General features: G+C 42.5%; 3 protein-coding genes, 3 long non-coding RNA genes and 5 pseudogenes across 48 annotated transcripts; 6 read left to right on the top strand and 5 right to left on the bottom strand.

Annotated features, from left to right (window-relative positions):
• The first annotated feature begins 12,153 nt into the window (after positions 1-12,153).
• Positions 12,154-40,430, top strand: Apmap (adipocyte plasma membrane associated protein). 7 transcript variants are annotated; one of them, XM_063284289.1, is made up of 9 exons: positions 12,154-12,334; positions 21,026-21,142; positions 26,876-26,991; positions 33,273-33,365; positions 34,502-34,558; positions 35,840-36,014; positions 37,081-37,215; positions 37,614-37,806; positions 39,354-40,430. In XM_063284289.1, the coding sequence occupies exons 1-9, from the start codon at positions 12,243-12,245 to the stop codon at positions 39,561-39,563; spliced, it is 1,188 nt and encodes a 395-aa protein (XP_063140359.1). In that variant the 5' UTR covers positions 12,154-12,242; the 3' UTR covers positions 39,564-40,430. The 7 variants fall into 7 exon arrangements, with proteins under 7 accessions (XP_063140359.1, NP_001385894.1, XP_063140358.1 ...); NM_001398965.1 differs by lacking the exon at positions 34,502-34,558 and adding an exon at positions 34,605-34,721 and having other exon boundaries at positions 12,155-12,334; XM_063284288.1 differs by lacking the exon at positions 34,502-34,558 and adding an exon at positions 34,605-34,721 and having other exon boundaries at positions 12,155-12,711.
• Positions 40,431-43,893: 3,463 nt separating this feature from the next.
• On the bottom strand, positions 43,894-52,660 carry Cst7 (cystatin F). 3 transcript variants are annotated; one of them, XM_006235213.5, is made up of 5 exons: positions 52,391-52,660; positions 51,691-51,786; positions 47,155-47,327; positions 45,145-45,261; positions 44,032-44,532 (listed from the first exon to the last, which is right to left on the bottom strand). In XM_006235213.5, the coding sequence occupies exons 1-5, from the start codon at positions 52,467-52,469 to the stop codon at positions 44,455-44,457; spliced, it is 543 nt and encodes a 180-aa protein (XP_006235275.1). In that variant the 5' UTR covers positions 52,470-52,660; the 3' UTR covers positions 44,032-44,454. The 3 variants fall into 3 exon arrangements, with proteins under 3 accessions (NP_001099993.1, XP_006235275.1, XP_038960526.1); XM_039104598.2 differs by having other exon boundaries at positions 51,691-51,783; positions 52,391-52,620; NM_001106523.1 differs by lacking the exon at positions 51,691-51,786 and having other exon boundaries at positions 43,894-44,532; positions 52,391-52,601.
• A 12,353-nt stretch (positions 52,661-65,013) lies between these two features.
• Galk1l1 (galactokinase 1 like 1) lies at positions 65,014-104,270 on the top strand. Of its 31 annotated transcripts, none has more exons than XM_063285054.1 (13): positions 66,999-68,697; positions 70,066-70,178; positions 71,139-71,234; positions 81,413-84,507; positions 85,109-85,240; positions 85,536-89,165; positions 89,376-89,577; positions 90,055-90,204; positions 90,424-90,575; positions 90,827-91,043; positions 92,128-92,324; positions 99,513-99,590; positions 103,949-104,270. In XM_063285054.1, exons 5-6 carry the CDS (start codon positions 85,228-85,230, stop codon positions 87,281-87,283), a joined length of 1,761 nt encoding a protein of 586 aa, XP_063141124.1. In that variant the 5' UTR covers positions 66,999-68,697; positions 70,066-70,178; positions 71,139-71,234; positions 81,413-84,507; positions 85,109-85,227; the 3' UTR covers positions 87,284-89,165; positions 89,376-89,577; positions 90,055-90,204; positions 90,424-90,575; positions 90,827-91,043; positions 92,128-92,324; positions 99,513-99,590; positions 103,949-104,270. The 31 variants fall into 31 exon arrangements, with proteins under 31 accessions (XP_063141128.1, XP_063141124.1, XP_056841387.1 ...); XM_056985407.2 differs by having other exon boundaries at positions 90,814-91,043; XM_063285052.1 differs by having other exon boundaries at positions 89,317-89,577.
• On the bottom strand, positions 69,358-72,851 carry Rpsa-ps6 (ribosomal protein SA, pseudogene 6; annotated as a pseudogene).
• On the bottom strand, positions 87,519-89,012 carry Galk1-ps4 (galactokinase 1, pseudogene 4; annotated as a pseudogene).
• A 6,185-nt stretch (positions 104,271-110,455) lies between the features above and the next one.
• LOC134486180 (uncharacterized) lies at positions 110,456-134,749 on the bottom strand. 2 transcript variants are annotated; one of them, XR_010064985.1, is made up of 3 exons: positions 134,225-134,749; positions 115,340-120,968; positions 110,456-111,990 (listed from the first exon to the last, which is right to left on the bottom strand). It is a non-coding gene; the product is annotated as an uncharacterized LOC134486180 (long non-coding RNA). The 2 variants fall into 2 exon arrangements; XR_010064984.1 differs by lacking the exon at positions 134,225-134,749 and having other exon boundaries at positions 115,352-122,948.
• Positions 124,754-165,383, top strand: LOC102555661 (uncharacterized). 4 transcript variants are annotated; one of them, XR_591776.4, is made up of 9 exons: positions 124,754-124,967; positions 134,338-134,398; positions 135,358-135,483; positions 137,830-138,026; positions 141,386-141,482; positions 144,336-144,491; positions 144,609-144,715; positions 145,420-145,587; positions 146,360-165,383. It is a non-coding gene; the product is annotated as an uncharacterized LOC102555661 (long non-coding RNA). The 4 variants fall into 4 exon arrangements; XR_352717.5 differs by lacking the exons at positions 124,754-124,967; positions 134,338-134,398 and adding an exon at positions 134,766-134,866; XR_001837319.3 differs by lacking the exons at positions 124,754-124,967; positions 134,338-134,398 and adding an exon at positions 134,830-134,995.
• A 38,301-nt stretch (positions 165,384-203,684) lies between these two features.
• Positions 203,685-204,171, bottom strand: S100a11-ps3 (S100 calcium binding protein A11, pseudogene 3; annotated as a pseudogene).
• Positions 204,172-208,378: 4,207 nt separating this feature from the next.
• On the top strand, positions 208,379-214,965 carry LOC120101744 (uncharacterized). The gene is made up of 3 exons (XR_005502620.2): positions 208,379-208,829; positions 214,034-214,265; positions 214,429-214,965. It is a non-coding gene; the product is annotated as an uncharacterized LOC120101744 (long non-coding RNA).
• Smokl-ps2 (sperm motility kinase like, pseudogene 2) lies at positions 211,007-214,017 on the top strand (annotated as a pseudogene).
• A 19,913-nt stretch (positions 214,966-234,878) lies between the features above and the next one.
• On the top strand, positions 234,879-235,389 carry LOC134486175 (calcineurin subunit B type 1-like; annotated as a pseudogene).
• The last annotated feature ends 18,509 nt before the right edge of the window (positions 235,390-253,898 follow it).

The following is a 253,898-nucleotide window of genomic DNA, read 5'->3' as shown; positions in this document are numbered from 1 at the left end:
CCTGGATTGTCACACTTACATGAAAGGCAATCACAAGAAATGCGGGGGAATGTCCACCCCTGGTATACCCAGGAACTGATGAGAAAGAGGTCCATCAGTTTCTCCAATTCCTTAAGATCTGATTGGCCACAACACACAAAGGTTAGCTTGAGGTGTGGAGTCTGCTGAGAGCTAATGTTCTGTACTGTGTTACCATCCTAACCATACCCAGGAGGGAACAATGTCAGAATCTCGGATTTACCAAACTCCGTGCTCAAGGGAGACCTCGTGGCAGGGTTCACACCCCTGTCACCCTTCACAAATGCTCTTCTTCCTAGAGGACCTAGGTAGAATGCCTGAAATAGTCTGAATCCATGAACCCCAGGTTTAATCGCACAAATAAATGGTCCTGCTTGAGGGAGCTTTTTGTAAGATTTTTGAGACGGGGTTTCTTTGTGTAGCTTTGACTACAGGAAATAATTCCTCCTGGAACTAGTTCTGTAGCCCAGGCTGGCCTTGAACTCACAGAGATCTGCCTGCTGCTGCCTCCCATGTGCTGGGATCAAAGGTGTTTCTGCCGCCACCACCAGAAAACAGCTTGATTTTTAAAATAATCTTACTGTGAGCTTTGAGGTGTTCTCTGAATGGGTTATTTTGGATAGAAAAGTAGCCTAGATCTAGTCCAAGAGGAACATCTTTCAGGTTTAGATCAATTGAGTGTTTTCTATGTCAAGATTGAGGGGTTGTCTTCCTTTTCTGGACCAAGGAGATGCTGTCTTGATGTAGTATAGGAGGACACCCTAGAGATCTAGGCCAAGAGGATGCCTCTGTTAAAGTGCCATTTTTTAAAACGAACTTTGCCAGTCAAGGACTGAAGGAACTGAAGGGGTTTGCAACCCTATAAGGAGAACAACAATATCAACCAGCCAGACCCCCGCACCCCAGAGCTCCCAGGGACTAAACCACAGAGTACCCATGGGGGGACCCATGGCTCCAATTGAATAAGTAGCAGAGGACTGCCTTATCTGGCATCAATGGGAGGGGAGCCCCTCAGTCCTGTGGAGGTTTGATAACCCAGCTTGAAGGGAATGCTAGGGCCCTGAGGTGGGAGGGAGTGGGTAGGTGGGTGGGGGAGCATCCTCATAGAGGCAGGGGGAAGTGGGAGGGAATGGGGGGTTGTGGAGGAGAAGCTGGGAAGGGGGAATAATACTTGAAATGTAAATAAATAAAACAACCAATTAAAAGAAAGAACTTTGTCAGTGAGCTTCTGCCTCCTCTATTCTGATTTATATAATTTCCCTTGCCATCTTGTTCAAGATTTTTGTTGGATGACAGGATTAAATCAATTATATATGATATTCCTGAGTTTGTTGATGCTTCTTTGTTTTTTTTTTCTCACCTTTTTTTGGTGGAGTCATGCCCAGAACCATGCTCTGTTGGTTATCTCCATGGTAACCAAGGGGGCCCTGTTGCAGGCCCCCAGAATGCAAGCAGCCATCCAAGTGTACATGCAGCTTACCTGATAGCGTTCACAATGTCTTTGTTCTGTAGTCCTTATCTACTTAGAGGGAGGCAGCTTCGTCTGAGAACTCTGATAGTCCAGGGGCCGTCTCCCCCAAAACAGTTTTTCACTATGACGTGAAGAGGAAACATTGTCTAAGTTTGGGCTGCTATAACAGAATGTTGCAGGCTGGGTGGTTCAAATGACAATCATTTCTGACAGTCCTGGAGACTGGGAAAGTAAGACACTGGCAGAGTCCACTTTTGGTTAGAACCTACTTCCTGGCTTTCATGCATCAGTTTCTCGCTGTGTCCAGGAGAGGGAGGCAGTAGGTAGGCATTTCCACATCTTTTTATAAAGGCCCTATACCTCATCAACTTCAAAAGGCCCCTCCTCTTTTTATTCAGAATAAAATGCAGCTTTTTATGTTATAGGAAAGACTAAAAACCATTAGGGAGGAGTCAAATAGCCCCTCAAAATGACAAGGGAAAGAAAAGTAACATAAATGTCTTGGTAATAAAACTTTGAACCAAAGAACAATCATTGGATTTTTTTCCCCATCACGATTTTGATTTCAAAGCCATAATAAATGAAACAAGCCACTTGTCAAAAAGAACAATGATTTTGCGCAAGGAAAAACACACACACCCAGCCAAATACAACAGCACTCAGGTTCACATGGTGTGGGGCGCTCAGGTAGTGCCCAGCTCGAGGGGGACTTCCGGGATGAAGAGAGGTATCGCAGATCCCACCCTAACACCTTAATCTCTCACTGAGGACATTGGAAGAGGGCTCCTTCCCTCTCCTGTGCAGCCGATGGCAGCGGTATATGGACGAGTCTGCTCACTGCTCCAGATGAGGGGTGGGCAAAGCAGCCCTGTGGTGAGATGCACTTCGTGACCATCTGAGCACACACACTAGGTGGGTCTTGGATGGGAAACCCTTTTCCAGCCTAGCTGTCCAGAGAAGGAACTGAGAGAACTTCCCAAGCCTACTGCTCAAATATGCTGTTCCTTAGTTATCCACGTATGCCTGTCTAGTGGGGACATCGTGCTGAAGACCCCGGGACGGAGAGGTTTTAGGCCGCTCCTCTTTTTTTTTTTTTTTTTTTGGTTCTTTTTTTTTTTCGGAGCTGGGGACCGAACCCAGGGCCTTGAGCTTCCTAGGCAAGCGCTCTACCACTGAGCTAAATCCCCAACCCCGGCCGCTCCTCTTAATACCATCGCTTTGGGTATAAAATTTCAACATAGGGATGCGGTGAGGTCACAGACACTTGTTTTATAGCAAAAGTTGTTTATGCTCGATACCATAGTTTAATTGGTAGGGGGCCCACAATGTCACTCAGCAATAGAGGTTTGGAATACCTGGGGCCCTGGGTTACATCCCCAGCACCAAGAAAGGAAGGTGAGAAAAAAAAAATAAGGAAACATCAACAGACTCAGGAATATCATATATAATTGATTTAATCCTGTAATCCCACAAAATTTTTACCCCTGGTTATTCTCTGTGTTATTACTTTTCTCTTTGTCCTTAAATACACGTTTTTTTGGCAATAAAGTATATTTTGTGTGAAATTAGTATAGTCATGTTTTGTTTTGTTAGCAAAGAGAATGGCTTCCATCACCTTAATGTCACCTTTTTATATTCTTACATTTTTCATATGTCTTTTTTATATGTAGTCACTTAGTTTTATTTATTTGCTGTGTTAGTTTTTGGTAGTACTGGAGGTTAAGCTCATGGCCTATGTGTTAGGCATTTGTTCTACCTTGGAGCTATACCCCCAGCCAGTCCTTTCACTTTAAAACCACTTGGATAATCTTTGTTACTTAAATAATGTATTTAGTCCGTTCATATTTAATATAACTATTTGAATTAAAATCTTCTACCTACAGTCTTCTATTTCTCTCACCTAATTAATATTTCAGTTTTGACTTTATAGTGACTATTTTTATTATATTGTTCATTTTCTTTTCCCTATTTCCTTGAAATTACAAATGCTTGCTAATTATAAACTGTTATTCTTTTTTTAAATTTATTTATTTCATGTATGAATACACTGTAGCTATCTTCAGACACACCAGAAGAAGGCATCAGATCCCGCTACAGATGGTTGTGAGCCACCATGTGGTTGCTGGGAATAGAACTCAGGACCTTGGGAAGAGCAGTCAGTGCTCTTAACCGCTGAACTGTCTCTCCAGCCCCCTAAACTGCTATTCTAAGTCACAAGCTACACTCTTAATTTGTCTAAGTCCAATTTTAATTTCTACCTTTAATTTCTTTTTAAAAGTTATTCCCAACTGATGTAAAGACCGAGGAACCCAACCCTATACACGACACATCTTAATTATTTCTACATTTCAATCCAATAAGCATTATTGTTTTATATATCAGTTATTGTTCTCCATAGACAATTATCTCAGTCAGGGTTTCTATTCCTGCAGAAAACATCATGACCAAGAAGCAAGTTGGGGAGAAAAGGGTTTATTCATCATCAAAGGAAGTCAGGACAGGGACTCACACAAGGCAGGAACGTGGAGGCAGGGGTGGACACAGAGACCATGGAGAAATGCTGCTTACTGGCTTGCTTCCCTTGGCTTGCTCAGCTTGCTCTCTTATAGAACCCAGGACCACCAGCCCAGGGATGGCATCACCCACGATGGACTGTCTCCCCATCACTAATTGAAAAAATGCCTTACAGCTGGATCTTATGGAGGCATTTCCTCAAGGGAGGCTCCCTTCTTTGGGATAACTTCAGTTTGTGTCCAGTTGAAACACAAAACCAGCCAGTACAACAATATAATTTGGATTTTTACTTGTATTTATCATGTAATTGTATTTTTTCCTTCATACATATCCAAGCTTTCTATCCTTCCTTTCTGAATCCTTTATACTTTCCTTTAGCACTTATCAGTTGGCAAAAAATTTATTCAGTATTTGTCTACCCAGGACATTTCACATTTGAAAAGCATTCTCCCTGACTGAATAACTTGGACCAGAAGAAGTTACTTTCTTTTAGTTTTTAAAAAAGTCCATAATTCCCCCTTAGTTCCTGCTTTCTCTTGTTTCCTTTAAGGGGTCCATTGCTAATCATCAGATTCTTATTTAAAGGTAACCCGTTTTTCTGTGACTGCTATTATATTTTTATTTGTTTTTGCTTTTTTTCAGTTTTATTAAAATTTATTAATTGACATATGGTCCAGCCTACATGAATTTAAAAATGAATTATTTTATGTGTATGTGTGTTTTGCTTGCATGTGTCTTTGTGTACGATGTGTAAGTCTGGTGTCAAAGGAGGCAGGGGATCCCCTGGAGCGGGAGTTACAGATGGCTGTGAACCATTATGTAGGTGCTGGGACTTGAACCCAGGGCCTCTAGAAGAACAGTGCTCTTAATCAGTGACCCATCTCTCCAGCCCCTTTGAGTTGTTTTTATTTGTTGTGCTTGGGCTTTGGGCTTCCTAGACCTCCACATATGAAAATATGTGTGTCAATTTTAGACATACCTTAAACATCATCTCTTCGAATACTGTCATTCTCTATTCTTTCCCGGTTTTTGAGGACCCCTTATTCCCTATAGTTAGGAAGTTTCACGTTCTATTTTTCTCTATCTCTGTACCAAAACCAGATTCTGCAATAAAGGGGTGAATGCAGGTAAGTAACTTAAGAATCCTATAGTCCAGAATGACCTAGGAGGAGAACAGGGGAAGGGTCAGTGTAGGTGAAGGCTTGTGGATAGGGAGGGGAAAACCAAACCAAGGCTCCATCTTGCAAGACCCTTGATCTTATCAAATGAATCTCCAAACTAACTCTCTCAGAACTAGCTGCTGGAACCCCCCAGGGCAAATGTGGCTCCAGACAGCATGCCTGTCCCAGATCTTGGTCCAATCGTGACCGCACGCCAGCTTTTCTGATATCTTTAAACAAGTGTTTAAAATATTGTGTTCATCACGTGACTCTGGATCGCCTATTCCCTAACATCCAAGGAGAAGGTGTTTCAAAACATTGCCTTCTTTATTCCCCGATGAGCTCAGGTAGGCCTGGAATTGACTGAAGTAGCCAAGGCTGGCCTCAGATTTGTAGGGTTTCTCTACCCTCAAAGTTAGGCTCATTATTGATCAGTCAACACCTGTACAAGAGGTTATTTACCAGTTTAACATATAAGAAAATAAGTTTCCAGACCACGACTTTTCTCTCCATTTCTTCCCCTGAACTACTGGTTCTCAACCTGTGGGGTCATGACCCCTCTGGGGTGTCAAAGGACCCTTGCATGGGGGTCACAGATATCCTAGTTGTGCGACCCCAAAACCTTCTTGTCTTCATCAGCTCACAGGGGGACTCCTACTATCCTTACCTGTCATGTTCTCTGGAAGGGCAAGAAGGGAGGAAACATGGAAAAAGCCCCAGTTTCTCTCTCTAGGGTAGGGAAAAAGGCCACTGCTTTGCTTAGGTGTTGGACTTCCCTTTCTCCCTTTACTAAGGATGTGGGGAGATTCAGGGAACCCCAGGTTTGTTCTTTAATACGTCTGCTGCAGGCATGCTGTCACCCTGCACACTGGCCATGTGCAGATCTCTTAAATCGGTGCTCAGATTTGTTACACAGTCTGTGCTCTTTCTCTACCACGTAAATTCTAGCCAAAGCACCAAGGAGTGATTCTGGAATATGGACCACAGATGTCAACTGTTGGTCCAGGAGGTGACAGGTCAGAAAGCAGGAGTCCTTCCTTAAATAAGCTCAGAAGTAGGAAAGGGAAGGGACCGGGGTGTTAGTTGTCCTCCTAGATTATGGATCTCTGAGGCAGTGAGGGCTGTAGGAGTCTGGAACCCTGTTGAGAGAACCAGCACCACCAACTTCTCCTGCTGTTAAGTGGAATTTTCTCGGCAAACGTCACCAGATGAGTAACCTCAGGATGGATCTTTCTCCATTCCTATAAGTCTGTGTCAAGTTTTGAGGGTGAGCAAACACACCTTGGACCATTTTCTTTCTTAAAGATGGACATTACATAATCTAAACTGTGAACTTCTTTATCACCGGGAGTCAAAGATTCCCGTCTCACAGATGTCAATCAACTGGTGCAACAAAAGAATTAAAGGCAGGACAATATCATCATCATCATCATCATCATCATCATCATCATCATCATCATCAAAAATAAAAAAGAAAGAAAAAAAGGTGGTAACTTGTTTTTAAAAAGTGGTTTCTAGCGGGGTTGGGGATTTAGCTCAGTGGTAGAGTGCTTGCCTAGCAAGCGCAAGGCCCTGAATTCGGTCCCCAGCTCCAAAAAAAAAAAAAAAAGAAAAGAAAAAAAAGAAAGAAAAAGTGGTTTCTAAGCCAGGCATAACAGTGCACACTTTTAATTCTAGCACTCAGGAAGCAGAGACAGGCAGATCTCTGTGAGTTTAAGATCACTTGTGGTCTACATAGTGAGTCCCAGAATAGTTAAAGCTACACAGAGAGATTCTATTTTAAGCCAAGCTGAGCTGAGCCGAGCCGAGCTGAGCCGAACCGAACCGAACCGAACCAAAAACCAAACCAAACCAAACCAAACCAAACCAAACCAAACCAAACCAAACCAAACCAAACCAAACCAGAACATGGTTTCCAGAGCCCTGGGACGTAGTGTAAGGGTACAGCTTGATTTCCTAGCACTTTGGAAAACGAACCGTAAAACACAAAGCCAGAATGGTTTCTGGGTGTAACTAACACAAGTAATGAGGGAGAGGTGCCAGTAAAACAAATGTCATTGCTAAGAGAATGATTGGGCTGGTAAGGTTCACTTCCTGGCCAGGTAGCAAACATTAATATCCATCCCACTGGTAGACATCGCCTACTGAATGTGCTAAGGCCCTGGCTGGTGAGGCTGGAGCGGCTGAAAGAATAGATGGGACAATTACAGTAAGTATCCTTGGCAACCCATTTTCAGCTTGTCCCTTTCCTGCAGAGCACTCATTACTTCTCGAGCCAGTCTTGCCCTGCCTACACTGGTAGCACCTTGTCTGCTCTGTGGGTTTTTTTTTTTTATTGCATGTCCCGTGGGCTACAGAATCATACTGAATGTTGCAAAACAAGATGTTTTGTTCAGGAATATGGGTTTGGGAAAGGACTTGTGGGACAAATGAAATGGAGGGCCGTGGTGAATAAAAAAAAAAAAAACAAAGAAAAATGAAAGGACATAACTGCTCCTGGGTATGGTGGTGGAGGAAGTTTATTATAGATACGTAGGAGAGCATAGCTGGAGGCAGGTACATCTGGGAGAGTCCAGAGTAGTCGTGATCTTGAACCATGTGGGAGAAGGGGAGGGGAAGGGAGAGAGGAACCAGGTGCACAGCCAAGAAACCAAAAATGCAAAAAGTGTGGGTGACCAAAATGTCTGAATTATATACGGAAGAGCCTTTGGAGGAAGGGCAGCCCAGCCCCTGGGCTGGAGAGTTCAGTGTGGAGAGCAGGGTATATCAGCTATACACTGTAACAAGTAGGGACTAAGGGATGCTGGGAGGCTAGGTTAACTTTGATATGTTGAATAGAAACCTCTGGTAGTTGCTGCATGTTTGAAATTTAACACATGAAACACCAGGTTTGAAGCTATGCAAAGGGTGTAGGTGCGTCAGATGGGATGCTTTGGGGGGTAGCATAAATTTTTTTGCCTGGCTTAGACATCAGGGGCCATTTTCTTCAGCTGGCAAGTAGCTGCTCCTGCTGCAGGCAGTGGGTTGGTAGTCCACTCCTTTTGAAAAGGATGCCCACGTTTATTTTACATCAAGATCCATTGCCTGTGGCCACCTTACTATTACTGACTGGAATGGCAACAGTTGAGATTTCATGCTTCAGAGGGAAAGAAGAGCCAAACTTCAGTCGTTGCCAGGGAAGGTTGGGCAGGAGGAGAAATGGCCAGTCCCTATTAGGCTTGTTGGTGAGTGGTGAAGAGAAACTTTGCTGCAGTGGCTTCTCCTCCTCCCGCTCTTCCAGCTACTCCTCCTCTTTCTCTCCCTCCTCCTCCTTTGTTTTCCTCTTCTTCTTCCTTCTTCTTCTTCTTCTTCTTCTTCTTCTTCTTCTTCTTCTTCTTCTTCTTCTTCTTCTTCTTCTTCTTCTTCTTCTTCCTCTTCTTCTTCCTCTTCCTCCTCTTTATTTTTCTTATTGTTTTCTTCATATCCTTTTCCAGTTCCATGGGACCTATCCGTTCTATGCCCAGGCTCTGTAGCATCTCCCTTTGTAGCTAATAAACTCTTCCTGACTGTCCTTTTCTATTTATGTTTAAGATGGACTTTGCTATGTTGTCAAAGCTGGACTTCAGTGACTCTCCTGCCTCAGCATCCTGAGAAGTTGGGAATACATTAGGATACCATCATGCCTAGTCCTCTCTCATCCTAAGCTGGCTCTTGTAGCTGTTTCTGTCAACTGAACATAGGTTCTTCAACAATCTTGAGCCCCATACTCTCTTCTGTCCTACCTGTACTGAAACCAGAGCTTCCTACTATGCCGTGGCAATTTATCTGGGAGCTCTTTCAGTACTGCTGTTTCCACTTAAAATTGCCTATTTGGACATTTAGTGGAAATCTTTCGTCTGAAAATATGTATGTGCACATATGTGTGCTTGGTGCCCACAGAGGCTTGACAAGGGCTTTGGATTGCCTGGAACTGGAGTTAGAAACAGCTGTAAACTGCCACGTGGGTGTTAGGAACTGAACCTGGGTCCTCTACAGCAGCACCAAATGTGCTTAACTGTTGAGTCATCTCTCTAGGCCATTCTTGCCACTTTCTAATCATTTGTTGTCCCTTTCAGACCGTTCTTTCATCAGCAGGACCCTGAAGCCTACCCGTGCTCATCGTCCCCTTGGTCACCAATCTCAGGACCCCTCCAATCCTCCTGCTTTGTCTCTTGCCCATCTCTATCCTCCCAGCTCACCATCTGGACTCTTACTTATCCCGAGCTGGTGCACAAGCTCCTCTGGTTTACTCCCATGTGTCCGTGCAGCTTTCCCTGAAGGTCTCAGGATACCTGGCTTATCCGTTTGTACTATTCCTTTATAATATTTACAGCGCTCGTCATGCTTTCTGTCTTTCCTTCCCATTTACAACCATGAATATTGGCGCATCTGAGGACCTTTGTTTTGTAACAACCGTAGGGACCTGATGGGCTTTTGGGAAGTATCTGAGTATCTGTATAAAGTCGGAATCAGCAATGGGATTAGAGGGCAAGGCCCAAGACCGGAATTCAATTTTGTTTCTGCTTTGCCTAGTTTAGCACACTGGGAGATGACTGCGTAATATCATGTGCTTCTTTTCCACACTGGGATGGCCCCGTTTTGTTGGGATAAATGCCATCTGTGTAGATGAGAGTTTCAGTGAAAGTGAGCTGCATGTTAAGTTCCAGGGTGGGCATTGGTTTCACTCAGTGGTTCCCAATCAAGGGTTCTTTTGTCCCTTAGAGAACATTTGGTGACGTTTAAAGACATTAAAAATTATTATTTGTTTCTAGTATCTTGTCATTATAACAAATACTGAGACAATCAATTTATAAAAAGCATCACTTTGGCTCGGGATTTTAGAGGTTTCAACCCATGATCGGCTGGCTCCCACTGCTTTGGGTCTGTGGTGGTACATTATGGTGGGGGTATGTGGTGGAGCAATTGCTGCCCCAATGTGGAGAAATAAAAAAAAAAAAGCGAAAGAGAAAAGGGATAAACTCCTGTACTCTCATCAAAGGCATGCCTCCAGTGTCCCAGTAGGGCCAACCTCTTACAAATGTCATTATTTTCTAGCGTCACCCATGCTGAGGACCAAACTTTTCACAACACAGGTTTTTGGTGTTCCAGATTAACTCTAGCACTAAATTGGATGGGGTGCTACTGGCATTTAAAGGGTAAAGGCCAGGGGTGGTGTTCAATATCCTATACACATGACAACCACCACTTCACCTCTACAACAAAGGATTATCTAGCCCCAAATGTTATCAGTGCTGAAGTTGAGAAACCTGACCTAACCAGGCATGGTGGTCACATTTCTCTTTGTGCAAATAGTTGGTAGAATGAGACAGTGACACTGATTGGCTGCGGGGCTGGAGGGGTGATGTGGGACAATAGAGCACTAAGACCAGATACAACAAGCAAAATGGACTTTACCTAGACTTGCAAACAGAAAACTCCTAAGTCGTATTGCATAACACCAATGATCGAAGCTCAGGCTGTTCTAACCCCAGCTCGTTCAGACTCATGTGCTTCAAGATAAGGCCATGAGTGTATCTCCCAGTAATCCTCTGTGGACCCATTTGTTTCAGAGATATGGACACTGGCTCTCCCAGACACTCTCCTAGTTTACAGACTCTAACCAATCCCTTCCAAGACCATTTCTAACTTTAGCCCTCTTAAATTTCCTGAGCAGTCTTCCATAACTACCCTCTTTTGAGGGGCTCACGGGTCCTCTGGTGAATTCCTTTTATGTAGCAAGTTCAGTGTATTCAACTCTCTTATTATTTTGAGTGTGTATGTTCTGGGTTGCTTTGGCCCACGCATTTCACACTGGGCATAGGATACATATAACGGATGTAGCAGGCTACTGGTGACAGTTTAAGAATGTTCAAAGAGCCTCCAGCAGAGGGAGAAACTCTGGAAATTCAATAAGAGATTTTCAGCAATGAGACTTGAAATGGATTCTGGATGATAAAAATGGTTTAGGTGGAGGTAAAAGAAAAATGTATCACAAGGAAACAGAATAATATCACAAAGTCAGAGACATGCAATCAGAAAAGGCAAGCTATCCAGGCATGCGGGTAGGTGCCAGACCCACACAGCAGTTGTTACAATTACCCACGATATTATCTTTATAATGTCCGTCTTCAATGATGGAGTCAAGTACAATGTTGCCAAAGCTTGAATTATATATAACGTGAGATCCCTACAGAACTGAGTGGGTGTTAAGAAATCTCCACTTCCCTCAGACTGGAGGAAAATAGAACATTGAGGTAGCATTCTATCGCCATCTAGTGCCGAAGAAATAATGGCATGTTTGTTTCTGTAAATCCTCGAGTGTAGTACAAAAAACCTCCGAGGCCTTACTCCCAGCACCTGTATCCTAGAGATCATTCCCAATGCCCTACGTAACAGTACTTGGTTATTGCTGCCTGAAGTTTAATTACAATTTACATGCATTGAAGTCATGGCTCCCATTAATTCCAGAGAGGAGGGCTTTACCTGCGGTCTGCTCACCTCACCTCCTGGCATATGTTTGACTCACTGTAATACTACACTACCTGGTGTTTGCTTCATGATTCCTTAAGTTTTGCTATTTGCGGTCTTTTCTACTTGGGCCTGTCTTTAGGTAACTCCCTTTAGAAATTTATCAAATGTCTATTGTATAACCACTTGAAGATCTAGCAGTCAACATCTGATCTTAACCAAAAAGACACATTTTGAACTTTAGCGGAATCATTTCGGAAAAGGTAACAGTTCCGGTGGGGATTACTGCATTGAACTCATTGTTAAGAACCAGTGGCACGGCCCAGCACTCGGACGCGAGGAAGACCCACGCTGCAGCCCAGCAATCCAGACTTGGCGGACTGAGGGAGGGACCCCTTATTTTCCGCTCACGGCTGGAGGCTGGGGCCGGGGGTGGAGCCGCACTGCTGTGCCAATCTCCAAAAAGGGGTGGGACCCGCATTGCAGCTCCGGCGCTAAGTTGTACGTCATTTCCTCGCGCCAAGGGACGGTTCTGAAACCCTCGCGCTTCTCTGTGCTGGTGGAGTCAGTGGAAACAGTGGAGGGGCGGCAGAATGAGCGAGGCAGACGGGCTGAGGCAGCGCCGGCCACTGCGGCCGCAGGTCATCACGGACGATGGCCAGGTCCCGGAGGTCAAGGAGGGCAGGTAGACCGGGACTGGGCTGGAATCATCCCTTCTCATTAACCCCACTTTGACCGTGGAGCCGGGTTCGTACTGACAGAGCACATTTGTGGGGCGAGGCCTTGCGTGCACCGGGCTGTCCGCCCTCGCGCTGCTGTGGACCTTTTCTGTCCTTGCCATCCAGCCGCTGGAGCCAATATCTTTTGCCTTTCTTTAGTTCCGCGCATTTTCCCGACTTGGACGTATCCTTGTTGGATCCTCTCCTGGGACAGCCACTTGATTACTGCCCATTAGCCTTTCGCGTTCCCGGTTTTTCACTTTCCTTGGAGAGAAGTCAGAAAGATGCTGGGTCTTCTTTCTGCGAAGATCCTCCTCCTGCATCTACTACCTTTGCGCAGTCGGTACGCCTCAGCGCGGAGTAGAGAACCGAAGTGACATTGTTGGCAGTTTTTCTGAGAATTCGGTCTTGCAGGTTTTTGTACTAGGGACAGTAGTTACTGACAGTAAATTTTTTAAGTGTTTCTGGCCCCAGTCTTTCTGAATTCCAGAATGCTCTGTTAGCTCAAATCTGAGGCATGCTCCTTAAACCCTACTAGAAGACATTAAAAATCCACTTTTCAACTTGGTGACGTGAATTTTATACTTTGAATTTTTAGATCAGCTTCAAATTCAATGGCAGAATTAACTTATATGAGATAAGTATCAGAAAATATTTATTTGGTCACCAGCAGTGTGATGAGGGGGCGTGGTACATACTAGATGAGAGACAATTTTTCGATTCTGATGATAGGTTTGACTAATGATAATAAGATAAACATACAAACACGTTTTGACTTTGGAAAGAGGATTTGTGGAAGAACAGGAAGGTATTAATGTGGGTCTTGATTAGGGAGACCAGCCATCCTAGGTTCCCTTGAGGTCTCATTTTCTAGGACTCACCTTGCTAAATGTGGATAAATTGTGACATGCTGCTCACCCTGCTTGTGGATATTGCTAATTAATTGCTAATGGCCGGTGAGTCTTTAGAGTGAATAAGCAAGGAGTGGCCAAACCTGACTGCAGAAACTAGGAGAACTAGGAAAGGAATGGATGGAGCTGTTGAGGGCCCTATCCAGGCACTTGGAGATGGGAAATGTTTTGAACCCTGGGCATCCCGGGACTCTTGATAGATTGACCTAATATTTAAAACAGCTGCTGTGGTACTTCTGATACACAGGCAAAGGGACATATTTATCTCTCTCTTTTTTAAATGTTCTCTGTGTTTACTTCTGTAATGGCTGCAAATTAGACCCCAAGCTGTCTCTTTGCACCCGATCTTTTCCAGTGTCTTCTATTTGTGCTTACAGTGTTTTCACTTTGCCCTTTGTAAACACGTTTGCTGTTTTTAAACATGTTTCGTATTTTATCTTTAGTGATCAGTAGTGGTTGCTTTTAAAGTGAGTTATTGTCACCTACCTTTCTATACTTAAACTTATAACACTTGTCTTCAGCAGTCCTCCTGTATTTTTTTTTCTTGTAGTTATTTCTAATAGTTTGTCCAATTATCTTCTTGACTATTGGAAGAATGCAGGGTTAAATGTGAATCAGGAAAGTTTTGTGAAGAGATCTGAAAGTTGGGAGCTCAGTACACTTAAGGCCCTGGGCTTGAGCTTCAGTGCAGAAAATTAAAAGGAAGCCTGGAATCTGAAAAAAGTATAAATAAACAGAATGTTAGAATAAACTTTAGACTTGCTAAAACCTGCAAACCTAACACAAAACCTTAAACAGACTTAAAACATGAGATTTCTCTCTCCTTCTTTCCTTCCTTCCTTTCTAAATATTGATTGCACAGTAGAGTGTGAATTTTGTAAATGACAATAGGGGGTTGCAATGTCAAAAATCTTAGACACACCTCAGAATGGAGGGGTGGAAACCTTGATTATCAGAATAAAAGAAGGAAAACAGATTTTAATAGTGGAAGGGGCACTTTGCAATTCTTCAGAAAGTTTCCTGACTTGCAGGAAAGGCAGCATTCAGTTGGTCAAGGTTATTGAGGTCTCAGTGAGTATGATGATTGAATGATGTTACAGACTTTGAGGATGAGTGAAGGACAGAACTGGCTTCTGGACAATGATTGAGAAGCATCTTTCAGAATTATGCTGTGAGAGTGAGTTTTGGGGTTAATGTCCGAATGTCTGAGTGATTTGATTGTTGAAGCCTTTGTAGTCAGTTTGGAGCATAGGTGGGTGGGGCATTTTAACACGCCACTACCTGTTAGAGTTACTGTTTGACACCGGTTTCCCAACTGCTTCAGGAACTTCATTGAAATAGTAATCCTTGCACTGTGAGACTCTCTTTTGACGCCTTTCTGTCTAGGAAGTTTGCTTTAGTTTTTATTGTATGTGTTTAGGAGTGAAGGATACACTGAGATTTAACAACAATGTCTTCAATATGTCCTGCAGGTCTAAGTCCAATTTTCCAATTTAAGATGGAGGATAAGAGAGTTAGGATCACAGTGTTTGCATCTATCTCAGCACTGCCCATGCGTGTCTTCAAATGGGTCTTTTAACTTGTTTTTCTGTACTTGCACAATTAAGAAAAAGAGAAAAGTGTTTCTAGGAGAAAGGAATGTGAAGAAATGAGCAAATTTGAGGTTTAGTTACTTTAAAAGATGAGACTTGTTGCTCTTTGGCCTTCATGCTTCCTTGCTTGCTTGTTACTGCATGCATTTGGAGCCAATAGATTTTTTTTCCCCCAGCAGAGTTCATAGTTCATTCTTGGATTCTCAGTGTCTTTTTATCTGATTCAAGGCTCTGTGGCTCTTGAAGGCCCTGTGGTCTGGTGTTCACATACAGGGAGAGTTGGAGATCCTTCAAATATGGCTGTTGATATGGCAGAGGATTTTGTAAGTTGTGGCTTTCGTTGACACAGTTGTCAGAACAGGTTGCATCACTGTGACTTGCCCTTTCCCATAGAGACTGCAGGCAATTCAGGGTGGCCACGTCCCCAAGGGGGTAAGCGTTGCTCTGGGCTCTGCTTAAGAAATTTGGACAAACAAGTTGGTTGCTCAGGGTTCACCTGGGAAGTAAGTTGCCAGCTTTGCTGATTGTATGAGTGTATGCTAGGACTGTGTGGTGTTCTGCAAGTGAAAATAGAGATAAAGGTATAAGCTAAATTATGCAGGTGTACAGTCTGAGGAAAGCCAACACAGAGAAAATACAGAGGGTTAGAAGTGGACTGTCAAGCCTCAGGATCCATAGTGAGGTCAAAAGAGTTAACCACAGCTAAGAGCAAATAAGTGTGTGCAGAATAAGACTTCAAGAGCAGTTTGCCTCATTTATGTGACACGCTCTCTCCATCTCAAGTGCTTTGTAGCAACACCCAGTGAGTGCCTACTTTATTTTCATCGTCATGGAAGATTTTCTGGAAAGTTGTGCTTAGTTTTCATGAAACTTGACCAGCTGGGCAGTGGGGGCACATGCTTTTAATCCCAGCACTCAAGAGGCAGAGAGAGGCAGAGAGAGGCAGAGGCAGGTCTATCTCTGAGGTGGAGGCTAGTCTGGTCTATAAAAGTGAGTTTCAGGACAGCCAGGGCTAGACAGAGAAACCCTGTTTTGAAAAAATCCAAATCAAACCAAAAACACCACCATCCCCAAGACAGACAGACAAACAAACAAACAAACAACTTGACCAGCAAAATTAAAATTACTAGTAGAAGCTGGATAGTGAAGTCTTGGAGAAGTTGGATAAGATTAATGGTGTCCAACTGTGCACCAGGAACAAATGATGGGTAAAATGCCCACTCTGGACTTGTAGATCAGAGTCTCAGGTGTTGTTTAAAGCTGTGAAGATGCTTGTTAATGTGGCTTATGTCTTTAAATCTCAGCATTTGGGAGGCCGAGGCAGGTGGATCTCTGCATTGAAGACCAGTCTGGTCTACCTATTGTGTTCCTGGAAAGCCAGAGCTACATAATAAAGAAACCCTGACTAAAAAACTCAAACCAAAACCCAACCCAACCCAACCCAACCCAACCCAACCCAACTCACAGCACAGCACAGCACAGCACAGCACAGCACAGCACAGCACAGCACACCACAGCACAGCACACCACACCACAGCACACCACAGCACAGCACACCACAGCACACCACAGCACACCACAGCACAGCACACCACACCACAGCACACCACACCACAGCACACCACAGCACAGCACAGCACACCACAGCACACACAGCACAGCACACCACAGCACAGCACACCACAGCACACCACAGCACAGCACACCACAGCACACCACAGCACAGCACACCACACCACAGCACACACAGCACACACAGCACACACACCACAGCACACCACAGCACAGCACAGCACACCACAGCACAGCACAGCACACACACCACAGCACAGCACAGCACACCACAGCACAGCACACCACACCACAGCACACACAGCACACACAGCACACACACCACAGCACACCACAGCACAGCACAGCACACCACAGCACAGCACAGCACACACACCACAGCACACCACAGCACAGCACACCACAGCACACACAGCACACCACAGCACAGCACACACAGCACAGCACAGCACAGCACAGCACAGCACACCACACCACAGCACAGCACACCACACCACAGCACACACAGCACACACACCACAGCACACCACAGCACAGCACACACAGCACACACAGCACAGCACAGCACAGCACAGCACACCACAGCACAGCACAGCACAGCACAGCACAGCACAGCACACCACACCACACCACACCACACCACACCCCACACTCAAGCAAGCAAGCCAACAGGCATCCAAACAAAAGCTGTGAAGGTTGTCTTGATCGAGGAACTTAAGTTGGGAGCACCCAACAGGGCGGCTTCTAAATTCTTTAGCTTTGATCCTGCTAACTGTAAGAGATTAATAGTACTGGGTCTCAGGAAATCCTGTCAAGGGTCCCGGGATATCAGTGGCAGTGTTGGCCTAACATGTAAGAGGCCCTGGGTTCCATCACTAAGACCACAGAAGGAAAAAAGGTGCTTGCTCAGGTCCTGACAAGGTGGGAGGTGTGGGATAGTCACTACAAGTCTTCTTTGCAATTCTGGCTACTTTTCCAGCTGTGGCATTGAATCCTGGCTGGGCTTATTTTGGACACAATTGGACCTTTTACCATGAGGTAAAGGAGTAGTGACTCAAGTAAAGTATCGTACTCTGAGTCAGATTACCAAGGTAAGAGTTTGAAAATATGGGTTGGGGATTTAGCTCAGTGGGTTTGGTCCCCAGCTCCGAAAAAAAGAAAAAAAAAAAAAAACGAGTTTGAAAATATAAGGTACAGGGGCTGGTAGGCTTGACGGGACGGGGCATGCTTAGCATGTGCCAGGCTTTCGAGTTCCATTCCCAACACCCTCTTTCTATGTGAGGAGCAGTGAGATAAAGGGAAGTTTGTGTGAGTCTGAGGCAGATTAGGAGAATTTGTTTTGTTAGGCAGTGGAACAAGAAAACTGTACTTTGGTCAGATTTTCGTGCTTGCTTTGGTTAAATGACAGCCTGCAACCACAGGTCTGGGATTACATAACGTGTTCCTCCATTGGTTCAGATGAGGTGGATGATTGCACCAGTGACCTTTCAGGGACAGGGACATCCTGGTTGGATTGTATATGTTCTCTGGGTGCTTTGAATATGTCTCTTGTTGGGATTCTTGCTTTTGCTTTTTTTTTCTTTTTTCTTTTTTTCCAGGGCTGGGGACTGAACCCAGGGCCTTGCGCTTGCTAGGCAAGCGCTCTACCGCTGAGCTAAATCCCCAACCCCTTTGCTTTTGCTTTTAAACAACCATCTTTCTGTCATTGGTACCATAACCAGCTCTGCTTTATTGAATGGATGCCTCTCAACTTATTTCTATTGTGGTAAAAAGCTTTAGGTTACTTAAAAAAAAAATCACTTTTGTACAGTCCCAGGCTTTGATGTAGCAGTTTGCATAGAAGATTCATTGACTTTGAATTTCTTTTTTCTTTAGTGGAAACAAATCACAGAATTTACTTAAAATCTCCAATTTAGTGCTTTTTGTTTTATAAAATGATAGAGTTTTGTAACAATTTACCATTGTCTAAACTTATATATATATGTATTTTTTGGGGGGAGATTGAGATGTAATTTTCGTAACACACAGTTACCATTTTAATCTGTGAAGGTCAGTAGATTTATAGTGTTTGTAGTGTTTCTACTTTCGTTATCCCATTCAGACACTTTTTACCCATTAAGTAATCACAAAGTTACAAGAAACAGTTTCTATTCACACAGAGATGTCCATAAGTAGATGAGTAGATGAGCATATTTGGGTGTACACATATGCACACACATACATACACACACGTGCACACATACGCACATACATGCACATACACGCATGCTGCGCACACATACATACACACATACACACATACATACAAACACATACATATGCACACATACACACATGTGCGCACGCGCGCGCACACACACACACACACACACACACACACACACACGCACGTGCACACACATGCGGGGTGGGGTTAGTCTTGTACCAATATTATATCACAAATACATGAATGATCCTGAAAGATCTTATGCCAAGTAAATGAAGTCCTCCCTCTTTCACAGAAGCTCCTTGATGCCTGGTGTTATTTTCAAAGAGTAAACCAGCAGTAGTTCACCAGAGTTCTGGCAGCTTTCCTCAGAGCTGAAAGGCCCTGAGTGAGCAGACACAGGCAGTCTGACCAGACATAAAGATCATGCGCCCTGCTGTGAGAGCTGGTTTTACACACAGGTAGCTTCCACAGTGCAGCATATCTAACTCTGGGTTGGTGATGGGGTTGGCTCTATGACCGACACCTATGAAGGACTTCAGAGAAATAGCATCAGTCCCAGCCACATCAGTAGAGGCTTCAAGAATGTGGCCTGTCCAGTCCTCCAAACCCTGGAGGGGGCTGACAGTAGTGGAAAGGACCACCATGGGTCTGCAGGCAGACACGGAACCAAGAGATCTAGGCAGAATTGCTGAACACGTGGTAGCTGCTACGAAGCATTAGAATAAGGATTCTGGGTAAAAGTCACCCAATTGCAAGTTGAGGAAGGATGTTAATTACTAAAAATCGTATGTTGTGTGGTTCCATTAACATAAAATTTGAAGATAGATAGTAGCACCAGGACATTTTGTAGTGTGTATGACAAGGGCTCTGGGTCCAGACATTTTCTACTCTCTACTACTGCTAATGGGGACAGCAGGCCTAGACTCCTTTTTGCTCTTCTAGTGTTCTTCCAGTTTTGGCAGTGGACATCGCCTTTCAAAACTAAAACTCTTCCCCAGACCCTTCCCTTAGATCTGTTCTGTTAAATAGGACTCCTCCCTCATCTTTTTAGGTGCATATTTAAATTTTTTAGAAAATTTTCATAAGTTCATGATTTTAGCTTTTCAAAATTTGCTCAGGTTAATCTTTTTTTAAAATTATTTACATATGTGTGTATTTGTATGCGTTTGTGTGTGAGTGTAGGTGTGTAGACATCCATGACATACATGTACATGTAGGTTTTTGACCATTTAAGTTCTAAGGAATTAACTCAGGTTATCAGCCTTGGCAGTAAGAGCCTTTATCCACTGTATTCCAGCCCCCTTAAGTTAATCTTAAAGCCAAGTGTTTAGTAAAAATTCCAGGGTCGTTTATGTAAAGAGATAATGATTCTATGAGAGTCATCACACATCATAAGAATGTGTGAGGTTTTCTAGTCACTGCTGTCATTTGTCTGAAAGCTACTCGGATTCCAGAGGTAGCACTTAGACTGGTAAAGTCCTTTGAAATTTTGTTTGTTTTTTGTTTGTTTCTTTTTTTAAAGATTTATTTATTCAATGTATATGAGTGCACTATAGCTGTCTTCAGACACCAGAAGAGAGCGTCAGTTCCCATTACAAATGGTTGTGAGCCACCATGTGGTTGCTGGGAATTGAACCCAGGACCTCTGGAAGAGCAGTCAGTGCTCTTAACTCCTGAGCTATCTCTCCAGCCCGGCCTTTTGGAATTTTAACTACTGAATCCATGTGAGTTCCCCAGGACTACCTACAAATTCCACCAAAGAAAGAAATATTTCCTCCAATTCCTGAAATGGGGAGGTGCACAATGTTTTGGAAATTAGGGTCTCAGAGTTGGTGGGGGTTCTGTTTCCTTCATGAAAATCTCAGTCCATCCCCACCTATTTGCTCACCTTCTCTGTACAATTTATGAATATACCTATCACATTTTTGCAAGTCTTTTCTTCAATCTTTTCTGAGGCAGAATCTTGTCACATAATCCTGACTGATCTTAAACTTACAATCCTCTTCCTTCAGACTTGTAAGTGCTGGCTTCAGGTTTGTGAGCTGTGCCTGGCTCTCCCATTACATTTTGTATTTATCAGTTCTGTGAGTTTTTCCTTTGAAATTCTACTAGAAGAAAGAGTATCTGGACTATGACTGACCAGAGTATTTTATACAGCTGCACGATTTTACACAAAGAAATAGTCATGTCTGCCAAGATTGCCAAACTGCTAAAGTTTAACTCTGAACCACAAAGCTGCTGACCTTGCAGTGGGGAAACTGGGTGAGCAGAGAAACTAGGTGAGCGGTTGTGCTTCAGAGCAGGCTTCCAGAGCAGCCAGGCTTGTCACTGTGTGTGGCTGGGCTGATTGTCACTCTGTTTTATTTCTGGCAGTTCCTTTAGTGGCAGAGTTTTCAGAATGACCTTCTTGATGCTGGCTGTGTCCCTTGCCATTCCCCTGCTTGGAGCCATGATGCTGTTGGAGTCCCCCATAGATCCTCAGAGTTTCAGGTAAGTGCCCCGTACTCTTGAGAAGGGTTCTCCCAACAAGTGGGGTGTGCGATAGATCAGTGTGGGTTGGGAATTGGTTATGAATAGGAGAGCTCTATTTCTTTAGCCCTTGAGTTTCATAACTTAGCTATAATTCAGTATGTGTGAAATTGTCCCTGACATTGTGATAGAAACCATTATGAAAATCAGAATAAGAGAAGCTTAAGAATTTGAAATAACTGACCTTAGTTCATTTGAAGTAGCAGAAGCACCTTGTGGTGATTTAAGTCACTTTATGTAGTTTTTGTAAGTAACTAGTTTTTAAGATTTGTGGTTAGTAATTATGTAATTCTGCTAAGTATAATTCACCAGTGGAGGTCTGTGAGGAATCAGTCTATTGTAATTTGAAAAGAAACCCCCTTAACATGCAGTCATGTTTGTGATTGGCAGGGCAGAGTCAGGCTCTTATTGGTGTTTGCTGATATTGAACTTGGGCTGGTTATAGAAGAGCTGTGTGGTTTGACCTGGAGAAAAGGGAAGGTAGGTTGAGATTTTCATGTAGGAGCTCTCTCAACTCCCTGAGCTTCTGTTTTCCTAACCATTTTGCAGCACCTACCTCTAGAAATCAAAGGAAATCCCAGTTCTTCCATTTGGTTGAATAAGTTTGACAAATTCACATTTCCTAATGCACATAGATTCTGAAGTGGCAAAACTTCAAATCGTCATACCAAAAACCACTGAAGAGCCTTGGTTCCCCTTGGAGATACTAGTGGGAGTGAAACCATCTGAAGTTTATTTTAGATGAGTTAGTTCCTTCATGTAAAGCTTTAAGGACTTTATACAAGAACTTTGTCTAACTATGAAGTGAAGGTAATCTATACAACTGAATAACATATTGGTGTTTTGTATATAAAAATTAGGATTTTATATTGGATTCAGTTCACTAAGAACACGTTCTGCAGCTAAGGTCCAGCAGACTTCAGAGATGACGTGGACATTCGGGCAAGAGTCACTTGTTTGTTAGATTTAGAATTATCAAATGATCTGCGTGTGTGTGTGTGTGTGTGTGTGTGTGTGTGTGTGTGTGTGTGTGTGTGGTGTGTCAGGGTATGGATAGAGTGCTTACCTAGCCAAGTGCATAGATCCTTGATTTGATCCCAGCACTATAAAAGTCAAAACCAAAATCATGACCGACTACAAATAAAGTGCGTACTGCTGTGGAAATGAGATTAGCTTGCCTTGTATGATCCAGAAGAAATGCTAGCCTTGTCAGTTTAAAGGTTGGTCATTATTTGTATGCTAGTGGGTACTCTTTCTTTCACACTTCCTGTTTGAGGACAGTCTGGTAGTTTGCTCATAGGCCCTTCTTAACATGTAGAAAGATGTTTTAGTCTACTCCCAGCTGAACTGATCTAGGCATCCTTGAATAATCACTGTGGAGATCAGAAGCCTGCTTGGCCCTACCTTGTCAAGGGGAGTAGCAAACAGCAGGTGAAGATGTAACTTTGGAGTTGACTGAAGTCCTTTCATCTTGGGTTTGTGTGAGGAAAGAATAGTGATGAACTTAGCTGAAAAGGGGTGTGTGGCCACTGTGGCAAATGGAAAAACAACTCAGTGAGGATTTGACATTGTACAGGGGAGCCTGATGAACAAGAGGGTTAAGGTGCAGCTGAGAGTCTCCATGAACTCAGATTTGGGACCGGTACATTTAGAAAGTAGAAGAATGGGCCCCTAAACACAGCGAAAGGAGTAGATTGGCTGAGAACTCAAGATTCACAGTGACGTGAGATGAAGAAAACGGTTAATAAACAGTCAGAAGGCTCTGCCTGGAGCACAAGTATGTGACAAATGGTGCCAGGTCACACACATGGGAGGAGAGCAGAGCTGCCGTCTTCTCCCAGCCTCTGTTATCATTATTAACCAGGCGTGTGGTGGCTAGCAAGTGTGACTGTGTTTGTGTTTGGAAGTGTCCTCCAGGTTACTAGCGTGAGCTCAGAGCACACTTAGAGTAGTCACACTGAGTAGTCAGAAGGCCTTGTAGTAGGTGGCAAGACAAGAGGCAGGAGCTGCAGCCCCTTAGACTGGAGGATTGTGCAGCTTACATTACTGTGTAGCATAGAGGAAGACAAAGGCCTGTTCTTCAAAGCCACCTTCCTTTTCCATTGTGAAAGAGGAGTATGTTGAACTGCATATTTGACATCTTAATGACAAGAGTCTTTGAGGGTACATTTGACAAGATGGTGAGACGTGAGCAGAATGACAGGGCTGTCAGTGTAGTCATATGTGGTTGGTGGAGGAGCAAAAAAGCCAGCATTACCTTAGTGATATCAGCTGCAGAGAAGTGAGGCATTTGGGACATCTGTGAGTTAGAGAAAGCTTTCCATAAGCCTGTCTTAGAGTGAGCTTTCTGTGGTTTTAGGCCTCTCAGGTTATTTTCCCCACTTGTAGGAGGTCAGAGAGTGTGTGAGACATGTCTTTTCTTCTTCCCCTGTAAGTGGAGGTCCTACTTGGGTTTAATTCTATATGCTTCTTAAAATGCTGATTCTCTCAGTTTTCCCCAAACCCATCTTCCCTTCCCTCCTTCCCTCCTTCCCTCCTTCCCTCCTTCCCTCCTTCCCTCCTTCCCTCCTTCCCTCCTTCCCTCCTTCCCTCCTTCCCTCCTTCCCTCCTTCCCTCCTTCCCTCCTTCCCTCCTTCCCTCCTTCCCTCCTTCCCTCCCTCCCTCCCTCCCTCCCTCCCTCCCTCCCTCCCTCCCTCCCTCCCTCCGTTTCTTGCTTCTTTCTTCCCTTTGACAAGGTCCTACTTGGTACCCCAGCCTGGCCTGGAAGCTGACTCTTCTGCCTCAGCTTCCTGAGTGCTGGGATTTCACTGTGGGCTACGTGCTAGTTTCTCCTAGCTTTTGGTATCCCACTTACTCCTAAAGGCTGCTCTTTGTTTTATTTTTGACCTTCTGAGTTTTGAGTTTCATCCTGGTAGTAAAATGCTTCTGAAACACTGTTAGTCTCAGGTGCTGGTGGAATTCATCCTCCTGTTGGTCTTTAAAATGGTAACAACAAAACCTTTTCTCCAAAACATTGCTATCTTTTTTATCTTAAATTTGACTTTAATTGCTAAGTATATATTTAAAATGGCTAGAAGCACCCATATTCTTCTGAGGAAAACAGTCTTTTCATTTCTAAGTAGAAACTCAGTTGGTTTTCTAGGCCCTATGAGAGGTAAACTGGATTGGAAGCTGCTGAGCAGAGATCTGTTAAGGTGGCGTGGTACAGGCTAATGCCCTGATGTGGACTTTTGTGTGAGGCAAACTCGGCACACTTAGATTTGACAGAGCTAGCAAAGGGAGTTAGTAAGTTTGATTGCAGAAGAAAGAACAAAACATGATCCTGGCTGAAAAACTACTACGACAACAAAATGATAAGTAACTGGGCATAAACAGTACAGCTATGGAGTTAGCAAGGATAACCGAGTGTCACTGGCTTTAACTGTAATGAGTACTGTGGCCCGACTATCAAGGTAAGGCCCTAAGACACTGTCTGATTTGGGCTTCTCGGTGGCTGTCCTCTGCTGCCAACTACTACCATGAGGACCTTGCTTGCCTGCTCTTTCTATTTGCATCCAAGTCTGACTGTCCCTGTCCTCCACCTCTTGAGACACAGTCTCCCTTTGTAGCCCAGGCTGGCCTCAAGCTTCTGACAATGCCCAGCCTTAGCCTCCGGAGTGCTGTGATGATGGCACGAGCCACTTATCCCTGGCTCTACATTTTCCTGATGTCTTCCTACTGAGATTTTTCTCAGGTTGCCTGTGGGCAGAACTTCCTGAGTGGAAGGATTTAAACCAAGGTGGGGAGGGTTGAGTGTCTCTGGCATTGGCTTTATGCTCAAACGTGGTTTGCTTTGCACACTCAGCTTGGTGGTTGGGCTTGCCAGAGTCAGAACTAAATTCCTTGGCCAAAGCAGGTAGGCTACTTACTACCCCACCTAAAGTTTCTTGGTTAAGCTAAAAGGGTTTGACTTTATGGCTGGAGGAATGCCACACTTGGGAGCCAGGGCAGAGGGTAAGAGAGAGAATTTAATCTGAGTGTAGTGTAGAAGAGGTACCAGGGAGTAAAGTACATTGTCATGAACTGACAGGTAGGCAGAATAGAGAGTTTTTTATCCCCCCACCCCCACCCCTAATCCCCTTCTTCCCACTCATGATCAGGCTAGGAAACTGCTTTGCTGAATGGCAAGGTTGTGAGGAGGTTGGGAAATATCTTCCTCCTCCCTATCGGTGTGCATTAGGAACTGCCTGCTGGCCATGTTCTTGGGATATAGCAGAGGGAAATAGGAAGGGACTCCTTATCTACACAACATCCCTTCTCAGGGGACCTGTGATGGTTTGTATATGCTTGGCCCAGGGAGTGGCACTATTAGAAAATGTGACCCTGTTGGAGTAGGTGTGTCACTGTGGGGGTGGGCTTATGACCCTCACCCTAGCTGCCTGGAAGTCAGTCTTCCCCTAGCCGCCTTCAGATGAAGATGTAGAACGCTCAGCTTCTCTTGCACCATGCCTGCCTGGATGCTGCCATATCCCTTTCTTGATGATAATGGACTGAACCTATGAGCCTGTAAGCCAGGCACAATTAAACGTTGTCTTTATAAGAGTTGTATTGGCCATGGTGTCTGCTTGCAGCAGTAAAACCCTAAGACAGGGCCAACAGTAAACACACCAGAGAAACAAATCTAGAAGTACATGAGACAATGAAGTGCAAAGGGAAGATTAGAGCAAGGACAGGGCCAGGCCCAGGGAGGCAGCAAACTTTAACTTGGGTGCTCAGCATTGGCTTGAACAAGTAGGAAAGAGGAGCTTGTGAGAGAGTTAATGTTAAAGACCAAAAATACCTAGTACCCAAGACCCTACAAGGGGTGGGAGTTGGGATGGGGAGCAGAAGAAACAACAAAACGGGAGAGGTAACAGGACTGGACTGGGTAGTGTAGGGCCAGACTGGGCAGCATAAGAAGTGACTGCAAGGACTTTGGTTCTGAGTGAGATGGAGCGTTTGCATCAGTGGATAGATACTGTAGAGCGAAGTGGGGCGCTTGATTGAGAATAGACTGTAGGGGTGAAGAAACAGAGGAGAGAAGGTACTGGTGAGGGCAGAGGGCAGCAGAGGACCTGGGAGGAAGGTCCAATCATGTCTTCTTAAAAGTGGCCTCAGCGGTAGCTGGCAGCTATGGCACCTTTGCCTGTGGGTGGGAATGAGTTGGGAGGAAAGTTGCTTGACTTACTTTGGGAGGGGAGGATGGTCTAGGGCTCAGCGGAGTATACCTGTGTGAGGTCCTGAGCACTGGATGCTATTCCAGACTGGCTTCCTTTCTTACCAATACGTGTGAAACAAGAAGCTGGTTGCTGTGGAAGGTCAACAGGGCTCCCTCCATGCCAGGCACACAGTACTACTTAGAGAACTAGTTATAGGGCTGTCTGCATCAGAGATTGTGAGGATGTTTCATTGTCTTGAGGCCCTAATGGTGATGAGACCCTCAGGGTGTCTGGGGTGTGGGGACTTGCAGTGTTTTTGTTAATTATTTCCTACTATAATTTTTTCTGATAGTCTTGAAGTTTTCCCCTTAACCTTTAGATTTCTGGCATTCAAGGATGTTTTGGGAATGTATTCTGTGTGTCAGAACAGGGAGTTAGACATGCCACGGGTCCTCAGGAAACATTTTTTTCATAAATATTTTTATATACAAAATACTGCAATTGTGTTATTTTACAGCTTCAAAGAACCCCCTTTCATGTTTGGTGTTCTGCAACCAAATACGAAGTTGCGACAAGCAGAAAGGCTATTTGAAAACCAACTTAACGGACCAGAATCCATAGTAAATATTGGGGGTAAGTAAATCAGGGGACCTGATTTCCAGGTTGCTAATGTTTCTCAGGGTGGTGGGTTCTGTGAGAGTAGCTGCAGTGGGACACAGCTCCCAGGTAGGGGAGCTCTGGCCTTGAATCTCACCTGTGAATGTCTCAAGGGAGCAACTCTCTCTCTATACTTCTTTGTCTGATATACATTCCATTTTTGTTTTTTGTTGTTGTTTTGTTTGTTTGTTTTTCTTTCAAGACATGTTTTTCTGAGTAGCCTTGGCTATACTGGAACTCGTTCTACAGAGTAGGTATTAAACTCAGAGGTCTGGGCTTGCTCCTGCATTCTGTGTGCTAGGATTAAAGCTGTACACCACCACTGCCCAGCTGCACTGGGTGATTTTCAGTTTTACAGAACACTTTGTTGTGCTCAGTATTGTAAGGAGGCGAAAGGCAAACGCAAACACTGCCATTGTGTTCATCTATGCAGTTAGGTAGGTGTGATTTGATAGCACCCTAGTTCTCTGCTCACTTTGTCTTTGTTCTGCACAGGTTTTATTTTGAAGTGAACAATAGAGGTTCTCAGAACCCATCCATCTCAGGATGGGTTTTCTGAAAACAGGAATTGGGCCTAATGTAAATCTGCCTCTCTCTCTCTCTCTCTCTCTCTCTCTCTCTCTTTTGTTTTGTTTTGTTTTGTTTCATTGGGATGAGATGTAAGCTATGTATTGAAAGGACACAGTTAATGAGATGAGCAAACCTGGACTGGGGTGAGGATTTCTGAGTAGCAGCTTTGAAATGCTGCAGCCCTGATTTTATTACGTTACCTGGGCAGTGACTGTGGGCATTTTGTGCTGTGCACTTAGTTTTGTTTCTCAGCTGGCCAGGGTCACTGCTGCACAAGTGTTCGACAAACTCTTGTCCTGCACCTGTTTCTTCCCTTGAGACCCAGCAGCTCCTCATTGCTACAGTTGTTGCTTTGTTATATGGCTTGTGAAGTAAAGATTTTTTCCCAGTAAGAGTAAATACTTCTTGGTAGAACTTCTGTTTCTCTTAAAAGATCTTGGCATTGGTTGGTACATTTCTTCCATCAGTTGTGGTGAGGAGCCACCACTGTCATTTCCACTGGAACTTGTAAGTGTTGGTTGATGGCCTTTGCTGCCTTGGTGAGTGCACCCACTCTGCCTTCTCCCTTTCTCCATACTGAGCAGCTGTGTACTGGGTGACACCTCTGCTGTGGACCCAAGACAGCCGCTCTGCTTCTGTTCCTGTGGATGTGAAGCGTAAGTCGGCACCCAGATACCTGCTCTTGCTGCAGCAGCCTTGTTTGCACGGTGTCCTGGGGGAGCCTGGCAGGTGCTGCCTGCCTCAGGACAAGGGCTAGGAAAGCAACCATCAATTAGCGCTCTTTGTCTGTTTTCAAGTGAACCATTTTTAAACATGTTTTCCAGCTCTGAAGTTATTCCCACTGACATCAACACTTTGAGCAGCAAGAGTGCAGGGATTGTTTATAGACAGTGAGTTGTGAATTCTTTACAAGTAAGGCTCCAAAATGAATCACGACAATGCTTTTACCCTCAAAATTATAAAACCTACTTTATTAACTGTCAGAAATGTTCAAAATGGTTTGTTTTGCATATTATTTTTGATAATTTTAAACATACACATATTTTTGTCATTTTCTTCCTCTCAGCCTCTTTCACTCATTTTCACTCCCTTTCAACACTTTGTTCTTCCTACCAAGTCATCTATTTTCACAGTTTTTGTCTTTTTATTTATCTTTTAAATGGCCCACTGAGCATAAGTAGGGTTCCTTTCAAGAGTGTACATGGGGGTTATCTACTGGACCAGGCAGCGTAACTGGCTGGATCACGGAAGAAAACTACTCTCCTTCCTCAGCAACTACTAATTGCAGTATATCCTCAGGGAATTACTCCTCCTCCTTAGTCCATGATGAAATGTTGACAGGTTCCTTCCTGTGCAGGTCACCATAGCTTCTGAGTTCATGAATGTAACAGCCATGCCACATGCATGAGACAGTGTTTCACAGCATTCTTTCTCATCCTGTGGCTTTTACATTCTTTTGGTTCCCCTCTTCTGGGATGTTTCCTGAGCCTTGGAGGGACAGTGATGTGGATGTCTTTTGAGGGTTGAGCATTTGGCAGTCACTTATCCTCAGTGACAATTTGCCCAGTTGGAGTTGGCATTAGCCATCACCCATTGCAAAGAAAAGCTCTGACCAAGGCTGAGGGCAACACTGATCTATGTATAAACATATATTTAGAAGGCAGTATGACACCATTTCTATTTAGCAAAACAATAGTTGGTTCCTCTCTAGGACTTCTAGCTTCTCAGCCGTGGGCTTTTGATCAGAGCAAACTATTTTTAATAATGGAGCAAAAAGTAGAGATGTTACCAGAATGGGCACTGGGTTCAACATGCAGGTTTTGCCTTTTCACTGCTGTCATCTACCAGAGCTGTGCTGCTATTCCCACTGTCAGTTGGTTTTAATTAGGGGTCACTCTTGGCATTGTAGACCCTAGATTTGAACAAATTTGTAACGCCATCACTGAAGGTATTTTTACTGTCCTAAAGTTTCCCTGGTTCTCCTTCCCTCTTTAACTTTTGGCTCCTAGTGACTTACATTTCTGCATTGTTTGCCCTTTTCAGAACCTTGTAGCATTAGAATCATACATTCTTTTGAGGTACCTTTTGCATCTGGGTTTGTGGATAGTGGTCTGTGGTCTGTTTCTCTTAGTGTCTATTAGGGATAATACAGAAGTTGTGACCCATAGAATAGAATTAAGTTAAGTATTATTTCAGCTTCTGTCTTCTGAAGCAAATTTTAAGAGATCTTTTTTAAGGTAGAGCTCACCAGTGAGCCAGTCACTGGAGACTGATGCTTTTTATCGCACTGTTGTTAATTATTTATTCAGTTTCTTTAGCATGCGTAGGCCTGTTCTTATTGTCTCTTTCTCTTTGTATAGCTTTGGCCAATTTCATCCTTCAAGGAAGCTCCATAGTCAGCCCCCATAATTTTGTTACTTTACATCCCCCTCCACCCTACAGACAGGATTTCTCTTTGTAGCTCTGGTAGTCAGGAGCTTACTCTGTAAACTAGGCTGGTAGTCCAGGAGCTTACTCTGTAAACTAGGCTGGTGGTCCAGGAGCTTACTCTGTAAACTAGGCTGGTAGTCCAGGAGCTTACTCTGTAAACTAGGCTGGTAGTCAGGAGCTTACTCTGTAAACTAGGCTGGTAGTCCAGGAGCTTACTCTGTAAACTAGGCTGGTGGTCCAGGAGCTTACTCTGTAAACTAGGCTGGTGGTCCAGAGCTTATTCTGTAAACTAGGCTGGTGGTCCAGGAGCTTACTCTGTAAACTAGGCTGGTGGTCCAGGAGCTTACTCTGTAAACTAGGCTGGTGGTCCAGGAGCTTACTCTGTAAACTAGGCTGGTAGTCCAGGAGCTTACTCTGTAAACTAGGCTGGTGGTCCAGAGCTTACTCTGTAAACTAGGCTGGTGGTCCAGAGCTTACTCTGTAAACTAGGCTGGTAGTCCAGGAGCTTACTCTGTAAACTAGGCTGGTAGTCCAGGAGCTTACTCTGTAAACTAGGCTGGTGGTCCAGAGCTTACTCTGTAAACTAGGCTGGTGGTCCAGAGCTTACTCTGTAAACTAGGCTGGTAGTCCAGGAGCTTACTCTGTAAACTAGGCTGGTGGTCCAGAGCTTACTCTGTAAACTAGGCTGGTGGTCCAGAGCTTACTCTGTAAACTAGGCTGGTGGTCCAGGAGCTTACTCTGTAAACTAGGCTGGTGGTCAGGAGCTTACTCTGTAAACTAGGCTGGTGGTCCAGGAGCTTACTCTGTAAACTAGGCTGGTGGTCAGGAGCTTACTCTGTAAACTAGGCTGGTGGTCAGGAGCTTACTCTGTAAACTAGGCTGGTGGTCCAGGAGCTTACTCTGTAAACTAGGCTGGTGGTCAGGAGCTTACTCTGTAAACTAGGCTGGTGGTCAGGAGCTTACTCTGTAAACTAGGCTGGTGGTCCGGAGCTTACTCTGTAAACTAGGCTGGTGGTCCAGAGCTTACTCTGTAAACTAGGCTGGTAGTCCAGGAGCTTACTCTGTAAACTAGGCTGGTGGTCCAGGAGCTTACTCTGTAAACTAGGCTGGTGGTCAGGAGCTTACTCTGTAAACTAGGCTGGTGGTCCAGGAGCTTACTCTGTAAACTAGGCTGATGGTCCAGGAGCTTACTCTGTAAACTAGGCTGGTGGTCAGGAGCTTACTCTGTAAACTAGGCTGGTGGTCCAGGAGCTTACTCTGTAAACTAGGCTGGTGGTCAGGAGCTTACTCTGTAAACTAGGCTGGTGGTCCAGGAGCTTACTCTGTAAACTAGGCTGGTGGTCAGGAGCTTACTCTGTAAACTAGGCTGGTGGTCAGGAGCTTACTCTGTAAACTAGGCTGGTGGTCCAGAGCTTACTCTGTAAACTAGGCTGGTGGTCCAGAGCTTACTCTGTAAACTAGGCTGGTGGTCAGGAGCTTACTCTGTAAACTAGGCTGGTGGTCAGGAGCTTACTCTGTAAACTAGGCTGGTGGTCCAGAGCTTACTCTGTAAACTAGGCTGGTGGTCAGGAGCTTACTCTGTAAACTAGGCTGGTGGTCCAGGAGCTTACTCTGTAAACTAGGCTGGTGGTCAGGAGCTTACTCTGTAAACTAGGCTGGTGGTCAGGAGCTTACTCTGTAAACTAGGCTGGTGGTCCAGGAGCTTACTCTGTAAACTAGGCTGGTGGTCAGGAGCTTACTCTGTAAACTAGGCTGGTGGTCAGGAGCTTACTCTGTAAACTAGGCTGGTGGTCCAGAGCTTACTCTGTAAACTAGGCTGGTGGTCCAGAGCTTACTCTGTAAACTAGGCTGGTAGTCCAGGAGCTTACTCTGTAAACTAGGCTGGTGGTCCAGGAGCTTACTCTGTAAACTAGGCTGGTGGTCAGGAGCTTACTCTGTAAACTAGGCTGGTGGTCCAGGAGCTTACTCTGTAAACTAGGCTGGTGGTCCAGGAGCTTACTCTGTAAACTAGGCTGGTGGTCAGGAGCTTACTCTGTAAACTAGGCTGGTGGTCCAGGAGCTTACTCTGTAAACTAGGCTGGTGGTCCAGGAGCTTACTCTGTAAACTAGGCTGGTGGTCAGGAGCTTACTCTGTAAACTAGGCTGGTGGTCAGGAGCTTACTCTGTAAACTAGGCTGGTGGTCCAGGAGCTTGCTCTGTAAACTAGGCTGGTGGTCCAGGAGCTTACTCTGTAAACTAGGCTGGTGGTCAGGAGCTTACTCTGTAAACTAGGCTGGTGGTCCAGGAGCTTACTCTGTAAACTAGGCTGGTGGTCAGGAGCTTACTCTGTAAACTAGGCTGGTGGTCCAGAGCTTACTCTGTAAACTAGGCTGGTGGTCCAGAGCTTACTCTGTAAAGTAGGCTGGTGGTACAGGAGCTTACTCTGTAAACTAGGCTGGTGGTCCAGAGCTTACTCTGTAAACTAGGCTGATGGTCCAGGAGCTTACTCTGTAAACTAGGCTGGTGGTCCAGAGCTTACTCTGTAAACTAGGCTGGTGGTCCAGGAGCTTACTCTGTAAACTAGGCTGGTGGTACAGGAGCTTACTCTGTAAACTAGGCTGGTGGTCCAGAGCTTACTCTATAAACTAGGCTGGTGGTCCAGAGCTTACTCTGTAAACTAGGCTGGTGGTCCAGAGCTTACTCTGTAAACTAGGCTGGTAGTCAGGAGCTTACTCTGTAAACTAGGCTGGTGGTCAGGAGCTTACTCTGTAAACTAGGCTGGTGGTCCAGAGCTTACTCTGTAAACTAGGCTGGTGGTCAGGAGCTTACTCTGTAAACTAGGCTGGTGGTCAGGAGCTTACTCTGTAAACTAGGCTGGTGGTCCAGAGCTTACTCTGTAAACTAGGCTGGTGGTCCAGAGCTTACTCTGTAAACTAGGCTGGTGGTCCAGAGCTTACTCTGTAAACTAGGCTGGTGGTCCAGAGCTTACTCTGTAAACTAGGCTGGTGGTCAGGAGCTTACTCTGTAAACTAGGCTGGTGGTCCAGGAGCTTACTCTGTAAACTAGGCTGGTGGTCCAGAGCTTACTCTGTAAACTAGGCTGGCCTCATACTCACAGGTTTGTCCACCTCTAACTTCTTAGTGTTGGGACTAAAGGTGTGCACCGCTCCCACCTCCTACTCTTTACCCGCTGGCTTCTTTAAATTTTAAGGGTTTAACCTTTTCCTCTACATCATTTTCCACCGTAATGATCTTTTCCCTTTTTGTTTTCATAAACAGATGTGCTGTTTACTGGCACAGCCGATGGCCGAGTTGTAAAACTGGAGAATGGAGAAATAGAGACCATCGCCCGGTTTGGTTCGGGCCCTTGCAGTAAGTTGCTGAAACTTCTTTGGAAAGCTGTCGTTTTCACTTTTGGAGATCTGCTGACGATTTGGCAGATAGGACATGCACTGGTGTTGCCTCCATTTTTTATTGCCATGTCATCTGACCTTGGAGTGTCCACTTGGGCAGTGGTCATGTACTTCCTGCTGCCACATCCTCTCATCATCCCACCCAGTTTCTGGTTGCCTTCCAGGAACTTCATCCAACTGTTAATGGCTGTGGATGTGGGTGCTGCTTTATATAAAGGCGGGGCCTTGGTGACTGTCCTGGGCTTACATGTGATTCTTTAGTAGCTCCTTGGGGATTTCAGTCATGTCACTCAAGTCTCATTCACACCTTGGAAGCATGAGCAGAAGAATTCACTGTTTAAAAACTGGTCCATAGGATTCTTACTTTTTTTAAATTAACTAACTCATTGTACATTTCTTTTTTTTTTTTTTTTTTAAAGATTTTATTTTATTGTATATGAGTACACTGTAGCTGCCCTCAGACACACCAGAAGAGGGCATCAGATCCCATTACAGATGGTTGTGAGCCACCATGTGGTTGCTGGGATTTGAACTCAGGACCTCAGGAAGAGCAGTCGGTGCTCTTAACCACTGAGCCATCTCTCCAGCCCCTCATTGTACATTTCTATTTATTTTATTTTATTTTTTTTGTGGTACTCTGGGTGGAATCTAGGACCTGATGACCAGGGAGTTGTTTTATCACTAGGGTACACAGCCTAATTATCATTTTTGATAACTGGGACATTTTATAAAAAAAGATGTTTTCGTTTCAAAATAAAAACAACATAAACATATAAAAACCAAAATAAAAAAATCATCTTGCATCTTTTGTGATGTCTGTGCTGACGTTTATGGAGAACCTTTTCAGGCATCTTTGTAACCCACGCTCACACTAAAGAGTTTCCACTCCACTCCACCTGCACTCAGCACCTACACTGAGCACTGGACAGTGGGCACCCCTGTGGTGCAGTAGCGCGTGCAGTAAGCCCTGTAGTGAGCACACTGTGAGTGTGTACTGGTTAGCACCTACGTCAAGCACTGATGTTGAGCCCCTTGCAGTGACTCTAGGCTGAGGCAGGGCAGGTTCTAACGCTGTGGTCTTTTTGCTCTGTCCAGCGTGGTGTCTGTTTAGGGAGGTATGGAAGAGATACTTGGACACTGAAGAGGGCACAGGTAGAATCTTGGAGCAGCCGCCGATTCCTATCGTTTATCTTCCTAGAAACCCGAGATGATGAACCTACCTGTGGGAGACCCCTGGGCATCCGGGTAGGACCCAACGGGACTCTTTTTGTGGTTGATGCATACAAGGGACTGTTCGAAGTGAATCCTCAGAAACGTATGTTACAACTTGTTTCTTTGATATTTTCAGATCTTTCAAAGAGTGTGCACATAACGCTGATTTAATAAGTTTAATAAGATTGTTAAATATAGTCTTCAGGCAACTGCAGTGTTTTCTTACTAAATAACACCACAAGTATTGCCCACAGTATAGATACTGTGTTGGCCACCAGAGAGTTGCCTCTCGGAACCTGCTTTGGTTCTCGGGCATCTGTGTTTTAGCCACTGCCTCTCAGAAGCGTTATTTTGTAAACATGACTTCTCATCCTCTTGTCTGAGAATCTTTTCCCCCTTAGGCAGTTCTCCTCTTTTCTCTTGTGACTGGTCATGATACCACCAGAACTGGTATTACAACATGTGCTGTGTGCTCTCTCCATGCAGGATCTGTATGTGGGGCTAGACCATGGGCATTGCAGATTGGCCCCTGCTTTCTGTTGGTTATGTCTAGGGAGGGTACTCAGCCTCTCTGTTCCTGCTTTCCCATTTAGCATAGAAGGATCTTTTCTGTGGATTCTTGCACAGGGTCAAACAACAGTGTGTATAGGAAGCTTGGCGCTATGTACATCCTTTCTGTTGTTTGAATTTTGAATTTTGAGCTGGGAGGTCTCATTGTATTACCCAAGCTGGCCTCCAGTTACTGTGTTCAAGCCCTTCTCTAACCTTACCTCTCACACCCAGAACTGCAGTGTGTTCCTCATTCCTGGCTAGTTTGAAAACTCACTATTGTTGCTGCTTAAAGTAAAAGTGGATAAATGGGATACTTGATTGTTTATTCACCTGGGCTAACACATAGCACTAGGTACTTTTACATATTGTTCTTAATAGGTTTTGCTTTGTTTTAATTTTGTTGATCTCAATTAAAGAATGTATTCTTCATCCTTAGGATGGATGCTGCCTTCAGTAAAATTTAGTTAAGAATACAAACCCCAAACCAAACCCCCCACAAGATTATCACCTAAAGCTGGTAACTGAGGGATAAAAGAGCTCACTGGGGGATAGAAAAGCTCTTGTTAGTTTTTTTCTCTTGACATCAGTTGTGTTGATTAACATTGTGAAATTATCAAGAAACACATTCTTAAGGCGACAGTAAATCTTTAATTTTTTTTGTAACCTCAGGTTCAGTGAAACTGCTGCTATCCTCTGAGACTCCCATTGAGGGCAAGAAAATGTCCTTTGTGAATGATCTCACTATTACTCGGGATGGGAGAAAGATTTATTTCACGGATTCTAGCAGCAAGTGGCAGAGACGAGACTACCTGCTTCTGGTGATGGAGGGCACTGATGATGGGCGGCAAGTATTCCTTTCAGACTTTCTTTCAATTAGGGGATTGGCCATAGGTGGTGGCAGCAGGCCTTGTTTCTGTTGGAAGCCATAGAAGGGTCTCAGCACATAGTAGGGTCTTATTCATAGTGTCTAGGAATAAGACCTTAGTGTCTCCGGAAGGTCTCACTTCTTCACCGGAAATAAAATGAAGTCTAATCACGAGGGTGGTCCTAGACAGAGTGGGTGAGGTCCACTGTAGGATGATGTCATTATGCAGGTGAAGGCAGGTACAGGATAGAACAAGGCCTGTCATTGGACGAGAAGGAAGGATGGGCGGGAGAAAAGGTTTAGAGAGGAGGAGGAGACTGGAGTGAAAGAGGGAGAAGCAGGTGAGAGAACATGGAGGCAGATGTTAAGTCCTCTCTGCACATTTACAGGTTGTTGTGAATGTTCTTAAGGGATGGATGTACACAGGGCTTTGTATGTCTAGGTGGGCAATTATATCTTATCAATTGGATCAGAGGTTACTGTGTTGTGTGTTCTTTCATGTGGTGATTTAATTGAATTCAAGAGAATGTGTGGTGGCTGGAGACACTGGACCGCCATGGAATTGGGATGTGTCTGTCTGGCATGGTGGGAACCTGTCTTGAGAACTAGATGGGTAGAGAGATTGTTGCCAGGCTCAGAGGGTAGCCATCAGCAGTGTGATGTGGGATGGAGCAGAGCGGGTGAGAGGCTTTGCTGCCTGAGATGAAGTTATCTACCAGATGTCTTGGGGCACTGCAGTGCCAGACCTAGTGCGGGATAAAAGACAGCATTTATTTTAATTCTACTGCAACAGTCCACCAGTGGGCCTAGGTTTCAGGCCATGCCTCTAAACGCTGGTGTGCTGGCTCTCACTGCGCTGACCTAATTTTCTGGTCAGCAAGGGGATCCGCTGTAGACTGGGAGGGTCCGTACTAGCCAGCCTGGGACCACAGCCACGTAGATGGCTGGCTTGGCTTCTGTCACTCTAGTCACTGTTCCTTTCCCCAAGCCCACAAGAGACCATGGGCTCTTCTCTCTTGTGACTGTTATGTTGGGCCTTCCACAGCTTGTTGGAGTATGATACCGTGACAAAAGAAGTGAAGGTTTTGTTGGACCAGTTGCAGTTCCCTAATGGAGTTCAGCTGTCTCCTGAGGAAGACTTTGTCCTGGTGGCAGAGACAGCTATGGCCAGGATACGAAGGTATGTGTATGGTGTGATGGAGCTTGCCATGGCCTGAGGTTGGATAGACATGAGGTGAATAGATATCTGAGATGCTTCACACCCTGTCTGTAATGAGAAAGTTGAAGTTAGACTGGGTTTGCTTATGTCTCAGCCTTTGCGAAGGTCACAGTACATTGTGCCTTGATTTCATGCCACCAGCAGTCTCTTTCCCTGTAAGGTAGGCTTCGGTTCTTCCTGCCTGTTTAGTCCTTAAGACATCTGTCGTCAGTTTTGTTTGCACTTAGGACAGATAGATGTATTTTATTTTCCAGACATATATGTGAACTAAGACCAGTTTTGTGCTTGGCTAAACACTTTTCCTTAATTTTTTTTTCTTTTTTTTAATTTCTCAATGCTTACTTGGGCATGTTTTTCAGAGTCTATGTGTCTGGCCTGATGAAAGGAGGGGCAGACATGTTTGTGGAGAACATGCCTGGATTTCCTGACAATATCCGGCCCAGCAGCTCTGGCGGGTACTGGGTTGCTGCTGCAACCATTCGTGCTAACCCTGGGTTTTCCATGTTGGATTTCTTATCTGACAAGCCTTTTATCAAGAGAATGATTTTTAAGGTAATTATGAAAATTGATTCCCAAAAGCAAGATGGAAATGAGTCTCACGGTCAGTTTCTTTGGCCTGACTAGTTCTCAAACTTCCAGGGTATAGACAGAATATCTGGTACCTGTCATACCTACTTTTAAGCATTTTATGTGTTCATACAAAGGTGTGTGCCTGGTGAAGACTTGATTTCAAACGTAGGGTCAGCTCTCTGGAGCCATCCAGACAGGCAGGGCTGCCCAGCCTTTGAACCCCAGGGATCTGCCTGTTTCCATGTCCCTAGCTCTGGTCCTGTGCTGCCACTCTGGCTGTTTCCCTGGGTACTTGAGTGGTAAGCACTTTGCTTGCAAAGGGACTTCCCTAGAATTATAAACCGATTTTATTCTTTAGCCTATATTGGAAGTTGAAACATCTGTGCCCTGCCCTTGCCTCCTTCTGTATTCCGTGCTTCTGAGTATTTTGTCATTTACCCTCCTGACTACCCCTTAACCAGGTTCCTCAGAGGCAAAGCTAGGAGATGCAAGCACATGCTTACACTTCTGTTTACTTATTGTATCTATTTAAATTAAAAGTCACAGTATGTGCAAACTGTCTTAAGTGTGACTGAACCCTGTGGACTGCATTTTAGCTTTCTTAGTTCCCTTCGTCTTGTATCTTTCTTGTCTAACACTGAGATGCTTGTATTCCCTTATCCTGCATATATTTCCTTAGTTTTTGAGACAAGATTTTACTAATTGCCTAGATTTGTCTAGAACTCACTTTCTACCTCTCTAGTGCTGGGGTTACAGGTGCACACCGTCTGCCTGCATGTGTTTACTGTTTAATCAGTTCTTCCAAGTACAGCCACACTATAGCCACTGACCCCATCTGAGGAGACTCTGGCCTGGCTCTAATCTTCACACAGCGTTGCTCCTTTCCAGTGGTTTTTTGTTTTTTGTTTTCTTTCTTTTTTTTTTTTTTTTTCAGTGCCAGAAATGCTGTCCCTGCATGAGATTTCTCTCCCTGAACTCTTTATGAGCCCCACAAGACTACCCTGTTGGTAGCTGTGCTCAGAGGTGCCCAGCTCTGTGCAGGGGCATGCCCACAGGGATTGCAGACAGAGCTTCACGGAAGATTGAAAAGTGGGCTTGTTTAGAGGTGATATTGTTAGGATGGACTTACTGACTTAACCTTCTAGTCCCTATCTGAGTGTGCAAGGCTTTAAAACTCCATGATTTGCCTCTTCCACTCCTTGAATATTTATAGAGGACTCGTGGCTCACTTTGGTTAAGCTGTACTGGTTTTGACCCAGTGTTCTGGGCAGGCAAAAATGGTTCTCACCTTGACTTCAGTACAGTAATCTCTTAGAATGTATCTTGCATTTTTCTGTGAATGGCTATGCCATTGCCATCTCTGTAAAGACGGTCTGGTCTGCATGGGAGTGGGAGCCATGATTCTGCTCCTGCCTTAGGAAACCTCCCTGACCCAAGGATGCTGAACTATTCTTAGGTGATGAGAAGTTGTGTGGTCAGTTTGCTTGCAGTCAGAAGGTAAGCTCTCTTCCCTGATACTTCCCTTTCAGCTGTTCAGTCAGGAGACAGTGATGAAGTTTGTACCACGATATAGCCTGGTCCTGGAAGTCAGTGACAGTGGTGCCTTCCGGAGAAGCCTGCATGATCCTGATGGACAGGTGGTCACCTATGTGAGTGAGGCACATGAACACGATGGATACCTGTACCTGGGCTCCTTCAGATCTCCCTTCATCTGCAGACTCAGCCTCCAGTCAATTTAGCCAGCCCAGCAGCTGCCCACACTGTGCATGCCAGGAATCATCACACTCAGTCATATAGGTCTGGAAGGAGCCATGGACATAGCTCTCTTCTGTGTTTCTGCTAGTCCTTGGAAGTGTGCAAGTAGCTGCTGCAACCTGGAGAACATATGGGCCTTACCCATACTTTCTCCCAAGAGGTGTCTCTCACCTGGACTCAATGTCACTTTTAGAGGGAAATAGTGTATCTGCTATGGGGAAGACAAATCATGGAAAGCCATTTCTCTTTAAAAAATATGCTAAGTACAAGGATTCTTTAGTACTTGGAAAGTTTAATACACTTGTCACAGAGCTCAGGGTTTGATGATTAGAGCAGGGGATTAGCTCTATCTGACACCTTCTGTATCTTCATTCTAAAGTGGGGTCATGCTTTTAGGGGTGGTGTGGCGGGTGCCATGGAAGTGGTAATGCATGTGTTGATGCAGGGATTATGCAAGCTGAAACTTGTTCTCAGGGGCCATGTCAGATGTGTGAGAATACCTGGACTCCTGGTTTTCCTCCATAGTAAAGGGGTGTTCTCCCACTCTCTACAAGTCTCTTCATGCCAGAGGGTTTTCAAGACTCCCATTTAGTGGCCAGGAGGATTTCATTGGGTTTCTTTCTGTGACTGCCTTCTCCACTGTAATTGGGTGACCCAGCGAGTTTGGACCTGCCCAGGGGTGTTTTAGAGATGCCCTTTTACGGCCTGATTCCTTTAGACCCACAGATGTGATTAGCGAACTGTTGATGTAATGTTTGTGCTAATGTAATAAGCTCCAAGTTGCTTATTTCTTGGCAAGTATGTTTATATACTGGTCTTAATTTTGATAATAATAAATCATATTAAACCCACTTTTCTGCTGGTTATTCTTTTTGGTAAGGGTATTATTTTAGGGCAAGACAGCCATCTAACTTGCTTAGAAGTGAAGCTAGGGGACCTCTCAGGATACTGAGGGTCCTCAAGTGGCTTCCCTGCTTTGATTCATCCCAGGTCTATCGTTGGCTTTCTCTCCTGTTGGTATTTTCTGCTCCTCGCACTGTTTATTTCCTCCCTGAATTTGAGAATGCTGAAAAGACTGTGTCTCTAGAAGTATTTGAAATGACTTGACAGAAACAGTAGTGAAGAATTAATGATATAAAAATTGAAAAATTGTCAATAGCTGAGAAAACCATTGGCTGGCCCTCCTCTCCTCACGCTCTCATGCTCAGTTGGAGAAGTGGCTGGAGTTTGAGTTGTCCTTCCTAATCCTGTGTCCCCCGCTTGGGACTGGCTTTGTAGAAATAGAGCAACCGTAGATTTATGGTAAGATGGGCTTCAGATCAGGGAATGCAAGTCTCGTTTCATCAGCTAAACAGCTCTCAGTACTGTTTATGGAACTTTATAGGGAAGAGAAATTGAGCAGTCACGTAAGTCCTTTTAATAGCAGTGATATGACTCATCCGTCATGTATGCACGAAAAACTGGGCTATAAGTGAGCTATAAGAACTCTGCCTGACCTGGGCCTCTAAGTTAGCTGGCAGGTCGGTCGGTCTGTCTGTCTGCCTGCCTCTCTCTCTCTCTCTCTCTCTCTCTCTCTCTCTCTCTCTCTCTCTCTCTTTTGAGAAGAACGTTTTGTCTTTAGGACTAAATTCTCACTGGTGAAGTTATTAGGTTTTTTTGTTTTTTTTTTTTAACATTTTTGGCAAAGGACTCTTTTGACTCAGCTGTGCTTTCAGTTCCCAAATGTGATTTCCCGTGTTTCTCTAGTAATTTTGTCATGGTGAGGTGCTAGAGGGTGTTGTCTTCATATGTGGGACAGGCTTTTCTTGTAAACTTAAAGTGAATGTTTTCTAAGATGACTTATTAATATTCTTATAGCATTAATCCAGTCATTAATGACTTGCCTCAATTGTTTAAATCTATTAAGAGTCTGGTTTTGCTTGACAGTGTAATGAGTGTAATGAGTGCCGCTTGACATTTTTATGGTCAGCATACCTGTAGTGAGAATTTTGGTTTCTTTAAAAACTCACTTATGTTTTTGTTTTATTCCAGGTGTGGGATAAGAGGCTGCTTCACAGCAGGTGACAATTATTCATCTCTTGTACTAGGAGGGTTGTGATTATTGTCTAGCTGCAGATAGTTTACGTTTGGAATTCTGGGAACTTGCAGAGGGTATAAATACCAGGAGGCTGCAGCTGGGTGCTGCTGCTGCAGTTAGTCAGTGTTCATGAACAAAGAGATGAGGAGGAATTGGAGATATTCTGACGATGAAGATTGGACTCGATGCCTCTAATCATCAGGAAATAGTCTATAAAGAAGTCTGTATCCCCTTTCCTACCTTTAGCCTTCTTTCTTTCCTACATAGTATTGGAGGGAAGGAAGGGATTAGGGTGAAATAAGTGTTGGAAGGGTAGTAGATATAAGAACCCAATAAAGTAACACACACACACACACACACACACACACACACACACACACACACACACACAAATTGCACCTACACATATCCTTATAGAGTGGTTATGCATAATTCTGAAAGTTTTCCATACTGCCTTACCCATTTTTTTGAGACATGGTCTTGCTACCTTGAGGCTGGTCTTGGACTCCTGGGCTCAGGCCTTTGCCTCAGCTCCTGAGTAGCTAGAACTGTGTGTACCATTCCCAGCTTGCACCTGAGGATGTATGGATGAGCCCTGAGGCTCAAGGGCTAGTGTCTGCTTAGTGCCACAGACAGAACGACTGAGCTGGAGTCCTTGCTGTGATAATTGAGGCATGTTCTGTAAAGCCGAACAGGAGGCAGATGGCCACCTCGAGGCTTTTGAGGCAGTGGCTGCCGCAGTTTGCAGGTCACAGGCTTGGGCACTGCAGAATTCTTTTAAGATTCCTTAGAGGTATATGATGGCCTGAATAGCAGTGGCGTGAGGTGTTCCGTGGGCGGTGAGAGCGATGAGTTATGGAGTGGTAATTGTAGCTCACTTGCCACCTGCAGGGGTCACCAAGCTGAACAGAAGCACGTATTCGAAGCTGCAGTTGTGGGCCTGGCGGTGTGTCTGGTGAGGAGTGTGTGGCAGTGGAATGGCTGGAGGAAGCTATAGGACGTCAGGGTTGAGCTCTGTCAGGGCTTCGGATGGCTAAGGGGAAGCAGGTAGATGAGGCCTTGATGTGTTCTCATTGACAATTAACAAAACCAGAACAGGGGACCCCTCTACTGCTTTATCATGAACATCACACAGCTGTGTCCTGAGGGCTCTGGATATGCCCTGTGACTGCTTGTTTATGTGTGGGGTCGAATGCCTTTCTCAAGAGTTGGCTTTTGAGGTTGGGGATTTAGCTCAGTGGTAGAGCGCTTGCCTAGGAAGCGCAAGGCCCTGGGTTCGGTCCCCAGCTCCGAAACAAAGAACCAAAAAAAAAAGAGTTGGCTTTATTGGTGCCACAAATTGCCAAGTGAAGTCAGTGTCTTGTGTTATTGCTGCTATCATTGTCCCTGAATTAAATTAGCCTGGGGGTCAGGACAAAAATAAAGGGGGATTTAAAGGGCACCAGGGCAGATCACTGTACTGTTCCGTAGTTAGGGCTATAGCGGTTACATTGCCATGCACATTGCATGCAGATTTGCTTTCCTGCTAGTTAACAAGGCTGCATTGCTTCCAGGTGCCCGCATCTTTCTGCTTTGCAGTTCCTTTGAAGAGAGTCTGGAGAAGAAGTTCAGTGAGTGGCCCCTCTGTCCACCCTGGGCTTCCTTGGTATTGAGCCACGGTTTCCTCAGAATGAAGGCTCTGAGACATGGCTGCCAGCCTATTCTGAGTTGACCCTCTGCTCTGCCCCTGTGCATCTTGCAGCTCAAGCTCTGTTGCTGTCTTTCCCAAGTTCTCAGTTCCCTGCAGCCCTTCATCCTTCTAGGGCTCCACACAACCTGTCTATCCCACCCCAGCCCCTTCCTCCAGGCTCCATCTGTGCTGTGTCCCAGTGACTGACTTGGAGGGGTTTGGCCCCATCATTTACCCAACCCTGTATTGATGTTGCTCCCCGTGTGTTGAGGACTCCTAAAGTGTTAGCCTTCATGGCAGCGGAGAGCTTGGGTGCAGGCACGCTTCCTTCAGAAATGCTCCCAGAGTTCCTCATTCCCTGTGGGTGTTGCTACCCTGTTGATGCCAAGGTCTGGGCCAGTTCCTTAGGTCATCAGCACACTTGAGCTTACAGCTTATCACTAGATGAAGCCTCTTGAGGTTTTATGGAAACAAACAAAATTCACCAGGACACCCACTTTCCTGGTTCCTGTAAAGGATGACAGACAGGCCCTGGGTTCGGTCCCCAGCTCCGAAACAAAGAACCAAAAAAAAAAAAAAAGAGTTGGCTTTATTGGTGCCACAAATTGCCAAGTGAAGTCAGTGTCTTGTGTTATTGCTGCTATCATTGTCCCTGAATTAAATTAGCCTGGGGGTCAGGACAAAAATAAAGGGGGATTTAAAGGGCTTTTTAGATAATCAGTCTTTTATTTATGGTAAACCATCCCCACCAGTAATAATCTGATGGTGGTAGATGAGCTGGATACAGAATCTGCTCATGCAGTCAGGTATCAAGAAGCCTCTCACACTACCACCTTGTTCTACCCATGCTCCAGTAATGTCATCAAAGGATTCTCTGTATGCCCACATCCTGAATCTAGGTGTATAGCACTGGAAGAATTAATTTCAGAAGAAAATGTGAATACGGTTAATCTGGCGAGGAGGGCACTCTTCTCCCACCCCAGGCCCCCTAGGACCCACTGGCGTGTCTATCTGCTCACTGGTAAGCAGGCCTTGAGGATCTGAGATGGCCAGGCTGAGGTGGAAAGTGAGGAGCGGGGGACACACGAGTGTCTTTATCATAGCTGTGGTCTTGCTGAAGAGACAGAAGTCAGTGGCAGCGGAGAACAGGCACCTCGAAACTGTGGAGCCAGGGGATCACCCAGACTTCAGAGTAGCAGTGTAATGTCTGAAACAAGCAGAGGAAGGTCTCATCTTAGGACCCAGCTGCTGCTAAGACCCTGCCTGCCTGGGGCAGCTCCCCAGTACCCCTTGTTCATGCCAGACAACTGTGAACTGTGTATGAATGCATATATATTTGCGTGTATTCTCTGCTCAGTCAGTCTGTCCTTACCCAACCTCTAGTTTTTATTTTGAAAATCCTCAAACCTGAACATTGGAATGATTCAAGTATTCTTAGCTGTAATTTTGACATGTTAAAGTTTGCCACATAGCTTTTGCCTTTTCTCTTTAGAGAGATAATATGTAGTAAATACAGCACTTATATTTTATCACATATCCTGTGTCCGTAGGTATTATATATTGATTTCTGTATTGTTTGAAAACTTTTTCTGCTGAAATCTCCCTATCCTACATTCAGAGCATTGCTCTGCAAAGAGACTTGTGGAAGGTGTAGGTCATGTGAGGGCTGGGAAGAGACTGCTTTCAACCCTGTGTCCCTTGAGAGAGTGCCTGCTGCTGCTGTCCTGTGTTCATGATTAGGAGAGAGCATCTCGGGTATGAGGTGTGGACGTGTGCTGCCAGTGGAGGAAGTGCACTCAGTACAGACTCTGCTGCTTACCCGCTTCAAGGCAGGGCTGGTTTGGAAGTCACAGTTGTCCAGTTGGCGGTGCATGGTCTTCCTGCATGTAGTTCGGCCGATTTCCACCTGCAGCATGTATTTCAGGCCTTTTACCACCTGGAGAAACCCAGAGCTGCGTTACTTGGCATAGGATGTAAAGGAGTGTCGTTGCCTCCCCAGCTGCTGAGGCATGTCTTAGAGCAGGTGAGGAGAGCACTGGGGAGCAAGCTCAGGACTTGGCCAGGAGAGCTGCTACAGATGAACAGGCCCACACTTCAGCCATCCCTCTTCCTTTCCTGTTGGCAATGTCTGACGGCCCCTTTTAGGTTTCTGCCTGGAACTTTGCATTCTAGAGAAACCTCAGTGTGGGGTTGCCACAGCCACAGGTAAAGACCCACCCTCTCCCTCTTATCTGTCATCTCATTTCAACCTACCCAGCAACCGCCATTTTAACCCTCAGTGATGTTTAAATGGATGTCAAGCCCGCTGACTTCTGTATTGCTTGTGGGCATACATGGTACCTGCTTGATTCTACACTCTTATGGGAACTGGTTTATTTTGAGTTTCATAATAATAGTTCTTCTCTACTCGGACACAGCCATGACTTAGTTCTGCATAGTCGGAAAGTTTCTCAATTTTTAGTCCTAGTCTTTAGTCCCAAATAGCATGTGAAACAGTTTCAACATCACAGGAGTACAGAGGGACAGTGCTCATCTCCCTTATGGGGACCTTGGGCACTCAGGCTTAGGATCTGATTGAGGAGTGTGCCCAAAGCATCCTTTCTTACAGAACCTTACACTTTTTAAGAGTTTATAACGTTCAGTTTCTAAAGCAGCAGATGATGCTTTACAAAGATCACTACCAATCAGGTCTTGGTTCAGTCTCAAACTGTTCCCAACATAGGAGACAGTTACTCTGATGAGCCTCTCCCTTATAAAAGGAAAGGGGGGAGTTGTAGGGCAGTGGGCTGTGAAAGGTATCCTGGTTCTCGGTTGAAACCTGGTGACCCTGAAGGGACGGTAGGCGTCCCTTCATATTGCTGTCATATTGCTACAGCCCCCATATTCCCCAGTAGAGAGGTTTGTGGCCATCAGTCACATAGGAGCAGCACCCCAAGCCCTCCCACATGTAGATAAGGTATCCCCAAGCTCTGACCAAGCCAATAGGAAGTACCTACTGTCAGACCCCGACCCACCCCAAAACTGTATATCAGGATCCTATTCCAGAAGGAGTGTGAGAATTAAAAAAAAGTCACCCTGGCCCTGTGGCCCAGAACGAACATGAGTGCTGTAAAGCCACCATCCTCAGAGCAGGGCCTTTCTGTAGCCTTTTTCCTCTAGGCTCCAGCACACAGTGTATGTCTTCTGAAGTCAGCTTCATGTTGGCAGAGTGCCGCCAGAGCCTCGGTGTACAGCAAATGAGAGACTGCCAAGACTCTCCCTCCTGCCATGTTAACACATGTTCTTGGGACGCAAGGGTTAGCAAGGCTGTTGTACCCCTAAGGTACTCTGGGCAGGAAAGTTCTGAGTGGATATAATCAATCACCAAGAAGGCAGGCTTTGAATGGTGATACTTGGGCAGGCTGGAGGAAAAGTGGGCTTGTAGGTTTGAGAAGGGAGTAGGCCCGTTTATAGGAGGAAAGTGAATGGATGCCATGGGAAGTAGTGCAGTGGCTTTGTGACTGTGGACAAGGGATAATGACAGGAAATGATCTGGACCTGGACCCTGGCAGGGCAGCCCTCACTGGTACTGTTGTGCCTCCCTGCCAGGCTGTCAGCCTGGGCACACCACTCTAGGACCCTGCCATTTCTCACTGCTCCTGATGGACTCTGGCCAGAGGTTTAGTGGTTTTACTAAAAAGGAAAAGGTCCCAGGGTGTTAGGCTCAGCGCTGGGTCACACTGGTCTTGGCTACAGCCCAACTCCTGCTCTAGTGTTGTAGGTAATAGGTTATGTGGCCCAGCTTCCCAGAGCTGTCCTGAGGTGCCAGCTATTGGTCCTAGTGCCTCACCTGTACCAGGGCTTTGCTGACATGGGACTCCTTGAACAAAAATATGTCATTTGTGCAGTTGTTGAACTTTTCCACACTGTGCCTGGCGGCCTTAAGCACTCCTGGGTTATTGGTCTTTATTGTTTTGGGGAATCCCGGCTCCACACCGGAGTTCAAATCTTTGGAACAAAAATCTGAAAGAAATGAAGCAGACAAAAACATTGAGGTCGGGAATACTGAGTCAAAGGGTCTTGCCTCATCTCCTGGTGGTACCCAGTTCTCTAAGTCCTAACCCCTCCTCTACTATCGCCTGTGTGCCTGTCACTTGTTTACTTCACTCCCTGACTACTGTGCACCCCCATGATGCCTGAAGTTAACAGACGCCAAGGCTGAACAATAGTATAGTTGCTGTCCCCTAGTCCCTGTCTACATGACCTTTTTCAGAACTCAGAGTTATTCTCAACATGGGCTGCCAGGCAGCAAAACTCCAGACAGGAAATGTGTTAGAATTTGCTCAGACTGGTCCTTGAGGCTGGCTGTCATCCCCCTGGTGTCCCTCCTGCAGTCTCACACCTTGTCAGAGCAGCCCGAGTCTAGCCTAAGTCAGGTACACCTTAAACACGGCCCACAACTCCACCACTGCGATGTACTGGCTCCTGAGGTATCGGTATACAGCTCTTCTCTCGTGTTGAGTGAATGTTATCTGGTGAGTTTTGGGTCCAGAGTCTGGTATGCTATGGGTATGAGAGCGTGGTCAGCTGGCTTCCACCCAGACCTGGTTTCCTGTACCAAGGAATCCATATTTGTAAAAAATGAAGGGCATATATCTTACAGCCAGATATACTGTGGAATCCCAGCGTCTCTTCTTGGGATTCCCTGCTCCCAGAGGCATTGGTGTGACTGATCCCGAAGACCCACCTCACTAGAGATCTTGATCCAGTCAGTCCCTTGCTTAGCTTATTCATAGGATCGGTCTTCAGTGTCCCCCAGACCAGACTGGTGAGGTAAGGAGGGCAGGGCTTGGTCAGGTGTATGTGTTTAATCACTCGGCTTCAGGGTCCGGACTTTATCGTTAGGGAAATAGAAGAATCAGCGAACCAGTTGGCGCCCTACAGCAGAAAGTGGCTTGTAGTTCTTAATGTCTTGAATTTGCGTTTCTCTTTATTTTTAACTTCTTTTTCAATGGTCAGAGGCTGAGTCTCATATGAAAATAAAGGGCCGATGAGATGACTTGGGGTAAAGGTGCCTGCTGCTGAGCCTGATCTCAGCTAAATTTGATCCTAGTGAGAGGAGAGAACCAACTCTCAAGTTGTTCTTGAACTTCCACAGTTGTCCACATGTGGCCGCACATATAAATAAGTGTAATAAAAATTAAAATGCAATGAAAATAAAAAGCTCAAGGCTGGGAGGCATAGCAGGGCTTTAAATTGGTAAATGGATGTTTTTTAGACTTTGTTGGGATATGGGTATTCGGTAGCTGTCTAGACTGGACACTAAGGTGCAGGTGCTGGCTGGTGTGGCTGTGGTGTTGTTTCAACTATAGATACCAAGTTATCTTTGGGGACAAGATGCTCCCTCTATCCCAGTGACTGAGTAGATGGTGGTCGAGGCCCAGTGGAAGTAGATTGAGAAATATTTTTTTACCTTGAGCTGGGGGTTAGGAATTAATACTATAGGTAGATGACATCTCAGAACTGGAAGACAGGGAGGTTTGGGTTCCACCAGAAGACTTTTCTGTGAGAGCTTGGGGAAGGTTTTAGGGAAAGAGTCAGTTTTTTTTTAAAAACATGATCTTTAAACAGGCTTTCTGTCCATGTGGCCACTAGAATCGTGATACCCAAGGTGTGGTGGTCAGGCCTGTTGGACACTGTTCGGTAAGGGAACTTGTCACACCAGATGTGAGAGATAGGGGTATCTCAGGTGAAAGGGAGGTCCTTCCTGGATATCAGTGATCTCTCAGAGAACCTCAAATGATAAACAATAGAGAAGGCTGTTCTCATGCTTATTTGAACCTGATTGGGGAGAGCCAGGGCAGCACGGCAAGCATCACCTGTAGTCTATTATCTGCTGCCTGCTACAGGACTTTTGTGTGCCAAGGGGAGAGTGGTATAGTAGAGGAGCCATGATCATTGGGACACAGGACTTTGAGGCGTGCTATCTTCTCTTAAAGGGAGGCCAGCAGTGTGTGACCAAGCAGGGTCTCTCCTCGCAAAGGGCTTCCAAGCTAGAGAGCAAGATCCAGTTAGAGCTTATAGTTGTTTCTAGGCTTTCTAGGCATGGGCCCCTAAAGCCTTTTATCCTAGGTAGCATACTGTTAGTGTTCTTGTCCAGTAGGACTTTGGGACCTGGTCTGGTCTGTAGATCTCTCATAGCTGAGTCCTCTACAGTCTCCTCTGGACTGTTCTAGTTTGCTCTCAAGCCCTTTATGTTCTCACAGAAGCCGAGGAAGTCTGAGGACTGGTGTGGTGGTAGGGCAAATGCCAGGCTCTACCCAGCTGCAGGGGAACCACCCATATCCTGTACCTCTTAGGGCCCCTCACCTATACCATCAAAATCCATTGAGACTATGCCTTTCCCATGAGTTGTATGGGTCATCTTATGCTTTGAGATCTGAGTTGTGAGGGCGGGGTGGGCTTCTTCGAGGCAGCATCGTCTCCTCATGTGCTGGATGCTGATACTTTTTTTCTGGGATTAACTACTCTGTCTTTACCAACTGGGACACCCAGTGTTAGAATCTCAGCTGTTCTTCTCCTTGGCTGTGCTGGCTCGGGCAAGCTACTTAACCTTTTTGAGCCTCTGTGTCCCATCTGTAATTGGAGATGATGATGACCCTGACCTCGCAGGGTAAGAATAAACAAGGCAGTTTGCATGAAGCAATAGTCAGCATCATCTAGGACTATCAGGCACTGCAGCAAGGATCTCTGAGGACAAACATGTTCATGGGAGGTCTTAGCACAGAGGCTAGGCTCATCCAGACCCAGACTCAACCTGCACCAGCTTCTAGAACTTTCTGTGGAACCCATTATAGCCAGGCCTAGTTATGCCTTTAGCCCTTGCGATGGGGAGCAGGTGGTTACATGGCTGTGGGTTTCTTGCCTAAGCAAACAAACGTCCTCTGCAAGTCCTACTGGGAAGGGGCAGGAGATGAGGCAAAGGGTGATCACCAGCAGGGAACCTTTGTGGAAGAAGTGACACATTGAGAAAGAAGGCTTCCCGTTCTCACCAACAGCAAAGAGGCAGAGACAATGGATGTGGCAATTTCCTAAATTCTGAAGATTGGGGCTACTGCTCCTGGCAGTTTAACTCCTAGGCACAGAGAGATGGCATTTGCTCAGATCAGACACATTCAGTATCCCTGTTGCCTTGCCTTGGACTCACAGAGGGTTTCAGAATTCCACAGGAAGTAGGCAAGGAGGGAAGGAGGGAGGGAGGGAGGGAGGGAGGGAGGGAGGGAGAGAGGGGGGGAGGAGAGAGAGAGAGGCAGAGAGATAGACGGACAGAGAGACAGAGAGACAGAGATACAGAGAGAGAGACAGAGACATTAAAGATCCAGGTTCCCAACTGTTTGAGAGGGGCTTGAGAGTACCCCATGTTGCAGCCAAGGCCCTTACTGGAAATATCAGGAAGGGTGGTACCCAGTGGGTAGAGATGGGGTTCATTAGCACAGCAGAGCAAAGGCCTGGCCACTGACTTGTATGCAAGGGTGGACACTGTAGGGAGTACCCCAGGCCTCTAAGCACTTTGTGAGTATCATCACCGAGCCACTTTCTCTAAGACTCTCAGGTCTGGTATCTCAAAGGGCAGGGTGAAGGAAGTTCAATAACATATGGTAGGTATGGGGCTTATAGTAACCCCAGGTTCCAGTGTGAGGGTGGTGTTCATTTGGGTCTGGGCAAAGAGGCCTGCCTGAAGGGTGGCCCAGAGAAGCTGCTGAGGGCAGGAGGAATGGAGAGGACTCCTTTCAGCTCACATGCTAGGGGGAAGGTAACATGATAGAGTCAGGGGACTGGCAGTCCTCCAGTATCCTCCGCAACAGCTGCCTTGTGGTGTTAACTATAACGTGGTGGATGTGGCCACTGTGTTAAATTCAGCCTCAGAGGAGGCAAACACAGCATCTTCAAAACACTGAGTATAAAGTCTGAACCCCCAGGACTGGTGAGACAGCCAGGACCAATGTCTTCCCCAGATCTCTCACATAGAGGGATAAGAGGGCTTTGGAGCATGAACACCCAGCTTCTGCCCCAAGTTTCTCTCTGGACAACTGGGGCAAAGGAACTGAAGGGAGGCTAGGAAGGGCCTCCTGGTAAGCACTATGGCTGCTGGGAACAGGGAATGGGGAGGCAAGGTCTGTAGCCTGACCTGTGCTTTGTGCTTTCTCCTCTCTTAACAGTTAACTACCTGTTTGCCAACCACCCCCTGAGCTGCTATGGCTCCTCCTTATCTCAGAGCAGAAGCTCCCCCCTCTCCATTGTTGTTCTTTCTCCACAGTGCCCAATTCACAGCATATACTTGGGTCTTGGATTGGAGGCTCTGTCCTACTGTGTCTCTTCCACTTACTTCTTGGCACCTGACTTGCCGTGAAGCGGGATTCCATGTCCTTGGCGTCTCTTCGGTATTCCTTTCCACTGCCGCCCAGTGACCAGACCCAGCCTGCTTTAAGGAGGAAGAATGACAAAAGCCTTATGTGTAAGCGCTGTCCTGATCTGCTGGGAGGTGGTCAGCTATCAGCTTTTTTTGTCAGTTAGAGGCAGGGCCCTCAAACTTTATCTATGTGCTGAATCTGCTTGCTGGGGCAGACATCTCCCAGCTCTCTGTAGGGAAACACGCATTCGCGGCTGCTGGTTCGCAAGTTAGCTAACCTGGCCGTATCTCAGCTTCTCAACACAGACGACCTCCACCCCTCACTGGCCACTAACACATTGGCTTGATAATACGTGTCTTACTGGGGTCTCTGCAGTAAAGGCAGTTAGAAAAGTAAAGCTGTCAGATACAGACTAATTGAGTGAGGCCCTTGAACAGAAGAGAACAGAAGTTGCTCTCTCTATCCCTGCGGCCGCTGCTGTGCTTGATCCCTGATGTCTATTCTCCTTGGAAGTAGCTGCTGCCAGGATCCAGAGCCCCTTATGAGGGTCTTACGCAGGGTTCCAAGAGTGTCCTGGGAAAGAATGAAGACTAGCAGGCCAGGGTCCCCATACTTCAAGTACTACAAGATGGTCAGTAAGTACTCTGGGATGGGGCCAGATGACCCTTCTCTTACCTGAGGTGTATGCCCCATGGGCGTCAGATGTTAGGCAGCAGAGGGCAAGCAGCATGGCCAGCCACATGGCTGTGTGCATGAGGGTAGCATGTAGTGGGGCGAGGCTGAGCAGAGGTGCTTGTCAAGCAAAGCTCCAGGACCAGGGCAGGGTGGGATAGCTTTGATGGGGCGTGGTTTCTTGCTGAATCATTTTAACCAGAAGCGCTTCATCTTCAGGACTTGGGGCCACAAGAGCAACCACTTCCTTTAAAGAAGTTTCCAAGCTGTGATCATTTGCAGGGGGAGAAGGGGGGAGAGAAGTGAGACCAATGAGCCAAGCACCCTCCCCCTTGCCCCGGGGAAGGAGGAGGCAGTTTTCTGTCACTCACCACACACAGGAGATGCTGATGTGAAGAAACCAGGGGATTTTCAAAAGCAGTCACTTGACTGTCCTCTCTCCCCTCCTCTACATTTGTAGCCTCTCTCCCCTCCTGCATTCTAGCATTCAGAATAGCCCACTTCAAGAGACAAGAAACTGTGCTGCCCATGTATGAGGGGTTATCTTACCTGCACGAAAGCTACTCGTACTTTCCAAAGTCCCTGGGAAGGAATATTGGCATGTGGCTTCTGCAGACAGGAGCTCAGCACCACGTGGGCTGAGTTACTGATCATGGCCCACTCTGGGCTCAAAGCTATTAAAAAGAGAGGAAATTATGTGAATAGAGGTCTGATTCTGGCCGTGCTTCTTTCTGCCCAGCTCATGGTGTGGAGCGGGTACCTACACCCAGCTACCTGAATCTGAATCTAGGCTTTGCCTCACAACACCTGCTGTCATTAGACTAGGAATAACCCATGCAACTCAATTACCTCTGGGGAGTTGGGAAGCACTGGAGTTTCTTTAGTATAAAGGCTCAGGGTAGCAGCAGAGCAAGCTCTAATTGGCTTCTAATCTCACAGGACTAGGCTAGGAAGGTAGTGTGAAAGGATGCCTGGGTCTTGCTTGTTCCTGAGGAGACACATGGGGCTCCCAGATATAATCAGACATACAGATATAATCAGATCCTGGGTGCTCAGGGGAAGATCTGATCCAGGTGAGTTCTGCTGGGTCCTACTAAATTTCAAATAGGGCAGATAGGGTCTGTGGGGCATGGACAAGCTATGTAATCTGAGGTCCCAGTAGGTTTTTGGGTGCTTTGAGAGTTATTGTTTGAGTAGCATGGTATTTAGTGCTGTGAGTGGCAGGTAGTATTCAGTAAGTGGTGGCTGTTACAACAACCCCCATGGTCCTTCCATATTGGGTCTTGGGATCCTTATTTTTGACTGCTAGGGTGTGGGACAAGATGTCTTCAGTATATATGAGATAGACTAGTACCTGCTTCAAACATCCACTGAGGGCTGGAGAGCTGGCTCGGCAGTTAAGAGCACTGACTGCTCTTCTAGAGGTCCTGAGTTCAACTCCCAGCAACCACATGGTGGCTCACAAGCATCTGTAATGGGATCTGATGCCCTCTTATGGCATGTCTGAGGACAGTGACAGTGTATCCACATACATGAAATAAATCATATACCATATAAGGTCTGAAAGCTTCTGTGGAGACCTAAAAGAGAACCTCATCTTCTATAGTTCCCAAAATTGTTGAAAATAAAATGCAGAATCTCATTTTCCAGTTATCTGTGGAGAAGTAGAAGTCCATCCTTGCAGAAAGCATTTGAAGTGAGAACACTGATTCCAAAAGAATGGGATCCTGCAAGTTGGAATGGAAGGTATGGGAAGATTCCAGTGAGCAGGGATACTGAGCCCCTGAATGCTTTTAATTAATTGATAATTAATTAATTTTTACACTCCAGATTTTATTACCCTCCTGGTCCACACTCCCCCCCACCTCCCAAGAGTTCCACATCCCATACCTCCTCCCCACCCTTCCTGCACCCTCCCCCCCATCTCCACATGGATGTTCCCACCCCACCCATTCCAACGGACCTCTAAACTTCCTGGGGCCTCCCATTTCTTGAAGGTTAGGTGCATCTTCTCTAACAGAACCCAGACCCAAGTCCTCTGCTGTATGTGTGTTGGAGGCCTCATCTCAGCTGATGTATGCTGCCTGATTGGTGATCCAGTATCTGAGAAATCTCAAGAGTCCAGGTTAATTGAGACTGCTGGTCCTCCTATAGGGTTGCCCTCCTCCTTAGCTTCCTCCAGCTCTCCCCTGATTCAACCAGAGGGGTCAGCAGCTTCTGTTTGTTGGTTGGGTGCACATATCTGCATCTGACTCAGCTGCCTGTTGGGTCTTTTGGAAAGCAGTCATAGTAGGTCCCTTTTTGTGAGTGCCCCATAGCTTCAGTAATGGTGTCAGGTCTTGGGGGCTCCCCTTGAGCTGGATCCCACTTTGGGCCTGTTGCTGGACCTTCTTTTCCTCAGGCTCTTCTGCATTTCCATCCCTGCATTTCTTTCAGACAGGAAGAATTATGGGTCAGAGCTTTGGCTGTGAGATAACAACCTCAGCCCTCACTTGATGGCCTATCTTTCTGCTGGAGATGGATTCAATAAGTTCCCTCTCCCCACTGTAGGGCCTTTCATCTCCTGAGAGTCTCTCACTTCCCAGGTCTCTGGTACATTCTAGAGGGTCCTCCCAACCTCCCTCCTCCTGAGGCCACCTGTTTCTATTCTTTCTGCTGACCCTCAGGGCTTAGGTCCTTTTCCCCCTGACCCAATACCAGATCATGATCCCCTCTCCCCCAACCCCTTCTCCTTTCCCTTCCCTGTGCCTCCCTTCCTTCCCCCTTGTGGTTGCTTTCTTCTCCCTCTCAAGTGGAACTGAGGCGTCCTCACTTGGGCCCTTTAGCTTGTTGACCTTTTTGAGTTCCGAGAACTGTATCTTGGGTATTCTGTACTTTTTTTGTGGCTAATATCCACTTGTTAGTGAAACATACCGTGCATGTCCTTTTGCGTCTGAGTTACCTCACTCAGGATGACATTTTCTAGTTCCATCCATTTGCCTGCAAAACTCAGGATGTCCTCGTTCTTAATAGCTGAGTAGTATTCCATTGTGTAAATGAACCACATTTTCTGTATCAATTCTGTAGTGGGACATCTGAGTTGTTTCTAGCTTCTGGCTATCACAAATAAGGCTGCTATGAACATAGTGGAACATGTGCCCCTGTGGCATGGTGGGGCATCTTTGCGGTATATTCCCAAGAGTGGTATTTCTGGGTCTTTAGGTAGGTCTATTTCCAGTTTTCTGAGGAACCTCCAAATTGATTTTCAGAGTGATTGTACAAGTTTGCAATCCCACCAGCAGTGGAGGAGTGTTTCTCTTTCTCCACATGCTTGCCAACATGTGCTGTCATCCGAGGTTTTGATCTTAGCCCTTCTGACTGATGTAAGGTGGAAGGTTGTTTTGATTTACATTTCCCTGATCACTAGAACTTTGAACATTTCTTTAGGTGCTTCTCAGCCATTTGAGATTCCTCTATTGTGAATTCTCCATTTATTTCTATACCCCATTTTTGATTGGGTTATTTGGTTTTTTGGTGGTAAGCTTTTTGAGTTCTTTATATATTTTGATATTAGCCCTCTATTAGATGTGGGGCTAGTGAGTATTTTTTCCCAATTTGTAGGTTGCCGATTTGTCTTATTGACTATGTCCTTTGCATTATAGAAGCTTTCCAGTTTCATGGGGTCCCATTTATTAATTCCTGATCTTAGAGCGTGAGCCATTGGAGTTCTGTTTAGGAAATTTCTGCCTGTGCCAAGGGTTCAAGGCTCTTTCCCATTTTCTCTTCTATTAGATTCAGTGTATCTGGTTTTATGTTGACGTTCTTGATCCACTTGACTTGAGCTTTGTGCATGGTGACAGATACGAGTCTATTTTCATTTTTCTACATACAGACATCCAGTTAGACCAGCACCATTTATTGAAGATGCTTTCTTTTTTCCATTGTATATTTTTGGCTTCTTTGTCAAAGATCAAGTGTGCGTAATTGTGTGGTTTTATTTCTGGGTCTTCAATTCTATTCCATCTATTCCATTGATCAACCTGTATGTCTCTGTACCAATACCATGTAGTTTTTATCACTATTGCTCTGTAGTAGAGCTTGAGGTCAGGGATGGTGATTCCCCCAGTCTAGTTTTATTGTTAAGAATTTTCACTATTCTGGGTTTGTTTTTGCTTTTCCAGATGAATTTGAGAATTACTCTTCCCATGTCTTTGAAGCATTGTGTTGGGATTTTGATGGGGATTGCATTGCTTCTGTAGATTGCCTTTGGTAGGATGGCCATTTTTACTCTGTTAATTCTGCCAATCTATGAGCATGGGAGATCTCTCTATTTTCTTAGCTCTTCAATTTCTTTCTTGAGAGACTTGAAATTCTTATCATAAAGATCTTTCACTTGTTTAGTTTGAGTTATCTTAAGATATTTTATATTATCTGTGGCTATTGTGAATGGAATTGTTTCCCTAATTTCGTTCTCAGCCTGTTTATCATTTGTATAAAGGAAGGCTACTGATTTATTTGAGTTAATTTTATATCCAGCCACTTTGCTGAAGTTGTTTATCAACTGGAGAAGTTCTCTGGTAGAATTTTTGGGGTCACTTATGTATACTATCATATCATCTGCAAATAGTGATACCTTTAATTCTTCTTTGCCAATTTGTATCCCCTTGATCTCTTTTTGTTGTCTTATTGTTCTATCTAGCACTTGGAGTACTATATTGAATAGATATGGGGAGAGTGGGCATCCTTGTCTTGTCCCAGAGTTTAGTGGGATTGCTTCAAGTATCTCTCCATTGATCAACCTGTCTATCTTTGTACCAATATCATGCATTTTTTTTTTGGTTCTTTTTTTTCGGAGCTGGGGACCGAACCCAGGGCCTTGCGCTTCCTAGGTAAGTGCTCTACCACTGAGCTAAATCCCCAGCCCCACAGTTTTTTTTTAATCACTATTGCTCTCTAGTACAGCTTGAGGTCAGGGATGGTGATTCCCCGAGTCTAGTTTTATTGTTAAGAATTTAATTTGATATTGGCTGTTGGTTTGCAGTAAATTGCTTTTATTATGTTTAGTTATGGGCCTTGAATTCCTGATCTCTCCAATACTTTTAGCACGAAGCGGTGTTGTATTTTGTCAAATGCTTTTTCTGCATCTAAGGTTTTTTCTTTGAGTTTGTTTATATGGTGGATTACGTCAATGGAGTTTTGTATATTGAACCAATCTTCAATCTTGCATCCCTGGGATGAAGCCTTGATTGTGATGAATGATGGTTTTGATGTGTTCTTGGATTCAGTTTGTGAGAATTTTATTGAGTTTTTTTGCATTGATATAAGCGAGATTGGTTTGAAGTTCTCTCTCTCTCTCTCTCTCTCTCTCTCTCTCTCTCTCTCTCTCTCTCTCTCTCTCTCTGTCTCGGTAGGGTCCTTGTGTGGTTTAGGTATCAGAGTAATTGTGGCTTCATAGAATGAATTATGTAGTGTTCCTTCTGTTTCTACTTGATGGAATAGTTTGAGGAATATTGGTATCAGGTCTTCTTTGAAGATCTGGTAGAATTCTGAATTAAATCTATCTGGCCCTGGGCTTTTTATGGTTGCAAGGTTTTTAATGACTTCTATTTCCTTATGGGATAAGGGCCTGTTTAGAAAGTTTACCTGCTCTTGATTTAACTTTGATATGTGGTATCTGTTTAGAAAACCATCCATTTCATTTAGATTTTCCAGTTTTGTTGAGTATAGGCTTTTGTAGTAGGATCTGATGATTTTTTTGAATTTTTCTGTGTTTCTGTTGTTATATCTCCCTTTCAATTTGTTTTTTTTTTTAATTTGGATACTACCTCTGGGCCCTTTAGTTAGTTTGGTTAGGGGTTTATCTCAAAGAACCAGCTTTTGGTTTTTCTAATTCTTTGTATTGTTCTCTTTGTTTCTGTTTGGTTGAGTTCAGCCCTGATTTGACTATTTCCTGCCTTCTACTCCTCTTGGGTGAATTTGCTTCTTTTTGTTGTAGAGCTGTCAGGTGTGCTGTTAAGTTTCTAGTGTAAGATCTCTCTAGTTTCTTTAGCAGTGCACTTAGTGCTATGAATTTTCCTCTTAGCACTGCTTTCATTGTGTCCCATAAATTTGGGTATGATATGTCAACATTTTCATTAAATTTCAGGAAGTATTTAATTTTTCTTTATTTCATCCTTGACCAAATTATCATTGAGTTGAGAGTTGTTTTTCCACATGTATGTGGGTTTTATGTTGCTTTTGCTATTATTGAAGCTTTAGGCTATGGTGATCTGATAGGGTGCATGGGATTATTTCAATCTTCTTGTATTGGTTGAGGGTTGTTTTGTGATCAATTATATGGTTGATTTTGGAGAAGGTACCATGAGGTGCTGGAAAGAAGGTGTATTCTTTTGTTTTCGGGTGAAATGTCTGTAGGTATCTGTTAAATCCATTTGGTTCATGACCTTTATTTCACTGTGTCTCTGTTTATTTTCTGTTTCAATGACTTGTCCATTGGTGAGAATGGGGTGTTGAAGTCTTCCACTATTATTGTGTGAGGTTCAATGTGTGTTTCTTTTACTAATGTGGGTGACCTTCCATTTGGGGCATAGATATTCAGAATTGAGACTTTCTCTTGGTGGATTTTCCCTTTGATGAATATGAAGTATCCTTCCTCATCATGCTTGATAACTTTTGGTTGAAAGTCTACTTTAATGAATATTAGGATGGCAACTCCAGCTTGTTTCTTGGGACCATTTGCTTGGTAGACCTTCTCCCATCCTTTTACTCTGAGATAGCATCTGTCTTTGTTAATGAGGTGTGTTTCTTGTATGCAGCAAAATGCTGGATCTTGTTTGTGTATTCAGTTTGTTAGTTTCTGTCTTTTTATAGGTGAGTTGAGTCCATTAATATTGAGAGATATTAAAGACAGATAGTTGGTTCCTGTTATATTTGCTTTTGTAGCTAACTTGTTGTTTTCTCCTTTTGGCTTTGATGTGAGTTGCTTAATATCTTGTCTTTTCTTTGGTGTGGGTAACTATTTTGTATTAGAGTTTTCCTTCTAGGATCCTCTGTAGGACTGGATGGTAGATAGATACTGTTTGAATTTGGTGTCGTCCTGAATATTTTGGTTTCTTCCTCTATGTTGATTGAGAGTTTTGCTGGGTGTAGAAGTCTGGGTTGGCATTTGTGTTCTTTTAGAGTCTGCATATCCTCTGACCAGGCTCTTTTGGCTTTCATAGTCTCTGTTGAGAAGTCTTGTGTAATTCTGATAGGTCTGCCTTTGTGTGATACTTGACTCTTTTCCTTTGAGTCTTTTAATATTCTTTCTTTGTTCTGTGTGTTTAGTGTTTTGACTATTATGTGACAAGAGGATTTTCTTTCCTGGTCACATTTATTTGGTGTTCTGTAGGCTTCTTATACCATTATGACCATATCTTTCTTTAGGTTGGGGAAGTTTTCTTTTATGATTTTGTTGAAGACGTCTTCAGGTCCCTTGAGCTAGGAATCTTCATTCTCCTCTATTCCAATTATTCTTAGATTTGGTCTTTTCATTGTGTCCTGAATTTCCTGGATGTTTGAGTTAGGAGTGTTTTATGTTTTGACTGTTGTGTTAATCTCTTCTACCGTATCTTCTACATCTGAGATTCTCTCTTCTATCTCTTATATTCTCTTGGTGATACTTACATCTGCAATTCCTGACCTCTTTCCTAGGTTTTCTATTTCCTGGTTTGCCTCCATTTGTGTTTTCTTTATTGTTTTACTTCCACTTTTAGGTCTTGGACCACGTTATGCAATTCCTTCACCTGTTTGATTGTGCTTTCCTGTATTTCTTTAAGGGATTTATTTGTTTCCTTTTTAAGGGCTTCTACCTATTTACCTGTGTTTTCCTGTATTTCTTTCAGCGAGTTATTTATATCTTCCTTAGAGGACTCTATTAACTTCATAATATAGGAGTTTAGGTCAGCTTCCTGATTTTCAAATGTGTTGGTATATTCAAGGCTTGCTGTGGTGGGAGCACTGGGTTCTGATGATGCCTACCACCTGTTTTGGCTTCTGTTACTTATGGTTTTGAGTTTGCCTCTCTTTATTTGGTTATCCCTAGTGTTTTCTGGACTGAGTGATTCTGTCTAGAGTCTGCCTCTTTTGATACTGGGTTGCTATAAGACTCCTCATAGGCTTGCAGCTCTGCTACAGACAACACCATGGGAGAAGCAGGGCTCTGGTACTCAGGAAGGCACAGGTTTGGCACAATGACAGACAGACACCACACACTCACGGTAGTTTGAATATGCTGGAGTTTTACTGAAATCTGCTTTGTGGTTATATACAGTGCTTGAACAGGAATTAATTTTTTGGCCCTTTGCCAGGATACACTCAAACAATAACCAAGAAAAAGTTTAACAGTTTACATGAAGTTCAGAACAGAAAGCAAGACAGGAAATAAATTTTCCTGAGAATCAGACTGGTGCCAGATGGTAGTCATATACCTTATTTACCTCAATCTCTAAATATCATCTCTCGGATAACAACAGGACAGCTGGCTAAGGAATCTTTAGTCTTTTACTCTCTCTTAGCCAAAATTCATGTAATTGTCTTTTTAAAGATAGGATAGTTCCTTTTGATAATAGGCAAGTATGGGGATGTGATCTGGTCAAGTGGTCTATAAAATTTAAAGAATAATAAAGTATTCTCTTTCCATCAATACTAACCCATCCATTACCTTCTTCATCATATGTCCCTGTGTAGGGCAATGACTATGCAGCAAATATATAAATCCTGATCGTACCTATTCAAATCAGCTAGGCAGAAAGTCGAGAAGGAAGTGGCCAAGTGTTTCTAGGAGACCAAGTTCCGAGGAACACATATCTCTGACATGTGTCATGATTGTTTCATGTCAGACGGGCTCCACTGGAGCTGGTGCAGCACAGCCCTCACTGTAGCAGACCTCCTGTGGTGGCCTTCCAACAGGAGGGTCTTCAGAGGGGCAGAGAAACTGCTGATTTGTTGCTCTGGGTACAGTAGATCTCTGGGAGGCCTTCAGACTGTTGGGTCTTCAGAGGAGGAGCAGTCACACTGTTGTCCTGTGAGAAGCTGTTCTCTGGACAGGGTTAGGGGTCAATGTGGTTTCTGTTTCCTTGTGTGCAACCACACTCCAGGGAGCCTTTCAGTCTTTTGCGTCAGTTGCCCTGCATGCATCAGAGCCCCTGGGAGGTCTTCAGACTGTGGTGTCAATTGCCCAGTTGCCCTGTGTACAGAGGAACTCCTGGGCTGCCCTCAAGCTGTGGTGTCCTGGGTACAGTGGATCTCCTGGGACGTCACCAGTTGTGGTGTCAGATGCCCTGGGTGCAGCAGATCTCCTGGGAAGCCTCAGGATGTGGGATCAAATGTTTCGAATATAGTGGTTCTTCTGGTATGCTTCAGGATATGATGTCAAATGTCCTGAGTGCAGTGGGTCCTCTGGTATGTCTCAGGATATAGCCTCTCCCTGGGAGCAGACTTGCTAGTAGTCTGTCCCAGCAGAAAAGACTAGGCAGAAGGGGATTGGTATTTGGTGGGTGGGGGTTGGGGAGGTGGTGGGTGTCCAAGTCCACTTACCCCCAGCAGCTTCTGTGGGACATGAGGGGGGCGGTTTCTTACCAAATGCTGACTGCAGCAGATCCTCTGTATGTCTGAGGATATAGCCTCTTCTGGGGAGCAGACTAGCAGTCTGTCCCAGCAGAAAGGACCAGGCGGAAGGGCAAGCCCCTGAATTCTGATGGGGTCTCTTTGTCAGTGAAAGAGGTGGTGTCCTCAGTGGGCTAATCCTGGGTACTGAGCCTGAATTAAGGTCAGCTGTTGTGAAGTCCCTGAGGTACCTAAGAACTATGCCTGTCCTTAGGTCAGCATGGAGACATCCTCCTGGGTACTAAGGATGCATTATGGCCAGGGTGGGTCATCTCCTATTTATTAAATTTATACATGCAGAGGTTTCAGAGTGCAAGTAGCCCTGTAGGTACTGATCTTGTCCTCAGGTCAGATTGTGACACAGGGCCCACAGTGGTAAAAGTGTGAGGCACCCCATGGGACTGGGCTTTAAGTAGATCAGCCTATAATTGCTCCTTCGGATACTGGGCCCTTCCATTGGATGCAGTGTGCATACGGCCACCTAAGTTTTGACCCTAAACTGAAAAGCATGCAGCTGGCCTCACAAGTAGCAGTCTGTACTCTGGTAGGCAGTTCGCAGCTGGGCCCTGGATGCTGGGCTAACATGGAGTTCAGTGTGCTAGTGGCTCCCAGGATTAGGTACTTGAATTCAGCAAGGAGGCAGATCCCATAGATACTGGGCTAGTCTTGAGGGCATACTTGGGTAATCCTGCCCTAGGAACAATGTAGGTTCAACAGCATTGACACTGGTCCGCACTATTTCCAGCATGAGAGCAGCCCTCAAGGTGCTTGTCCTTCCATGAATTAAATATAGAAGCCTTCTGGGTACTGATCCTACATTAGGGAACATCCTGTTATCTGGCCTTCCTGGATACTGACACTTCAGTGACCATTATGATAAAACCCCTTTGGTAAAGGCCTTACCCTTGGGGGGTTGTATTCAAGCAGTTCCTTGGAGTCAGGGCCTGTTCTAGGGTCCTCTTACAAGAAGCCCCCAGGGAACTGGACCTATTCTGTGAGCACTGTTGGGGATGTTCCTGAGTACTGAAAATGTCCTCGGGATATCATTGTAGTCAGCTGCTTTCTTTGGTAATACTCCTGTACTTGGCACAGCATGAGGGATGCCACATGGGTATGGACCTAACCCTATCCAGCAACCTGAGAGTTGTCTCTGTGGTGGGTTAGGAGCCCAGACCCCTGTGCAGTACACTCAGATCTGTGGTAGGCTGGGCACCCAGGTTATTGTCCATTTCACTGTGAACCTTCTGTGAGGTGTCACTGGACTTCGCAGGTCATATTGCTTAGTGTCAGCTACTACATGTTTCCCTTTTAGTTTTGATTTCTCACAGGCTCTGAAGTGGAGAGGAGTGGTGGTGGTGGTGGTGGTGGTGGTGGTGGTGGTGGTGGTGGTGGTGTCTTTGGGTTTGACAGAGGCATTCTGTCTCCATTGAGGGGGACTTTTTTTTTTTCATCTTTATTAACTTGGGTATTTCTTATTTACATTTTGATTGTCATTCCCTTTCCCAGTTTCCGGGCCAACATCCCCCTAATCCCTCCCCATCCTCTTCTCTATGGGTGTTCCCCTCCCCATCCTCCCCCCATTACCACCCTCCCTCCCAACAATCACGATCACTGGGTGTTCAGCCTTGGCAAGACCAAGGGCTTCCCCTTCCACTGGTGCCCTTACTAGGCTATTCATTGCTACCTATGCAGTAGGAGTCCAGGGTCAGTCCATGTATAGTCTTTGGGTAGTGGCTTAGTCCCTAGAAGCTCTGGTTGCTTGGCATTGTTGTTCATATGGGGTCTTGAGCCCCTTCAAGCTCTTCCAGTCCTTTCTCTGATTCATCTAGGGGGACTTTTACTCAGAAGTCGGGGTGCTGGAAGCTCATGGTCATATAAACCTTTCAGTGGTCCTAGATTCTTGTGTGAATTTGAAGAATGAAATTCCTGGGTCACAGAGGGTGAAAAGAGTTGCATTACTGGGTGCTTAGGAGAAAGAAGGCAGAGCTACTGGATGACAAGAGCAGGTTCCAGGAAGTGGTGCCATCAAGGGGTACCATCAAGCACCTGCTTGTCTGGCAGCTTTTTATAGCACCAACAGCAGGAACTGGGGCGAGGCTTGGGAGGTCGCACAGTTAGTGTTGGCTACACAAAGAGGAGAAAAGATGACAGGAAACCAGGACTTCCTTCTGGCATTTCTGGCTTCTGGTCAAGGACAGAATGCAGATAGGATCACAGACCTTCTGGGAACTGCTGCTCTTTAGTGTCCTTGCCTGGCTAGTTTTACTTCAAGTTCTTATCATTTCCCAGACCAGCCTTCTGAAGAGGTAACCCATCTGCTCTTAGCATTGTGGGTGATGGCTGACCTTACGTTTCCTGCTTGGGTGGAGTTGTTGGTTACGGCAGATGGGGTGTCTCACAGTGGGCCTTTCTGAGGGACCTTGACAGTACATGACCAAGGAGCATCAACCAAAGAGAAGCACCTGTTGTTACCTGTGCCAACCTGAGATGCTCCTTGGCTCGGTTTAGGGGTTGCCAACTGTTTGAAAGCCTATGCCCACAATTAGTGGATACATGCAAAGTGGAAGCAGGCAGTCCGAAGAGTAATTGAGTGTCCTCCTCCCTAAAAAGAGATGACTTGCAGGATAATACAATGTTTTCTATTTTCTGCTAGATACCACCCTCCAGTATAAATGGCGACCAGGCTCAAGTGCAGAAAAAAAAATCAGGTATATTTTAAGGTTATGGGTCAAATGAGCCATAGATTTGTGTGATCAACAGAAGATGGCAGGACTTCTGATTTCTCCTTTGTCGTTCCATAATCGGGGAACCCCGCGATGGTTCCCCTTTATGGAGGCCAAGGTCCACTGTCTTTCTCTCACTCTTCACATTACCATTTAAGACTGGATCTTTTACTAAGAGATCACTGATATGGCAATGACTGGTGATTTCTGGGCGTCTTTCAGTCTCTGTCTCCACCCCTCAGTGCTAGTTAAGGCTGTGCAGCACCACATGGCTTTTTGTACAGGCGCTGGGCATCTGAACACAGAGCCTCGAGAGTCCTTGGAAGGCAATTTAGTGCCTGCTGCTGCCCTGTAGTAGTGGAGCTGGTGAAAGAAACATGCAATTTAAGCTTCGGATTTCTAAATATCAAATAAAATAAGCAAGGCATAGCAAACCATGAGATTGCCAGCCTGAATGACTGCCAGAGATAAATGAAGGTGGCAAGAAATGTTTTCCAGGGTCCTTCCATATAAGGTGAGAGGATTAGAAAAGATAGAGTTAATAGGTTGACCATATTAGTGCTTACCCACAACTTGACTGCCAGCTCTGCTATTTACAATGTGTGTGATCCAGACCAGTCAACTGCCTTCCAATGACCACTTCTTCCTCCAGGGCTTTTCAAGATTATGTGAGAAACTTCATGTGAAATCTCACTGCATCATTTGTTATAAATGGTAATCACTCTCCACAGAACCCCCAGAATACAGGTCATCCACTTCTTAGGCAATACCATGTATATCAATGTATTTTGCAAATGTTACTGAAATGGGATACACTACTTTGGCTACAGGAAACTGCAATGTGCACCTTTTTTCTAAAGTGCACATTTTTAAAAGATATATTTTTATTTTATGGTCTATGTGTGTTCCTGACTGTATATGTATTTGTATACCTGTATATGAAGGTGCTCTTAGAGGTCAGAAGAGGATGTCACTTCCCCTGGAATTGTCAGTGTGAATTGTCTAATGTGGGTGCTGGAAACTAAGCCCATGTCCTTTGCAAGAGTGTATGTACCCTTAACCACTGAGCCAACTCTCCAGCCCATACTTATTATTTGTGTATGTGTACATGTGTACACACATTCTTCTCTATGTGTGCTAATGTATACAACGAGACTAGTGGACACATATGGAAATTGGAGAACACTTTGTGAGAGTCTGTTCTTTTCTTCTACCATATGACTTCAGGAGGTCATGAGGCTTGATAACATCATTTTACCAGCTAAGTATTCTCAAAGGTCCAAAATTGTGTTGTTTGCTTCATATTGAGAAGGATTTGTGGAACTAGGTTTTATTTTAACATGCCAGGTATAAGAAATATTATTTTCAACTAAACCATCTGTTGTATAGAGCACATAGAAGACATCATAGATAGACACATGCATGCACATATAATAAAAAGTAAACTAATTCTGGAAGAGTAGTTCACACGGAGGGTGAACAATTAGACTCCAATGCCAGCTTTCATGATGACTGGCAAGTTCCCTTTAGCACTCTCAGTTTCCTCATATATATGAGGGGGATAATGGCACTGAGTATGATACTGTGGTTTATAATTACAAAACTTGTTTGACCTCTTTCTAAAATTTTGACAATCGTAGTCCATGAAATAGATTGCTAACGTTCAGATTAACAGAAGTAAATAAGACTTATCACTTAATCAAGAAAGGAAAGAAAATGGAGAAGCATTTTGGGTGCTTAACACCAGCATGGAAATCTCCTCTTCAATCAGGCTTTAGGCACGCCCCCTTCAAAATAAGCCCATTTGCTTGTTTGCCTTTCTGTCTTCTTTTCTTTTTCCCTGTTAAAGTGACCTTCTCAGTAAGTAGCCAAGGCTGGCCTCAAACTTACAGTCTTTGATCTTCTTTCAGTATCTGAGTTTACAGGCATATACCACCCTGCCTGGCTGAATTGGACTTTTGTCCTGGGCTACAGGATACTTACATTCAATTGCAGGCTGGTGTTTAGACCAGGCTGACCATAGCAGGAGACACTGCTAGGTTTCATCATCTGTGCAAAGGATTCCTTCCCCATCACACAGAAAATTGGCTGTACTAATCCCATTCTAATAAAATAGCTTAATTTATCTAGTATCAGAAATGAATTGCTATTTTAGAGTTTACAGAGAGCTGCCATTTTCTTTGAGCCTCAAAACAATTAAAAGCTGCTTAAATCCGTGTCTCCTTGGTTAAAACCCTAACTAAAATGCCTTTGTTTTTGTTCAGGCTGATATGCTTATATTCAGCATCACATGACTTAAATTTGTGGTTGCAAATGTGCACAAAGAAAGCTGACGCTGCTGGAGAGAAGAGATAAGAAGGCATGGTGCCTGTTCTTTGTAGTCAACTTGACTGTATCTAGAATTAACTAAATCCTAGGGGCTGGGGACACCTGTGAGGAATTTTTTTCTTAATCAAATCATTTGAAGTGGGAAGATCGACTTTTGATCCAGATCTTTTGAGGTAGGAAGATCCACTTTTAATCTGGGTCACACCTTCTGCTGGCAGCCTATTTAAAGGACTCGGTAGAAGGGAGCTTTCTCTCTCTTTGCCTGTTTGCTTTTGTTGGCAAGTTTATTCCTTCATGATATTAGAGCTAGCTTCTGCAGGACACTGGCATATATGGAAGAAGATCCGAGACATCCAGCATTGTAGACTGAACAACTACTAGATTCTTGGATGGTTTGTTAGTAGATAGCCACTGTTGGAATAGCAGCCTGTAAGACATTCTAATAAATCCCACATATATTTGTTTTTAAAATTCTGTACCACCAGAGAACTCAGTAATACAGAAGGTAAGAGGAAGATACTACAGTTTAGATCTCACTATTCAAATAAACTCTCCAAGGTCAAAGTCATCAGAAGCCATCTGAGTTGTCTCTGCCTGGACAGGTGTCACATGTCCATCCCTCATTCCTTGGAAAGAAACCTTCCCATAGGATGAGAGTTCTCAGAGAACCCCACTCACATCCAATTGCAGATTCAAGTCCTGTACCAAAGGAGATTTGATTCCCACTTTCACACTGTCTTCCTACAGAAAATCAAGATCAAGTAAGTCTTTGTCTTTCTGTTCCATGGGACATTTCTGTCCTCCTCCTCTCAGTTGAAATCATTGGTTCAACAAGTTGGACTTCATTTGGGTATATGCCCAGGGGTGGTATAGCTGGGTCCTCAGGTAGTGCAGTGTCCAGTTTTCTGAGGAACCTCAAGATTGATTTCCAGAGTGGCTGTACCAGTTTGCAATCCCACCAACAATGGAGGAGTGTTCCTCTTTCTCCACATCCTTGCCAGCATCTGTTGTCACCTGAGTTTTTGATCTTAGCCATTCTGACTGGTGTGAGGTGGAATCCAAAAGCTTGAATTACCCAAGATACAATCCACAGACCACATGAACCTCAAGAAGCAGGATGACCAAAATGCAGATGCTTCAGTCCTTCTTAAAAGGGGAAAGAGAATTATTCATAGGAGGGGATACGGAGACAAAATTTGGAGTAGAGATGGGAGGAATGGCCATTCAGAGCCTGCCCCACATGGGGATCCAGCCCACATATATACAGCCACCAAAACTAGACAATATTGATGAAGCCAAGAAGTACATGCTGACAGGAGCCTGATTTAGCTGTCTCCTGAGAGGCTCAGCCTGAGCGTGACAAATACAGAGTTGAATGCTAGCAGCAAACCATTGAACTGAGAATGGGGTCCCCATTGGAGGAATTAGAGACAGGATTGAAGGAGCTGAAGGGACTTGCAACCCCATAAGAACAACAATAACAATCAACCAGAGCTCCTAGGGACTAAACCACTACCCAAAGACTACACATGGACAGATCCATGGCTCCAGCTTCTTCGTAGCAGAGGACGGCCTTGTTGGGCACCAATGGGAGGAACAGCCCTTGGTCCTGCCAAGGCTGGATCCTCAGTGTAGGTGAGTGTCAGGGTGGGGAGGTGGGAAGGGGTGTGGTTGGGGAGGGGGAACACCCTCATAGATGAAGGGGAGGAGGATGGGATAGAGGGTTTATAGATGGGAAAAGGGGGAAAGGGAATAACATTTGAAATGAAAATAAAAAATTAAAAAAAAACAGTCATGAAAGCTGTGACCCAACCTAAGTAAAAACAAAACAAAACAAACAAACAAACAAACAAACAAAAAAACAGCAACAACAGTCAGACTTCAGTGGTCTCCACAGCATAATCTGGTCTCCTCTCTGTGGGGAGGCAGCCTTTGCTCAATTCTCCCCAGGAGTAGTGTCATACAGCACACATCTAGTGGCCTTTGCTCTTCATAGATTAGACAGAGCTTGGGATGTTTGATCATAGAGACGTGGTCTTCTGTTTCTCTGTAAGAGCTATTTGGCCTGCTGTGACTTTCATTTGAATGTTGCAATGTGGCCATTTTCAGGACAGCCCTGACATCTAGTGGCTGATGCTGAGGTAGAAGAGGGTTCTTGCTCCACAAAGGGTTTGTCCCCCTGCCATCTTTTAGGAACTTTATTTTCCTTCCAGGCGCCCCCCCCCCCCCCCTTTGCTCAGGTGTCTGCAGAGTAGCTCAGGACCACTCAATAGTAGCTCCAACCCGCTTGGCGATCTACACCATGGGAGCTGCTGACACAGCGGCTGCACACTCCAATCTTCTGTAGGGGAACGGCTGGATAGGCATGGAGGGCACCCGAATACCCTCAGAGCAGTTGGCCACCTCAGGCTAAGCAGCGTGAACTCAGGATCTGGTGTGTGGTCCATTCACCCTGGAATTCCTCCTTGGTCACAGCCTTCTCAGCAGCAGCCTGCTCCTCCTCAATCTCCTCTGGGTCTCTGTAGAAGTAAAGATCAGGTATAACCTCCCTTGGGTGCTCACAGGAGATAGTTTCTCACATGCACAGTACTTTCCTGGGCCAGCATCCACCACATCAAACCCACTGAGTGAGCTCCCTTGTTGTTGCATGGGATGGCAATGTCCACATAGCACAGGGGAGAATCTGTGTTACACAGAGCAATGGTGGGCAGGTTGACCTAAGAGGCCTCTGTGAGGGGCTGGTGGTCAGCCCTGGGATTAGGGCTCCCTGAAGGCTGCTTGGCTCTGGTTAGTGAGGTCCCAGGTGTGAAGCGGCCAGCAATGGGAGTGGCTCCTGTGGCAGCAGCGAACTTCAGCACAGCTCACTGGCCAGTGTTCCTGGAGGAGATGACGCTGACGTCGGCAGGGTTCTCAATGGCAGCAATAGCTGGAGCTGTGAGCAGCAGCTTCTCCCAGGTCCTCTTCAGATTGATGAGGGAGGCGCAGTCACTTTTCCTTTTGTAGATGTACCGCTCCATCTGAAAGTCAAGACTGGTGCCACCTAAGTGGGTTCCTGCAGCAAGGAATTTGAGGACATCCTCCTCCATCTGCAGGATGTCAAGGGCTCTGGATATTGTGTAAGTTTCACTTTAAATTACAACGGGAATCAAGAACAGTGCCACAAAGAGTTAAACAGTTTATTTGAATCCAAATGGAACTGATGTGCCAGGGAATGCGGGTTCAGGTTGCCCCAAGTGACCAAGATTCCTTCATGGGTATATAACTTTCATGGTCATGGGGGAAAAAGTCCAGTCAACGAAGTTATCAGCTATTTTGGGGTAAATGGGTTATAGCAGAGTAGGGAGAATATGCTTACATTCCACTTGCTTTCTTACAGCAAGCAGAGCCTAGGATTTGTGGGAGCCAGTGACTTCCCTATACACTGCAACTTTTTGACCTTATAGTCACAAAGGTACTGGGGCACATACAGAGGAGGATCATCAGTGGCCATTGAAGTGTGTGAAGATGACCAACGATACTTTTTGCTTTCAACTGTAACATTTCACTTTTCAAGAAGTATCATACTTCAGTCAATCACTGCTAAGAATCTTCAAAACAGACATGACATTTCCACAGAAATTAGGTGGAAGATCCATTTTAAAAATTCATTCTTAACTTGGAACCCCCTGCAGCCCAGTGGGCCCTATTCACCCAGTGGTACTGGAGCCACATCTTTCTTCCTACCCTCCAGAAACCCTTCTATACCCAGAGACAACTTGACTCCCAGGAGGTCTGTCACAACCAGGAGGTCTGTCATAATCACAATTGCATAGATAGCCTGACTCAAGGAGGCCCCTCATAACGAGGCACACAGGAGGACTTTAAGAGAAGATTTTTTTTTGTGCTTCAAGCCTCCATGAACAAAAATGGTAGAGTCCCAGAGTATGTCTCCATTGCTAGGGGTGAGCGCCAGGGATGAAAGTTAGTTTCACAGCTAAAATGTCACAGAAAGAATGGTTTTTACCTTTAGAGATTATTTTAAACAAAATGAGTTTTAAAATGTTTACAGGTTTTATTTGCCTTGTACTTTTAAATAGATTATTTCTTCTGCTGCCGAAAGAATACCAGGATGTAGCAGTGGAAATAGAGAACTTCAACAGTAAACTTGGATTGGGAAGTCCTAACCTGTATCTGTAAGTATGCATAACCTGGAGGTAGAGGAATAAAAATGAAAAGTGTGACGTAAGCCCAGGAGTCCATATACTAGAAGAACGAATTTCCACAATGAACCCCATTGTCTTGGGAACCAATGAAGTAGCATGCTGGTTCCACCCTGTTTTCTGAAGACATCTCTGTAATTTTATGTCCCCTTTAATAACAATCAATTCCATATGATTATGGAATCCCATTGTTGTCTGGTTCCTGGGACACCAATCACATGCTGACACCAGGGAAGGTCTGGTAGCCATGCACAACACTTTTGCTGCCTGTACTTCCTTGATAACAGAGGGTCCCATAGCATGTTGATTTCTAATATAGATCCTGTACTCAGGGTCCCATGTCATATTTGTCTGCAGGCTGTAGTTCTAAAAGCCCAGGCACTGGTAGACCAAGTACATTCTACATGCAGTGCTCTACATGAAGGATTGGGGAATGCAACCCATTCATTCAGCCTGTGCCTTCTTTACCTAGCAAACCTCTCACCCATCCCATCCATCCATCCCTCTAGGTGTTTGCTTTTCTAATTTCTTCCTAATATATCCTTGTCTAATGTCCTAGATCTGTCATCTCTGCGATCTCACTCCCTGGCTCTTTCCAAAACTGCCTGGTCACAAGTCTCCTCAGAGCATTTTATGATGCATGGACTCTCCAAAATATGATACCTCTTCACATCTACACTTACAATCTAATTTGATGATTACTGATAGAATCACTTTTCTCACAGATGCCATTTTGAGAGCTTTAGTACCTGGACATTAGATCGAAGTGTGTAATTTCAGGACACCTGACCCTACTGTGTAGGCAGGAAGAAAAACAATTTCTCTCCCTCTTTCTCCCTCTCTCTCCCTCTCCCCCTCTCCCCCGGCCCCCCTGTCCCCCTCTCCCTCCCCTTCCCTTCTTTTCTTTCCTCCCTCCTCTTCCTTTCCCTTCCCTTCCTTTATCATCCATCTGTCTGTCTGTCTATCTATCTATCTATTATTTATATTTACTTTACCTTGTATCACAGCACCCCTCTCTTCCCAAACTCACCTCAGAAGTCAGTGATGACTCTCTGCTCCAATTTTTGGAGATCCTTCATGAAGACCTAGGTGTAATGTTACTTATAACTTAGAAAGTCGTCAATGTATATTGTTTGGTTAATGGTTCAGTTTCTGGGTGCCTTCAAGGTTTGAGGTTAGTTGAATGTGTTGGACTTTGTGTAGAGTTTCTTTCCACCTCCCAGGTCCCCCAATCCTTCCTCCAATTCTTCCAAAGATTCTCTGATCTCTGCCCAATGTTTGGCTGTGGATGTCTTCATTTGTTTAGGTCTGCTAATGGGTGGAGCCTCTCAGAGGACAGCTATGCTATGCTCCTGTCTGCAAGCATAAAATAGTGTTAACTAATAGTGTTATGGTTTGATTATTGCCCTTGGAATGGATCTCAAGTTGGTTCAGTCATTGGTTGATCCTTCCCTCTGTTCCTGCAACCTTTTTGTCCTTGCATTTCTTGAAAGCTTTCAAATTTAGGGTTGAAGATTTTGTGGGTATATTGTCCTTTCCCTCTACTGGGAGTCCTGGCTGGCCACAGCAGGTGGCCACCTGAGGCTCCATGTCCCCCACTGCTAAAAGTCTCAGCTAGAATCCCCTTCATAGACTTCCTTGACTCTTCCCCATCACAGATCTCTGGCACATCCTAGGGATGACCCCCACCCCCATCCCCATAAGCACACTTCTGGTCACTTTCTACTACTCTCTCTTCATGGTTTTTCTATACCAGATGTCTGTGTTTTAGTCCCTATTCCACCCCCCCCCAGTTCCCTCTCTCCATCCATCTCAGATGACTTTTTAATTTTTCTTAGGTGAGATTCAAGCATTCTCCTTTGTACCTCCCTTGTTCTTCAACTTCTTTGATTATGTGGACAGTAGCATGTGCATCCTGTACTTTAGGTCTAATATCTACCATAAGAATACCAAAGCTTGGCCCACAGAGAGCTAGTCTGCCAGGAGCACTCTCCCTCTTAAGCCCACACAACCCATAGGTGGGTCACCACTTTCTCTTCATTGACTGTCCAAGGAGAGACATGCCAGGATCTCACAGGGCACTGTAGCCACAGGATGGCCTAGGATAGGACTGTTTTGGGCTCCATCTAAGTCCAGAGCTGGGGCTGTCCCACAGCTCTCAAACCTAAAACTGGCTCTGAGAGAGATGGTCTCCCAGGAGCCCTCTCACTCCTAAGATCAAAGGTTCACAGTCCCACAGGAGGGACAAGCTCTAGTCAGAAACACCAAGACCAACTAACATCAGATGACAAGATGGGTGAGAGGCAAGTTCAAGAACCTAAGCAACAGAAACAAAGACTACTTGGTATCATTAGAACCTAGTTCTCCCACCACAGCAAATACTGGATATCCTAACACACTACAAAAGCAAGACTTAGATTTAAAATCACATCTCATGATGATTATAGAGGACTTTTAGAAGGATGCAAATAACTCCCTTAAAGAAATACAGGAGATCTCATATATTGCTGATGCCAAGAAGTGCATGCTGACAGGAGCCTGATATAGCTGTCTCCTGAGAGGCTCTGCCAGAGCATGATGAATACAGAGGCAGATGCTCAGAGCCAACCATGAACTGAGAATGGGGTCCCCATTGGAGGAGTTAGGGAAAGGACTGAAAGAGCTAAAGGCATTTGAAACCCCATAAGAACAACAATACCAACCAACCAGAGCTCTCAGGGACTAAATCACCATCCAAAGAGTACACATAGATAGACCCATGGCTCCAGCTGCATATGAAGCAGAGGATGGCCTTGTTGGGCATGAATGGGTGGAAAAGCCCTTGGTTCTGCCAAGACTCGATCCCCCAGTGTAAAAGAATGTGAGGGTGTTGAGGCAGGAAGGTGTGGATAGATGGGGAACACCTTCATAGAAGAAGGTGGAGGGGGAATGGGATGGGGGTTTATGAACGTGCAACCAGGAAAGGAGTTAACATTTGAAATATAAATAAAAATATCCAATAAAAATACTCAATAAAATTCTTGCAAACCAAATCCAAGAACACATCAAAATGATCACTCACCATGATCAAGAAGGCTTCATTCCAGGGATGCAAGAATGGTTAAATATATGGAAATCCATCAACATAATCTACTATATAAACAAACTCAAGGGAAAAAAAAACGTGATCATTTCATTAGATGCTGAGAAAGCATTTGACAAAATTCAACACCCCTTCATGATAAAAGTCTTGGAAAGATCAGGAATTCAAGGTCCATACCTAAACATAGTAAAAAGCAATATACAGCAAACCAGTAGCCAACATCAAACTAAATGGAGAGAAACTTGAAGCAATCCCACTAAAATCAGGGACTAGACAAGGCTGCCCACTCTCTTCCCACTTATTCAATATAGTACTTGAAATCCTAGCCAGAGCAATTAGACAACAGAAAGAGGTTGAAGGGATATAAATAGTCAACATATCACTATTTGCAAATGATACGATAGTATACTTAAGTGACCCCAAAGTTCCACCAGAGAACTTCCTACTGAAGTTGGTGAACAACTTCAGCAAAGTGGCTGTGTATAAAATCAACTCAAACAAATCAGTAGCTTTCCTCTACTCAAAGGATAAACAGGGTGAGAAAGAAATTAGGGAAATGACACCTTCACAATAGCCACAAATAATATAAAATACTTTGGTGTGACTCTAACCAAGCAAGAGAAAGATCTGTATGACAAGAACTTCAAGTCTCTGAAGAAAGAAACTGAAGAAGATCTCAGAAGATAGAAAGACCTCTCATGCTCATGGATTGGCAGGATTAATATAGTAAAAATGGCCATCTTGCTGAAAGCACTCTACAGATTCAATGCAATCCCCATCAAAATTCCAACTCAATTCTTCATAGAGTTAGAAAGAGATTTGTAAGTTCATTTGGAAAAGCAAAAAAAACCCAGGATAGTGAAAACTATTCTCAACAATAAAAGAACTTCTTGGGAAATCTCCATCCCTGTCTTCAGCCTGTATTACACAGCAATCACAATAAAACTCCATGGTATTGGTACAGAGACAGGCAGGTAGATCAGTGGAATAGAATTGAAGACCCAGAAATGAACCCACACACCTATGGTCGCTTGATCTTTGACAAAGGAGCTAAAACCATCCAGTGGAAAAAAGACAGCATTTTCAACAAATGGTGCTCATTCAACTGGAGGTCAGCATGTAGAAGAATGCAAATTGACTCATTCTTATCTCCTTGTACAAATTTCAAGTCCAAGTGGTTCAAAGACCTCCACATAAAACCACATACACTGAAACTAATAGAAGAGAAATGGGGAAGAGACTCATTCTTACCTCCTTGTACAAATTTCAGGTCCAAGTGGTTCAAAGACCTGCACATAAAACCACATACACTGAAACTAACAGAAGAGAAGTGGGAAAGAGCCTCAAGTACATAAGCACAGGGGAAAATTTCCTGAACAGAACACCAATGGTATATGCTCTAAGATCAAGAAGTGACAAATGGGACTTCATAAATTTACAACGTTACTGTAAGGAAAAGGACACTATCAATAGGACAAAATGCCAACCAATAGGTTGGGAAAAGGTCTTTACCAATCCTACATCAGATAGAGGACTAATATCTAATATATACAAATAACTCAAAAGTTAGACTCCAGAGAATCAAATAATCCTATTAAACATGGGGTACAGAGCTAAATAAAGAGTTCTCAAATGAGTAATACTGAAAGGTTGAGAAGCACCTAAAGAAATGTTCAACATCCTTAGTCATCAGGGAAATGCAAGTCAAAACAACCCTGAAATACACCTCACACCAGTCAGAATGGCTAAGATAAAAATCTCAGATGACAGTAGATGCTGGCGAGGATGTGGAGAAAGAGGAACACTCCTCCATTGTTGGTGGGATTGCAAGCTGGTAACCACTATGGAAATCAGTTTGGAGGTTCCTCAGAAAACTGGACATAGTAATGACTGAGGACCGAGTTATACCACTCCTGGGCATATACCCAAAAGATGCTCCAATATATAACAAGGACACATATTACACTATGTTCATAGCAGCCTTATTTGTAATAGTCAGAAGCTGGAAAGAACCCAGATGTTCTTCAACAGAGGAATGGATACAGAAAATGTTGTACATTTACATAATGGAGTACTACTCAGCTATTACAAGCGGTGACTACATGAAATTCTTAGGCAAATGGATGGGGCTAGAAAATATCCTGAGTGTGGTAATCCAGTTACAAAACACACAAATGGTATGCACTCACTGATAAGTGGATATTAGCCCCAAAGCTTGGAATACCTAAGAAAAAAAATCACAGATTATATGAAGCCCAAGAAGAAGGAAGATCAAAATGTGCATGCTTCATTCCTTCTTAGAAGTGAGAACAAACAGTCAAGGGAGAAATACAGGGGCAAAGAGTGGAGCAGAGACGGAAGGAAAGGTCACCCAGATACTGCCCCACCTGGGGATCCCTCCCATATGCAGCCACCAAACCCTGTCACTGTTGCTGATAACAAGAAGTGCTTGCTGACAGGAGCCTAGTATGGCTGTCTCCTGAGAGGCTCTGCCAGAGCCCTACTGATACAGATGAGGATGGTTGCAGCTAATCCTTGGACTGAACAAGGAAACTTTAATGGAGGATTTAGAGAAAAGACTGAAGGAGCTGAAGGGGTTTGCAATCCCATAGGAAGAACAACAATATCACAAAACCCCACCAGAGCTCCCAGGGATTAAACCACCAACCAATGAGTACACATGGAGGGACCCATGAGCCCAGCCACATATGTATCAGAGGATGATATTGTCCAATATCAATAGGAGGACAAGCCCTTGGTCCTGTGAATGCTCATTTCCCCAGTGCAGGGGAATGCCAGGGCATTGCGTTGTGAGTGGGTGGGTGGGAGTGGAAGCATCCTCATAGAATTAGGAAGAGAGGTTATGAGAGAGAGGGGAAAAGGGGATAACATTTGAAATGTAAATACATAAAATATTCAAGAAAAATAAAATAAAAAACCCCCAAAACTTTGAAGAGTTTACCTCAGGAAACACCCACAGGTGTATGATGACATGGTGATTGTTGCCTTTTCTTTGAAATCCACACTTAGTATTTCATCAAGTTTGATGATGTTAAGAATAAATTTGTTACTTGAATTTTCTTTCTCCCTTAAAGCAAAGTCCCTATCACTAAAAAGCAGAGGAACATTCAAAAGGCCAAGATAGTATCGGGAAGGCCTTCAGATTGTGCTCCTGAACATCTGTTGGTCCCAGTGTTTACCCTAATTCACACCCTTGCACTGCCTCTGCAGATACCCCTGAGCATCCCTTTGCATAGAGGAAGAGCTGAGTTCAGTGGACTTCCTCACTAGAAAAGTACCTCAATACCTAGAGCGGTCGTTTTGAGTCTGAGCTCTTCTTGCTGTCAGTGGTCACACACAGTTTGAAGTTAGTGAATATGTGCTTGTCAATCATTCCTCAGAGCTGATGCTCCTCTCTGCACATCATGTTTTTGAGATGAGACCTGAGTCCAATGTAGGTGGCCAGTTTTGTCTGGGAATGTCCTCTTTAGCATACCCTGGGTAGGAGCCAACTGTCCCTCAGGCAGCCCCTTCCTACATCACCTGACAGCCCAAAGGACCCCCTTTTCAGAGACAGTGGGACGTTGGGAGTTTTGCTGGGGTGTCTTTACAACCTTACTGTCTATTGTGGTCACAGTTTCACTGCTAGTTGAACTTCTTCATGTTTAATTCTTTGCCATTACAGGTTTTAATTTGGATGCTTTAAGGCATCTCTGACTTTCTGTATTTAGGGAACTCAGTAAGTATGGGTTGATTGAGATCTGGGTTCCCTTTAGAATTCTGCAGAAATCCTTGTTGTATTTTCATTAGGGCTCAGTCATGGTTGCTAAGCCATGACTTCAGCTGCATATGGCCTTGTTGGGCACCAATGGGAGAATAAGTCCTCAGTCCTGCCAAGGCTGCCCCCCCACGTCCCCCAGTTTAGGGGAATGTCAGGGCAGAGAGGCAGGAAGGGGGGTGGATGGGGAGGGAGAACACCCTCATAGAAGAAGGGCGGATGGGATAGGGGGTTTATGGACAGGAAATCGGGAAAGGGAATAGCATTCGAGATGTAAATAAAAAATATCCAATTAAAAAAAGTAAAAAAAGGGACATTTAAGCTCTAGGGACAGGAGTTCTGACATACAGTTTGGCATACAGTAAAAATCTCCTTTTTGATTATTGAATTCTCTGTATCTCTGAAAGGTAGCTGTGTATTCACTAAAATTTAGAGGTTCTAGATGTCAGTTGAGGCATATGCTATGTGCCTCTACACCTTGTACAAAGAGTATTCAGGGGTTCCCTAACTGCCCTTGACCCTGGACCCTTGAAAGGGGGTGATTTTGGTGGAGAAAGCTCAGGCAATCCCTATGATGGCTATGGACCTGGGGATGGAAATGGTGGATATGGTAGCAAAGCGTTTAAACATAGAACAGAAACAGACTGCAGTTCTTAATTTTTTTTATTTTTATTTTTTTAAATTTATTTAATACTTAATAATAATTCTTTGGTTTCCGGGCAAACATCCCCCTCCCCCCTCCCCTTCCTTATGGGTGTTCCCCTCCCAACCCTCCCCCCATTGCCGCCCTCCCCCCAACAGTCTAGTTCACTGGGGGTTCACAGACTGCAGTTCTTAGCAAGAGAAAGAATGTTGTCGGGAAAGCTGCAGGACGCTTTGAGACAGTGGTCCGAAATGAACTAGAGGAACTGTAAAAATCTCCACAGAAGGTCTGAGGATCCATAGTCAGAAAAGTTAGTGCAGCTTAGATAGGGAACCCTTCTTCAAGACTGTCATAGCTATGGTTTGCAAAAATACAGCTGTTGATTAATGCACTATGATGCCAGTTAGATACACATTCCTTAGGTCTTCATCTGTTGTAGTTTTGTCTTTCTCTCCTCATTACATCAGGTATAACTTGCTCTATGTATTATGGTAATGATACCAGGACTAAACATTAAAGAATTTGTTAATTTAAAAGTTTTAGAAGTTTACAGCATTAAAAAGGTTAATAATCACTGGCTCTTAAGTTTGCCTGAGCACCTGCAAATCTCTACGAAGCCCAAGGAGCAGATAGAGCTCTCTTAGCTAAGATGAACTAACATCTGACACTGGCTTCAGATTAAACTTCACCATAGGGGAAACTGTTCTTTTCTGCTGATTTTTACCAGACAAAAGTCAAAAGTTTCTAGTCTCTTTATGGAGTTTGGTTATGGGTTAAAAATTTTTATATGGTACTCAAAGAGCTTCATTTCAAAATGTAAATTTTTAAGTTTCAAGCCTTAAAGCGATCAATAGTCAGTAACCTTGAAGACCATCAAGTCCTTTAAAATGTTCAGAAATATATTAAAGTCATGCTAAATACTGAGGCAGATAATTTCAAAATTAATCTTTGTTTAGTCTCCTGTTTTGTGTTTGAAAGGTACATATGAAATAGCTCTCTAGGAAGAGACAAAGGTTTTAACTCAGATCTGCTAGGTAGGTACACGAACCCACCAAACCAATCAGAGATCTGCTGAATATGGCATTTAATATGTTTAAATTTACCACAACAGACAGAAACTCCTGAATCTTAACAGTGACTTCCCCCAAGGTCTCCGTGAAGATATGGGAACAATGACAAAGGGCACCACCAGGATTGTGGTCTGATAACCAATGGGCATAAATGTCGCAATGTTTTGCCTGCTGCCAGAGCTTGGTGTAAACTGTGGACAAACAGAGGACAACTGGAAAATTGATTGACGTGTGTTGAGAAAACAAAGTGAGGTCAATCTCTCCTAAGTTACTCCTCTATAGGAAAAAGCTACTTATGTTCTAGGCCTAATGGCCAAAGACTGCCTCTGCCCTTGGTGCCATAGAGACACAGGAGCCTGTGATAACTCTCTTGGTTATAAGATATGGACTAGTCACTGTCATTTTAATTGGTACACAGGTCAATTAAATTATAATTTATCCTTCAGCTCTTTGGTCACATGGACTGCTCAATTACTTAACAGCTTAACAGCTAAAAGGAAAAACAAATTTAAAAAATGCAAAACAAAAACAACGGGGGAAAAAAAAAAGAAACAGGGAACTAGCTCCTTACCGTAGTAATCTACTCCTTACTACCACTGTGATATTAATAAGGGTAAACAGCTTTGCCTTTCCCACATGCTTTTACTAAATGACTGCTCTCAAATAATCAATTAGATATATCACATACTAAATTATTGGTTGGAAAAATATAAAATTTGAACTCACTTAAGGTCTGAGAAAAATGTTTATGGAAAGCGGTTGAGGTTGATAAATGCAAGTAATGAAAAGTAGAGGATGTAAAGCAACTTGGATGGTGATTTAAAAATAAAAAAATGCTCCAGATGAAAGATGTTTAAAGTTGGTAATTGCAAGTTATGATCATTAGCGGTTCTAAAAGGATGTTTTAAGGCATATGAAGTTATAGAGATATAAGAAATGGTTTAAGGAATAAAGTCTAGATAGACTTCTGGATTGACAGGAAAATGCCCTGTGGCTTTTAAGCCTAAATCTTTTAATAGCTCTCAAAGGCACACGTCTACTCCTATTTTATAACAATCACCTGTTAACTACTTTTTTCTAAAATACGGATTTCCATACAATGGTAAAAACTGATGTCCATCCTTTTGTAAACCAAAGTTAACATAAGCTTCAGGAAATCAAGAGACTTAAAAGGTGGATTTGCCTAACACAGATTAAGTGGACTCCAGATAAGCATCCCTGCTTTTTCTTAAAAATGGGATTTTCCCCTTGGTCTTGGGATTCCTTACCTTCCTCAACTACTAGACAATTCAATTTCTGTTGCGAGTCTGCACTCATCTCAGCACATTCTCACCTGGCTGACAGACTCCACCCAGGGATCACCTGTGGGACCGCTGAACTCGGGACTTGCTAAAAGCTGATGTTAACCAGTCCAGCCACTGCAACTGCTCCTCTTTCATCTGCATCAGCTTCTGATAAATCCCCCATTGCCCAGTCTTTGCCTAGCATCTCAGCCTTCCTGGGTCCCTGTGTATGTTCTAATGTCAGCAGGAAACAGATACAGACAAGCAATCTGACATCCATTGTCCCACTTTACAGGCTGAAATGCTAGGTCACAAAGGAACTCCCCTGGGCACACACTGTGAAAACGACCCCTCTTCATGGTCCTGTTCGTCTTGATGGCTCTGAAAATAGATGCAACACAATGCTGGATTCATCATTCTCATCAGAAGTTTGACCCCTGGAATCAGCAATGGGTCTGTCATCAGACAACGCTCCCAGGACTGGTAAAAATCAGACTAGTAAAAGACTCTAGGGATGAGTTTTCTATTTCGTATTTCACCAGAGGGGTCAAGGGCACCACAAGAAAATCCACAGAATAAAAATCCTGAGGTCATAGAGCCTCAGAGAGACTTGACTGCCAATCAATCAGGGAACCTGTACGAGGCTGACCTAGGCACTTGGCACATATGTTATGGTTGTACTGCTTGGTCTTCTTGAGGGACCCCTAACAGTGGGAGCACAGGCTGCATTTGACTCTTTTACCTGCATTTGGGCTCCTTTCCTCTAACTGTGTTGCCTTGCCTAGACTTAATATGAGGGAGGGTGCAACTTGATATGCCATATTTGGTTGATATCCCTGGGGGATGGGGCTGCGGTTTTCTGAAGAGATCAGGAGTGGGCTGTGGGATTGTGCAAAAGGACTTGGAGAAAAAGAGGGAGAGGAAACTATAGTTAGGGTGTAATCTATGACAGAAGAATTAATAAGAATGCAATACTAGGTAGGGAAGGGACTACTCAAGGATTTAAACAAGAGTCTGCAGGGACATTCCACAGTTTAACCAACACTGAAGTCCTTTAGGTTGAATCAGGTTGAGTTCATATTAGTGCAGATCCTAAACCAATAGTGTTAATGGGTAAGGTGGAGAGGCAGGGAGTAAGGGAAGAGGATGGGAGAAAAATGTGGGGTTTAAAGGCAGGCAGATTTTCAAACACTGACTCTACAATGCAAAGAACCAGGACTTGACAGTCAATCTGAATCTAGGTGTGACAAACAGTCTCCATGAGCCTCCGGAGGAATCAGGTATGAAAACAGATGGATTTTAAAGTGTTGGATGCCAGTCTGAGACATGATCCATTTTTATTTCACAGCAATGTTGGCCCCATTGAGTTGTAGAAGTTCTATCACTGTCTTACATAAGGTTTTATTTCTGTGACCAGACACCACGATCAGACCAACTCTTATGAAAGAAAAGATTTAATTGTGGCTGGCTTACAGTTCAGTACTTAGTCCATTGTCACCATGCAGCATTGGACATACAGACAGTCATAGTGCTGGACTGCTAGCTGAGAGATCTATATCTGGATTGTAGGCCGCAAGAAAGAGACAATAAGCCACTACTCCTAGCTTGAGGTTTGGGGATATCAAAGTCCACTCTCAGTAAATACCTCCTCAATGAACACCATGGTTACTTCAACAAGTCACATCTGCTAAGAGTGCCATTGCTTATGGGCCTTTGGGGGTCAACTGAGTCAGACACTCACACTGAAACTTATACACAATCGAAGATGGGGATATGGGGAAGCACTCTGTGGAAACTAATTCTGGACATTACAAAGCAGCAATACCCTTCAGTAAGCATGTTCTAAAAACCTGGATACCCTGCTTCATATGTGTTCCAACTGTATATGGTAAGAGGCAGAGAGCAAAGCTATGGACTACCTCAGGATAGAAGTAAGTGAAGGAGACCACAGTCACTGTTTCTATCTCCCATATAGATCTTTCAATTGCTTGGTTAGAATCAAACGGAGGTATTTTGTGTTATTTGGGACTATTGTGAAGGGTGTCATTTCCCTAATTTCTTTCTCAGCATGGTTATCCTTTGAATATTGGAAGGCTACTGATTTGTTTGAGTTAATTTTATACCCAGCCACATTGCTAAAGTTGTTTGTCAGGCTTAGTAGTTCTCTGGTGGAACTTTTGTGGTCACTTAAGTATACTAATCTGCAAATAGTGATATGTTGACTACTTACATCCCTTCGACCTCTTTCTGTTATCTAATTGCTCTGGCTAGGATTTCAAGTACTATATTGAATAGGTGGGAAGAGAGTGGGCAGCCTTGTCTAGTCCCTGATTTTAGTGGAATTGCTTCACGTTTCTCTCCATTAAGTTTAATGTTAGCTACTGGTTTGGTGTATATGGATTTTACTGTGCTTAGGTATGTGCCTTGAATTCCTGATCTTTCCAGGATTTAATCATGAAGGGATGTTGAATTTTGTCAAATGCTTTTTCAGTGTCCAATGAAATGATCATATGGTTTTTACCTTTGAGTTTGTTTATATAGTGGATTATGTTGATGGTTTTCCATATATTGAAGTATCCCTGCATACCTTAGATGAAGTCTACTTGATCATGATGGATGATCGTTTTGATGTGTTCTCGGTTTTGGGTTGGATGAATTTTATTGAGAATTTTTGCGTCAATATTCATAAGGGAAATTGGTCTGAAGTTCTCTTTCTTTGTTGGGTCTTTTTGTGGTTTAGGTTTAAGTGTAATTGTGGCTTCTTAGAAGAAATTTGGTAGTGCTCTGTCCGTTTCAATGTTGTGGAATAATTTGGACAGTATTGGTTTGTGGTCTTTTATGAAGGTCTGATAGAATTCTGCACTATCTGTTCCTGGGTTCTTTTCGGTTGGGAGACTTTTAATGACTGCTTCTATTTCTTTAGGAGTTATGGGGTTGTTTCAATGGTTTATTTGTCCCTGATTTAACTTGGTGTTTGAGACTAAAACTGCAATGGGGAACCCCAACCTTCCCAGCAAATCCCTCATACCCCGAGTCTAAATAAAGCTCTCTCTTCATTAAGGTGCCTATAGTCTCATCATTGGTCTCAGTGAAATGAACAGCACAAGGTAGAAGCCTTTGATGCTAAGAAGTATGATAAGCCAGTGTGGGTTATGCCTGCTCTGAGTGGTCACTAATGCTGTGATGTCACAGAGAGCCATTGTGAGAAATGACCAACAGCTGATCATATAACTCACTGTCTGGGCTGTTTTGTGTCTTTCTGTGTGGAGCGTTCGTTGGTGTTGGACTGTGGGACTTGGAGACTGGTGATCGGACTGAAATTGGTGTTTGGATTGGATTTGGACTTCGGTGATTGGATTTCGACATTGATCATCAGCTATACTTGTTTATGTGAGTTTATTCATCTGCAGGTTTTATTTACAGTTTCCCCTTCTTGGTTTTGTTTAATTTATTTCATTTTGTTTCCCGGATTAATATCCATTTCTTTTACTTCCTTTGTTCCTTCCTTCTTTCTCTCATTTTCCCATTTTTCTTCTTTCTTTATTGCTTTCTCTCTCCTTCAGTTTCGGTTGGTCTTCTTGTTCTATGGAGACTGTGTTTCGTTGTTTGACTTGGCCAACTAGGAACTTTTTCTGTAGATCATGGTAGCCTCAAATTCAGAGATTTGTCAGTCTTGCCTCCTGAGTGCTGTGATGAATTTTGGGACGAAACCTGAGTAGCACCCTGCTTGGCCAACATCCATATTTATTTTCCTGACATTCTTTTACTTTGTTACTTTGTGTTACTCTATAGCTCATGCTACCTGTTATCCTCCATTCTCCTCATTGTTCACTTTTCCTTTAGCCCTGCCACAAAACACCAAGATACTGCCTATGAGGAAAAATGTGTTATTTGTCTCTGTTGGGATGTGTTATTCCCCATATAACACAGTGACTTCAAAGTGCATCCATTTCCAGAAAAAGAATTGACAAATTGTGATTCTTAATCCTAGGTGTTGTGGTACTTTTGCCCCCATCTCGTGTATATACTGGGGCAGCTTGAATCCCAAGCCTTTCTGGGTAAGGCTATCTTGATCAAATGTGACCTTTAACTCTGTGCTTTCCCTTCATAATGGATGCCTTAGGTAAGTTCGTCAATGTGTTCTCCTTTGAAATGGGGATCCTTGTTCTCCTGTAGAATTTGTTGTCTTCCATTGCCCTTGCTTTCTTTCTGCTCTGAGCTTTCTTCTTTCCATCCACTGTGTTTGTCTTTGGTTTGTTCTGATTTCCCTGTGCTTTCATGGCAGAGCCAAACTTTTCTTTGGGGATATCTCTGACTTTTAATTTTAGAATCTCTAGCATTAAGCTTTCCTAAGTAGCTAATTTTAATTTCCTAGGTAGTTCTAATTTGTTTTTTTCTGCCATCTTTACTCTCTGTAGCTCCTGGTGACTCTGACCAAGAGAAGGGAAGTTTGATAATGTCAAATGTACTCAGGGCCAGTGACCATGAAAGAAACATCCTGGCACAGGATTACTTTATCATGGGCATTCTAGATAAAGGTGCATTTGCACAAGTCAAGGTGGCTCTCCACCTTACTACTCGGACACTGGTAGCCATCAAAATATTGGAAAAGGGCAAAAATAAAAAATCCCAAGTTGTGTCCGAGATTGATCTCATGAGATCGCTATACCACAGGCATATAATACAGCTTCTCCAGGTGATCGAATGCAGTCACAAAACATTTCTTGTGATGGAATTGGCAGGCAAAGGATCCCTGCAGAAATACATCAACAAGTATGGGCATCTGGATGAGGGAGAGGCAAAGAGTATATTTCTTGAGCTATGCTTGGCCATCGACTATATTCATAGCCAGAATATTGCCCACCGTGACATCAAGGCTGAAAATGTCTTATTGGATTGGGAGGGGCATGTGAAACTTGCTGACTTTGGTTTAAGCAAAAGACTGGAATCTGGGGAAAAGAGCAACGGCTTTTGTGGCACAGCACAATATTCTGCTCCTGAAGTGTTCCTTCACACACCATATGATGCCATCGTCAGTGACATGTGGAGCTTAGGGGTCCTCCTCCATTATTTAGTTATCGGATTCCTTCCATTTAGAGAAAAAGGGTTCTACAAGATAAAGTATGAAATCCTATCCTGGAGTGGTTGTATCCCATATTACTTATCGCCGGACCTTCACAACGCTTTGAAGAGATTAATGACAAAAGACCCCACAATGAGACCATCCATTAAAGAAATATTGGCCCACCCATGGCTGTGCCATAATCAAGACTCATTGAGCTGCTCATACGAAATACCTAGACAGCCTGAGCCCAACATTGCTTTCTCAATGTATTTAATGGGCTGTAACATTCAAGAGCTCAGAGATGCTTTGAGGAAACGTATATATAACCAGGTAATGGCCACTTACCTGCTAATAAAAAAAAAGCCTGGCTCTCAGCTCCAGTTGTATCATGATGGAGGGCAGGGTGGTTCTCTGGACCCTGCTCAGCCTGCAAGGAGGTTAACAAGTGCCCCGAACCGTCCTACTTTCTCTTTGCACACTCTCTCTGATGGAGATGGGAGGAAAGGGTGTAAGAGGAGGCATAGTATGCCTCCCTCCATTTCTTCACTTAAGAGTAGCTTCCAGAAAAACACCTTCCCACTGCAGAAGCTTGTGCCTCACTTTGGAAAGGGGGCATTTAGAGAGAAGGAGAACAGCATCAATAACACAACTTCACCATCAAGGAGAGGAAAGGCAACAACAACAAGAACAACATCATCATCAACAACAACAAAGACCTCATTAGGAACCAGTTGGTCACTGTTCACACCCTCACAAACCCCAACCTTTGAAAACACAGCAGATGTGGCTAATGAGAGCTCGAAGTCTACAGACAAAAGTAGCAGCACATTCTCTTGTGGGTCTACGATCAGGAGTCCCTTCCCCAGTAAGAAGATCAAGGAAGAGAATCCAGGCACGGAACACTTACAAGACATCACCTCAGACTCCAGGGAAGCAGACCATCAGGAGCAACTCCAAAGGCAGCACCAGGGTGTGCCCAGAGTCCCTCTGAGAAGGTTGGGCTGGAAGGGCCTGAAGAAGAGGATTTTCAAAGCCTTAAGAAGCTTGTGTTGCTGCCTCCCAGTGACAAATAGCAAAATCATGGCAGTCAACGAAGAGTGACAGTGACAAATAGCAAAATCATGGCAGTCAACGAAGAGTGCTTCAGTGATTCAGGCTAAGACAAGTAGATGGGGAGTGATATGGAAAGATGCACTCTCTTGCTGCTTCTCCCCTTAAAATAGTCTCAGCATGCACATTGAGGAGTTTGGCGACGTTATATCTATCGTGCCAGAGAGAAAATCCCATCCTGTCCTCCGTTATATGAGTAGTCCTCCAAAACTTGAGCTACCTGTACACAGCAAAAGATAGTGGCCCATCCTTTCTAGGCAAGGATGCTGGAGAAGGTTGGTAAAGGGATCCAAGGTGCACTCCGGAGGAACCATCCTGAGGGCCCATGTCAGCACAGGGCCAGCACAGTCAAGCATAAATCCTGTAGATTTACCTTTTTCATTTTCATTCATTCTTTCTTTTTTAACAACAGTAAGAGGCACGCGTTTATCAAATACCCAGTTATAGGAGGAGGATGCCTGAAGCAGAACTGCAGTTCACACAGGCTGCCTCTGCTTTATGCCTGTGTGAACGTCACTGGCAGGGACACCTTTCAAGCTCAGGAACTGGGCTCCATCGGCAGCATGAGAGAGGTAGAAGGTGGCTGTCCCACTGTCCTGCTCCTGTATGTGATGCATGACAAGGAGGGCAGCAGAGGCCTCCAGCAATGTGACAGTGCAGCCACCAAAGCCAACGCCTGTCATGCAACAGCCATAAATCCCAGGCACCGAGACCGCAGCCTCAACCAATTGGTCCAGCTCGGGACAGCTCAACCCATAGACATCCCTGAGTGAATAGTGATTCTCCACCATGATACACCCAAAGGCCGTGTAGTCTCCTCGGCTCAGAGCAGCTGCTGCCTGGGCTGTTCTCCAGATCTTGCCTACCATGTGCCAGGCCTGCCAGCTCTCCTTGCACATCAGCTCCCTTCCTGCCTCAAGCTCCTCCATCCACATGTATGGAAGCCTCTCCTTGCCCAGGGCCTGGACCACTTCTTCACATTTACACCAATGAATCTGGTACTTTCTGGAGCCCAGGGGTTTGGAGGACATTGAAGTTTGTGTTGAGCACAACCAATTTGGGGTCTGACAGTAGTGCCAGACTTGTTTCTGGGACCTGCAGTCAATGAGTAGCACATAGCCTTTCTGCCACAGCAGTTCATTGATGAGTTGGTCCATGAAGCCACAGGATGCCCCTGCAAAACTGTGCTCAGCCCGTTGTCACACCTGAACCCTGGCAGCTATTGCCCCTGAGTCTGGGCAGAGCTGCTGGGGGAAGGTGTACCTGGTCACTTCTAGGGAAGCTGAGCTGGAAAGTCCAACCCCTTGGAGCACTGAGCTGACCGCCACTGCACTGAAGCCAGAGAGGGGGTAAAAGCTGGGTAATATTGAATCATTCCCTTGACATAATTGTCCCACTGTGGGTTTCCTGGCTCCAAGGACCACTCTGCTGAGGGCTGTGGGGATAGCAGTCACTGGGACTCATCTGCATCTTTGGAAACTGTGAGGAGAGAAAGAAGCCCATCTGCACACGGGCTGCCCACTAGCGAGGTCACAAGCTCCACAGCCATGGGCAGCACCAGGACCTGGTTGTATTCCCTGTGCTCCCGATGTAGTTGTCATGGCCAGGTGCCAACACTGTCAGCTCATGTTTGGCTCCTAACTCATCCATGAAGGCCCGCCAAGTCCTTGGCCAGCAGCTCTACAACCCAGGGCAAACTCCAAACAGCCATGATGCTCATCTGCAGCTCAAACACCGTCCCCCGTGGGATGCTGGAGTTCTACTGAGAAGTTTTGTGTCTGCTTCAAGTGACCTTTGAAGCCTTCTGGTCCCTGGAGGACGATAGCGGAGAGTGGAGAGGAGCCTGCTGAGGATGCAGGAAGGAGAGAGCCAGGTAGGAATTTTAGGTGGCTGTGTGTTAGGTAGGGGGGAGCTCTGTCCATATCACAAGCTTAAATTAGAGTAATAGTGTTGTTTTTCCCTGAAGTCTGAAGGATGAATCAGGGAAGAAAGTCTGAGTGGTGTTCCTTCTGCCCATCCCATAGAGGAGCTCCACACCTGGCAGTTGTCCACCATTAGCTGTCCAGCGCTTTGTTCTTCACAGCATTCAGAAACCTTAGAAAAACGAAACATCCATGGAGCGCTGGTGATTACAAAGGTAACTCGGAAGAAACGCCACAGTGAGGACGGCAGCTCAGTCGCCTGTCTCGAGGTGTACTTTTGAGCTGAGGAGACAGTGGTCCTGGATGCAGAGGAAGGAACTCAGAGGACCATGTCCCATGTGTCCAAGAGATATGTGTGACCAGGTTAGTGGCAGCCACAGAACTGAGAAGCAGCAAAAGTGCATCTGGAGTTGCGAAGTGAATTCAGAGGGTCAGAGACTCCTTAGCCTCACAGCTCTGTTTGCAGTCCTCCATAGTATCCTGGATAGTGCTCAGACATTCTGAGAGATATCCAGAAGAACTTACAAAGCTACCAGCTCTAGTCTCTGGTTGTGCAGATTACATTCAAACTTAAGTCATTTGATGGGTATTCTTTATATCTGGTGGGACACACACACACACACACACACACACACACACACACACACACTGACTCACACAGAAAGAGACACATGCACAGTGGATAATAATGAAGATTACTTGAAGTGGACGGAATCCACAACAAAAAAGGTAATTTCATATTTTGAGTAATTCTTTCTTCTGGAAACATTCCTCCATATTAGTTTTGTTTATTCTCCACTCCATTCTGACAAATCAACACCCTATTCTTCTGCTTTCTAGAAGTCATGGGAAGCCAGGATGTGCCTTCTTCCCCATTTTGGCCCAGAGCATGTAGTCCTGTGCAAGGTGAGGCTTAACTATTACCTGTCATTTGAGGAGAGCCAAGGTGAGGCCTGAAGTGCTTGCCACTAGAGTCCAGAGAAGTTGCTGGTAAGAAGGTTTGCATGGGCAGGGAAATGATGGTAAAACAGATGAGATCCCCTGATATGATAGTGTGGGTTTCCTCTCGGTGGCCCATTGTTATTTGCCATGTTCCCACCAAGTAGAAAAACCCAGAACCCCTCAAAGCTGTTAAAGAGGAACTGGATTCCTCTATCCCCTAACTTGACTCTTTTGGAAAATCGTGTATATTCTTCAATTTTACCACAGAGGTTGCTCTTGGAATGCTTATGTCCTTGCTACATCTACCATTCCTGCTGCTGCTGCTGCCGCTGCCGCTGCTGCCACCACCGCTGGTGGTTCTGCTTCATTGATTTGTCCATTGCAGGCTGGGAAGGGCCATGAGCTTCTGGATCCAATCAGTGAGCATTCCAAAGCCTTCTGTTCAGGAAACTGCAGAAAACACCAGGAACATCACTCAGCACAGTACAGGACTTGCAGCCAGCCTTACCTGCAGGGACGTGGGAAAGGGTCCCCCCTCCGAACACAGAAAACCTGGGTGGACGAGAGGCACACAGGAGGTTCTTCTTGGCTCAGGCCATCGGGAAGGGGTGGTCATTTACAGTTTCACAACTGGCCTTTTGTAATTCTTCTCAAAAGTCCTTGTTTTCAGATCTCCTTCACGGAAGAAGCTCCTGCCCACTGATACAGATGTAGGGCAAAGCCGGACCTACAAGTGGGTGGGCTGAGAAGAACAAGAAAGATGTGTTCTGATTCCAGGAGCACCTAATCCTCACCAAGGTTGTGAGAGAACACTATCAGAGGCAGCTTGATGATCTTCCTCAAGGGGAACAGTTCCTTTCTGTTCTTCTAAGAGCCAAGTAACCATGGTAAGGTGCTTCTCACGTCCCCTCCTTCCATCACCTCCATTGCTGTGTGCATGAGCCAAGAAGAGATAGCTAATAGAAGTCCCTTCCCTTGGGGATATTTAAGCAAGAGTGAGTTCAGTTGTGACTTCTGTCTTTCATGTTCTCTGTGTCTCCCATTCTCCTAAAAAGAGCATCTGGTTTTTATTTATGGAACTGCACAGAAATATCACATGAAGAATGATGGAATACTCTGTGGAAATATTTAACAGAGGTTTAAAATTTTATCAATTCACTGTCTTCAAGTGGCCAAGACCAAAAGCACTAACCCACATATTATTTCTCAACCAATAACCAAATATTGAATTCATGATGTATGAGAGATATTCATTTTTGATAATTTCTGCTTTCACAAACAACACACATGGGTTTTTCCATGTCTTAGAGAAACATACAATTTAAGGTTTCTGCCTTGTATTGGCGTAGGTGTAAAAACTGACTGCATGGAATGTAAGGAAGCTTGACTGTTAGTTGTTCTGGTAAAATGGGGTGACTTTTACACTGTCCTTGTAAAATGGGTTAAACACACAGCCAGAACTCAGAGTAAAGTTGTGTTCTCATTCTTTCAGTGATCTCTCGGTGAGTTATTACCTCTGGCTATGAGATCCTTAAAACTTCCAGCGTTGTAGAATGTTACCTAAATTTTATTCCATATAGATTTTCACAGTCTCCTTGAGCGTTCAGCACAGATAGTTTAATTCCATCAGTGATCCTCAGTCCCTGATTAGGAAATTGTCAAAAACTAAAATGTACACAGGAAGGTAGACTGTCTCTGAGGAATGACAACCAAGTTTGACCACTGAGCTCTCAACATGGAAACATGCATTTATGCACCAAACCTATATACTCATGAACACATACAAACCAATACAATCTCTCCTTATCACACTCCTTCCCCTAACTATTCTGTGTTTTTCCCTTAGGAGACATTCTTAGAGTCTAGTGCTCATAGTGAGTCCTGGTGCTTTCATAGACTTTGTTTGGAATTTACAGCACGTAGACTTTCATCTCTCTCGCTCTCTCTATTGAAATTCTTGCTGTCTTTCAGGTCACAGAAAGCCTGTTGCCCCACAACCAAATTCAGTGGTCAGCCCTTGGCACTGACCGGCCTGTCCTAGCGTTAGCACAGTGCATCACTGAGTCTTCTGTGATGCTGTGTTCAGCTGCTCCTGGTGATCACCCTAGACTTTACCTCATGTCCCAGTGGCTACTTCTGAGTCCTGCTTGCTGGGACTCCTGCCTGAGGTGATGATTTTGATGGAATTTCTGTGCAATTCTTTTCTTTTTTTAAAATTTTTTATTAGATATATTTCTTTACTTACATTTTAAGTGTTATTCCCTTTCCTGGTTTCCTGTCCAAAAGTCCCCAAACCCTCCACTCCCCCTCTCCCATATGGGTATTCCACCCACACATCCCTCTTACTTTCCCCAAATATTCCTCTGTACTGGGGGTCCAACTTTGGCAGGACCAATGGCTCCCCTTGCACTGGTGCCCCAACAAGCATATTCTCTGCTACATATGCAATCGGAGCCCTGGGTCAGTTCATGGGAAGGCTTTCGGTAGTGGTTTAGTCCCTGGAAGCCCTTGTTGGTTGGCATTGTTTTTATGGGGTTGCAAGCTCCTTCATCTTCTTCAATCCTTCTTCTAATTTCCCCCAGGTGGTCCTGTTCTCAGTTCAGTGGTTTGCTACTAGCATTGACCTCTGTATTGGACATGCTCTGGATGTGTCTCTCAGGAGAGATCTATATCTGGTTCCTTTTAGCATGCATTTTTTAGCTTCATCAATCTTATTTTGGTGGATGTGTGTGTGTGTGTGTGTGTGTGTGTGTGTGTGTGTGTGTGTGTTTGTCTGCCACATGTGTGGCAGGCTCTGAATGGCCGTTTTTTGAGTCTCTGCTCTAAAATTTGCTTCCATAACCCCTCCTATCGACATTTTCCCCCTCTTAAGAAGGAGTGGGAGCATCCCCATTGTAGTCATCCTTGTTCTTGAGCTTCCTGTGGTGTGTGGATTGCATCTTGGGTAATTCGAGCTTTTTGGCTAATATCCACTTGTAAATGAGTGCATACCAAGTGTGTTTTTCTGTGATTGAGTTACCTCACCCAGGATGAGTTTTCTAGTTGATTCCATTTGCCTCTGAATTTCATGAAGTCATTGTTTTTGATAGCTGAGTAGTACTCCATTGAGTAGATGTACCATATTGTTTGAATCCATTCCTCTGTTGAAGGGCATCTGGATTCTTTCCAGCTTCTGGCTATTATAAATAACTCTGCTATGAACATAGTGAGCATGTGTCTTTGTTGTATGTTGTAGCATCTTTTGGGTATGTGCCCAAGAAAGGTATAGCTGGGTCCTCAGGTTCAGTTTTCTGAGGAACCTCCAGACTGATTTCCAGAATGGTTATACCAGTTTGCACTCCCACCAACAATGGAGGAGTGTTCGTCTTTCTCCACATCTACAGCAGCATCTGTTGTTATCTGAGATTTTTATCTTAGCCATTCAGACTGGTGTGAGGTGGAATCTAAGGGTTGTTTTGATTAGCATTTCCCTGATGACTAAGGATGTTGAACATTTCTTTAGTTGCTTCTCAGCCATTCAATTTTCCTCAGGTGAGAATGTTTTGTTTAGCTCTGCACCCCATTTTTAATAGGCTTATTTGGCTCTCTGGAGTCTAACTTCTTGAGTTCTATGTATATTTTGGATATTAGCTCTCTATCACATGTAGGATTGATAATGATCTTTTCCCAATCTATTGGTTGTCATTTTGTCCTACTGACAGTGTCTTTTGCTTTACAGAAGCTTTGCAGTTTCATGAGGTCCCATTTGTCAATTCTTGATCTTAGAGCATAAGCCCTTGGTGTTTTGTTCTGGAAACTTTCCCCAGTGCCCATGTGTTCGAGACTCTTCCTCACTTTTTCTTCTATTAATTTAAGTGTATCTGGTTTAATGTGGAGGTCCTTGATCCACTTGGACTTAAGCTTTGTCCATGGTGATAAGAATTGGCCAATTTGAATTCTTCTACATGCTGACCTCCCGTTGAACCACCACCATGTATTGAAAATGCTATCTTTCTTCCACTGGATGGTTTTAGCTCCTTTGTCAAAGACTAAGTGACCAAAGCTGTGTGGGTTCATTTCTGGGTCTTCAATTCTGTTCCACTGATCTGTCTGCCTGTCTCTGTACCAATACCATGCAGTTTTTATCACTATTGCTCTCTAATACTGCTTGAAGTCAGGTATGGTGATTCCCCTAGAAGTTCTTTTATTGTTGAGTACAGTTTTAGCTATCCTGAGATTTTTGTTATTTCAAGTGAAATTGGAAGTTGCTTTTTCTATCTGTATAAAGAATTGAGTAGGAATTTTGATGGGGATTGCATTGAATCTGTAGATTGCTTTTGGCAAAATAGCCATCTTTACTAATCCTGCCAATCCATGAGCATGGAAGATCTTTCCATCTTCTGAGATCTTCCTTAATTTCTTTCTTCAGAGAATTGAAGTTCTTGTCATACAGATCTTTCACCTTCTTGGTTAAAGTCACACCAAGATATTTGCTATTATTTGGGATTATTATGAAGGGTGTTATTTCCCTAATTTCTTTCTGAGCCTATTTATCCTTTGAGTAGAGGAAGGCTACTGATTGGTTTGAGCTAATTTTCTACCCTGACACTTTGCTGAAGTTGTTTATCAGGTTACAAAGTTCTCTTGTGGAACTTCCGGGTCACTTTAGTACACCATCTTATCATCTTATCATCATTGATTTCTTTCCTTCCAATTTGCATCACTTTGACCTCCTTTTGCTGTCTGATTGCTCTGGCTAGGACTTCAAGTACTATATTTAATAAGAAGGGAGAGAGTGGCCAGCCTCATCTCGTCCCTGATTTTAGTGGGATTGTTTCAAGTTTAGATTTAGATTGATGTTACCTAATGGTTTGCTGTATATGGCTTTTACTATGTTTAGATATGCGCCTTGAATTCCTGATCTTTCCGGGACTTTTATCATGAAGAGGATTTGATTTTGTCAAATGCTTTCTCAGCATTTAATGAAATGATCATGTGGTTCCTATCTTTGAGTTTGTTTATATAGTGGATTGCACTGTTGGATCTTCGTATATTAAACCATTCCTGCATCCCTGGGATGTAGCTTACTTGATTATAATGGATGATCATTTTGATGTGTTTTTGATTCGATTTGCAAGAATTTTATTGAGTATTTTTGTGTCAATATTCATAAGGGAAATTGGTCTGAAGCTCTCTTTCTTTGTTGGTTCTTTGTGTGGTTTTGGTATAAGAGTAATTTTGGCTTCAAAGAAGGAATTTGGTAGTGCTCCATCTGTTTCAATTTTGTGGAATAAATAGTTTGGACAGTATTGGTATGAGGTCTTTTATGAAGGTCTGAATGAATTCTGCACTGGACCCATCTGGACCTGGGCTCTTTTTGATTGGGAGACTTTTTTTTTTTTCTTTTCTTTTTTTCGGAGCTGGGGACCGAACCCAGGGCCTTGCGCTTGCTAGGCAAGCGCTCTACCACTGAGCTAAATCCCCAACCCCTGATTGGGAGACTTTTAATAATGGCTTCTATTTCCTTAGGAGTTATGGGGTTGTTTCAGTGGTTTATTTGTTCCTGATTTAACTTTGGTACCTGGTATCTGTCTAGAAAATTGTCCATTTCCTCCAGATTTTCCAATTTGGTTGAACATAGGCCTTTGTAGTACTTTGTAGTAGGATCTGATGATTTTTTAAATTATTTCAGGTTCTTTTGTTATGTCTCCCTTTTCATTTAGGATTTTTAAATTTGGATACACTCCCTATGCCCTCTGGTTAGTCTGGTTAAGGGTTTATCTATTTCGTTTTTTTTTTTTTTTCTCAAAGAACCAGCTCTTGGTTTTGTTGATTCTTTGTATAGTCCTTTTTGTTTGTAGTTGCTGATTTCAGCCCTGAGTTTGATTATTTCCTGCCTTTTACTTCTCTTTGGTTTATTTCTTTTTGTTCTAGAGCTTTTAGGTGTGCTGTCCAGCTGCTGACATATGCTCTCTCCTGTTTCTTTTTGCAGGCACTCAGAGCTATGATTTTCCTTTTATTACTGCTTTCATTGTGTTCCTTAAGTTTGGGAATGTTGTATCTTCATTTTTCATTAAATTCTAAGAAGCCTTTAATTTTTTTATTTCTTCCTTGACCACGTTGTCAGTGAGTAGAGCATTGTTCAACTTCCATGTATATGTGGGCTTTCTGTCATTATTGTTATTATTGAAGACCAGTTTAATGTGTAGTGATCTGATAGGACGCATGGGATTATTTCTATCTTCCTGTGTCTGTTGAGGCCAGTTTTGCGACCAATTATATGGTCAGTTTTGGAGAAGGTTCCATGAGGTGCTGAGAAGAAGGTATATCCTTTTGATTTAGGATGGAATGTTCTATAAATATCTGTTACATCCATTTGGTTCATAACTTTTGTTAGTTTCTCTATGTCTCTGTTTAATTTCTGTTTACATGATCTCTCCATCGATGAGAGGGGCCTGATGAAATCTCCTACTATTTTCATGTGAGGTGTAGTGTGTGCTTTGAGGTCAGTAAGGTTTCTTTTATGAATATTGGTGCCCTGGCATTTGGAGCATAGATATTTAGGATTGAGAGTTCATCTTGGTGGATTTTTCCTTTGATGGATATGAAATGTCCTTCCTTATTGTTTTTACTGACTTTTGGTTGAAAGTCGTTTTTATTTGATATTAGAATGGCAATTCCAGCTTGTTTCTTTGGGCCATTTGCTTGGACAGTTTTTTCCAGCCATTTACTCTGAGGTAGTGTCTGTCTTTGTCTCTAAGGTGTGTTTCCTGCATGTAGCCAAATACTGGGTCCTCTTTAAGTATCCAGTCTTTTAGTCTGTCTTTTTATTGAGGAATTGAGTCCATTGATGTTGAGAGATATTAAGGAATAGTGATTGTCGCTTCCTGTTATTTTCATTGTTAGAGGTGGAATTATGTTTTTTTTTCCGTCTTTTGCTTTCATTGCAAGCAAATTATGTTCTTGTTTTCTGTACAGTGTAGTTTCTGTCCTTGTGTTGGAGTTTTCCATGTATTATCCTTTGTAGGGCTGGATTTGTGTAAAGATATTGTATAAATTTGGTTTTGTCATGGAATATCTTGGTTTCTCCATCTATGTAAATTGAGAGTTTTGCTGTATACAGTACCTTGGGCTGGCCTTTGTATTCTCTTAGGATCTGTATGACATCTTTCCAGGATCTTCTGGATTCTCTGGTGAGAAGTCTGGTGTAATTCTTACAGGTCTGCCTTTATATGTCATTTGAGCTTTTTCCCTTACTGCTTTTAATATTTGTTCTTTGTTTTGTGCATTCGGTGTTTAACTATTATGTGACAGGAGGAATTTCTCTTCTGTTCCAATCTATTTGGAGTTCTGTAAGCTTGTTGTATGTTTATGGGCATCTCTTTCTTTAGGTTAGGATAGTTTTCTCCTATTATTTTGGTGAATATATTTACTGACCCTTTAAGTTGGGACTCTTCACTTTCTTCTATACTTATTATCCTTAGGTTTGATCTTTTCATTGTGTCTTAGATTTCCTGTATGTTTTGGGCTAGGAGCTTTTTTGTACATTTTACATTATCTTTGACATTGTGTCAATGTTTTATATGGTATCTTCTGCCCCTGAGATTCTCTCTTCTATCTCTTGTATTCTGTTATTGATGCTTGTTTCTATGGCTCCTTTTCTCTTCCTAAGGTTTTCTCTATCCAGGGTGGTCTCCCTTTGTGCTTCCTTTATTGTTTCTAGTTCTATTTTCAATTTGTTCACCTGTTTGGTTGTGTTTTCCTGTAATTCTTTCAGGAATTTTTGTGTTTCCTCTCTAAGGGCTTCTACTTGTTTACTTGTGTTTTCCTGCATTTCTTTAAGGGAGTTCTTAATGTTTTTCTTAAAGTCCTCCATCATAATCAAAAAATGTGTTTTTAAATCTAAATCTTGCTTTTCTGGTGTGTTTGGATATCCTGTATTTTCTTTGGTGGGAGAACTGGGCTCTGACGATGCCAAGCAGTCTTGGTTTCTGTTGCTTAGGTTCCTGCGCTTGCCTCTAACCATTGGGTTGTCTCTGGTGTTTGCTTTTCTTGCTGTTTCTGAGAGTGACTTGACCCTGTTGTAGGCCTCTGTGTCCGCACTCCTGTAGAACTGTTTCCCTGTTTTATTTCAACCTTTCCTGAGAACAGATGCTGTGATTTCAGGTATGTCGTAGCTCCTGGTAACTGTCTTTGAGCTCTAAGTGTGGGCAAGAATCAAAGGGTCCTGCCCCTGATTGCTCGTGTAGGTCCTTGCACCCAGTGGTCACAGTTGGCACTATGTGATCCCTTCTTGGGTCTGGACTGTGGGCAGACGGTGATCTCCTCTGACTTCTCAGGAGTATCCACACTTCTGAGGGTCCATCTCTCTCCCCCACGGGATTTGAGTCCAGGGAACTGTTTGGTGGGTTCAGTTCAGTCCTGGGCACAGACCAGAACCACGGGTACCAGTAGCCATCCGTTGTTATATCCCTGTGTCCAGAGGTACTGTGCATTTTCCCCTTGGACCAGGGATGTGTGCAGAGGTGTGCAGAGGTAGCAATCTGTCCTGTGGTCTCAGGATGCTCTGCACTCCTTTGTGCTCAGCTCATTTTGATTCTTTTCTTTTTCATGAATGTTTGCATTCTTTCCTTGTGGTGCTAATTTTATTCAAATCATTAAGCCACGATCTTTTTTTTTTTTTAAGAAATCTTTATTTATTTCATGAATATGAGTATAATGTAGTTGTCTTCAGACATCAGAAGAGGGCGATGATGCCCATTACAGATAGTTGTGAGCTACCATGTTGTTCCTGGGAATTGAATTCAGGACCTCTGAAAGAATAGTCAGTGCTCTAACCACTGAGACATCTCTATCTCTCCTGCCCCACCATCTTTAATGTTACAGATATTGATTATAATTTAAATAATTATGTAGAATTTTTATTGTTTTGTTTATGGAATTAGTGAACCCAGAAGTTGCTTGACATATTCTGAACTGGTTGCAAAAGTATCAAAGCAATCGAAAGTTTTTATATATACATTTATTTGGATGGCTTCTCAAAGGCTGAACTGGGATAGACAAGTGCTTCCAAGGCTGATGATTTGAATTCAGTCTCTGGAACTCTTCTATTGGTAGGAAGGAAGGAGTCCTACAATGAAAAGAGTAGAGTCCCAGAATATGTTTTCACTTCTAGGAGAGAAAGATTAGGATTGTCTATGATATTTTTGTCTTGGTTCTGGTGATGGGTCAAGGATGAAAGTTAGCTTTTATATGTAGCAGGAGTCATTCTCACAACTAAAATGTACCAGACAGTATGGTTTTACCTTTAGAGATTATTTTAATCAAAATTAATTGAAAATATTTACATATTTTATTTGCTTTGTTCTTTTATATAGATTATTTATTCTTCTACAAAAAGAATACTCACGATGTTAGCAGTGGAATTAGAAAACTTCAGTAGTAAACATGGATTGGTAAGTCCTAAACTGAGTCTGTAAGTATGTATAACAGGGATGTAGAGAAATTAAAATGAAAATGTTTTTGTAAACCCAGGAGTCCACATAGTAGAAGAATGAATTTCCAACCATGAACCCCAATGTCTTGAGTTCCACAGAAATAACATGCTGGTTGTTATACCCTGTTCTTGAAGACATCTCTGTAATTTTATGTCTGCTTTAATAACAAGCAATTTTATATGATCATGGCATCAGTATTCCTTTATATATGTGCAGGTGTATTTTGGCCATGCCCCCACTCCCATCATTTCTAATGCTGCTTCTAACACCTGGTAAACTTCCAATTCTTCTCAATATGTAGCCCTCCCATTTTCTGATCTTTCTTTGCTTTGTGTGTTTGATGAACTATGTTCATATAGGGTTGCTGTGTGATTGTGAGTGGAGGTTATTCACGAGAACATAAAAATGTCACTCGGGAAGAGCAGCATTCCTCCTCTTGGCAATCATTGGATGTTAAAGACTTTTTAGTATAGAAGTTGACAAATGACCTCTTATTCTCATGTAGGTGGATTGATAAGTGTAATGGCCACGTTCTATCATAAAGTCAGTGCTTCACAGCAATTAGTCCCATCACGTGGCTCCCATATACTTTCTTCTTTCTCTCCATGGGGTCTCCTTAGCCTTGAAGGATAGCTATCCATGTTCTGCTTAAGGGTGGGCACACAATGGTTGCATACACCTAGCACTTTAATCAGGTATGAATCTGTGAATAGGTTTACTGTTTGTCACCTATTTACACAGCAATCACCCATGTAATGGGGAAAGGGAAGGTGGGAGAAATCACTCCATCCATCTCCAGGGTTCTAGTCTGAGAGACATTTCAGAAGCCTTTTGTCATTGTTGGGACCATATAAACCAATATTAGATCCCTCCCAAGTGACTCAGCATGAGCAGTAGCAGGATCACAAGCATCCATCAATAAGAGAGCTCCACTCTAGCCCTAGCCCTATTGGTTGATGGAGAACCATCAAGTTGACTGAGTATGACCATTCACACAAGATCTCCAATCTGCTGCCGAGTGTCTTTGAGTCACAGTGTGATTTACTGTGAAAGTATTTGGGCAACTTTGGGAGCTGATGGAGGCCAGAACTTTTGCATCTTAAAAACATGCATGCACAAATGAAGGATGCTTTTATTTTTAACAGTCTGAGGGTTATACTCCCTTGTCTGATTCCTAGGCCTTACCACTTTCTGTGTGTGTTCTGGCATGCTGGGAGGTCATGTCTTCTATAAACATGTGAGGTCACCACTCTTGGCATTCTGGAGTCTGGAGCATTGACAATCTGGTAGCTGGATATGGAGGAAGAACCTGGGGAGAGGGGAGAGAAAAAGTCAGCAACTTTTGCAATATGAACTAATAAAAATCTTAATAATTTTCATTATTATTAATAATATTATTATTATAAAGGCAAAAAGACACCTAGAGCCTTAGGGCTCATACCTGAGGGTGTCCCCTGGCATTGACATGCAACTGCGTCATTGCTACATTAACATTCACAAATCATTGAATCTCAAAGGCATTCTGATAACTGAGAAATAATGAGGTACAAAAACTTTTACACACTGTGTTATTCTACCCTGGTGTTCTTGAAAAGAAAGCTACAAGGACATCAAATGAATGGTGAGCAGTGAGAGGGGCAAGTAAGGAGGGTGGGCCAATTAAAAAGGAGTGGTTAATTAAGGAGTAACAGTAAGGTGTGTCACAAGAATTACTTTAGACAATGGTACTATTCTTTCTCCTGATCACAGCAGTGTTCACACAATTCTATTTGTTTTGATGTGCAAAACTGAATTTGAAAAATTCCAATTTTACCATGTGTTACTGAAAATAATCTTGAGGTGAGCATCCTCTTAGTGTCACTAGGTCACAAAAATACAAGCCCTGTTCTTGCAAAAAAAAAAACAATAAATTTTAGTAGGGAACTCAGGACTCTGATAGAATAGCCATAAAAGTCAAAGGTCAAGAAAATGAATTCTTTGTACCCCAGTTCTATGGATTCTGTATCTTTCCCTATTTGATGTCAGTTTTGAATATTCTCTTTTGTTATATATAGTATCAGATGATAATAAGGGCCACCATGGCTACTGGGAGAAGGAAATGTCATACAACTAGGATGTAGTAATCAACTACCATCCATGCTGCCTAGTAACAACAAGATCTGTGGAGGACAAATGAGAGATCTTCAGTGTTTGTTCTAGAAGGAACTAGAGTATCAGGAACCTGGTTAGAGGATATGATGAATCTTTTAATGTATACTAGGAGGAATGAAAATGGCCTACAATGTTCTATGAAGGTTAAAATATCAGAAGGCACTTGGTATATACCTCACGACTATAATATTTTGAAACTTCAAACAAGCCAAACTTAGATTTGTACAAAGTGAAAGGGATGAGAGGGTTCAGTTGGGGATACACAGAGAATGAGAAGGAAGGAAAAAATCTTTAAATGTTCACAGAAGACACAATTGGAGAAGGAATTCCATGTTTTAGAAGAAAGGAAACAATATTGTTTTGGGTGTGTAAAGCTTTTGTTGTTCTCTGTTTTGTTTTCTGAGTCAGACTCTCACTACATAGCTTTCTCCATTCTGGTACTTTTACTATGTTGACAAGGCTGGCCTGGAATTCACAGAGATTTGCCTCCCAAAGGAGGGATTGACATCAAGTGCCAATACTTTAATAGATGCCGTTTGGTCTCTGAATTGGCAGTTACAGATTTTATGAGGTAATATTTCTCTGTAACTGTTGTTTGTATGATTTATGCTTTGTTGTTTGCAGTATTTGTTTACATTGTTGACTTGCTAAAGGTAGCTAACACAGAAACTGTGTTCTCTATATATCATGTCTATGAGATCACTGAGAAGAGCATGAGCAGAGCCTTAGGGTCTTTTGATGTTCCACTGTGTTCTAAGGAGCTAAGGGCAGTTCTCCACAGATGAAATATTATGTGGAGAGTGGATTGGATACCTGAGCCACCACATCAGTACCCCAAGCATACAATGTGCATGCTCCTTTAGTGCAGTCACAACGCAGAAATCACCTCATGTGTTTATGATGCCACCAAGAACTTACCATTAGCAGAGAGGCTGCAAACACACTGCCATCAGGTGCTATGCCAATTATCAAGAGGTCCAATATAAGAAATAGAGCAAGATTTGAGTATCCAGCACAAGTTAATTGCCATGGGTCTAAAAGAAGTAGGTTTTAGGCTGACCTTACAATGCTTTGAATGAACCAGTCGCCAGGTTTCCACTGGAATAAGGCTCAATAGAAGAAACCCAATAATTAGCAGGCCACTGGCATACTGCTCCACTGTTGTCTGGCTCCAGGGACACCTATCACATGCTGACATCAGGGAAGGACTGACAAGCTATGCGACTACACTTTTGCTTCCTGAACATACTTGGCAATAGCATGTTGATGTCTAATACAGATCCTGTACTCAGGAACCTATATCATACTGGTCTGCAGGCTGTAGTTCTAAAAGCCCTGGCACTGGCAGAACAAGGACACTCTATGCCATGCTTTACATGAAGGATTGGGGAATGCAACCTGCTCATTCAATCTATGCCTTCTTTATCTAGCAAACCTCTCTCACCCATCCCATCCATCTGTCCCTCTAATTGTCTGCTTTTTAACTCTCTTCCTAATATATCCTTGTCTGATGTCCTAGAAATGTCTTCTCTGGGATCTCACTACCTGGATCTTTCCCAAACTGTCTGGTCACAAGTCTACTCAGAGCATTTGCTGATGCATGGCCTCTCCAAAGTATGATACCTGATCATATCTACACTTATAATCTAATTTGATGATTACTGATAGAGTCACGTCTAGTCACAGTTACCATTTTGAGAGTGTTAGTACCTGGACATTAGATGGAAGTGTGCAGTTTCAGGACACCTGACCCCCCACTGTACAGGCAAGAATAAAATCTTTTCCATCTATCTATCTATCTATCTATCTATCTATCTATCTATCTATCTATCTATCTATCTATCTATCTTCACCTTTACATTTGTATCACAGCACCCCTTTCTTCCCAATCTCATCTCACAAGTCAGTGACAACTCCCTGCTCCATTTTTTGGAGCGCCTTCATGAAGACCAAGGTGTAATCTATTACTTATGACTTGGAAGGGCTACATCCGGTCCATGTATATTGTTTGGTTAATGGTTCAGGCTCTGGGAGCCCTCAAGGTTTGAGGTTAGTTGAGTGTCTTGGACCAAAATATGAGTTAGATTGGATATTTTGTACTCCGCACCAATGAAGAGACCATTAATTCTTTTTCTGTCTCTGTAACGCCTCTATTATTTTGACAGGTATGAGATATGGTCCAGGAATGGAGTCCTGTAAGAAGACTTCTGAGTACTTGTGAGAATACTCAAAGACAAAGACTTTGTGACCAAAGTTTCTTCAAGATACCAAATTGTCCATGGATTTTGTTTTCATGTTCCTTCCTGGTATTTTGGATAGGAATGAGTTTACTTCAGACTGCTCATTATTGCTTGTTGTTGTAACTTAATTGTTTAAATGACTCTTTTTATGCCTTTATGGAAAAATGTAATTTGGCAACTTGTAGCTATTTCTTTTGGTTGTATACACCTTGCACTCAGGAGAATTATATATTGAACTTGAGAATGATTCCAATATCTGAGGCTTTGAAAGAAAATGGCTTTAGTATAAGCCTTTAATACACGTTATGTTGGGTTCCATTCTCCTAGGTCCACTGCCTGTAGAGCAGTGGCAGACAGGTGTGAATAAACTGGGGAAACAAAGCCCAGAGGCAGGAGGAACTTAAGGTTACATTGTATTTTAAATTGAGCTCCTTGAAAACACACAGGTATTATATTTTCAATATTAATGGTACTAGGGCTGCACTATCAATTCATAATTTTATATTGGGTGATGGCAAATGTAAACATTTTTATCTTTGGATCACAGTGCTGTATTTGTCCCTGCCCTTAATCTGCATGTTGGGATGACAGTGACTCTGGAGGAGTTGCAGCACTTGTTATGGGACGCTTACTTTCAGGGTTAATTTTAACAAAAATCAGTTCTATTATTGTCTTAGTTAGGCTTTGACTTCTGTGAAGAGACACCATGTCCATGGTAACTCATATAAGGACAATATTCAATTGGGGCTGTCTTACAGGTTCAGAGGTTCAGTCCAGTATCATCAGGGCAGGAGCATGACAGCATCCAGATAGGGATGGTGCAGGCTGAGCTGAGAGTTCTCTATGTTCATCTGAAGGCTGGTGGCAGAGTACTAGGTTCCTGGCAGCCAGGATGAGGGTCTTAATTCCCAAACCCAGAGTGACAAACCTACTCCAACAAGGCCACGCCTCCCAACAGTGCCAGTCCCAGGGCCAAGCACATAGAAACTATCACAATATAGTTTTGCAATTATAATTACAGTATTTCATCATGTAGCCATCTTTATCTTTGGTTAGACTGGAGATTGTTCTATTAACCAGGATTCCCTCAAGTCACAGAGCTCCATCTTCCTCTGCATTATGGTTCAGTTCTTCATTTATTGATTAAAGTCACTGCTACATAGGGCACCCATATAAAATAGCACTGTGGTCACCATTAGTTTCATGTATGATTGTCCCTGTCAGTTTGTAACTTTTTTGCATCACCTTATTGAGGAAGTGGTGTCCCGTCCCAGGTCTAGTGTTAGAGTAAAACCTGTAGATTCTCAGTGCCCACGTACACAGCAGGTGAGGTGATGGAGTTAGGGGACTTGAGCACCACCCTACAGGGACTTGGCTCCTGCCAGGGCAGAGATGTATTGCCCTCAGTAAGGAAGGTCTGCAAACTTCCAGAGACAGTGTCCTTCTACAACAAGGGGGCAGAGCCAAGGGCTGTGTATTCTAGGAACCAACAGCCATTTTTATTTATCTTATGTTGCTTAGTTCATGGACTCGTGAGCATCTGGATCTGGCCTTCCTTCTAGGTGAGGATGCAGTAGCCTCTTCATTCAAAAAGACCTGAAAACATGGGTTTACAGTAAAAAGTACAAAGTGTTCTGTTGTCCATTCCTTGTAATAGGCCACCAATTTCTATTGGCCTGAGCCAGGGAGCAACACTTGAGTGCCTCTCTTCCACTCAGGGTGTATCGTTCAAAGAGTTAGCTGTATCCCTGGCCTTGTTTATGAGGCTGGTCTCAGGCTTTGGCAATTCTGCGTGTTGTTGTTGATGATTTTCAGTATCTCTAGCATGGACTTTTGGAAAGTTCATATCTGTGCAACAAAAATATCTGTTCATTCATAGTACAATAAAAAGAACAATATAGCAGTAACAGCCACAGCACCAGGAGCAGCATCAGGAGCAAGGACATTGGAATCACAAGGTGAATGATCCTTTGTGGTACCTGTGCAAATATACAAAGTAATTGTACTAGATGGGTGTTTTAGAAGTCAGAAAACTCTGTTTCCAGCTAGATATACTTGAATGGAACTGTATCTTTCCATTTGGTGGAAGTATGACAAATCACTGTGATCTACCATCAGCAAAACAGCCTAGTCATAAGAGGGGACCTCGTTGGTTTCACAACAATAATCCCCAGCCCCTCTGTCCTCTCACGTGACTGACTGCATCCTCAGCAAGATGCTCTCCACTCTGTGGTATCATCTCCAGGGACCACAGCTCCTCCTACAACACTTGACACAGACACATGAAAGGGTTTCTTAATAGAAATGTGCAGGACTCCAGAACTGGCTGTGCGGACTCTGAGCTGGGTTTGAGTCTCTGTCTAAATCCTCCTGAGTGTTCCACTCTTTCCTTCACTCTCTTTTCCTCCATCCTTCACAAGTCTGGGGCTACAAGACTTTCTACATCTCGTTCAAACATTTCAGGACTCCTGTTAGGAGTAAGGACAGGATGGGTTTTCTATCTGGGCTATATCAATGAATTTGCTGATACATTTTCAACACCCTGTATACGAGTACCTTAGCAAATATTTGTTAAGTATACAGTATTCAAAAAAGAATCCAGGGCTGGGGATTTAGCTCAGTGGTAGAGCGCTTACCTAGGAAGCATAAGGCCCTGGGTTCGGTCCCCAGCTCCGAAAAAAAGAACCAAAAAAAAAAAAAAAGAATCCAGTATTCAAAGTATACATGATTAAATAGAAAAGGGTCTCATTACCAACCTAAGTACATGTGTTACTGGTTTCTCTGTGACCTCCCTCATTTGCTGCCAGGATTTTAATTTTGCTCAATAGTTGTTAGGGTTTTCATTGGTTGTTTTGTTTTGTTTTATGCATGGAAAGGTAATAACTCAAGCTGTGTAGGCATTTTAAATTTGTATCAATGGTACCTTTTTCCCTGCTTTCTCATGGCGAGACCAACGTAGATCTTGACACACTGCTAAATGAGATGCTCCTGACCATCTGTTTCCCAGGAGGATGGGCAACTGTCCTCTGAGTGATCTAATCTGGGATCATATCACTGACTTTCTTGCTGGAAAAGAGACACAAGGAGCATGGGCTTGGGTCTAGATTCCGAGTGCTATCCACACATTCCTGAAATATTCATGATTTGTGAATACATGCTTAATGATTATAAGCCATGGAGATGATACTGATCTCAGTCCCTCTCCAAGTTCTGTTTTTGAAGTGAAGCATACCACTGTGCAATTTTCCTGGGAATTTCTGCTTCAGGAAAAGTCCTCTTCAGTAAAGAAAGTGTGGGGGGTACATCTCGTTTTCTTCAGTCTTTTCTCTCCAGACATATCAGGTAGCTGGTCCAAGAGAAGGTGTGTAGAGAGGGTCACTCTTCCTTCTTTTAATGCAGAGGACGTTTGGGAGATTTTCAGGGGATATTAGACAATGCTGTCCTCTAATTACCTTTCCACTGACAGGTGGACTTCTTTTTGATAATCAGGTATGTTGTCATTGCATAGTTGTATGTTTGTAGGTTTAAAGCATCTTTGAACTACTTATTTTGCATCCCAACAAACATATTTCAAACACGATATTGAGATATAGTTCCCTTAGGATTTTGACCGAGAAATCTTTGATGTGTGTCAAGGAAAAAACAGGCAAGTGTGTCCAATACACCCATGAATATAGACACTTCATGCCACTGACCGCTATTAGTATTTGATATTGTATAAATGTATGCTTTGGGGGAAACAATCCAGGACTCATATTTCAGGAAGATGTCTGACATTGGCATTCTAAATTCCGTCTTTCTGACAGGGGTTATGTAAGGGGAACTCCTCTTTAAGAAGGCAAAATGAAGAAGTGTAGAGGTATTGGTTCTGCTCCTTAGAGGCAGAAGAGAGTTGAGAATTTGTGTCTATTTTATTGTATAACCTATGTAGAGTCCTATTCTCTACTGTAGTAAAATTTGATCTGCCAGGCTGACTTCATATTCATGATTAAATATGTTCCCTTTATATGATCATATTTAAAGTGCTTTGAAGCATCTTTTATATCCTAGATCTGGTATCCCATTGAAAATATTTCTGATGTGATTCTCAGAGAGGACTTTCAGTGAGGCTGATGGATTTTTGTTGTGTTGTTGTTGTTTTTGTTTTTGTTTCATCATAGCATATTTCTCAGTTCTTATGGCTTATATGACTATGGGACACTTTGTGGATTCAAATATCCATAGCTGATTAGTTAAAATCTTCTCCAATTTGTAGACATGATAAGGAAAATTAAAACTTTGAACAAAAATTGCTATTCAACTTTTGGGTTCTTTGTCATTTTGTGCAGAAGTTGTACAGTAAAGAAAATACAGGATGAGCGTAAGCTTCAATATGTCAGTGGAAAGATCTTTATATTGTGTGTTACTGGACTTCTTGATTAAAAGTTATTCAGTATAACAAACACCCTGGCACAGCCGTCAGATGTCATCATGAGTGTCTGTTTCCATGAGCGTGGGCTGTTGTTTTCTAAGGCTTCTATACCTGGTCTCTCATTCTGAGGTCCTTTGCTGCAAAATTTAATTGATCCCTCATAGGAGGATAAGCTTTGTCTAGGCTCTGAGAGTTCCTAAGGTTCACCTCTTAGATTTGTAGAGATGGCAGCAAAACAGAGATCATCTTATAAACTACTGAAACAAAAGGGAGAGTGTCCTCCATCTGAACCTCTTGTTTGGCATGGAAATCGGTCAAAGAGCAGATGAGAGAGTGGGAGAAAGAGCAAGGAAAGATGCACTTCAAGTCCAAGCTTTAGTAGGAAAAGAGAGAAAAATCTTTAATCCAACATGCAATAAACTCCCTACCATTGGAACCTTACAAGAATTTGGGGTCATCAGAAAATACTCAGCATGTAAACTGCTGGAAAAAAGAAGGCTGATAAACAAGGAATAAAAGAGCCTGGTGCCACCCAACTCATGGTGCTATAGGATAAGATAGGAATCAAATATCATTGTGAGTGCTGGGGAAGAAGGAAAACTGAGTAATATAACTTTCCACCATTCCTTAAGGCAAAAAGTAACCTGAGACAGTATGAGGGAAACAACTCATTAATGGTTTGGGAGGTCAAATCCATTAGAAGCACATGGCTAACTCCATGTTATGTCCCCATCAGTACCAGGGGATGGAAGACCAAAAGAGAGGGACAGAAGTTACAGTAGGAAATCAGAAGAAAAGAAACTGTTTGGCTCTCATTTCCCAGGATAATTAAATTTATTTTTTGAATCCTAAAAGAAATGCTTTATCTGGTGGACAGATCCAGGCTAGTGCAGACCATTAACAAACTTGCTGCACCTTTAAAAATAGTTAAGGCTTTTGCTGATCTGAATGATTTAGAGGAAGAAGGAAAGTGTCTAGAAATTGAGAGGGCACCTAATCCAAGCTAAGACTATGGAAAAGCAGAGGGTTCCTCTAAGATAAAGATAGCTTGATTCATGTCAAGCGGGCTTTCTATCCCTCAATAACAAGAAAAATACTGCTGAAACGCCAAATTTTGTGTTAAAGGGCTTCTGTATTGCTTTAAATCTAGAAGACTAGTTGGCAGATAGCATCTGTGATAGAAAAATTCAGGTGAAGATGATCAGGTCCGAGGCAAATATTCCCAAGGACTAAGGAGTGTATATTTCCTTCTTGGAAAAGTTCATGATAGGTGTGGAGATCGTGCTCAGCTATCAACTCTGAAATAGTGAAGTTTGTTGAGCTAAAGCTATATGAGACAGCTGCAGTGCTAATCCAAGCACTCCACATACATATTAACCTAGCAGGTAGAACAGGCAAGAACACAGTCATCTGTCCCTTTGCTCCTGAGTAGGTCTAACATATTAAGTCAGACCTTCTGAGTTGGTGATGGATAGAAACATGTAGAAGGCTCTATCAAAGAGCTCCAGGATATAAAAATATAACAGCTCAGGAAATGACTGAGCATTACAGTGAGCTAGTTCAGTTACCAGCTTCTGTCCATCTTTTACACCTACCTTAATCTGTGGAAGAACTGATACTGATATAAGTGGATAGAAATTTTCCATGGTGTGTTAGACCATGTGTATGTTCAACTTTAGTATTTTCTAGGTTGTGAATTTCTGGAATCCCCTGTCCCTTTCTTATAACAGATGAAAGAGACACTCTGAATGTTTCCATAAGGCCACTTTTGTAATCCCTCTGTTAGGGGATGTGGTTCATGACATGTTCTTGTCCTGCCCATCCTCTGGAAAATATTTTATTATAGGGATGACACAAGCTAATATTTAAGTGTTTTGCAGAGTTGGCAAACTATTGAAGAGCCACCCATGTACATGTGTAATTCTGTCTATCTTACAGTCCTAGTGGGGCTGGGCCAACTGAAAGAAAAAAGTAGTGTTGCTTCCAACCCCGACCAGCAGGAAAGGAGCGACACCACAATGTTCTTCTCAAAGCAGTTTATTCAGGAAACTTTTTGTCTGCAAGCAGCAACAATGTCTCCATCCAGCCCCTGAGTCCACTCCCTTATAACCTCCCTCAACCGCCTCAACCGTCCAGTCTGTGTAACCTCCATTCATAGGTCCACGTCACATGGCCTGATCTATAGTCATGGTGCGGCTACGCAGCTCTCACGATGGGGCATGGCTTACTTTCAGGTGCTAGTCGTAAGACTCGGCAGCAGTCCCAGGTGCCATCTTGGGATTGCCGCTACACCCGCTCCCCACATCTCCCCCTTCTTTATATTTTTGGCAGAGAGAATGCCTGTCTTAGGTTGCTCCCTGCAGCAATACCCCTTACCCGTCATCGGGAGACAAACAGCTTAGATTTGATCCCTGTCTTAGGTTGGTGACATGCCCAGGGAGTCTTACCCGTCATTGACTACTTCTCTAGCATACCAAGCCACACTTAAGGAGACTGTCCTGTCTCCACTGCTGCAAAAACCTGAATCATTAAGGCTTGAGTTCTGCGTTGATGAAACCGCATACGGCAAATGCACCAAAAGGCCAGGATGCCTTTTGAATCAGGCACAGGGTGAGTCCAGTGAGTCCTGCCCATTCTTTTAGCTGAGAGGCAGCTGTGGTGATCCAATCAGCCAGTCCTAGAGCTAAAGATACGTCCACACAGGTGGAGTTGAGATGGATGATATATTGTCTAAGCTCCCGAACCAGTACAATAAACACAAAAGGAGGCCACATAAGACAGGTGTAGCCTTAAAGGAAACATTAAGCCCATAAGCAAGTTGAGAAACAGGTTTCAAACCCTACAGATCCATTCCAATGAAAGTTTACATTACCCCAATCCCCTCCCTCTAACATGCTCAGAGGAGAGATATCTGTGTAAATACCATTCACTCCACATAACAACCACACATTGAAAGGATTACTAGCTACTGCCTGAGCAGGATTCTGATAGGTCCAATTATACCCTGAAAATGAGCCATTATGGGCTTTGCTAATATAAGGAGAAAAGGTAAAATACTTCTTTACAGCCCATGTTGCCTTTCTAGCCTGACACCCAGTCCATGGCAGAAGTGACTCACGGGTACCCTTGCAAAAGGGAGCCCATCTAGGTTGGGAAGGCATGGTATCATTGCCTTTAGAAATACTGGCAGGCGACACCCCTAGAATCCATGTGGCATTAGCTTTGGTAGAACTGTTGATAGGCATGTCAAACCATGCAGCTGATTGATTACCATTTCAGCTGAAGCTGCAATGAATCATTGACAGGCGCTATTTCTCCATCCCATGGCAAAAAGGGTAATTGTAACGAAGCATTAGAAGAGAAAAACTGGGGAAACACTTGTGCCAAATGCAGTGGCAGGGGTTTGGGAAATACAGATAAAAGTCCTCAGCGTAGGTCTTCAGCCATCACTGCAGGAAGCATCGGCAACAACAGGAACATCCACAGTATCCTCCTTCTGTTCATCTTGGACCGCTCTGGTCAGCCTCTCTGGGACCCACAGCGGCTGCCGATGATCCTGGGGAAACACACAAACAGACCCTCTTGCCCAGACCAACACTGGGTCAGGGCCCTTCCAACAACCAGTTAAAACATCCTTCCACATCACTATGCCCTTAGGAGAAACATCAGGGTTGACATGACGCTCAGCTGCAACCCGACCCTGCTTATCTTCATTTAAAAAATTCAAGGTAAAGAGAGCAATGACTAATCTTTCCCTAGGGGTGGAGCCACCGGGGGCAATTCCCCCCTTTTGTTTAATTAAACATTCTTTTAGAGTGGGATGGGCTCGTTCAATAATGCCCTGACCCTGAGGGTTATAGGGTAATCCGTGGGTCAATCGAACACCCATCATTTTACAAAAGGACGTCAAAGAGTCAGAAGTATAAGCTGGCCCATTATCAGTTTTCAATTCTTTAGGCTGCCCCCAGGCACTCTGAGCTTCAAAGCAATGTGCAATCATGTGACGTGCCTTCTCTCTTGTATGTAGAGAGGCAAAAACAACTCCAGAAGCTGTATCAATGGAAACATGAAGATATTTTAACTTCTGGAAAGTGGGTAACATCCATTTGCTATAGGTGTAGAGGGCGCAACCCGCGTGGATTGACTCCCACTCCAGTCTGAGGCAATAATGAGGCACATGTTTGGCACATTTTTACAATATCCCTTGCCTCCGCTCGAGAAATATTAAAGCAGGATGACAGGGTCTTTGAATTAACATGAAAATCTGAATGAAAATCTCGAGCCAATGCAATAGGTGAAGCAATGAAAAAGGCCATGCATGCCTTTGAGGCTTTATCTAAATATCATTCCCCTCAGCTAGGGGTCCAGGCAATCCAGTATGAGCATGGATAGGTTGTGCAAAAAAAGGTGAAGACCTACACAAAATTAGTCTTGTAATGCTAGAACCAATTTTCCAATGGTAGATTTTAAATTAACTTTGCCCACCACCTCCAAACATTGTAACATATTAACAACATATTGGCTATCAGAGATCAAATTAAAAGGGCCTGGAAAATGAACCCACACACCTATGGTCACTTGATTTTTGACAAAGGAGCCAAAACCATCCAATGGAAAAAAGATAGCATTTTCAGCAAATGGTGCTGGTTCAACTGGAGGGCAACATGTAGAAGAATGCAGATCGATCCTTGCTTATCACCCTGTACAAAGCTTAAGTCCAAGTGGATCAAGGACCTCCACATCAAACCAGACACACTCAAACTAATAGAAGAAAAACTAGGGAAGCATCTGGAACACATGGGCACTGGAAAAAATTTCCTGAACAAAACACCAAAGGCTTATGCTCTAAGATCAAGAATCGACAAATGGGATCTCATAAAACTGCAAAGCTTCTGTAAGGCAAAGGACACTGTGGTTAGGACAAAACGGCAACCAACAGATTGGGAAAAGATCTTTACCAATCCTACAACAGATAGAGGCCTTATATCCAAAATATACAAAGAGCTCAAGAAGTTAGACCGCAGAAAGACAAATAACCCTATTAAAAAATGGGGTTCAGAGCTAAACAAAGAATTCACAGCTGAGGAATGCCGAATGGCTGAGAAACACCTAAAGAAATGTTCAACATCTTTAGTCATAAGGGAAATGCAAGTCAAAACAACCCTGAGATTTCACCTCACACCAGTGAGAATGGCTAAGATCAAAAACTCAGGTGACAGCAGATGCTGGCGAGGATGTGGAGAAAGAGGAACACTCCTCCATTGTTGGTGGGATTGCAGACTGGTAAAACCATTCTGGAAATCAGTCTGGAGGTTCCTCAGAAAATTGGACATTGAACTGCCTGAGGATCCAGCTATACCTCTCTTGGGCATATACCCAAAAGATGCCCCAACATATAAAAAAGACACGTGCTCCACTATGTTCATCGCAGCCTTATTTATAATAGCCAGAAGCTGGAAAGAACCCAGATGCCCTTCAACAGAGGAATGGATACAGAAAATGTGGTACATCTACATATTACTCAGGTATAAAATACAATGACTTTATGAAATTTGTAGGCAAATGGTTGGAACTGGAAAATATCATCCTGAGTGAGGTAACCCAATCACAGAAAAACACACATGGTATGCACTCATTGATAAGTGGCTATTAGCCCAAATGCTTGAATTGCCCTAGATGCCTAGAACAAATGAAACTCAAGACGGATGATCAAAATGTGAATGCTTCACTCCTTCTTTAAAAGGGGAACAAGAATACCCTTGGCAGGGAATAGGGAGGCAAAGATTAAAACAGAGACTGAAGGAACACCCATTCAGAGCCTGCCCCACATGTGGCCCATACATATACAGCCACCCAATTAGACAAGATGGATGAAGCAAAGAAGTGCAGACTGACAGGAGCTGGATGTAGATCGCTCCTGAGAGACACAGCCAGAATATAGCAAATACAGAGGCGAATGCCAGCAGCAAACCACTGAACTGAGAACAGGACCCCCGTTGAAGGAATCAGAGAAAGAACTGGAAGAGCTTGAAGGGGCTTGAGACCCCATATGCACAACAATGCCAAGCAACCAGAGCTTCCAGGGACTAAGCCACTACCTAAAGATTATACATGGACTGACCCTGGACTCTGACCTCATAGGTAGCAATGAATATCCTAGTAAGAGCACCAGTGGAAGGGGAAGCCCTGGGTCCTGCTAAGACTGAACCCCCAGTGAACTAGACTGTTGGGGGGAGGGCGGCAATGGGGGGAGGGTGGGGAGGGGAACACCCATAAGGAAGGGGAGGGGGGAGGGGGATGTTTGCCCGGAAACCGGGAAAGGGAATAACACTCGAAATGTATATAAGAAATACTCAAGTTAATAAAAAAAAAATAGGGTTGGGGATTTAGCTCAGTGGTAGAGCGCTTGCCTACCAAGCGCAAGGCCCTGGGTTCGGTCCCCAGCTCCGAAAAAAAAAAAAAAATAAAAGGGCCTGGAAATAATTCAAACACCTTAATCACAATTTGTAACTCAATAATTTGGGGTGATGCAGGGGGAAATTGTACAGTAACTGGTGCTGCTCCTGCAACTACATATGCTCCACAACCCGTCTTGGAACCATCTGTAAAGATGAGCAGAGCATCCGTTAAGGGATGTTTAGAAGTAATATGAGGAAAAATCACAGGATGAGCTGTAATCAATTGCAATATTGGATCCTTGGGAAAATGATTATCAATGTTACCTTGAAAACAGCACCTCACAATAGCCCAATCATCTACTGTGGCTGACAACACTTCTGTTTTTGCGCTTGGTGCAACTTGTCCCAAAACTGGGAACCTTATTGTCTCAATCCGAGAACTTAACCCTCATCCCAAAACCTGGAACCTTATTGTCTCAATCGGAGAATTTAACTCGTCCCACTTACCTGGGAACTTACCAGCTAGCCACCCTGAGTGCGATGAGTTCTGAACGAATTTCCCCGTATGGGCCACCACTTGTCACTTCCAACCCCGACCAGCAGGAAAGGAGTGATACCACGATGTTCTTCTCAAAGCAGTTTATTCAGGAACCTTTTTGTCTGCAAGCAGCAACAATGTCTCCATCCAGCCCCCGAGCCCACTCTCTTATAACCTCCCTCAACCGCCTCAACCGTCCAGTCTGTGTAACCTCCATTCATAGGTCCACGTCACATGGCCTGATCTATAGTCATGGTGCGGCTACGCAGCTCTCACGATTGGGGCATGGCTTACTTTCAGGTGCTAGTCGTAAGACTCGGCAGCAGTCCCGGGCGCCATCTTGGGATTGCTGCTACACCTGCTCCCCACAAAGTAGGAAAGTAACTCATTTGTATGAAGGCCCTAGTAGAAGAAGGAGAGGGGGATGTGATGGAGGCTTATGTCCGGGAAAATGAGAAAGGGAATTACATTTTAAATGCAAATAAAAAATCCAATTAAAGAACGAAATAAATAAAAGAAAATGATACTCCTAGAAGACATGTGGTGACTAAATGAAAACCCAGTGCAATTGATTGGCTACCCACCTGAGAGTTGTTGGCCATGAAAAGACTTGAGGACCCACAGAGCATACATTCTGCTGCTACTGATGCTGGTTACATGCCGGAAGAAACAGGAAAACACTGTTTGGTGAAGACAATTCTTTGAGTATAGGACATAGGAAATGAAGCTGGGACTTAACTGGAAACTCCCACCCTGCTGGTAGGCAGACATAGTCCCAGAGGGTGCCATTCAGGTTCCTAGTACAGATATGTCAACAACATTCCTGTTTACCTATGAACACTGCTGATTAAATTAGTGACAAGCCAAACCGGATGTTCCTTTCATTCTGTAGTGGCTAGGTTAAGAAGAATAGGTCCAAAAGTCTTCTGATTGGAATAAAGGCCCACACCATAACACGGGGGATTATATCTGGTAATGCAAGTCTGTACAAAAATCTTTAGATTTGCTGGTCATGGGTCAAAATGGGCAACAGCTTCGATTTTTTATTAGATGGATTTGATGTTCCTATCATACTGCCTTCTAAACAAGTGTGTTTTTAATGCCATAGATTGCCAAAGTTGTCAGCATCAACTCAACCACCAGTGAAACCCTTGAGATCAAGGGACTTTTGCTTTGATACAGTGGCCTAATTCTTAGCCCTAGGTTGATAAGTGTGCCCTCCCTTCTAAAGTTCAGGGACCATTGTGGAAGAGGTGGTGGAAAGAATTTAAGAGCCCCAGGATGGGGGTAGAGTGCTATCCAGCTGTTTCCTGGGTGTTTGAACCCTTACACCCTACAGGGAAGCTCCTATGCCAGAAGGTAACCAAGAAAATGAGCTTCAGAAAGTCCCTGAACTGACCAGATTCAATAGGGCAACCCTCTCAAGAGTAAACAATACTGGTTGCTGAGAGTTTTTCCAATGAAGCAAGCCTTCAAAGAAGATTTTCAGACAAAGCAAGCTTTAAAGACTCTCAGATCAGATCAGCTGCCTTGCAGAAACAGAACGTAGCTGAACTGACCAGAAGAGGTGTAGATTAATGGAGTCACTTGTATATGCTCCAATTAACTGAGCTACCTCACAGAACACTCCCACACTTGTGATTTCTATAGTCTGTACAGTGTGCTGGCACGTCCCAGCGTTTGTGAGATCTCACCTGTGCTTTGGTGTGCTTTGTGATAAGTCTGTCTTTGAATGATTTCTACTTCTGTAAGTAACCTTTCCCCTATAATTCTGTAATTAACCCCAATAAAACTCGTTGTTCACCATGGTGGAATTTGTTTCTATCTATTCTTTGTTCTGTCCTTTGCTCTATATCTGGGGTGATTAGTCACTTGTGTTGTGTCTCAAAAGATAAGTCTCACGCAAACTCCATTCTAGTTCCACTCTGTGTAGGGAAAGGCACAGCACAAAATATAGCACACTTTAAAGGACTAAGCCTGGTGTCCCACATCTGTAATGCCAGTATTTAGGAAGAGGAGGGAGGAAGATCATTAGTATTAGGCTCATTCCCTTCACAAGTTGCTAAACACCATGTGCACTCCTTTCCAACCCCCAACCCCACAGAGACAACTTCCTGTCAGTTGCAGCAAACTCCAGAGCAACATATCATCAAGTCTAGTCTCTTTATTTTCCAGCAGCCCACCCAGGAATACTTACACAGGGTTTCTGGTTTTGACCATGTTTAAACATAATCCCAGCTCCTACCTTACAAGTCACCACCACCCCAAAACCCGTAAGTCCTCTTCCCTGCCTTGCTTTAGCCTAGAAGTGTGACTTCCCTCTTTTTCCCCTGTGAGATCTCTGAACCCACCTGACAACTGCTCCCTAATAAACATGCCCTTATCCACTTTTAATCTGCTCTATCCTGTCTGTATCTGTCCAACTGAGGGACAGAAAAAGGCAATGAATAAGCTTGGGGCAGTCTGAATTTTATACCCAGTTCCATGTCAGTCTTTTCTATGAAGTGGCCCCTGTGTCAATCACAAAAAGAAACAATGAAAGTAAATACCCTAGACACAGGACTTTAGGAAACATAAGGTAAGTTTCTTAGACGACCCCACAAGAAAAGGAAATTGAAGAAATCTCCAACATTTTTTGAATTTATTATAAAGTTGAGACTTTGATTGACTTAATGTAGAGGTGGACTGCCCAACAGGGCTCAGCAGAAGAAAGTTACTACCCAGAATAAAACCTACAGGTCGTTTTGAAACATTTATTTTTATTATTGATGTGTATGTGTTGTTTGCATGTTTCCATGTGAGTGTCCTTGACTATGCTGTGCTTGCAAGGCTAGAAAATGGCAATGTATTCTTTGGAAATGACATTATATATGGCTGTGATTTGTATGTGTGTTTCTGGTATTGACCACAGGTCTTCTGCAAGAAAAGTCAATGCCCTGAGCCATGGCTCCATATATTGTCCATATTAACAGTACTGTATTCCCATGTGGAATATATACAGAGACTAGAGACAGAAAGGGTCTACTTTCTCAAGGGAAAGATCATGCCATCTGATGACAGGAAAACCCCTTTGCTGCTGACCAGTGAGCAGATAGGCCTGTGTCATGGAGCATTTTTTGACTTCATTTTGTTTTCCTTCCCTTTGGCAATAGAACATATTTGTTAACCATTTACTTATGTATATACACTGTACAATAGCATTGTCTGTGTGTGGTGGTCATATGCAGCATGGGTTTTGTGTATGTGTAGGTGAAAGTACAACTTGTGGGAGTCAGTCTGAACAGAGGTCACCTAGATTAGATGCAGGGGCCCTTAACTGTGGAGTCATCAACAGAAAGCCTTGATTTTATTTCTCTCCATGTGCTTGTTCTTTTCTATATGTATCTGTGTCTGTGCTTATATCCTCTTGTAGTTGGGTGTTCATAGTGTGTGGTTGGAAAGTACGTTCAAGGGTGTAAATAGTCCATGACAGATGCTTAAAATCATAGGATGATTTTATGGAATTTGTTTTACCTTCCACCTTTACATGGTTTCAAAAGATCAAATTCCTCTCGCCAGACTGATTGCCAAGCATCTTTATTAACTGAGATTCCTTGCCAGCCTCAGAAGTGAGATACCTTTAACACACTTGGAAATCAGCCATGTAGCACAAACATATAAACAGTAATAGGAAAAGGGTATGTTCCCTACACATAGTACACATTCTACTGTCAGGCCCATTCTTGCACTTACTACCCTAAAACACAATTTGATTTTAGATAATACAATTATTAAAGAATATGTCCCATCATATTCAGACTGCTGTGGACACCATTCTATGACAAATATAAACAAGTGTGAAGGGGTCACATAAGTGTACTGCTGAACTTACTTTAGTCACCTGTTCTCATCTGGTGATCTCAAGAATCAGGTGTATCTAGGAAGTCCAGAGAACACTCACATCTCAGAGCAGATGGTCTCACCAGTTAACTGACTTTCTTTGTAAACAGGAACCTATCCCATATTATATAGTCACCAAATATAATATATGCAACACAAAATAACCTATCTATTAATCTTTATATTATCAGCACAGATTGCACTGGACCGTTATATACTGAAAGTTACCCACCCATCTCAATGTTGTTAACCCAGAAATGTTCCTGTCCAAAGGAATGACAGGGATAAAAAATAGAACACAAATTGAGGGAAGGGCCATCACGTGACCACCATACCTGGGATTTATCCTGTCTGCAGACAAAGGAATGAGAGGGACAAAAACTACAGCACGGAATGGAGGAAGGACCACTATGGGACTACCACACTTGGGCATTTATCCTGTCTGCAGACACTAAACCCCAACACTGTTGCTGTTGAAAAGAGGTGCTTGTTAGCAGAAACCTGGTATGGTGGCTCCTCAGGAGGTTCAGTCAGCAACTGACCAATGCAGATGTGGCTGCTTGGAGTCAACCATCAGACTGAGTTTATGAACTGTGGTGGGGAGCTGGCAGAAGGTCTGGAGGGGCTGGGGGGGATTACAATCTTATAGAAAGAACATCAGCTGGCAGGAAGTTCCAGAGCTTCCAGGAACTAGACCACCAGCCAAGGAGCATACTGGGAGGGATCCATGGCTCCAGATAAATAGGTAGCAGAGGATTGCCTTTTTGGATATCAATGGAAGGGAGGCCCTTGGTCCTGTGGCACTTTGTTTCCCCAGCATGTGGAGATGCTTGAGCAATGGGGTTTGATAGGGTGGTTTGTGGGGTAGTACACTCACAGAGGGAAAGGGGACTGAGGAGAGGGCAGATGTTGGAGGAAGTGTTTGTGGAGGGGTAACTGGGAAGTAGGAAAACATCTGAGATGTAAAGAAACAGAATGATTAATGATAACAACAACAACAACAGTGCTTTGAAAGCTATAGCAGAAATCACTGAGCAAAGGAAGACTGAGCAAAAAGGGCTTTATTGATATTAAAGCTGATTTTGCTGTGACCAGTAGAAAGAAACTGGTCAGGCAGGTGACAGGCAGAAACCTTAAAATAGTAGTTCTATACTTTTTCATCATTCAGAAGTTGGGATTATCCAGAAATTCTGTCCTGGCTGTAAGGCTGAAGTGCAAATAGTGTTTAGGAACTCAGGCTCTGATTTCTGATCCTCTTTCCTACCCTTTACACAGGAATGACCACAGCATTATGGAAGATACACGTGAGGGTGAGACTGAAACTCTAGACCCGACACCTAGAAGAATGTGCCTTTCTTAGAGGCAGTACATAGTTGATTGCACTCTTGTTCCCTCTGACAGGCTTTAGAGCATCTTCATATGAAGAGATCAGAGAAGTACTGCTCTTCTTGGACTTGAACAAATCCTGAGTGGACAGATGTGCTGACCAACATACCTGCCATGGTCTTGTCAGGAAAGCCCTAACAGGCCCTAGAGCAGCACCACTGAGCACAGTGCACCACATCTTGGCAATGGCTCCTGGCAGACAGCCTTGCTTTCCTCCTTTCCTGAGTGTCTCACCTCCAGTCCTAGAACAGTGTTCATCTAAAATCCCTTGTCTTTGGCCTTGAGAGTCATTCTTCATATTTTTAAGATAGTGGCCAGGGGTGAATTTGTAACCTAGATAAAGCACAGTGTTGAGATCAAATTAGTTTGAATACACAATTTAAAAATAGATTATTTTACACATTGTGTTTTGATTGTGGTTCAAAATCCCGCAGCTCATCCATGGTCCTGCCAACCTTCCCATTAATCAAATCCATTCCCTATCTCTCTATCTTCCCCAAACAAGCAGCCATCTAAAAAAGAAATAAGATGATTATAAAAAAGTAAGACAAAATTAAAACATCTCAGTGGGACAAAACAAATGGACAAACATTAGCTAAGAAAAAGCCTAAGAAACACAGACAGATGTGGAGACACACACATTCGTATGCAAAACAACCACCTACCCAAACACAGACCCAAAGAATGTATGTAAGAAAAAGTCCCATAAGTTAAAAAGAAACTAAAGGAAAAACAAAACCCCAACCAGAAAACCTTAACCTAAGAATTGTGAAACAAGCAAGCAAGCAAGCAAACAGGGATTCCTATGTTCCACTGAATTTGTTTTGCATTGTTTGCCTAGTTTTGGGAATTGTGTCTACCCTTAAACATGTTTTGTAAACCCACTGATGCTCAATTGGAGAGAACTAATCTTTTTACTATGTAAACTTTTTTCCCTGTTTTTTCTCTCTTTCTTCCTTTCTCTCTTTCTCTCTTTCTCTCTTTCTTTCTTTCTTTCTTTCTTTCTTTCTTTCTTTCCTTCCTTCCTTCCTTTCTTTCTTTCTTTCTTTCTTTCTCTCTCTCTCTTTCTTTCTTTCTCTCTTTCTTTCTCTCTTTCTTTCTTTCTTTCTCTCTTTCTCTCTCTTTCTTTCTTTCTTTCTTTCTTTCTTTCTTTCTTTCTCTCTTTCTATTAACTTGAGTATTTCTTATTTACATTTCGAGTGTTATTCCCTTTCCCGGTTTCCCGGAACATCCCCCTAACCTCTCCTTCTCCCCTTCTTTATGGGTGTTCCCCTCCCCATCCTCCCCCCATTAACGCCCTCCCCCCAACAATCACTTTCACTGGGGGTTCAGTCTTGGCAGGACCAAGGGCTTCCCCTTCCACTGGTGCTCTTACTAGGCTATTCATTGCTACCTATGAGGTTAGAGTCCAGGGTCAGTCCATGTATAGACTTTGGGTAGTGGCTTAGTCCCTGGAAGCTCTGGTTGCTTGGCATTGTTGTTCATATGGGGTCTCGAGCCCCTTCAAGCTCTCCAGTCCTTTCTCTGATTCCTTCAATGGGGGTCCTGTTCTCAGTTCAGTGGTTTGCTGCTGGCATTCGCCTATGTATTTGCTGTATTCTGGCTGTGTCTCTCAGGAGAGATCTACATCCGGTTCCTAACAGCCTGCACTTCTTTGCTTCATCCATCTTGTCTAATTGGGTGGCTGTATATGTATGGGCCACATGTGGGGCAGGCTCAGAATGGGTGTTCCTTCAGCCTCTGTTTTAATCTTTGCCTCCCTATTCCCTGCCAAGGGTATTCTTGTTCTCCTTTTAAAGAAGGAGTGAAGCATTCACATTTTGATCATCCGTCTTGAGTTTCATGTGTTCTGTGCATCTAGGGTAATTCAAGCATTTGGGCTAATAGCCACTTATCAATGAGTGCATACCATGTGTGTTTTTCTGTGATTGGGTTACCTCACTCAGGATGATATTTTCCATGTCGATGATTTCTACGGAATCTTCTGCTCCTGAGATTCTCTCTTCTATCTCTTGTATTCTGTTGGTGATGCTTGTATCTACGGATTCTTGTTTCTTCCTTTGGTTTTCTATATCCAGGGTTGTTTCCCTGTGTTCTTTCTTCATTGCTTCTATTTCCATTTTTAATTCCTTCAACTGTTTGATTGTGTTTACCTGGAATTCTTTCAGGCATTTTTGTGATTCCTCTCTATAGGCTTCTACTTGTTTATTTATGCTTTCCTGCGTTTCTCTAAGAGAGTTCTTCATGTCTTTCTTGAAGCCCTCCAGCATCATGATCAAATTTGATTTTAAATCTAGATCTTGCTTTTCTGGTGTGTTTGGATTTTCCGTGTTTGCTTTGGTGGGAGAATTGGGCTCCGATGATGCCATGTAGTCTTGGTTTCTGTTGCTTGGGTTCCTGCGCTTGCCTCTCGCCATCAGATTATCTCTGGTGTTACTTTGTTCTGCTCTTTCTGACAGTGGTTAGAGCGTCCTATAAGCCTGTGTGTCAGGAGTGCTGTTGCCCTGTTTTCCTGTTTTCTTTCAGCCAGTTATGGGGACAGAGTGTTCTACTTTCGGGCATGTAGTTTTTCCTCTCTACAGGTCTTCAGCTGTTCCTGTGGGTCTGTGTCCTGAGTTTACCAGGCAGGTCACTTGGAGGAGAAAAGTTGGTCTTACTTGTGGTCCCGAGGCTCAAGTTTGCTCTTGGGGTGTTGCTTATGAGCTCTCCGTGAGGACAGCAACCAGGAAGATCTGCGCCGCCCTTTCCGGGAGCCCCAGTGCACCAGGGTCCCAGATGGCGTTTGGTGTTTTCCTCTGGAGTCAGAAATGTGGGCAGAGTGTAGTCTCTTCTGGCTTCCCAGGCGTGTCTGCCTCTCTGAAGGTTTAGCTCTCCCTTCCACGGGATTTGGGTGCAGATAACTGTTGATCCGGTCCCTTCAGGTTCCGGCAGTGTCTCGGGCGCAGGGCTCCTGCAGCTCCAGTGCCCTTATCTACCAGTTCCCAGAGGCAGTATACAGTTTCCTCTTGGACAAGGGATGTGGGCAGGGGTGGGCAGTATTGGTGGTCTCTCCCGCTCTGCAGTCTCATGAGTGCCCACCTGTCCGGTCGGTGAGCTCTCTCTCCCACGGGGTTTGGGAGCAATGAGCTGCCTACTCTGTAAACTCTTATCAATTGGGTGTTGGATAGAGGCTTGTGTCCACATTTCACAGTACTGGAATCCCATGCGGTCCTTATATGTTCATATATGTGAAGTGTGAAAGTTCATGTGTGTCAAGTTAAGTTGAACAAGCTTTGTTTTTTCTTTAGTTTGTTATTCATTCATTTTATATTCACTTTACATCCTTATCACTCTCACCCATTGAAACCCCCTTCACTCAGGCCCCCTAACCCTTCTATTTTGAGAGGGTAGAGCCCACCTTCCCCTTCCATCTCCCTACTCATACACATCAATTGTCTGCAGGTCTTGGCACATCCACCTCCACAGAGGCCAATCAAGGGCTTCTTGTTAGGGGAATTGGATCCACAAAGAGGCAACAGCTTTAAGGAGAGCCCCCACTCAAGTTGTTGGGGGACTCCCATGCACAACTGCTACTATATAGATTTGGTAGAAACCAGGGGAAAGATCCTGGCATTGTGTTTTCACATCCAGGTAACTTACAAATTCTGATAAAGAGAGAAGGCTCTGTTAGGTCCAAAATACAAAATGAAAGAACTCATTAGTCATGCTATTAATTAGTCATTTAAATAATATGTTCTATTTTTAAGAAAAACATTTAATTAGTGCTAGCATAGAGTTCAGAGGTTTAGTCCATTACACCGTGGTGGGGTGTAAGGTGACACACAGACTGACAAGATGCTGGAGAAGGAGCTGGGTCTACATTTGGATCAGCAGGTAGCAGGAAGAGAGAATGAAACTGGGTCTGACTTGAGTGTCTAAAACCACAAAGTGCAACCCCATGACACATTTCCTTCAACAAGGCCTCATCTCCAATATCATCACTTCCTATGCGTGTGTGGGAGCCATTTTCATTCATATTCCATACCCCAGTGCTGAAATTATAGGGGCTAAGTAAAGCTACTACACTTGGCTTCTATGTGCTTGCTGAGAATTGAACTCAGGACCTTATGCTTGTGCAGCGAGTACTTTACTGACTAAGCTCTCTCCCCAACCCCATGGGGCATCTTATGTAAGTGGAGTAAACCCCAGGGAGGAGGCTCTGAACTCATGATCTAATGGCACACAAGGGTACTATCTGCTGAGACCATCACTCTGGGGCAGAGTCTCAAGATACAGCTTTCAGGAACAAAACATTCAGACCTGGGCATCCCTAACTCACCAGAGAGAGACCTGGTAAGCACTCATACTGCTTCTCCCCTCCCTGCAGTGGCTTGAATTCAGATGTCCCTAAGGCTCAGGTGGTCCCCAGTTGGTAGCACTATAAGAAGCGGGGCCCAGTTGGAGGAAATGAGTCTTGGGAGGTGAACCTTGAGATATTACATCTGTGTGAGGATGGACATGCAGTGGGGGGGGGGTGGAGGTGGGAGAAGGCTGTGAGCAGGATCTAAAGAGGTTGAATAAATGAATTCATACAAAAAGTTATGACAGTCTCCACTTTCTGTCTGATCTCTGAATCCTGATGAGACACAATGTGACCTCACTTCACTGTCATTGTGCTGGCCCCTGCCCACAGAATGTAAGTGAAAATTAGCCCTTCCTTCTAAAGTTGCTTTATATCAGCATTTTGTAATGGTATCTTGAAAGTTAAGTAACTCGCTCCCTGTCGTGGAAGGTCAGCTTCATTCTGCAGGATCTGGGAAGAACGTACACTGGGTATTTGTGGTGTGTGAGAGAGGGAAGGTGAGGAAGATTGGTGGGAAGGGTAGAAAATGGAGGCCATAGGTAGGAGGTGGGCCAGAAGACAAGTAGCTGAGAAGAGTGTGGGGTACAACAGGGTCTGCTTTCTGGGACTGATCAGATTCCACCCTCTGCTCTGTCTCATGGTTTCTCTGTAGAATGTCAAACCTCAGCTGCCTTCATGGAGAACAGACTCCTGTACTGTGCTCACTCCATGGTCCAGAGGCCCTTTGCTAGGCAGCTCAGCCCACACATCTGGTTCAGGAGGTCAGGCATGTCCTCTAAGACAGTGATTCTTTCCTTTGGGAGCCGTATATCTGGTATCCTGCATATCATATATTCACATTACTATTCATATCATTAACAAAATTAAAGTTATCAAGTAGCAACTTATAGAGCAGAAGTGACTCTGAGATGACCAGCATGAGTGACTTTGGGGAGGAAGGGAAGGCAGAGAGCAAGAGTATCCTGGCCCACAGATGCTAGTGTCTTTCTAAGATTAGTGGAGCCACACAGGTCTGAGGAAGAACTGGACTGGGCCTATCTGCATCATTGACACAGAGCTTGTTAACATTCTTTCTAGGCTCCTCCTAGCAGTTACCTGGCGTTACCAGTTAGGTATGGCTTACTATGAAAAGGGCTGTTTGAACCCCTCCTCGCTTTCTTATTCTCTCTCTCTTCTTTCCCTGATTCTACTCTTTTCTATATTTTCATGGTTAAGGAAATTATTTGTTACATTCATGAATACACATATATCAATAACACAAGGAAGAGCCAATTAGAATGATTTAATAAGAATTCTATACAGTTACATAAGAAATCTGTTAGAGAATCACAGCAAAGAAGGAGAATAATAGTGTTAGTAGGAATCTAGGCAAATGAAAAACTAATGTTAAAAAAACAAAATGCCCAGTAAAATTGTATGTACCTGTCAGACAGTGGATACTTCCCAGTTTTAAATAAAACTGGTTTGTTGTTGTTTTTGCTTTGTTTTTTGGGTGGTACAAACTGATAGGCATTTTTTCAAGGTTTAAAGGTACTCTCTTCTCTTTTTCTCTGCTCTCTTTCTCTCTTTCATGGTGACCTACAGCTTGAGGCTGCACACAGTCTGCATTCTCTTACTCTTTTCCTTTGCTCTTTTCTTTTCTAGAACTCCCACATGCACACACACCTCTGTTCATTACCCTTTCATTCTCACACACACAGTTTATACAGAACTCACACATCTCTCACACACACTACACTCACTCTTCTTTCACTCTCACACAAAATCTTCATACACACTTTACATTCTCTCTTCACTCACTCTAAAATGCTCTCTCTCTCTCTCAGACACATACACACACACACACACACACACACACAAAATCACATGTACACATCATTTTCCAGTCGTTCCCCTCCCTCCACTTGTTCCTTACATGTTTGCACATGCTCACACATGCTGTCTCATTCGCTTCCTCATTCGCTTCCTCATTTGCTCTCTCACTTGCTCTCTAGCCTTTCTTTTGCCCCAGCCTTTTATTGACACTCCAAAAGCAGATAGAAAAGGACATTGTATAATCATTGCCAAATCAAATTCAAAAGAATAACCACAAACAATTAAGAACTACAATTGTTCCCTATAGTTTCAATTTTCCCTCATTCCCAGCCTTGTGGCCAGGATAATATTAATTTCAAACTTACCATTATTTAAACTTAAACTTTGACTTATTATACTTCAGAGCTCAGAGCTCCAAGGTCAGCTACTTTTATTTTCCTGTGAAGCTCTAATGATAAATGACATGGGCAAAGCTGCCAGGCTGTGGCCAGAAAGAATCAAGTTAACCCTTAACTCAGTAGCTCCACTAGCTTTCTGTGTTTACATTGCACACAATGACTCTCGTAAGAGTCCTAGTATTTGGACTTACTTTTACTAGTATATACTTTTATGCATTTTATAGTTCCTTGTCTAGGAACGACTCTCAAATATTATGTAAAACTTATTTCCTACCTTCAATACCATTTCCTTTCTTCGGTGCCAATGTTGGTTCCAATTTATTTTCCAGTTTATTAATTGTCTATTTTTATTCACATTTAAAATGTTATTCCCTTTATCAGTTTCCTGGGCATGAGCGCCCTATTCTATTCCCCTCCTCTTCTTATGAAAGGGTATTCCCTCTTCCTAACCACCCACTCTTCCACAACCCCACCCTGATATTCCTCTACACTGGGTGGAGGGTCCAGCCTTGGCAGGACAAAGGGCTTCTTTTTCTATTGGTGCCCAATAAGGTCATCCTATTCTACATATGCAGCTGGTGCCACGGGTCTGTCCCTTTGTGGGTAGTGGTTTAGTCCCTGGAATCTCTGTTTGGTTGGTATCGTTGTTCTTATGTGGTTGCAAGCCCATTCAGCTCCTTGAATCCTTTCTCTAATTCTTCCAACGTGGACCCCGTTATCAGTACAATGGTTTGCTGCTGGCATTTGCCTCTGTGTTTGTCATGCTCTGACTTTGCCTCTCAGGAGACAGATGTATTAGGCTCGTGTCAGCATTTACTTCTTTGATTGATCAATATTATCTAGTATTGGTGACTGTATAAATATAAATATATGTATGGGCCACATATACATATGGGGCAGGCTCTTAATGGCCAGTCCTCAAGTCTTGGATCCAACATTTTTTCTATATTTCCCCATGAATATTTTTATCCCCACTTTTAATGGGGGACTGAAGCATCCACATTTTGGTCTTCCTTCCTTGTGAACTTCTTGGGGTCTGTGGATTGTATATTGGGTAATGCAAACTTTTGGGCTAATGAGTGCATACCCTATGTATTTTTCTGCAATTGAGATGCCTCACTCAGAATGATATATTCTAGTTCAATCTATTTGCCTATGAATTTCATGAAGTCATTGTTTTAATACCTGAGTAGTATTCCATTGTGTAGATGTACCACATTTTCTGTATCCATTTCTCTTTTGAAGAGAATCTGGATTCTTTCCAGCTTCTGGCTATTATAAATAAGGCTACTATGAGCATAGTGGAGCATATGTCTTTGTTGTATGTTGGAGCACCTTTTTGGTATCTACCCAGGAGAGGTATTGCTGGGTCCTCAGGTTGTGCAATGCCAATTTTCTGAGGAATGTCCAGTCTGATTTCCAGAGTGGGTGTACCAGTTCGCAATCCCAACAATGGAGGAGGGTTCCTGTTTCTCCACATCCATGATAGCATTTATTTTCACCTGAGTTTTTGATCTTAGCCATTCTGTCTGGTGTGAGTTGGAATATCAGGGTTCTTTTGATTTGTATTCCCCAATGACTAAGGATGTTGAACGTTTCTTTAGGTACTTCTCAGATATTTGATATTCCTCAGTTGAGAATTCTTAGTTTAACTCAGTGCCCAATTTTTAATACAGTAATTTGGCTTTCTAGAATATAACTTCTTGAGTTCTTTGTATATTTTGGATATTAACCCTGTATTAGCTGTAGGATTGGTAAAGATGTTTTCCCAATTTGTTGGTTGCCATTTTGTCCTAATGACATTGTCCTTGACCTTACAGAAGGTTTACAGTTTTATGAAGTCCCATTCTTCATCTTAGAGCATAAGCCATTGGTGTTTTCTTCAAGAAATTTTCCCCAGTGCCCATGTGGTTGAGGCTCTTCCTCATTTTTTCTTCTATTACTTTGACTGTATCTGGTTTGATGTGGAGGTCCTTGATTCACTTGGACTTAAGCTTTGTACAGGGTGATAAGAATGAATTGTTTTGCATTCTTTTACATGCTGACTTACAGTTGAACCAGCACCATTTGCTGAAAATGCTATCTTTTTTTCACTGCATGGCTTTAGCTCCTTTGTCAAAGATCAAATCACCATAGGTATGTCATTCATTACTGGAACTTCAACCCTATTCCATTGATCAACCTGCCTGTCTTTGTACCAATACCATACAGTTTTTTTATCAATATTGCTTTGTAAAACTGATTGAGATTGGGGATGTTGATCCCCCCAAAAGTTCTTTTATTGTTGAGGATAAAACTATCCTGGGTTTTTTGTTATTCTAAATGAATTTGAAAATTGCTCTTTCTAACTCTATGAAAAATTGAATTGGTATTTTTATGGGGATTGCATGGAATCTGTAGATTGCTTTTGGCAAAAATGGCAATTTTTACTATGTTAATCCTGCCAACTCATGAGCTTTGCATATCTTTCCATCTTTTGAGATCGTCTTCAATTTCTTTCTTCAGAGACTTGAAGTTCTTGTCATATAGATCTTTCAATTGCTTGGTTAGAGTCAAACGGAGGTATTTTCTGATATTTGGGGATATTGTGAAGGGTGTCATTTCCCTAATTTCTTTCCAGCATGGTTATCCTTTGGGTAGTGGAAGGCTACTGATTTGTTTGAGTTAATTTTATACCCCGTCACATTGCTGAAGTTGTTCATCAGGCTTAGTAGTTCTCTGGTGGAACTTTTGGATCATTTAAGTATACTATCCTATCATTTGCAAATATTGATATTTTGACTTCTTCCTTTCCAGTTTGTATCCCTTTGAACTTCTTTTGTTGTCTGATGGCTCTGGCTAGGACTTTGACTACTATATTTAATAAACAGGCAGAGAGTGGGCAACCTTGTCTAGTCCCTGATTTTGGTGGGATGGCTTCAAGTTTCTCTTCATTTAGTTTGATGTTGGCTACTGTTTTGCTGTATGTTCATTTTATGATGCTTAAGTGTGGACCTTGAGTTCCTGATCTTTCCAGTACTTTTATCATGAAGGGGTGTTGAATTTTGTCAAATGCGTTCTCAGCAGCTAATGAGATGATCATGTGTTTTTTCCTTTCAGTTTGTTTACATAGTAGATTACATTGATGGATTTTTGTATATTGAGCCATCCCTGCATCCCTAGGATGAAGCCTACTTGATCATGATGGGTGATCATTTTGATGTGTTCTTGGATTCTGTTTGCAAGAACTTTATTGGGTATTTTTGTGTCGATATTCATAAGGGAAATTGGTCCAAAGTTCTCTTTCTTTGTTATGTCTTGGTGTGGTTTACATATAAGCCTTATTGTGGCTTCATAGAAAATACTGGGTAGTGTTCCTTCTGTTTCTATTTTGTGGAATACTTTGGACAGTATTGGTATGAAGACTTCTATGAAGGTCTGATAGTGTTCTGCACTAAATCCAAGTGGTCCTGGGCTCTTTTTGGTTGGGAGAGTTTTAATAACTGCTTCTTTTTCTTTAGGAGTTATTGGATTGTTTAGATGTTTTTTCTATCCTGATTTAACTTTGGTACCTGGTATGTGTCTAGAATATTGTATGTTTCCTTCAGATTTTCCAGTTTTGTTGAATATAGGCTTTTGTATTAGGATCTTATGATTTTCTGAATTTCTACAGATTCTGTTGTTATCTTTCTCTTTTCATTTCTGGTTTTTAGTTTGGATACACTATCTGTGCCCTCTGGTTATTCTGGCTAAGGTTTTATCTATCTTGTTGATTTTCTCAAAGAACCAGCTCCTGTTTTTTGTTGATCCTTTTATACTTCTTATTGTTTCTACTTGCTTCATTTCAGACATGAGTTTATTTCCCTCCTTCTATTCTGTTTGGGTGCTTTTGTTTCTTTTTGTTCTAGAATTTTTGGTATGCTGTCAAGGTGCTAATGTATGCTCTCTCCAATTTCTTTTTGGATGCACTCAGAGCTATGAGTTTTCCTCTTAGCACTGCTTTCATTGTGTCCCATAACTTTGAGTATATTTTTCCTTCATTTTCATTAAATCCTAAAACGTCTTTAATTTCTGTCTTCATTTCTTCCTTAATCAACTGATCATTGAGTAGAGTGTTGTTCAGTTTTCATGTATATGTGGGCTTTCTGTAATTATTGTTGTTACTGAAGACCAGCCTTAATCTGTGGTGGTCTAATAGGATGTATGTGATTCTGTCAATCTTCTTGTATCTGTTGAAGCCTGTTTTGTGACGAAATAAATGGACAGTTCTAGAAAAGGTACCAGGAGGTGCTGAGAAGAAGGTATATCATTTTGTTTTAGGATAGAAAGCAGCAAAGTTCTTAGCAAAAATATCACAAGATTGTTTTCTAGGCCCTATATTACATTTCTCCTCTGAATCCTCTTGTGCTCATCTCTCACTGGTTCAATAACCCAAACATCACTGTCTTCCACGATCCTACTACTATGACCCATTAAACCTGCTTGAATTGTTAATTCGCTCTTCTAGTTCAAAGCCCCAAAGTGTTCCTTATTCCTCAAAATCAAAGCATGGTCAGTCCTAACATAGCAGTAACTCAGTCTGTGGTACCAACTTCCATCTCGGCTACTCTTTTACTGATGTGAAGAGGAACCATAACCCTGGCAACTCAAAATAGAAAACCTTTAATTGAGACTGGGTTATATTTCAGAGGTGCAGTCCATTATTATTATTATGATGGGAACAGGTTGGCATACAGGCATACATGGTACTGTAGACTTAACTGGGAATTCTAATTATGGATTGGAAGGTTGCAGAAAGAGAGAGGGTCTCTGGGCCTGAGTTGAGCATGTGAAACATTAAGGCCCACCTTTATTTACACATATCCTCTAACATGTCCAGATGTGCTCAACCAAAGCCATATCACTTAACAGTGCCACTCCCTATGAGCCTTTGGGGGCCATTTTAATTCAAACCACCACAGTCCCATTTTACAAAAGAGTAATTTTTCTTCTTCCTCCTTGTCTTCTTCCTCCTGCTCCTCTTTCTCTCTTTCTGGTACCAGCCAAGGATTCTGAGTGTATTCCTGCATTTTTGTGTACTCTGGCCTTCTTCACACATTATCTTTAGTCTTTGAACATACTTCTAAACATGGCTGCTTGGTCATAAAATCACATGAAAAGGCAGAGATAGCCATTGCAGTACATTGAGCTACACAGAGACAGCGCCGGTTGAAGCAAAAGCCAGACGAGCACTGGCTGACTTTGTGCCTCAAGGACAAAAATGAACTAAACATGGAGAAAGGAAATCTTAAGAAGCCGAGAGGCAAAATTTCCTCATATACATTCTTTGTGCAAATGTGGTGGGAGAGCACAAGAAGAAGCACCCAGATGCTTCTTTCAACTTTTTGGTGTTCTCCAAGATGTGCTCAGAGAGGTGGAAGACTATGTCTGCTAAAGAAAAGGGGAAATTTGAAGATAGGGCAAAGGCCGACAAGGCTCATTATAAGAGAGAAATGAAACCCTACATTCCCCACAAAGGGGAGACCAAAAACTAGTTCAGGGACCCTAATGCACCCAGGAGGCCTCCTTCGGCCTTCCTCTTGTTCTGTTCTGAGTACTGCCTGAAAATCAAAGGCAAGCACTGTCACTTATCTACTTGTGATGTTGCAAAGAAACTAGGATAGATGTAGAACAACACCGGTACAATGACAGCAGCCCTATGAGACGGCCGGCAAGCAGAAGGAGTACAAGGAAGATATTGCTGCCTACAGAGCTAATGGAAACCCTGCTGCAGCAAAAAAGGGGTTGTCAAGGCTGAAAAGAGCAAGGAAAGGAAAAGGAAGAAGAGGGAGGAAGAGGGGGAAGAAAAGGAAGACAAAGATGAAGATGATGTTGATGAATAAGTTGGTTGTAGCTTCATTGTTTTTCTTGTCTGCAAAGCACTTAACCCCCCTGTACACAACTCACTTCTTTTAATGAAAAAAATTGAACTGTTAGGCTCTGTAACATTTGTTTTTAAACTGTACAGTGTCTTTTGTTGTATAGTTAACACACTACCAAATGTGTCTGTAGCTATTCCTGTCCTGGATGCAGTTTCAATAGCCACTAGACTTGCCTGGTATAGTCTGGGGGTTGTAAATTGGTATGGAAATTTAAAGCAGGTTTTTGTTGGTGAACAACACAAATTAGTTATATATGAGGACAGCTGTTGATTTTGTTTTTGTTTGTTTGTTTGTTTTGTCCTGGTTTTATTTTATTGTTCATCTACAGTTGTTTCTGATGCAGATTATACAAAGATAATTGTTATTGTGTTAACCGAATAGCACTCTGTATTTGTGAAAAAAAAATGTGGCTGTTTTGTAGACATTCTGAATGCTTCTAAGTAAATACATATTTTTATTAGTAAAAAGGGACAAATATACCCTCCCCAATAATCATGAACGTTTATACCAAACTGCTGTCCTTTGAAGCAAAAGAGAACAGTCCTTTTGTTACTACAAGTAGAGAAAAACGGCAAGTCTTTTTGTACCCTTGTCAATTTCATAAGAATAAGCTCTTCATGGCATTAAATTGTAAATGGATATTAGGACCTGTGTCCTTATCAGAGGAGCATCCCAAAGTGATGCATTGGTGGCCACACTAGTCAGGTGGTTGCATGACAAACTGAAACAAATGAGTAAGCTTTCCCAGGTCCTGTCATGGAGGCATAAGGCATTACTCAAAGCACTGTTCGTGTGTTAACCTCATTGGAAGTATGTTATATTTAGGTGTTATAAGGAAGAACCAGGCAGGACAAGCCAGTTCCCATGGTCATGCCCACATTATGTTCTCTGGACTTCCCTGAGTGTCAGCCCAGGATTCTGCCTCCAAGCCTTTGGAAATATGCTGTGACAGCAGTCTTTATCCAAGTGCTGGTAGGCAAAACATAGTTGAGGATTCCAAATCTGTCACTTTATGATGGTAATCCATAACAATATGTCTGGGTCTTTCAAACCTTTCTGAGGATAAAGATTCCCGGAAGGTAACGCCAGAAGGAAGTGCTGATGGTGTGTACTTCATGAGTTTATGCTGCTTACCTGTATCTCAGCCCTTAGTAAGCAATACTAGATGAGGACTAGACTTTGTTTTCTCTGCTTGGTTGTCCGTATTTCACTTTCTCTCACGCAGAATCGAATTCCCTCTTCCACAGAACCCAAATCATCTACTTGGAATACAGAGCTCTTTCTGATGCGGCATAAGATTCATAGCAAGTAAGTTTAGGTTTCCACAAGTCCGTGGCGGCAATCACTCCTCTTTCACTGCAGTACCTTAAAACTCACAAATTTCTCATACGATAGAGAATTCATTTTAACTCATTTTAGGTCTACAGAAATTCATCTTCCTAATCCTAATCTGCTTGGAAAACAAAGGGTCCCTTTGCCCTTCTGCACCTCCAGCTAGTGTGCATTTTCCTCAGTAGTGATGGCAGACATCTTTCCTACTGCCTCCAGTATGATGACGGCAGTTAGAAATCTGTACCAGGAACTCTTCTGTCTGTGCTGCACCCGGGGCGCAATGTCTCTGGCGAAGTATGTAGGAGGGCATAGCACGAGGGCGCAAAGACCTCTGGGTAGAGCAGTTAGCCCGGGGTAGCACGGGGAAACAAAGGCCTCTGGGTAGAGCTGTTGACTGGGAGTAGCGCGAGGAAAAGAAGGGCGCTGGGTGAAGCAGTTGCTCAGGTACTGCACTACGGTTCAAAGGCCTCTGAGTAAAACAGTTCGTAGGTGTTCCTGTTTCTTGCCATGGAGATCTCTGGGAGCATCTCAGGAGTTGGAGTCTGTGGGCTTTTTGCCGTAAGAAGGGCTTAAGTACGAGAAAGGTTAAAATACTCAACTGAATAACGGTACTCTATAATACAAGTATCATTTTCTGGGTCTTTCAGTTTTGTATGTACCAGAACGTTGGGCCTATGATACATTGGTTTAAAATAATCTATCTTTAATCATTTCCCACATGTACAAATTGTAGTTGGTTAAGGTTCTTTTGTTTCTTCTGCCGCTAACTGCAACAGGGCACTTTCTTGTTAACCAGGTGAAGTGAATGCCGTTTTCTATAATTACATCTTTATGTAGTCATAACTTTGCTCTCCTGATTCTCATAATTATTTTGAAACTCTTTGAAGTAGGTTACCTATGTTTTATAGATGTTGTTTATCTTTTATTTTCCACAGACTCCATAAGTGTGTGTCCAGATCTACCATCACATAGTGAGGAAATCAGTGGCTTGAAATAGAAATTTATTATCTAGCACCAAAGAGCTGAGTGAAAAAAAGGAAAAGAAACATGACTGCTGCTAGGTAAGGCTGAGGAAAATATTTATTGTACAAATGTGGTTAAGCATAGCCAGAGGGAGGGTCTCCTGGGAAAAGCAAGAAGAGACATGAGAAGACTGACCTGGGCTGAGGAGAGGGAAAGGAAGAGCCAGAGAGAAAGACAGGAGGCCCAAAGTTTCAAGGAGCAATTAACCAACATGTTTGCATTATATAGGGAAGTGGAGACACGCCCACTGGGCTGGGGAAATTAGACTTTGGGCTGAGGCTCGCCATCCAGGAGAAACTAAATGACTGAGGGATGTAGAGAGAACCTGACTGCCAGTTTGATCTTTTAGCTAGGCACCTTAGCTATTTGTTTCAGGATTTGTAACCTAAAAGTGGACTGGGTTGTTTATCCAGGATGCTCATAGAAACTGGGTTGCTACCACTTATGTTCAGGTGTTGGTTGGCCGTTTATGGTCTTTTGCCTCTTAGAGTCATTGTTTCCAATCTGTCTGTGCATCCACTTTCTTTACCTCTCCTTTCCCCTCCGCTCTTTCTCCTCTTCCTGTTGCAAATATATCTCCAAGGAACAATTGTTTACTATCTACACTAATATAGACTCAGAATGACTTAGTCTTCAAAGTTCTTTGTTTTGGTTAGACTTAAATGTGTCCACAGACTCATGCTAAAATCCTCAATTAGTCCCTTCCCTATCTAGTATTGCTGCTTTGGAGAGACTGTGAAAATTTTGAAATGTGAAACCTCAAATCAGTGAGTTGGTTGCTGGGAGATGGATGTTGGCTGTGTTTGATCTGTGATTTTGGGGGTTGGGAGTCACTGTTAGCCCTGGTTCATTGTACTCTGAACCTCTGTCCTCTTCTTACACTCCTCTGCAATGGAAAGATGTTCAGCTCCAGCACAAAAGGCCAAACTATGTGGAGTAAACACATTGATAGTGTGAATCAAAATAATTTCTCCCTATTATTTCTAGTTTTTCATCCATGCTTATGTAATTAAGACAAATATAATTCCAAAGAAGGTCATGATCCTAGCTTTGAAGACAGGTCTCCCAAGTATTTTTAGGAGGACACTATTTCATCCACAACAGCATATAACCTTTTTTTTTTCTTTAAGATAAAACATTCCTCTGGACACTGGGTTGATAGCATAGTTGGTACAGTGTTTTCCTCACAAACATGGAAACCTGACATTAATTCATTGAACCTTTGAAAACAATAGAGGTGGTATGATTTATGCTTGTAATCTTTATCACTGCACAAATGGATTCCTGCATCGATCAAGACCTTAGATATTAAATTCTCATAACCTGGTAACCTATGTATCCTTGTGGCATTAAGACATGTAATAAAAGTCCTTTCCCTTGGAAAAATTTAACAAAACGTGAGTTTAGTTTTGACTTCTGTCTTTCATGCTCTTTGTGTCACCCATTCTCTTAAAAAGGGCATCTGTGTTTTATTTATGGAACAGAAGTATCATATGCAAAATGATTAGATACTTTACAGAAATCATTAACAGAGATTTACGTTTTGATTATGTTATTGGCTCTAAGTGACCAAGACCAAAAGCAGTAGCCTACATATTATTGTTTATCAACCAATATCAAAATACTGAATTCAAAATGTATGGGTGCTATTCATTTTAGAAGATTATTTTCAGCTCTGCTATTGGCTGCTTTCACAATGATATACACACTTTGTTCCCAGTTATGGTTTTGGAGCAATGAGTAATTTAAGATCAAAGCCATGTATTGGCATAGGGTGTAAAACCTGATTCCATCCAAGGCAAGGAAGCTTGACTGTTAGACTGTTCTTGTAAAGCAGGTTAAACACACAGCCAACATCCACAGCAGAATTGTCTTCTTACGCTTTTAGTGATCTCTAGGTGAATTATTGCCTTTGGCTCTAAGAGCCTTAAAAGTTCCAATGTTTTAGAATATGACATACATTTTTTCCACATAGATTTCAGCAATATCCTTGAGCTTGCAGGACAAATATTTTAATTCCATCAGTGAGCCCTGGTCCCTGTTGAGGGCACTGTCAAAAACCAAAATGAACACAGCAAGGTAGACTGTCTCTGAGGAATAACCAAGTTTGACCATGGAAATCTACATCAAAACATATATGTGTTGACCAAATCTTACATACTCATGGAATCATACATGTATGCACGAAAACCTACATACTTATGAATACACACAAATCAATCCAATCTCCCTTTTTCTAACCCCCTGCCCTTCTGCCTTTTGTAGGAGGAGTTCCTTGAATCTTGTGCTCATACTGTACTTGTACTATCCTAGGTTTTGATTGGAATTTGTATCAAGTAGACTTTCATCTCTCTCACTTTATTGAAATTATTGCTGTTTTTTAGGTCACAGCAATCCTGCTGCTTCATTACCAAATTCAGTGGGCAACTCTCGGTAATATCATGCCGGTCCTAGCATTGGCACAGTGTATCACTCACCTTCTGTGATGCTGTGTTCAGCTGTTCCTGGTGATCCACTCTTGACTTTACATCATGTCCCAGTGGCTACTTCTGAATCCTGCTTGCTGGGACTCCTGTCTGAGGTGATGATTTTCATCTAATTTCTGTGCAATTCTTTTGATGTTTTTCAGTTTCCTGAATGTCTGCATTCTTTTCCTATTGGTGTTAATTTTATTCAAATCTTTAAGGAAATATCTTTTAATATTACAGATATTGATTCTAATTTAAATAACTAAGGAGAGTTTTAATTACTTTGTTTGTGGAATTAGTGAACCCAAAGGTTGTTTGACATATTCTGAACTAGATGCTAAAGTATCAGAAGAACAGAAATATTTTATGTATAAATTTGATTAGATGGCTGCTCAAAGGTTCAACTTGGATAGACACTTGCTGCAAAGTCTGATGATGTGAGTTCAATCTCTGGGATGCATCGATTGGCAGGAAGTGTGGGACTCCAACAAGTTGTCTTCTGTCCTTCACATGTGGACTGTGGCTGGTATACACCCACATATAAACACATATACACATTTAAGTAAGGAATGAAGAATATGAAACTCTAATTAGAATAAACATTTTTTCTTGCTTACTTAAATGCTGCTGGCTTCTTTCTGAACAACTTTATGATTTATTCACAGAGAATAACAGAAATATCATTTACATTCTAGAAATAAAGTCAAGAAACAAATGAGGCTGGCCAAGCCAAAACATTACAAACTGATTTAAAGGGACTAATTACTCTAGTAATACCATCTACACTGACAAACATGGTATCAAATTCTTTCTGGATCAAATTGAACCGATGGTGCTATGATTTGTTCCCACAGGAGAACACACTGTGTGGTATGCTGCGAAGTGCTTTGACATGAAATAAAGCTAAGGGAAGGAATAGCAAAAGATGAAATATTCTGGAACTAGACCAAGCTCCCAAAATAGCACTGTCACTGACAATAGCAGCATACACAAGTCTCAGAGCATGGTTCACAACTGCAATATAATTTATTTTTATTTCTTATTAGATATATTTCTTTGTTTACATTTTAAATGTTATTCCCTTTCCTGGTTTCCTGTCCATAAGCCCCCTATCACTCCCTCCCACATAAGGGTGTTCCCCCCAATCCACCCACCCTTACCTCCCCGCCCCCAACATTCCTCTGCACTGGGGGTCCAACCTTGGCAGGACCAAGGGCTTCCCCTTCCATTGAAGCCCCATCACGGCTGTTCTCTGTTACATATGCAGTTGGAGCCTTGGGTCAGTCCATGTATAGTATTTTGGTAGTGGTTTAGTCCCTGGAAGCTCTGGTTGGTTGGCATTGTTGTTCTTGTGCAGTTGCAAGCCCCTTTAGCTCTTCCAATCCTTGCTTTAATTCCCCCAAAGGTGGTCTTGTTCCCAGTTCAGTGGTTTGCTGTTAGCATTTACCTCTGTATTTGACATTCTCTGGTTGTGTCTCTCAGTAGAGATCTTTATCTGGTCCCTTTCAGCATGCACTTCTTTGCTTCATCAATCTTATCTAGTTTTGGTGGATATATATCTATATATATCTCTATCTCTATCTATCTCTATCTCTATCTCTATCTCTATCTCTATATCTATATCTATATCTATATCTATATCTATATCTATGGGCCACATGTGGGGCAGGCTCTGAATGGCGTTCCTTCATTCTCTGCTCTAAACTTTTACTCCATTTTCCCTCCTATGGATATCTCTGTTCCCTCTTTTAAGAAGGAGTGGAAACATCCCCATTTTGCTCATCTTTTTCTTGAACTTCCAATTTCTGTCAATTTCATCTTGGGTAATTTGAGCTTTTGGGCTAATATCCACTTATCAATGAGTGCATACCATGAAGTCATTGTTTTGATTGCTGAGTAGTACTCCATAGTGTAGATGTACACATTGTTTGAATCCATTCCTTCGTTGAAGGGCATCTGGGTTCTTTCCAGCCCCTAGCTATAATAAATAAGGCTGCTATGAACATAATCGAGCATGTGTCTTTGTTGTATGTTGGAGCATCTTCTGGGTGTATGTACAGGAGAGGTATAGCTGGGTCCTCAGGTAGTGCTATGTCCAATTTTCTGAGGAGCCTCCAGACTGATTTCCAGAGTGGTTGTACCAATTTCCAGTCCCACCAGCAAATGGAGGAGTGTTCATCTTTCTCCACATCTACAGCAGCATCTGTTGTTACCTGAGTTTTTTTTTTATCTTAGCCATTCTGACTGGTGTGAGGTTGAATCTAAGGGTTGTTTTGATTTGCATTTCACTGATGGCTAAGAATGTGGAACGTTTCTTTAGGTGCTTTTTTGCCATTCGATATTCCTCAGCTTAGAATTTTTTGCTTAGTTCTGTACCCCATTTTTAATAGGATTATTGGCCCTCCTGAGTCTAACATCTTGAGTTCTTTATATATTTTGGATATAAGACCTCTATCAGATATAGTATTGGTAAATATCTTTTCCTGTAGTTTTTGTTGTCATTGAAGACCAGCCTTAGTCCATGATGATCTGATAGGATGCATAGGATTATTTCTATCTTGCTGTATCTGGTAAGGCCTATTTTGTGACTGATTATATATATGACCAATGTTGGAGAAGGTACCATGAGGTGCTGAGAAATAGGTATATCCCTTTGTTTTAGGATGAAATGTTCGATAAATATGTTAGGTCCATTTGGTTCATAACTTCTGTTTCTCTATATCTCTCTTTAATTTCTCTTAGCATGGTCTGTCCATTTATGAGAGTGGAGTGTTGAAACCTCCTCCAATTTTTGTGTGAGGTGCAATGTGTGATTTGAGCTTTCGTAAGGTTACTTTTATGAATGTAGGTGCCCTTGCATTTGGAACATAGATATTTAGGATTGAAAGTTCATCTTGGTGGACTTTTTCCTTTGATGAATATGAAGTGTCCTTTATTTTTTTGATGACTTTTGGTTGAAGTTTGATCTTTTTCGACATTGGAATGGCTACTCCAGCTTGTTTCTTGGGACCATTTGCTTGGAAAGTTGTTTCCCAGCCTGTTACTCTGAGGTAGTGTCTGTCTTTCTCTGAGCTGTGTTTCCTGTATGGAGTAAAATGCCGGGTTTTCTTTATGTATCTAGTCTGTTAGGATATTTGGTGCTCATATCAGTGAATGTTAGGAACTTACTCTGCAGGCAGCTTTCTGTCTCCCAGGATGAGGACATATATGTAAAGTTCAGACATTGAGAGGAGCTGTTCCTTGTGCTCCAAGCATCCATGAATTAAAAGTGTAGAGTCCCAGAGTATGCCTTGCTAGGAGAGAGGGTCAGGGATTGTGCATAATCTTTTGGTCTTTGTTCTGGTCATTGACTAAGAATGAAAGTTAGTTTTTATCAATAGGAGGAACCATTCTTACTCCTAAAGTGTCAGATTATTTAAACAATTCATTTTAAGCTATTTACATAATTTACTTGTTTTGTACTTTCATATAGATTATTTCTTCTGCTGCAAAAAGAATACTCAAGGTGTAGCAGTGGAAATAGAAAACTTCAGTAGTAAACTTGGATTGGGAAGTCCTAACCTGTATCTGTAAGTATGTATAACCTGGATGTACAGTAATTAAAATGAAAAGTTTTATGTAATCCCAGTCGTCCACATGCTAGAAAAATGAATTTCCCACCATGAAAATCATTGTCATGGAATCCAGAAAAGTTGGATGCTGGTTGTTCTGCATGTAATGGGGACTCCATTCTAGCCTTGGCCCTTGGTTAATTGAGAACTATTAAGTTGACTGTCTGAGTATGTCTGTTCACACAAGATCTCCAATCTGTTGCCTGGTGTCTTTGAGTCATAGTGCTATTTACTTGAAACTCACTGGGCAACACTGGGAGGTGACAGAGGCCAGACTTTTTTCTCTTAAAAACATTCATGCCCAAAAGAACAAGGCTTTTTTTTTATTAGTCTAAGGTCTTATACTCCCTAGCCTAAACCCTAGGCTTTACCAGTTCCTTTGTGGTTGTGTGTGCTGGCATGCTGAGCAGTCATGTCCCCTATAATCAATAAAACTTGGGGAAACATGTGGGTTCTTCATTCTTGGCCTCCTGGAGTTTGGAACATTGACAATCTGGGATCTGGATAGGGGTGTAGAACCTGTGGAGAAGGGACAGAAAAGGTGGGCAATTTTGGAATATAAATATGATGATGATGATGATGATGATGATGATGATGATGATAACAAAATGCAAAAAATACACCTAAAGCCTCAGAGTTAATACCCGATTGTGTCCTCGGGCCGCCACATGCACCTGCATACATTGGAACAATACCATGCACATGCACAAATCATTAAATCTCAAAGTCATTATGTAAGTAAAAATATCCAGTGTAAAAACTTTTAGACACTGTCTTATTGTACTTTGATGTCCTTGAAAAGAAGGGCTGTAAGGATATCACATGAATGGTGACCAGTGAGAAGGGTAAAATAGGCATGTGTGGCAATTAAGGAAGGAGGGTCAAGTAAGGAGTGGATGTAAGGAGTGTCACAGTATTTATTTGGGATAATGGTACTGTTCTTCCTCGTGATCACAGTGGTGCTCATTCAAGTCTATATATGGTTTGAATCACAAAACTGTATATGAAAAGTCCAATATTAATGTGTATCAATGAAAATTATCTTGAGGTAGGCACCCTCCTAGACTCCCTGGGTGACCATAATACAATCTGTGTCCCCCCTACACCAAAAGAATAAATTTCAGTAGGGAACTAAAAACTCTGATAGAATAGCCATACAATTCTAAGTTCAATGAGATGAATTCATTGCACCTCAGTTCTATCAATTCTGTATCTTTCCCCACTTGATGTCAGTTTTGAGTATTTTCTTTTGTGATACACAGCATCAAATGATAATAAGGACCACCATAGCTATTGGGAGAAGAAAATATCATATTAATAGGAAGTAGTAACCAACTACCAATCCATACAGTCTAGTAACAATGAGATCTGTGGAGGACAAATGAGGGATCATCTTCCATGTTTGTTTACAGAAGGAACTAGAGCATCAGGAACCTGGTTAGAAGATGGGACCAATCTTTTAATGTACACCAGGGGGAATTAAAATGGCCTACCATGTTCTAGGAAGGTTAAAAGAAGAAGGAGTACCTACCTGTGTTAGACACACAAGGTCACTTGGTATAATCCTCATGGCTGTTATATTTTGAATCTTCAAACAGGCCAAACATCGGGAGAAATTCTCAAAAGAGTATAAGTTGGAAGAAGGAAAAGGGTTAAAAGAGGATCAGTAGGGAACACAGAGAAACACAAGGAGGGAAAATATCTATAAATGTTCACAGAATACACAGTTCTAGAGGGAATTCCATATTTTAAGAAAGGAAACAATACCATTCTGAAGGGTAAAGCTTTTTTTTTTGTTTGGTTTTCTGAGTCAGACTCTCACTGGAACTTTTTTATTTTATTTTATTTTATTTTATTTTTTTATTAACTTGAGTATTTCTTATATACATTTCGAGTGTTATTCCCTTTCCCGGTTTCCGGGCAAACACTGGAACTTTTTCTATGAAGATAAGAATGACTTGGGATTCACAGAGATTTGCCTCCCAAAGGAGGGGTTGACATCAAGTGCCAACACTTTAATAGATGTCTTTTGGCATCTGAAATGGCAGTTACAGATTTTATGAGGAAATATTTCTTTGTAACTGTGTTGTTTGTATGTTTTTTGCTTTGTTGTTTGCAGTGTTTGCTCACTTTGCTGACTTGCTAATGGTAGCTAACACGGAAATGGTGTTCTCTATACATCATGTCTGTGAGACCACTGGGAAGGGCATGGGCAGAGGCTTAAGCTCACTGTGTCCTAAAGAGCTAAGGGTCAGGACCCCACAGATGAACCACTATGTAGATAGTTGCTTGGTTGCCTGAGCCACCACGTCAATACCCCAGCATACAATGTGCATGCTTCTTCAGTGCAGTAATAACACAGAAGTCACTACATACATGTATGATGCCACCAAGAACTTACTGTTAGCTGAGAGGCTGCAAACACACTGCCATCAGGGGCTAGCAGTGTTATCAAGAGGTCCCATTTATGAAATAGAGTAAGATGTGACTATACAGTCCATGCCTATTTGCCATGGGTCCAAAAGCAGTAAGTTTTAAGCCTGCCCTCACAATGCTCCCAATGGCATCATTTCCACCATTACCTGTCGTGGGTGTATGCCTGATGTATGCCTGCTGCAGTGATTCCTCCACTGTGAGGTTGTCCTCAGAGGACCATGCTTCAGTGCTTGTTCTTACCCTTTTTACTCCTTTTTACTCTTACCCTTTTTACTCCAGATGTTTCTTCTCTTTCTTTATGAGACTTTAATTTTATCTGGGCGCTTTATCTTTTGATTATGTGTAATATATTTGTATCATTGTATGGTATGATAGATATGGGCACACGAACACAGATGAATAAGAAGATCAAGAGATCACTCCTGAACCCCAGGTGCACAGACAATTGTTCGCTACCCACGTGGTTACTGGGAATCGAAGTGTACAGTGCTGAGCCATCTATCCAGCCCCCTGACTCAGGATCTCAGGCAGGTGAGAAACAGAGTGCCATTTAATTTTCATTGATTGATGCAGGAAAAGAAGTCTACTAAGACCGACAACCTTGTGCTATGAAACTAACACTTGGGATTTTTTTCTTTCATTTTACAGTGGTGAAATCTAAGGTCCAAAAAAGATACAATTTTCTCAAGGCATTGTGACAATTCCAGTAGCAGAGTGGCCAGACAACATTTTTGACTTCTTGTCTTCTACCTAAGGTATGATTTTCAGAATAATTGCTCAAAGTAGTGTGGCTGGGACAGAGAGGCAGTCAGAGCATCTGCTGGAGTCGTATTGTGTTCTGACATCCTGCCCCTGTCAGGACTGATCCTTTACTTCTACTGCAGTCCATCATGCAGATGTGTGTGGAAAGGCTTTGGGAGCCTGGTGACTTGGTCCTTGCTCCACACAGTGAACACAAAAGGCAGAGAGGGCATGAGTGCTAGGAAGAGACACAGTACTTAGAAAGGCAGTGGAGACGAGTCTGGGACATGGAGCCATGGGAAACCTACCACCTTCCCATGGCTCTGGCCTTCTGTCACTCCTCTAAGTTTGTGGAAGTGATTTGTCTGTCCTTGTCACCTACAGGCTCTCATGATCTTCTCTAAGGAAGAGCTTTGGCAAGAATGTGGACACATTTACTATTCTAGAGCAGAAGAACATGTGATGGGATTGGATGTGGTTTCGGGAGTGTTCTGAACTACATGCATTAGGACCCTGTGTTCTCAGTCTTGAGTCTGCTTTGTGGGTGGATGAAACACTTGCTGATAATTAGCACTTAATAAAAATGGCACGATTCTGTCTCCATGTCCCTTCTCAGTAGGAGCACAGCTCTGTAATGAGAGTCACCTGCAAAGAACTACACAACAACTTGCTGCTGGGGGAGCTGACCTTACCATGCTTATGACTCTTTTATATTTAGTTTTCTTATGGAGACCCCGCAGCAGCATGACAGAGGACTGTGATGCTCCCAGGTGATCTGTCTGGAACAGACATCACTGTGTCTGAGACATAGAGAAAAGAGGATGAGTTACAGATCCCTGCAGAGTACACACACAGGAACTTTTGGCTGTGCTCATATGGACCATAGGTAAGGGAAGGGAAAGTAAAAGCCTGTATGTAACACATTCTGCTGGGGCAAATTGGTAGTCTATGCAGGGAGATGAAGTGGTTTAAGGAACATGGATGTGCAGGCTAGTTATGTGCTGGCTAGTTATGGGTCAACTTCACACATGCTAGAGTCATCAGAGAGAAGGGTGTCACAACTGAGAAAATGTCTCTGTAGTAGCAGGCCATGTAGAGCAAGCCAGTAAGCAACACCCTTTCATGAATTCTGCATCAGCTTCAGCCTGCAGGTTCCTGCCCTGTTTAAATTTCTATCCTGATTTCCTTTGATGGTTTATATAGTGTAAACATTACAAACACACACACACACACATATATATTATTCACATACACATACACATATGTAGTATGTGTATGTATGTGTACCAAGCGAATAGTTGCATTTAGCTTATGTAGAAAATATCGTTTCAAGAAAGGAACCTTACTATTGAAGAGGGACTTTGTTTTGTCTACCCTTTGTGTGACATTCTGGGTAGTACATCTATTGGGATAGTCTTGACTATAACTCCCTGTGCATACCTCAGACAGCTTCTTTGAAATGCAAAATTGTATCAATTAAACAGTCACTGCATTCAAAGTCATCTTTATTGTTAATAAATGAAACAATTTTTTAAAATTTCACCCATTACTCTGTCAGGACAAAAACTTGAGCTAGATAGTATATCTTTTATTCTGCTGGAATTAAGAGTCCATTAATTCCTTTTCTGTGTCTGTAAACTACTTTATCATTTTGACAGGTATCAGATATGGGCCAGGAATGGAGTCCTGTGAGAAGACTTCTGAGTGCTTGTGAGAATATTCCTAAAAATCCAGACAAAAAGCCTTGGGATCAAAGTTTCTTCAAGATACCAAATTGTCCATAGACAGTGTTTTCATGATCCTCTCTGGTGTTTTGGATAGCAATGAGTTTACTTCAGATTGCTCATTTTTGCTTGCTGGTGTAATTTAATTAAGTTTTTAAATGACCCTTTATATGCCTTTATGGAAAAACATAATTTGGCACCTTGTAGCTAGTGCTTGTGTTCTTGTGATTGTACACAACTTGAACTCAGGAGTATTATATGTTTAATTTCAGAGTAATGTGTCTATATATGTGTGTGTAAATATATATGTATATATATACACACACACGTATATATAATATGAGGCTTTGAATGAAGATGGCTTTAGCATAAGACTTTCATATACCTTATCTAGGGCTCCATTCTCCTAGGTCCACTGCCTATAGAGCAGTGGCAGACAGGTGTGAATAAACTGGGGAAACAAAGCCCAGAGGCAGGAGGAACGCCTTGAAAACACACACACACACACACACACACACACACACACACACACACACACACACATTCTCATTACTCATAGTCCTACGACTGCATTATTTTTTTTTTTATTAACTTGAGTATTTCTTATATACATTTCAAGTGTTATTCCCTTTCCCGGTTTCCGGACAAACATCACCCTCCCCCCTCCCCTTCCTTATGGGTGTTCCCCTCCCAACCCTCCCCCCATTGCCGCCCTCCCCCCATAGACTAGTTCACTGGGGGTTCAGTCTTAGCAGGACCCAGGGCTTCCCCTTCCACTGGTGCTCTTACTAGGATATTCATTGCTACCTATGGGGTCAGAGTCCAGGGTCAGTCCATGTATAGTCTTTAGGTAGTGGCTTAGTCCCTGGAAGCTCTGGTTGCTTGACATTGTTGTACTTTTGGGGTCTCGAGCACCTTCAAGCTCTTCCAGTTCTTTCTCTGATTCCTTCAACGGGGGACCTATTCTCAGTTCAGTGGTTTGCTGCTGGCATTCGCATCTGTATTTGCTGTATTCTGGCTCTACGACTGCATTATTAATACATTTATTTAGCTACTACAGTTAGAGAACAAAAAATTTTGCATGGGCAGATTGCAAATGTTAACATTTTTATCTTTAGATCACAATATTACATTTCTCCCTGTCCTTAATCTATCATCTGCCTATTGATATTAGAGTGACTTTCAAAGAATTCCAGCCCTTTTTACAGGTGATGATTATTTTCATGGCTAATTTTAATGGAAAGCAGTTCTATATGTTTTGCAATATAATTACTATAATTACAATTATTCGACATGCAGTCATCTTTAGCTTTGGTTAGATTGGAGCTTGCTCGATAGACCAGTCTTACCTCAATTCACAGAGCTCCATGTTACTCTGCATCATGGTTCAGTTCAGCATTAATTGATGAAAGTCACTGCTCTAGAGCACACCCATATAAATCACACACAGAGTCTCCATCAGTTTCATGTATGTTTGGCCCTTTCATATGGTAGCCGTTTCACATCCTCTTATTGAGGAACTGGTGTCCCTTCCCAGGTTTAGTGCTATAGGAAAAGCAGAGGAGTCTCAATGCCCACAGAGCAGGTGAGGTGATGGATAGAGGAGACTTGAGCAGAACTCCACTCTCACTTGGCTCCTGCCAGGACAGGGAGGCATCACCTTCAGTGAGGAAGGTCAGCAAACTGGCAAAGACACTTATTTACCACAAAGGGTCCGAGCCAAGGGTGGGTATTCCAGGAGTCAGCATCCATTTGTCTTTATCTTGTTTCTCTTAGTTCATGCACTTGTGAGTATCTCAACCTGGCCTTACTTGTGAGCGTACAGGAGCCTCTTCATTCGAGGAGACCTGAAAACATGGGTTTTCAGTAAGAAACAAAGTGTTGTGTTGTCCACCGCTTGTACTTGGCCAACCATTGCCATTGGCCTGAGCCAGGGAGCAACACCTGACTGCCTCTCTTCCACTCAGGGTATCCTGTACAGAGTCAGCCATATCCCTGGCCTTGATTTTGAGGCTGGGCTCAGGCTTTGACAATACTGTGTGTTGTTGTTGATGATTTTCAGTATCTCTAGCATGGACTTTTGGAAAGTTCATATCTGTGTGATGAAAACACCTGGTCATTCACAGTACACTGGACACAACAATATAGCAGTAGCAGCCACAGCACCAGGAGCAGCAGCAGGAGCAAGGACACTTAATTGCAAGGTGAATGAAGGGTTGTGATTCCTGTGGAAAATATACAAAATAATTGTACTAGATGTGTGTTCTAGGAGGGAGAAAATTCTTCGGAGCTCGATCTACTTGAATGTACCTGGGTCTTTCAATGACAAAATGTGACAAATCACCATGACCTACCCGGAGCAAAGCCCCACAGTCAAAAGAGGCGACCATATATGTTTCCCACCAATATTTCTACCCACTCTCTCCTCTCCTGTGACTATTTGCATCCTCAGGAAGGTGCTCTCCAGACTGTGGTATCAGCTCCAGGGACCATAGCGCCTCCTACAAAATTTGACACAGACACATGAAAGGGTTTCTTAATAGAAATATGCCTGACTTCTGCTCTGCCTGTGCTGGATCTGAGTTGGATTTGGTCCTCTGTCTGATTCCTCCTAAGTGATCCACTGTTTCCTTCACCACCATTTTCCTCCATCCTTCAAAACTCTAAGGCTACCATCCTCTACTTACTACATCTAGAACAAATATTTCAGGACTCCTAGTAGGAGTAAGGATGTGATTGATCATTTTGGGTTTTTGGTTTTGTTTTGTTTTTGGGATTTTTTGTGGGGGATTTTTTATTTTCATGTCAAATGTAATCTCATTTCCTGGTGTCATGTCCATAACCCCCCATTCAATCTCCCATCCCCCTGCTTCTATAAGGATATCCCCCCACCCACCACCCCTTCCCTTCTCCCTGCCCTGACATTGCCCTGGAGTCTATCAGTGAATCATCCTGATATATTATCCACACCACCTGTATATGTGTCTTAGTAAATATTTATGTGAAGAATACAGTATTCAAAGCATACATGATTGAGTAGAAAAGGGTGTAATTACCATCCTACCTACATGTGTTAGCTGGTTTCTCCACGACTTCCCTTATTAGCTGCCAGGATTTTACTTCTAATTAAAAGTTGCTGGGGGTTTGTTTTGTTTTGTTTTGCTTTGCTTTGTTTTATGCATGGAAAGGCAATAACACAAGCTGTGTAGTTATTTTAAATTTAGATTGATGGGACACTTTCTTCTTGCTTCCTTATGGGATACCAAAATAGATCTTGGCACACTGCTAACTGAGATGGTCCGGAGGGTCTGTTTTCAGGAGGATGGCAGCTGTCCTCTAAGTGATGTAAGCTGGGATCACATCACGGGCTTTCTTGCTGGAAAAGAAACACAAGGAGCATGGGCTTGGGTCTATATTCTGAGTGTTGTCCATGCAAACCTGTAATAGTCATGATTTGTGAAGACATGCTTAATGATTATAATCCCTGGAGCAGATACTGATCTCAGTCCCTCTCCAAGTTCTCTTCCTGAACTGAAGCATATGGACCTCCTAGTGTACAATGTTTATGGGAAATTTCCTCTTCAGAAAGCAGTGTTGGAGGTACACTACATTTTCTTCAGTCTTTTCTCTCCAGACAGATCAAGTAGATGGTCAAGGCGAAAGTTTGAAGGGAGGGGCAATCTTCCTCCTTTTCAGGCAGAGGAAGGTTGGGAGGTTGTTGGATAACATGCAACCATGCCCTCTATTTTAGTTTCCTTTGCCATGTGGACTTCTTATTTATAATTAAATAACAAGTCATTGCATAGTTGTATTTTTGTTGGTTTAAAGCATCCTTTAATTACTTCTTCATATAAACCATCAAAAACATTTTGAAGGCAACATTGAGATCTGCTTCCATTAAAATTTTGACTGAGGAGCTCTTTGATGAATGTACATCATGCATGGGTCTAAATCACCCATGAGTGGGGATACTTTGTGGCATTCACTACTATTAGTATTCGCTGAACTATATGTATAAGCTTTGGGGGAAATGATCCAGGACACAGGCCTCAGGAAAATGTCTGACCTTGGATTCTTAAATTCTTTCTGGCTGTGCTGTGACTGCTCACTATACCTTACAGGACCACTCCAAGACTCAACTTGTAAATGTTCTAGTTCGAATTCTGCTCCTTAGAAGCAGAGGAGTTTGGAGAGTTCATGAATGTTTCATTATAATGCCTTGACCTTTATTGTGGTCAAATTTGTGCTACCAATAAGGACTCCATTTTCAGGATTAAGTAGGTTTTCATTACATGGCATCGTTACTCTATAGGGCCTGCGATCTTTTGTATTCCATACCACATTATAAATAATTCTAATGCTACCTTTGGGCAAGGTCCCCACGGATTTTTTTTCTGAAAAAAACTTTGATGATTTTACATCCTGCGGCATCCACAGGTGTGTCATTTTGTGATGATTGTTGCTTTCTTTGTGGCTTCACTGTTAGTATGTGATTAAGTGGATTTTCAAGCTCTTAGTAGAGTTTATTGAGAGAATATTTTTTTAACAAACAATAAATTTTGTTCATGGATGAGAAATGTCATTTGAATTTTCTGTCTCTGTAAGTATAAATTCATTGTCACTAAGGGGCAGAGGATCTCTTCAAGGTGCAGGGTATTATGGGAAGCCCTTCACATTGTGCTCCTGACCACTGTGTAGCACAGCCTTCCTCCTTATCCCCACACTTCCACCAGAGCTGCTGTCTCTGAGGATTCTAGGCTTGTGCTCTTACTCTGGACATCTTCACTAGAAAAGTGACTTAATGCTTGGAGGAGCCTGTGTTTGGCCTAGGTTCTTTGTTCTGTTAGTGGTCATCGTTTGAAGTCAGTAAATATGTGCTTGCTGATAATAATTCCTTAGAGCTCGTGATCCATCAAGTCTCTCTGTGAGTCCTGTTTTGTGACAAGTCTTAAGTGCTGGGGTCAGCCTTTGTCTGGCAATGTCCTCTTTAGCATAGGCTGAGTAGGAGGAGTGGAAAGTATAAACACACTGGTTCACCTCTTTAGAAGCAGAGGGAATTTGGGAGATTTCACTTGTCTTTTTTCCCTGCATCTATTGTGTTCAAATATTCATTGACAAATCAATCCCTTACATAGGATTAAATGGTTCCACGTATTTTGTTGTTTTAAAGCATATTGGATACCCTGTATTTTGCACTGCATTTAAAATATTTATAATTCCAGGTCTGGTTCCTTCCAGATATTTTCTGTGGATCTTCTTCATATGTCTTCAGCTTGGTGTAGATACAGGTGTGCCAGAACTTCTTGTATTATGAACCTCTTCTGGCATCCTCTGCAATTTATTGATTATGTAGATATTCAATCTCTTGCAATACGTGATGAGGGGTTTAAGTTTCATGAAGGTATCTACCATTTAGTCATTCAATTCTGTCTCACTGAATGGGACACTAATAGACCTCAAGCTTGTGTGCTTGTAAGCACCTCAGGGACACAATATTCTGTTCTACACAAACTGGTTCTAACACAGGAAGTTCCAAGAGGTTATGACTCATTGGACAATATTCTCACTTTTGAGGGGAGGGCTGTGTGCTCGTGTTCTTCCTGTAGGCATCTTCCCTGAAAAGGACCCAATATCTCTGTGAAGGAGAATGTGCTTTTTTCTAGGTTCTTTGAGCTCTGAGTGATCACATAATGTTTTTTTTTCATGATTGAAATTTGTGAAGAGGAAAACTCTGAAAAGCATGCCTCATGGGAGTGAATCCTTAAAGTTGATGCTGCTCTCAGTTTCTTAGGAACTCTTATCCCTGAGGTGAGGATAGTGTTTAAGCTGTAGGGTAGCATTTGTTTGTGAAGTTGTTCTTCAGGGAAGATAAAGTAGAAGGCACACTCTGCCCTCATGTATTTCCTTTCATGTGTGATGCTTGACAAGTGTGGATGGAGTGAAAGTATGAAGGAGAGAGGGCACTGGTATCCTCCTCAGAAGCAGAGGGAGACTGAGATTTTTTCTGCATGTCATAGTACAATTTTACAGTTTACTTTGGTCACATTGACACATGTAATCAATTTTTTTAATGAGATATTTTCTATAACATGGTTGAACTTTGCTTTAAAATTTTTTCTGACTTCCTTTATGCAGTATCCCATTAAATAATTTCTATTTCTGGGTAGGGGGTCTTTGTTCCTTTTGAATTTCTTCTGAGGAAATTCTTATTGTGTCTTCATCATGGACATTCATTGATGAGTGGATGTACCAAAACTGCCAGAATCACAAGAACTGTATGTGATTTTTATCTTCAGTTATTAGGAAGCCTTAAGCTCTTGGGAGAGGTGATCAGGCATAGAAGTTTGTATTCAGTAAACATGACCTTTTGATTTTGAATTCTCTTTCTGATAGGCTAGATGTCCTTTACTGAATAGTATAGTATCAATACAGCGCCCAACATGTGAAGGGAAGCCCTTCAGACTATGTGTGCCCCAACACCTTGGGAGAATGGTATCCACTGCTACTATGAAGCTTGTGACCTTTTTATTTCCAGAGGAGAGTCTTTTTTCCCAAGCCAATATCACTGACTTTAATGAGCCCTTTCTAATCTACTGAGATGTTTTCATGGTCACTATGTCACTGGGCAATATGGTGGCTATGCAAAGCTATGGAAGCCAAAGTAATTTCTGTAAAGAAAGGATGGGTCTTTTCCTCTAGATATGAACCTGCAGTGATCTATTTCAGCAGAGTTCCCTATGCTGCATATTACACAACCAGGGAGGATTTTGTCCTTGTCTCCATGGCCACAGGAGTTGTGTGATGTGAGGATGATGCAATGCTTTCAGGAGCTCAAGCTGAGAGTTAATCAAGGCACCTGGACATGTGTCACTTTTCAGAATATTGATGGCCACCAAGTAGTCAGTGAAAGGATGGAAACACAAAGTGCCCTGAATCTAGGGTGCCTTTTTGTTAAAATGTACTCTTTAGAGGAACTGGCCTTGAGTTCCCATATCAGCATCAGAGTTTGCTTTTGTGAAATGACACGAAAAGTAGCAACAGCAAATATTGATGTTAGGGAATTGGTATCTACACAGAATAAGTCATTTCTTGGAATGTTCATAGATATAAATCCTAACATTAACAGTTAGACACACTTAAATTACCTGTTAAAATAAAGTTGAAGTGCTTAGGAATAGAAGAACAAATCAAGGACAAACAGTGGTAAGAATGAAGAAGGATCATAGCAGGAAATCAAGAAAGGGAAAGCGAAGGGGAAAACAGGCCAATTATAGCACAACAACTTGTCACTTTAGCCAAGGTGTCCATTAACTAGAATAGACACTGATTTCAATCATTTCTAAGAAATGATGATGTTGCATCAGATGTCACTGAATCTAGGGAAATCCTTGGACAAAGATTTTATAGTTGAGACTCTTCTCAGTTTGAAAAAACTAAGTTTATAGGCACATTGGATCTACTGAAATTGAACCAAGATGATAGAAAATGCTTATGCAGATAAATACAAGGGAGAATACCTCTAATAGCAAAACCAAAACATGTATCCTCAGAAAAGATATCCAAGGCTAAATGCAATCACCATGAATTCTCCCCAAGGCTTAAAGAGCAATGATAACATTTGATTCTCAGTCTACTCCCTTTAGTAGAAGGGAATGATGGCATCCACATACCCTCCAAGAAGCCCTTAATATGCAAATTTCAAAGATGAATAAAGACAAAATAGGAAGCAAAATTATAATAGAAATGTCTTAAAGAATATACGTGGGAAAGCGAATCCTCAATAAATGACTAAGGATGTCAGTCAGTCACCAAAGTCTCTTTTTTTTTGTCACCTTTATTAACTTGGATATTTCTTTTTTTATTTAAAAATTATGTGTCCACCTGTCCTAGTTCATGTGCACCATGAGTGTGCATGTCAACTGAGTCCAAAGAGCCTCAGATCCTCTGATACTAGAGTAACAGGCAGCATTAACTGCCTGATACAGGTTCTGAGACTACTGTAAGAGCAGTAAATTAATTGTGACCATTATGTTTTCTCTTCATCCTCTATACCCTGTAGCTTTAATGCATGCATTTATTATTTCTAACTGCATGCATACTTTGCACATGTGTGCCTGTGTCTCTGTGAATTTTCATGAACAGTGTACATATTTTTTATGTATGTAATCATGTTATCAGCAGAAAGAGCTATACTGACTTTCTTTAATGTGTATGGGTTTTCTTTCTTTTTCTTCCTACTTGCTTTGGCTAAGGCTTCCAGTCCCATACTGAACTGATGTGGCCAGAGTGGAGCCTCATCTTTAAGGGCATGCTGAGGGAGTGGGCTTTTCACTTCCCCCACTAATTATTGCATGGGCTGTAGGCTTTTCACATATGGCCTTTATTATGTTGAAATAAGTTTTTATTTATTTATTTTTTATCTTTATTAACTTGAGTATTTCTTATTTACATTTAGACTGTTATTCCCCTTCCTGGTTTCTGGGCCAACATCCTCCTAACCCCTCCCCCTCCCCTTCTCTATGGGTGTTCCCTCCCCTTCCTCCCCCCATTACCGCCCTCCACCTAAAAATCACGTTTACTGGGGGGGTTCAGTCCCGGCAGGACCAAGGGCTTCCCCTTCCACTGGTGCTCTTACCAGGCTATTCATTGCTACCTATGAGATTGGAGCCCAGGGTCAGTCCATGTATAGTCTTTGGGTAGTGGCTTAGTCCCTGGAAGCTCTGGTTGCTTGGCGTTGTTGTTCATATGGTGGTATAGTGGTGAGCATAGCTGCCTTCCAAAGTCACTTCTAGTCAAGCATGAGCCCCAAGTTCAGGTCCCCAGCAAATGTATACAAAGTCAGGTGTGATGGATATACCACACTGCCTATCAGGCAGACCCTTGAGGTTAAAATTTAGCCACAATGTTTTCTTCATTATCAAATATTTATTAATTACATGATCATGCCTTTGTGTGTTCTCAAGATTGAATCATCTCCAGATTTTGGTACCCAATTAAAACAATATTTTTGGCATTAGAGTTGTCTCAATCTCTCTCTTGAGACTTTTTCTGAACCCCTTATTGGTGTTTCTTCATTATAGCACAGCCATTGGTATGCCATTATTTCTTTGATGTTTGGTCTCTTTGTGGCATCTGACTCAATATCATTATTTAGAACTTTCAGTTTTGACAGAGGTGATCAGGGATAAATGCATTTCTGGACAAAAGTAGCCATTTAATTGTTGAGTGCTCCATCTCTTTCAATGGGAGCAGCTCAGTCATTAAATGGCAGGTTCACACAAAGCCTCAGGATGTCATTGGGAAGCCTTTCATTCTTTCTGCTTCTGAAACCTTCTAGGGTACAATATTCATTCTTAGGCACTCCATGCTCCTGTTGCCATAGAAATCTTGGGAGTCTGATCTCTGGAAGATGGCCTATTGACATCTGCGACTTCTATGCTTGGGATGTCACCCTGAGAATCTTTGTTGCAAAAATACAATTCATATATTTTAGGATAATATTATTGCGTCTGAATCTGAGAGCTTTTAGGGCTCACATCTTGGATTTGTTCATATTTGAATTTTGTGAAGATGTGCTTTTTGATAATTAATCTTTGTAATCCATTATTGTCTTACCCTTTCTTCAAGTTGTGTTCCTGAGGTGAAACATGTGTCCATGATGTGAGTTAGGTTTTATATTGGATGGTACTTTTAGAGAGTGACACAATTTGAGAGGCAGTTCAGAAGTTATTTTTCTACCATGCACCAAAATATGGTCTAATTTCCACTGGTGCTGGGTGAATTTCTCATTCATGATCAAATACGTTGCCATTACATGGTCTTGAGCCATGTTTTGTATTCTGTTTTTGGTATTTCATGAAAAAATTTTTTAATGAGTTGGGCTTTTATTCCCTTGATATTCCTTGTGAGAACTTTGGTGATGTGTCTTCTTCATGGCTGAGCCATGGGGATGCCTAGACCTGAATATCTGTGGGCCTCTTTGTGTCATATAAAGTCAATAATTGATTAAATAGAATTTATCTCTGGAGAGAGGTTATCAAGGAGACAAAATTCAGGAAAATTTCTGCCACTTGATCTTAGGATTCTCTGACATTCTGAATGGGATGTGCCTCAGCACAGAAATCTAGAGGACCTTTCAAATGTTCCACAGGTCAATGGAAAGCCTTTGATGCTATGTGTTACTGAACCAGGGGTAACTCACTGTAAGACACACCCTGGCACAGCCATCACAGGTGGTCCTGAGTCTGATTCCTTGCAGGATGGGGTGATGAGACGTCCATGCTTGTGCACTCACAAGAAAAGCCTTTCTCACTAGAAAAGATACTGTGCATCCTAGGAGGATCACTTTGTGTCTAGGTTCTGAGCACTATCAGTGACGACATCTTGGATTTGTTCCTACTAGACGTTTGTGAAAATGTGCTTGGTGAGAATAAAACCTTGGAACCCATGATGATCTCAGTCACCGTGCAATTTGTGTTCCTGAGTTTTAGAATATGTCCACGCTCCTGCCGGTGATGGTGGGAATGTTTCATATTGGAAACTCCTGTTCAAATAAGACAGGAAGCACAGTGACCCTGGTTACGCTATTTAAAGACAGAGGAGTATTGCGAGGTTGTACCTGTACTCTAGAGCAGCCAAATTTGTCCTGCCAGATGGACTTGTGACTCATGATTAAGTATGTTGAATTGCATGGTGGTAAATGTGTTACTTGCATGCTTTGATATCCGGTATTCAATAAGCCATTGACAGTATTTCCAATAATGGGTAGTGATGTTTCTTGGAGAATTACTCTGACAAAAATCTTGATGTCTCTTGGTCAAGGCTCAGCTAGAGGTGTGCCATGACTTTATTGAATTTGGGCATCACTTTGACATCCACTGTCATTAAATGTTTAAGCATATCTTTGTGCTAGCAGGAGAGGTGATCTGGGATACAAGTTTCAGCATATTATCTGTCTTTAGATTTGCTCAGAAAAGGCAGGTTGGAAGAAGAATTCTGTCCCTCTTAGAGCCTTTTCCTCTCATGTCCAGGCAGCTCAGGTAGACTGGGCAACAAGAAGGGAGAAAGGAAAGGGGAGTGGTTCTCCTCCTTAGAATTAGAAGAAGGTGGTGAGGTTGTGAATGTGACATTGTACTACTCTGTCCTTTATTGTGCTCAAATTTGCTCTATCAAGAGGATTTTATTTACAGAATTAAGTTAAGTTGTCATTACCTGTTTGTGGTTTTGGCATTTCACAATGTGTTTGACATCCTGTATTATCAAGCCTATTGAAATGTTTCTGATGCTACCTTTGGTAGGGTCCATCTGGATTTCTTGTGCAGAAACCTTTGATGAGTCTACATCAGGAGACATCCACAGTTGTACTATGCTTTGATGATTGTTGAGCTAAAATGTTGTGAAGGTCTTGGAAGAAAGGATGAGTTGCTCACACAAAGAACAAATTCTATATTCTTATTTGAACTTTCTGTCTCCCTTAAATAAGAAAACTTATCCCTCAAAAGCAGAGGACCACTCCAAGGCTGCAGATATCAGTGAGAAGCCCTTCAGATTGTGTGATACTGTGTATGTGTGGCACAAAGTATTCTGTCTGATTCACCCCCTTGAACTGGCACCAGAGGTGCTCCTGAGCATCTCTTTCTCTTCAGGATGGGCTGTTGTCTTTTGTGGATTCTATGCTTGTGCCCTTACTCCAATACATCAAGGAAACCATGATTGTGCTTGGGTTCTTAGTGCTATCAGTGGTAATAGCATAGGTGGAAATATTTGATTACCGGCTGGTTGATAAAAATTACTCCAAGCTTGTGCTCCACTCAGTCTCTCTGCAAGTCCTATTTTTGAGATGAGTCATAAATCATTGATGGGGCCAGATCTCTTTTAGGACTACCCTTTTCAGTGTACATGAGGTAATAGGCACCCTCTATCTCATACAGGCTTTTTCTTGTCTCCTAACTGCTCAAGCAGAGGGTCCCTAGATATTATGGCAACTGGAGAAACACTGGTTAACCTCTGTACAGACCAAGAAAGGTTGAGAGGTTTTACAGGTGTCTTTGTTCCCTCCCCACAGTGTGTTAAAATTTTCAATGGCAGATGAAATTCTTATTATTGTTAAATATGTTGCCATGCATTTTTCTTGTTTTGAAGCATATTTGATACCCTGTATCTCATACTAATGCCATGTAAATTATATGTCATTCAGATTTGTAATCTGGTTCCCTCTGGATTTCTAGTAAGGGTTTTTTGTCTTCAGCTTGGTGCATCTACATCTGTGCTAGGCCTTCCATTATTGTGGTGCTCTTTTTGATATTCTCTATCATGAATTAAGTATATCACCAGTGTCTATTTGGTGAAGTGATGATAGGTGAAATGGGAGTACAAGATTTCAGGATGAAATCTTCCATTTATTCTTTGAATTTTCTTTGACTGTGAATGGGGATAAGGAGTTCGTATAGAACAGCACTCCAAGGTTCCAGATCTCAGTGGGAAGTGCTTCCAAATGTTAACTCCACAGCTTTTCTGGGGTGCAATATTCAGTCTAATACAAACCCTGGTTCTAACCCTGGAATGGCTCCAGAGGGTGTGTTTCTTGGAGCATGGTCTGCTAACTTTGGAGTCTTTTATGCTTGTGCTCTTACTCTTGGTTATTTCCCTGGAAAATAAAGTGATCCTTCTACAAAGGGGGATGTGCTTGTGTCTAGGTTCTTAGCTATGAGTGGACACATCTTGGGTTTTGTCCATATCTGATGTTTGTGAAGATGAATACTTTGCAAATGTGCTCATATCAGTGAATCCTTGGAGCTGGTGCTGCTGTTCTCTGTCTCTCAGGATCTCCTGTTCCTCAGGCTAGACTAATGTCCATCCTATGGGAAGCTTCTGCCTTAGACATTCTTTTTAAAGTATGAAAGATTGGAAGGCACAGTGTTTCCTCATGCCATTTTCTCTCATCTCCAGGCAGCTCTGGAAGAGTTGGTGAAAAGAAGATTTGAAAGGAAAGACACTGTTTCCCTGCAGAGGCAACAGGAAGTAGTGAGATTTTTTTGTGTGTAATTGTACAGCTCTGGCCTTTCTTGTAGTTACTTTTACACTGCCAGGTAAACTTCTACTCTTTAATTAATTGTTTGCCGTTAAACAGTCATATCTTTTTTGCTTAAAAGCATCTGTGAATTTTTAGGTTCAGTAAACCACTAAAAAAATTCTACTGCTTGTTTGGGATCAGGGTTCTCTAGGTATTATGTCTGAGGAAATCTTTGTTGTGTCTCTATCATATCCAAGCAATGGGTGGATAATAAGGCCAAGAATTATATGACTTTATAGGATTCTATGTACAGTTAAAGACATCATTATGTCTTTAAGTTCTTCGAAGAGGTGATCTGACATGCAAGTTGGCTTCCATTAATAATCTGGCTTTTGATCTTTGAATTTTCTGCCTCTATGAATGGTTGTTGCCCAGTCTCTAAAAAGTGGAGGATCAAAACAAGTTCTGCATTGTCAGAGGGAAGCCCCCCTTTGCTCTTGAACATCTCAGGAGAAAAGTATTCAGAGGTTCCATTGATACTCTTGACCTTTTCCTCAGAGGTGACTCTTTTCCCCACACTGAAATAACTAAGTTTAATGCCCCCCTTCTAAGCTACTGAGATGTTTTGATGCTTAATAACTCACCTGGAAAAATGGTGGATATGTAAAGGTTAGATAGCCATACAGAGTTGACTAAATATCATATGTAGTGCCTCCCCCTCCTCCTCCAGACACCCACATTTAAGAACAGGTTTCAGAAGGATTAACTTTACTTCATGTTCCACAACCAGGTAGGATTTCCTCCTGGTCTCCATGACATGTAGCAGTTGTTTGATGTGAGAATGATGTAATGATTTCAGGAGCTCAGTATCAGAGCTAATCAGGGAGTCTGTACACTTGCCTCCTCTTAGTATTTGGATGAGTACTAAGGTCTCAGTCCTAAGATGGAAAGACAAATATCCTCTAAACAATTATGCAGTTGTCATAATTTTTTGTGATATGTTTTTTGGAAAGGAACTGGCCTTGGGGTTCACTGACATTTTTACAGTTTGCTTCTGTTGGTAGAAGTGATCAATTATATTACCAAATGAAGATGTAGATAATTTATATCTTTCTAGAATGAATCAATTCTATGAATGATTATATTTATAAATTTATTAAACATCAGTCATATCTAAGAGAACTGTAGTGCTGGGGAAATGTTAGTGAATTGTGATCACCAACCCACTGCCCCCCCCCAAGAAAGCACACAGAGAAGCTCATTGGATACAACAATAAGCAGGATCTCTGTTCTATTTGCCTTACTTCTTGCCCCCCAGCTCACCACTGACTCTCAGGAAGGTTTTCAGTAGAGACAGTAGCCCTGAATTATCTATTGGGGTAAGGCTTTATAATACGCAGCAAGAAGGGGGTGAGTGTGAAATCATCTAATTGGATCTAATTGGAAAACTACCTTGGCCTTTAACGTAATTGATTGGTAATGGGAGTCATATTATAAACTTAATTTCTGCTTCCCTATGCATGTTAATAGGCAGGAGTTGGGCTTGTAAGGTGCAAGTGCAGATTTGGTAGAGGAATAACTTGGAACACAGCTCTAGTTAGAGGTGTAACCAGGAAATGCAGGTCTTTCCTGGTTTAGCCTAGAGATCAGAGCTAGACTCAAGTTTTGTTGGAACTTTACCTAAGTTCAAACTCAGGTAACATTGTCTAAAATAGAGTCTGAATTTATTTGGCCTCTCATCCCTCCCTTTCCCTTACGACTAGAAGGCCCAATCATGGACTTCCTGAGGCTTTATGGAAAAGTTAATAACATGGCTATGTCTTTGCGGTGTCCCTGGAGAATGGGTAGGGATCCACCATTGGGAGACAGGAAGAAGTTCTGAGGCAGATTTCTCCTCCTGCTTACCAGGGTGTTGTTCTACTGGAATGGAACATGCACCCACACTGTAACTCTGTAGCACAGGAACCACTTCAAGGGGGCTCTAGCGACCCCTGGCAGTGTCTGTTGACTAGGGCCCTATTTCCTGGCCAAAGTTGGTAGAGCTTCAGAGCTGGACCTGTTTTATGAAAAGCAGGAAGTTTAGACTAAACGTGTACTAGTGAACACTATCAAATTCATATAGTAATTCACAATAGTCTATAATAGTCTGTTTCTGTAATAAGTTCTGTCAGTAGGTGAACCAAACATAACTTTCCAAGGGGTGAGTGCCATCTGGTATGGGGAATTCTGTACTCTATAAAGGATTAAGGGGAGAAGAGTCACCCAGCCACATGCAGTCTTTGAAGTTAATTTAGTTAATCATTTTTGAGGGTTCTTTTTATCTTCTGAATTTACCCTGAACTCTGGAGCCTATAAGCACAATGAAGATTCCACTCAATCTCCAGAATATCAGCTAATCTCTGACTTAACTGGGATATAACTATAGGTCCATTGTCAAAGCCTATAAGCTTAGAAAACCCATACCTTGTAAGAATTTTAGTATTTTCTTTGGTACCATCTGCACAGTGTCCAGTTTATGTGGGAAAGTCTCAGTCCGTCCTGAAAAGGTATCTATAAATACAGCAGATATTTGCATATTAATTTTCCTGATGTTTTCTCTATGAGTCCATTTCCTGATATATTCCCAGCTTAGTGCTTCAGTATTGAACACAGTGTTGACTTTTAGTAGCATATGTATTGGTCACTCGACAGACTTCATAGTTTTTTTTTCTTTTATTGGACAATTATTTACATTTCAAATGTTGTTCCCTTTCTCAATTTCCCAGTCATAAGCCCCCTATCCCACCCCCTCCTTTTCTTCTACAAGGGTATTCCCTTCCCCATTTACCACACTTCCTCCTCAACATTCCCATACACTGGGTTTCCAATCTTGGCAGGATTAAGGGCTGCTCCTTCCTTGTTGCCCAATAAGGCCATCCTCTGCTATGTATGCAGCTGGAGCCATGGGTAAGTTCATGTATATTCTTTGGATAGTGGTTTAGTCCCTGGAAACTCTTGTTGATTGGCATTGTTCTTATGGTGTTGCAAGCCCCTTCAGCTCTTTCAATTCATTCTCTTATTCCTCCAAAGGAGGTCCCATTCTCAGTTCAGTGGTTTGCCATTAGCATTGGCCTCTATTTGACATGCTCTGTCTCTGTCTCTCAGGAAAGATGTGTATCCACTTCCCGTCAACATTCACTTCTTAGGTTCATCAATGTTATCTAGTTTTGGTGGCTGTGTGTGTATGTATGTATGTATATATATATGCCACATGTGGGGCAGGCTCTGAAGAGCCGTTCTGTCAGTCTCTGCTCCAAACTTTGCCTCCATCTCCCCTCCTATCACTATCCCCCACTTTTAACAAGGAATGAAGCATCTGCACTTTGGTCATCTTTCTTCTTGAGCTTCATGTGGTATGTGTATTGTATCTTGTGTATTTTGAAGTTTTGGGCTAATATCCAGTTATCAGTGAGTGCATACAGTGTGTTTTTCTGTGATTGTGTTACCTCACTCAGCATGATATTTTCTATTCTATTCTATTTGCCTATGAATTTCATAAAGTCATTGTTTTTGATAGCTGAGTAGTACTCCATTGTGTAGATGTACCACATTTTGTGTATCCATTCCTCTGTGTAAGGACATCTGGGTTCATTCCAGGTTCTGGATATTATAAATAAGGCTGATATGAACATAGTGGAGCATATGTCTTTCTTGTATATTGGAGCATCTTTTGGGCATGTATATGCCCAGGAGAGATATAGCAGGGTCATCAGGTAGTGTGCAATATTCAATTTTCTGAGGAAAATTCAGACTGATTTCTAGAGTGGTCATACCAGTTTGCAATCCCACCAACAATGGAGGATTGTTCCTCTTTCTCCAAATCTTGTAATCATCTCTTGTACACTGTTTTTATCTTAGCCATTCTGACTGGTATCAGGTGGAATCTCAGAGTTGGTTTGATTTGCATATTCCTGATGACTAAGGATGTTGAGCATTTCGTTAGGCATTTCTCAGATATTTGATCTTCCCCAGCTGAGAATTCTTTGCTTAGCTCTGTGCCCACTTTTAATAAGGTTATTTGGTGCTCTGCAGTCTAATTTCTTGAGTTCTTTGTATATTTTCGATATTAGCCCTCTATTGGATGTATGATTGGTAAAGATCTTTTCCCAATCCATTGGTTATCATTGTGTCCTAATGACAGTGTCCTTTGCCTTAGAGAAACTTTGCAGTTTTGTGAAGTACCATTTGTTGATTCTTGATCTTAGGGCATAAGCCATTGGTGTTTTGTTCAGGAAATTTTCCACAATTCCCATGTGATCGACTCTCTTCCCCACTTTTTCTTCTATTAGTTTGATTGTATCTGTTTTGTTGATGTTTGATGTGGAGGTCCTTGATCTACTTGGACTTAAGCTTTGTAGAGGGTAAAAAGAATGGGGCAACTTGCATTTTTCTACATTCTGACCTCCAGTTGAACCAGCACCATTTGTTGAAAATGCTCTCTTTTTTTCCCCCAAGTGGATGGTTTTAGCTTTGTCAAAGATCAAGTGACCATAGATATGTGGGTTCATTTCTGGCTTTTCAGTTCTATTCCACTGATCTGCCTGTCCGTCTCTGTATCAATGCCATACTGTTTTTGTTACTATTACTCTGTAATACTGCTTGATATCGGGGATGGTGATTCCCCGAGAAGTTCTTTTTGTTGAGGATAGTCTGTGATATCCTAGGTTTTTTTGTTATTCCAAATGAACTTGCAGATTGCTCTTTCCAACTTTATGAAGAATTGAGGTGGAATTTTGGTTGGGATTGCATTGGATCTGTAGATTGCTTTTGGCAAAATGGCCATTTTTACTATATTCATCCTGCCAATGCATGATCATGTGAGGTCTTTCCATCTTCTGAATCTTCTTAAATTTCATTTTTCAGAGACTTGAAGTTCTTATAATACAGAACTTTCACTTACTTGGTTAGATTCACATCAAGTTATTTTATATTATTTGGGATTATTGTGAAGGGTGTCATTTCCCTAATTTCTTTTTCAGCAGATTTATCCTTTGAGTAGAGGAAGGCTACTGATCTGTTTGAGAATTTTTTATTAGATATATTTGTTTACTTACATTTCAAATGTTATTCTCCTTCCCAGTCTCCTGCCCATAAGCCCCCATTCCCTCCCATATCCCTCTCCCATATGGGTATTCCCACTATACATCCCCCTTACTCACCCCCCATATTCCCCTGCACTTGGGTCCAACTTGGGCAGGACCAAGGGCTTCCCCTTCCACTGGTGCCCCAACAAGGCTATTCTCTGCTACATATGCAGTTGGAGCCCTGAGTCAGTTCATGTATAGTCTTTCGGTAGTGGTTTTGTCCCTGAAAGCTCTGGTTGGTTGGCATTGTTGTTTTTATGGGGTTGTGAGCTTCTTCAACTCTTTCAATACTTCCTCTAATTCCCTCCCAGGTAGTCCTGTTCTCAGTTCAGTGGTTTGCTGCTAGCATTTACCTCTGTATTGGAATGCTCTGGATCTGTCTCTCAGGAAAGATCTATATCTGGTCCCTTTCGGCATGCATTTTCTAGCTTCATCAATCTTATTTAGTTTTGGTGGCTGAATATATATGGGCCACATGTGGGTGAGGCTCTGAATGGCTATTCCTTGAGTCACTGTTCTAAACTTTGCTTCCATATCCCTTCCTATGGATACTTTTTTTCCGATTTTAAGAGAGTCGAATCATCTGCATTTTGTTCATCCTTCTTGTGCTTCTTGTGGTCTGTGGATTGCATCCTGGGTAATCTGAGCTCTTTGGCTAATATCCAATTATCAATGAGTGCTTACCATGTGTGTTTTTCTGTGATTGGGTTACCTCATTCAGGATGATATTTTCTGATCCATTCTATTTGCTATGTATTTTATGAGGTCATTGTTTTTGGTAGCTGAATAGGACTTCATTGTGTAGATTTATCACATTTTTTTGCATCCATTCCTTTATTCAAGGGCATCTGGGTTCTTTCCGGCTTCTGGGCATTATAAATAATATGAACGTAGTGGAGCATGTGTCTTTGTTGTATGCTGGAGCATCATTTGGGTCTATGCCCAAGAGAGGTATAGCTGGGTCCTCAGGTATTGGAATGTCCAACATTCTGAGGAACCTCCAGACTGATTTCCAGAGTGGTTGTAACAGTTTGAAATCCCAACAACAAAGGAGCAGTGTTCGTCTTTCTACACGTCCTTGCCAGTATCTGCTGTCACCCGAATTTTTTATGTTAGCCATTCAGACTGGTGTGAGGTGGAAACTCAGGTTTCTTTTATTTGCATTTCACAGATGACTGAGAATGTTGAACATTTCTTTAGGTGCTTCTTGGCCATTCGATAATCCTAAGCTAAGAATGTTTTGTTTAGCTCTGTACCCCAATATTTAGTAGGGTTATTTGGCTCCCTGAAGTCTAACTTCTTGCGTTCTCTGTATATGTTGAATATTAGCCCTCTATCAGATGTAGGATTGGTAAAGATCTTTTCCCATTCTTTTGGTTTCCATTTTGTCCTAATGACAGTGTCTTTTGCATTACAGAAGCTTTGCAGTATCATGAGGTTCTATTTGTTGATTTTTGTTCTTAGAGCATGAACCATTGGTGGAGGTTCTTCCCCATGTTTTGTTCTATTAGCTTGAGTGTATCTGGTTTGATGTGGAGGTCCTTGATCCACTTGAACTTAAGCTTTGTACAGGGTGATAAGCATGGATCGATCTGCATTCTTCTACATTCTGACCTCCAGTTGAATCAGCACGATTTGTTGAAAATGCTATCTTTCTTCCATTGGATGATTTTGGCACCTTTGTCTAAGATCAAATGACTATAGATGTGTGTGTTCACTTCTGAGTCTTCAGTTCTGTACCACTGAACTACCTGTGTCTGTACAAATACCATACAGTTTTTAGACTATTGATCTCTAATACTCCATGAAGTCAGGATGGTGGTTCCCTCAGAAGGTCTTTTGTTGTTGAGTATAGCTTTCACTATCCTGGATTTTTGTTATTCCAACTGAATTTACAAATCGCTCTTTATATCTCTGTACAGAATTGAATGGGGATTTTGATGGGGATTGCATTGAATATGTAGATTTCTTTTGGCAAAATGGCCATCTTTACTATATTAATCCTGCCAATTCATGAGCATGGAAGATCTTTCCATTTTTTGAGATCTTCCTCAATTTCTTTCTTCAGAGACTTGAATGTCTTGTCACATAGATCTTTCACTTGCTTGCTTAAAGTCACACCAAGATATTTTATATTATTTGCGACTATTGTGAAGGGTGTCATTTGCTGAATTTCTTTCTGAGCCTGTTTATCCTTTGAGTAGAGGAAGGCTACTGATTTGTTTGAGCTAATTTTCTACCCTGACACTTTGCTGAAGTTGTTTTTCAGGTTTAGTAGTTCTTTGTTGGAACTTTTGGGGTCACTCAAGTACAGTATCATATCATCTTCAAATAGTGATATTTTGACATCTTCCCTTCAAATTTGTATCCTTTTGACCTCCTTTCTCTGTCTGATGACTCTGGCTAGGACTTCATATACTATGTTGAATAAGTAGGGAGAAAGTAGGCAGCTTTGTCTAGTCTGGCTAAGGGTTTATCTATCTTGTTGCTTTTCACAAAGAACCAGCTCTCGGTTTTGTTGATTCTTTGTATAATCCTTTTTGTTTCTACTTGGTTGATTTCAGCCCTAAGTTTGATTATTTCCTGCCTTCTACTCCTCTTGGGTTTATTTTTTTTTTCATTTTGTTCTAGAGATTTTAGGTGTGCTATCAAGCTGCTGACATACATTCTCTCTTGTGTTTTTGTTTTTGTTTTTGTTTTGTTTTGTTTTGTTTTACAGGCAGTCAGAGATATGAGGTTTCCTCTTAGTACCGCTTTCATTGTGTCCCATAATTTTGAGTATGTTTTATTTTCATTTACCTCAAATTCTAAGAAGTCTTTAATTTCTTTCTTTATTTCTTCATTGGCCAAGTTTTCATTGAGTAGTGCATTGTTCAACTTCCATGTATATGTGGGATACCTATCATTTTTGTTCTTATTGAAGACAAGCCTTAGTCTGTGGTGATCTGATAGGATGAATGGGAATATTTCTTATCTTCTTGTATCTGATGAGGCCTGGTTTTGTGGCCCATTAAATGATCAATTTTGGAGAAGGTGCTATGAAATAGGTTTATCCTTTTGTTTTAGGAAGAAATGTTCTGTAAATATTTGTTAAGTCCATTTGGTTCATAACTTGTTAGATTCTCTATGTCGTTTTTTATTTTCATTTCCATGATGTGTCAATTGATGAGAGTTCCGTGTTGAAATCTCCTTGTATTTTTGGATGAGGTGCAACATGTGATTTGAGCTTTAGGAAGGTTTCTTTTATGAATGTAGGTGCCGTTGTATTTGGAGCATAGTTATTTATGATTGGGAGTTCATCTTGGTGCATTTTTCCTTTGACAAATATGAAGTTTCACTCCTTATCTTTTTGATAACTTTTGGTTGAAAGTATATTTCATTTGGTATAAGAATGGCTACTTCTGCCTGTTTCTTCAGACCATTTGCTTGGAAAGTTGTTTTCCAGCTTTTGACTCTGAAGTAGTTTGTGTCTTTGTCTCTGAGTTATGTTTCTTCTATGCAGCAAAATGCTGGGTCCTCTTTACATATCCAGTCTGTTAGTCTATATCCTTTAACTTGGAAATTGTGTTCATTGATGTTAAGAAATATTAAGTAATAGTGATTGTTTATCCTAGTATTTTTGTTGTTAGAGATGTAATTATGTTTGTGTGTCTCTCTTCTTTTGGTTTCGGTGCAAGGAAATCACTTTCTTGCTTTTTCTAGAGTGTAGTTTCCCTTCTTGTATTGGAGTTTTCCAACTATTATCCTTAGTAGGCCTGGATTTGTAGAAAGATATTGTGTAAATTTGGTTTTGTCATGGAATACCTTGGTTTCTCAATCTCTGTTAATGACAGTTTTGCTGGATATAAAAGCCTGTGCTGACATTTTTGTTCTCTTTGTTTCTGTATGACATCTGTCCGGGATCCTTTTGCTTTCATAATCTCTGATGAGATCTCTGGTGTATATGTGATAGGTCTGCCTTTATATGTTACTTGTCCTTTTTTCCTTACTGCTTTTAATATTCTTTCTTTGTTTTGTGCGTTTGTTGTTTTGTGATGGGAGGAATTTCTTTTCTGTTCCAATTTATACGGAGTTCTGTAGGCTTCTTATATGTTTATGAACATCTATTTCTTTAAGTTAGTAAAGTTTTCTTCTATAATTTTGTTGAAGATATTTACTGGCCCTTAATGTTTGGAGTCTTCACTCTTTTCTATACTTACTATTCTTTTTTTTTTTTTATTAACTTGAGTATTTCTTATATACATTTCGAGTGTTATTCCCTTTCCCGGTTTCCAGGCAAACATCCCCCTCCCCCCTCCCCTTCCTTATGGGTGTTCCCCTCCCAACCCTCCCCCCATTGCCGCCCTCCCCCCATAGACTAGTTCACTGGGGGTTCAGTCTTAGCAGGACCCAGGGCTTCCCCTTCCACTGTATACCTACTATTCTTAGGTGTGAATTTCTTATTGTGTCCTGGATTCCTGGATGTTTTGGGCTAGGAGCTTTTTGCATTTTGCATTACCTTTGATGTTTTTATAGGTGCTTTCTATGGTCTCTTCTGCCCCTGAGTTTCTCTATTCTATGTCTTGTATTCTGTTTGTGATGTTTGCATCTATGACATCTGATCTCTTCCCCAAGTTTTCTATATCCAGTGTTTTCTCCATTTCTGCTTTCTTTATTCTTTCTGCATTCATTTTAAATCCCGGTTGGTTTTGGTCAATTCCTTCATCTGTTTGTGTTTTCCTGTAATTCTTTGTGGGATTTTTGTTTGTACTTTTTAAGGGCTTCTACCTCTTTACTTGTGTTGTTCTGTCACTGTTTCAAGGAGTTATTTATTTTCTTTTTAAAGTTCTCTATCATCATCATGAGGTTTGATTTTTAAATCCAAATCGTGTTTTTCCAGTGTGTTTGGGTATCCAGTATGTGCTTTGGTGGGAGGACTGGGCTATGATGATGCCAAGTAGTCTTGTTTTGTGTTGGTTAGATTCCTGTGCTTTCCTCTTGCCATCAGGTTGTCTCTGGTGTAAGCTTGTCTTCCTGTCTCAGTGGCTTGCCCTCCTGTAGGCCTTTGTGTCAGTACTCATGTAGACCTGTTTTCTTTCAGCCATATCAATCAATGAAGAACTCTGCTCTCAGGTTTGTAGGTGCTCCTGTTTTCTGGCTTTCAGTTCTTAGCACAGGCAGAAACTCAAAGTTTCCTTCCCCTGCCTCTTCATAGGTCCTTGTGCCCAGGGGGCACATATGGCCCTAAGTGATTTTCTCTTGGGTCAGAAATGGGGGCACAAAGTAGTTGTCTTCTTTGAGATCTCAGGATTGTCTGTACTTCTGAAGGTCCAACTTTCTCCACCACAGAATTTTGGTGCAAGGAGCTGTGTGACTGGCTCAGTTCAGTGCCGGGCACAGTCAGAAACCAGAAGTGTCATCTCCCAGAGGATTTTTGCCTTTGTGTGTCCTCAGTCCAGCAGGCAGGTCACTTGGAGCAGAAAAGTTGGTCTTCCTCTTCTCTCAGGTGTGTAGCCACTCCTGGCAACTGGCTTTCAGCTCTCAGTGTAGGCAGAAACCAGATGTTATAGTTTTTATCAATTTCTACTTTTTCTGCATTGGCACCTCTAATTCTCATGTGAGGGTAGTAGACTAAGTCCTGCATTCTCCGGGCTCCTATGTGTTAGAAAGATGGAACATTTTACTATGTATAAACGTACTTTCTCAGGTACAATTCATTTGTAGTCAGGTGTCCTCAGTTATCCCTTATGACACTCAAACATGGGCAGGTTTTTGGCATAGATCATAGTTCTATGTGCTCAACGAGTGGAGAATCTACTTGTTGTTGGGCAATCAAGGACACGAGGGCCCAATTTCTAGGGCCACCCACTGGGATGTTGTGTTCTTCTGTGGGTTGGAGTTTAGACCTTCCTTTTGCTGTCAGAAGGCTTCTCTCCCTATAAATAGCACCATGGATATGAATGGTAACAAAGGCACAATGGCTTTTTGTGTATCTTGTCTTTTTTCTACACTAATGCCTTGGTCAGAGGTGCCAGTTCAGCTTTCTTGGCTGACATTCCTACCTTTACTGGATTTCCCTATATGATCTCAGTCTTTGAGTCCACCACTGCTTGAGCATACTAATGTCCATCCTGAATGAGGCTGTTGCCACTGTCGAACAATATTACTTCTTCCTCCATAGAGGTGGTATTTGGTCCCATGGATGTGGGCCAGAATGTCCAAGCAGCCATGCAGAGGCCTATAGATTGAGGCAGGGGGTGGCAAGCTCACAGACCTTGCATCACTGCTGAGGGAATCTTCCATGGCCCCTGGTCTGGGTGCTCACAGGCTATAAGCAAGGCCACAGATGTCTGCAGACATGGAGAGACAGACAAATGGAGACAGGAAGCTGGAAGTCTGAGCAAACACACACACACATGTTGTGGCTTAGCTCCTGCAAACACTCACCTGCTCAGACCACACAGAAAGCTTCTCACAAATTAAGCCACCATGCAATTCACTCAAATATCTGACACTTAGAGTCAGCATTCAGACAGGAAGCAGGAAGTTTAACACAGTGTTAATTATGTAAAACCACAAATATACACATGACCCTAAAATAGTTTTGCTGGCATCAGTATCCTCCATATCATTAGTCCCATGTGTCATGGGGAATTTCCTAAATAATGCACAAAAATGTAGTGCATGGAAGCATTACTGAGCCCCAACATAACTTGTAGAAGACAATCTGGTGCAACTCAGAGCAGCGTCTTTAGTCTATTCAAGCTAGCTCTGACCATTCAGCTCACCACAGCAATGGGGATTGGGTATGGTTGGTGGGTGTGCAAGCATCTAATTGGAGAGTTACCCTGGCCTTTAACATAATTGGCTGGTACTGGGAGTCATATCATGTACTTAACTTTTGGTTTCCTCTGCATTGGTGGTCGTTAGGCAGGGAACAGGCTTTTAACAGGCAGGGAGTTCATATTTGTAGGAGTGAATAAGCTGAAGATGCTGGTCTTGTTGTGAATTAACCTAGAGGCTGGAGCTAGACTCAGGCTCTGTTGGGAGGTAACTTGGAAAGTAATACTAGGTACCAGCCTGTTAGATTTCTAAGTTCAAACTTAGGTTAGATTCTGTAAAATGGAGTCTGAATTTAAAAGATTTGACTTCTCAGAACTAGTCACAATACACCTGAAAAGCATAGGAAACAAGTACGAAATCAAAGAGAAAGACAATGGATGGTAAGAAGGAATAAGGATCTAAGCAGAAAAGAAGGACCCCAAAGACATAAATTCAGTGCGAAGTGTATCTTTATTCATAGCACAAAGCAAGTCACTGGTAGCTCAAGTGTCATCGACTAGGGAAGACTAATTCCCATCAGATTATAAGAAATGACGATGTTGCATCGGATGTCACTTGAATCCCGGAGATCTGTGGGCAATGATTTTATAATTGAGAGTCCTCTAAGAGGGAAACCTTAAAGTTCTAGGCACTTTGAACTTTCTGAAATAGAATCAAGCTAACAGAAAACACCTAAGCAGATGAAAAAAGCCAGCATACATCTAATAAGGAAACCAAAACCTGTATCTTCAGAAAGGAAGCCCATGACTAGAGGTAATCACCGAGAATTCTCACCAAGGCCTAAAGAAACAACTGTGACCTGTGATCCTCAGGACGTACCTTGAAGTAAGGAGGGAAGGATGACATGCACACAAGAAGCTATTATTATGCCAAATAGAAAGATGTATAAGGACATAATAAGAAACAAAACTATAATATAATTTTCCTGATGCATATAGTGTGGGAAGCCCAACGTTCATACATTACTAAGGAAACGAGTCAGTGAGCAAAGTTCCATCTAGGTAAGCATTAAGCTCCAAAGTCAGCTCTCCAGTGCAAGTATAAAAAGACAAACTTTTGTGGTCAAAATTAAACCAAGATTTCTACTTCATTATCAAATATTCATCCATTGCATGGTCATGTTTTTGTGTGTTCTCAAGAGTCTTTCACTGTTAGCATTCTTTATTTCACTGTACAACACACACTCCAGGACTCATTATGTCCCTTCCAGCACAGTTGCTGCTGAGGGTCTGTTTCCCTATAGGAGGCAATGCTGAAGCTCCTATGCTTGTATACTCACACAGAGACACTTGTTTCTTTCTAGCAGGAAGTGCTTATTTCTAGATTCTCAGTGCTATCAATGTTGTCATCTGGAAATCTTCATATTTTAAGTTTCTGAAGATTGTCTTGCTCAAAACAAATCCTTAGAATCCATGATGTTCTAAGTTTGTCCTCAAGTTGTGTTCCTGATGGGAGGTCTATGCCCATGCTGGGCTTAGGTTATGTAAGGGAAGCATCTCATTAAGAAGACAAAACGAAAAGGGCAGAGGCATTAGTTGAACTCCTTAGAGGTAGAGGAAAATTTGGAAATTGTGTCTGATTTATTGGATAACCAATGGAGAGTCATATCCTCTATTCTGGTTGAATTTGAACTGCCATGTTGGCCTCATATTCAAGATTAAATATGTTGCTTTACTTGGTCATATTTAAATTACTTTGAAGCATGTTTATATCCTGGATTTGCTATTGTATATTTCTGAAGCGATTTTGACAGTACTCTTTCAGGACTGCTTATGAGGAAATGGTGATGGTTTTTATTTTACTCTTGGCTTTGGTTTTTTTAAATCATGCCTCGCTAATGTTTCTTAGGACTTATATGATGGTGGGCTTCTTTGTTGATTCTAATCTCTATAACTGATTAGTAAAATTTTCTCCAAATATGAATAGGAGAAATGAAATTTTGAACAAAATTGCCATTCAAGATATGGATGCTTTGTGACTTTGAGTAGAAGTTGTACAGTTAAAGACAAAATCAATCCTTTCTCTAAAGGAGCTGAATGGGCTTGCAACACCATACGAAGAACAACACCAAACAACCAGACCTCCTAGGGACCAAACCAATAACCAAAGACTATACATCAACTGACCCATGTCTCCAGGTGCATGTGTAACTAAGGGTAGCCTTGTTGGGCACCAACAGAAGGAGAAGCCATTGGTCCTGTCAAACATGGGTGCCCCATTGTAAGAGGATGTTTGGTGGAAAAGGGGAGTGGTTGGGGAGGGGAATACCCTTTTATAATAAGGTAAAGGGGATGGGATAGGGGGCTTCTGTCCGGGAAACCTGGAAAAGGATTAACATTTGAAATGTAAATAAAAAATTATCCAGTAAAAATACAAAATCAAAACAAAAACACAAGCAAAAACAAAATAAAAAACAACATAAATAGGACAAATGTAAGCCTCAGAATGTCAATGGAAAGTACTTAAATGTGTGTGCTGCTGGACACCTTTATTGAAAGTTATCCAGTACAGCAAACACACTGCCACAGCCATCAGATGTCATCATGAGGGTCTGTTTCCATGGAGGGTGGGCTGATGTTTTCTAAGGCATTATAACTGGTCTGTCACCGTGAGGTTCTTTGCTGCAAAATGTAATTGATCCTTCCTAGGAGGATATGCTTATGTCTAGGTTCTGAGAGTTTCTAAGGCTCACATCTTGGATTTGTACATATGTGAAGTTTGTGACGAGGTGCTTATTGATAATGAATCCTTGAGAGAATCATAGAATGAAACTATGATTATTTCAGTCTCTCTGTAAGTTGTGTACCTGAGGGGAAATGCATGTACATAGTAGTATGGAGGTGTCCACAACATGTGAAGGTTTTAGGGGAAAAATTTCACCCTTGAGATTAATGGCAAAGGTGCTGAGATTGTGGACAAGAAGCATCAGAAGTCGACTGGTTTCTCTATTGTGTATTTAAAAATGAATATGACACAGATGGCAGCAAGGCAGAGATGAACTTATAAAGAATCTGTTGGAACAAGAAATTTTAGATGTGACTAGCATCCTCCATTAGAGCCTCTGGTTTGGCCAGTAACCTGGCTCAAAGAGCAGATGTGAAAGTATGAATAAAAGCAATAAAAAATGCACTTCAAGTCCCAGTTTCAGTAAGAAGAGTGAGAAAATTTGCAAATCGACCTGCATTAGGGTCCTCAACATTGGTCCCTTACCTAAATTTAGGGTCATCAGAAAATACTCATCAGTTGAACTGCTGGAATTAGGGCAGGCTTTTAAACAAGGAATAAAGGAGAATGGTGGAAACACGCTGTGGAACTGTGGGAAAAGAAAGGAATCAAACTGAATCAGTCTGAGTACAGAGGAAGGAGGAAAACTGAGTTATGTAATGTTCCCCTTTTACTAAAGGCAAAGAACACATAATCTGAGACAGTATGAGGGAAACCAGCCTTTAATGGATTGGCATATCAAACCCATGGGGAACACATTGTTAACTCCGGGGCATGTCCCCATAAATATCAAGGGCTGGAAATCCAAAAGAGAGTGATGGGAGCTTTGATGGGAAATCAGAGGAAGAGACACTGTTTGGAGCTCAATTCACCAGGACAAATGAAGTTGTATTCACAGGAAACGTAAAGCAAATGTTTGATCCAGCAGAGAGATCCCTGCTAGTACAGAACTTTAACAAAATTGCTCCACAGTTGTTAGGGCAGGACCTTTAAGTAATAGACAAGGCTTTTGCTGATCTAAATGATTTAGATGATCAAGAATGTGGAAAACAGGAAAAACTGTCTGATTGGGTTGCAGAAAGATGAAGGTAGCTTGATTTGTGTCAAGGTGGAGTCCCCTCACCCCATACACACATAATTTCCAAGAAAAATCAACATTGGTGAAACAGATTTTCTCCTAAGCAGCTCTGGAATGGTTCTGTAATAGAATGATTCAGGTAAAGATGATCAAGTCCAAGGCAAACATTTTCAAAGACTAAGAAATGTTTGGTTTTTTTTTTCTAGGAAAAATTTATGCTAGGCAGGGAGATGCTTTGTTCAACTGTAAACTCTGACATAGTGAAGTTTGTTGAATGAGGGAAGCTAAAGCTATATGAGACAGCTACAGTGCTAACCAAGCACCCCACACTCATACGAAGCCTGCAGGTAGAGCAGGCAAGAGCACAGTCTGGTATCACGTTGTCCTGAGTAGGCGTAAACACATTAATTGAGACTTACTGTGTTGGTGATGGATGAAAATTGTAGAAGGCTCTGTGAAAGAGCTCCAGCATATAAAAGTATAAAAGCTCAGAGAAATTACTTATGATTACAGGGATCTAATTCAGTTAGGAGCTTCTGTCCGTGTTTTATACCCACCTTGATCTGTGGAGGAATTGATACTGATACAAGTGGATAGAACTTTTCCATGGAGTGTTAGACCGTGCTTATGTTCAACTTTAGTATCTTCTTAGTGGTGAACTTCTGGGATCCACTGTCCCTGGCTCAGAATAGATGAAACAGTTTGAGTGCTTCAACAAGGCCACCTTTGTAATCCTTCTGTTTCTTAGGGGATGCTGGTTCAGGACTTGGCTTTGTCCTGCCCATCCTCAGGAAAACATTTTGTTACATGGATGACACAAGGCTAATCTTTGAGTGTTTGTAGAACTGGCAAACGATTTGAGATCCACCCAGGTATGTCTACATTGCAATCCTACTTGGGCTGGGTTCATTTAAAGGAAAAAGTACAAAAGGTACCTGTATGAAAATGGTTCTCCCAGAAGCAATGTTGTAATTAAATGAAAACCCAGTGCAACGGATAAGCTAAGCACCTGAGAGGTGATGGCCATGGAAACCCCTGAGGGCCCACAGAGCATACATTCTATTGCTACTGATGCTGTTATATGCCAGAAGTAAACAGGCAAACACTGAAGATAAATCTTTGACTATAGGACATAGGAAATGAAGCTGGGACTGAACTAGAAACTCCCACCCTGCTGGTAGGCAATCACAGTTGTAGAGGTTGCTGGTAGAGATCAGTCACCAGCATTCCTGTTTACCTATGTACCCTGCTGATTAAATTAGTGACAAGCCAGACAGGATGTTGCTCTCATTCTGTAGCAGCTAGGTTAACATGCATAAGTCCATAAATCTTCTGATGGGAATAAAGACCAACTCCATAAGAGGAAGTTTATATCTGATAATGTAAGTCTGTACAAAAATCTTCAGATTTGCTGGTCCTGGGTCAAAATGGACAACAGCTTCGATTATTTTATTATTTGGATTAGATGTTCCTGTCATATTGCCTTCTAAACAAGTGTGTTTTTAATGCCATAGATTGCTGAAGCTGTCAGCATCAACTCAACCACCACTGAACCCCTTAAGATCAAGGGACTGTTGCTGTGATGCAGTGGGCTGATTCTTAGTCATAAGTGGATAAGTGTGCCCTCCCTTCCTAGGCTCAGGGACCATTGCGGAAGAGGTGGCGGAAAGAATGTAAGAGCTGCAGGATGGGGGTAGAGTGCTGTGTAGCTGTTTCCTGCATGTTTGATCAATTACAGCCTACAGAGAAGATCCTTAGCCAAAAGGTAACCAAGAAAAGTAGCTTGAGAAAGTCCCTGAGCTGACCAGATTCACTAGGGCAAGAGTAAATAATATTGGTTGCTGAGAGTTTTTTCAATGAGGCAAGCCTTCAAAGAAGACTTTCAGACAATGCAAACTGTATAGACTCTCAGATCAGACCAGCTGCCTTGCAGAAACAGAAAGTAGCTGAGCTGACTAGAAGTGGTATAGATTAACTGAGTCACTTTAATGTCTATGCTCCAACCAACTGAGCTGCATCAAAGAATACTCTCCCACTTGCGATGTCTGTAGGCTGTGCAGTTTGTTGCCACTTCCCAGCCTTTTTGAGATCTCACCTATGCTTTCGTGTGCTCTGTGATAATTCTGTATTTGAATAATTTCTACTTCTGTAAGTAACATTATCCCCATAGTTCTGTAAGTAACCCCAATAAAACTCATTGTTCACCATGGTGAAATTTGTTCCTATCTGTTCTTTTTTCTGTCCTGTGCTCTGTGTCTGGGGTGAATAGTTATTTGTGTTATTTCTCAAAAGATGAGTCTCACTCAAATGCCCTTCCAGTTCCACCATCTCTATGGAAAGGCACATCACAAAATATAGCACATTTTAAAGAACTAAGCCTGGTGTCCAACATCTGTAATGTCAGTATTTAGGAAGAGGAGGGAGGAAGCTGGAACACCTCTTCATTCCCTGCACAAGTTGCAAAATGCCATTTGCACTCCTTACCAGCCCCCACCCCCACAGAGATAATTCTCTGCCAGTTGCAGCAAACTCTGAACCAACATATCATCAAGCCTAGTCACAATAGTTTCCAGCAACACAATCAGGAGTGCTTACATGGGTTCAGGTTTTGAGCATCTTTGGACATAATCCCAGCTCATACCTTACAAGTCACCACCATCCCAAGACACATAAGCCCCCTCCCCTGGCTTGCTAACTTAGAAGCATGACTTCCCTCTTTTTCCCCTGTGAGATCTCTGAATCCACTGGACAGCTGCTTCCTAATAAATATTCCCTTAGGCAATAGAACATATTTGTTAACCATTTTCTTATGTATATATACTTCACAATAGCATACTCTAAGTGTAGTGGTCATATGCAGCATGGGTTTTGTGTATGTGTAGGTGAAAGTCCATCTTTTGAGAATCAGTCTGAACAGAGGTCATCTAGATTAGAGGCAGGGGCCCTTATCTGTGAATTCATCAACAGAAACCTTCATATTCTCTCTCTCTCTCTCTCTCTCTCTCTCTCTCTCTCTCTCTCTCTCTCTCTCTCCCTCCCTCTCTCTCCTTGTTTCTGTGTATTCATTTGCTTTTCTTTGTGTGTTTGTGTCTGTGTATATATCCTTTTGTGGTTGGGCGGGCATACTGTGTGATTGGAAGGTACATTCAAGGGTGTAAATAGTCCATGACAGATGCTTAAAATCATAGGATAATTTTATGAAAATTGTTTTTCCTTCCATGTTTACATGGTTTCAAAAGATCAAATTTCTCCCATCAGGGTGAGTGCCAACTCTCTTTATCAATTGAGATTCCCTGCCAACCTCAGAAATGAGATACTTATTACACACTTTGGAATCAGCCATGTAGCACACCAATGTAAGCTGTGATAGGAAAAGGGTATGTCCTCAACACATAACACACGTTCTACTGTTAGGCCCATTCGTATGTCCTCAACACATAACGCACGTTCTACTGTTAGGCCCATTCGTATGTCCTCAACACATAACGCACGTTCTACTGTTAGGCCCATTCTAGTACATACTACCATAAAACACAAATTGGTTTTGGATAATAAAATCATTAAAACATATGAACCATCATATTCTAGTTGCTCTGAATGACATTCTATGACACACAAATATAAACAAGCATCAAGGGTTCACACTATTGCTGAACTTACTATAGTCACTTGCAGTTATCCTCTGGTGATCTCAAGATTCAGGTGTATCTAGAAGGTGTATCTAGACTCCATCTCAGAGCAGATGGCCACACCAGTTAACTGACCTTCTTTGTAAACAGGAACCTACCCCATATCTTCTTTTTTTTTAATTCTTTCCACTTTATTTACAATTTCTATTGAAACAATCCATTATACTTTATTTTTTTAATTCATTACCCATTTTATTTCAAATTAACTTTTGACTGTTGGCATGCTCATAAACCTTTTAATATAGCCAATATTTTCTTTTCTTTTTTTCTTTATTAACTTGAGTATTTCTTATTTACATTTCAATTGTTATTCCCTTTCCCAGTTTCTGGGCCAACATCCCCCTAGCCCCTCCCCCTCCCCTTCTATATGGGGGTTCCCCTCCGCATCCTCCCCCATTACCGCCCTCCCTTCAACAATCACGTTCACGGGGGGTTCAGTCTTGGCAGGACCCAGGGCTTCCCCTTCCACTGGTGCTCTTACTAGGCTATTAATTGCTACCTATGAGGTCAGAGTCCAGGGTCAGTCCATGTATAGTCTTTAGGTAGTGGCTTAGTCCCTGGAAGCTCTGGTTGGTTGACATTGTTGTACATATGGGGTCTCGAGCCCCTTCAAGCTCTTCCAGTCCTTTCTCTGATTCCTTCAAAGCCTACCCCATATCTTATACCTGTCACCACATGTAATATATGCAACTCAAGATAGTCTACTCACTCACGTTTATATCCCCAGCATAGCTTCCACTGTAGTACACTGAAAGTTACATTTGGGAGAGTCAGATCTTACACGCACATTTTCAGCTCTAGCAGATTTTATGCTTCCATTTCCTGCTTGTGATCATAGTCATCAATTGTATCAATGATGATGTGATATGAAGACAGATTAAAGACTTCAGGTGAAAGGTTGTCAGAATGGAGAAGAATAAGATCCAACTCTGTCCTACCTAGAAGAAAGAGAGCTGTGGGAAAAGACGTCTATTGTTTTCAAATGTGTTTCGATGCTTCAGTCCTGCATTGATGGGGACACAGGACAGTCAGGAGAGGTAGAGGGAGAGTGGAACTGGGAGAGGCAGAGGAGGGGTAATGAGGGGGAGGAAAAAAAGGAGGCAGTATCTGGTACTGGTGGGGACTGGGTAGAGGTACAGAGGGTCAGGAAATCAAATAAAAATATGTAGCATTGGGAATGAGGAAATGGGGGTGGCTACTGGAAGGTCCCACATGCCAGGGAAGCAAAAGGCTCCCAGAACCAAAAGAAGCTGACTTTAGCCAAAATCCTCAGGGAAGGGGAGACAGAACTTGTAGAGACTACCTTTAGAGAGTGTCTCCCAGATCGAGGGATGGGGCCACCCACTCATCTCAAAGGTTTTAACCCTGAAATGTTCCTGTCCAAGGGAATGACATGGACAAAAATAGAGCACAGATTAAAGGAAGGGCCATCATGAGACCACCACACCTACGGATTTATCCTGACTGCAGACAAAGGAATGACAGGGACCAAAAAATAGAGCACAGAATGAAGGAAGGGCCATCACGGGGCCATCCCACCTGGGGATTTATCCCGTCTGCAGACACCAAACCCCAACACTGTTGCTGTTGCCAAGAGGTGCTTGCTGACAGGAATGACCACAGCGTTATGGAAGATACACGTGAGGGTGAGCCTGAAACTCTAGACCCGACACCTAGAAGAATGTGCCTTTCTTAGAGGCAGCACATAGTTGATTGCACTCTTGTTCCCTCTGACAGGCTTTAGAGCATCTTCATATGAAGAGATCAGAGAAGTACTGCTCTTCTTGGACTTGAACAAATCCTGAGTGGACAGATGTGGTGACCAACATACCTGCCCTGGTCAGCATGGGTGACTTTGCAGAGGAAGGAGAGGCAGAAAGCAAGAGTAGCCTGGCCCACAGACAGCTAGGGCTTTTCTATGACTGGCAGACCCACAAAGGTCCCAGGAAGAACTGGACTGGGCCAGTCTGCATCAGTGACACAGCATGTCTTAGTGTCAGCAGGAAACAGATACAAAAGAGTGATATGACATTCCTTTCCCACATTACAGGTTGAATACTAGGTCACAAAGGAAGTCCCTTGGGCACACTGTGAAAGTGACCCCTCTTCATGATCCTGTTCATCCCGCTGGCTGTGGAAATAGATGGAACCCAGTCCCTGGCTTATCATTCTCATTAGAAATTTGCCTCCGGAACCAGCAATGGGTCTGTCATCAGACAACACTCTCAGGACCCGTTAAACATCAGACTAGTAAAAGACTCTAGGGACTAGTTTTCTGTTTTGTATTTCTCAACAAGGGTCAAGACACCACAAAAAACCACAGAATAAAAAACCTGAGGTCATAGGACCTCACAGAAGTTGCACTCCTTTTTAACCAGGGAACCTGTATGTGTCTGACCTAGGCTCTTTGCACTAATTGGAAATTGATATGTCATATTTGGTTGATATCCCTGAGGGGTGGCGCTGCAGTTTTCTGAAAGAATCAGGAGTGGGCTGTGGGATTGTGCACAAGGACTTGAAGGAAGATGAAACTATAGTTAGGGTATAATATATGACAGAACAATAAGAATGTAATAGTAGGTAGGAAACGGACTATTCAAGGATTTACACGTGACTCTGCAGGGACATTATTGAGTTCAACAATACTAACTTCTTTTAGATTGAATCAAGTTGAGTTCATATTAGTGTAAACCATAAACCAATAATGCTAGTGGGTAAGGTGGAGACGCAGGGAGTAAGGGAAGAGGATGGGAGAAAAATGTGGGGTTTAAAGGCAGGCAGATTTTCAAACACTGACTCTACAAGGCAAAGAACCAGGACTTGACAGCCAATCTGAATCTAGGTGTGACAGTCTCCATGAGCCTCCGGAGGAATCAGGTATGAAAACAGATGGATTTTAAAGTGTTGGATGCCAGTCTGAGACATGATCCATTTTTATTTCAGGAAAGTGTTGGCCCCATTGAGTTGTAGAAGTTCTATCACTGTCTTACATAAGGTTTTATTTCGGGGCTGGGGATTTAGCTCAGTGGTAGAGCGCTTACCTAGGAAGTGCAAGGCCCTGGGTTCGGTCCCCAGCTCCGAAAAAAAAAAGAACCAAAAAAAAAATAAGGTTTTATTTCTGTGACCAGACACCATGATCAGAGCAACTCTTATGAAAGAAAACATTTAATTGTGGCTGGCTTACAGTTCAGTCCTTTAGTCGATTGTCACCATGCAGCATTGGGCATACAGACAGTCATAGTGCTGGACTGCTAGCTGAGAGATCTATATCTGGATTGCAGGCAGCAAGAAAGAGACAATAAGCCACTACTCCTAGCTTGAGGTTTGGGGATATCAAAGTCCACTCTCAGCAAATACCTCCTCAATGAACACCATGGTTACCTCAACAAGTCACATCTGCTAAGAGTGCCATTGCTTATGGGCCTTTGGGGGTCAACTGAGTCAGACACTCACACTGAAACTTATACACAATCGAAGATGGGGATTTGGGGAAGCACTCTGTGGAAACTAATTCTGGACATTACAATCAGGTAATATCCTTCAGTAAACATGTTTCAAAAACCTAGGTAACCTGCTTCATATGTGTTCCAATTCTATATGGTAAGAAGCAGAGAGCAAAGCTGTGGACTACCTCAGGATAGAAGTAAAAAATGGGGTTCAGAGCTAAACAAAGAATTCACAGCTGAGGAATGCCGAATGGCTGAGAAACACCTAAAGAAATGTTCAACATCTTTAGTCATAAGGGAAATGCAAATCAAAACAACCCTGAGATTTCACCTCACACCAGTGAGAATGGCTAAGATCAAAAACTCAGGTGACAGCAAATGCTGGCGAGTATGTGGAGAAAGAGGAACACTCCTCCATTGTTGGTGGGATTGCAGACTGGTAAAACCATTCTGGAAATCAGTCTGGAGGTTCCTCAGAAAATTGGACATTGAACTACCTGAGGATCCAGCTATCCCTCTCTTGGGCATATACCCAAAAGATGCCCCAACATATAAAAAAGACACGTGTTCCACTGTGTTCATCGCAGCCTTATTTATAATAGCCAGAAGCTGGAAAGAACCCAGATGCCCTTCAACAGAGGAATGGATACAGAAAATGTGGTACATCTACACAATGGAATATTACTCAGCTATCAAAAACAATGACTTTGTGAAATTCATAGGCAAATGGAGGGAACTGGAAAATATCATCCTGAGTGAAGTAACACAATCACAGTAAAACATACATGGTATGCACTCATTGATAAGTGGCTATTAGCCCAAATGCTTGAATTATCCTAGATGCACAGAACACAAGAAACTCAAGACAAATGATCAAAATGTGAATGCTTCACTCCTTCTTTAAAAGGGGAACAAGAATACCCTTGGCAGGAAATAGGGAGGCAAAGATTAAAACAGAGGCAGAAGGAACACCCATTCAGAGCCTGCCCCACATGTGGCCCATACATATACAGCCACCCAATTAGACAAGATGGATGAAGCAAAGAAGTGCAGGCAGACAGGAACCGGATGTAGATCTCTCCTGAGAGACACAGCCAGAATACAGCAAATACATAGGCAAATGCCAGCAGCAAACCACTGAACTGAGAACGGGACCCCTGTTGAAGGAATCAGAGAAAGGACTGGAAGAGCTTGAAGGGGCTTGAGACCACATATGAACAACAATGCCAACCAACCAGAGCTTCCAGGGACTAAGCCACTACCCAATGACTATACATGGACTGACCCTGGGCTCCAACCTCATAGGTAGCAATGAACAGCCTATTAAGAGCACCAGTGGAAGGGGAAGCCCTTGGTCCTGCTAAGACTGAACCCCCAGTGAATGTGATTGTTGGGGGGAGGGCGGTAATGGGGGGAGGATGGGGAGGGGAAGCCCATATAGAAGGGGAGTGGGAGGGGTTAGGGAGATGTTGGCCCGGAAACCGGGAAAGGGAATAACATTCGAAATGTAAATAAGAAATACTCAAGTTAATAAAGAAAAAAAGGAAAAAAATAAAAGTAGTAATAGTAATAATAGATGGGTTTTACACATGGTTCCCTGACAGCTACCTAGATTCTTCTAAGTCTGGATTGTACTTTTATTCTATTCACAATACTTGTTTCAGACACATATTTCAGAAAATTTGTTTTATGCTTTTTATTTTTAATTTTTTATTGTTATTTCTCTTATTTGTTGAGATTTTAAATGAAGGAAAAAATAAATAAAAAGGAAAGGGCATGGCCGCTCCTAGGTATGGTAGAGGAGAAAGTTTACTCTAGATAAAAAGGTGAGCATAGGCTGGGGCGTCTGGGAGAGTCCAGAGTAGACACAACTCTGAGCTGTGTGAGGAGAAGGGAAGAGGAAGGCATGGGAAAAGTCGAGGACCAAAGACAGCAAAGAGTTCCCGGTCCACCTTAAAAAGGACAGGGAACCACAATGACTCAATTTATATAGGGAACAGTATCTTAAGGACAACCCAGCTTCTGCGTTGAGAAGTTTAAAGAAGGGGGCGTGGTATGGCAGCCAAGAGGGCTCTAACAGGTAGGGACTGAGGGGCAGCCAGGTCCACTATGATATATTAGATCAATGCCCCAGCCTTTGTCCCTGGTTTGAAATCTAACATCCCAGCCTTTTGTTGAAAGTAAACGAATGATAAGGGTTGACCTGTAATCTTCAATGACTACGTCCTGCTGATATTGAGACATTGTCATTAGGGACCCAAAAGAGCTGGAGTGCAGAACAGGTCGGGGAAGAGCAGGTTGTTTCACTCTGTCCAGGCTGTGCAGGAGCATTTGGGGCTAGGGAAGTGGAGGTAGTGTCGGATCAGTCTGTGACGCTGGACCATCTGGGGCTGGTCCCTTGGAAACTGTCCAGGATGCAGGTTTTCGAGGGAACACCTGGAACTGGGAAGCTGCTGGAGCGTACTTAGATCATTCCCTTCTTCCCTGTCCTTCCAATCTCCAACTTGGTGTGTGTGTGTGTGTGTGTGTGTGTGTGTGTGTGTGTGTGTGTGTGTGTGTGTGTGTTTGCATGTTGCCTGTGGAGGACAACTTTGTGGAGTCAGTTTTCTCCTTCCATCTTGACTCAGGTCATCAGGCTTATGCAGTCAATGCTTTACCCACTGAGCCATCCCAAGGGCCCATAGTTCAGAAATATTTTCAAGTCATCTTTAGCATTCTTCACACTGAACAATACACACTCCGGGGATCACTGTGTCCCTTCCCGCACAGGTGTTGCTGAGGGTCTGTTTCCCTATAGGAGGCAATGCTGAAGCTCCCATGCTTGTATAGTTACGTGGAGACACTTGTTTCTTTCTAGGAGGAAGTGCTTATGTCTAGGTTCTCAGTGCTATCAGTGTTGACATCTGGAAATCGTCATATTTTAAGTTTGTGAAGCTTTTCTTGCTGAAAATAAATCCTTGGAATCCATGATGTTCTAAGTTTGTCCTCAAGTTGTGTTCCTGATGGGAGGTCTATGCCCATGCTGGGCTTAGGTTATGTAAGGGAAGCATCTCATTAAGAAGACAAAACGAAAAGGGCAGAGGCATTAGTTGAACTCCTTAGAGGTAGAGGAAAATTTGGAAATTGTGTCTGATTTATTGGATAACCAATGGAGAGTCATATCCTCTATTCTGGTTGAATTTGAACTGCCATGTTGGCCTCATATTCAAGATTAAATATGTTGCTTTACTTGGTCATATTTAAATTACTTTGAAGCATGTTTATATCCTGGATTTGCTATTGTATATTTCTGAAGCGATTTTGACAGTACTCTTTCAGGACTGCTTATGAGGAAATGGTGATGGTTTTTATTTTACTCTTTTTTTTTATCATGGCACACTACTGTTTCTTAGGACGTATATGATTGTGGGCTTCTTTGTTGATTCTAATCTATATAACTGATTAGTAAAATTTTCTCCAGACATGATTGGGAGAAATGAAATTTTGAACAAAAATTATTATTCAAGATATGGGTTCTTTGTGACTTTGAGTAGAAATTGTACAGTTAAAGATAAAATCAATCCTTTCTCTAAAGGAGCTGAAGGGGCTTGCAACACCAGACAAACAATGACACCAATAAACCAGAGCTTCTAGGGTTTAAACCAGTAACCAAATACTATACATCAAATAACCCATGTCTCCAGCTGCATATGTAGCTGAGGGTGGCCTTTTGGGTACCAATAGAGGGAGAAACCGTTGGTTTTGCAAAGGCGGGGCCCCCCATTGTAGGAGAATGTTTGGGGGAAAATAGGGTGGTTGGGTATGGGAACACCCTTACAGAGCTACCTTACAGAGTAAAGTATAGGGGATGGGATAGGGGGTTTCTGTCTGAGAAACCTGGAAAGGGATTAATATTTGAAATGTAAATAAAAAATTATCCAGTAAAAACATCAAAACACAAACAAAATAAACAAGAACAACATAAATACGACAAGTGTAAGCCTCAGAATGTTAATGGAAAGTACTTAAAAGTGTGTGCTGCTGGACACCTTTATTGAAAGTTATCCAGTACAGCAAACACACTGCCACAGCCATCAGATGTCATCATGAGGGTCTATTTCCATGGAGGGTGGGCTGATGTTTTCTAAGGCTTTATAACTGGTCTGTCACCATGAGGTTCTTTGCTGCAAAATGTAATTGATCCTTCCTAGGAGGATATGCTTATGTCTAGGTTCTGAGAGTTTCTAAGGCTCACATCTTGGATTTGTACATATTTGAAGTTTGTAAAAAGGTACTTATTGATAATGAATCCTTAATAGAATCATAGAATGAAACTATGATTATTTCAGTCTCTCTGTAAGTTGTGTACCTGAGGGGAAATGCATATACATAGTATAATGAAGCTGTGCACAACACAATGAATATTTTAGGCGAAAATTTCAGCCTTGAGATTAAGAGCAAAGGTGCTGAGATTGTGGACATGAAGCATCAGAAGTCGACTGGTTTCTCTATTGTGTATTTAAAAATGAATGGGACACAGATGGCAGCTAGGCAGAGATGAACTTATAAAGAATCTGTTGGAACAAGAAATTTTAGATGTGACTAGCATCCTCCATTAGAGTCTCTGGTTTGGCCAGTAAACTGGCTCAAAGAGCAGATGTGAGAGTATGAATAAAAGCAATAAAAATGCACTTCAAGTTTCAGTAAGAAGAGTGAGAAAATCTGTAATCCAACCTGCAGTAGGGTCCTTAACATTGGTCCCTTACATAAACTTAGGGTCATCAGAAAATACTCATCAGTTGAACTGCTGGAATTAGGGCAGGCTTTTAAACAAGGAACAAAAGAGCCTGGTGGAAACTAGCTGTGGAACTATGGGAAAAGACAGGAATCAAACTGAATCAGTCTGAGTACTGCGGAAGGAGGAAAACTGAGTTATATAACATTCCGCATTACTAAAGACAAAGAACACATAATCTGAGACAATATGACGGAAACCAGTCTTTAATGGATTGGCATATCAAACCCATTAGGAGCACATTGTTAACTCCATGGTATGTCCCCATAAATATCAAGGGCTGGGAGTCTAAAAGAGTGTGATAGTATCTTTGATGGGAAATCAGAGGAAGAGACACTGATTTGAGCTCAATTCACCAAGACAGATAAAGTTGTATTCACAGGAAATGTAAAGCAAATGTTTGATCCAGCAGAGAGATCCCTGCGAGTACAGAACTTTAACAAAATTGCTCCACAGTTGTTAGGGCAGGACCTTTAAGTAATAGACAAGGCTTTTGCTGATCTGAATGGTTTAGATGATCAAGAATGTGGAAAACAGAAAAAGAAGTCTCTCTGGGTTACAGAAAGATGAAGGTAGCTTGATTTGTGTCAAGCTAGAGTTCCCCCCCCCCCAACCCATACATACATAATTTCTAAAAAAATCAACACTGCTGAAATGGCAAATTTTCTCCTAAGCAGCTCTGGAATGGTTCTGTAATATAATGATTCAGGTAAAGATGATCAAGTCAGAGGCAAACATTTTCAAAGACTAAGAAATGTGTATATTCTTCTAGGAAAAATTCATGATAGGCATGGAGATGGTTTGCTCCGCTATAAACTCTAAAATAGTGAAGTTTGTTGAATGAGGGAAGCTAAAGCTGTATGAGACAGCTACAGTGCTAACCAAGCACCCCACACTCATATGAAGCCTGCAGGTAGAGCAGGCAAGAGCACAGTCTGGTATCATGTTGTCCTGAGTAGGCGTAATCACATTACATCAGACTTACTGTGTTGGTGATGGAAGAAAAATGTAGAAGGCTCTGTTAAAGAGCTCCAGCATATAAAAGTATAAACGCTCAGAGAAATGACTGAGAATTACAGGGACCTAATTCAGTTAGGAGCTTCTGTCCATGTTTTATACCCACTTTGATCTGTGGAGCAATTGATACTGATATAAGTGGATAAAACCTTTCCATGGAGTGTGCTTATGTTCAACTTTAGTATCTTCTTAGTGGTGAACTTCTGGGATCCACTGTCCCTGGCTTAGAACAGGTGAAACAGACGGTTTGAGTGCTTTAACACAGTCACTTTTTAATCCCTCTGTTTCTTAGGGAATGCTGGTTCAGGATGTGGCCTTGTCCTGCCCATTCTCAGGAAAACATTTTGTTACATGGATGATACAAGGCTAATCTTTGTTTTGCAAATTTGGCAAACTATTAGAGAGCCGCTCAGGTACATGGGTAATTCTGTCTACCTTAAAGTCCTACTGGGGCTGGGTTAATTGAAAGGAAAAAGTACAAAATGTACCTTACCTGTATGAAAATTATACCCAGAAGGCACGTGGTAAATAAATGAAAACCCAGTGCAACCAATATATCATCAAGCCCAGTCCCTTTAGTTTCCACACCCAGGAGTGCTTAAGCAGGCGTTCTGTTTTTGAACATGTTTGGACATAATCCCTTTTCATACCTTACAAGTCACCACCACCCCAAGACCCATAAGCCCCCTCCATTGGCTTCCTAGCCTAGAAGCATGACTTCCCTCTTTGTCCTCTGTGAGATCTCTGAACCCACCACACAGCTGCTTCCTAATGAATATGCTTTTATCTACTTCTAAATCTGCTCTAATCTGGCCTGTTTCTGTCTCACTGAGGGACAGTTAATGCCATTTAATAAGCTTGGGGCAGTCTGAATTTTATACCCAGTTCCATTCAATCTTTTCTGTGAAGTGGCCCCTGTGTCAATCACAAAAAGAAACAATGAAAGAAAATACCCTAGACACAGGACTTTAGGAAACATAAGATAAGTTTCTTAGATGACCACACAAGAAAAGGAAATTGAAGAAATCTTCAATATTTCCTGAATTCATTATACAGTGGAGATTCTTATCAACTCCATGTAGATATGAACCAAACTACAGAGCTCAGCAGAAGTTCCTATGCATAATGAACCCTACAGATCTTTTTGAAGCATTTTTTTCATGTGTATGTGTTGTTTACATGTTTACATGTGCACTGCCTTGACTACCCTGTGCTTGCAAGGCTAGAAAATGGCAATGCTCATTGGAACTGACATTATAGATTGCTGTGATCTGTATGTGTGTTTTGGGTGTTGACCCCAGGTCTTCTTTTTTTCTCCTTAGATATTTCTTTATTTACATTTCATATGTTATTCCATTTCTCAGTTTCCTGTCCATAACCCCCCCTATCCCCTACACCTTCCCTTCTTCTATAATTGTGTTCCCCCTCCCCATCCTCCTTTGCTACCCTCTGCCACATTCCCTTACACTGGGGGGTCCAACCTTGGCAGGATCAAGGGCTTCTCCTTGCTTTCTTGCCCAACAAGAAAGTAGTATCCTCTGCTACTTATGCAGCACATCTGTCCACTCAGGATTTGTTCAAGTCCAAGAAGAGCAGTACTTCTCTGATCTCTTCATATGAAGATGCTCTAAAGCCTGTCAGAGGGAACAAGAGTGCAATCAACTATGTGCTGCCTCTAAGAAAGGCACATTCTTCTAGGTGTCGGGTCTCGGTAGAGTTTCAGTCTCACCCTCACGTGTATCTTCCATAATGCTGTGGTCATTCCTGTGTAAAGGGTCGGAAAGAGGATCAGAAATCAGAGCCTGAGTTCCTAAACACTATTTGCACTTCAGCCTTACAGCCAGGACAGAACTGCTGGACAATCCCAACTTCTGAATGATGAAAAGGTATAGAACTACTATTTTAAGTTTCTGCCTGTCACCTGCCTGACCAGATTCTTTCTCCTGTTCACAGAAAAATGATCTTTAATATCAATAAAGCCCTTCTTGCTCATTCTTTCTTTACTCAGTGATTGCTGCTATAGCTTTCAAAGCACAATTTATTATTATTATTATTATTATTATTATTATTATTATTATTATGTCATTCCATTTATTTACATCTCAAATGTTATCCTACTTTTGCTTTACGCCTCCATAAATTCTTCCTCCAACATCTGCCCACTCCTCCCCTTTCCCTATGTGAGTGTACTACACCACAAACCCATCCTCTCCATTCCCATTGCTCCAGCATACTGGGGCACCAAAATCCCACAGGGCCAAGGGCCTCCCTTCCCATTGACATAAAACAGGCAATCCTCTGCTACCTATGTACCTGGAGCCTTAAATCCCTTCCAGTATGCTCCTTGGTTGGTGGTCTAGTCCCTGGGAGGTTTTGGGTGGTCCACCCAGTCGATGTTCTTTTTATAAAGTTGTAATTCTCCTCAGCCCCTTCAAACCTTCCGCCAGCTCCCCCACCAGGGTCCCTGACCCTGACCTCAGTCTCCAAGGGACCACATCTGCATTGGCCAGTTGCTAAGTGCCTCTTGGCAACAGCAACAGTGTTGGGGTTTGGTGTCTGTGGACAGGCTAAATCCCCAGGTGGGGTGGTCCTGTGATGACCCTTTCTTCAATCTGTGCTCTATTTTTTTGTCTCTATCGTTCCTTTGGACAGGAACACTTCTGGGTTAAAAACTTTGAGATGGGTGAGTAGCCCCATCCCTCGACTGGGGGAGACAATACCTAGAGGTAGTCTCTACAGGTTCTGTCTCCTGTTCCCTGTGCATTTTGGCTAAAGTTAGCCCCTTTGGGAACTGGTAGCCTCATGCATCCCTGGCATCTGGGAGCCTCCAGTTGCTACCCCTTTTCCTCATCCCCGACTGCTACACATTTTTATTTGATTTCCTGACCCTCTGTACCTCTCTCAACTCCCCTGCAGTACCGGATACTGCCCCCTTTTATCTTCCCCCTCATCTCCCCCTCCTCTGCCTCTCCCAGTTCCCCTCTCCCTCCACCTCTCCTGACTGTCCTGTGCCCCCCTCAATGTAGGACTGAAGGATCAAAGCACATTTGAAGACAATAGAAGTCTTTTCCCACAGCTCTCTTTCTATGTCTTTAGGACAGAGTTGGATCTTATTCTTCTCCATTCTGAGAACCTTTCACCTGAAGTCTTTAATCTGTCTTCATATCACATCATCATTGATATAATTGATGACTATGATCACGAGCAGGAAATAGAGGCATAAAAATCTGCTAGAGCTGGAGCTAACCCAATCACAGAAAGACATACATGGTATGCACTCATTGATAAGTGGCTATTAGCCCAAATGCTTGAATTACCCTAGATCCCTAGAACAAACGAAACTCAAGACGGATGATCAAAATGTGAATGCTTCACTCCTTCTTTAAATGAGGAAAAAGAATACCCTTGGCAGGGAAGTGAGAGGCAAAGATTAAAACAGAGACTGAAGGAACACCCATTCAGAGCCTGTCCCACATTTGGCCCATACATATACAGCCACCCAATTGGACTAGATGGATGAAGCAAAGAAGTGCAGACCGACAGGAGCCGGATGTAGATCGCTCCTGAGAGACACAGCCAGAATACAGCAAATACAGAGGCGAATGCCAGCAGCAAGTGACATATAAAGGGAGAGTCATATCTTACACGCACATTTTCAGCTCTAGCAGATTTTTATGCCTCTATTTCCTGCTCGTGATCATAGTCATCAATTATATCAATGATGATGTGATATGAAGACAGATTAAAGACTTCAGGTGAAAGGTTCTCAGAATGGAGAAGAATAAGATCCAACTCTGTCCTAAAGACATAGAAAGAGAGCTGTGGGAAAAGACTTCTATTGTCTTCAAATGTGCTTTGATCCTTCAGTCCTACATTGAGGGGGGCACAGGACAGTCAGGAGAGGTGGAGGGAGAGGGGAACTGGGAGAGGCAGAGGAGGGGGAGATGAGGGGGAAGATAAAAGGGGGCAGTATCCGGTACTGCAGGGGAGTTGAGAGAGGTACAGAGGGTCAGGAAATCAAATAAAAATGTGTAGCAGTCGGGGATGAGGAAAAGGGGTAGCAACTGGAGGCTCCCAGATGCCAGGGATGCATGAGGCTACCAGTTCCCAAAGGGGCTAACTTTAGCCAAAATGCACAGGGAACAGGAGACAGAACCTGTAGAGACTACCTCTAGGTATTGTCTCCCCCAGTCGAGGGATGGGGCTACTCACCCATCTCAAAGTTTTTAACCCAGAAGTGTTCCTGTCCAAAGGAACGATAGAGACAAAAAAATAGAGCACAGATTGAAGAAAGGGTCATCACAGGACCACCCCACCTGGGGATTTAGCCTGTCCACAGACACCAAACCCCAACACTGTTGCTGTTGCCAAGAGGCACTTAGCAACTGGCCAATGCAGATGTGGTCCCTTGGAGACTGAGGTCAGGGTCAGGGACCCTGGTGGGGGAGCTGGCGGAAGGTTTGAAGGGGCTGAGGAGAATTACAACTTTATAAAAAGAACATCGACTGGGTGGACCACCCAAACCTCCCAGGGACTAGACCACCAACCAAGGAGCATACTGGAAGGGATTTAAGGCTCCAGGTACATAGGTAGCAGAGGATTGCCTGTTTTATGTCAATGGGAAGGGAGGCCCTTGGCCCTGTGGGATTTTGGTGCCCCAGTATGCTGGAGCAATGGGAATGGAGAGGATGGGTTTGTGGTGTAGTACACTCACATAGGGAAAGGGGAGGAGTGGGCAGATGTTGGAGGAAGAATTTATGGAGGCGTAAAGCAAAAGTAGGATAACATTTGAGATGTAAATAAATGGAATGACATAATAATAATAATAATAATAATAATAATAATAATAATAAATTGTGCTTTGAAAGCTATAGCAGCAATCACTGAGTAAAGAAAGAATGAGCAAGAAGGGCTTTATTGATATTAAAGATCATTTTTCTGTGAACAGGAGAAAGAATCTGGTCAGGCAGGTGACAGGCAGAAACTTAAAATAGTAGTTCTATACCTTTTCATCATTCAGAAGTTGGGATTGTCCAGCAGTTCTGTCCTGGCTGTAAGGCTGAAGTGCAAATAGTGTTTAGGAACTCAGGCTCTGATTTCTGATCCTCTTTCCGACCCTTTACACAGGAATGACCACAGCATTATGGAAGATACACGTGAGGGTGAGACTGAAACTCTACCGAGACCCGACACCTAGAAGAATGTGCCTTTCTTAGAGGCAGCACATAGTTGATTGCACTCTTGTTCCCTCTGACAGGCTTTAGAGCATCTTCATATGAAGAGATCAGAGAAGTACTGCTCTTCTTGGACTTGAACAAATCCTGAGTGGACAGATGTGCTGACCAACATACCTGCCATGGTCATGTCAGGAAAGCCCTAACAGGCCCTAGAGCAGCACCACTGAGCACAGTGCACCACATCTTGGCAATGGCTCCTGGCAGACAGCCTTGCTTTCCTCCTTTCCTGAGTGTCTCACTCCAGTCCTAGAACAGTGTTCTTTCTAAAATCCCTTGTCTTTGGCCTTGAGAGTCATTCTTCATATTTTTAAGATAGTGGCCAGGGGTGAATCTGTAATCCTAGATAAAGTACAGGATTGAGATCAAATTAGTATGAGTATGCAACATAAAAATAAAATTATTTTACACATTGCATTTTGATTATGGTTGAACATCCTGCAACTCATTCCAGATCCTCCCAACCCTCCCACTTATCCAAATCCATATCCTATCCCTATATCTTGACAAAACAAGCAGGCATGTAAAAAGAAATAAGATGATTATTAAAAAGTATGGCAAAATTCAAACATTACAGTAGGACAAAACAAATGGACAAAAAGGAGCTAAAGATAAAACCTAAGAAACACATACAGATACAGAGACACACACATTTGTATGCACAAACAACCACCCACCCAAACACAGAATCAAAATCCTGTGTATGTAAGCAAAAGTCCCACAAGTTAAAAAGACTAAAAGAAAAACAAACTAAAGCAAAAACCTGAACCAAAGCCTTGTGAACCCAGCAGGCAGGCAAGCAAGCAGCAATCCCTAAGAAGCACTGAATTTATTTTGCATTGTTTGCCTAGTTTTGGGCATTGGATCTACCCTTAAACATGCTTTTTAAACCCACTGACACCTATTTGGAGAGAACTAATCTTTTTCCTATGTAAACTCTTATCAATTGAAGATAGTTTCTGGGAGGAGGCTCTGAACTCATGATCTAATGGCCACACAATGGTAATCTGCTAAGACCATCACTCTGGGGCAGAGTCTCAACATACAGCTTTCAGGAACAAACCATTCAGACCTGGGCATGACTTACTCACCAGAAAGAGACCTGGTAAGCACTCACAATGCTTCTTCCCCTCCCTGCAGTGGCTTGATTGTCAGATGTCCCTCAGCTCAGGTGGTCACCAGTTAGTAGCACTGTTAGAAGTGCTGCCCAGTTGAGAAAATGAGTCTCTGGAAGTGAAACGTGAGATATTTACAGATGCATGAAAAGGTACCTGGAAGTGTGTGTGGGGTGTTCTGTGATCAGGATGTAAAGGGAATCAATAAATTAATACTAAAAGCTATTACAGTTTCCACTTTCTGTCTGCTTTCTGCTTCTCAATGAGACACAGTGTGACCTCACATCACTGCCATTGTGCTGGTCCCTACCCTCAGACTGTAAGTTAAAATAAGCCCTTCTGCCCTTAAGTTCCTTTATATCAGCATTTGGTTATAGTAACATGAAAATTAAGTAATTCACTCCCTGTCTTGCAAGGTCAGCTTCATGCTGCAGGATCTGGGAATGACATACACAGGGTATTTAGTTATTTAAGTTGTGGGAGAGGGAAGCTGAGGAAGACTGGTGGAAAGGGTAGATCTGGAGGCCATAGGTAGGAGGTGGGCCAGAAGACAAATAGCTGAGAAGAGTTTGGGGAACAACAGGGTCTGCTTTCTGGGACTGATCAAATTCCACTCTCTGCTCTGTCTCATGGTTTCCTGTAGAATGTCAAACCTCAGCTGCCTTCATGGCGAACAGACTTCTTTACTGTGCTCACACCCATGGTCCAGAGACCCTTTGCCAGGCATCTCAGCCCTCCCAGTAGGTCCAGGACAGCAGGAGGATCCTCTAAGACAGTGATTCTCTTCTTTTGGTTCTCTACTTTCAATTCTCAAAATAACTGCATCCCACAAAGAATTAAGAATTACAATTTCCCCCCAAAGTCTCAAGTATCCCCTATTCTCAGGCCTGTGACCAAAATAATAATAATTGCAAACTTATCATTATTTAAACTTTAACTTTTGACTTAATATACTTCAGAGTTCCGAGGTCAGCTACTTTCATTCTCCTGGGAAGCTCTAATGATAAATGACATGGGCAAAGCTGCCAGGCAGTGACTAGAAAGAATCAGTTAACCCTTAACTCAGTAGTTTCACTAGCTTTATGTTTATTTACATTGCACACAATGACTCTTGCAAGAGTCGCAGTATTTTGACTTAGTTTTACTAGTATATAGTTTTATGCATTCTATACTTCTTTATCCAGGAACCACTCTCAAATATTATGCAAAACTTATATCCTAACCAATAATTTTTCCTTTCTTGGGGGTCTCAATGTTGGCTACAATTCATTTTCTTTTCTTTTTTTTTTTTGGTTCTTTTTTTTCGGAGCTGGGGACTGAACCCAGGGCCTTGCACTTCCTAGGTAAGCGCTCTACCACTGAGCTAAATCCCCAGCCCCTTCTTTTTTTAATATTGGATATTTTTATTTACATTTCAAATGTTGTTCTCTTTCTGATTTCCCGACCATAAGCCTCCTATCTCTTCCCCATTCCCTTTTTCTATAAGGGTGTTCCCCCTCCCCAACCACATCCCTTTCCTGCCTCTCTATGCAGACATTCCCCTACATTGGGGGATCCAGCCTTGGCAGGACCAAGATCTTCTCCTCCCACTGGTGCCCAACAAGGCCATCCTCTGCTACATATGCAGTTGGAGACATGGATTTGTCAATGTGTAGTTTTTGGTTGTGGTTTAATCCCTCAGAGCTCTGGTTGGTTGGTATTATTGTTTTTATGAGGTTGCAAGTCCCTTCAGCTCCTTAATCCTTTCTTAATTCTTCCAATGGGAACCCTGTTCTCAGTTCAATGGTTTGCTGCTAACATTCCCCTCCGTATTTGTCGCTTTCTGACTGAGCCTCTCAGGAGACAACTATATCAGGCCCCTGTCAGCATGCACTTCTTGGAATCTGTTTCCTTGGAGGATGCGTGGCTAATTTTGAGTCTTGTATTCTTGTGTGCTTACTCTGAGATTCTAAGATAGAAAAAGATATGATACAAATCTGAGGACATGCTCGTGTCTAGATTCTGAGAGCTCTGAGTGGAAACATCTTGTTTGGTTCATAGTTGAGGTCAGTGAAGATGAAACCTCTGAAAACCAGCTTAAGAAGAGTGAATATATGACACTGACGTGGCTGTCAGGAGGTCCTGTTCCTGATGTCAGAATAATACCCATAATGGTGTTACCTTTTGTCTAGGAAATTGTTCTTTAAGGAATAAGGATCAACAGGAACTGTGGTCCAATGCCCTTTCTTGTCATCTTTAGATAGCTCAGCAAGAGGATGCAAAGTCAAGGTGTGAAGGAGTTGTGCATTCAGATTCCCTCTTCGGAGGCAGAGGGAGGTTGGAAGTTTGTTTTGGGGTCACTGTACAACCCTACTCTCTATTGTGATCACATTTACACTGCCAGGTAAACTTCTTCTTCATACCTGATTCATTGCCACTACAGGGTTGTGTTTGGATGCTTTAAGACATCTCTGACTTCCTGTATTTAGGAACCATTAAAACAATATCTAATGCTTTTTTGGGATCTGGGATTCTTTGGGTTTCTTCTGCAGAAATCCTCGTTCTGTTTTCATCAGGGCTCAGCCATGATTGCACCATCCCTACCAGAATCACAGGACTCTGTGTGAGTCCATCTTCAGTAATTGATCTAGTAGAACGTTAAGCTCTGCAAACAGGAGTTCTGATATCCACTTTGGCATAGAGTCAAAGTCTGCTTTTTGATTTTTGAATTCTCTGAATCTCTGAAAGGGAGCTGTGTATTCATTAAAATTTAGAGGACATAGTAAGGTTCCAGACGCCAGTTGAAGCATATGCTTTGTGCCTCAACACCTTGAGGGAACAGTATTCAAGGGTCCCCTAAGTGCCCTTGACCCTGGACCCTTGAAAGGGTGTAATTTGGGTGGAAAAAACTCAGGGAGTCCCTATGATGGCTATGAACCTGACTATGGAAATGGTGGATATGGTAGCAAAGCGTTTAAACAAAATAGAAACAGACTGCACTTCTTAGCAGGAGAAATAATGATGTCGGCAATGTTGTCAGGAAAGCTATAGAATATTTTGAGACAGTCATCCCAAGTGAATTAAAAGAAGTGTAAAAATTTGCCACAGAAGGCATGATGATCCATAGTCAGAAAAGTCATTGCAGCTTAAACAGGAAACCTTTCATTTTTCATTTCATTTCATTTCATTTCATTTCATTTCATTTCATTTCTTTTCTTTTCATTTTTAGTTGGAGGCTGGTTTAAACTTTTATTTTGTAACGAGCAGGCTCTTTCTATGTGTAGTATGAAAGAAATGGTTTTCCAGGAGATAGTTTTGTATTCTGAAATTTTCTGTTTACTACCCATGTGGATGCATATAAAGAAAGTCTAACTGCCGTTGCTTATAGGTAAGGTTGGCTTATCTTATCTGAGTTTATTCCCTTCCCCAGGATCCCCTGTCCCTGGGAAATGTAAATCACTTTTCATTGAAGCCTTGAGTACCAAGGAAAGACCTCTCTGGTCCAGTTTCATCTGCTAATGGCAATAGTAGTAGATTTTTAACTCTGAAACCGGGGCCATCTTGACTGAGGAATGGGTAAAAGACTACAGGCTCCCATGTGGGCTCACTTCTCTTTTTTAATTGGATATTTTTTATTTACATATTTTATTTACATTTTTTATTTACCTTTCCCGAATTCCCATGCATAAATCCCCCATCCCCACTCTTCTTGTATGACTGTGTTCCTCCACCCAACTCCACATCGCATACTAAATTATTGGTTGGAAAAAATATAAAATTTGAACTTTCTGAAGATCTTAGAAAATGCTTATGGAAAATGTTTGAGATTGATAAATGCAAGTAATGAAAAGTAGAGGATGTAAAGCAATTTGAATGGTGATTTTAAAATAAAAATGCTTCATATGAAAACTCTTTAAATTTGGTAAATGCAAGTGATATTCATTGACGGTTTTAAAAAGATGTTTTAAGTCAGATGAAGTTATAGAGATATAAGAAATTGTTTAAGGCATAAAATGGGGAAGGATTCATATTTCCACTGCATACTATTGCTATTTCAAAATTTAAATTTTAACATTAATCAATGAGGTTCTGAAAAGGTAATGGAACACTGGCAGTTTTCATTTCAGGCACAAACTCAAGAAGTTAATTTGTCTTTGGTTATCTTTTGAATATAAACAAACATAAAGATGCTTCTACTCCTGCTAAAATCATCTCTGTTCAAGCTTCATATGTAGCTTTCTGGCTCAACAAGAAAATGTTCTGTGGCTTTAAAGCCTATATCTTTTACTAGGTCTCAAAAGCATGAGTCTACTTCTATTTTATTTTTTCTCCATCTGTATTAAATTGGGTATTTCTTATTTACATTTCAAATGTTATTCCCTTTTCCAGTTTTCAGGCCAACATCCCCTTAACCCCTCCTCCTCCCCTTCTATGTGGACTTCCCCTCCCCATCTTTCCCACATTACCGCCCTCCCCTCAAGAATCCCGTTCACTGGGGGTCAAGCCTTGGCAGGACCAAGGGCTTCCCCTTCCTCTGGTGCCCTTACTAGGCTATTCATTGCTACCTATGCAGTTGGAGCCCAGGGTCAGTCCATGTATAGTCTTTGGGTAATGGCTTAGTCCCTGGAAGCTCTGGTTGGTTGGCATTGTTGTTCATATGGGGTCTCAAGCCCCTTCAGCTCTTTCAGTAATTTCTCTGATTCCTTCAATGGGAGTCCCATTCTCAGTTCAGTGGTTGGCTGCTGGTATTCGCCTATGTATTTGCCGTATTTTGGCTGTGTCTCTCAGGAGAGATCTACATCCGGTGCCTGTCAGGCTGCACTTCTTTGCTTCATCCATATTATCTAGTTTGGTGGCTGTATATGTATGGGTCACATGTGGGTCAGGCTCTGAATGGGCATTCCTTCAACCCCTGTTCTCAACGATGCCTCCCTATACCCTCACAAGGGTATTCTTGTTCCCCTTTTAAAGAAGAAGTGAAGCATCTGCATTTTCATCATCCTTCTTGAGTTTCATGTGTTCTGTGCATCTAGGGTAATTTGAGCATTTTGGCTAATATCCACTCATGAATGAGTGCATACAATGTGTGTTTTTATGTGATTGTGTTACTTCACTCAGGATGATATTTTCCAGTTCCATCCATTTGCCTATGAATTTCATAAAGACATTATTTTTGATAGCTGAGTAGTATTCCATTGTGTAGATGTACAGCATTTTCTGTATCCATTCCTCTGTTGAAGGGCATCTAGGTTCTTTCTGGCTTCTGGATATTATAAATAAGGCTGTTATGAACATAGTGGAGCATGTGTCTTTGTTATATGTTGGAACATCTTTTAGGTATATGCCCAAGAGAGGTATAGCTGGGTCCTCAGGTAGTTCACTGTCCAGTTTTCTGAGGAAGCTGCAGACTGATTTCCAGAATGGTTGTAGCAGTCTGTAATCCCACCAACAAGGGAGGAGTGTTCCTCTTTCTCCACATCCTCACCAGCATCTGTTGTCACCGGAGTTTTTGATCTTAGCCATTTTCACTGCTGTGAAGTGAAATCTCAGGGTTGTTTTGATCTGTATTTCCCTTATGACTAAAGATGTTGAACATTTCTTTAGGTGCTTCTCAGTCATTCTAAATTCTCCAGCTGTGAAATATTTTTTTTAGCTTTGAACTCCGTTTTTAATAAGGATATTTATCTCCCTGCAGTGTAACTTCATGAGTTCTTTGTATATTTTGAATATAAGTCCTCTCTCAGTTGTAGGATTGGTAAAGATATTTTCCCAATCTGTTGATTGCCATTTTGTCCTAACAACAGAGTCCTTTGCCTTAGAGAAGCTTTGTACTTTTACGAGATCCCATTTGTCAATTCTTGATCTTAGAGCATAAGCCATTGGTGTTTTGTTCAGGAAATTTTCTCCAGTGCCCATGTGTTTGAGAATTTTCCCCACATTTTCTTCTATTAGTTTGAGTGTATCTGGTTTGACGTGGAGGCCCTTGGTCCACTTGGACTTAAGCTTTGCACAGGGTGATAACAATGGATTTATCTGCATTCTTTTACATGCTGATCTCCAGTTGAACCAGCACCATTTGCTGAAAATGCTGTTTTATTCATTGGATGGTTTTCACTCCTTTGTCAAAAATCAAGTGACCATAGGTATGTTGGATCACTTCTGGGTCTTCAGTTCTATTCCACTGGTCTATCTGTCTGTCTCTGTACCAATACCATACAGTTTTTATCACTATTGCTCCATAATACTGCTTGAGTTCAGGGATAGTGATTCCCCCAGAACTTCTTTTTGTTGAGGATAGTTTTTGCTATCCTGGGTTTTTTTTTTATTCCAGATGAATTTTCAAATTGTTCTGTTTAACTCTATAAAGAATTGAATTAGAATTTTGATGGTGATTGCATTGAATCTGTAGATCGCTTTTGGTAAAATGTCAACTTTTACTATATTAATCCTGCCAATCCATGAGCATGGGAGATCTTTCCATCTTCTGAGGTCTTCTTCAATTTCTTTCTTCAGTGTCTTGAAGTTCTTATTATACAGATCTTTCACTCGCTTGGTTAAAGCCATATTTTATATGATTTGGGACTTTTATGAAGGCTGTTGTTCCCCTAATTTCTTTCTCAGTTTGCTTTTCTTTTGTGTAGAGGAAGGCGACTGATTTTTTTTTTTGAGTTAATTTTATACCAAGGCACTTTGCTGAAGGAGTTTATCAGGTTTAGTAGTTCTCTGGTGGAACTTTTGGGATCACTTAAATATACTATAATATCATCTGCATCTAGTGATATTTTGACTTCTCACTTTCTAATCTGTATTCCTTTGATCTCTTTTTGTTGCCTGATTGTTCTGGCTAGGACTTCAAGAACTATATTGAATAAGTAGGGAGGGAGTGGTCAGTCTTGTCTAGTCCCTGATTTTAGTGGGATTGCTTCAAGTTCCTTTCCATTTAGTTTAATGTTAGCTACTGGTTTGCTGTATATGGCTTTTCCTATGTTTAGGTATGGGCCTTGAAATTCCTATTCTTTCCAGGACTTTTATCATGAAGTGGTGTTGAATTTTGTCAAATGCTTTCTCAGCATCTAATGAAATGATCATGTGGTTTTGTTCTTTCAGTTTGTTTATATAGTGGATTACATTGATGGTTTTACATATAGTAAACCATCTCTGCCTGGCTGGGATGAAGCCTACGTGATCATGACGGATGATTGTTTTGACGTGTTCTTGGTTCGATTTGCAAGAATTTTATTGAGAATTTTTGCATCGATATTCATAAGGGAAATTGGTCTGAAGTTCTCTTTCTTTGTTGGGTCTTTGTGTGGTTTAGGTATAAGAGTAATTGTGGCTTCATAGAAGGAATTAGGTAGTGCTCTGTCTGTTTCAATTTTGTGGAATATTTTGGATAGTATTGGTATGAGGTCTTCTAGGAAGGTCTGATAGAATTCTGCACTAAACCCATCTGCACCTGGACTCTTTTTGGTTGGTAGAATTTTATTGACTTCTAAATGCTTCTATTTCTTTAGGATTTATGGGGTTGTTTAAATGGTTTATCTGTTCCTGATTTAACTTTCTTACCTGTTATCTGTCTAGGAAATTGTCCATTTCCTCCAGATTTCAAGTTTTGTTGAATATAGGCTTTTGTAGTAGGACCTGATGATTTTTTAATTTCCTCTGATTCTGTAGTTATGTCTCCCTTTTCATTTCTGATTTTGTTAATATTTGGACACATTCTCATTGTCCTCTGGTTAGTCTGGCTAAGAGTTTATCTATCTTGTTGATTTTCTCAAAGACGCAGCTTTTGGTTCTGTTGATTCTTTGTATAGTCCTTTTTGTTTCTACTTGGTTGATTTCAGCTCTGAGTTTGATTATTTCCTGCCTTCTACTCCTCCTGGGTGTATTTGCTTCTTTTTGTTCTAGAGCTTTTAGGTGTGCTGTCAAGCTGCTGTTATATGATCTCTCCTGTTTCTTTCTGCAGGCACTCAGAGGTATGAGTTTTCTTCTTAGCACAGTTTTCATTGTCCTATAAGTTTGTGTATGTTGTACCTTCCTTTTCATTATATTCTATGAAGACTTTAATTTTTTTCTTTATTTCTTCCTTGACATGGTTATCATTGAGTAGAGCATTGTTCAACTTCCATATATGCGTGGGTGTTTGTTCATTATTGTTATTGAATACCAGCTTTAGCCCATTGTGGTCTGATAGGATGCATGGGATTATTTCTATCTTTCTGTATCTGAGGAGGCCTTTTTTGTACCTGATTATATAGTCAATTTTGGAGAAAGTACCATGAGGTGATGAGAAGAAGGTATATCCTTTTGATTTAGGATAGAATGTTCTATAAATATCTGTTAAGTCCATTTGGTTCATGACTTCTCTTAGTCTGTCTACATCTCTGTTTAATTTCTGTTTCCATGATCTGTCCATTGATGAGAGTGGGGGGTTGAAATCGCCTACTATTATTGTGTGAGGTGCAATGTGTGTTTTGAGCTTTAGTAAGGTTTCTTTTATGTATGTAGCTGCCCTGTATTTGGAGTATTTATATTTAGGATTGAGAGTTCATCTTGGTGGATTTTTTCCTTTGATTAATCTGAAGCGTCCTTCTTTATCTTTTTTCATGACATTGGTTGAAAATTGATTTTATTGAACATTAGAATGGATACTCCAGCTTGCTTCTTCAGACCATTTGCTTGGAAAGTTGTTTTCCAGCCTTTTACTCTGAGATAGTGTCTTTCTTTGTCTCTGAGTTGTGCTTACTGTAGGCAGCAAAATGCTGGGTCCTCATTACGTATCCAGTTTGTTAATCTGTGTCTTTTTATTGGGGAATTGCATCCACTGATTTTGAGTGATATTAAGGAATAGTGATTGTTGCTTCCTATTATCTTCATATTTGGTGTGAGATTATGTTTGTGTGCTTCTCTTCTGCTTGTTTTGTTGCTAAAAGATCAGTTTCTTGGTTTTTTATGGTGTAGCTTGTTTCCTTGTGTTGAACTTTACCATTTATTATGCTTTGTAGGGTTGGATTTGTAGAAATATATTGTGTAAATTTGGTTTTTTTTCTAGAACATGGATTTCAGTACAATCCAATAAATTATGCACATCCTTTAGTAAGGAAAAGTTAGCATAAGCTCAGGAAACCAAGAGACCACGGACATGGATCTGCCTACCACAGATTATATAGACTCCAGATCAGCATCCCTGCTTATTCCTTTTTTTTAACATTAAAAAATCTCATTGTCCCTATCATGCATGGGCTGCATGTGTGGTATGCTTGGTGGGCTCAGCCCAGGTGTAGAAGGGGTAGGGGGGTGGAAGTGGTGATGACGTGGTGGCTGGAAGTGAATGGACAGGGTTAGATATGCTTCTTGGAAATTCTCAGGAAAGACTCATGGCATGATATAGCTAAGCCATCAATAAGTTTGGGAAACTCTTGGAAATCTAGGTGCCCATCACTGTTGAGGCCCAGTTTATTCATCATGCAGTCAAGGACACCGGGGCCCTTCTGGTTCTTCCTAAAGAGGCCAGCTCCGTGTTCACGAAGGAAAGGAACTCAGTGTTAGAGAGTTGGCAACTATTTCTATCCTTCCCATTGTGCTTTTGGAAAACAGCAATCAGGGACTCGATGCATCTCTCAGTTTCTGTAGGCATTAGTGCCAAGTTGAACAGCAAGGCCCAGCTGCTATGGTGGCTGGGACAAGAACTCCTGCTTATTCTTAAAAATGGGATTTTCCCCTTGGTCTTGGGATTTCTTACCTTCCTCAACTACTAGACAATTTCAATTTCTGTTGCGAGTCTGCACTCATCTCAGCACATGTTCCCCTGGCTGACAGACTCCATCCAGGGATCACCTGTGCTGAACTCTGGACATGCTAAAAGCTGATGTTAACCAATCCAGCTGCTGTGGTTGTTCCTTCTCTTTCATCTGCATCAGCTTCTGATAAATCCCGCATTGCCCTGTCTTTGACTAGCATCTCCTGTGTCCCTTTGCATATCCTAATGCGAGCAGGAAACAGATACAAAAGAGTGATAGGACATTGCTTGTCCAACTATACAGGTTGAATGCTAGGTCTCAAAGGAAGTCCCCTGGGCAAACTGTGAAAATGACCCATCTTCATTATCCTCTTCATCCTGATGGCTGTGAAAATAGATGGAACCCAATCTTGGATTCATCATTCTCATTAGAAATTTGCCCCCTGAAACTAGCAATGCGTGAACACTTCCAGTACCCGTTAAACATCAGACTGCTAAAAGACTCTAGGGTCTAGTTTTCTATTTTGTATTTCTCAAGAGGGATCAAGGGCACCACAAAAATCCACGGAATAAAAAACCTGAGGTCATAGGACCTCACAGAAGCTCCACTGCTTTTGAGTCAGGGAGCTTGTATATGTCTGACCTAGGCCCTCGGCACTAATTGCAACTTGATATGCCATATTTGGCTAATATCCCTGTGGGATGGGGCTGCAGTTTTCTGAAGCAAACAGGAGTGGGCTGTGGGATTATGCACAAGGACTAGGAGGAAAGGAGGGAGATGAAACTATAGTTAGGTTGTAATATATGATGGAAGAATTAATAAGAATGTAATACTAGGTATGGAAGGGACTACTCAAGGATTTTCACAGAAGTCTGCAGGGACATTCCCTTTTCTAAACAATATTAAGGTCTTTTAGATTGAATCAAGTTGAGTTCATATTAGTGTAAACCATAAACCAATAATGTTAATGGGTAAGATGGAGAGACAGGGAGTAAGGAGATAGGATGGGAGAAAAATGTGGGATTTAAAGGCAAGCAGATTTTCAAGCATTGATTCTACAAGGCAAAGAACCAGGACTTGACAACCAACATTGAATCTAGGTGTGAAAACCAAACTCCATGAGCCTCCTGAGGAATCAGTTATGAAAACATATGGACTTTAAAGTCTTGGATGCCAGTCTGAGGGATAATCCATTTTTATTTCAAGGCAATGTTGGCCCCATTATGTAATATAAGAGTTGTATCACTGTCTTACTTATGGTTTTATTTCTGTGATGAGACACCACGATCAGAGCAACTTTTATGAAAGAAAACATTTAGTTGAGGCTGGTTTACAGTTCGGTACTTTAGTCCATTGTCACCATGCAGCATTGGGCATACAGACAGTCATAGTGCTGGACTGCTAGCTGAGAGATCTATATCTGGATCTGCAGGCAGCAAGAAAGAGACAAAAAGCCACTACTCCTAGCTTGAGGTTTGGGGATATCAAAGTCCACTCTCAGCAAATAACTCCTCAATGAACACCATGGTTACCTCAACAAGTCACATCTGCTAAGAGTGCCATTGCTTATGGGCCTGTGGGGGTCATTTTTATTCAAGTCAACTGAGTCAAGCACTCACACAGAAACTTATATACGTACAAATTGGGGTTTATGGGGATGCATTCTGTGGAAATTATTTGGGATATTAAAATGGGGTAATATTCTTCAGTAAATACATTCTAAAATCCTGAGTAACCTGCTTCATATGCGTGCCAACTCTATATGATAAGAAGCAGAGGTCAAAGCTGTGGACCATCTCAGGACAGAAGTAAGTGAAGGAGACAGCTCTCACTGTTTCTATTGGGTGAAAAAGAAATTATCCTGTTGCTGTTGGATACACTAAAGGCAATGCACCTTGTCTAAGTGCACTCTTCTCATTTGGGAACTACCAAAGATAGGTTATTTCCAAGACAACCTAACATATCCATGAATTTGACATACATAGAAATGTGAAGATACAGGATAAAATAGTTAAGCATTGTAACTTTGTTACATGGGTTTTATAAGGTAAGCTTTCTCTGTAGCCCTGGCTGTCTTAAAACTTGCTCTGTAGACACAGACTGATGTAGAACTCAGAGAATTGCCTCTAGCACCATCCGGAATGCTGATTAAAGGAATTCACCAACTCAGACCTTTGCTATGCTTAGTAACTATTGAAAAATTTTCAACACATTCTACATTTAGGTCCTTATCACATGTGGCAAGAATAATACTACAGCTTCCCACATGTTGGGACCCTCTTTGAATCCTTAATGATGAAGCAGTATGAAGGCCCATCATCTGTTTACCCAGAAGCCTTGCACCCTGCAGCAATGCCTGGCCAAGGACTTTACCCAGAAACTTTATATTCTTATTCACTGCCAGCCCAGAAGCTCTTGCACACCAGGTTGGAGCAAGGAAAGAATAACATATTCTATTCTTTTCTCCCAGGCAGCATTGTGCATAAGTAAATATAAAGGATTTCTGCTAAACTGCATGCAGAAATACACTCCAGACTGATATGGTGGGAAGCCCACAGCAAGCCTCATTTTTCCAAGTAGTGGAAGTCAACTGTAACTAGGGATTTATAAAAACTTGCAGTGAGTTAGAGTGAAGTGTGTGTCCCAAAGTGGGTGAGTGTCACATTCAAGGTACAGCAGTGAAGACCATGGAATTGAAGACTTGAGGTTGTGATAACCTGAAGGGACAAGGTATGAGGTCTATATCCTTTTGGGAAGGTGCTCAGGAGTTACAGTTTTGTCAGTTACACAGCTGTTTAGGTTCGTGGGAAGAAAGGATTTGCTTTTGTGTTGTTGAAAATGAGGTATTGGCAATCTAGCAGAGAAAACAGTCAAAACTCCTACAGTGTTGCTGCGGCTCAGATGAACAGTTAAATGCATGCTTTCCTCCCAGTCAGCACTTTCCTCCAGAAAATACCTAGTTTGTCTAGAAGAGATTACACGAATTGCCCAGGAATATGGAGTCTTTATTCTCAGAAGATTTGAAAGGTGCAGACGCTCTGGTCATGGATCATCACTATAAACAGACTGATATTGGAATCCTCTGCTGTTGTTGGCACAAAAGCACTTGGGTATAAAGACTGCTGTACAAGGATTTCTCCAACAGCTGTGGAGTCAGAATGCTAGACTAACATTCAGAGCTGTCCAGAGAGCATTATATGGACATGAACAAGGGAACTAGCTTGCCCTCCCTTGTTCTTTATAACAGCTAAAGGAAACCTAACTCCAATGAGACTACCACATGCACAGTGTTTAGAGAATGACATAGATCTGCACAGCAGGCCCTGGGAAACCCAACTCATGAGTTTCTGTCTTCCATGCAGCTACATGGCTAGCCTGGTCAAAGATGCATCATCTTTTTAAGGTTGCCAGAATACAGCAAATACAGAGGCGAATGTCAGCAGCAAACCACTGAACTGAGAACAGGACCCCTGTTGAAGGAATCAGAGAAAGGACTGAAAGAGCTTGAAGGGGCTTGAGATACCATATGAACAATAATGCCAACCAACCAGAGCTTCCAGGGACTAATCCACTACCCAAAGACTATACATGGACTGACCCTGGACTCTGACCTCATAGGTAGCAATGAATAGCCTAGTAAGGGTACCAGTGGAAGGGGAAGCCCTTGGTCCTGCCAAGTCTGAACCCCTAGTGAATGGGATTGTTGGGGGGAGGGTGGTAATGGGGGGAGGATGGGGAGGGTAACAGCCATATATAAGGTGAAGGGGAGGGGTTAGGGGGATGTTTGCCTGGAAACTGGGAAAGGTAATAACAATTGAAATATAAATAAGAAATACCTAATTCAATAAAGATCGAGAAAAAATAAATAAATAAAAGAGGTTGGATGTAGGCTCAGTCATTTTTGTATATCTTCTGTAAGAACCAGCTTTGAAATGTGTTGATCCTTTGTGTTGTACACTTTGTTCCTCATTTATTGCTTTTTGCTCTTATATTTATAATTCCAAACAATGAGATTTGAATTTTTATTTTTTTCAACTGTTTGAGTTTCATCATTAAATTAATACAATTGTTTTTCTTACTTTTTAGTGTTAGCACTTACATTTCTATTTTCCTCTTAGGACTACTTTCAGTGTGTCCCACTGGTAAATTGATGTTTGAATTTTATTGTTTCACATTTTTATATAATTTATTTGATTTGTTCATTGACCTATAATTATTAGCTTTTTCTCCCAGGCATTTGAACATTTCTTAGGGAATTATTTGTTGTCAGTTTTAAGATTTATTACATTGTGCTCATATTGTAATCCCTGAGTGGTGTGTAGTTGTTATCGCTCCCTGCCTCCATTCTGTGAGGTTCAACTTGAGGTACAGCTGAAGAAGCTGCCAAGGCCACTGAACCTCCTTTCCTGCCTCAGTCTGGGGACCACTGTGAGGTAACTCAGCAGGAACTGCCAGGACAATGGTACTTACTCTGTGACTCTGCCTGCCATCAGAGTGAGGTAACACCACAGGGGCTGCCAGGGGGGCAGAATGTCCTCTCCACACTTCCTGAAGAGCTCCATGACTGTGCCCTAGAACCTAAGCTGAAGAAACCTGTGGCCTGAAAGGACTTCCCATCATGAACAATGGACCATGTGTAGGAACAAACAAGGTGAAGCACGCAATTAAACCAAAAAACAAAACCTGGGTAACCACTAAGCAAGAAAAGGTACCAGATCCTAAAGAGAAAAGCCACCAAGCTCTGATCTCCATAAGAACAGGACATGAAATTCCAACAATCCTCACCTTTGAAATGTCTACCCTTAGAAATCTCTGCACACTAAGAAATCCAATCTAAGCCTTGACTGCTGTTCAATTTGTTTTCACTTGTTCTGGAGCAGAGTCCTCTCAGAGGTTTTTTCCCCTCCAAATCTCCTATGTGAATTTTGCAATACTTGTACACATCTGGTTGGAAACACACACACACACACACACACACACACACACACACACACACACATACACACACACACACACACACACACACAGAGAGAGAGGGGGGGGGGAGAGAGAGATATCACATTTCTTGCTCTTTCCCCTTCTGTAAATATCTAGATGTCCCTCCAAGTCCATTTTCTCTTGTCTCCACCCCTATTTAATACATTGTTTTTCTCGTGGAACTAAAACTCCAGTGGGGGAATCACAACATTCTCAGCAAACCCCTCATAGCTTGATCCTAAATAAAGCTCTCCTTCTCTTAAAGTGTCACTTGTCAGGTCACTCGTCTCCCTAAAATGATCAATAAGAGATAGAGCCTCTTGGTACTAAGAAGTGAGAAAGCCACTGTGGGTTGGGCCAGCTCTGAGTGGTCACTACTGCTCTGCTGTGTAGGCTCTCTTGTGTCCTATGCAGAGAGAATTTGGGGGGTGGACTATAGGACTTGGCAATTGATAGTTGGATTGGTCAGTGGTTGGATCGGATTTAGACTTTGGTGATTGTTTGGATTTTGACACTGATCATTAGCTACACTTCCATAGAGTAAGTTCTTTTATGCTGTTTTCTTTCCAGGAGCTCAGATATTTGCTTTTCTGTTTATGTGACTTTATTTATTTGGGGGCTTTGTTTACAGCTTTGCCTTCTTCTTTTTTGTTTGTTTAAATTTTTTTCACTTTGCTTTCTGGATTAACATTCATTCACTTTCCTTCCTTCCCGTTCTTCTTCCTTTCTCCTTCCTTCCTTCCTTTCTCTTTCCTTTTTTAGTTTGGTTTGGTTTTCTTCTTATTTGGATATTGGAATTCTTTGTGTGGCCTTGGCCAACCTGAACTTTCTCTGTAGACCAGGGTATCCTGAAACTCAGAAATTTGCCTGTCTTGCCTCCCGAGTGCTGTGATGAAATGTGGGAAGAAAGCTGAGTAGCACCCTGCCTGGCTAATATCCATATTTATTTTCCTGACTTTTCTTTTGACTTTGTCACTTTCTGTTTCTATATAACTCATCCTGCCTCTTATCCTCTCAGTCAAATCATAGTTCCCCTTTCTTCAGTCCATCCCTAAACCACCAGGATCCTTCATATAAGGAAAGTTTTGTGGTATCTGTCTCTGTTGAAATAGGTTATTACATGTAACTATGACCTTAAAGTACATCGATTTTCAAAAAAAATGACTAAGTTTCATTCTTATTCATAGGTGCCTTGCAATTTTTGCCCCTATCCTGTGTATATACTGTTTATCTACTGGGGCATCCCAGGTTGCATCCCATGCATTTCTAGGTAACGGTAACTTGTTGCTCAAATGTGGCCTTTAACTCAGTGCTTTCCCTTCTTAATAGATATCTTAGGTAAGCTTGTCAATGTGTTGTCCTTTAAAAGGGAGATCCTGGTTCTCCTGACAAAATTGTTGTCTTCCATTGCCCTTGCTTTCTTTCTACTGTGAGCCTTCTTTCTTATTCCCATCCATTGTGTTCGTCTTTGTTTTGCACTAGTTTCCCTGTGTCCTTGAGTCATAGGCAGACTTTTCTTTGAAGGTATATCTAACTTGTAATCTTTGGATCTCTAGCAGTAAGCTTTCCTGGAAGTAATTCTAATTTGTTTCCCTACCATCTTTACATGCCGTAGCTTGTGATGACTCTGACAAAGGAGGCGAAAAGAGGTTGATTTCAAGGGAGCTCGAGGCCAGTTGCCATGAAGGGAACACTCTGACACAGGGTTACTACATCCCGGGCACCCTAGATGAAGGGTCCTTTGTATAAGTCAAACTGGTGCTCCACTTTATGACCCAGACCCTAGTAGCCATCAAGATATTGACACAGGGCACAAATATAGACTTCCTAGTAATCTCTGAGACTGAACTCATGTAATCCTTATACCACAGGCATATAATATAGTTTCTTCAGGTCATTGAGACCAGACACAAAACATACCTTGTGACAGAATGTGCAGCACAGAGATCCTAGCAGAAACACATCAATAAGTATGGGTGTCTGGATGAGGAAGAGGTATGCAGCATATTTAGGGAGATGTGTTTAATCCATAAACTATATCCATAGTCAGAATATTGCCCACTGAAACATCAAGGCTGAGAACATCCTATTGGACTTGGAGGGGCATGTAAACTTACTGACTTTGGCTTAAGCAAAAGACTGGCCTCTGGGGAAAAGTTCAAGGGCTTTTGTGATACAGTACAATATTGTGCTCTTGAAGTGTTTGGTCACACACCATATGATGTCCTTTCAACTGACATATGGAACCCAAGAGTCCTATTATATTATTTAGTTGTCAGATTCCCCCCATTTAGAGAAAGATCACTTTCCAAGATAAAGTATGAAATCTTCTCCTGGAGCCGTTGGATCCCATATCCCCTCTCCCTAGAGTTTCAAGACCTATTGAAGAGATTAATGACAATAGACCCCACAATGAAACCAACGATCAAAGAAATATTGACCCATCCATACTGTGCCATGATCAAGACACATTGAGCAGCTCAGAAAAAGTCCGTAGAAAATCAGAGCAGCCCAACATTGCCTTTGACATGTTTTTGATAAGGTGTAACATTCTAGAGCTTGGAGATGCTTTGAGGGAATGGAAGTATAGTCATGCCATGACAACCTACCTGATTATCAAAAAAAAAAAGTCAACGTGGCAGCCCTAATTTTATCACAATGGAGGGATGGTGGTACCCTGGACACTTTAGAAGCTCCCAACCTACCTCGTCCTGTAAGGAGGTTAACCAGTGTCCTGAGCCTTCCTACCTTCACTTTGCACATTCTCTCTGAGGTGCCTGGAGATGAGAGGAAAGAGTTATGAGGGGGCACACTGTACCTCTTCCCTTTCTTTCCTTAAGAGAAGCTTCCTGCAGCATCCATTCCACAACTTCATCTTCAAGAAAAGTAAAGGCAACAACATCAACAATGACATCACCAGGAACCACGTGCTCACTGTTCATATCCTCACAAACCTCAACCTTTGAAAACACACAATATGTGGCCAATAAGAGCTCTGAGTCTACAGACACAAGTAACAGCACATCCTCTTGGTGGTCCACAACCTGAGTCCCTTCCCCAGTAAGAAGATCCAGGAAGAAAATCCAGGCACCTTACAAGACAGCACCTTGGTCTCCAGGGAAACAAACCATCAGGAGTAACTATAAAGGCAGTGCCAGCATGTGCCCAGAGTCCCTCTGAGAAAGTTGGACTGGAAAAGTCTGAAGAAGAGGATTTCCAAAGCCTTAAGAATCTTGTGCTACGGCTTCCCAGTGACAAATAACAAAATTGTGGAAGCCAATGAAGAGTTCTTTAGAGAAACAAGCTAAAACAAGTAGATGGGGTGTGATGGAAAAAGATACAATCTCTAGTTGCTTCTTCCCTTAAAATATTCTCAGCATGAACATTGAGGAGTTTGATGACATTGTAGCTATCATGCCAGAAAGAAAATCCCATCCTGTCATCGCTCCTATGAGAAGTCCTCCAAAACTTGAGCTACATGTAGACAGCAGAAGATACTGGCCCAATGTTGGGCAAGGATGCTGGAGGTTGGTAAAGGGATCCAAGGAGCACTTTGGAGGAATCAGCCTGAGGGCCCATGCCAGCACAGGACCAGCCCAGCCAGACATAAGTCCTGCAGATTTCTACTAAGATGTTTTGTGTCCATATCACAAGCTTAAAATAGAGGCACAATGTTGTTTTTCCCTGAAGTATGATGGAAAAATCTGGAAAGAAAGTCTGAACAGTGTTCCTTCTGCCCATTTCACATAGGGAGCTCCACACTGAGCAGCAGCTCCACAATACTTGTGGTCCAGTGCATTGCTCTTCACAGCACACAGAATCCTTGGAAAAAACATCCATTCAGTGCTGGTGATTACCAAAGGAAAAACACCAGGACTTTGAGAACCTACATGCACAGGGAGGATGTCACTTCAGCTGCATATGTCCAGATGTACTTGTGAGCTGAGGAGAGAGTGGTCCTGGAGGCAGAAAAAGGAACTCAGAGGACCATGTTCCATGTGTCCAAGAGATATGTGTGACCAGGTTAGAGGCAGCAACAGAACTGAGTAGTAGCAAAAGTGCATCTGGAATCCAGAAAGGAAGTCAGAGGGGCAGAAATCCTCAGCCCCACAGCTCTGCTGCAGTCCTTCATAGTATCCTGGATAGTACTCCAACCCTGAGGGATATCCAGAAGCCCTTAAAAAGCTACCAGCTCTAGTCTCTGATTGTTAAGATTACATTAAAACTTGAGCCATTTCATGGGTATTCTTTCTATCTTGTTGGACAAACACACATGAACACAGACACTCACACTAGTACACACATGCACACACACACACACACACACACACACACACACACACACCTATGCACAGTGGATAATAATGAATATTCCTTGAAGTTGATAGAATCCTTAGCAAACAAAGTAATTTCACATTTTCAGAAATTTCTCCTTCTGGAAACATTCCTCCAACTTCATTTGTTTAGTCTCCACTCCCCTTTGCCATATCAACTTCCTATTCTGCTGCTTTCTAGGAGTCATGGGAAGACTGGATGGGCTTTGTTTCCCACTTTGCCCCAGGGTATGCAGCCCTTGTAAGGTGGGGCTTACCTATGGACTGTCATATGATGAGATACAAGGTGAGGCCTGAAGTGCTTTGCCACTAGAGTCCAGAGAAGTTGCTGGTAAGAAGTATTGCATGGGCAGGGAAATGTTGATGGTAAAACAGATGAGATCCCTTGATATGACAGTGTGGGGTTTCCTGTGGATATCCCATTGTTATTTGCCACATTCCCACCAATAGAAAGACCCAGAGACCCTCAAATGTGTTAAAGAGTAACTGGATTCCTCTGTCCCCTCACCCCACTGTCTATTAAAAACTGGTGTATATTGTTCAGTTTTACCATAGAGCTGGCTCCTGGCATGTTTATGTCCTTGCTACCTGTGTAATCTCCATTGCTGCTGCTGCTGCTGCTGCTGTTGCTGCTGCTGCTGCTTCATTGTTTTCTCCATTGCAAACTGGAAAGGGCCAGGAACTTCTAAAGCCAATCACTCAGCATTCAAAAGCCTTGTGCTCAGGAAACTACAGAAAATGCCAGTAACATCACTCAACACAGAACAAGGCTTGGAGTAAGACTCCTGGGCAGGGACATGGGAAAGGGCCACCCTTTTGAACACATAAAACCTGAGGCACAGAAGTGGTACATTTTGATTCAGGCCATGGGGAAGGGGTGGACATTTACAGCTTCACAACTAGCCTTTTGTAATTCTTTTCAAAACTCCTTGTTTTCAGATATCCTTCATCCAAGAGGCTCCCGTTGATTGATACAGATGTAGGGCAAAGCCAGACCCACAAGTGGGTGGGATGAGAAGAGCAAGAAAGATGTGTTCTGATTCCAGGAGCACCTAGCACACTATCCTGATCAGGGTTGTGAGAGAACACTATCTGAGGCAGCTTGAAGATCTTCCTCACTGGGAACAGTTCCTTTCTGTTTTTCCAAGAGCCAAGTGACCAGGGTAAGTTCTTCTCAAGTCCCCTCCTTCCATCACCTCCACTGCTGTGTACATGACCCAAAGAGAGATAGCTGTGGGCTCTTTATGTTGGTACCACCCACAGCAGTGACATCACCACATGCCTACAGAACTGATCAGTTTTCCAAGGACCCCAAATTTGAAAGTTGTGTGGTTGTTGATATTAGGCATTGTATGTCTGGGTGAAGATTACCTTTCCACAATGTGTACAGATTGCTGGACTGCATGCTCTGACCACAACACAAGTGTTACCAAGAAGACCCAACAGCAACCTGGAATAAACCTCTTTTTCTGCAAAGGAAGGTATTTTCTCTTCAAAATAAATGTTATTGACTGCTTCAGCTGCCCAATGCCACCACTATTTCTTGATACATCATCTCATCATACCAGTAGGCTTGGTGAATAGAACATGTGCAATTCACAAGAATCCACCGCATACATTGCCTGCAGTGCATCTCTGACCTTCTCTTGTTACCCACTGGCTTATTTCCCTTGTTTTTACGCCAACATCCTCCAATCATTTTAGCATCTCTTTTTAGGTTGCTCTATCCAATATTTTCCTCCTTTTTCTGATTCCATTACTCAGCATATTACCCTATCAATTTACCTCTCTTGACATAAATGTAAGGATCTTTTAGCCCTTTCCTTCCCTGAAGCATGCTGCTAATGTGAATTGCAGGCTGGCCAGTAGTAACTCACACCTATTTCTGGATCCTGGGTGCTGTGGAGACAGGTTTATTTCTCTTGCATTTTTAGGCCTAATTTGTAAAATTCCTCTTCCTAGACAAGTTTCTTAAGCAACCATTTCATGGGTTCATATCACTATACATGTGTTGACACCTTCATAAACATTTTCTATGACTAGAATTTTTCTGTACTTTTTTAACATGCCTATTTTCTTCGGTTCATTAAAGAGTTTATGGCTTGCAGATGATCTCAGGAGCTGTCTTCGGTGTGGAGGAACTTTCTTCAAGTGTCTGTCTCACACCCAGTCTATGTGTCTCCTTCTAGAACAATAGGCAGAGGCCCAGTTGTACACATTCTCCAGAGTGATCTCAACAAGCATGGCACTTTCATTCAAAGGTCCCACTATGTATTCCAGTTATGGGTTGCAGCCTGGGGTTGGTTGGATGGAATGTTCATTCATTCATGAGATGACAGTGTTATAAGGGTCTTGGATAGATGTAGTATGTTTATCTAGGGAGTATGTCTAGTCCATAAACCCCCTAACACCTCCCTCTCCCCATGCTTCTATAAGGGTGTTCCCCCACCCACCCACCCTTTCCTGCCTCCCGGCCCTGACATTCCCTACACCAGGAAAGCAAACCTTGGCAGGACCAAGGGCTTCTCCTATTGGTGACCAACAAGGCCATCCTCTGCTATATATGCAGCTGGAGCCATGGGTCTGTCCATGTGTACTCTGCATGGTGGCTTAGTCCTTGGGAGCTCTGGTTGGTTTGGTTTGTTATTCTTATGGGGTTGAAAGCCCCTTCAGCTCCTTCAGTCTTCTCTAACTCCTCTATTGGGGACCTCATTCTCAGTTCAATGGTTGACTATGAGCATTTACCTCTGTATTTGTCAGGCTCTGGCTGAGCCTCTCAGGAGACAGCTACATCAGGCTCCTGTCAGCTTGTCCTTTGTGGCATCAGCAATATTGCCTGGGTTTGGTGGCTGTATATGTGCTGGATTTCCAGGTGGGGTAGTCTCTGGATGGCCTTTATTTCAGTCTCTGCTCCATACTCTTAATGCTAAATGTGTGGAGCCATCTTGCAGCCACCTTGAGACCTGCCAGCAGAGCCTGACAGTAGATGAAGAGCTTCCTCTTACCTTGCATGGTGTTAAAAATCCAAGTCTGGGTGAGTTGAGGGAAAGCAAACATCAATAGGTGCTTGGTTACTGGTGGGCTCCCCTGTGGGGTCAGGAACCAACTTCTTGGTCTCCTTTGTGAGGAAGGAAACCTTTACAATGTGGTAGAGGTAACATGTCTCATTTTAATATATCCATCAAAGTAAAAGTCACTACATCAAAGTCATCTCATAAGGAAAAACACAAACACAACGCTCAAAAATGCAAATATAACTTTCCCTTCCTATCAACAGAAACAAGAAACAAACATAAAGTGGCAATCATGCGAAAGACCTCTCTATAATGCCTAAAACACAAGGTCAACCTTTTCTCTCTATCAGGCAGAAACGAGAAACAACCTAAAGTGGCACACACAAAGAAGAAAAGACTCAGATTGGTGGGCTTATATTGGATTTCCTGAGTCCATGCCCACTCTCCTTGGCCAAAGCTCCCAGACACATGTTCCCTAACTGAAACAGGCCTAAAGAAACCAATTCAAGGTCATTGTTCCCAGAAAGATGTGGCACTGTCTAGAATCAGTGAACATAGAAGGTCACAAAACAAAAACCAGGCAAGAGAGAAAAAGATACAGCACCGAGTAACAAGAACCAACCAGATGTGGCAATCACAAACAAGACAGATGTTGCACCACTAAAAATCTGTGAACACAATGACTTCATGAAATTCTTAGGAAAATGAATGGAACTAGAAAATATCATCCTGAGTGAGGAAATTGAATCACAAAAAATGCAGGGTATGCACTCACTCATAAGTGGGTATTAGCTCAAAAGTTCAAAAGTCTCTGAGGTGTGTTTCCTGTAGGCAGCAGAATGCAGGGTCCTCATTGCGTATCCAGTTTGTTAATCTATGTCTTTTTATTGGGGAGTTGAGGCCATTGATGTTGAGAGATATTAAGGAATAGTGATTATTGCTTCCTGTTATATTCATATTTGGATGTGAGGTTATGTTTGTGTGCTTTTCTTCTCTTTGTTTTGTTGCCAAGACGATTAGTTTCTTGCTTTTTCTAGGGTGTAGTTTGCCTCCTTATGTTGGGCTTTACCATTTATTATCCTTTGTAGTGTTGGATTCGTAGAAAGATATTGTGTAAATTTGGTTTTGTCATGGAATATCTTGGTTTCTCCATCTATGTTAATTGAGAGTTTTGCAGGATACAGTAACCTGGGCTGGCATTTGTGTTCTCTTAGGGTCTGTATGACATCTGTCCAGGATCTTCTGGCTCTCATATTCTCTGGCGAGAAGTCTGGTGTGATTCTGATAGGTCTGCCTTTATATGTTACTTGACTTTTTTCCCTTACTGCTTTTAATATTCTTTCTTTATTTTGTGCATTTGGTGTTTTGACTATTATGTGACGGGAGGAGTTTCTTTTCTGGTCCAATCTATTTGGAGTTCTGTAGGCTTTCTTGTATGTTTATAGGCATCTCTTTCTTTAGGTTAGGGAAGTTTTCTTCTATGATTTTGTTAAAGATATTTACTGGTCCTTTGAGCTGGGAGTCTTCACTCTCTTCTATACCTATTATCCTTAGGTTTGATCTTCTCATTGAGTCCTGGATTTCCTGTATGTTTTGGACTAGTAGCCTTTTCCATTTTCCATTATCTTTGACAGTTGTGTCGATGATTTCTATGGAATCTTCTGCTCCTGAGATTCTCTCTTCTATCTCCTGTATTCTGTTGGTGATGCTTGTATCTACGCCTCCTTGTCTCTTCCTTTGTTTTTCTATATCCAGGGTTGTTTCCCTGTGTTTTTTCTTCATTTCTTGTATTTCCATTTTTAATTCCTTCAACTGTTTGATTGTGTTTTCCTGGAATTCTTTCAGGGATTTTTGTGATTCCTCTCTAGAGGCTTCTACTTGTTATGTTTTCCTGCGTTTCTCTAAGGGAGTTCTTCATGTCTTTCTTGAAGTCCTCCAGCATCATGATCAAATATGATTTTAAATCTAGATCTTGCTTTTCTGGTGTGTTTGGATATTCCATGTTTGTTTTGGTGGGAGAATTGGGCTCCAATGATGCCATGTAGTCTTGGTTTCTGTTGCTTGGGTTCCTGTGCTTGCCTCTCGCCATCAGATTATCTCTGGTGTTACTTTGTTCTGCTATTTCTGACAGTGGCTAGACTGTCCTATAGGCCTGTGTGTCAGGAGTGCTGTAGACCTGTTTTCCTGTTTTCTTTCAGCCAGGTATGGGAACAGAGTGTTCTGCTTTCGGGCGTGTAGTTTTTCCTGTCTACAGGTCTTCAGCTGTTCCTGTGGGCTTGTGTCCTGAGTTCACCAGGCAGGTCACTTGGAGCAGAAAAGTTGGTCCTACCTGTGGTCCTGAGGCTCAAGTTTTCTCATGGGGTGTTGCTTATGAGCTCTCCATGAAGGCAGCAACCAGGAGGACTTGAGCAGCCTTTTCCGGGATCCCCCCGTGCACCAGGGTCCCAGATGGTGCTTGGTGTTTTCCTCTGGAGTCAGAAATGTGGGCAGAGTGTAGTCTCTTCCAGCTTCCCAGGTGTGTCTGCCTCTCTGAAGGTTTAGCTCTCCCTCCCAAGGGATTTGGGTGCAGAGAACTGTTGATCAGGTCCCTTCAGGTTCTCCTGGTGTCTGGGGCGCAGGGGACCTGCAGCTCCAGTGCCTCTATCTTCTGGTTCCCAGAGGCTGTATACAGTTTCCTCTTGGGCCAGGGATGTGGGCAGGGGTGGGCAGTATTGGTGGTCTCTTCTCCTCTGCAGTCTCAGGAGTGCCCAACTGTCTGGGCGGTGAGCTCTCTCTCCCAAGGGGTTTGGGAGCAGTGAGCTGCGGGCGGGGATCAGCAAGGTTGGGAATCCAGCTAAAAACCGGAAGTGTTCAGTCCCAGAGGAATTTTGCCTCTGTGTGTCCTGAGACCACCAGTCAGGTCGCTTGGAGCAGAAAAGTTGGTCTTACCTGCGGTCCGTGGCTCAAGTTTGCTCGTGGGTGTTGCTTTTGAGCTCTCCATGAGGACAGCAACCAGGAGGACCTGCACCGCCTTTTCTGGGAGCCCCCCCCCCCCCCGTGCACCAGGGTCCCAGATGGCATTTGGTGTTTTCCTCTGGAGTCAGAAATGTGGGCAGAGTGCAGTCTCTTCTGGTTTCCCAGGCATGTCTGCCTCTCTGAAGGTTTAACTCTCCCTCCCACGGGATTTGGGTCGAATATGCACAACTAAGTCAAAACACTGGTACTCTGAGGAGAATAATTGTGTGCAATGTGCAGAAACAGAAAAGCTAGCGGAACTGCTGAGTTAAGGGTTAACTACATTCTTTTTGGCCATTGCCTGGCAGCTTTGGTCTTGTCATTTATCATTAGAGCTTGACAGGAAAATGCAAGTAGATGAACTCTGAGCTACTGAGCTCTGAAGTATAGTAAGTCAAAAGTTAAAGTTTAAATAATGATAAGTTTGCAATTATTATTAGTTTGGCCACAGACCTGGGAATAGGGGAAGCTTACAACTTTGGGATTAATTGTAGTTCTTAATTCTTGTAGAATGTGGTTATTCTTCTGAATTTGATTTGGCAATGATTATACGATGTCTTTTTTACCTGCTTTTGGAGTATCAATAAAAGACTGGGGCAAGAGAAAGGATAGAGATTGAGTGAGAGAGCGAGTGAGGTGAGTGTGGAGAGCATGTGAACATACGAAGAGCAATTGGAAAGCAAGTAGAGAGTGAGGTGTTCATAAGGTGTGTGTGTGTGTGTGTGTGTGTGTGTGTGTGTGAGAGAGAGAGAGAGAGAGAGAGAGCATGAGAAGAGCATGTGAAGAGTGAATGAAGAGAAAATGTGAGGTGTGTGCGAAGAAGTATATATGTGAGTGAAAGAAGAGCACATGTGAGTGGTGTGTGAGGTGTGTATGAAGAGTGTGTGAGAGTGAAAGGGGGACAAGTAGAGGTGTGTAGGAGTGTGAGAGTTCGAGAAAAGAAGAGCACACAAGAGAAAAGCAGAGTACACAAGAGAATTCAGATTACGTGCAGTCTCAAATTTGTAAGCAAGTGAGAGAGAAAGAGAGCAGAGAGAGAAGAGTGTAACTTTAAGTCTTGAAAAATTGCCTGTCAGTTTGTACCCCTCCCCCCAAAAAAAGCTGTTCTTGTTTGAAAGTGAAAGCATGGTGGTAGAATCACTGTGTCTGTGGGATACACACACACACACACACACACACACACACACACACACACACACCACACCACACCACACCACACAGTACTATCACTAACATCAAAATAACAGGAACTAACCATCCTTAGCCATGTATATCTCTCAACTCCAGTGGACTCAACTCTCCCAATATAAGCCGCAGGTTAACAAAGTATATGTATAAACAAGATCTTTCACTTTGCTATATATAGGAAACACTCCTCAGCACCAACAGTAGATACTACCTCAGTATAAAGGGCTGGAAAAAGGTTTTCTATGCAAGTGACCCAAAAAACAAGCAAATGGCAGGTCACCTGGAGGGATGTGTTTCCTGCTTCTCAGGATCTGAGACATCATCCTTTTTTACAAGGAGCTGCTGCGGACTTCTGAGATATCTCCATCCTGGCTTACTGCTGGTAGTTCCATTCTTCAGCATTTAATGTCATTTACAACCCAATTTTCTACCTTCATATTCTCCTAAAAAATTGTTCAAAGGCATAAACAGCCACAAATTCAGTTGTTCTACTAAAACTAAAAGAGATATAGAAGGGCACCTCATGTTTATTAAAGGATAAACCCACCAAGATGATGTCTCATTTCTAAATATTTAGACCCTAAGGGCAACAATATATGTAAAAGAAATATTCCAAAAATTACATCATATATTGAATTCAATAAATTATTAGTGGGAGGCTTCAATCTACCACTCTCACTGAGGGTCAGGTCATCAAAAGAGAAACGAAATGGATAAATCATGAAACTAAAAGAGATTGTGAAAAAATGATCATAACAGATTTTTACAGAATATTTGACAGGAGCACAAAAGAATGTACTTTCCTCTCAGCTTCTCATTAATCCAAATTCGGCCAAATACTGGGTCACGAAGCAACCCTTAAGATTTACAAGAAATTTGAAATAACCCCATTATATCATATCAGGTCACCATGGAATAAAGCAGGATTTTAACCACAACAGAAACAGAAAGCATACGAACTAAGGGAAAGTGAACAATTCTCTATTCAATGATCACTAGTCAAAGAGTTAATAAGAAAGAAATTAAAGACTTTCTAGAATTCCATGAAAATAAAGGTACAACATACCCAAACTTATGAAACACAAAGAAATCAGTGCTAAAAGGATAATTCAAAGCATTAAATCCCTTCCTAAAAATTAGATTTCATATTAGAAACTTAACAGCATACCTGAAATCTTTAGAAAAAAAAGGAAACAAAGACAGACACCAGGAGAACATGGCAGGAAATAATGAAAAGTAGGGCTGCAATCAATCAATTTGAAACAAGTAAAATAATACAAAGATTCAATGAAACCAAGAGCTGGTTCTTTAAGAAAAATAGATGGATCAGTGGGTTAAAGTGCTTGCTTTCAAACACGATGACCTGAGTTTGATACCAGGGAATCACATGGTAGAAAGATTTGAGCCATTCCTGGAAGTTGTCATGTGACATCCTTTCGTGTGTGTGTGTGTGACAAAATAAAGTCAAAAGAGAAAGAAATAAAAGCTCTACTACTAGACAAGCATTATTTAAACGGTTTTGCTCTTTAATCAATACCATCACCAACAACCACATTCACATTTGTATTTTCTTTTTAGACCATTTTAAACCAAACTAAAAATAATGGTTATTAATTTTCATGATATTATTCACATTTTATTATGAACTCATCATTCAATGTGCACATATTTTTCAGGTCTACTTGACACTGGAACTGTAAGTTTCTGAAGATTTCTATATCCATTTCCTATGTTTAGGCATATGGGATAATAAGTGTTACTGATAATCACCCTATCAAGATGATCAGATATCTCTGTATTATTGAGTATACAAATATGAGCATCACCTTTTGTAATTTTGTTTTACTTTCAAATTTTTACAAGATATTATTATGCTAGACATTTTAATGTATAATCCTATTTTTTCATTTCTGCTATCATATTTTATACACAATACACAAAAGCTTTTAAAATACCTGGGTTGTACCATACATAATAATGTACTATCATTGTTGAAACATTATCTTATGAATGACAATTAATTCTCTCTTTCAGTTGTTTGGTATTATGACCAATATTCCACGAAGTACCAATTGTTTCCGATTATCTGGGCCTTTTCTGGCTTCAGCATGGAAAGTTTCAAATTCTAGGAAACATCTCTGTTCTGGGTAAACTGAAAAAAATAGGTTACTACAGTTTGATTTTTTCTATTTATTTTTGTTCACTTGTATTTTTGCTGCCATTACATCTATTCCCAGGAGTGAGATTACCAGGTCTGACTTGATTCATATTTGATGCTCATGGGAAGTAGAACTGAAATGGGATCCAGGTCCGTATAGGGTAGAGAATGTAGTGAGGGAGACACAGAGTAAGATTTTGGTCTGTACTTCAAAGAGCAATTCTAAAGTTCATGTAAATCATTTTCTTTATATATTAATCTTATATATTAATCTATGGGTTTTCAAAATGTGTCTATGTGTCTTTACAGTGTGTGAATGTCATACTGCATGCATGTGTGTGAACATATGGAGACATGAAGGCTGACATTAGGGTCTCTTTCCACATTAGGGTCTCTTTCTTAATCAGTTTCCCCCATATCAATTAATACAGAATTCCTTTAACTGAACTCCCTAATGACTAAGCATTCAAACATATGAATGGAGAAGCATTCGTTTTTTATTATTATTTTATTTTTCTTGGATATTTTTATGCAATTACAATTCAAATGTTATCATACCCTCCCCCCCTCACATAAGCCTCCCTCTCCACCTGCTTGTATGAGGATGCTCCCATCGCCACCCACCGACTCCAACCTCAACACTCTGGCGTTATCCTACATTGGGGAAACGAAGCTTCATTTGAGAAAGGGCTTTTTTTTCCTATTGATGCTGGACAGTGCCATCCTCTGATACATATGTGGCTGGAGTCATGGGTCCCTGCATGTGTACTCATTGGTTGGTGGTTTAGTCCATGAGAGTTCTGGTGGGTTTTGGTTTGTTGATATTGTTGTTCTTCCTGTGGTGTTGCAAACCCCTTCAGCTCCTTCAGTGTCCCCTTGTTCAATCCAATGGTTAGCTGAAGTCATCCTCATCTGTATCAGAAGAGCTCTGGAAGAAACTCTCAGATGACACCCATATGTGGCTCCTGTCAGAAAGCACTTCTTGGCATAGCAATAGTGAAGGGTTTGGTGGCACCATAGGGGATGAATGACCTTTTCTTCAGTCCCTGCTCCACTTTTTGTCCCTATATTTCATCCCATGAGTATTTTGTTCTCCTTTCTAAGAAGGAATGAAGCATCCATATTTTGGTCTTCCTTCTTCTTGGGCTTCATATGATCTGTGAATTTTTTCTTAGGTATTCCAAGCTTTTGGGCTAATATCCACTTATCAGTGAGTGCATATGATCTGTGTTCTTTTGGGACTGGGATACCTCACTCAAGATATTTTCTAGTTCTGTCCGAATGCCTAAGATTTTTATGTAGTCATTATTTTTAATAGCTGAGTAGTACTCCACTGTGTAAATGTACCATATTTTCTGTATGTATTCATCTATTGAAGGGCACCTGGGTTCTTTCTATCATCTGGCTATTATAAATAAGGCTGCTGTGAACATAGTGAAGCATGTGTCTTTGTTATACATCGGACCATCTTTTGGATGTATGCCCAGGAGTGGTATAGCTGGGTCCAATTTTCTAATGAACCTCCAGACTGATTTCCAGAGGGTTGTACCACCCTGCAATCCCACCAATAATAGAGGAGTGTTCCTACTTCTCCACATCCTCAGCAGCATCTACTGCCACTAGTGATTTTGACCTTACTCATCGTAATTGCTGTGAGGTGGTATCTCAGGGATGTATTGATTTTCATTTCTCTGATGACTAAGGATGTTGAACACTTTTTAGGTGTTTCTCTGTCATTCAGTATTCCTCAGTTAAGAATTCTATGTTCAGGGGCATCTCTTTCTTTAGGTTAGAAAAGGTTTCTTCTATAATTTTGTTGAAGATACTTACTGGCCCTTTAATTTGGAAAGTTTCGTTCTCTTCTATACCTATTATTCTCAGGTTTGGTTGTCTCATTGTATCCTGGATTTCCTGGATGTTTTGGGTTAGGAGCTTTTTGGTTTTTGCATTTTTCTTTGACTGTTCTTTCGATGTTTTCTATAGAATCTTCTGCCCCTAAGATTCTGTCTTCAATCTCTTGTGTTCTGTTGGTGATGCTTGCATCTGTGACTCCTAATCTCTTTCCTAGGTTTTCTATCTCCAAGGTTGTCTCACTTTGTGATTTCCTTATCGTTTCTATTTCCATTTTTAGATTCTGGATGTTCAATTCCTTCACCTGTTTGGTTGTGTTTTCCTGTAATTCTTTAAGGGATTTTTGTGTTTCCTTTTTAAGAGTTTATACTTGTGTACCTGTGTTGTCCTGTATTTAAGGGAGTTGTCTATGTCTTTCCTAATGTCCTCTATCATCATCATGAGATGTAATTTTAGATCCAAATCTTCCTCTTCCAGTGTGTTGGGACATCCAGTATTTGTTTTAGTGGGAGAACAGGGTTCTGATGGTTCCAAATAGTCTTGGTTTCTGTTGCTTAGGTTGTTGCACTTACCTTTTGCCATCTGCTTATTTCTTGCTTTCTATGAGTGGGGCTTGTTCCTCCTGTGAGCCTGTGAGCCTGTGAGCCTGTGATGTTTGGAGTGAGAATGCTCTTGGTAGACCAGCTCTCTTCTACCAGGTTTTGTTCTGAGAGCTATGGGACTGCCCTTGCTCTGAGCACAGATAGAGACTGGAGCCATCCTGCAGCTCCCAAGAGATCAATGCATTCCCAGTGTGTCTCTCCTTGAACACCCTGTCAATGGGGAGAAAGTGGAGTCTCACATGTGAGCTGAGGGCTTAGGAGGGATTGTGCTGCTGGCAGACCAGCTCTCTGCTGACAGGTTTGGGTCTGAGAGCTGGGGTACAGCATCTTCCGTGAGCACAGATGGAGAATGGAAGGTTCCCATCCCAGGCTGCTCTTAGGCTCTCAATCCCTGTGCTCTTCAGGTTGGTCTCTTTTTGGACAATCAGTAGAAAATGGGGTCCTCGTGGGAAAGAGAGCTGAACACCCAGAAGTGCAGACATCCTGACACTGCAGGACAGTTGCCATTTCTGCACACCTCTGCCCACATCCCTGGTCCAAGGGGAAACTGCACAGTGCCTCTGGACACAGGAACCTGGGACCAGTCAGCTGTCAGTACCTGAGGTTCTGGTTTGTGCCCAAGACTGAACTGAACTGGCCAAACAGTTGCCTGTACCCAAATCCCATGGGAGAAGAGAGATTATACCCTCAAAATTGTGGACACTCCTGAGAAATCGGAGGGGACTATCCTCTGCCCACATTCCAGACCCAAGAGGGAATAGCCAAGTGCCAATTGTGCCCCTGGGCACAAGGACCTAGGAGCAATCAGGGGCAGGCCCTGTCTGGTTCCTGCCCTCACCTAAAGCTGAAAGAGAGTCACCAGGAGTGCCTACACACCTGAGATCAGAGCACCTGTTCTCAGAAAAGGCTGAAAGAAAACAGGAAAAACAGTTCTACAGGAGTGCTGAAACAGAAGACTACAGGAGCATCAAGTCATTCTGAGAAACAGTGAGACAAGCAAACACCAGAGACAACCCAGTGGCTAGAAGCAAGCCCAGGAACCTAAGGAACAGAAACCAAGACTACTTGGCATCATCAGAACTCCATTTTCCCACCAAAGAAAATACTGGATATCCAAAAACACTGGAAAGCAAGATTTAGACTTAAAATCACATTTTATGATAATCATGGAGTACTTTAAGAAGGACATAAATAACTCCCTTAAAGAAATACAGGACAACACAAATAAACAAGTAGAAGCCCTTAAAGAGGAAGCACAAAAATCACGGAAAGAATCTCAAGAAAACACAACCAAACAGGAGGAGGAATTGAACAAAACTGTCCAGGATTTAAAAATGGAAATGGAAACAATAAAGAAAGCACAAAGGGAGATAACGCTGAAGATAGAAAACTTAAGGAAGCGACAAGGAGTTATAGATATAAGCATCACCAACAGAATACAAGAGATAGAAGAGAGAATCTCAGGGGCAGAAGAGACCATAGAAAACATCAACACAACCATCAAAGATACTGTAAAATGCAAAAAGTTCCTAACACATAACATACAGGAAATCCAGGACACAATGAGAAGATCAAACCTAACGATAATAGGTAGAGAAGACTCCCAAATTAAAGGGTCAGTAAATATCTTCAACAAAATTATAGAAGAAAACTTCCCTAACCTAAAGAAAGAAATGCCCATACACATACAAGAAGCTTACAGAACTCCAAATAGATTGGACTAGAAAAGAAATTCCTCCTGTCACATAGTAGTCAAAACACCAAATGCACAAAACAAAGAAAGAATTTTAAAAGCAGTAAGGGAAAAAGGTCAAGTAACATAAAGGAAGACGTATCAGAATTATACCAGACTTCTCACTAGAGACTATGAAAGCCATAAGATCCTGGGCAGATGTCATAAACAGCCTAAGAGAACACAAATGCCAGCCTAGGCAACTATACCCATCAAAACTCTCAATTAACATAGATGGAGAAACCAAGATATTCCATGACAAAACCAAATTTACCTAATATCTTTCTACACATCCAGCCCTACAAAGGATAATAGATGGAAAACTCCAACACAAGGAGGGAAACTACATTCTAGAAAAAACAGGAAGTAGTATTCTTGCAACAACACCAAAAGAAGTGAAACACACAAACAGAATTCCAACTCTAACAACAAAAATAACAGGAAGCAACAATCATTAGTCTTTAATATTCCTTAACCTCAATGGATTCAATTCTCCAGTAAAAAGACATAGACTAACAGACTGAATACCTAAAGAGGACCCAGGATTTTGCTGCATACAGGAGACAGACCTCAGAGACAAAGACAGACACTACGTCAGAGTAAAATGCTGGAAAACAACATTCCAAGCAAATGGTCCAAAGAAACAAGCTGGAGTAGCCATTCTAATATTGAATAAAATCTACTTTCAACCAAAAGTTGTCAAAAAAGATAAGGAAGGACACTTTATATCCATCAAAGGAAAAATCCACCAAGATAAACTCTCCATACTAAATATCTATGCTCCAAATACAAGGGCACCTACATTCATAAAAGAAACCTTAATAAAGCACACATTACACCTCACACAATAATAGTAGGAAATCTCAACACCCCACTCTCATCAATGGACAGATCATGGAAACAGAAATTAAACAGAGACAAAGACAGACTAATAGAACCAAATCATCCCAGGTATGCAGGGATGGTTCAATATATGGAAAACCATTAACATAATCCACTATATAAACAAACTCAAAAAAAGCACATAATTATTTCATTAGATACTTAGAAAGCATTTGACAAAATTTAACACCCCTTCATGATAAAAGTCCTGGAAAGAACAGGAATTCAAGGCCCATACCTAAACATAGTAGAAGCCATATACAGCAAACCAGTAGCTAACATTAAGCTAAATGGAGAGAAACTTGAATCAATCCCACTAAAATCAAATACTAGACAAGCTGCCCACTCTCTTCCTACTTATTTAATATACTACCTGAAGTCCTAGATAGAGCAATCAGACAGCAAAAGGAAGTCAAAGGGATACAAATTGGAAAGGCAGAAGTCAAAATATCAATATCACTATTTCTAGATAATATGATAGTGTACTTATGCACACTTGATCTTTGACAAAAAAGCCAAAAATATACAATGGAAAAATGAAAGCACCTTCAATAAATGTTGCTGGTCTTACTGGCTGTCTGTATGTAGAAATATGAAAATAAACCCATATTTCTCACCTTGCACAAAGCACAGGTCCAAGTAGATTAAGGACCTCAACCTAAAGACAGGTTTACTGAATCTAATATAAGAGAAGTGGCAAAGAGCCTTAAACTCTATGTTACAGGGGGAAATTCCTAAACAAAACTCTAATAGCTCATGCTCTAAGATCAAAGATTGATAAATGGAACCTCATGAAACTGGAAATCTTCTGTAAGGCAAAGGACGTAGTCAATAAGACAAATCAGCATCCTACAGACTGGAAAAAAATCTTCACTAAGCCTACATCCAATAGAGGGCTAATACCAAAAATATATATAAAGAACTCAAGAAGCTAAGCACCCCAAAACCAAACAACACAATAAAAAATGGTATAGAATTAAACCGAGAATTTATAATAGAGGAATCTCAAATCGCTGAGAAGCATCTAAAAGTGTTTCAAAGTTCAAAGTTCAAAGTGATCAGAGAAATGCAAATCAAACCAACCCAGAGATTTCACTTTACACCAAGCAGAATGGCTAAGATCAAAACTTCAGGTTATGACACATGTTGGCAAGGATGTGGAGAAAGAGGCACACTCCTGCATTGCTGATGGGATTGCAAATTAGTACATCCACTTTGTAAATCAATATGGAGATTCTTCAGAATATTAGAAATAGAAGATCCAGTAATACCACTCTTAGGAACATACTCAAAGGATGCCCCACTATGTTTGCAGTGGCCTTATTTGTGATAGCCAGTACCTGGAAACAATCCAGATGTCCCATGACAGAAGAATGGATACAGAAAATGTGGCTTCATTTACACAATGGAATACTACTCAGCTATTAAGAATGAAGACGTCCTGAGTTTTGCAGGCAAATGGGATGGAACTAGCAAACATCATCATGTGTGAGGTAACCTAGACCCAAAAGGACATGCATGGTATGTACTCACTAATAAGTGGATATTAGCCAAAAATAAGTACAGAATACCCAAGATAGAGTCCACAGGACTCAAAAAGTTCAACAAGCTGAAGGGCCCATGTGATGATGCCTCAACTCCTCTTAGGAGAGAGAAGAAAGCAATCACAAGAGGGGTGGGAAAGGGGACAAGAGAGGAAGAGGGAAACATGATCTGGTACTGGGTGAGGGAAAACGACTGAAACCCTGAGGGCCAGCAAAAAGAATGGAAACAGGGAACCTCAAGAGGTAGGAGGTGGTGGAACCCTCCAGAAGGTACCAACGACCTGGGAGGTGAGAGAGTCTCTGGACTCAAAGGGAGAGACCTTAGATGAAATGCCCTACAGTGGGGAGAGGAAACTTGTAGAGCCTACCTCAAGCAGAAAGAGAGGGCATCAAGTAAGGGATAGGGTTACCATCCCACAGTCAAAACTCTGACCTATAATTGTTCCTGACTGAAAGAACTGTAGGGACAGAAATGGAGAAGATACCAAGGGAAAGGCAGTCCAGTAACTGTTCAAACTTGGACGATATCTCAAGAGGAGGCTCCTAGGCCTGACACTATTACTGAGGCTATGGAGTGCTCACAAAAAGGGACCTATCATGACTTCCCTCCTAAAGATGCAACAAGCAGCTGAAAAAGTCAGATGCAGATATTTGCACCCAACCAATGGACAGAAGCTTCTGATCCCTGTTGTTGAATAAGGGGAAAGCTATAAGAAGCTGAGGAGGAGGGTAACCTTGTGGGAGGAGCAGCAGTCTCAATTAACCTGGACCCCTTGAGATCTCTCAGACACTGGATCACCAACCAGGCAGCATACAAATGTTGATCTGAGGCCCCCAACACACATACACATACAGAGTACTGCCAGGTGTTGGTTCAGCCAGAGTGGGGAGGAGGTATGGGATGAGGGACAGAGTGTGATGGTGCAGGAGGGATAAAATTTGGAGTGTAAAAACAAAGATTAAATAAAATCAAAAGAAAACAAAACCCAAATGTCCCCTCTAGAATCTTTAAACTTCCCTCTGAATCTTCACAAGCCACCTCCACTGTCCACATTGCCCTCAATATTCTTATCTTCAAAGCTCCTGCAGAACAGCTCACCAAGCACTGGACACAGAATGGCTTTTCTTGCGCAAAGTTCCAAAGTCCTTCCACAACATTCCCAAAACAACACGCTCGGGTCTATCCTAGGCTGCATGATGAAAGCTCGGGTCTATCCTAGGCTGCATGACGGAAGCTCGGGTCTATCCTAGGCTGCACGACGAAAGCTCGAGTCTATCCTAGGCTGCATGATGAAAGCTCGGGTCTATCCTAGGCTGCATGACGAAAGCTCGGGTCTATCCTAGGCTGCATGACGGAAGCTCGGGTCTATCCTAGGCTGCATGACGAAAGCTCGGGTCTATCCTAGGCTGCATGACGGAAGCTCGGGTCTATCCTAGGCTGCATGACGAAAGCTCGGGTCTATCCTAGGCTGCATGACGGAAGCTTTGGGTCCTGGCCTGTTGCACTGTGGGAAGCAGTGGAACCCTCAGAATGTGGATTTCAGTGGGATGGAGTGAAGTCACTCAGGACGTCATTAACAAGGGCGTGGACACACTGTTCTCTTCCTGTCTGACTTGAATTCCTGGCCCTTATCATCGCACACAGTACAGTTCACTAGCACGCCTGTGGCAAATCAGGTCATCAGCAGAGTAACACTCTATGTAAACAATCAGCTCAGCAAGAATCAAACTGCCCTTCTTCTCTTCCTCTTGCACTTCTCAGAGGCATTCTCCTCAACGTGGGAAGACCCAGCTTCCTAACTTCAGGGTTTCAGGGTTTCAGCGCAGCACTGTTTGTTCTAAAGCAGTAAGTCCTGTTCTTCAATTGCCTTCGGACCCTGGAGAAGATGCCTGTTAGACAGAGCTTTGGGCCTTCTCCTCCAGTTTCTAATTTTGTAACTTTAAGAGGCATTCAAAATGTAAGAAAGTAATTAATTGATTAATTGATGGTGGTTGACACATCTTTGCATGCCTGTGAAACTTCCTGAGAGAGTCTTCTCAATCTTCCTTAGTGCCCTCCCCAAACAGCAAAAAGCACAGTACCCTTCTGGATGCCCGGAAACTAGTACTGTGGCACAGGTTCTCTATAGGGCATCAGACAAAGATGAATAATAAAAAAGGAAACACATGACTTCTCCGAGGTATGGTGGAGAAGAAGGTTTATTGTAGATGAAAGGGAGAACATAGTCAGAGACCAGGCAAGGACATCCTGAAGAGTCTAGAGTGAATGCTTGAGCTGGGTCATGTAAAGAGAGGAGCAGGGAAGAGAAGAGAGAGCCACACCAAGAGGCCAAGAGAATAAAGGGTAGACCAAAACTGGGCCATGTAACCAAAATGGCTGGATAATACTGGGAAAGGCATCTGGGGGAAGATCAGTTCAAATTATATCTCTGTGATACAGAAATTTAGGGTAGAAGATGGGGTATGCCCGCCATACCCTGTAACAGTTAGGATCTGAGGGATGCTGGGAGAACCTGGTGGCTAGGTCCACTTTGGCATGTTAAATAGGCACTACGACTGTTTGTTCTGGATTTGAAACCTAACAAGGAAGACCTGAGGGGAGTGAAGATTACTAAAATCTACCTCCTGTGAGGCCAAAGGCACTGAGGCACCTAGCCCGGAAATAGAAGGAAGAGACTTGATAGAATATCGTACATCTTGTACTTTGATGGGATTGAGGCTTCTATGATTGTGGGATCACCTCTGGCTTCTGAGTGGTGAGGCTCTCATTCAGTTCCTCAGGCTGTGCTCCTCAGAGGCCTTTGGTGGTAGCTCACTCTCAAGTCCATTGGGCAGATGGTAGGAACTTTTAGGGGAGCTGCCATTTTATGGCCTTGTTCTTACACACACACACACACACACACACACACACACACACACACACACACACACACTGCTATATTGAGGTTTCAAGGGCCAGATGGCTGGTTTCAGTGCCAAGGGAGTATCTGCATCTGCCCTGATGTTCACACTTTGCTCCAGGATCAGAGAGCCCAGCCTCGACCCATCCACCCTTAGTTGGCTTTGACTTGTTATTATTTAACTCCCCCCCCCAAGTTTTAAAACTGGTTGGCAACTGGATCTCCACAGCCTCTGTTTTAGAATTATTGTTGGGTATTGCTTGAGTGCTTTGCTTTAGACACAGGAAAGAGTAAATACATGAGGCCAAGTGGTTTTATAAGTCTCTACAGCCATACTGCCTGTGGTACTATGGCCCAGAGTTTTAACAACAGAGTGTTATGTTTTAAAAATTGACATAAATTGACCCAGAGGTGAAGGAACTCTTTGACCCTACTGTGCTAGTCAGCTTTCTGTCATTTTCAACAAAATACCTGAGATAATTGATTCTGAAAGGTTTATTTTGGCTCACATTGTGGTCAGATCTGGTCTATGATTGGTTGACAATTTGCTATGAGCTTGTGCTGAGAGAGAATGTCATGGCAGAGACAAAAGGTGGAACAAAATCCCTCACATCCTCACAACTCATGGGGCTAAAAGAGAGGGTGGTGGGTGTGGGACCATGATCCCAACTGATGATGTAAAGACTTCCTGCTGTGACCCATGTTGTGGGGCAATGTTCACTGAACTTATCCATATCAAAGGTCATGGCCTAGTTCTCAGAAATCCCACCACTTCTGAATAGCACCTCCCTAATAACTAGGCCTGTAGAAGATGGACACTCAAGATACAAACTGTAGTATCTGAGTTAAAAGAACAGAGGTCAGATAAACTCAATAAAGTTATGGTAGTTGAAAAAGATATGGGTTAATTGTGTGAAGGAATCCCAGGACATTCTCCACTTCAGTATAGGATTTTCTTTGTGCGTTCTTCAATTAAACAATATTTAGCATATGTGGTAATAGAAAAGCAACACTGTTATCTTTGGTAGCTTGGTCTTATATTTATAAAGAAATATCACATTCAAGCATCTTCTAGCATCTGAACATTTCCAAAGTTCTCAAATTCAAAACAGCTACAGAGTGGAGCCATGTTGTGAGGCAATGTTCACTGACCTTCTGCATATCCAAGGTCGTGCAGCAGCCAGCAGAGCAGTAATGTAAATCCTGAGCAAGAATCGTGATTCTCCATCCCCTGGATATGAGGATCCTTTATCCTGTCACATTCCTGAAGCCACTGCCTCTGGGAGCCTTTCTCTGTCCTTCGCCGCTGTAGAAACAAGGCTTCACAGAAACAATGGTTCACTCACATACAAATCTCACTTGGTCATTAACTCCAAATCTTCAACACAGAATCCAGGAATCTGCTCCTACCAATTGCTCCTCTTCTGGTGAACCAATAACACGGAACGATGCTGTAATTATGAGGATGACAGTGAAAATCAGAGGAGAACATGAGAGTGAAAGGGAAGTCCATGTCCTGGAATCAGTACAGGACATTCACAGACACCAAATTCTCAGCACAAAGCAACCTCCCTGCTCCTGCAGCTCTTACAATCTGCAAGGCCTCTCTCTCTTTGTCAACCCTTAGCAGTAGGAGTACTTTGTAGCTGTAACTCTGGGACTGGGCTCAATGGCTTTGTACTTTTATTGGTGGTCAGTTTCTGCAGTGATCTCTATCTGTTACAAAGAGAACTTTCCCTGGTGAGGGGAGGACTCCACTGCTCTGGGAGTAAAGGGATAAATGTTCATAGACTGTTGCTACAAGTTATGCTGATTTAGTAAAGCAAGGGGTTAGATTCTCCCTCATTAACCAACTCAACTAACATGGAGTCGTTTACTCGGTTTCCAGTCCTAGGAGACGTCTTCCTCTTGTTGAGGGGTCTTAATTCCAATTAGAGAGCTGGTAGATACGGCCAGTGAATGCATGCTACTACTTCATTGTGTTCATTATTCTGCTATGTCGGTTGCTGTCATGTTTCATAGATGTCATAACAGGCTAGGGACTGTTGGTTTCCTCCCTACTTTGGAAGTTTGCATGTAAATTCTGATACCAGGTTAGCTAGGGTTCAGACACTGTTTGTCCAAGAATTAAGGCCAAAATTGACAAGTGGGAATCCATGAAACTCAGAAGCTTCTGCACAGCTAAAGAAATAATCAACTGGATGAATAGGAAGCGCATAAAAGCAAGAGAATGGTTCCTACCTGTACATCTGACAGGGGTTTAATATGCAGAGTATAAAAAGAACTCAAAAAGCCAAAGTGAGGAGGTTTAGGTCAGCAGGGGCTGCTGCAGAGAGTCGGGCCGCCCAGGAGCATGAGGCTGCAACCTTTCCTCCCAGTGCTGATGCAGCTCCTACCCTGACTCCACCAGCTGCCTCGCTCTGGCCCAAGTCCGGTTGCACCCTGCGGGGAACCAGACACCATAGCTGCCATCCCTGAGTCCCGGGGGACCTACGGCCGCCGCCAGCGCCGCCCTCTGACCAAGATGGAAAACGAGGTGAATTATCCTTTGAAAATGTGCTCAGTCGGTGCTGATGAAATTAAAAGGCTGAGAAAGAGATTTAAGAAGTTTGATTTGGGCAATTCTGGTTCTTTGAGCATGGAGGAGTTCATGTCTCTGTCTGAGTTACAACAGAAAACTTTAGTACAGGGGCTATATAGATATATTCAATACAGACCGGAATGGAGGAATAGACTTCAAAGAATTCATTGAGGGAGTCTCTCAGTTCAGTGTCAAAGGCCATAGGGAACAGAAGTTGAGGTTTGCTTTTCCTATCTATGACACGGATTAAGACGGCTATCTTTCCAATGGAGAACTCTTCCAGGTGTTGAAGATGATGGTGGGCAACAATCTGAAGGAAACGCGGTTACAGCAGATTGTTCACAAAGCTGTAATAAATGCAGATAAGGATGGAGATGGAGGAACATCCTTTGAGGGAGTCTGTGCTGTTGTAGGTGGCCTAGACGTCCACAAAAAGATCGCCGTGAGTGTGTGACTCTTTGAAGAATACCGCCCAACACTTTGATTTTCTTCTCCATCTCTGAAGACCTGCTCAAGACGTCCAGCAATGCTGTCTGTGTGTTTAAATGGAAGTATTATTCTCTGGGAAGCCACATTTTCCAACATGAGCTTCATGAAACCAGCTAAGCGTTATTGAACTCCTACCCTCTCAATGCCTCAGTGTAGCACTTTAAAGTTTGAAGGACAGCAGCAGGAAAAGGGCATATCAGTGTGGTGGAGAAAGGGAAGGGACTGGTTATTTTTCTTCATCTTTTATAACAATAAATTATCTATGTATTCACATGTAAATATTTAGAGATGTATGTAGCTTTCTATATGTTTAATAGGTTGGCTTAATTTGATTTACTTGATTCAGAAACAAAATGTTAGAGTACAAAAGTGCCGAGCAGAATGTAAACCATCCTTACTTTTATTTCACACAGTTCTATATGAAGATAGAAAATTGAACAATTTGAGCCAGGTATTAGGCCAGTTAGTTTCCTTTCGCTGTGCTTTCTCTTTTCGGGATTGACAAAGCATTTGTTAATGCCCTATTATTTACCTTAATTATGCTTTTGTAAAAGAATCTGTAACTTTATTCATATTTCTGAATATCTTTTCTGGGGCTGTTTTATTGCCAGGCAGTACTTAATCCATCTCTGTTGGACATCTAGTTCATTGTGTTGCCAAGAGTGGGTTCTTGTATCCATAGAACCACATATACTATGACTGCTATAGGCTGATACTTTTTAAGTAGTCACTGTTATTTTTATTAAGGGTCCCTGAGAAAATGTAATTAGCAGCTGTGATTTTATAAAGGTCAGAAGTTTTCTGAGGCAGTCATGACTTAAATGTATTGTTTAGTGAAGAAAACCCAAAGCAATCATGTAATGACTTAAAATACTCTTGTTTCATTGTACACAGGAAATACTTATCACTAAACTGTATGGATTTATTTTCTTTCCGCATTTCAAAATAAATAATCCTAACCTAAAAATTCAACCAATACTTAATGAGGACATATTTATGTAAAATACCATTTGTGGTTAAAATGGGGGAATATCTTGCTAATATATATGCCATGGCAGAGCAGATTTTGTTCACATTTATATTTTTAAAATTTATTTGTCAGAAGGCTAGATAGCACATTATGGATTTATGCTGTTTTGCCGAAACAACTAGTGATTGATAATGATTTAATAAATTCATGTGACATAAAGGTACGTCGTGTTCTACCACTTGACATTATCCCTCCCCTTCTCTGCAAAGGTACTATTGACTGGAGTAAGACATTCTGGATAGTTTTCTATGGCCGTCTTCCCTACAAAGTTTTTCTATAAAAATTGGTTTTATGATCATGAATGGTAAAGGGTGGGTTGAATCAAGGTGAGGGAATATTAAATTGAGTATACCTGCCTACCACCGCTCTCCCTTCAACTGAGTGCTGCCCATTATGGCCTCTGTCTGTGAGAGAAAAATCCCCATGCTTGGTGTCTTTGCATGACGTGCAGTTTTGCATGTAGATCAATGTAAAAATGTACCTCTTTTTACATAATTTGCATAATTTAAAAATGATGTTGCCAAACTTTGGAAATGTTAATACTCAAAACGAAAATCTCCATTCCATGTAACTACTTTCTCCCTCGTGAACAGTACCTGGCTTGTTATTCCAGCCAGTGGTATGATCTGTCCCAGTGTCAATGGCCATGTGCTTTCTTCAAGACAGAACTAGTCTTTTGTGATTTTTTTGGGACATAATTATTTGTTACAAATATTTTAGCAAATGCTTTCTTCACCCCTTGCTTGTGCATATCTTGACTGCTATTGTGGACAAAAATAGTGCAAACTATTTCCTTGCTGGCAAATGAGGTGTTTTCTTTTTTACTTTGTGTGAGGGAAGTGGGAAGGGCATGGTTTATGTTAAATGTTTAAGTTTTCTTCTGAATGATACATGTCATGTTGTGAAATCTTTAGCAAATTTTACACTGTATGAGTTAGAAAATAAAATATTTGAAACATAGGGGAGAAAAATCAAAGTGAAAAAAGAATAAAGGAGACATTCAAAAGTGGGGCTGGTAATAGAGAGTTCTCAGAAGACAAAAAGAAAACATTTGTAAGGTGTATCTCAGAAATGTTCCTTGATCCTCCAAATACAATTCAAAGGTGCTTGAATCTATGTCTCCCTGGTTAACACCCTAACTGCAACTCCATTGTTTCTGACAATGCTGATATGTCTACACTCAGAGTCATTTGCTTATGGCATGAGATTCAAGAAAGAAATGAATTGTTGAAAACACACACAAAGAAACCTGGTGCTGCTGGAAAGAGGTGATGACAAGGTAAAAGGAAGACACCACAGTGAAGACATCACTCTGCAGATAAGCACCCCAGGGTAGCAGTCACCAGAAGTTGTCACCCATCCTCCCCTCATTCCTGGGAAATGAAATGTCCCATAGGGATGAGAGTTCTCAGAGAGCCCCATTCACACTGCTGTTTACTTCCATTACAAAAACCTAAAGCACACAAAGACCCAACAAAGAAAGAGAACTTCAGACCAATTTCCCTTATGAATATAGACGGAAAAATACTCAATAAAATTCTGGCAAATCGAATCCAAGAGCACATCAAAACAATCATCCACCATGATCAAGTAGGCTTCATCCCAGGCATGCAGGGATGGTTTAATATACGGAAAACCATCAACGTGATCCATTATATAAACAAACTGAAAGAACAGAACCACATGATCACTTCATTAGATGCTGAGAAAGCATTTGACAAAATTCAACACCCCTTCATGATAAAAGTCCTGGAAAGAATAGGAATTCAAGGCCCATACCTGAACATGGTAAAAGCCATATACACCAAACCAGTCGCTAACATTAAACTAAATGGAGAGAAACTTGAAGCAATTCCACTAAAATCAGGGACTAGACAAGGCTGCCCACTCTCTCCCTACTTATTCAATATAGTTCTTGAAGTTCTAGCCAGAGCAATCAGACAACAAAAGGAGATCAAGGGGATACAGATTGGAAAAGAAGAAGTCAAAATATCACTATTTGCAGATGATATGATAGTATATTTAAGTGATCCCAAAAGTTCCACCAGAGAACTACTAAATGTGATAAACACCTTCAGCAAAGTGGCTGGGTATAAAATTAACTCAAATAAATCAGTAGCCTTCCTCTACACAAAAGAGAAACAAGCCGAGAAAGAAATTAAGGAAATGACACCCTTCATTATAGTCCCAAATAGTATAAAATACCTCGGTGTGACTTTAACCAAGCAAGTAAAAGATCTGTACAATAAGAACTTCAAGCCTCTGAAGAAAGAAATTGAGGAAGACCTCAGAAGATGGAAAGATCTCCCATGCTCATGGATTGACAGGATTAATATAGTAAAAATGGCCATTTTACCAAAAGCGATCTACAGATTCAATGCAATCCCCATCAAAATACCAATCCAATTCTTCAAAGAGTTAGACAGAACAATTTGCAAATTCATCTGGAATAACAAAAAACCCAGGATAGCTAAAACTATCCTCAACAATAAAGGGACTTCAGGGAAAATCACTATCCCTGAACTCAAGCAGTATTACAGAGCAATAGTGATAAAAACTGCATGTTAGTGGTACAGAGACAGACAGATAGACCAGTGGAATAGAATTGAAGACCCAGAAATGAACCCACACACCTATGATCACTTGATTTTTGACAAAGGGGCCAAAACCATCAAATGGAAAAAAGATAGCATTTTCAGCAAATGGTGTTGGTTCAACTGGAGGTCAACATGTAGAAGAATGCAGATCGATCCATGCTTATCACCCTGTACAAAGCTTAAGTCCAAGTGAATCAAGGACCTCCACATCAAACCAGATACACTCAAACTAATAGAAGAAAAAGTGGGGAAGCATCTCAAACACATGGGCACTGGAGAAAATTTCCTGAACAAAACACCAATGGCTTATGCTCTAAGATCAAGAATCGACAAATGGGATCTCATAAAACTGTGCAAAGCTTCTGTAAGGCAAAGGACACTGTGGTTAGGACAAAACGGCAACCAACAGATTGGGAAAAGATCTTTACCAGTCCTACAATGGATAGAGGGCTTATATCCAAAATATACAAAGAACTCAAGAAGTTAGACCGCAGGGAGACAAATAACCCTATTAAAAAATGGAGTTCAGTGCTAAACAAAGAATTCACAGCTGAGGAATGCCGAATGGCTGAGAAACACCTAAAGAAATGTTCAACATCTTTAGTCATAAGGGAAATGTAAATCAAAACAACCCCGAGACTTCACCTCACACCAGTGAGAATGGTGACAGCAGATGTTGGCGAGGATGTGGAGAAAGAGGAACACTCCTCCATTGTTGGTGGGATTGCAAACTGGTACAACTATTCTGGAAATCAGTCTGGAGGTTCCTCAGAACACTGGTACAACTATTCTGGAAATCAGTCTGGAGGTTCCTCAGAAAACTGGTACAGCTATTCTGGAAATCAGTCTGGAGGTTCCTCAGAAAATTGGACATTGAACTACCTGAGGACCCAGCTATACCTCTTTTGGGCATATACCCAAAAGATGCTCCAACATATAAAAAAGAAATGTGCTCCACTATGATCATAGCAGCCTCATTTATAATAGCTAGAAGCTGGAAAGAACCCAGATGCCCTTCAACAGAGGAATGGATACAGAAAATGTGGTACATCTACACAATGGAATATTACTCAGCTATCACAAACAATGACTTTATGAAATTCATAGGCAAATGGATGGAACTGGAAAATATCATCCTGAGTGAAGTAACATAATCACAGTAAAACATACATGGTATGCACTCATTGATAAGTGGTTATTAGCCCAAATGCTTGAATTATCCTAGATGCACAGAACACATGAAACTCAAGACAGATGATCAAAATGCGAATGCTTCACTCCTTCTTTAAAAGGGGAACAAGAATACCCTTAGCAGGGAATAGAGAGGCAAAGATTAAAACAGAGGCAGAAGGAACACCCATTCAGAGCCTGCCCCAAATGTGGCCCATACATATACAGCCACCAAACTAGATAAGATCGATGAAGCAAAGAAGTGCAGGCTGACAGGAACCGGATGTAGATCTCTCCTGAGAGATACAGCCAGAATACAGCAAATACATAGGCAAATGCCAGCAGCAAACCACTGAACTGAGAACAGGACCCCTGTTGAAGGAATCTTAGAAAGGACTGAAAGAGCTTGAAGGTGCTCGAGACCCCATATGAACAACAATGCCAAGCAACCAGAGCTTCCAGGGACTAAGCCACTACCCAAAGACTATACATGGACTGACCCTGGGCTCCAACCTCATAGGTAGCAATGAATAGCCTAGTAAGAGCACCAGTCGAAGGGGAGCCCTTGGTCCTGCCAAGACTGAACCCCCAGTGAAGGTGATTGTTGGGGGGAGGGTGGTAATGGGGGGAGGATAGGGAGGGGAACACCCATATAGAAGGGGAGGGGGAGTGGTTAGGGGGATGTTGGCCCGGAAACCAGGAAAGGGATTAACAATCGAAATGTAAATAAGAAATACTCAAGTTAATAAAGATAAAAAAAATAAGTTCTGTGCCAAAGGAGAGTTGGTTCCCACACTCATACTCTCTATTCCCATAGAAATTGAAGATGAAATGAGCTTTTCCCCTTCTGCTCCATGAGATGTTTCTGCCTTCCCTGTTCTCCCCCCAAAAAAGTCATTGGTTTAACACCTTTGGATTTTCATGGTGTGATGCCTGTTCTCTGTTTTCTGGAATGAACTACAATCTAGAAATGGAGGACACCCTTATTACCCAGATCTTGAAGCTGAAAGCCACAAGTTTTTGGTCTAGATCTTGAGGTAGGATGCATTTTCAGGGTCAACACAAATTGTGAACCCAGATCTTCAGTCACACTTTTAATCTCCACCACACCTCCTGCTAGGGGTCTACATGAGAACACCAGAAGAAGGAAGGTTGTTCCTTCTTAATCTGCCTGGACTTACCTGACAGCACATCTTTTAGAGCCTAGATTTTCCAGATTCCAGTTTAAACAGAAGAGCAGCTAAAAGATCCAACCTTGTGGGACTGATTCTTGGACTTCCCTTTCATAGCTGACCATTGTGTTAGTCATACTGCAGCCTGTCAGTCTATCACACACACACACACACACACACACACACACACACACACACACACACACCATCCACTATATAAACAAACTCAAAACGACCCCCAAAATTCTACCAGAGAACTCTTAGAGCTGATAAACAACTTCAGCAAAGTGGCTGGATATAAAATTAACTCAAACAAATCAGTAGCCTTCCTCTACACAAAGGACAAATTGGCTGAGAAAGAAATTAGGGAAACAACACCCTTCTGTTTCTCTTTAAGAACTGCTGTAAAGTTCATTTAAAAGCTGAAACATAGCCATATTCAGGCCAATCCTTACATCTAGTGGTTGATATTTTCAAGTTAAAATACCTATCTCTCACTATAGATATGAAGAAAGTTTATTTGAAGTTAAATCTGAGTGACCATACTGGGGAATGTGGATTCAGATTTTTCCACATTGGTATATAATATTTGTGGTCACAGAAGAATATTCAGAGACAATGCAGTTATCAGATACAGTAGGGAGACTCTACTATAGATTTTACTTGCTGTCTTACAGCAAGCAAAGCTTAGGTTTGGAGGAGCTTGTAGCTTCCTCAAACACTGTAAATATTTGGCCTAAAAGTCAGAGAAATGTGTAGGTACATAAAGACTAGGCTAAGAGATGTTCATGGAAATGATTCTTGATGGCCAAAGACAGTATTTGATTCCAACAATAAAACTCCACTTCTCAAAAATTATCATGTTCCAAAGAGTCACTCAGTACTAAACCTTCAAAACAGACTTGACATTTCCAGAAACCCTAGTTTCACACCTGAAAAGGAAGCCATATTAAAAGGCCAGGGGCACAGCAGCCATTCAAGTAGAAACAGCATAAGAAAGAGTTACATTAATGCAACCATAAAATATTTAAAAAATTAAACAAAAACCCACAGTGACCTAATCATATCGCAGTGGATTCTGTCTCGAAATTTTGGTACTCTCTCTTCATTTCAATGCAGAATATCTGACCCTGACTAGTTTTGTCATTTGTAGGGACTCCTAAATTTATATATTATTCTCTAATATTTTTACTAAAAGTAAATGAAGCGTGGGCCTGTAGAAAATCTGGGTTTGATCAGGAGATCATCACAAATGAGAGCTGGCTCAACTGAAGCTATCCTATGAAAATGGGAGGAGTAATTATATCCCTAATGGAGTCTGCTTCTAAAAGTCCCTCCTAAACACTGACACTTGCAGGTTTCCCCAGTGAGCACCTCAAGGCCTGTCTAGCCTTTTAGTGCTTACTTGTTCTATTTCTTTGAAGGAAGTACCATCCCCTGTTCTGCGATGTATTCCTATATTCCTGCGCACCCTGAACTTCCTGTCACAGGCTATGAAGCCTCTAGACCTAGTCCCACCACATGCCTTACTTCTGGATGCCACTGCAGAAGGCCTGGCTTTCTCCCACCATCCTCAACTCCCTCTTGATGGCAGCTGCTTTTCTGTCTGTCCTTCACACTTGAATAAAGTTATTCAGGAGCTTCGTTCAAATCTGCTCTTAAATTCTTTCTGGCAAGAATCTAAAAACCCAAGAAGAGGAGCCCTAACACTCCCAGCAAGCCCCTCATAGCGTGAGCCTAAATAGAGCTCTTCCCCCTTAAAGCTGCCTCTTGTCAGGGCATTGGTCTCAGTGAAATGAACAGTAACTGATAGAGAGGACCCCATGGGACTAAGAAGTGGAAAAGGCCACTTTGGGTTGTGCCAGCTCTGAGTGGTCACTACTTTTCTGATCTCACCTGCTGTCGTTGTGTGGAATGACAGACAGCTGTCCATAAAATGTACTGTCCGGGGCTAATTTGTACATAGAGCTGCTTGGTGGGGATCTGTAGGACTTGATGGTTGCATTGGATTTGGACTCTGATGATTATTTGGACTTCGTCACTGTCCATCATTTACACTTCCACATGGTGAGTTCTTTCCTGCTGTTCTCTTTGCACAAGCTCAGAGGGCTGGTTTCCTGTTTATGTGACTTTATTCATTTGGGGGTTTTGTTCTTTAGCTTTGGCTTCTTGATCAATTCATTTCCCTTCTTGCCCTAACTCCTAACATCTACCCCTCTTTGTTTGTTTTACTGTTTCTTCCTTCCTTCCCTCCCTCCTTGTCTCCCCTCCATTCTTCCTCTCTTCTTTCTCTATTCCTCCTTTCTTCCTTTCTACCTCTCTACCTTTCTATCTTTATTTCTACATTCCCTGTCTTTCTTTCCTTCAGTTTTCCTGCTATGTTGAAACTAGATCTCTGTGCATCACTGGCCATTCTGGAACTTGCTCTGTAGTCCCGGTGATCCTCAAACACAGATACTCAGCCAATAGTCCTTCTGCCTATGCCCTGTAGGGTGATCTGTTCTGGTCTATTGTTCAGAATACCCTTGGACCAGTGCATTGTTTTATGTAGGCCTCACAGGCCTCTGGAAAAACTTCATGCATTGCTGGTGATTACCAAGGAAACTGAGAAGAAACACCACACTTGAGAGAACCTTCTGTGCACAATCAGAACGTCAGCCCAGATGCTTGTCTCCAATGTACCTGTGAGCTGATGAGACAGTGTCTCTGCTCGCAAAAGAAAAAGCAGGAGGACCTGACCTATAGCCAAGAGATAAGTGGCTGAACAAGCTAGAAGCAGCAACAGAACTGAGAAGCAGTGAGGTCCATCTGCAGTCCAGAAGAGAATACAGAGTGGACAGAGTAAGCTCAGCCCCACAGCTCTGCTGCAGGCCTCCATAACATCCTGACTACAGCACGGTCACAATGAGAGAGATCCTGGAGCCCTCACAAAGCTACCAGCTCTAGTCTCTGGTTGTTCACATTGCATTTACACCTGAGTCATGTTTGGTATTGGACATCTGATTGGAAATACAGAGAGAGAGAGAGAGAGAGAGAGAGAGAGAGAGAGAGAGAGAGAGAGAGAGAGAGAGATCAAGAGACAGAAACAGGAGACAGAGAGACAGAGACATAATGCTACTCTACTTACTGTCCTTCAAGTAAAATTGATACTAGTGACGTTTGCTTGAAATATAGAGAATTAACGTTACAAACAAGGGAATTGAATGTTTTGTATGAACCCCACTTTTGGAAATGTGTAGGTGTCCCTCCAAATCCATTCTATCTTGTCTCCACTCCCATCTGAAACATTAAACATCTGCTCTACTGGTTCCTGGGAGCCAGGGGAAGCCAGTATGGGGCTTGTTCCCCACTGGGTTGGCCCAGAACATCCAGCCATGTGCAAGACCAGGCTCACCTACTGATTGCCTTTTGAGAAGATCCAAGATGAGGTCTGAGGTGCTTTCCACTTGAGTCCAGAGAAGGTGTGGCCACAAGTATTGCAGTGGTTAGCGAAATGTTGATGGTAAAACAGATGAGATTGCCTCATTTGACAGTGTGGGGTTTACTCTGGGTGGCATATAGTGACTTTCCACATTCCCTCCAAGCAGACAGCACATTGAGGGTCACTCAAATGTGCTTAAAAAGGAACTGGATCATTCTACCTCCTGACCCCAAACACTGGTGCAAACCATTTTGTGTATATTGAGCAGTTTTACCACAAAGCTGGGACCTGACAAGCACATGTCCTTGCTTCCTCTGCTGCCCATGCTGTTGCGGCTGCTGCTGCTGCTGCTGCTGCTGCTGCTGTGGAGGAGGAGGAGGGGGGGGGATGAAGAGGGGAAGGGAGAGGAGGAGCAGGAGGAGAAGAGGAAGGAAAAGAAAAGGAGGAGGATCCTTCATTGTTATGTCCATTGTAGGTTGTGAAAGGCCAGGTGCTTTTGGAGCCAGTGAACATTCCAAAGCCCAGTGCTGTGGAAAATGCAGAAAAACACCAGAAACTTCAAAGAGGAACAATCCTTGCAACTAGTCTCACCTGCAGAGACTTGGGAGAGGACCGCCTCTTTGAGCACAGACACCTGTGTAGCAACAAGGCACACAGGTGATGCTTCTTGGCTCAGGCCATCAGGCAGTGTTGGTCATTTAGAGGGGTGATGCACAACTGGACTTTTAAAAATTCTTACAAAAAATCGTTTTTATTCATATCTTCTTGATGGAAGATACTCCTGCTGATTGACAAGGAGGTAAGCCAGACTCACAGGTGGTTGGACTGAGAAGAATAGGAAATGAAAACTTTTTCCTGATCCTAGGAGCACCTTTTATTATACTGACCAGTGATGTGGGAGAACACTGTCCGCAGCAGCTTGGAGAACTTCCTCACTGGGGACAGTTTCTCTCAGTCCAAGCAGGAGCCACATAATCATGATAAGGTGCTTCTCGAGTTCTATCCATTTGCCACATCCACTGCAGTGCATAAGGAGCAAGCAGAGTCAGCAGGTTTTACTGCCCCCGTTACCTAAGCAGGGAAACCTCTTCCCCAATAAGAAGACTCAAGAGAGACTGCCATCTGCTAGTCAGCTATCCAGAACAGTGACAGTCACTTTGGAGGCTCTTTATGATGGCACCACCCATGGCAGTGACATCAGCCAATACCTGCAGAACTGAACCATTTTCAAAGAACCTGAAAGACTACCAGGTGGGGAAGACCCACACTCAAATCTTGAGATGACACAACCCCCAAGAACTCACGAGAAACTGGTCTTGATGTAATGAACAATAGGTGTATTTGAGGCACCAGAACTCTGGGGATGACACGTATCTCACACAGGAGACAGAGGAGTCGACCCCGAGCCCAATTATGGGGAAGTATTTATAGGGAAAACTACATAGGTAGTTGTCAACAGTTACACAAAGCAAAGCAATTTCACTGGTTTATTTACATTGGCGCACATGATCTAACTTGGGCTCAGTTCAACTCCAGGCCACCCTGCCTCTGGGGCGAGCTGACCCCAACTCTTTTTCCTCAGGGCTGGTAAGTTGGGCCTTATCGAGACTGGATGGCTTATGTTCAGCCAGGCCTTATCGAGGCCAGATGGTTTATGCTGAGCCAGGCCTTATTGAGGCCAGGTGGTCTATGGCTGGACTACTTCCCCATAACATGTGATATTATTCTTTTGTGAGGTGCACTGGCCCTCACAGCAGGGTCAGTGGGGGATAGTTTAAAATCTTTATTCTTTCATTCCCCACTTCTGCTTGTGACTAGTTCTAATCTTAGAACTCAGAGCTTTCTTCTTCCACTTTCTCCCTAAGGTCTTCTAAAGCATGATATTGTTGGCGAAGCATTAAAATCTGACTGCACTAACTCTTTCTCTAACTTATTTAAAATACAGGGTCCAAATGTCAAAAGCAACAAGAGAATAAGTAAGGGCCCTAAGAGTGTGGGAATTAAGGTGGTGAGCCAAGGAGAGTGAGAGAACCAACTTCCAACCAGCCTGTTTGGCTTCTCTCTCTCTCTGTCTGGTGGCTAACCTTTCACGTAATTTGGACATGGAGTCTTTAATGACACCAGAATGATCGACATAGAAGCAACACTCTTCTCTTAGGGTAGCACATAATCCCCCCTCTCTAAGAAATAGCAAATCTAATCCCCTACGATCCTGCAAGACTACTTCAGACAAGGAAGTGAGTGACTCTTCTAGATTGCTAACAGATTGTTCTATGGCCATTAGATCCTTGGTCATTGCATCTCTCAAGTCTGAAAAGGAGCGGTGAGAGGTGACTAATGCTGCAGTACGGGTCCCTATGCCAGCCAGCCCGACTGCCAATAGGAGCTAGCGTCAAGGTGACGGGATCTCTTTTGAATCTGGTTAATCTTATGTCATATGCATCAGTTACAACTCTCTCTGGGTGGCAATAAACTCGAGGCACTAGCTGAACCAGAAGACAAAAATCTCTGTGAGGATTAAATATTGAAGTGGAAATACAAGGAGTTAGTCCAGTACTGCAGGCCCACCAAGTATCAGTTTGAGGGACCAAATAGGCACCGGCAGATGAGTTGACAATCAGGGTAGAGTTTCAAAGTGAAGTAAAAGTATTAGGAATGGCCCCTATACATAGACTTGCCCCATACACTTTGGTGAGGGTTAGTTTATGGCTGGAGCCCCTTGAACAAAACTGATGTGAATTACTATAGGTAACAGCTCTATTAGTTACTATTCCTTCGTAATAGGGCAGTCTGGACCCTAAACAGAGCCAACATGATTTAGTGATACTGGGGTCCGTCTAATTTAACACCTGGAAGACTCCTTGTACCAGATTGAGAAGTCTCTGTTGGGTATCCCCAGAGGGAACCGGTACCGTAGCAGTCCTGACACCTAGTGGCGTTCCAACGGTAGTGCTCTGGCTTCTAGGTGGAATCTGTGGCTGGTGTGGTACTGGGATAGGCCCAGGGTTTGCTTCAGGTAAGATTGTATTGGGCCCGATGGGGACTGAAACCGGAGTCTCTACCTTAAGGCGAATGGAGAATGTGAATCCCTTATCATAACCAGTCATATAAAAGCGCAATCCCCACATCCTTCCTCTCATCCAATCTCGGGATTCCTGCCCTTTCTTGGTAAATATAATATTTAGGGGGTCAATCCCCGATGCTGTAGAGCTTCAATTAACTGAGATTAGGTCCCAAGAAGACATCGGTTTCCAAAAAGAGTCTCCAGTGGTTTCACACGTCCATTGTTTACAAAAGTAATGATCTAGCCCCCCACACCTATGGGCCTCTGACCTAGTCCTGCCATCTCTGGGACAGAGATAAAAAGGAGTTTGTCTCAACCATCTCTGGGCAGGAGAGTCTTTGCAGCCAGGTTTATCTGCCACATGCTGCCCCTTGGACTACTCTGGTTGAGAGAGACCTTTTTAAAATAGGATGTGAATCTATAGGCGCTTCTTCAAATGTGTGCTCAGGGATGTCCCATGTATCTACTCCGGCCATCAAGGAGCAAGTGTCAGGCGTGAGGGGTGGCCACCATGTCCATAGAGGGGCCATTTTACTTTGCTCCCATACTGTATCCCCTATTGGCAAGATGACTTGCCAAGTGCTTATGACTGAGATGAAGTTTAAGAGGGTTAGCAGTCTTTTCCAGCTTCCATTCATTTTTGAGAACATCTGGTGCTCTCTTCAGATGGGAAGCATGGACCCATGCAGCAATCCCATCTACCTTAACAGCAGTGGGAGAGGTTAACAGTACTAGATAGCGTCCTTTCCACTGAGGTTCTAAATTCCCAGCCCGGTGTCACTGGACCAGGACTGCGTTTCCCACTTGAAACTGGTGAGGTGTCTCTGGACTTCCAGTCTTGTAGGCTTCTTTCACTTGGATCCAGATTTCACTTTGGACTGTTTCTAAAGCCTTCAAATGAGCAAACAGGGTTTTAGGAAGAGCCTCAGGGCAGGGGGCCCCACCCGATTCAGTGAGGGGCGGGGGACTCCCATACATAATCTCATAAGGTGTTAGGCCAAAAGGGCCAGGAATGTTCCGTATGTGGAACAGAGCAAAAGGAAGGAGGACAGTCCAGTCTCCCCCGCCGGTCTCTGAGGTCGATTTTGTTAAGGTCTCCTTTAGAGTTCTAGTAAACCTTTCTACCTGTCCTGAACTCTGGGGTCTATATGCACAATGTAATTTCCAATTGATCCCCAGTTGGGTGGCCAGTCCCTGACTTACCTGGGCAACAAATGAGGGTCTGTTGTCAGACCCAATTACCTTGGGTATTCCAAACCTGGGAAAGATTTCTTCAAGGATCTTCTTAGCCATTACATTGGCTGTCTCTGACTTAGTGGGGTAAGCCTCCACCTATCCTGAAAAAATATCTATAAAAACTAGGAGATACTTATTACCATACTTGGCAGGTTTGACCTCAGTGAAGTCTACTTCCCAATGGACACCTGGCCGACTCCCTCTGAGTCTCAAATGTCCTGCATTAATCATGGCACAGGGCACACAGTCTTTTACCACTCTGTCAACACTCTCTGAAAGTTTAGGGATATAATAATTTGGGGCTTTGATCAGAGTCTTAAGATGTTTAGTTCCCAACAGGTGAGTCAGGTGGTGTAAGTGGTCCACATAGGCATGTCCTTCTGTCTGGGGTAGGGCCAATTTACCATCCGGGGCATACCTCCTCTTGTCCTTCGACAGAGGTGAGAACCCTAGCTCGTCCATATGCTGATGATTTTCTGTGGTGTATTCGATGTCTAGTTTTGGGACTATTTGGTGGTACAGGTAACTCCCCATCATAATCATCACCCCCTGCACCACTTCTTTAGCTACTGAGTCAGCCATTCTGTTACCTTTTGCAATTCTGCTTTGTCCCTTTTGGTGGCCTGGGCAGTGGATAATGGCCACTTTCTTAGGCAGGTGGATAGCTTCCAATAGGCTAAGTATTTCTTCTTTATTTTTAATATCTTTTCCTGCTGAGGTCAGCAGTACCCTCTGTCTATATATGGCCCCAATGTACATGCACAGTAGCAAATGCATACCTACTGTCTGTATAGATGTTTACAGTCTTGCCCTCTGCCATCTGTAGGGCTTGGATGAGGGCTATCAATTCAGCTTTCTGTGCTGAGGTTCCTTCTGGCAGACGGCTAGCCCAGATGACATCAGTCCTGTCCACTACTGCTGCCCCTGCCACCTGTTTACCTTCAACTACGAAGCTGCTGCCATCCATGTACCAGGTGGAACCTCCTGGCCATGTTTGGTCTCTTAAGTCCTTTCTGATGCCCGTCTCTTCTGCCAGGATTTCTTCACATTTATGTGCTGGGGTTGAGTCTTCAGTCTCCGGTAGCAGGGTGGCAGGGTTTAGGATGACAGGAGGGGGCAAAGGTTATCCTACCAGTCAACAACAGGCTTTGGTAATGTGTCATTCTAGCATTCATCATCCATCGATCTGGGGGCTGTCACACAATACTCTCAAGAGAGTGTGGGGCTATTATAGTCATTTGCTGTCCCAAGGTCAATTTATCAGCATCTTTGACAAGTAGGGCTACGGCTGCAATGACTCTCAGGTGAGAGGGTCATCCACTCACAACTGGGTCTAGCTTTTTAGATAAGTAGGCCACTGGTCTTTTCCATGGTCCCAAAGTCTGCATAAGAACCCCCCTAGCCACTCCAGCCCTCTCATCCACGTATAAGGTGAATGGCTTAGTCAAATATGTCAATGCCAGGGCAGGGGCCGATAATAAGGCTTTCTTGATCTCATTGAAAGCCTTCTGATGGTTGGGGGTCCAAGAAAATGTTTTCCCTTCTTTAGTCAGAGGGTACAGTGGGGCTGCCATTGGGGCAAACCCAGGAATCCACAGTCTACAAAACCCAGCTGTACCCAAGAATTCCCTTACTTGTCGGGCAGTGGTAGGTACAGGGATCTGTGTAACTGTTTTCTTTCTGGCCTCTGTCAGCCACCGTTTCCCTTCTTTTAAAGAGTAACCTAAGTAGATTACTTCAGTTTGACATAGCTGAGCCTTCTTGGTGGAGGCTCGATATCCCAACTCACCCAGTTCTGTAAGCAAGTCCTTAGTCCCACGGAGGCATTCTTCTTTGGTGGAGGCCGCCACCAACAGGTCATCTACATACTGCAGGAGGGTTCCCTGGGGGTGTGCAGTCCTGAAGGTGGCCAAATCCCAATGCAACGCCTCATCAAAAAGTGTGGGTGAATTTTTAAATCCTTGGGGCAATCTGGTCCAGGTGAGTTGGCCAGTTTGTCCAGTGTCTGGGTCCTTCCATTCAAAAGCAAAGATTGGCTGACTTCTGGAATGAAGCTTTAGACGAAAAAAAGCATCCTTCAGATCAAGAACAGTATACCATTGTTGTTCAGGTGGGAGTGAACTAAGGAGGTTCTATGGGTTTGGAACAGTTGGGTGTATATCCTGCATTCTCTTGTTTACCTCTCTCAAGTCTTGTACTGGTCTGTAATCATTGGTGCCAGGCTTTCTTACAGGCAACAGAGGGATGTTTCAGGGTGATTGGCATGGCACCAGAATGCCCAAGGAAAGGAGTCGCTGTATGTGTGGTCATATTCCATCCCTAGCTTCTCGGCTCATCGGGTACTGTCGAACTCCAATGGGAGTGCTATCTGACTTGGGCTCCACTACTGTCAGAGGAACTCTAACTGCCATGCCCATGCCCCCTGTCTCTGCCCAGGCTTGAGGAAAATTAGATAACCATCAATTTAGGTCTGGAGTCACCTCCTTCCTTGGTTGTTCATGTATCCTATATTCTTCTTCCAATTTTAAGGCCAATATCATGGTCGTGGGTTCTTCCCATTTCACTTCAGGTCCGGATGGGGTAAACTGAATTTGGACTTTTAACTTACTCAATAAGTCTTTGCCTAATAAATGAGTCAGGCACTCTGGAATTACCAGGAAATGATGGGTAACCTGGCCTTTCCCTAAGTCCACAGTGCGGGAGGTGGTCCAAGAATATTGCTTTTGTCCGGTAGCCCCAAACACTGTGGTTTTTCCAGTGCTTAATTTTCCTAAAGGTCATTGCAACACAGAATATTCAGCACCTGTATCCACCAGAAAGTTTAAGGGGGTCCCCTCCACAGTTAGGGTTACCCCAGGCTTGGGGAGGGGAACCGAGCCCCATCCCCTCTAATCATCATCTTCTTGCATGTTCAGTACTTTGTGGGTTTTTTCTTTCCTCTTAGGGCACTCTCTCACACAGTGGCCTTTCTCTTTGCAGCAAGTGCACTGGTCTTTTTCCAGGGGAGGTTTCCTCCTCCCATTTCCTGCTCTGGGTCTTCTGTTGCCCAGGTCCCTGTCTGTCTGTATCCTGCCCTATCTCCTTCTCTGCATCCTACCACCACGGCCAAAATCCTTGTCAAATTCCTTGTCTGTCTATAATCTCTTCGTTCCTCTCTCTCTTCTGCCTCTCTCTTTTCCCTTTCCTGTCTCTCTTCCTCTGTCTCTATTTTGTGATACACTGTCTCAGCCTCCTTAACTAAATCCTGCAAAGTATTGTCCTGCAATCCTTCCAGGCACTGCTAATTCTTTTTAATATCAGGGGCTGACTGTCTTATAAAAGCCATAGCCATTGCTGCCTGGTGTCCTGGAGAGGCAGGGTCAAAAGGAGTATATCTCCTGTAAGCCTCCATTAGGTGTTCTAGACAAACAGATGGCGGCTCCACAGGCCCTTGCAATATTTCTCTTACCTTAGCCAGATTAGTAGGGCATCTCGTGGACCCCTTGAGACCTGCCACCAGAGCTTGGCGGTAGACTGCCAGTCGCTCCCTACCTGCTGCAGTATTGAAATCCCAGTTGGGCTGGTCCAGAGGAAAACCTGCTTCTATCTCATTAGGGAGCTGGGTAGGCAGGCCATCTGCTCCGGGCACATTCTTGCGTGCCTCCAGGAGGATCTGTTCCCTCTCTTCTGTAGTGAGTAAGATCAGTAAGAGCTGCTGACAGTTGTCCCACATGGATTGATGTGAGTGCATCAAAGACTCCATCAGCCCAGTAAGGCCAGAGGGATTCTCAGAGAAAGAGGGGTGATTACCCTCCAGTTATAAAGGTCAGCAGAAAAGAAAGGCCAGTACTGGAGAGGTTGAAGATAAGGGGGGTCCACTGGGATACCATAAGTATGCAAAGGCATGACTACAGTGGAGTCAGGTTCCATAGGACTCTGAACTCTGTAGCTTTGGGTTCCGGTAGCCATACCCCCACTTCCTACTTCTTCCTGCAGAGCAGAGATTAGAGGCTGCTGGGGTGGAAATGGGAGAAGCAAGGGAGGAGCTGGCCATTCAGGAGGCTCCTCAATCTCAGGATAGATTTTAGGAGGAGCAGAGGATATGGAGGCTTTGGTTTGGGAGGAGCCTTCAGTTTCATTTGTGAGAATGACATGTCATGAAGGGCCAGGGCCTGGGATCCAGGTTTAACCCAAGGCTTAACCCAGGATGGAGGATTTTTAACCAGGTCTTGCCAGATCGTGATGTAAGGTTGCTGATCAGGATGTGCTCCCAATTTTTCCTGAAAAACAATAGCTTTAACATCAAGAATCACAGTCAGGTCGAAAGAGCCCTCAGGGGGCCAGCCGACACTGAAAGTCGGCCACTCAGAGGTGCAGAAAGTCTGCCACTTTCCCTTCTTAACTTCAACTGACATATTATGTGTGTTCTGTCCCTAACTTCAGTCCAATGACCTAGTATCAGGCTTAAAGGAGTTATCATCTGTCCCATCATCACAAAAAACACTAAACAGACAAACAACAGAAAACACAAAGAGACTACAATATCCAGACAACAAAGGCTGCGCCTGGTCCACAGGCACCAGCCAAAGGCAGTTTCAGACAGAACAGGTCTTTGAAGTTTCTCTTCCAAGAGGAACACACTATCCTCTTCTACCTGATAGGAGACCACCAGGTGTCCCTGGCTCTCCTGTTACCCTGAAGTGTCCCCCAGGGTGCAGCTTGTGGTTCTCCAGACACGTTGACGTGTCCAGACACAGCTTCTGAGCTTGACAGCTCCAAAAATCGGCTGCGAAAACAAAAGCGCT

This window comes from Rattus norvegicus, chromosome 3 (genome assembly GCF_036323735.1).
Source record: "Rattus norvegicus strain BN/NHsdMcwi chromosome 3, GRCr8, whole genome shotgun sequence".
NCBI classification, from domain to species: Eukaryota; Metazoa; Chordata; class Mammalia; order Rodentia; family Muridae; genus Rattus; species Rattus norvegicus.
The sequence above is the reverse complement of the archived record's forward strand: the minus strand, read 5'-3'. Positions and strand labels throughout refer to the sequence as shown.

Coding starts and splice junctions, on each gene's coding strand:
- Apmap (NM_001398965.1), top strand. CDS start 12,243: ATGAGCGAGGCAGACGGGCTGAGGCAGCGCCGGCCACTGCGGCCGCAG. Junction 33,366..34,604: donor GTTTGGTTCGGGCCCTTGCA/GTAAGTTGCTGA, acceptor TTATCTTCCTAG/AAACCCGAGATGATGAACCT. Junction 36,015..37,080: donor GAGGGCACTGATGATGGGCG/GCAAGTATTCCT, acceptor GGCCTTCCACAG/CTTGTTGGAGTATGATACCG.
- Cst7 (XM_006235213.5), bottom strand. CDS start 52,469: ATGCACACAGCCATGTGGCTGGCCATGCTGCTTGCCCTCTGCTGCCTA. Junction 47,328..51,690: donor GGCAAGTCAGGTGCCAAGAA/GTAAGTGGAAGA, acceptor CATTTCTTTCAG/ATTTTTGTTCCAAAGATTTG. Junction 45,262..47,154: donor TCAGCAAAGCCCTGGTACAG/GTGAGGCACTAG, acceptor GGGTTTCTCCAG/GTGGTAAAAGGCCTGAAATA.